Source organism: Patella vulgata, chromosome 2 (assembly GCF_932274485.2).
Source record: "Patella vulgata chromosome 2, xgPatVulg1.2, whole genome shotgun sequence".
Taxonomy (NCBI): domain Eukaryota; kingdom Metazoa; phylum Mollusca; class Gastropoda; family Patellidae; genus Patella; species Patella vulgata.
In genome coordinates, this window is record NC_065880.2 from 77,810,341 (window position 1) to 78,061,925 (window position 251,585).

Sequence of the window (251,585 nt, forward strand, 5' to 3'; positions counted from 1 at the left end):
CTAAAACGAACTAAAGATATCATAAATGAAGATGCCTGAGCAATGGATTCACAAAAAGAAAATTCTCTTTCTCTTTGGGTTTTTTTTTTCATATACATATATTGGCAACTGTCGAAATCTGTTTTTTTAAGATTCAAGTTTGAATAACGATAAACGAGTAGATCGTCTTTCGACTTTCTCCAATATCATTTTAATGAGCTAGTTGTTTTTCGTTATTCGCCAATTTCGAAAAACGAAAATCGAGCTAACTTCACACTACTATGAATTCCCCCGAAAAACTTCGTCAGGAAGCGAATATTCATGACGTCACGGGTTTATAACGTTGCACTTTTCTCCCTACCGGGAAACCACGGCGTGCCCCCCCCCCCCTTGTCACTGAAACAGGACAGATGGCCTTTAACAACCTATAATCGTTCGGATGAAATGTAAAATAATCCTTGACAGTTGAATTTATAAACATGATGACAGTTGTATTTATAAATTTATAAACATGATGATTTTAGTCGATATATTAAATTGTATTAAATGGTATATGAAAATCAATCCACTTCATCAAGAAGTCTTTAATTATTTTTCGTTTAATTAAATAAGTATTTATTATTCGTTTTTAATATTTTTATGTGTGATAAAGTTTGTTTTTAAATTGTATTAAATGGTATATGAAAATCAATCCACTTCATCAAGAAGTTATTGATTTTTATCTTGCTAACGTATCAGTTGTCACATTTCTATTGCTGGGAACTCAATTCCATCATCCATTAGCACTGATTAAAGTTAATCAAAGACTTTTAAATTTAATGTACATGTATATCAACTTCATAGAAGTTTAGAAGTTAGTATTAACAAGAAACTGTATGTTCACAAAATGTGATTAAAAACAAACCGATAATTTGTGTCAAATTTCTTACAGAAAACACTGTAACAAAATCTATAAAACACCATAGTATTTTTCTATCTAAATTTTACATTAAATCTGTAGGAAAAAACTATAGGATTTGCACTACAGAATATCATCAAATACTACCAAATACTACAATAAATGGTGAAAAATGAGCATATTACTTATTTTTTTAAAAAAAAATAGTGAGATGCATCTTAGGAAATGTACTTCGAATGTGATTACCGATGTCTGGCTGTTCAATTTGCCTCCCTATATCACCAAAATCAAGCAAATAATAACCCAATACTACCAAAAACTTCCCAATACAAACCCAATATCATCAATTAGCAGGTGTATATATTTAGTTTATGTGTCAAGTAAAGCTAGCTGTATTATGTTGTACTATTTTATAGTTTATGTGAAAGTGGATGTAATGTGTTATGATATTTTATGTGTTACTAGCTGTAATATAGTGTAATATTTTATGGTTTATATGATACTAGCCGAGATGCTAGCTGTAATATGTTTAAGGTTTATGTGATGTTAGCTGTAATATAGTGTAATATTCTAAGGTTTATGTGATACTAGCTGTAATATGTTACAATTTTCTTAAGGTTTATGTGATGTTAGCTGTAATATAGTGTAATATTCTAAGGTTTATGTGATACTAGCTGTAATATGTTGTAATATGTTAAGGTTTATGTGATACCCGTTGTGATATGTTCTGATCTTTTAAGGCTTACATGTCAGTAATACTAGCTGTAATATGGAATAATATGTTGTAATATTGTACAGTTTATGTGCTACTATTTTCAGGTTTACATGTTGGTGATACTGGATGTATTGATGATAGTTGGTGTAGAGGAAATTCTATTTGCAGCAGTTCCACCCATACATGCTATTGTCCTTATGACAGAATCCAAGTCGGTCTGCTAAAAGCACCGTCAACGTTTTGTGATAATAGTGAGTATTATGACTGACTTAAATTCAGAAGAGTAACAAAATACTGCTGTGAAAATGTCATTTTATAAAAATAAGACCATCTATTTAATAACAAAATTACAATGAAATGAAGTTTTAACTGAAAATCTAAAATTAATGAAAACAGCTTCTAGTGACGTTTCCAAGGGTGTTCTCTCAACGTTATCAAACGTCACCCAAATATATTAATAGCTTTTTTCTATACGCATATGTTATAGTTTATTACTTCATTACTAAATGACTCTAAAACTATAAAATATGCTTATGGAAAACACCTACTAATAGATTCGGACGACGTTTCGAAGAGTATTCTCTCAACTTTATCAAAAGTCGCGAATTTCTATAAGTATGTTTTATAGTTACTCTATCCAGTTAATAAATGCCACTAAAACATTACTGATTGCGTTATTTATATTATTATTTGTGTGTCTACAGGATGGGTCCAGAGTAATGGTTATCAATTAGCCAGGTTTTCTGACTGTGTACCTCATTATGTGGCATCAGCTACGTGTAAAAATTTTGGAGCAACACTTGTGGCACCGATCAACTACAATCTTCAACAAGCTGTTCTACAGATGGGCGCTATTAGCGGATATTGTACGTTTAACTTATTATGCATATTTCATATTTAACGGTTATAACCATTTTAATATTTTAAACTTATAACCATTTTTATATGTAAAAACTTATAACCATTTTTTATATTATTTAAAGCTTATAACAGTTTTGATATTTAAAACTTATAACAATTTTAATATTTAAGACTTTCACCATTTTTTATTTTTAAAGATTATAACATTTTTAAAAAACTTATAACCATTTTAACATTTGAAACTTTATATTTAAAGATTATAACATTTTTAAAAACCTTATAACCATTTTAATATTTGAAACTTAAAAAAAATATTAATATTTAAATTTTATAGCCATTCAAAACATACCCATTTTTGTATTTGCGGAATGTAAGATTGTGATTTTAAAATACTGATCTGACTGAGTTTATATGTGGCTTACCAACATTTATCTACATACCAAACACGCATTTCCATAATATGTATATTCTTATTATTTTCAGCCATGCAATATTGGACTAGTTTACAGAAAAATGGATCGGAATACACTGATGACGGTTTTTCCGAGTTTGAAAATATTTATGAAGTGAATCTACCATGGTCTCCAGCAAGCCTACCATCTCCTACAGATCAAGGATGTATAACCATGCTACTTAATAAGCTGGGTGTTCGACTGACTGTAAATAATTGTCACAGCAGCACCAAGAGATTCATTTGTTCAAGACTGTCAGGTATATGCTTGTAATATTTTGTTATGGTTTAGAGATTTTCATCCTGATTCACTTGAACAAAAACATATGCCGCGTTGCCAGGCAAAGCTAGTTACGAGAGCCTAGCTAAAACGTTGAGATATACTGATTTGTTTGTTTTTAGCTACGATTGGATGCCTTTAGGTTCACCTGACCAACATAATTATTTGTGAATGTAACATCTTAAAAATAAGTTTATTTTATACTATTAGGATTAATTAGACATATCTGGCCCAATGCAATGACTTATCTGGAAATATTTTCAGTAAAGTTAACCAAGAGGTAATTCAACCAAATTGGAACGGCCTTTCACAGTTACAGTGCAATACTCATACGCTATTTTCATCTTTGCCGAAGTCCTGCAAATGGATTGGTAGTTGTACACGATATGTATTAATACGTCAAATATGTTCCGTTTTAAAATGGCGGGAAAAGCCAACTTGTAACCTTCGGTTTGAAATCGATGATTTGTATCCGTGTCAGGAAGGATTATATGGTCAATTACATTAGCTTGTGAAAGAGATGTAAATAGCAATAACCAATCGTTGTTGACAGAATTCCGACGTGATTCGCATCTGCATCTTCCATGTTATATTTCTTATCCAAGAAAAACCGAGGACTAAAACACTGACACTACGAATCGCAGTATATCGCCTTTAATATTCCAAATATTATAGTGGATCATCAACCACTCTGCTACCTATGGAGACCTTGATATTACGAGCTAAATATGCCTGTGCTGCATATTGCTATGGAAACGTGATTTGCGATACCTTTGGTTATAATTCGAATAATTTTATTTGCCATCTATACTCCAGTTCCTCACCTGTAACTGGTTCCACAACAACAGAAAGTATATATTCTATACCAGGTAATGTTATATTATACATATCGAATTTAATGCAAACGGATATTTAATTTATCGGTAATCCAAATGGTAATGGGTAGCATTTTGTGTTTCAACATTTCTCGTTTTTATGCATCAAACATTTCAAATTATGATCAGCAATCAAATTTGATATACTGTACATTATGTATCCGTGAATGCATCTGTGCATGAAGATTACAATGGGCTCGTTTTTTTGACATTGGTCTATCCAGTAACTCTTTTTTAACTCTTCCAATTGTATAATTACATCTAATTGTTTTATTCTTTAACTCTTCAAATTGTATAATTACATCTAATTGTTTATTCTTTAACTGTTTAGATTGTATAATTACATCTAATTGTTTTATTCTTTAACTCTTTCAATTGTATAATTACATCTAATTGTTTATTCTTTAACACTTCCAATTGTATAATTACATCTAATTGTTTATTCTTTAACACTTCCAATTGTATAATTACATCTAATATATTTATTCTTTAACTCCCTGAATTGTATATATAATTACATTTAATTGTTTTATTCTTTAACTCGTTAGATTGTATAATTCCCGCTATTTGTTCTAGTCTTTAACTCTTTAAATATTTTACTTTTACATTTAATTGTATTATTACAGCTAATTGTCCTATTCTTTAAACCTTTAAATATTGTATAATTACAGGTGCTTGTTCTATTCTGGAAGCACCAAAGTTTGGTAGTATAGTATCTGGATATATTAGCAACACTAGTCTGTCAACAGTTGTATATACCTGTCAAACATTATATAGAATACCAGAACCATTAAATGACACTGTTACCTGTGGAACTAATAAACTATGGACACACCCGCTTACCTGTATATCAGGTAGGTTATAAGATATTGTTTTAGGGACTGGGTGGTGGTGGTGTTTAGTATACAGTAGCATTGGAGCGGGTCTGGAACTTCTAAACACACCATGGGAAAACATGATACACATCGGGTATAATAAGATTATAATGTTTGCATACATAATAATATATATCGTTATACAGCTGCCTAGGAGGTCTACTCATTAGCAGACAGTCCCATGTATAGAGAGAGAAGGAGGGGGGGGGTAACGTCCACTCGATACAAACTAGGTCATTTCGGGACTAACACATGATTCAATTTCATTTCAATAATTCGCTTGTGCGTAGATGTCTTTAGCAGTGGGAGGAAACCGGGGTACCCGGTGAGAACCGACGAGGATTGACAGGCGACCATACTCTTTGGCACGTACAACCGGGGAATCGAAACCCCACCAGTTGACTCAGTGACAGACCTTATGATACAGCGCGCACGTGCTAACCATTTTGTCATCCAACCCCACCTTCCCACACCCCTCCCCTTATCATAAAACATAACAGGTTTTAAAAATTTAAACTAAACATAAGTCTATTTATTTATCAAGGGCCCAAAGAACTGAAAATGAAATATGGTTTATCACATTCCCAGCAGTTGTAATCTGTATTTTGAAAAATATGCGTGTATATTCGTTCAAACAAGGCGCGTTACGTGTTGTTTGTATGGATAATTGTCGGGGTATTTTAGGCTTATTTCAATATATTTATTTTTCAGACGCCCCAGCATGTTCTCCTGGGTGGGAACAGGATAAATCTAATTGTTACCTAGTAAATGATAACTTATTGGATTGGGAAGATGCTGCCAGTTTTTGTAAATCTGTTAAGGGGTATCTAGTTGAGATTGATGATGCTGCTGAGAGTGAATATTTATCCCATCTTTTAGATTACGACAGGGGTATTATGCCATGGACTGGAGGCATGGACAAGGGTCTGGTGAGTTTTACATTATATTTCTGTCTTGGTCCATGTAGTCTTTTGTCTTGGTCCAGGAGTTCTTCGTCTTGTTGCAGGCGGTCTTCTGTCTTGGTCCGAGTGGTCTTCTGTTTTGGTCGAAGAGAGGGAAAGGGGGGGGGGGGGGTAACGTTAACGCGCGTAGGTTTCTTTTACTGTGGGAGGAAAACGGAGGAACCGGGGAGAAAATCTACGAGGCTGGACAGTCGATCCCAATCCTTGTTACGCAAAGGCGGGGATCTGAACCACATCAAGTAACTCAATGACACACCTTATGATCTAACGGTCATGGGTTAAACGATTCGACCACCACTGTTCCCTCCCCCTGTTTTTATACGTGGGTTTATCTGTAAATAATGCTTGACTCTCTTTTGCTCAAATATCTTGCAAGGTTAGTATCGCTGGAATCGCTTTTATTACATCGAGATGAATTATACAAACTGGTTTCCTGGTTTTAACGAAACTGGATATCCTGAGACGTTTAAAGAACCGAAGTTAAATACACTAGATGGTGTTGTGAGGGATTGCGTAGAGTTAAAAAGGATGTTTGGTGGGCAAGACGTTGGATCTCATTATTTTAGCGTCAGCGATTGTACTCTACCCCAGCCTTCTGTATGTGAAACAAAGGGTATGGTTCTTTTTGTATATATTATCTAAATGTTGGGTGGAAATGCCACAATCTGATTAAAGTACAGATCTATATTTCATTTCGTTTTCTTATCCTTTCGATGGCCTACACTACATGAAGATCTGACCAGTTGTACGAGCGGCTTTTGACCCTATTACGTCAGGCATTGAATAATCAATAAAAGTTGACGTTTCTAGAGGTTTACCCACAGTTCCGTGCATCAAACGCCAAGAACTCACCGTAACAGACCGTTGCATTCGCTAATCGTCAATTGAACTAGAACGCCGGTAATATAACAACTTTTTCAGTTCCTTGTGTAGTAAAGAAAAGTAAAACGAAATTTTGAACTATAAAAACGAAACGAAATAGGATCTGTGTTTAAATCAGATTGGCAATGCCACTGACTTAGCAAAATTGATCCCCAATTATTGCTCACGTATAACTAGCCTAAAAGATTATTAAAATAGATTTGATGCCTCTCCTATTACTGCACTATACTAAAAACAGACGGTACACATAATATGAATATTAAAACACATTACAGTATCAGTATGTCAAAGTTTTCGACATTGGCTGTTAAAGCTTGCAGTTCTATTCAATGTACCATTTGTTTCTTTGATCACACGAACTGTTTTGCAGTGTTTAACGTTGGAAGTATTGGCTGTGAAACTTTTGGGAGACATTCTTGTAAAGGTTTAGCTGAATGTATTGACAATAAATGCCAGTGTACGCCATCAGATGTTTATATACAATATGGTGAAGATGACGTTGAAGACACAGAATGTCGAAAAAGTTGGTGACTGCTATAATTTATAATTTTATGTTCATTTTGATACGTAATCTCTAGTTAAAGCAACGACGCGTCATTTGCATTTTTCACTAATATCAAATTTCTCTTAATCCACTCAAACTGAATACTCAACATTTTTAAAGATGCATTATGCAAGAGCTAAATCTGCCAATTGGCCTTAAATGTTATATTAAGTATAAACTATCAATTAGACATTTATTAACATGGCAACACCATAACAATCTCTGGGTGCCATTTATTGGTTCTGATTTAAATAGGTTTGGATCCGATCTCCAGTTCAACGACTGTCGAGGATTAACTGTAACGTTGACAATTGAGGCTACAGTGTTAGTGAAATGAGGTTTTCTTGACTCAGAGTGAAGTATTTTGATTGAAATTTTCGGTATATCCCCTTTACATTAACGATTATTAACTACTATATGGAGCCGCTTTTTGTTAATGTTTTGTCATTTATTTATAACATATAGTTGTTATCGGAAATGCGTGTATCAAATAATATTGGTATCCCAGGCTAAGCCAGACTAAGGATCTGTCATGCTATATTTATAGTACAACCTAGTGGTATTTTTACTTGTTTATTATTTTGATATGTAATATTTATAGTACAACCTAGTGGTATTTTTACTGTTTATTATTTTGAAATGTTCTATTTATAGTACAACCTAGTGGTATCTTTACTGTTTATATTTTTGATATGTTCTGTTTATAGTATAACCTAGTGGTATTATTGTTGTTTAAGGCCATGTCATGTTATATTTATAGTACAACCTAGTGGTATTATTGTTGTTAAAGGCCATGTCAGGCTATATATATAGTACAACCTAGTGGTATTATTGTTGTTTAAGGCCATGTCACGCTTTATTTCTAGCACAACCTAGTGGTTGTTTAATACCATGTCATAATATTTTATAGTAGAATCTAGTCATATTCATACTGTTTATTATTTTGATAGTGTTGAAATGATTTGACGGTCGTTTGAAATTTACCACGCTTCACCAAACTCTTTCCTTTGCATAACAGTGGTTAACATTTAGACATTTTCTTAAGCGCCTAAACTAGAAAGGTGCATCTTTTAAGAAATAAACAATTAGAAGTCTATTTATTACGTTTCTTTCAATATTAAACTTGGCTCTGAACATCCATTGATTTCCGCAGGGCAACTGATATGGTAATGTTAGACTATTATTATATACACCTTCAGGAAATTATGTTTATAATTATAATGGTTGATGGATCACGTGGCTAAGTGGGTAATAAGACGCTGGCTCGCTAGCCTGGATGTCGTGTGTTCGATCCCTGCATTGGCCGAGAAAGTTCATCCCGATTTTCCGGCGTGGATTCCCTTGTCAGTGATGCAGGACGGAGGACTCAAAGAGCTGCTTCATGGGGATGGGTGAGGAGAGAAGCAGAGGAGGGGGGCTAACAAGATAAGTTACCTATCAACTCAAATGGCTGCTTCATGGGGACGGGTGGGGAGAGAGGCGGGGGGGGGGGGCTAACAGATAAGATAACTATCAACTAAAATGGGTGGGGTGGGGGCTAAGAACTGATTAAGAAACCCTCTTTAATCCGATGTTGGCCGACAAAGTTCATCGGGATTTTTCCGCGTGGTTCTCTCTTGTCAGTGGTGTAGTACGGAGGGTCTGGCATGGGGAAATGAGTAGTTGTTCAGATGGTACGAAAAACGGGAGTCCCGTGTACGCATTGACAGTTGGAATTCGAAATAAGAGTAGGCCGTAGCGCCGCTGTCCGGGAAAAGTTTTCCTCATAACACACTGCATATATGGCGTATGCCCGTCTTCATTAGCCCAGTCGGTGGCGTGGTTTCGAATCCCCGGTTGTACGTGACAAGGAGTAGGGTCGCCTGTCCAACCTCGTGGGTTTTCTCCGGGTCCTCCGGTTTCCTCCCACTGCTAAAGACCCCTATGCGCATGCGAATTATGTAAATAAAATTAAACCATATGTTAGTCCCGAAATGACCTAGTTTGTGTCGAGTGGACGTTAAACCCCATTTCTCTCTCTCTCTCATTAGCCCAGTTGGACAGAAAATCCTTACTTTAAACCCCATTTCATTTTTATTTTTGTGCCTATTCGAACTTTATGGAAAACACTTACTGAATGTATCAAGAGCGAGGTTTCAACAGTGATTCTCTGTCCCGTACCAAGCATTAAACGCGACAAGAGAATCATTGTTGAAACATTACTTCAATTAAATTCATTATGCTTGATAACGATAAATTAAATGCTGTTATTGTATTCCAAAAAAATTTGTATTTTGTTTAATGTAACTTTTTATTAAAGCGTAACTAAAACAGCTTAGATTAAAATAGCATAGAGTTTCATAATAATGTTTACTGGCCATAGTGACGTCACAATTAACCTGACGTCATTTCTATTGTTCTATCATAACTTTACGAGTTTCAGAATTAGGAAGACGTTATTTTCCTATTACTGTATCAAAGTTGTTATTTTTTTCAACGATTTTATCATCTTTGCTATAACTATGGATTCAAGGTAAGTTGTTTTTATTGCCTTAAATGTGGTGTTTATATTTTTACTCATATAAATACTCATCCACGTGGTCGAACATGAACCACACTAGAATGATACAATGTTTGGAACATATTGCCCATTTTTTCTTGTAATGTGTCCCTTATTATTTGTTTGTTTTTATATGGAGTGAAGCATGCAATGCAGGTGCAGGTGCGGGGCTGTATACCAAAGTGGACGCTCGCTTGATTTGAAAATGTGTCAGTTGTAAATAATTGTTCGCAATGTCTGTTTATATTGTGTGTCTTGTCCGCGGCTTTGTCTTGTGATCGTATCTAGGGCGATCCTCCTGCATTTAATATTACCTTTGTAGTATGATTTATAGTAATAATACATAGCTATGATTTGTATTTGTTGTTTTATATGCTTATTCTTCCGAGTCGGACACGCAATTATGAATACACCCCGAAATCGCATCTAAAGGCATTTGAAGATATAGATAAATAAGTATTTTATAATTTGTGTGTATTTTATAATTTCAGAAGAGACTTGTTACATAGTTTTAAGAAGAGGGTATTAGAAGGACATCAATCTATGACATCTCTAGGAGAAGATGACGAGGATACTCCTTATCCAGCTCCTAGACCAATTACCGGTAAGTTGCTTCATCAGTTCATTTCCTATATCAATTACCCGTAAGTTCCTTCATTATTTAGTCCATTTCCTAGACCAATTACCGGTAAGTTCCTTTATCAGTTAGTCTATTGACTAGACCAATTACCGGTAAGTTCCTTTATCAGTTAGTCTATTTACTAGACCAATTACCAATAAGTTCGTTTATCAGTTAGTCTACTTACTAGACCAATTGCCGATAAGTTCCTTTATCAGTTAGTCTATTTACTAGACCAATTACCTGTAAGTTCCTTAATCAGTTATTACGTCGCCTAGATTATATTACCGGCTTTTTTTTAAAATTATAGTTAAGAATATTTCAATTACGCCCCTCCTAGATAAATTAATCATCCGAGAAGAGGCAATAAAACATCAGTTATGAATTATATTACAACTTATGTCACCATTTTCATTTTAATCAAATCACGTTTTCTTTCTGTTATTACAGGACTTCCGGAACCAATTCCGAGTGAAGTATTACAAGATGTATTTTATTCGGACTCCGAGTCCGAGCCAAGTTCTCAGGCTGAATCCGAAATGGACGGTAAATGCGTCCAAACTACTCTGAAGTCAGGGATTAAAATGGACAATAATTCAGGTAATTTCTATTTGATGTGTTTAACTGTATACATCTTATATTTTGCTCCATTATTTAGAGATATTAGGGTATTTGTTCTATCATTGAGAGGGATGGGGGTATTTGTTCTATCATTGAGAGATATTAGGGTACTACTATCTTTGAGAGAGATTGGGGTATTTTGTTCTATCATTGAGAGAGATATTAGGGTACTTGTTTTATAACTGAGAGCTATCGGGGTATCTAGGGCGGTTCTTTCCGAAGCCGATTAAAGTATATTTAGTATTTTAAAATTATTTTAATGTTACACTTTCAGAACCATCACTGAAGGGAGTCAGACGGGATGTTAGAAATTATATCCATAAACTTCATTCAACTATTGTTAATTTACATTTCAAAGTCCAGCATCTTTACAGGTAAATATATTCTAATTTATACTTGGTTATAATTTATAATAAGTAATACCTACCTCTATATCAAAGTTGAAATAAATATCATTTAATTTTGGAGTGAGAAATTAACATAAAAAGTTAATTTTTAGATTCCCCCCCCCCCTCCTAAAAATACCCAATAATTATTTAAAAATCAAGCTTTGAAAAAGATTTCCCTTTCAGGTATCCTCTAAACTATTTTAAAATCAAATTTTGAAATAGATTCCCCTTAATATGAGAGCGAAAAATTCCATAATCCGTTAATTTCAGAATGTCGCCCAATATATTTTAAACTCCATTAATTTTAGAGAGAATAATTTCTTAATTAGTTAATTTCTTTAAGCTCCTAAAATCACCTAGTTTCCTTTAATTTTAGAGTAAAGGAAACTGAAGAATTCCATAATAAGCAATAAGTGAATTCCCCCCACCAATATTTCACAATAATTATAATATATCCCGTCATTCAATCTTTCAGGGACAACAGCAACCTCCATTCAAAATACGACGATTGCATGAAGAGAAATGGAATTCTGCAAGGTAGTTTAGAGAAATCTGATAAGGAAGCTCAATTCTTCAGAAAAATCTTGGAATGTTCCAAATATAAAGGAGAAAATGGATTCATAACAGTTCAAGACCTGAAGACCGAGAAAAGAGTTAAGTTTTGTTATGGGAAGAAGGTACACAGTTGTAGTCCATTATTAGATCCTGCTGTAAAGGCACAGGTAGATAAACGACTGGAGGCCATAACACGACCCCGACCTGGTGATCAAAATGATAAGCGTGGAACACAGAGAGGAAGACCGTTGATTAAAGCTGATCGCAAATCCAAGGAAATGGAGAAGCGTGAAAGTTGTAAAGATTTGGATAGAAATATAAAACGGAACACTAATGGCGAGGACAAGGAAGATGGCTGCAGCAGCATTAAGAAGATCTCGGATAAGGAGACAATATTCTACACTATGGACGTTCATAAAAGATATCTGAAAGAGTGTGCGGCCGTTATCGAGGACAAAGCAAGTATCAAATTAAATGAAGGAGTGAGCAAAGGTATGGTAGATAACATCAATGGGAAAGATAAGGAACGTAAAACACTGGACATTGTAGATAACGGAAAAGATAACGTGCCGAAATCATCGGACATCAACAGCAAAGATAACGGGCCTAAAACATCGGACACGGTCAAAAAGAATAAAACCAAACCTAAAAGGCGCGCCAGTAACATGGAAACAACCTATGTATATACCATGATAGACAACGACACCCATTCATATAACATCACGGATGGATACTTGACTTGTCATATCTTAAAACCAGGTTATATAAAACAAAAAAAGAATACAGACGTCGGCAACACGGTACCTCTACCTACAGAACTTCGACCTGTTCCATCAGCGGGATCTCCTGCCATGACCAAACACAGGATTAGAAGAGTAACTCAGAGCACCTACGAAGTGATAACGTCTGACAGCGATTTATCGTCTGACAGCGATTTGTCGTCTGGCAGCGATGAAGCCATCTGCCTTGATGTCGATGCACTAGGTATAGAGGATGTTAAACGAATTTTATATGAGATAGAAAAACTAGAGAACCTTATGGAAGATTCGGGAGAAGATGCCCCCGCCTTTGAAGGAAAAAATACGATTAATAATATTCCATCGACAGAGGAAAATACAAAATGTAGTCTAGGAAAATATAAAACACTTCCACCAATAGGCAGAATTTCTACCATTACATCCAATCGCCAGAACCCCGAATATGCCCCCGCTTTGGAAGAAAGAAATGCCATTAATAATAGTCCATCGATAGAGGAAAATACAAAATGTAGTCTAGGAAAATTTAAAACACTTCCACCAATAGGCAGAATTTCTAACATCCCATCCACTCCTCAGAACCCAGACAATAAAAAAACAAAACAAAGATCTTCTTCAAATCATGGTACGTCTAAAATAAACAGTTATGCTTCCACTATGGTAACGATCAAATCCACGGGACCTTACGCTGGCGATACACCAAAACCGTCTTCCAAAGAAAACAAGAATAAATCTAGATTAGTTAAATTACTTCCTCAGCCAAAAGGACAAACTACTACTGGAAACAACTGTTCTAACTGTCCAAACATCAAGTCATCATCTAAAAATAATAACCAGACCCTGCCAAAGATCAAATCCATTAAACCTAAAGATTCTGATAAAGGGAGTGTTAAGTTAACGAAGAAAATAAAACTACCCGTTTTACCAAGTCTTATGAAAGCAACACAAGCCTTACCAAGAACGTATGAACCACGTCCTCCAACAACTAAACAGTTAAAACGACCTTATACTGGTAAATGCAACAAATTACCCTCTATATCACATAGTAAATTACAAAACAAAAATAATTTTAACGGATCATAAACTTTATATACGTCTATGTATGTTTGTTTGAATATATTAAATTAGAAACAAGATAATGTGACTTTTTACAGGTATATTTTGTATAAAAACATATTGGGGATATTGAATTAGGAAAACCAGGCACAATAATCACACAGGGACTTGAAGGGATTCAAATTTCTTATATTATTTTGTCTAGAGAGGGACACTATAGCAGTATGCTAGACAAGCTAATGTAAGAAATTTAACCTCTTCCAGTGCCTGTGAATTAGGTATAAAACATAGTGAAGATATTGAATAAGGAAAACCAGACATAAATTATCATCATTAAAATCTATTGTAAGGTCAAACCAATACTTTGGGAAAACCTGTTAAAATGTTAGTTCTCATTTCTTCTGGAAAAAAACTAATTCAAAAACAAAAAGTATTTGATTGCACATTTCAAAAGCTTTTAGTTCTAAATTTTTAAGTTTTGAAATTTTAAACAAAATTTTAAATTTCATTTGCCTTAGTTATTTATTTAACAAGTCTACGGTGAACTGATTTGACATGATTAAAATCTATAGCAATTGATCAGGGGCCTTATTCAAGAAAACTTAAATAAAACTATTTTAAGAATGCAGCGTTTTCATTTGCCAAGAGGTAAAATTTGAGCTATGATTTTAGTGTTAAGCCAATGAACCATCAGGTTTCTTAAAATATTTTAGTTTAAGTTTCGATGAATAAGGCTCCAGTTATGTTTGATTTAAGAAATGACATAACCATAGCCGTAAATAAACTTACAGACATCACGTATTATTGATAAAATAGAAAAATATACAAATAAACTTATATAATATGTATATCATTGTAAATATTAACTATTATTGTTTATATAGGGTTCATGTCTATTTTAATCAATTATATCCATTGATAGGCAAGTTATTATTTATTCAGGAAATACATCTGGGGTTTTTTTTTTAACTATTCTGTTTACATGTGCACTTTTTGAGACATGATTTTGTATATAACAATATAACAATAAAACCTTTAGATTATTTGTCATTTTATACGCATATTGTTTTAGTGATATTAAATTAAATATATTTCTTAAGACTTCGTCTTCCAACATTATCTTTTTTTTCTAGGATCCTTATCAGTGGCGGGTCCATTAATTATTCTGTCTCTAGGAAACGTGTAAATTTGAACTTTTTGTTGGGTCGGACGAAGTAGCTGATGGAATTGAAAGCTATACCCGGTCCATATATGTACAACAAATCACACACACACAACCAGTCGATAGTTCCGTGCTTTTGGGGAATTAACGGTTTAACTACAATAACAGTATTTTATTAAATCAGGCTGAGTTTCAGATATACATCGTGGTTGAGTACCGTAAGCGTTTGCTCTACTAATATCCTTTTCATTTAAAGTCAATATATTTCTATCTAAGTCGTGTTGCACAGTCGATTCAAAATAACCATTACCAGGTTCTGTAGTCATAATTACCTGGTAAGATATTATTTTCCAGTTCGATACAGAATAAAGGTTCAATAGATCGGCATGTGGACTATATTTTAGGATTTTTAAAACACGTTTTATTCGCAGTAAAGCACATTTTTTACGCATTTCTGAAGTTAATTCATTTAATTTTGAAATCACCGTATATATCACCCGTATTAAAACATGTGACTGTTCCACGGGTTGCCAGTCTAAACATGCACACCAATGTGTGCTTAATCCTGCATGCAGACATGTACGTTCTTTGGGAATTTCTTTGAATAAACTAATTCCCCGCTTTGAAACGTTTCCCATTCCTGTTCCAGTAAAATTAAGGATTTCTTTGAGAGTTTCATATATATCCAAAGGGGTAGTTAATCGATGTGCATTGATTTTGAAATTCCTAATAATTTCGGGATACACACGTTCAAACCATGGCGGAAATCTGAAGGAAAAAAAGGGCATTCTTTCCTCCTGTTTACCCTGAACTGTTGACCGAAAGTTTTCGAACCTGGCTCCATGGTCACTCATAAATATTAACAAAGTTTCATTTAGATGTCCACTGCTTTCTAAATATGTCAATAGCTCAACAATATCTTCATCCATATATTCGATATTATTGTTATTGTCATGACTGATTTCACTGTGGAAACCAAACATAAACTTTCTCTTGGATCCGTACACTTTGAACATATCTTTAAGATATTCCATAAAATAAATATGTTTAGGTTTAGAACCATAACAAAATGGTCGATTGATAGGTGGGTCCTTCATAAACAAACTTAGGAAGGAATGTAAATATGACCTTAACAACGGCATTACTCCATATTCCAATTCAAAATCCGCTGCGACATAGAAAGGTCTTAGGTAATGATCTGTAGGTGGACTCTGAAATCCCGTAAACTTAGACTGAAAACAACCGAGTCCAGGGACATCATCGGCCCAAAGAGTAACATAACCTGCTCGTTTAAAGTCTTTCCATATTAAAGGCTTTTCGTCAAATGTTGTCGCTCCCTTGAAACCCTTTCTAACCTCCCCTAGCTCTCCCAATAAAAGCCCCGTTAACATGGGTGCAAGTGCGGTAAGAGTAGCGTCTCCAACAATATTATAGTTCTCTAATTCTATTCCTTTTAAAATGTTCAAAAAATAATCTCTAAATTTAGGAAGTTTTCTTATGGATGTCATTCGGGAAACGGAATCCAATCCAAAGATAAAAACATTTAAATCTATGCGTTCGTGTTGCTGCTTTGGTTGCTTTAGACTGCTGAGTATCTTCGGATTATATGCAACTCCCATGTGTCTGTTGGTATAAGAACGTCCTTGTCTTGAGTCACATTCTGCTCTTAAGAAATCGGAGAGTAATAAAGTTCCATTTTTGATATTTTTAATGCAATTACCTTCGACAGTATGAAAATCGTCCCGGAAAAGTAAGGGGTAAATGTCACAGGTAATATCGCCATATAATTTCTGAATGTTTTTCGATATATAAAACGTGCCGTTGTCAACGTACACCCAATTCTCTTCTTCCCTACACTGCAATTTGGGAATACTGTAGAAATATTTAGCTAAGGAGGGGTGGTAAGGATCTAAATTTGGATGAACACATGCTGTTCTTGAATCATTTTGTAGTTGTAATTTTCGAGGAAGATTTTCGGTTGAATGACCTTTTCTAGCAAAGTATTCGTTTAAAATCTGGGCGTAAACTTGTTCGTCTTCTGTAGAAATAGCCTTTGGTTCTTTGTCAAGATTCTCTGTTCCTTTATACCTGTACGTACAGTGTGCATGTTATATAATATGATGATCGCCAGAAAACCAACAGAGATAAGAAATAACAATCGGTTCCGTTTCTTCAAAAACCAAATTATACAGTGTTTGGCGAAACCATACACATTCAACATATAAACCATTTTATCTGCAATAGAAAAAGAAATTCTATGATTGTCAGAAATGAAATGAAATGAAATGGGGTTTAACGTCCTACTGTTTTGCTCTTAAACTGGGCTAATGAAGACACGGGCATACGCCATACAGTGTGCTATGAGGGAAATTTTGCCCGGGCAGCGGCGCTACGGCCTACTCTTATATCGAATTCCAACTGCCAAGGGATCTTTTACGTACACGGGACCTCGGTTTTTCGTCCCATCCGAACGACTAGACAGCTGTCCTTGTCAGGCCCTCCGTCCTGCATCACTGACAAGGGGAAACCACGCCGGAAAATCTGGATGAACTTTCTTGGCCAATGCAGGGATCGAACACCCGACCTCCAGGCTAGCGAGCCAGCGTCTTACCCACTTAGCCACGTGATCCCTCTATGATTGTCAGGAACTAGTGTGGTTCCGTTTCGATCCCTGTGTTGGTCGAGACAGTTCTCAAGGAAACTAACCAAGAGACCCAGGTATCGATCCGATGTTCCTAGAAAAAGATGCAACGTTTTACACCTTAAAGCCACAGAGATATGCATTAGATTTCTGCATGCTTTTCAGGATACTTATTGATCAGTGAAAACCATTTTTGATCTTAAGGATACTGATAATCGAATTTTGAACTAAATCTTCCAATTGCAGGTCTATTTTCTGGCTTATCTAACTGGTTATATTTAGACATTTTATTCACGTGACAAGCCAATACTCAACTCTCTGGGACATCGGATGGCGTGGCTATTGGTTGAATTAGGCAAAACCTCTCTTAGAATAAAGTAATTTGACAAAAAAAATTCATCTTCCATTTTTTCATTATCTATTTTTGGCTTAGTATAACAAGAACGACCAGCTCCTATTTAAACTTGCATTATGCCACATTGATCAGCAGTGAATTTTCGCTAGGCCGCTACAATCACTGATAAGGATGACATCGATGCGACTTAATGAGTCCCAAATATTAACTTTTTTCTTTCGTCATAATCGTCAAATTAAATTCTAAAACATTTTTTTTCATTTATTAGAAAAAAAATAAAGACGTTTGAATTATTTGTAGGTAAAAATCATTTCCTATTTAGTGTAAATGGGTATTAAAATAAGTAAAATTCACCATTTAGCCCGAATCAGTAACGTCTTATGTAAACAATGCACGTGCTATTGAGCCAATGATTGACGCCGCGTGATGAGACGTCACGTTTCCAAACAGTCATCTGTTACAGAGATATTAGAAGATCTCTGTGAAACAGATTGACATTATGCAAGAGCTAAATCTGCCTATTGCAGGTCTTTCTTTAGGCCTGAAATGTTATATAAACTATTAATTAGACATTAATTAACGTATCCAGACCATAATCAACTCTCGATGTCAACGCTAGCCTGCGATAATTGTTGGATTATGATCCGATTTGCTGCATAACTTTCCTTCTCGATTTAACGATTAAATGGATAATCGAGACTATAATTTTTGTCGTACCAACTTTAGTAATGATGACCGAGGCTATGTGGAACTTTCGATCGCTTATTTCTCGGTTCATAGTGGATCAATTTGACTGAAATTTTCAGCAAATTGCCTTTACATTATCTAGTTTTTAAATATTATAATGTATCTTTAATTATATTACACGGTTATTACCCAAACCTCGGGTATATCATAAATACATGTAAATTAAAATTACTTTTGTCAGCTTTGTTTGAATACTTGCCACCCTGTTATTCGGCAACATAAAAGTCTAAAACACCGGATATATGAAGTGAATATATATTAAAAAAAAATTTACCCCTACGCATTTTACGATTTAAAATGCAGAAAGGCAATTGTGGACCGATGGACTTACATAAAGTTATTAGTGATATGAGAGTAATCTTTTTTTTTTTAAATTTACACCCAATCTTTCAAAGCGAGAGAGAGAGTGAAATGGGGTTTAACGTCCACTCGACACAAACTCGGTCATTTCGGGACTAACATATGGTTTAATTTAATTTCAATAATTCGCTTGCGCGTAGGGGTCTTTAGCAGTGGGAGGAAACCGGAGGACCCGGAGAAAACCCACGAGGTTGGACAGGCGACCCTACTCCTTGTCACGTACCACTGGGGATTCGAAACCACGCCAGTCGACTTAATGACAGACTTTACTAACAATTCAGCCATCCAACCCCACTCTTTCAAAGCCTTTATCAAAATATTTAGATTGCGAAGCATGACACACAAAGATATGGATAGTGTAACTAAAATATAAATTTATAAACTAGTTTAATTGTCGTCACTTATTTGTCGACGTACTTACACATTTAGAATTCCGGTAATCTTCTGTGATCTATTTTGATACTTTGTAAAAGGCGTCGTCTCTTTCTTCCTTCCTTCATACTAAAAACAGTGATATGAGCTCATATTTTGTCAACCAGAAGATCTTCATTCCTCAAATATCGTCACACCTGGTTAAATACATACAGTGGCCCCATTAATCTGGTCTGCCCTCTGTTTGCCCCCCCCCCCCAATAATTTTAGAAAATAAAAAAAGTATTTGTGATACGTTTCGGTAATCAATACCTTCTACGGTGAATAAATCCCACATCCCCACTCAGTCATAAACTTGCATGTTGTAGAGCATTTCCGACAGTCTATTTTTCTAAATTTTCTTGGCGAGGTCCCCAATGGACTCGCTACTTTGGCGCTCACAAGGGGAATTCCTTGAGGTTCGCAAGTCCGTTCGTTTGACATTCTGTTCTCTAGTCGGATAAACTAGTGATCAGGCGACGGACGGTATCTGGTCAGATCTATTTATCTCGACGATCGGTGCCTGACAGAATACTGTAAGACATTATTTTCGGCAGTCTATTTTTCAAAATTTTCTGGGGGAGGACTCCGTTCGTTTGACACTTTACCTCATCGATCAGTGCCTGAAATACTACCAGACTGCATTTCCGGCAACCTATTTTTCAAAATTTTCTGGGAAAGGCCCCCTACCCCTAGTTGAAGCTCGTGCCTTTGCCCCCTTAACCTTGGACTTTGCCCCAGCTTTGCCCCTCCAATCACCGACGGCTGGCGCCGCCTCTGAATACATATGAAAAATATCTGAAGTCATAGACGGCATACAACCGTAGACATAGACTAGTTATAGACACATAGAATGACTAAACCATTTAAAGAAAAACACAGCTATGAACTTACTTTATTGCAGTGTTTCGAATTTCATCAGTCAAATAGCTGGCTTCTTTAGTGAGTTCTGCATAAAACTGATATTGACCCATTTATATCGCCTTACATGGGTATAATTATAGCTGACATAGTATGTAGTGCATCTAATAAGATCACGTGTTCATATTGCAAATATAGCTCACATACATACATGTAATACGATAACATTGTTAATCTAGGTTCACCATGATAAATTTACTAATAATATAGCGTAGGTTACCTTGTTTGTTCTATCTCGGTTCAGAGCTAATGTATGGTGGCCTATCGCTGTCATTCATTATTTTATAAAAAAAATATTAAATTAAAAAGATTATGTTAAGTCTGAAAATGAAATTAAATCGAAAAAAATAATAATAAAAATAAAAATTAATCATATTTCGAAAATAAACCTAAAATAAAATTACAAGCAGAAGTTAAATCAAATCAAAAAGAAGAATACCCTACGGAAGCGTATAGTGGTCATGAAAAATTTTGTAGAAGACCTCGATATCCTATACGCTTCCGTAATAATCAAATCAAAATTAAAATTAAATCAAAATCAAAATGAATTTCATATCAAAAATTAAATTAGATGAAAGTTAAAATCAAAATCAAATGAAAAGTCGAATAAAAATTCTTCGTGGCCTATCGCTATCATAGTACCCCATAATGCTTTGCAGCTTAGCACAATTGACCTAATTGAACTATAACCCGTTTTTGGCACACGGATAGGTCACTGATTAAACTCAAACCGTATCTATTATTGTGTAATTTGCTAACAAATATAGATATAAGGCAAAAACTAATTATTTATTGAAGTAGAACTATTATTGAAAATCAAAATTACGCAATTACTCTTCACTTTGAAGTTTATCAAAGTTAGTCGTCATCATCATCGCTGTGACTGCATGTATGCATCAAATTTGGTCTCTTTAACAGTCTTTTTGTTTCGTTTTCACATTGACTACACTTACAAATATATACTCTTCAGAAAAAGTAGGGAATATTGAAATGCAATACCTGTGCAGGCTGTGATATGATAAATAGTCATGGACACTTGACATGCTTTGAGAGTATGTTCACAGATGAAGAACTTATCACCCCAACAGAACCATTTTGTCTGTCAGTTTTGGTCCGATTTTTACGAAATTCGAACTCAACCCCCCTTAGAGTGTAACGGTGATATATTCAAATTGCTTTTTAAATCGGATAAAACTTATTACCTCTACAAGTTTCACAAGCTAAGAACGCGATTTTTCGTACAACCAGGGGCCATAATTCGGAAAGTTACGGTCCGATATGCGCGAATGTCGAAAGGAACCAAGATCTTTGGGTTATAAACTTACATTTCAAGTTTCAACAAAATCGGATAAAATTGTGACCTCTAGAGAGTCTACAACCTTGATATATCGTATTCTTACGCTATTTGAGTACGAGGGGCGGCCATTTTGTCTGTCAGTTTTGGTCCGATTTTTACGAAATTCGAACTCAACCCTCCTTAGGGTGCAACGGTGATGTATCAGGGACCATAATTCAGGAAGTTACGGTCCGATATCGAAAGGAACCGAGATCTTTGGGTTATAAACTTACATTTCAAGTATCAACAAAATCGGATAGAAATTGTGACCTCTATAGGGTCCACAAGCTAAAAACACGATTTTTCGTACAATCAGGGCCATAATTCATGAAGTTACGGTCCGATACATGCCATTATCGAAAACAACCGAGATCTTTTGGAGATAAACCTATATTTCAAGTTTCGTCAAAATCGGATAAGAATTGTGACCTGTAGAGTGTCCACAAACAATTTTGGATGGACGGACGGACAGGGGCGACGACAATATACGTCCACATAAAAATGTGGGCGTATAAAAAGCAGTGCATTTCCGCAGTTTTGTATTGTATCCGAATATCCCCTACTTTTTTTGAAGAGTATATATACAAGACAACTCCGGTACGGTTTCCTCTTGTCAGTGGTACAGGATGGGGGGAGGGGTGGAAAGGACAGTGCCCAGTCGCTCGGAAGGGAGAGAAAGCAATAGTTTAAACAATGTACATACCCATATATTATGCTATAGGCGGAATTCGGCACAAACAGCGACGTTACGGTTTACTCTTTATCGAGCTGTCAAGAGTTATCTTACGTGAACGCCAACGTGTACACGGAACCTCAATTTTATATCCCATCCGAATAACAAGACGCTGCCCATGACAGCCCCGCCCCCCCCCACCTCAATTTTATATCACATCCGAATAACAAGACGCTGCCCATGACTGCCCCGACACCGCCCCCACCTTTCTTGCACCTTGCACCAGTGACAAGGAGAAACAACGCTGCTAATTTTGGGGAAGATTTTAAGACAGCATGGGGATCAAACCCCGGACCTCCTGATTAGTGAGTCAGTGCCTTACTCACTGAGCCCTGTCCTGCACCAATGCAATTATGGGAACCACGCCGGACCAGGATCAAACCCTTACTGGGTCACCGCGGCTCCCTTGCACTGATGTCACTTTCATGGAAAGCAGGAATTCTAGCTGTACATGTACAATACAAAATCCCCCCCCCCCCACCCGCACCCTCGAACTATATTACATGGTGTGTATGCTCATCTTTAGAACAGATTGTCAATCCCATTACAGCATTATTTAGTTTTCGTCATATCTATTTTAGTGAGAACACTAAATATCTATAGATGCTTTGTTTCAGTTTAAATATTTGTTAGAACTTTAGCCTCAAATCCTATCTGACAAAAAGGTTTACAGATGTTATAGTAGATATAATTTTGGGAGAGAACTTATATAGTCCATAGTCCATAGTCCATTGTTAAATCATATTCAGTTTATCGAATAAATTTTTTAAACTAACTATTGTTATCAATAATTATTGATATTTATCATACTTTCCATACTTGATTCTTAGCGTCAATTACATGCGCGTGCCTCCGGTTGGGGTGGGGAGGGTGTATACAGAAGAGAGCCTATTCAGAAGAGCGCCTATAGACCGGGAGACCAGGGGGTCAACCTAGCTGAAAAGTGAACCCCCTGGGCTCCTGCTCTACTAGTAGAGAGCCTATACAGAGGAGAGGGTAGTAGAGAGTCTAAGAGGTTAGGAGCAGAACAGTAGGATGTTAAACCACATTTCATTTCATTTCCAGATAAATTTAACTAGTCATTGTGACGTCACAATTAACATGACGTTATTTCTATTGTTCTATCATAACTTTACGAGTTTCAGAATTAGGAAGACATTATTTTGCTAGTTCTGTATCAAAGTTGTTATTTTTCAAAGATTTTATCATCTTTGCTATAACTATGGATTCAAGGTAAGTGAAAATGAAACGTTATTTTTATTCTCTAAAATATGGTGTTTATTACTTTAGTGAATGTCATTAAAAACCTAACATAAATAGACATCAACATAGTCGAATATGAACCACACTAGAATGATACAATGTTTGGGAAATATTGCCCATTTTTTCTTGTAATGTTTTCATTATTATTAATTTGTTTTTATATTGAGTGAAGCATGTACTAATACAGTTCCGGGACTGTATAGTACGGTGGACGCTCGCTTGATTTAATAATGTTTCAGTTAATTCTTGTTTGCAATGTCTGTGTTGTTTGTGTGTCTTGTCCGCGGGTTTGTCTTGTGATCGTATCTAGTGCGGTCCTCCTGCATTTAATATCATCTTTGTAGTATGATTTATAGTAGTAATAAATAGCTATGATTTGTATTTGTTGTTTTATATGCTTATTCTTCCGGGCCAGACACGCAATTATGAATACACCCCGAAATCGCATCTAAAGGCATTTGAAAATATAGATAAATAAGTATTTTATAATTTGTGTGTATTTTATAATTTCAGAAGAGACTTGTTACATGGTTTTAAGAAGAGGGTATTAGAAGGACATCAATCTATGACATCTCTAGGAGAAAAGGACGAGGATACTCCTTATCCAGCTCCTAGACCAATTACCGGTAAGTTCCTTCATCAGTTCATTTCCTATATCAATTACCCGTAAGTTCCTTCATTATTTAGTCCATTTCCTAGACCAATTACCGGTAAGTTCCTTTATCAGTTAGTCTATTTACAAGACCAATTACCGATAAGTTCCTTTATCAGTTAGTCTATTTACTAGACCAATTACCAATAAGTTCCTTTATCAGTTAGTCTATTTACTAGACCAATTACCAATAAGTTCCTTTATCAGTTAGTCTATTTACTAGACCAATTACCAATAAGTTCGTTTATCAGTTAGTCTACTTACTAGACCAATTGCCGATAAGTTCCTTTATCAGTTAGTCTATTTAGTAGACCAATCATCGGTACGTTCCTATCAGTTAGTCTATTTACTAGACCAATCATCGGTAAGTTCCTTAATCAGTTAGTCCATCCCCTAGATTATATTACTGGTAAGTTTTTAAAATCATAGTTAAGAATATTTCTCAATTACGCCCCCTGCTAGATAAATTAATCATCCGAGAAGAGACAATAAAACATCAGTTATGAATTAAATTACAAATTATGTCACCATTTTCATTTTAATCAAATCACGCTTTCTTTCTGTTATTACAGGACTTCCAGAACCAATTCCGGGTGAAGTATTACACAATGTATTTTATTCGAAATCCGGGTCAGAGCCAAGTTCTTATGTTGAGTCCGAAGTGAACGAGAAAGACACTCACACTACACTGAAGTCAGGAACTAAAATGGGCAACACTTCAGGTAAATTCTAATTTGATTTATCATCGAGATATATTAGGGTATTTGTTATATCAATCAGATACATTAGTGTATTTGTTCTATCATTGAGAGATATTAGGGTATTTGTTCTATCATTGAGATATATTAGGGTATTTGTTCTATAATCGAGAGATATATTAGGGTATTTGTCCTATCACTGAGAGCTATGGGAGTATCTAGAGCGGTTCTTTCTAACATCGATTAAATATATTTCATATTTTAAAATTATTTTAATGTAATAATTTCAGAACCATCACTGAAGGGAGTCAGACGGGATGTTAGAAATTATATCCATAAACTTCATTCAACGATTGTTAATTTACATTTCCAAGTCCAGCAACTTTACAGGTAAATATATTCTAATTTATACTTAGTTATAATTTATAATAAGTTATACCTACTTCTAGATCAAGATTGAAATATATATCATTTAATTTTGGAGTGAGAGGTTAACATAAAAAGTTAATTCTTAGATCCTCCACCCCTCCTAAAATGTCCCCAACATTATTTGAAAAAGATTTCCTTTCTATTTTAAAATCAGTTGTTGAAATAGATTCCCCTTAATATGAGAGCGAAAAAATCCATAATCCGTTAATTTCAAGATGTCACCCAATATATTTTAAACTCCATTAATTTTAGAGTGAATAATTTCTTAATTAGTTAATTTCTTTAAGCTCCTAAAATCACCTAGTTTCCTTTAATTTTAGAGTAAAGGAAACTGAAGAATTCCATAATAAGCAATAAGTGAATTCCCCCCACCAATATTTCACAATAATTATAATATATCCCGTCAATCTTTCAGGGACAACAGCAACCTCCATTCAAAATACGACGATTGCATGAAGAGAAATGGAATTCTGCAAGGTAGTTTAGAGAAATCTGATAAGGAAGCTCAATTCTTCAGAAAAATCTTGGAATGTTCCAAATATAAAGGAGAAAATGGATTCATAACAGTTCAAGACCTGAAGACCGAGAAAAGAGTTAAGTTTTGTTATGGGAAGAAGGTACACAGTTGTAGTCCATTATTAGATCCTGCTGTAAAGGCACAGGTAGATAAACGACTGGAGGCCATAACACGACCCCGACCTGGTGATCAAAATGATAAGCGTGGAACACAGAGAGGAAGACCGTTGATTAAAGTTGATCGCAAATCCAAGGAAATGGAGAAGCGTGAAAGTTGTAAAGATTTGGATAGAAATATAAAACGGAACACTAATGGCGAGGACAAGGAAGATGACTGCAGCAGCATTAAGAAGATCTCGGATAAGGAGACGATATTCTACACTATGGACGTTCATAAAAGATATTTGAAAGAGTGTGCGGCCGTTAAAATCGACAAACCAAGTATCAAATTAAATGAAGGAGTGAGCAAAGGTATGGTAGATAACATCAATGGGAAAGATTACGAACGTAAACCACTGGGCATGGTAGATGACGGAAAAAATAACGTGCCGAAATCATCGGACATCAACAGCAAAGATAACGGGTCTACAACATCGGACAAGGTCAAAGAGAATAAAACCCAAACTAAAAGGCGCGCCAGTAACATGGAAACAAACTATGTATATAATATGATAGACAACGACACCCATTCATATAACATCACAGATGGATATTTGACTTGTCATATCTTAAAACCAGGTTATATAAAACAAAAAAAGAATACAGACGTCGGCAACACGGTACCTCTACCTACAGAACTTCGACCTGTTCCATCAGCGGGATCTCCTGCCATGACCAAACACAGGATTAGAAGAGTAACTCAGAGCACCTACGAAGTGATAACGTCTGACAGCGATTTATTGTCTGGCAGCGACGTATCGTCTGAGAGCGATTTGTCGTCTGGCAGCGATGAGGCCATCTGCCTTGATGTCGATGCACTAGGTATAGAGGATGTTAAACGAATTTTATATGAGATAGAAAAACTAGAGAACCTTATGGAAGATTCAGGAGATGCCCCCGCCTTGGAAGGAAAAAATACCATTAATAATATTCCATCGACAGAGGAAAATACAAAATGTAGTCTAGGAAAATATAAAACACTTCCACGAATAGGCAGAATTTCTACCATTCCATCCACTCGCCAGAACCCAGAATATGTCCCCGCTTTGGAAGAAAAAAATACCATTAATAAAAGTCCATCGATAGAGGAAAATACAAAATGTAGTCTAGGAAAATATAAAACACTTCCACCAATAGGCAGAATTTCTAACATCCCATCCACTCCTCAGAACCCAGGCAGTAAAAAAACAAAACAAAGATCTTCTTCAAATCATGACACGTCTAAAATAAACAGTTTTGCTTCCACTATGGTAACGATCAAATCCGCCGGATCTTACGCTGGCGATACACCAAAACCGTCTTCCAAAGAAAACAAGAATAAATCCAGATTAGTTAAATTACTTCCTCAGACAAAAGATCAAACTACTACTGGAAACAACTGTTCTAACTGTCCAAACATCAAGTCATCATCTAAAAATAATAACCTGACCCTGCCAAAGATCAAATCCATTAAACCTAAAGATTCTGATAAAGGGAGTGTTACGTTAACGAAGAAAATAAAACTACCCGTTTTACCAAGTCTTATGAAAGCAACACAAGCCTTACCAAGAATGTATGAACCACGTCCTCCAACAACTAAACAATCAAAACGACCTTATACTGGTAAATGAAACAAATTATCCTCTGTATCACATAGTAAATTACAAAACAAAAATAATTTTAACGGATCATAAACTTTATATACGTCTATGTATGTTTGTTTGAATATATTAAATTAGAAACAAGATAATGTGACTTTTTACAGGTATATTTTGTATAAAAACATATTGGGGATATTGAATTAGAAAAACCAGGCACAATAATCACACAGGGACTTGAAGGGATTCAAATTTCTTACATTATTTTGTCTAGAGAGGAACACTATAGCAGTATGCTAGACAAGCTAATGTAACAAATATTAACTTCTTCCAGTGCCTGTGAATTATGTATAAAACATAGTGAAAATATTGAATAAGGACAACCAGGCATAATTATCATGATTAAAATCTATAGTACGGTCAAACCAATACTTTGGTAAAACCTGTTAAAATTTTAGTTCTCATTTCTTCTGGAAAAAAACTAATTCAAAAACAAAAAGTATTTGATTGCACATTTCAAAAGCTTTTAGTTCTAAATTTTTAAGTTTTGAAATTTTAAACAAAATTTTAAATTTCATTTGCCTTAGTTATTTATTTAACAAGTCTACGGTGAACTGATTTGACATGATTAAAATCTATAGCAATTGATCAGGGGCCTTATTCAAGAAAACTTAAATAAAACTATTTTAAGAATGCAGCGTTTTCATTTGCCAAGAGGTAAAATTTGAGCTATGATTTTAGTGTTAAGCCAATGCACCATCAGGTTTCTTAAAATATTTTAGTTTAAGTTTCGATGAATAAGGCTCCAGTTATGTTTGATTTAAGAAATGACATAACCATAGCCGTAAATAAACTTACAGACATCACGTATTATTGATAAAATAGAAAAATATACAAATAAACTTATATAATATGTATATCATTGTAAATATTAACTATTATTGTATATATAGGGTTCATGTCTATTTTAATCAATTATATCCATTGATAGGCAAGTTATTATTTATTCAGGAAATACATCTGGGGTTTTTTTTTAACTATTCTGTTTACATGTGCACTTTTTGAGACATGATTTTGTATATAACAATATAACAATAAAACCTTTAGATTATTTGTCATTTTATACGCATATTGTTTTAGTGATATTGAATTAAATATATTTCTTAAGACTTCGTCTTCCAACATTATCTTTTTTTTCTTGGATCCTTATCAGTGGCGGGTCCATTAATTATTCTGTCTCTAGGAAACGTGTAAATTTGAACTTTTTGTTGGGTCGGACGAAGTAGCTGATGGAATTGAAAGCTATACCCGTCCATATATGTACAACAAATCACACACACTCACACAACCAGTCGATAGTTCCGTGCTTTTGGGGAATTAACGGTTTAACTACAATAACAGTATTTTATTAAATCAGGCTGAGTTTCAGATATACATCGTGGTTGAGTACCGTAAGCGTTTGCTCTACTAATGTCCTTTTCATTTAAAGTCAATATATTTCTATCTAAGTCGTGTTGCACAGTCGATTCAAAATAACCATTACTAGGTTCTGTAGTCATAATTACCTGGTAAGATATTATTTTCCAGTTCGATACAGAATAAAGGTTCAATAGATCGGCATGTGGACTATATTTTAGGATTTTTAAAACACGTTTTATTCGCAGTAAAGCACATTTTTTACGCATTTCTGAAGTTAATTCATTTAATTTTGAAATCACCGTATATATCACCCGTATTAAAACATGTGACTGTTCCACGGGTTGCCAGTCTAAACATGCACACCAATGTGTGCTTAATCCTGCATGCAGACATGTACGTTCTTTGGGAATTTCTTTGAATAAACTAATTCCCCGCTTTGAAACGTTTCCCATTCCTGTTCCAGTAAAATTAAGGATTTCTTTGAGAGTTTCATATATATCCAAAGGGGTAGTTAATCGATGTGCATTGATTTTGAAATTCCTAATAATTTCGGGATACACACGTTCAAACCATGGCGGAAATCTGAAGGAAAAAAAGGGCATTCTTTCCTCCTGTTTACCCTGAACTGTTGACCGAAAGTTTTCGAACCTGGCTCCATGGTCACTCATAAATATTAACAAAGTTTCATTTAGATGTCCACTGCTTTCTAAATATGTCAATAGCTCAACAATATCTTCATCCATATATTCGATATTATTGTTATTGTCATGACTGATTTCACTGTGGAAACCAAACATAAACTTTCTCTTGGATCCGTACACTTTGAACATATCTTTAAGATATTCCATAAAATAAATATGTTTAGGTTTAGAACCATAACAAAATGGTCGATTGATAGGTGGGTCCTTCATAAACAAACTTAGGAAGGAATGTAAATATGACCTTAACAACGGCATTACTCCATATTCCAATTCAAAATCCGCTGCGACATAGAAAGGTCTTAGGTAATGATCTGTAGGTGGACTCTGAAATCCCGTACACTTAGACTGAAAACAACCGAGTCCAGGGACATCATCGGCCCAAAGAGTAACATAACCTGCTCGTTTAAAGTCTTTCCATATTAAAGGCTTTTCGTCAAATGTTGTCGCTCCCTTGAAACCCTTTCTAACCTCTCCTAGCTCTCCCAATATAAGCCCCGTTAACATGGGTGCAAGAGCGGTAAGAGTAGCGTCTCCAACAATATTATAGTTCTCTAATTCTATTCCTTTTAAAATGTTCAAAAAATAATCTCTAAATTTAGGAAGTTTTCTTATGGATGTCATTCGGGAAACGGAATCCAATCCAAAGATAAAAACATTTAAATCTATGCGTTCGTGTTGCTGCTTTGGTTGCTTTAGACTGCTGAGTATCTTCGGATTATATGCAACTCCCATGTGTCTGTTGGTATAAGAACGTCCTTGTCTTGAGTCACATTCTGCTCTTAAGAAATCGGAGAGTAATAAAGTTCCATTTTTGATATTTTTAATGCAATTACCTTCGACAGTATGAAAATCGTCCCGGAAAAGTAAGGGGTAAATGTCACAGGTAATATCGCCATATAATTTCTGAATGTTTTTCGATATATAAAACGTGCCGTTGTCAACGTACACCCAATTCTCTTCTTCCCTACACTGCAATTTGGGAATACTGTAGAAATATTTAGCTAAGGAGGGGTGGTAAGGATCTAAATTTGGATGAACACATGCTGTTCTTGAATCATTTTGTAGTTGTAATTTTCGAGGAAGATTTTCGGTTGAATGACCTTTTCTAGCAAAGTATTCGTTTAAAACCTGGGCGTAAACTTGTTCGTCTTCTGTAGAAATAGCCTTTGGTTCTTTGTCAAGATTCGGTCTTCTCTGTTCCTTTATACCTGTACGTACAGTGTGCATGTTATATAATATGATGATCGCCAGAAAACCAACAGAGATAAGAAATAACAATCGGTTCCTTTTCTTCAAAAACCAAATTATACAGTGTTTGGCGAAACCATACACATTCAACATATAAACCATTTTATCTGCAATAGAAAAATAAATTCTATGATTGTCAGAAATGAAATGAAATGAAATGGGGTTTAACGTCCTACTGTTTTGCTCTTAAACCGGGCTAATGAAGACGGGCATACGCCATACAGTGTGCTATGAGGGAAATTTTGCCCGGGCAGCGGCGCTACGGCCTACTCTTATATCGAATTCCAACTGCCAAGGGATCTTTTACGTACACGGGACCTCGGTTTTTCGTCCCATCCGAACGACTAGACAGCTGTCCTTGTCAGGCCCTCCGTCCTGCATCACTGACAAGGGGAAACCACGCCGGAAAATCTGGATGAACTTTCTTGGCCAATGCAGGGATCGAACACCCGACCTCCAGGCTAGCGAGCCAGCGTCTTACCCACTTAGCCACGTGATCCCTCTATGATTGTCAGGAACTAGTGTGGTTCCGTTTCGATCCCTGTGTTGGTCGAGACAGTTCTCAAGGAAACTAACCAAGAGACCCAGGTATCGATCCGATGTTCCTAGAAAAAGATGCAACGTTTTACACCTTAAAGCCACAGAGATTAGCTTTCTGCATGCTTTTCAGGATACTTATTGATCAGTGAAAACCATTTTTGATCTTAAGGATACTGATAATCGAATTTTGAACTAAATCTTCCAATTGCAGGTCTATTTTCTGGCTTATCTAACTGGTTATATTTAGACATTTTATTCACGTGACAAGCCAATACTCAACTCTCTGGGACATCGGATGGCGTGGATATTGGTTGAATTAGGCAAAACCTCTCTTAGAATAAAGTAATTTGACAAAAAAAATTCATCTTCCATTTTTTCATTATCTATTTTTGGCTTAGTATAACAAGAACGACCAGCTCCTATTTAAACTTGCATTATGCCACATTGATCAGCAGTGAATTTTCGCTAGGCCGCTACAATCACTGATAAGGATGACATCGATGCGACTTAATGAGTCCCAAATATTAACTTTTTTCTTTCGTCATAATCGTCAAATTAAGTTCTAAAACATTTTTTTTTCATTTATTAGAAAAAAAATAAAGACGTTTGAATTATTTGTAGGTAAAAATCATTTCCTATTTAGTGTAAATGGGTATTAAAATAAGTAAAATTCACCATTTAGCCCGAATCAGTAACGTCTTATGTAAACAATGCACGTGCTATTGAGCCAATGATTGACGCCGCGTGATGAGACGTCACGTTTCCAAACAGTCATCTGTTACAGAGATATTAGAAGATCTCTGTGAAACAGATTGACATTATGCAAGAGCTAAATCTGCCTATTGCAGGTCTTTCTTTAGGCTTGAAATGTTATATAAACTATTAATTAGACATTAATTAACGTATCCAGACCATAATCAACTCTCGATGTCAACGCTAGCCTGCGATAATTGCTGGATTATGATCCGATTTGCTGCATAACTTTCCTTCTCGATTTAACGATTAAATGGATAATCGAGACTATAATTTTTGTCGTACCAACTTTAGTAATGATGACCGACGCTATGTGAAACTTTCGATCGCTTATTTCTCGGTTCATAGTGGATCAATTTGACTGAAATTTTCAGCAAATTGCCTTTACATTATCTAGTTTTTAACTATTATAATGTATCTTTAATTATATTACACGGTTATTACCCAAACCTCGGGTATATCATACCTACATGTAAATTAAAATTACTTTTGTCAGCTTTGTTTGAACACTTGCCACCCTGTTATTCGGCAACATAAAAGTCTAAAACACCGGATATATGAAGTGAATATATATTTTAAAAAAAATTTACCCCTACGCATTTTACGCCTTAAAAATGCAGAAGCGCAATTGTGGACCGATGGACTTACATAAAGTTATTATTGATATGAGAGTAATCTTTTTTTTTTTAAATTTACACCCAATCTTTCAAAGCGAGAGAGATAGAGAAACTAGGTTATTTCGGGACTAACATATGGTTTAATTTTATTTCAATAATTCGCTTGCGCGTAGGGATCTTTAGCAGTGGGAGGAAACCGGAGGACCCGGAGAAAACCCACGAGGTTGGACAGGCGACCCTACTCCTTGTCACGTACAACTGGGGATTCGAAACCACGCCAGTCGACTTAATGACAGACTTTACTAACAATTCAGCCATCCAACCCCACTCTTTCAAAGCCTTTATCAAAATATTTAGATTGCGAAGCATGACACACAAAGATATGGATAGTGTAACTAAAATATAAATTTATAAACTAGTTTAATTGTCGTCACTTATTTGTCGACGTACTTACACATTTAGAATTCCGGTAATCTTCTGTGATCTATTTTGATACTTTGTAAAAGGCGTCGTCTCTTTCTTCCTTCCTTCATACTAAAAACAGTGATATGAGCTCATATTTTGTCAACCAGAAGATCTTCATTCCTCAAATATCGTCACACCTGGTTAAATACATACAGTGGCCCCATTAATCTGGTCTGCCCTCTGTTTGCCCCCCCCCCCCCCAATAATTTTAGAAAATAAAAAAAGTATTTGTGATACGTTTCGGTAATCAATACCTTCTACGGTGAATAAATCCCACATCCCCACTCAGTCATAAACTTGCATGTTGTAGAGCATTTCCGACAGTCTATTTTTCTAAATTTTCTTGGCGAGGTCCCCAATGGACTCGATACTTTGGCGCTCACAAGGGGAATTCCTTGAGGTTCGCAAGTTCGTTCGTTTGACATTCTGTTCTCTAGTCGGATAAACTATAGTGATCAGGCGACGGACGGTATCTGGTCAGATCTATTTATCTCGACGATCGGTGCCTGACAGAATACTGTAAGACATTATTTTCGGCAGTCTATTTTTCAAAATTTTCTGGGGGAGGACTCCGTTCGTTTGACACTTTACCTCATCGATCAGTGCCTGAAATACTACCAGACTGCATTTCCGGCAACCTATTTTTCAAAATTTTCTGGGAAAGGCCCCCTACCCCTAGTTGAAGCTCGTGCCTTTGCCCCCTTAACCTTGGACTTTGCCCCAGCTTTGCCCCTCCAATCACCGACGGCTGGCGCCGCCTCTGAATACATATGAAAAATATCTGAAGTCATAGACGGCATACAACCGTAGACATAGACTAGTTATAGACACATAGAATGACTAAACCATTTAAAGAAAAACACAGCTATGAACTTACTTTATTGCAGTGTTTCGAATTTCATCAGTCAAATAGCTGGCTTCTTTAGTGAGTTCTGCATAAAACTGATATTGACCCATTTATATCGCCTTACATGGGTATAATTATAGCTGACATAGTATGTAGTGCATCTAATAAGATCACGTGTTCATCTTGCAAATATAGCTCACATACATACATGTAATACGATAACTTTGTTCATCTAGGTTCACCATGATAAATTTACTAATAATATAGCGTAGGTTACCTTGTTTGTTCTATCTCGGTTCAGAGCTGATGTATGGTGGCCTATCGCTATCATTCATTATTTTATAAAAAAAATATTAAATTAAAAAGATTATGTTAAGTCTGAAAATGAAATTAAATCGAAAAAAATAATAATAAAAATAAAAATTAATCATATTTCGAAAATAAACCTAAAATAAAATTACAAGCAGAAGTTAAATCAAATCAAAAAGAAGAATACCCTACGGAAGCGTATAGTGGTCATGAAAAATTTTGTAGAAGACCTCGATATCCTATACGCTTCCGTAATAATCAAATCAAAATCAAAATTAAATCAAAATCAAAATGAATTTCATATCAAAAATTAAATTAGATGAAAGTTTAAATCAAAATCAAATGAAAAGTCGAATAAAAATTCTTCGTGGCCTATCGCTATCATAGTACCCCATAATGCTTTGCAGCTTAGCACAATTGACCTAATTGAACTATAACCCGTTTTTGGCACACGGATAGGTCACTGATTAAACTCAAACCTTATCTATTATTGTGTAATTTGCTAACAAATATAGATATAAGGCAAAAACTAATTATTTATTGAAGTAGAACTATTATTGAAAATCAAAATTACGCAATTACTCTTCACTTTGAAGTTTATCAAAGTTAGTCGTCATCATCATCGCTGTGATTGCATGTATGCATCAAATTTGGTCTCTTTAACAGTCTTTTTGTTTCGTTTTCACATTGACTACACTTACAAATATATACTCTTCAGAAAAAGTAGGGAATATTGAAATGCAATACCTGTGCAGGCTGTGATATGATAAATAGTCATGGACACTTGACATGCTTTGAGAGTATGTTCACAGATGAAGAACTTATCACCCCAACAGAACCATTTTGTCTGTCAGTTTTGGTCCGATTTTTACGAAATTCGAACTCAACCCCCCTTAGAGTGTAACGGTGATATATTCAAATGGCTTTTTAAATCGGATAAAAATTATGACCTCTACAAGTTTCACAAGCTAAGAACGCGATTTTTCGTACAACCAGGGGCCATAATTCGGAAAGTTACGGTCCGATATGATCGAATGTCGAAAGGAACCAAGATCTTTGGGTTATAAACTTACATTTCAAGTTTCAACAAAATCGGATAAAATTGTGACCTCTAGAGAGTCCACAACCTTGATATATCGTATTCTTACGCTATTTGAGTACGAGGGGCGGCCATTTTGTCTGTCAGTTTTGGGCCGATTTTCACAAAATACGAACTTAGCCGTCTTTAGGGTGTAACGGTGATATAATAATACTTTTTTTAAAAATCGGATAACCATTATGACCTCTATAGGGTCCACAAGCTAAAAACGTGATTTGTCGTACAATCAGGGGCCATAATTCAGGAAGTTACGGTCCGATATGCGCGAATATCGAAAGTAACCGAGATCTTTGGGTTATAAGCATACATTTCAAGTTTAAACCAAATCGGATAAAAATTGTGACCTCTACAGTGTTCACAAGCTAAAAACGTGATTTTTTGTATAATCAGGGGCCATAATCCATGAAGTTACGGTCCGATACATGCCATTATCGAAAGGAACCGAGATCTTTTGGAGATAAACCTATATTTCAAGTTTCGTCAAAATCGGATAAGAATTGTGACCTGTAGAGTGTCCACAAACAATTGTGGATGGACGGACGGACAGGGGCGACGACAATATACGTCCACATAAAAATGTGGGCGTATAAAAAGCAGTGCATTTCCGCAGTTTTGTATTGTATCCGAATATCCCCTACTTTTTTTGAAGAGTATATATACAAGACAACTCCGGTACGGTTTCCTCTTGTCAGTGGTACAGGATGGGGGGAGGGGTGGAAAGGAGAGTGCCTAGTCGCTCGGAAGGGAGAGAAAGCAATAGTTTAAACAATGTACATACCCATATATTATGCTATAGGCGGAATTCGGCACAAACAGCGACGTTACGGTTTACTCTTTATCGAGCTGTCAAGAGTTATCTTACGTGAACGCAAACGTGTACACGGAACCTCAATTTTATATCCCATCCGAATAACAAGACGCTGCCCATGACAGCCCCGCCCCCCCCCACCTTTCTTGCACCTTGCACCAGTGACAAGGAGAAACAACGCTGCTAATTTTGGGGAAGATTTTAAGACAGCATGGGGATCAAACCCCGGACCTCCTGATTAGTGAGTCAGTGCCTTACTCACTGAGCCCTGTCCTGCACCATTGCAATTATGGGAACCACGCCGGACCAGGAGCCAACCCTGGACTTCCCGGTAAGTGAGCCAGTCCCTTACTGGGTCACCGCGGCTCCCTTGCACTGATGTCACTTTCATGGAAAGCAGGAATTCTAGCTGTACATGTACAATACAAAATCCCCCCCCACCCGCACCCTCGAACTATATTACATGGTGTGTATGCTCATCTTTAGAACAGATTGTCAATCCCATTACAGCATTATTTAGTTTTCGTCATATCTATTTTAGTGAGAACACTAAATATCTATAGATGCTTTGTTTCAGTTTAAATATTTGTTAGAACTTTAGCCTCAAATCCTATCTGACAAAAAGGTTTACAGATGTTATAGTAGATATAATTTTGGAAGAGAACTTATATAGTCCATAGTCCATTGTTAAATCATATTCAGTTTATCGAATAAATTTTTTAAACTAACTATTGTTATCAATAATTATTGATATTTATCATACTTTCCATACTTGATTCTTAGCGTCAATTACATGCGCGTGCCTCCGGTTGGGGTGGGGAGGGTGTATACAGAAGAGAGCCTATTCAGAAGAGCGCCTATAGACCGGGAGACCAGGGGGTCAACCTAGCTGAAAAGTGAACCCCCTGGGCTCCTGCTCTACTAGTAGAGAGCCTATACAGAGGAGAGGGTAGTAGAGAGTCTAAGAGGTTAGGAGCAGAACAGTAGGATGTTAAACCACATTTCATTTCATTTCCAGATAAATTTAACTAGTCATTGTGACGTCACAATTAACATGACGTTATTTCTATTGTTCTATCATAACTTTACGAGTTTCAGAATTAGGAAGACATTATTTTGCTATTTCTGTATCAAAGTTGTTATTTTTCAAACATTTTATCATCTTTGCTATAACTATGGATTCAAGGTAAGTGAAAATGAAACGTTATTTTTATTCTCTAAAATATGGTGTTTATTACTTTAGTGAATGTCATTAAAAACCTAACATAAATAGACATCAACATAGTCGAATATGAACCACACTAGAATGATACAATGTTTGGGAAATATTGCCCATTTTTTCTTGTAATGTTTTCATTATTATTAATTTGTTTTTATATTGAGTGAAGCATGTACTAATACAGTTCCTGGACTGTATAGTACGGTGGACGCTCGCTTGATTTAATAATGTTTCAGTTAATTATTGTTTGCAATGTCTGTGTTGTTTGTGTGTCTTGTCCGCTGGTTTGTCTTGTGATCGTATCTAGTGCGGTCCTCCTGCATTTAATATTATCTTTGTAGTATGATTTATAGTAATAATAAATAGCTATGATTTGTATTTGTTGTTTTATATGCTTATTCTTCCGGGCCAGACACGCAATTATGAATACACCCCGAAATCGCATCTAAAGGCATTTGAAAATATAGATAAATAAGTATTTTATAATTTGTGTGTATTTTATAATTTCAGAAGAGACTTGTTACATAGTTTTAAGAAGAGGGTATTAGAAGGACATCAATCTATGACATCTCTAGGAGAAGATGACGAGGATACTCCTTATCCAGCTCCTAGACCAATTACCGGTAAGTTGCTTCATCAGTCCATTTCCTATATCAATTACCCGTAAGTTCCTTCATTATTTAGTCCATTTCCTAGACCAATTACCGGTAAGTTCCTTTATCAGTTAGTCTATTTACTAGACCAATTACCGATAAGTTCCTTTATCAGTTAGTCTATTTACTAGACCAATTACCAATAAGTTCGTTTATCAGTTAGTCTATTTACTAGACCAATTACCAATAAGTTCGTTCATCAGTTAGTCTACTTACTAGACCAATTGCCGATAAGTTCCTTTATCAGTTAGTCTATTTAGTAGACCAATCATCGGTACGTTCCTATCAGTTAGTCTATTTACTAGACCAATCATCGGTAAGTTCCTTAATCAGTTAGTCCATCCCCTAGATTATATTACTGGTAAGTTTTTAAAATCATAGTTAAGAATATTTCTCAATTACGCCCCCTCCTAGATAAATTAATCATCCGAGAAGAGACAATAAAACATCAGTTATGAATTAAATTACAAATTATGTCACCATTTTCATTTTAATCAAATCACGCTTTCTTTCTGTTATTACAGGACTTCCGGAACCAATTCCGAGTGAAGTATTACAGGATGTATTTTATTCGAACTCCGAGTCAGAGCCAAGTTCTTATGTTGAGTCCGAAGTGAACGAGAAAGACACTCACACTACACTGAAGTCAGAAACTAAAATGGGCAACACTCCAGGTAAATTCTAATTTGATGTATCATCGAGATATATTATGGTATTTGTTATATCAATCAGATACATTAGTGTATTTGTTCTATCATTGAGAGATATTAGGGTATTTGTTCTATCATTGAGATATATTAGGGTATTTGTTCTATAATTGAGAGATATATTAGGGTATTTGTCCTATCACTGAGAGCTATGGGAGTATCTAGAGCGGTTCTTTCTAACATCGATTAAATATATTTCATATTTTAAAATTATTTTAATGTAATAATTTCAGAACCATCACTGAAGGGAGTCAGACGGGATGTTAGAAATTATATCCATAAACTTCATTCAACGATTGTTAATTTACATTTCCAAGTCCAGCAACTTTACAGGTAAATATATTCTAATATATACTTAGTTATAATTTATAACAAGTTATACCTACTTCTAGATCAAAGTTGAAATATATATCATTTAATTTTGGAGTGAGAAGTTAACATAAAAAGTTAATTCTTAGATCCTCCACCCCTCCTAAAATGTCCCCAACATTATTTGAAAAAGATTTCCTTTCTATTTTAAAATCAGTTGTTGAAATAGATTCCCCTTAATATGAGAGCGAAAAAATCCATAATCCGTTAATTTCAAGATGTCACCCACTATATTTTAAAATCCATTAATTTTAGAGTGAATAATTTCTTAATACGTTAATTTCCTGAAGCACCTAAAATTGTTTTAAAATCTAAAGTCGAAATATATTTCCTTTAATATTACGAGTAAAGAAAACTGAAGAATTCCATAATAATTGTAAGCGACCCCCCCCCCCCCCACACACACACACACACCAACAGTTCATAGTAGTTTTAATATACCTCTTCATTCAAACTTTCAGGGACAACAACAACCTTCATTCAAAATACGACGATTGCATGAAGAGAAATGGAATTCTACAGGGTAGTTTAGAGAAATCTGGTAAAGAAGCTCAATTCTTCAGGAAAATCTTAGAATGTTCCAAATATACAGGAGAAAATAGATTCATAACAGTTCAAGACCTAAAGACCGAGAAAAGAGTTAAGTTTTGCTATGGAAAGAAGGTACACGGTGGTAGTCCATTATTAGATCCTGCTGTAAAGGCGCAGGTGGACAAACGACTGGAGGGCATAACACGACCCCGATCTGGTGATCAAAATGATAAGAGTGGAACACAGAGAGGAAGACCGTTGATTAAAGCTGATCGCAAATCCAAGGAAATGGAGAAGCGTGAAAGTTATAAAGATTTGGATAGAAATATAAAACGGAACACCAATGACGAGAACAGGGAAGATGGCTGCAGCAGCATTAAGAAGATCTCGGAAAAGGAGACAATATTCTACACTATGGACGTTCATAAAAGATATTTGAAAGAGTGTGCGGTTGTTAAAATCGACAAACCAAGTATCAAATTAAATGAAGGAGTGAGCAAAGGTATGGTAGATAACATCAGTGGGAAAGATAATGAACGTAAAACACTGGACATGGTAGATAACGGAAAAGATAACGTGCCGAAATCATCGGACATCAACAGCAAAGATAACGGGGCTAAAACATTGGACGCGGTCAAAACTAAAAGGCGCGCCAGTAACATGGAAACAAATTCTGTATATAATATGATAGACAACGACACCCATTCATATAACATCACTGATGGATATTTGACTTGTCACATCTTAAAACCAGGTTATATAAAACAAAAAAAGAATACAGACGTCGGCAACACGGTACCTCTACCTAGAGAACTTCGACCTGTTCCATCAGCGGGATCTCCTGCCATGACCAAACACAGGATTAGAAGAGTAACTCAGAGCACCTATGAAGTGATAACATCTGACAGCGAATTATCGTCTGGCAGCGAGTTGTCGTCTGGCAGCGATGAGGCCATCTGGATTGATGTCGATGCACTAGGTATAGAGGATGTTAAACGAATTTTATATGAGATAGAAAAATTAGAGAACCTTATGGAAGATTCAGGAGAAGATGCCCCCGCCTTGGAAGGAAAAAATACCATTAATAATATTCCATCGATAGAGGAAAATACAAAATGTAGTCTAGGAAAATATAAAACACTTCCACCAATAGGCAAAATTTCTACCATTCCATCTACTCGCCAGAACCCAGAATATGCCCCCGCTTTCGAAGAAAAAAATACCATTAATAATGGTCCAACGATAGAGGAAAATACAAAATGTAGTCTAGGAAAATATAAAACACTTCCACCAATAGGCAGAATTTCTAACATCCCATCCACTCCTCAGAACCCAGACAGTAAAAATCCAAAACAAAGATCTTCTTCAAATCATGACACGTCCAAAATAAACAGTTATGCTTCCACTATGGTAACGATCAAATCCATCGGATCTTACGCTGGCGATACACCAAAACCGTCTTCCAAAGAAAACAAAAATAAATCCAGATTAGTTAAATTGCTTCCTCAGCCAAAAGGACAAACTACTACTGGAAACAACTGTTCTAATTGTCCAAACATCAAGTCATCATCTAAAAATAATAACCAGACACTGCCAAAGATCAAATCCATTAAACCTAAAGATTCTGATAAAGGGGGTGTTAAGTTAACGAAGAAAATAAAACTACCCGTTTTGCCAAGTCTTATGAAAGCAACACAAGCCTTACCAAGAATGTATGAACCACGTCCTCCAACAACTAAACAATCAAAACGACCTTACACTGGTAAATACAACAAGTTACCCTCTATATCACATTTAAATAGTAAATTACAAAACAAAAACAAATATTAACGGATCGTAAACTTTATATACGTCTATGTATGTTTGTTTGAATATATTCAATTAGAAACAAGATAATGTGATTTTTTTTATATACGGCACAATAATCACACAGGGGTTTGAGAGGATTCAAATTTCTTACATTATTTTGTCTAGAGAGGAACACTATTGTAGCATGCTAGAGAGGCTAATGTAAGAAATTTTAAACCCTTCCAGTGCCTGTGAATTATGTATAAAACACAGTGAAGATATTGAATAAGAAAAACCAGGCATAAATTATCATGATTAAAATCTATAGTAAGGTCAAACCAATTCCAACTTCAGTTCTTTGGGAAAGCCTGTTTAAGTTTTGATTCTTATTTCTTCCGAGACTAATTTAAAATTAAAACGTTCTTGGTTGCCTGTTCAAAAGCTTTTAGTTCTAAATTTTTAAGTTTTTAAATTTTAAACAAAATTTTAAATTTCATTTGCCTTACCTATTTATTTATTGAGTCTACGGAGAACTGGGTTGACATGATTAAACTCTATAGTAATTGATCTGGGGCCTTATTTTGTAGAAAACTTAAAACTATTTTAAGAATCCTGCGTTTTCATTTGCCAGGATCTAAAATTTGAGCTATTATTTTAGTACTAGGACAGTGAACTATCAGTATTCTTAAAATATTTCAGTTTAAGTTTCTATGAATAAGGCTCCAGTTATCTTTGATTCAACAAATGAAATAAACAATGTCATAATTTTGAGCTGTAAATATTAACTATTATTGTGTATGTATGGTTCATGTCTAATTTAATCAATTATATCAATGATAGGCAATTTATTATTTATTCAGGAAAATACATCGTTTATGAAACATGATTTTGTAGACCTATATTTTCAATATTATTATTATCTATAGATTATTTGTCACTTTCTATGCGTTTTATTTTGATGATATTAAAATAAATTTATTTTTAACAATTGCCCAACATCATGTTATGTGTTAGCATCCATATACCATAATCCATAAGATAAAAATACTGGAATGAAATAACCCCTCTTACTTTGAACACGTTGAAAATAGATCGAATGCCTCCAGAAATGTCCCTTGCGTTGACAAGTTAAGTCACCGAAGGGGTATAATCTTGTTCTGGGTGGATATGCTTTGTTTCGGGAAAGAACAGAGCATTTTAAAGGGAGACTAGCATTACCGACAATGTCAACCTGGACGACAGATTCAAATAGTAATCCCTGAGCGTACTGGGCGGAAATGGGTTTAACGTCCTACTGTTCTGCTCCGGCTGGGCTAATGAAGACGGGCATACACCGAACAGTATGCTATAAGGAACATTTTGTTTTCCGGGGGTGGGGGGTATGTGTCCTCCCTTCTGAAAATGGTTACCAGGCTGGAAAACTCCAAGGAACTTTCTTGGCCACAGCTGGGATCAATTTAACATTGATGCCAATGTGCAAATAATTGCTAGCCTGAGACCTAATGGGGGCAGACCACCATTAATTTCCCCATTGACCTTAATGTTAATTCTGGCCTCTTTGCCCACCTCAAACTTTTCCCAAAATGTCCGTTGGGCTGAATTCTTTTCATTACCGACAGAGGAACAAATGGTCATGTTTTTGCACTAAAATTTGTAAGAGATTGATCACCCAAATTTTGAGATACACAAACTTGAAGAATCATACTGAAAACACATGTAACTAGTTGACGTAGGTACATGTTGTAGTAGTAATCGAGTGGAGGTACTTACAATAAGGAGTCTGGACGTAAAGTGATGAATGGAGAGGTGTAGGTAGTCATGTGACTGGTTCACGCAGGTGGATTCCTCAACATTCCCCTCCTTCTTGTAGAACGAAAATAAACATATGATACAATTTTGCATTAAAAACAAATTAAACCAAAGTAGTAAAATCCATAGGGAATACGTGTATAAAACATATGTATATTTACAAAAACAAAAAGAGAAGGGGAAGAAAATCAAAAACAACAACAAAAAAAAAACACCCACAAAAACTGTTTGTCGGTTTTGACGTGAAGAGAGTTGCTAAAAGGCGCGAACCCTCTAACACGCGGCAAACTTCACTAGAGCAGCTGACATAGAAGAATATAGGTGGAGCCAAGAAGACCTAGGTGTCATAAAAATAATCAGATGCAAACACATCAGAGTCAGCCATCTAAATATAGAATAAAAAGAGGGCCACCGGGTATGATTACCCAAGTTAAAATACGGTAAGAATAGTTTGACAAAATGTAAAATTGAGTTTTATCACTCATGTTAAAAAAGTGCGTGAATTGTTTTTATATAGCCTACAATTAAGAATGAGTGTTATTACTCGTGTTAAAAGATTAATTAGTGTTTATATACAATTAAGAATGAGCGTTATTCCTCGTGTTAAAAGATCATGTAATTTTATTTACAGAGGTGCGGGCAGCACTGCATATAGAATCACAATCATCGTGCAGAACATGTCCACCATATAATCCGTCAGATGAGCAGGTCTGGTTATAACTCGACCAGAACGGCTGATGGGTTTCTCTCTAAACAGAAAAGATAGATCGCCTTCTCCAGGGACGTCCATATGAGTAACTTCAGATAACAATTCATCGGTGTCAGCTGATGTCTCTGAAGAGCATTCTGAACCGACAGTCGACGGAACATTTATATCTGAAGGGGCCACAATATTGTTGCCAATGGAAGCCTCTTCACACAGACTTCCACCTAATCCTACCTCAATATCGGAAAGAAGAAGGTGTCTCATCCTTTTTAGCCATAAAGGTAGATCCCCGCCTCTACATAATTCCAACCGATCATGATGAACCACCTGTTCTTTACTCATATTACGTATCAAGTATACAGGGGATTGTGAACGTATGGCCAAAAATTGACCTTGCCAATGTGACTGCAATTTCCTGCTTTGTCCAGTTTTAGTCGAAAGGTCAGCTTTATAAACAACATCTCCCGGTTCAAAGGTTTTAAAATAAAGGCTACGATTATACAGCTGTTTTTGCCGAACCTGATTTGTACGTAGATTTGCACGGGCATATTTTTGAACCTCAGCTAAAGCCGAAGCTAAATATGTTACCCATTCATCGGCGCCTTGCTTGGTAGGAGATGTATTGAATGTCCCATACAGAATATCTAGTGGCTGAAATACCTCTCGTCCCAAAATCAGCATATTTGCAGAGAAGCCAGCCATTCGTTGACAGTAGAATGCATAGACATGGCTAATAGTGGAAGATCTCAGTCCCAATATTTGTTATTTTTATCTATATAGCATCTTATCATCTACTTGGCCTTTAGAGGAAGGATGATAGGAAGTAGTACACGTTTTGGTGATTTCAAGAAGATCACAAAAAGTCCGGAAAAGAGAACCATCAAAATTCCTTCCTTGATCTGTATGGACTTCATTTGGGCAACCAAAAGTAGCAATAAAATGAATAAAGAACTTTTGAGCCACCAATATAGCTGATTGCTCAGGAATCGCTGCCATCTTACGAAATCCTTCATCAAGTTCTATTTGATAGTACCCGGAAGCCATATCCAAAGTGCAATAATATTTGTTACCCTGTAAGGTATCCAGACAATCTTCAATAATAGGCAATGGAAAATTATCTTTGATAGTTTTATCATTAAGTGCTCGATAATCAACACAGTATCGACAACTTCCATCTTTCTTTTTCACCAAGACTGGAGCAGACCTCCAATCGGAAGTAGATGGCACAATAACGCCCGCCTTTAACAACTTGCCCAGAGGATCCTCCCCCCCCCCCTTTCGCAAAACCAAGGGACGTTTTTCTAATGCGCTGCTTAACTGGTGCATGTAGATGTTTGTCAATCTTGTGCTGTATGGTCGACAAGCACCCGAGGTCCAAATCATGTTTGGCGAAGACATCTTCGTACTCAATTAGCAAACTACAAAGCTCCTGTGCATGATGTTCAGTAAGTTCAGGAAGAGACCGACTAAAGAGATCCTGTGAGCAGGGACCCTCTTACAAAGCTGCTCCACCGATGATTTTATGAACATGATGTCTCCTGAAGATGAAGACTCGCCAAACACATCTGCAACTTCCTCTGCATTCGCAACATGTCTCACCTACTTGATTTTAACAAAGAAATTACTATCATTAATGACTTCCAACCCATAGTTATTTCCGGTACAGACAGTTGCTGCCAGTCGAAGATGGGGACATTTCGTGACTGGTTCCAGAACAACCGGACCGAGCAAGTCGTGCTCGAAACGAACTGGTATAGTTGAAATTGAATTTGGGGGAATTGTACAGTTTTTGAGAGCTAGGCCCTCGAAACCGTGATATCTGCAACGGGAGTCCCCTTTAAAGTGGCAGTTATGATATCATCACCTATTGACAGAGTAGAATTGTGCAGATTTAAGACACAGCCATTAGATTGAAGAAAATCTATGCCTAAGATCATTGGATCAGATATGGGAGCTAGACACACCTTGCAAGAAAATACTGTTGACCCAATCCGTATGTCAACATCATCAATCAGATATCCAGTAACGTAACTTAAACCAATTCCCTTCAGTCTTACAGCTTTACCAAGATTAATACCTTTAGTATTATTGAAACAAGCATCATTTATTATCGTTATCATTGCGGCTGTGTCTACTACTGCATCCACCATCTGATCTAACACCGTGACTGGTATGACCAAACAAATCCCAGCAGTTTCTCGTACCACAAACACAGGAGGGGAATCGTCATCGTCTGGTCTTGGGGGGCAAGAATCGGCTATGTCTAATACTGGCCCAACTGTGGGTCTGCCCCCATCCTCAGTTGATTGGAGTTTAAAGGACCCTGATCTTTACCTTGTGGAGAGCTCAACAACTGAGAACTTGCATTACCAACAGGAAGTGATTCGCCGAAACCACCGGATCTATTAGAACCGTTGACAGTTTGTGAGTGGTTCGAAAACTGATTGGAAGATATGGAACGTTCAGGGCTAGGTGTTCGAAAATTACCCTGACAAGAATACCGTGGTGGACTGGAAAATCTATTGTCCCTCTGACTATAAAAACGTGACGGAGACGGAGATGATCCTTGTTGCTTCCTTCGCTCTGCAACCACGCAAAAAGGCATTTACAGCAAGTTGATCAGTGACATTCCGTTTGGTGTCAGGATACCCGTCAAAAGCTAGAAATTGAACCCTCTGGGCATACTCCTGAAACGACTCACCAATTCTTGCTGCCTTACAGTTTGTAACTCGCGTCTAGCTGTTACAGGAGCATCTCGGGTACTGAAACGACGCCTTACCTCTTTAACTAACTGGCTGTACTTCCGGATACCCAAGCGATTGACATATTCCAAGGCACCCCATCTCAGACATCCTGACATCCTCTGAAAATGTCTCCGCTTCGACCAACCGCACGAATGACCTACCCTCTCAAATTGAACAAAGAATGATTCCCAGGATGTTTTGTCGTCTCCGGAAAACAGCATCATCTTAGGAGTTACATGACTTGAATTCCGAGAGTGACACCGTCCACGGGAATGCTCCTCAGAGTCTGAATCTGAATACAATCTGGATCTCATAGCAAAATACCCAACAGAATCTGGAGAGCTAGGGGGACTAATACTTCTATGTTTGTCTTTGGGAGAGCTTGAATGCCGCCCCCAGGGATCAGTTGATGGGACGTAATGGCGTTCCTGGCTCCGAGAATTATCTTTCCTGTCCCAGGATTCAGATCTGTAAATTCCATCTGATGGAATGACACTTTTTATTTTGTCAATGGACTGTATAGGGTTGGGGGTAGAACTAGAGAATTTAATGGCACCAGACATAGGGGCCACTGGGTCTAATGATGTTGATAATGGTTTGGTATCCATGGGAGCAAATGATCCAAGGGCTTCCTGCTTAAGGGAGATTTGGGAATTAATGAGTGTGTCAAGTTCGCTGCGTAGTTCCATAATTTGACGCTCAGTGTTTTCAGCCAATTCAGAAATCCTTTTGTCAGTGTATTTGGTAAAATTATTGAACTCCTGGCTTTGTTCCAAAAACATTCCCTTTATTTCAGACATAAAATTAGCCATGTCTGACTTAGTGCAAAAGCCCCTATCAGCTCCAGCAACATCCTCTGATGGGAATCCAATGAAGTTCGACACAATAAAGTCTTTCCATTTTTCTTTGGACAAGCCTGGTGTAGCTAACAATAATTGCAAAGTCAGTTTCCCGTGCTTCTCCCTCAATGCTAATATTTTTTCAGTTTTTTGGCGACCAACATTGGGTAGATGTAATAGTTGGCCCAAATTTGCAGTTCGCATATTTAAAACCATTTTAATTAAGAACTTTAAATTACAAAGAAAAAGTGTAAATACCCCTTTAATTTTAATAATGTGTTAATAAAATTGTATTAGAATGGAGGATTTAATTATATATTGTGAGATATTTAGAACTGTTTATTATTGAATGAGCAAGTAACCAATGAACCAACACCAAAATTAATTAATATCAGCTAAAGGTCACGGAGTGCTCAAATGTAGTAATAGTAAAATAATTGACCAATGAAATCGCAGATTTTATGCACTTACTATGATGAATGTAAACAAAAAAACTGCTTTAGTCGAAAAGTCAACTATTAATGAGATTATATATATTATCTACGTATCGAAAATAAATTAACGTTACTTGTTAACAACCAATTTGAACATTCATAAAACCGACAAATAATACATTCACCGATTTCCTTAAAGTTGTTGGCGGTAAATATAGTAAACAAAGAAGCCAGAAGGGAAAACAAACATGGCGTAGTAATACAATAACAAATATTTATAGATTTACATGAAAAATACATTTTTTTTTTTTAACTCACATGAATGAAATGATAAACTTCACGATCGTCGAAAACAGAAGTTATCTTACAGCAATCGGGAAATTATACCCAATAAATCTCACGAATTATCCTTAAAGGAATCGACCTTACAAATGACTTTACGACTTGTAACAATTCGCAAAATCGGCGACGCCAAATGTAGTAGTAACCGAGTTGAGGTACTTACAGTCAATAAGGAGTCTGGACTTAAAGTTAAAGTGCTGAGTGGAGAGGTAACCTGACAACTCTGTTATCCTTCCGCCTCAAAATCATGAATATTTAACAAAACCTGACTGTAAGATGATGTTAATGTTATACATTTAGTTAGTGTTTTATAATATAATAATTTTTGTTGCATGCTAATATATATATACTACAATAAGTTCTCACACTCCTACAACTGGGTCTAAGAATCAGCCAGATATCCCCTCGTGGAATGTGACCCTGTTGGGAACAGATTGAACTTTACATTATTTAACATTATCATTTTTGTTATTATAATGTTTTATACTTGGTCGGTACACTGATTCATTTTATATTAGGTTTCACAGTATCCTGTGTTGTAATAATTGTTCCTTTGTTCTAATTAATACATGCGCAGTATAATATTTTAAGCCATACTTGTTTTGTCGATTGAGCGATTGAGAAGGTGGACCTTCACACAAATTTTGAGGTATTTAAATCTTATAATTATGTATATTATTGTCATATTTCAATTATAATTGTTCAGTGTTTTATTTACCATGTTTTGATAGTACTGTCAATCTCTCAATTAGTTACTTAGCCAAGGTTTATTTATATATTTTCAGATAATAAGAAATACTTCAATACTTTTATTTGTCACTAAGCCATGCCTGTTTGAAGATTAAATATTATACTCAAATTATTGTGAAAAGCCTTTGCCTTATTTGCCAGACGAAAACTTGCCATCTCAATCGTGCCCGCCTGCCGGCAACCCCCAAACACTGACAGAAAATGTCAATTCAAACCATCTTCGTCCATTCAAGACCAAAAGATCAACAAAAATGGACATGCAAAAGGGGAGAAAAAAAGCAGAGAGAGAATTGCTTTAAATACTAATAAATAGACGGGTACCGAGATGGTGAAATTTAATGGTGGTCTGCTTCCTTATGATCCAAGCATAAGGAAGTGATCATTGCCGTGACGTCAATGGAAGTAATCGTTCGTGGTTTGAATCTCTTGTAAATAAAAACCGAGAAAGGTTCATTGTTTACTTCCGGTGTGTTCAACACGTGTGGAATGAATTTGTATTTACATTTAAATTTTACGTAAAACATTTTAATAGATTTAAACTAAAAATGGCAGAATATGTTCAACAGAATATTGAAGATATGCTCCCTGAGCTGGAGCAGTTAGAAAGAGTTGGTTTATTCACAAAAGATGAAACAAGGTCTCAACTGAATTTCTCTCGACTTTTAACTTGTCTTTTGGCAGTTAACTTTTATTTGAATAATTTCATTTGATTAGATTACTGACTCCGCTAGCTTAAAATCGATTAATGTCAGTGGGTAAGACGCTGGTTCTGGAGGTCGTGTGTTCAATCCCTGCATTGGCCAAGAAAGTTCATCAGGATTTTCCAGCGTGGTTTCCCCTTGTCAGTGGTGAAGGACGAAAGGACTGGCAAGGATGGCTGTCTGCTGTTTGAACCTTGCTATTTTATAAACAGATTTCTTCGATTATGAACAAACTATTTAGCTTTGGTTATTATAAACTTAACTGTGTGTTTGAAATCAACTCCGGTTAAAAAAAATCCATTGCACAATTAAATATCCCAACGAATAAAAAAGTTCTCTCTTGAAAAATTTGACGTGTTTACTTATGTTTTCTACAAAGTTGAAGACAACATGGCTTTCGTCACAGGTGTGGACGAAACCATTACAGTTGTTGTGGGGGTGTTTACTTTTGACAGCGAGTTTGACAACCACGTGTTGCTATTAAAACAAACCGTGATCGTTTGAGTTTGGGCGACGAAAAATTTTAACTAAAGGCAATTACATAGAAGATTTATATTGAAACCATTTATGGCCAGTCTATCAAATTTCATTCACAATGAAAATATCAATGATTGCACGAATACTCGTAAAATTAAAGTGGTATTTAAACTAAACCTTCCCTATCTTCTTTATACATGTATTATAAATAATTTAAGAAACAACATGAAGCTCACAACCGAAGTTTCCGAGTGCATCGTTTACTTGATATCATTCTTTGGAGGAAACGATAACCGTTTCAGCAACATATCCAAACGTGTTGCAGCAGCCCCGAAGGTGCCAATTCTGTGGGTGTATAATGCCAAAAAACCTATAATCAAATAATTAAAACAAAATTATATTATTTCAAAAGAAAATGTATAAACTTTGCAGGGATTTTACTAGAATGTAAAAAGATGGTAATAAAATAAAGAGATATGGGCCGAACCCCCAAACTCAATACCAAGCCAAGGCTAATACCACGAATTGTCGTAAATGTACCGTAAAACATTTCGATGTACGCAATATCTCCTGAAGAGTGACGTAACCGGCTTCCATTTTTGTATTGCCCTATGTCAAAAGTTTGTTTGAGTTCAATTTTTCAAGAGAGAACTTTTTTATTCTTTGGGATATTTAATTGTGCAATGGAATTTATTTAACCAGAGTTAATTTCAAACACACAGGTAAGTTTATAATAACCAAAGTTAAATAGTTTGTTCATAATCAAAGAAATCTGTTTATAAAATAGCAAGGTTCAGACAGTAGTCTTTCGGATGAGACAAAAAAACGAGGTCTCGTGTATACATTAGCTTGCAAGTAAAAGATCCTTTGACAGTTGGAATATGATATAAGAGTAGGCCCCTCGGCAAAATTTCCCTCATACCACACTTGTGTATTGCATGAAATCACTTGCTTGGAAATTGCATTTTGAGGGGCATATTTTTGAAACAAAGATGTTGGCATAAAGAACAGTATATTAATATCAAATATAGATATAAATTATTAATATATGAGTTGTAATAATGGTGGATTTGGAGAAATCATGCTACCGCTCAATTAATGTCACTCAATTGTAATTCTGTCAATTTCACATTTGAGAATTTGGATTTTGGACTATGTAAGGGAGAATACTCTGGATTATTAAGTCATTTTCATAAAATCTAGCATTCCAATAATAGTTTGGGAAATAAATTGGTATGTTATGAAAATAGTCGTATTGTGCTGTAGGTCTGTACCGTAACTAATTAGATTATTATTCAGACTCCTTAACACTATATGAACAGAACACAGTTTTTATGGGAAACAATGACTCATCAGTCATTGTTTTTTAACAGGAGCAATCACTCTCGAGCACCTGCCGCACACCTGAATGTCGATCGAGGGGAGGGTTTACTTCCTCCCCTTAAAATTTAAAATCGCTATCCTTAAAAAAGGCATAGGAGGTTTATGATCATTTATGCAATCAGGAATGACCCCCTAACATGCAGTTATAGAACCTCAGATCTCTCTCCTTAATTTCTAAATCACTCTTCTTATTGAAACTGGGAGAGATTTTTTAGGGGAGCTATTTTCGACTTTCCTCTAAAATACAAACAAAATCGCCGGAATGGCTAGATTTTATTCTAAAAGCACGATGTTACAACAAGTATCCTCTTATCGTTATCAAGCACAATGACATTTGGTAAACTTGAGGTCAATATGTTGGAAATGCATAGTGATACCATTTACACAGAATTAAATAACAGTAACAATAGGAATTTAAGTTATAATCCTTGTTGCACAATGCCACTGTCTCTGCATCTTAGTGTTAAATCATTAACACTAAACAAATCTCATATTTATTCACAGACAAATCTTAAAGAAAAGACAAGGTTATGAATACAGATTACGAAGACAAACTAAATGTAAAGAAGATTTTCTTCAATATATCCAGGTGAGAAAATTTGAAAGTTTATTTTTACTTTTAAAGTTATTCTACTACTCAAAGAATTATTAAGGGAATAAATATTAATCAAGAGAACCTGTGTGTGAAATAGCTTTATTTAACGTCTGCTTCCATCGAAGGGATATCGCAGACCAGAACCTGTGACTGGGTTGTTTAAGAATAGTTTACGGCTGGTGATCAAAAAGATCTTTATGTTTGACCCCAGTGAATATTTATTTGACTTAAAAGTGAGTTTGCAGCCTTGCACTGAAGATAGCAATCAGATTGAAATAATGATTTAAATTTTGTTTCGTTTTTATACGCCCACATTTTCATGTGGAAGTAGATTGTAGCCGCCCCTGTCCATCCGTCCACAATTGTTTGTGAACAGTCTACAGGTCACAATTTTTATCTGATTTCAACAAAACTTGAAATATAGGTTTATCACCCTAAGATCTCGGTTCCTTTCGATATTGGCATGTATCGGACTGTAACTTCATGGATTATGGCCCCTGATTGTACGAAAAATCACGTTTTTAGCTTGTGAACACTGTAGAGGTCACAATTTTTATCCAATTTGGTTTAAACTTGAAATGTATGCTTATAACCCAAAGATCTCATTACTTTCGATATTCGCGCATATCAGAACGTAACTTCCTGAATTATGGCCCCTGATTGTACGAAAAATCGCGTTTTTAGCTTGTGGACCCTATAGAGGTCATAATTTTTATCCGATTTAAAAAAACGTATTATTATATCACCGTTACACCCTAAGGACGGCACAGTTCGAATTTCGTGAAAATCAGACCAAAACTGACAGACAAAATGGCCGCCCTTCGTTCTCAAATAGCGTCACAATTTTAATCTGATTTTGTTGAAACTGGAAATGTAAGTTTATAACCCAAAGATCTCGGTTCCTTTTGATATTTGCGCATATCGAATTGTAATTTCCTGAATTATGGCCCTTGATTGTGGGAAAAATCACTTTCTTTTACTTTTAGCTTGTTCTCTATCCATCTCTCGAAAATGTGGGCGTATCCTGCCTGGCAGCCGCTGGTTTATACTTTTGGTGGTCTCAACTTTATTAGTAAATACAGTAAAACAAAGGTTGAAATATAAAATACAATATGGGAAATGTGTTTTTTTAATCAGACTTAAAGTAGACAGAAAATTTTATTTATCAAAAATTGTATTCATTTTCACTTCCCATCCAACATTATCAAAGTTTTTCAGACCATCTTTATAAAAATAGTGATCAACAACATTGATTTGGTTGAAATGAAATGAAATAAAATGGGAATTAACGTCCTACTGTTCTGCTCCGACTAGACTAATGAAGATGGGAGGGGGCTGGGGAATAAGAAGAATGTCATTCAAAGTCGTTATGACTTTAGAATCTTAAGTTTAGATCATAAGATCTGTATTTATATATTTATATAACAAGGATTAGGATCATCTTCCTAATCGTGTGGTGTTTTTCCACGTCCTGCGGATTCCTCCTTCTACTAAATACCCCAACATGCAAACCAAGTTATGAAATAAAAGTGACATATACTTTGTCTTCAGTGGACCTCTCTCTTTCACACACTCACTCATATTCATTTGAATTCTATTCTTTCAGTATGAAATTAATTGCTTGGCTCTACTCCACAAACGAAGAGAGGTAAGAATTAGTTTTATATTTAAATCATAATTGTATATTTAGATACATTCCCTCGTACAAACTGGGTGATTTGATGATATATTTTTTGGACTAAAAACATAGAAAATCGATCAAAAGAGGTCATGTTTGTGTCGCATGACTTACCCCTCTCGGTACCTAGCAACGGGTGCGAAACCTGAGGAGAATTCATTGCATACACAAGACGATGTTGTCTTTAATCGCTGACTATTTATTACAAATATCAAAGCCCAATAAATTTTCGGATTATTCACTGCCCAAATTTTTTCCCGTGGTTTTTAACTCAGAAACTGTTGCACCATCAGGGTTATCAACATATACATCAAGCGCTCACTAATGCTGGGAGATTAGGCAGTCTTCACGTGCTACCTGTGACGTTACTCGAACAGACATCACTAATCTTTGGGTTGCCGGTTAGGGAAACCCTTACATTTTTGCCCTGTATGCACTCCATGCATGATTTTCATGGAATCCAGTATTTTTCTAGTAAGATTGGATGTTTCTACTTTCCATATATATACCAAAATTGCCATACTTTTTTGGAAATAACCACCCAATAAATACTTTTGTGGGAAAGTATTTTAATCAATATTGTGACATCCACATCACTATTTTTATACTCAAATGGAGAGCGAGAGAGAAATGGGGTTTAACGTCCACTCGACACAAACGAGGTCATTTCGGGACTAACATATGGTTTAATTTTATTTCAATAATTCGCTTGCGTGTAGGGGTCTTTAGCAATGGGAGGAAACCGGAGGACCCGGAGAAAACCCACAAGGTTGGACAGGCGACCCTACTCCTTGTCACGTACAACCGGGGATTCGAAACCACGCCAGTCAACTCAATGACAGACTTTATGATACAGCGCGCGCTAACCATTCAGCCATCCAACCCCTCATACTCAAATGGATGATAACGTCATTGTTTATATTGTTTGTTTTACAGAAGACTGGATATTCTTTTAAACAGTTGAACTTAGAAAACGTCATCAAGGAAAGAATCAACAAATTATTTCGGGTAAGTCTATATTAATTCATTTAGGGGGTTAGGGTGTAGTAACACACAGTTCAATTTTATATCAATTATTCACTTGTGTGTAGGGGGTCTTTAGCAATGTGAGGAAACCGGGGACCCTGACAAAACCCACGAGGTTGGACAGGCAACCATACTCTTTGTCACACTCAAGCGGGAAATCGAAATGACAAACCTTGTGATTTCACGCACACACGTTTAACCACAAGACCACCTATCCTCCCCACAACTAAAGGACCCCTGCATTCAAGTCAGTTATGATATCAATCTGATGAAAATACAGATCTATATTTCGTTTCATTTTTTTATACTTTCGATGGCCTACACTACATGAAGATCTGACAAGTTGTACTAGAAGGTCGTGTCAGGGGTCGTATGAGTGGCTTCTCACCCTATGACATCAGACATTGATTAATCAATCAGCGTTGATGTTTCTAGTGGTTTACCCACAGTACCATGCATGGCACGCCAAAAAGTCACCGTAACAGACCGTTTGATTGGTTTATCCCTCCTTTCAACCAAAACGCCAATCATATAATAACTCTTTCAGATCGTTGTGTAGTAAAGACAAGTAAAACGAAATTTTGAACTATAAAAAGTGAAACGAAATAGGATCTGTGTTTTAATCAGATTGTTATGATATATAGTCTCAAAATGAGATGGTTGAGTGAATGTAGAGTATCATTTATTTCTCTTTTGATCTCTGGGGATCACGTGGCTAAGTGCGTAAGACGCTGGCTCGCTAGCCTGGAGGTCGGGTGTTCGATCCCTGCATTGGCCGATAAAAGTTCATCCAGATTTTCCGGCATGTTTTCCCCTTGGCGTGCACGTAAAAGATCCCATGGCAGTTGGAATTCGATATAAGAGTAGGCCGTAGCGCCACTGCCCAGGCAAAATTTCCCTCATAGCACACTGTATGGCGTATGCCCATCTTCATTAGTCCAGTTTATTAGGAGCAGAACAGTAGGACGTTAAACCACATTTCATTTCATTTCTTTTGATCTCTCTGTTAACTTATTGTTTTAAAAAGAATTGTATATTCAAATTACTTTTTCTGTGATATCGCTTATAAGATAGTTTCACGTGCAATGTTTATAAGATAGTTTCACGTGCAATGTTTATAAGTTAGTTTCACTTATTCTAATTTATGTTTTGCAGATGGCTACATACAGGTTTCAGGTTAGTTTTTATTTGTTTTGGTTTTTTTTATGTGGGGTGGAAACATATCTTGACCAATTCTCTCCTGGTTTGTGAGTAGTGAATTTTTAAAATGGATATTGAATGATTATTTGAACTAAACTGGAGTTTAAAGATGTGATATTAAAAATATACTGGTATAAATTACTTTGATAAAGTTCTTATTTTTAAATTTCAGGAGGACCTAAAACTATGGATGTCACACATTGCATTCTGTGAATCAAAGGTAAATGTCTTGTGATGTTTAAAGGAGCACAATCCCAGATATATTTATCTTGAATAAAATTGGTTAATTTGATGCATGACTCGAAGTAATATCCATCTATCTTTTAAGCTTAGTTTGATATTGCCATGATTACCAAGTCACTCATACAGTTGAATATGAAATTGTCGACACCTGTATACACAGTTGATTAGCATTTTTATTCACATTTTTAGCATTTGATTTGTTTAATTCAAATTCTCTATTATAAATTTGATGGGATGAAACCTGAGATCCTGTGTACACGTTGGCATGCGCATAAAAGAAAACTTGACAGTTGGAACTCAAACTAAAAGTAGGCTGTAGTGCCACTGTTTGGGCAAAACTGCCGTCATAGCACACTATATGGTGTATGATCGTCTTCATTAGCCCATTTGGTGCAGAATAGAATAGTGGGAAGTTGAACCACATTTCATTTCTCTTTCCTAGCCATCTCAGGTTTGTATCTTTAAAATAGAGTTATCTCCCTTGCATTACTATCATACCAATAATCTCGCCAATCCCCCCCCCCCCAATTTGATCAGTATAACTTTGTAATCAGCTGTTATTGTCTTGTTTATTTCTAGGATGATGTTGTTAGAGTGGGTAAAATTTTTACACGGATGTTGCAAGTCCATAATAAAAAAACAGGTAAGATTCAACAATTTGAGCATTTTATGGAAATTTATATAAAAAAATGATAGTTTCAGTTATAAAAGATATTCATCAATCTTGTATAGTTATATAGTTTTTTAATGTTATTTGTAGGGAGGTTGATTTGCCGAACGGTTAAATCGTGCGCGTTTGATCATAAAGTCTGTTATTCAATCAAGTGGCATGGTTTATATTACACACTTGTACGTAACAAGGAGTAGCGTTGCCTTCAGGGAAGTGAATTATTTAAATAAAATTGACCCATGTGTTAAGTCCCGAAATGACCTAGTTTGTGTCGAGTGGACGTTAAGCTCCATTTCTATGTCTCTCTCACACACTAGTTAGTTCTAATTCTCAAGTTATTGCCCAGAACAGTTAATTTCTTGACAGATCCCTAACGCATAACCTTGTATACACTAAACTCAATATGGAAATAAAATCATGAGATGTCTTATTACAATGTGGACAATTAAAGAAACTGTTAGTATTTTTAACCTTGACTGACAAAGTATTTTATGTTTTTAAATATGGTTTCATCTCTATTTGGGTCTCTTCATTTTATTCCTCTACAGAGATATGGATTCTTGCTGCTAAATGGGAGTTTGAAAACAAAAATGCCCAGAATGCAAGAGCAACCCTTCAGCGAGGGCTTAGATTTAATCCAGATTCAAAAAAGCTATGGTTAGAGGTTGGTAAAATATAGATTTTTTGATTAAATTTTAGTTTTTAAATTTGTTAAGACAAGTTTTTGCCTATTTGTTTTTCAATTTTTTAAAAATGTAGCTTATGAATAAGCTGTATAGAATATTAGTCCAATAAAACTAGACTGCTTTTATAATTGATGAATAAGTGAGGTGTTCAATCCTTGCATCTTGAGACTATTGTTTTCTTAAGTTTAATCTGTTATTATATTATTTTAAATCCGTTATTATATTATTTGAATCTGTTATTATATTATTTTGAATCTATTATTATATTATTTTGAGGGGGGTTGGATGGCTGAATCGTTAGCGTGCTCGCGCTGTATCATAAAGTCTGTCATTGAGTCGACTGGCGTGGTTTCGAATCCCCGGTTGTACATGACAAGGAGTGGGGTCGCCTGTCCAACCTCGTGGGTTTTCTCCGGGTCCTCTGGTTTCCTCCCACTGCTAAAAACCCCTATGCGCAAGCGAATTATTGAAATAAAATTAAACCATATGTTAGTCCCGAAATGACCTAGTTTGTGTCGAGTGGACGTTAAACCCCATTTCTCTCTCTCTATATATATTATTTTGAATCTGTTTTTATATTATTTTGAATCTGTTATTATATTATTTTGAGTCTTTTATTATACTATATTGTTATTATATTATATTGAATCTGTTATTATATTATATTATTTAGAATCTGTTATTATATTATTTTGAATCTGTTATTATATTATTTTGAATCTGGTTATTATATTATTTTGAATCTGTTATATTTCTTTGAATGATGATATTTTATATTTTTTTATTTTGTTAACACAATTCTTATATTTCTTTCACTAATTATAATTTATATTTTCAGTATTATAGAATGGAATTATTATATACAGATAAGGTAAACAAACATTTGTTTTTTTGTCCTTGTATTTTAAGAAGTGACATGCACACAAAACGATGTCCTAAAATATTTTGACAAAAGTTTGCAACAATGATTCAGCGATCTTAATTGCAATAAAATGCGAGATACTTCCCTCACAAATATTTTGATTGGTCGATAAAGATAGCACAAACATCAAGGGTGGATAATGTGTCTCCCCTGAGAAAGGACCCAGGGGTTAGTGGAGTAGAACAGAACGATATCACTGGAGATATCGAGGATGACGTAACTATAGAAATGAAAAGTACTATCTGTTAGTCTAAAAATGACCCAAGTACATATGTTAACCAGCCTTTGAACCCCATTCCATTTCATTTTGAATATTAGTCAAAGAATACAAACATCTCAATTTTCCCAAAACAACTTAATTGTGAGCTCCTCAAGCAACTGAAAGTTTACAAATTGAATTAATTTTCCATTTTAGATGCAAAAAAGAAAGAAAATATTAGGTGTAGAAGATCCAGAGGTATATTGTGCTTTATTTTTTTTTTATAATTTAGAGTTTACTTCTTTCTAAATATACAATTAATTACTTGCCATTTACACTGAGCCCAACTAAATTATATTAAATTTATGTTACTGTGTTGCAACAGAAGAATTTTATTTTTATGATCTAATTAATTATCTTTCTTTAAAAATATTTGCTAGATATTACAAAATAATTAATTAAATAATAAATCAATTATCTGAAATATGTAATCTGCTAATTGCTTGTTTTAGACAGTTTTAGTTTATCCATAAAGATATTTGACTTTGAGTAAAAGTAATGTAATGTTAAGTTCCCACTATCACGATTCGCGCTACGATTGAAATCGTGGTTTTAATCATGGAGTAATCGTGGTGATCCTATCAGGTCTTATCATATATAGACGGCAGTCGTAGCAATCGTGTTGATCGTATCGAAATGTATCCAATCTTACCTGCAAATGCCAGACCATGGACTCAGTAGGGACAATCCTATCGTGCTACGATTGAAATCATGGTTTTAATCGTGGAGTAATCGTGGTGATCCTATCAGGTCTTATCACATATTGACATCAGTCGTAGCATTCGTGTTAATGATATCGAAACGTATCCAAACTTATCTGTACATGCCAGATCAGAGACTCAGTAAGGATAATCCTATCGTTACGCACCACAATGGGAACCTAGAATTAATGAAGTTTATCTTATATAGATGGAGGGTAAGAAAGATGCTGTATTAACTGGTCAGGTGGCAGAGGTTGTATATAAGCAAGCTAAAGAAGCATTTCCAGGTAAACTTTTTTTATTTACTTTGAGCAATAGTAAGTGTAGGAGGACTGCACTACACACAAGCTAAACCGACAAGACAAACATGGGGACGAACTACACAGAAATAAACAACAATTGTCAAATCAGCCATAAGTGTCCATTGCGCTTTAAAAACACAGGCTTACTCAAAATGAAAAAAAACAAACAACAATGACTGATTTACAACAAGAAAGATCTAATAGAAATTAAACGACTGGTCTTGATGGTAGTCATCTCCTGATTAGTTAACTAATCTAAGTAACTGATGATCATCCACTGGTCAGGACAGAGGACCTGTCAAGGACAGCTGTCTAGTCATTCGGATAGGACAGAAAATCAAGGCATGCAAGTAGATAATCCCTTGGCAATTGGAATTCGATATAAGAGTAGGCCTTAACTCCACTGTCCGGGCACAGTTTCCCTCATAGGACACTGTATGGTGTATGCCCGTCTTCATTAGCCCAGTGGAAGCAGAGCAGTAGGACATTAAACCCCATTTCATTTCTGACTAACCAATAGGTCTTGGGTTTGATCCTGGTGTTGGCAGAAATAGTTCCTCAGGATATTCTACTTTGGTTTTCCTTTATCAGACTGGGATGTAAAACTAAGGTTAAGAGAAGCCCATAGTGCTTCAGCTGCACAGACAAAACATTCCTTATAGCACACTGCAACGTGAATGTCCGTCTTCATTAGCCAACTTGGTGCAAAAAAAATTAGGATGCTAAACCCAATTTCATTTGATTTATATACTGTTGGTTGTCCAAAAGATTTCAAGACCTTTGAAAATTATGCAGATGCCTTGGTTAAAGGGAGTTTGGATGGGCGAATGGTTAGCGCTGTCATTGAGTCAACTGGAGTGGTTTCGATTCCCCACCCAGTTGTATGTGACGAGGAGTAGGGGCGCCTGTCCAACTTCGTGGGTTTTCTCCAGGTCAGCTGGTTTCCTCACACTGCTAAACCCCCCTATGTGCAAATGAATTATTGAAATAAAATTGAAGGTTAAAGTCTCTCTCTCTCCTTTTCTCTCTCTCTCTCTCTTGCCTTGGTTAAATTATTTAATTGTATAACTGTTTAATGAAAATGGTAATATTTATTTTTGTCTGCTTTATAGGTGATGCAGAGTTGATTTTAGGTTTTATTAAAATCTGTGAATTATTTAGTTTTAACAAATCTCAACTTGATAGTATGTACAAAGAGTAAGTAGCTTGTTTGTTTGTCTGTATGTTTAATGAACAAAATATTTCATAATTGTAACCCGCCTTTCAGAGACAGCAAGTGACTAATAAAATAGGTTGATCTATCTGTTTGGCCATCCGTCTGTCGATCTCACTTTTTTGGAACTACATAGCTCTGCTTCTAATTGATAGTGGTTGGAGCGGGGTGGGCGAATGGTTTGCAGGTGCATGTTGCATCAGAAGGGCTGTCATTGAGTCAACTATTATGGTTTTGATTCTCTGCTTGTATGTGACAAAGAGTATAGTTGCCTGTCCAACCTCATGAGTTTTCTCTAGATTCTCCTGTTTCTTCCCACTGCTAAAGACCCCTTCGTGCAACCGAATTATTGAAATAAAATTGAACCATATATTAGTCCAGAAATGGCCTACTTTGTGTCAAGTGGATGTTAAACCCCATTTCTCTTTCTGTCTATCTCCACTTTAAATTGATAAGGGAGTTTGGTGGCCAAAAGGTTAATGCGTGTGCCTTGCATAATGTCTGTCATTGAGTCAAGTGGTGTGGTTTCAATTCCCCGCTTGTATGTGACAAGGAGTAGGGTTGTCTGTCCATTGTCCAACCCCGTGGATTTTCTGCAGGTCAATGGTGTAGATGTTTATTAAGTGAATCTCTTGCTTGGTGATGGGTATTTCCTGCTTAAACTAAGCAGAGATACAGAAGTTGATTTACCTATGCTTTGGGACACGATAACTTTGATTGTAAATGAATGAGAATTATGAAAGTTGGTGTTTAGTTTAACTACATCAATACTTTGACTAAGTAATTTCTGATATGGTTAGGCAGATTAAAAAGCAGTTTGATTGCTTAATGCTTTATGAAAAGTTAAATGTACAAGTCATTAAAGTCATTTATTTTGGAATTGAGACGGGGTATATCAGCCTCACTGTTGGGTTTTTTTTTTTTGAAAATCAAATTTTGGGGTTAAATAATATATTACCAACCTGATTAAAACACAGATCCTATTTCGTTTTGTTTTTATAGTTCAAAATTTCCTTTTGCGTGTCATTACTACACAAGGATCTGGAGGGTTGTTATATTACCGGCGTTCTGGGTAAAGTGAGGGATTAGCCAATGAAACGGTCTGTTATGACGAGTTCTTTGCGTTTGATGCACGAAACTGTGGGTAAACCACTAGAAATGTCAATGCTGATTGGTTAATCAATGTCTGAAGTCATAGGGTCAAAAGCCACTTTCCAGTACAAATGGTCATATCTTCATCGAAAGTATAAAAAAACAAAACAAAATATAGATCTGTATTTTAATAAGGCCAAAGTAAATAAGTTATTCACGAAAACCAATTAAATATTCTGCTTCCTATTTCTTCAGAAAAGTCTAATTTAAAAACAAAAGGTCCCACCCACCAGTACTTGCTTGTAAGATTTTAAAATTTTAAAAACAAGATTTAAATACATATTTGTTTATCAACATCCTGAAGATCTAAAAATGAATTAGTTTGGCCTTATACATAAAAAGTTATGGTATGAAAGATTTGATTTAGGATGTTCAAAATTTAATAAGCCAAGCATGAGTTTTGAACAATATTTTGTGTATAAATTTTTGGCTTTTTCACAGATTTGATTTAGGTCGTTCCAAATTTAATTAATCAACCATGAGTTTTGAACGATACTTTGTCCATACATGTATAAATTATTTATCTTTTTTTTAATTTTTGACTTTTTCACAGTTTAAAGAAGAATTATCCTGATAAGCCACTAACATGGGATGCTAGAGCTAGAAGATGTATGAGTATACAAACCGGTCAAGGTATTTATTATTTTGATAACGTATCATATTTTACAGGTTTTTAAACCACTAGGGTTGACACCAATCCTGTTACTGTCAAAACACAGGTTGGGTAACTTTATCATCTTCAAATATGAAACATGTAACTGTCATCAATAAAAACACTTAATTCATAGGTGCGCATTTGGGTTAGAAATACACTGTACGGAACAGGGTATGGTTATTCTTTCAAGAACACACAGTAACACTTCTCATTTGATGAGTTCACATAGCTAATGTATCTTAATAGATCTTCTGCCCTGTTGCTTTGGCTGTTGAAATACTAACCCAAAGTATTACTCCATTTAACTGGATGTTTTCTCCTCCAAGAACACTGGATGCAATAGCTGCATTTTCCTGATCTTTAAAGCTGCTGTCATTTCAATATCTGGGGGGAGGTTGGTCGGCTGGATGGTTAGTGCCTGTGCGCTGCATCATAAGGTCTGTCATTGAGTCAACTGGCGTGGTTCTGATTCCCTGGTATCTAGCTAGTTTTGAATGATATATAATTTTCACAGCTTGATTAATCCATGCTAAAGAGTTCTCAAATTGATTATTTAACATCTACTAAAGAAAAACAAATGAAAATATCAACAGTAGATAATCTCTACTTGTTTTTATCGTCTGTAAAGAATGTTGAATTTTGCCAAATTTACAATTCATCCTATCTTTGTAAATTGTGTAGTTTGTCCACAGGTTTGTCTTGTTGGTTGTGTTTTGTGTGTTGTGTGGTTCTCCTGCTCTTACTAATATATTATTTTGATATTTGTAGATTCAAGTAATGAAGATAAAATGCACAGTTTATATGAACAGGCAGTTTCACAGATCAATACAAGTAAGATGTTTATTATATTTTAAATCTAGTCACATATTGATGATAGAAACCTTAAACAAAACATCCAACAAACACAGAACATCTTTTGTATAATGAAAAAATACCCACACAAAGTTCTTCTTAATGAAAACTTCAATGTTTTTCTTACAATATTTTTATATTTAGCAAAACAAAAACTTCATGTGGACACTTGTGATCAAGCCACCAAAAATGTTCAGTCTTCGGGTTGTTAAGGGGAGGTAACTCTTCCAACAACTACTATTGTCTCCCCTTACACCACAAGTTGCAGTCTTTTCAATCCTGTTTTTTATTACATGAACCTAATACATTCTATTTTTACATATTAAAGTGCCCATTGTCCATGTCAGTATAATGATATGATTTGTACAAATAATATTATTAGTTTTGTGTTCCATATAACATTTGGTTATTTTTTTTAAAGAGACACAATTCAACATTTTGCACTTCCAAAACAAAACTTTAATCGTATAAAGCTTATCTTGTCCCATCACTAATCATATAGAGCTTGTCTCATCACAAATCATACAGTACTTGTCTCATTACTGTTCATAGAAAACTTGTCTCATCACTAATCATACAAACTTGTCTCATCACTAATCATACAGAACATGTCTCATTACTAATCATACAGAACATGTCTCATCACTAATCGAAATAACATATCAGATTTTTTATTATTACTTAAATCAACATTTACAAGAAGCCTTTAAACTAAAGTTCTATGTTATAATTTACATTTATGTTATCAGAGATGTGGTGGCTCAGTGAGTATGACACTGGCTAGCTAACCAGGGGGTCTCATGTTCACTCCTGATGTTGAACGAGAAAGTTCCTCAGGATTTTCCGGTGTGGTTTTCCACTTGTTTAGTTGTTCGTGAACGTAAAAGATCCCTTGTCCTCATAGCACACTGTCAACCCGTCTTCATTAGCCCAGTCGGTGCAGAAAAGTAGAACGTTAAACCCCATTTTGATTCATGTTATTGTATTTATCTATTACATTCATAATTGGATAGTGCTTTGTTTCATTTAGACCTTATGGTCTTCTGTGTATTTTATTATATGTTTGGGGTTTTTTCATTAACAATATTTTATCCAGGATATTTGAATGTGATTGGGGAAGTTACATGTATGTAAACCCCACCTCTTTGTTTTTATTTTGTGAGCCACGGTGGCTAAGTGAGTAAGACGCTGGCTCTCTAGCCTGGAGGTCGCATGTTTGATCCCTGCATTGGCCAAGAAAGTTCATCAGGATTTTCCAATGTGGTTTCCCCTTGTCAGTGGTGCAGGACGGAATGCCTGACAGGGGAAGCTGTCTAGTCATTTGGATGGATCGAAAAGCCGAGGACCTGTGTATACATTGGCGTGCACATAGAAGATCCCTTGGCAGTTGGAATTTGATATAAGAGTAGGCCATATTTCCCTCATAGCACACTGTATGGCAAATATCATCTTCATTAGCCCAGTCAGAGCAGAACAGTAGGACGTTAAATCTCATTTCATTTCATTGTTTTTATTTTAATGAATGTATAACAGTTTGATGATTAATGAAAGATCGCGCCATACAAATAATAATAATAATAATAATAATACAATCATCATAGTCAATAGTAATCAGTAAAATAACCAATGTGACTCATGCAAATAATATTGATGAAATGAAACATGATCCGAGCGAGAGTCATCTCGTTACCATCTTCTAATCAAATATAGGTTTACAAAACATAAAGACTCTCTTCGTCACCTGTCAACGAGGAAACAAAACAATCTTGACTGATATGATGAGTGTCGTCATGTCGACAAGTAAGAATAGACAACTCTGAGGAGATTAAACTGACAGTTGTCATGCAGTCGGGGAGGTTGCCTGGCCATAAAGTCAACATAAAGATTTTAACAGCTATTAGCAGTCATAACAATATTATTGAAGGTGTCATGAACTGTTGTTGACTGTAGTCTTACTTATACTTTGACATTTAATAGAGTCAACCTATAAAGTTCTTTGAATAATAGTATTCATATCAAACCTATTATATCCCCTATAATGAATATAAGCCTCGTCTCTTTGGACTTTAATTAGCTCGAATATTGAACAATACATCTAGCTTTTCATTGTTATTTTTTAATTAGCTAAAAAAAACAATCACTTAAATTAGTTGGGATATTCAGAATTGTTCCTGATAATCATAGTTGTTATTCGCACTTAGAATCGATATGTTTCTATAGATGACAATTAAATTTTAATTGATCCATTAGTCAATGGAAAACAAAAGATTTTTGTTTTTAGGTATATGATTCCATAAATAATAATTTATTCGTTAGGAATTTACGTAATTATGGATTGACAAAAATTTGGGTAAAAATTTACTCGAGACATAAAGAAAATGTCAGGTTGCCAGATTTTTTTTTGTGTGTGTGTGTGTGTGGGGGGTATAATTTCATTACAAGTATTAAGTAGACTTTAGTTTTTGTGATTTTCTAATGATTTATTCTAAAGAAATTTCAATAATTATTGACAGACAAAAAAAATACTGTAAGATTTTTCTGGAAAATGTCAGGTTGTTCTGTGTGTACGCAGTGATCTATGGGAGTATCAATAGATTAGTCTTTACATAAATGTGTGAAGTTTTATTTATCTTATACCTACAGGCCCCCCTACATGTCAATTTCTATACAATACACATATATGCAAATACTTTGAATGTTTAGTTAGTTCTCATCCACAACTAAAACCAACAAAATGCCCTCTATTATTAAATTATTAGTCAAGATGGACAAGTACAGACATCTGTGAAATTTAAACTATTATATATTGTATATAGTATGAAATATATGGTAAATAAATATTGTTTAAATCAAATTTAAAGATACATTATCTATGATTCAGATAAAGAACTGGCCATTCTTGCTATAATAGTTCAGAAATATATAATGAAAACTGAATGTATTGAAAACTCTATTCAAATTACTTTATTCTTAGCACACGCGCTGTATCACGAGTCCTGTCATTGAGTCAGCTGGCGTGGTTTCGAATCCCCGGTTGTACGTGACAAGGAGTAGGGTTGCCTGTCCAACCTCGTGGGTTTTCTCCGGGTCCTCCGGTTTCCTCCCACTGCTAAAGGCCCCTACACACAAGCGAATTATTGAAATAAAATTAAACCATATGTTAGTCCCGAAATGACCTAGTCTGTGTCGAGTGGACGTTAAACCCCATTTCTCTCTCTCTCTCTCACTTTATTCTTAGCGAAGTTATGAGTGTTAGAAGATTGTTTATTACTGTAGCAACAGTACTGACCAAACAAGACTAAGTCTCAATTATCAATTTTATCATTAAATTTTTCAATCTTGCTGTCATTCTAATCTATTTAAGTCCCAGCCATCTGTTGGTCTAGAGAGTAGATTATGGGCTTGTTATGTTAATAGAGACCTACAATCATAAGGTCTGTCATGTCGACTGCCGTGGTTCGATTCCCCAGTTGAATGTGACAAGGAGTAGGGTCGCCTGTTCAACCTCGTGGGTTTTCTCCGGGTACTCCAATTCCCTCCCACTGCTAAAAGACCCATATATGCGCAGCAAATTATTGAAATAAAATTGAACCATATGTTAGTCCCAAAATGACCTAATTTGTGTCAGTCGAAGTTAAACCCCATTTATCTCTCTCTCTATCTGTATTATTATGAAATGAATTAATATTGAACAGCCCACATTTACTGCACCGACTGTGCCAGTAAAGACGTAATATTATGTACATGTACCTACTGGCCAGACAATGTAAGGAGAATTCAATCGAGATGTGCCCAATATCTTGATTAAATCTGAGTAACTTCAGACAGAATTTTAAAAAAATATCTTGAGAGAAAACAAGAAGGCTTCAAGTCCAATCATCTACATGCAAATAACCAGTCAAAAATAGACTCCAAAAGAAAGATTAGAAAATGTTACAGCTATTGGCAATGGAACGAACCTTCAGGAACTTTGATTAAATGCATGAAAGTTAATAATCTTGTAGCTTATGTCAATTTGCAATGTCGGAGAATTTAATCAGAAGAACAATTAATGTAGGCACTTGATATAATTACAAGTGAGGTGTGATTAATGTGTTATTGTTGGTTAGTTTGGTGTTAGTTTCTCTTTCAGGGGGTATAATGTATTTTACATGGCAATCAGTTTGTCGTCTTAGGCATTCTGCTTCCAGTTATTCCAAAGGGTATAACATGTTTTCCAGTTATTGCAGAATTGGAGATAATGAGAGGTTAAATACTTGAAGTAATGAGAGGAATAGAGCCTCTGAGCATCTTTTATATCTGTCATGTGCAGCTTCTTGTAACTGTTCTCTACTCCCAACAGATAAGGAGAACAGTTGCAAGAAGCTTGGGACCTAGGGCTGCTGGTTTTAAGGGGGAAGTCGTTCGGATGGTATAAAAAAACTGAGGTCCTGTGTACACATTGGCGTGTTAGTTAAAGATCCCTTGCAAGTTGGAATTCGATATAAAAGGTCCTAGCACTGCTGTCCCGGCAAAATTTCCGTCATGCCAGTCTCCATTAGCCCAGTTGGAGTAGAACAGTAGGATATTAGACCCTATTTCATTTATAAGGGGGAAAAGGAAGCAATTACTCCTGGGTCCCCTGCCAGGTTTGTAAAACAATGTAGGGAAAGCTCAACACTTCGTACCTTAATATCTGATCACCAGTAACCTTTATCACTATTGAGGTGATACTAACAATCTCTGTCCCTCTCTTTCTCTCTTTAGCCATGTACTATACGAAAGTTACAAAGTTAATCCGCTTGTTAACTGCCATTTTAATTCCTACATCAACAATTTTAGTCGTGAACACTAGATTTACTTCTAGAAGTTTGAGAAGTATTTTATCCCACTTCCAGTTAATAAAATTGAAAATGTTTATATATTCTTTGTGTGTAAAGAAAAATATAGAACAGATTAGAACCGCAGTAAAAAATAGAATACTAATTTTTTTAGTATGATGGCCATTCAGAGCAGAGATCCGTTCTTAAAGTAGATAGTTCTCTGTGGTCAGATTGATACAACAAGATTTTGATTGTAATAGATTGGTGAGAGAATATGTTATGACAGTTGATGGAGAAGCATATCGGGTAGATGTATGATTGCATCTGTAGATTATACATTATTTATAAAGATGATAATAACATACATCAGTTTGATCAGTGCATGTCAATCAAAACATGCATGTTTCAGAAGATGTCAAGAGTTATCTGGGGATTTAGGTGGTTGAATGGTTTAATGCTTCGATTTGTATCGTAAGATCTGTTGTTGAGTCAAGTGAGTTGGATTTTCACCAGATCATTCAGTTTCCTGCCACTGCTAAAGATACTCATAAGCAAACTGAAATAAAATTGAACTGTGCATTGGTCCTAAAATGACCTAGTTCGTGTTGAGTGGATGTTAAACCTTCTCAAAGAGCAAATTGTACTAATTTGGAAATATATAGTAAAATGATTGTCCAACAGTGAAATTAACAAAGTTCTCATCTGGAAAGTGGTATTGAAATAAAATTGAATCAAATGTTAGTCCCTAAATGACTTGGTTCTTGTTGAGTTGATGTTAAACTATCTCTCTCTCTCTCTCTCTCTCTCTCTCTCTCTCTCGTTATCTGTTCTTTAAATGATTGATCAATCTGAGAAGAAGACGGGACCAAGGGTCAATCTCATTATCAGGAATTGCAAATTATAGTGGTCATGTAAATAACATGTGCTAAATCACTAATTAAATTGCTGGCTATCATCAGATCCGAGAGTTAAACCATTTTCTGTTCCACGATAGCAGATAAAATCCACTTGTTCATTCACTTAAACTATTTGATTAGGTTGGAAACTCACGACATGTTGATCAACGAAATTCAATTGTTTTGGACGATTGTTGTAGCAGTCTTATTCTGTCTCAATTCTTTTAGTAGATTTATTTCTTCTGAAGCTTATACCCGTAGGATTGACCATATTTACCTCAGAGAATAGATCTTATTTAAATTTCTTGATTTCTTCAATTTATCAGAGGTCATGACTTATTGTAATAATTAAATTAACAGGTTAAAAGTTATGATCACAATTCACTTGATATTCTTGGTTCTAACGAGCAGGGTTGGATGGCCGAATGGTTAGGGCATGTGCATTGTGTCATAAGGTCTGTCATCGAGTCAACTGGCGTGGTTTTGATTCCCCGGTTCTACGTGACAAGGAGTAGGGTCGCCTATCTAATCTCATGGGTTTTCTCCGGGTCCTCTGGTTTCCTCCCACTGCTAAAGACCCCTACGCGCAAGCGGATTACTGGAATAAAATTGAACCTGATGTTAGTTCCGAAGTGACCTAGTTTGTGTCAAGTGGACGTTAAACCCCATTTCTCTCTGTCTCTCTAAATGTTATAATCACAATTCACTTGGGTAGCCAAATGGTTAAAGATTGCAAGTTGAATCATAAGGTCTAAGATTGAGTCAAGTAGTGTGGAAACGATTCCCAGCTTGGATAGGGGGGTTGGATGGCTGAATGGTTAGCGTGCGCGCGCTGTATCATAAAGTCTGTCATTGAGTCGACTGGCGTGGTTTCGAATCCCCGGTTGTACGTGACAAGGAGTAGCGTTGCCTGTCCAACCTCTTGGGTTTTCGCCGGGTCCTTCGATTTCCTCCCACTGCTAAAGACCCCTATGCGCAAGCGAATTATTGAAATAAAATTAAACCATATGTTAGTCCCGAAATGACCTAGTTTGTGTCGAGTGGATGTTAAACCCCATCTCTCTCTCTCTCTCCCAGCTTGGATGTGACAAAAACCTGGTGGATTTTCTTTGTGACCTCTAGTTTCCTCTCACTGCTAAAGACCCCTATGTGCAAGTGAATTATTGAAATAAAATTGAACCATTTGTTAGTCCTTAAATAATTTCACTCTCTCTTTTGTTCATCCTCCCATTCTCCTATCTATTATTATCTATACCAGTATATTATTAAACTACAAACTACAAACCCAGAATAAATTGAACATAATTCGTGCGTTATCAAGCACATCTCTATGTAGCTAGACATCGATAAACTTTTGAAAAATAAAAAATTATATTAATCAATTTAATTTTTAATATTTGTCTGAAACTTATATTGAAGTTTTATCGAGCATGTCTCTAGACATCGAGAAACATTTGAAAAATAAAATTTCTGTGAATCAATTTAATTTTGAATATTTGTCTGAAACTCATATTGAAGTGTCCTAATGTCCTTGACGATATTGTATTAAATGAACAGTGAGCTGTGGTTAGAATTAATTAGATCTTCTGGAAAATGAGCAACAATGTTCATCTATTGACAATATGTTTTTTATTAAAAAAGAAAATTTTGTATATTGGGTGAGAGTTGTGTGGAAAAACTTGTAGAGCATGTGGTTAGTGTTATGACAGTGGCTGTGTTATTTGTTATTCCTGACTAGTGTGAATAGGGTACATAGATCTCGACAAATCTTTTGTTATTCTCTTCTCTTGAACACTCTATTATTAACCAGCGATAATTGAAACTGCTTTGCACATGTCCAACTCCGCCTACCTGAAAATGATCATTCAGGTTTGGTTTATAAATTAAGCCTGGTATCAAACTGTCAACAGGTACAATAAGGTTTTGTTTATAATTTCATTGGCTTTGTATATATTGTATACTAGACAGTTCTCTATCTAATTAAGTAAACTGTCTCACAGTGGAGACACACCCCAAACTGTCTAAAATCTATGATTGAAAGCAGAAGAACTCTGTTATATAATAGAATTAATTAGATTATTGATCAAGCTACAATTTGAACCGTTGAGAGAAAGCTTTTTGTAATATTCAATAATTGTTATATAATGCAGTAATATTCATCTGCTAGGAATTTCCTTGTAGATGAATTTTCCCTAGAATTTCCTTGCAGATGAATTTTCCCTAGAATTCCTGGTAGATGAATTTTCCATACAATTCCTTGCAGATGAATTTCTATAGAATTTTTGATAGACGATTTTTCCATACAATTCGTGATTGAAGAATTTTCCCTACCCAGAATTCCTGATTGAAGAATTTTCCCTAGAATTCCTGGCCGATGAATTTTCTCTAGAATTCCTGGTAGAAGAATTTTCTATAAAATTTCCTTGTAGATGATTTTCTATAGAATTCCCAATAGATGAATTTTCCATAGAATATTCCTGATAGATGAATTTTCCATAGAATGACATCCCCAACCAGCCTAAAAATGGAGGCTTCCATTGAATCTTTTATTTGATCGAAACAACTGTAAATGTATGTCTTTTGTTTTGTGGAATTGGTTGAATGGAACATCATGGGTTTACGTTGGGCCAGTTGAATCTGTAAAAAGATATATCAGCCTAAAAATGATTCAATTCTGTTCAGTATGTACAAAGATATAATGAATTAAATATTTCACAACATTCAGTGTCAATCAAGGCACCATCACCTATATACAGACGATTAATCAAGCCAGTATCACCTATATACAAACGATCAAACAATCCAGCATCACCTATATACAGACGATCAAACAAGCCAGCATCACCTATAAGTGTTGTTAAAATCTCTTTAATCTCATTGAATCCAAGCTGACATTTATCTATCAATAATCTATCAATAATATTTTAGTTTTGTATATATAACATAATGTTAGATGATCAATTTGAGTACATTATAGCATGGATTAAGCCATTATAAAAAAGTTAGATGGACGATTGTTTGTATATCAACTGTTGAAGTCTGGCCCCGAGTTCACAAAACTTTTTCAGATTTAAGTTAAGAATTTACTCAAAATTGTTCGCCTTAATTTAAAGGAGCTAAATCGCTAATATTTGGGACCTAGAAATTGACACAAATGGGTCGCAACGCATATAATAATGTAATATGAATGGATATAAACTGATTTACATTCAATCGTTTCTGTTTTTACTGTAATTTCTAATCAGTTATAGTCGGCGAAATGCCCCAAAGTCTCAATTAAATGACAATTTCTAGCGTCTGGTTATTTCAGTCTACACTGAATGCATTTATTGCGCATGCTCTACAGATAAGAATATGACGTTACAGTTTGACATGGCTTGTGTAATATGTCTGGCCTCGTTCTTAGAGGCCCTTGTTACAAATGGCATTGAAACGCATTATGGTACACGATTCGTGTACCAATAGTAAAATGTTTATTTTGTCTTGAATATTGGATATCAGAAGCCCAAATTTTCCCTGTAAGGTCACAAGACCAATGTTGATTTGAAATGACAAATAATTCAGGTTTTCAATGTCGATGATTTTTGATGATATTGGGTTAGAGACTTAGCTACTTTAACTAAAATACAGCCCTTTATAAAACTTTTGTTGTTTTAATGTATCAAATACATCAATAAGAAACTATGCGTTTCAGGACCAAAGTGATGAACAGTGATTAAAGTTGATTAAATTGTTAACTTAATTCTGAGAATGCTTCGTGAACTCGGGGCCCATATCTTTTTACAGATATAATGTAGGTGTATTAAATTTATGGTGAGATTCACAAACAATCCTGCACCGACTCGACTAATGAGAGAAATTTTCCAGCTGTCAAAGGGTTCTTTTATGTGCACACCCAATATGTACCCGGGACCTTGTTTTTTCTGTCCTATCCGAACAGCTATACACTGTCTATGCCAGGCCCTACGTTCTGCACCACTGATAAGAGGATACCACACTAGAATATCCTTGAACTTTTTCGACCAACATCAGGGATTATCATTAGAGGATTGTACAGGTGAAATCGACTGTTGAGGTATAATTACAGGTAAATGTGTGTGTATTTATGGTGAAATCTACAAACAATTATTGCCTGAAGGTGAATAGATATGAATCCATAATAAAAGTTAACAGACTTGATGCTCTTGTTGTGTACCTTATAACATAGGTTGAAATACTTACATCAAACTACAAATATGTTTAATATAAATCTTATAAACTAAATGAATGAATATGTACTGTTTACCGCCATTGTATTTAGATACTCGAGAATTACGAAGACGACACAAGAGACCATTGATCATCTTTGTTTATTTATTATGAAAAGTTTATTGCCCACTTCTGATAATACCTGATTGTCGGGAGTAATGTAGGTAAAATAGGTACAATGTTATTGTAAAGCCCACAGATTTACTTGTCAATAATAGATTTTTGTTGCACAGCGATTATTGAATCGTGAGAAAAAAAACTAGGTTAACGCATTTAAAATCATTGATGACAAGGCTGATTAGTTCATATTTAATAGCTAATTAACGTGGTCATTGATTAAATCGTTATCACTGTCCTTTACTAGGTTGTCACTAATTCGTCTTTTCCTGCGCTACGTTTTTATTTAAACAATGTGGATATTGAGTGATCGAAGAATAATTAATAGGCCTCACGCACTAAATGACTACAGTAGATAAACACAATCAAGTATATATATTTATTGATAAAATCAAAGAGAATTGTTTCTGTTTAGATTCAGATTATGAAATGGGGGTTAATGCCCTACTTTTTTGTACCAGTTGGATGGACGTTGTGTGTTATTAGGGATACTTTGCCTGTACAGCACCGCTTCTGCCTCACTTTATAAAATTCCAACTGTCAGCTGTAAGTTTTTCTTTTACATGCGAGTACCGGTACATAAGTGGACATTGTTTTTTTTATCCCATCAGAATGACTAGGCCATTTTCCATGTCAGTCCTTTTACTCCTCACCACTTGAGAAGGAGAATCCAGACTGGAAGACCCTGAGGGGCCTTGCACTGATAATTTTGAACAAATTAGGTCAACTTTTACCAAAGCCCGGGTACTGGTTCATTTTCGTCCAGAGAATTTTTTTTTCTAACCAATTTGGTCAGCTTTCAGCTTTCAGCTTTTACTAAAGCTTAAACACTCAAGAAAATTCTTGAACAATTTTGGAAGGCCTATATGGTTCCTGATCCGTAATCTAGCAAGAGAAAATATTCAGACTCTGCTTGGAGCTAGCTTGAAGTTGGCTGTTACCTCAGTAGAATCACTCCTATAGACGTAGAACCCATTATGATAGAATAAATGAAATGAAATAAAATGGGGTGAAACATCCTACTTTGCTGCACCGACTCGGCTGATGAAGATGGGCTTACAACATATGGAGTGCTATGAGGGAAATTTTGCCAGGACAACAAAAGCGAATGTGTACACAGGAGCTCAGTTTTTGTCCAATCCAAACAACTAGATACTGTCCTTACTAGGCCCTCCGTCCTGCACGACTGACAAAGGGAAACCACCCTGGTGAATTCCAGGAACTTTCTGAGCCAACAACGGGAGCTAACCCGAGACCTCCTGGTTAGCGAGCCAGCGTCTTATTCACTGAGCCACTGCTTTATCACCTTAATTTAAAACCACTTGACCAGATTTATTGACCGACACCAACTTATTGTTTCAGTCAAGACAATTGTAATTCTAACAATTTTATCACTTAATAAAATATATTAATTATATTTATTTGAAAAAAATCGTTCAACATCTTATAAATTGTGATTTACTTACATAGAAAAATAGGAAATGTTTACACTATCATGGAAGCGAACATTTTGTAAAGATCACTGACGAATAATAATAATACAACTTGACTTCTTTCATTGAATTCCTCTCCGGAGCCATCATTGAAAAAATCTTGAGCTGTACTAATACAAGATGTTCTCCTATAAAAGAGACAGGCATCAAGTCTCGAGATCATGTCGTGTTTATTTAATGCAACATTCGTGTAAAAGCCCAGCAGATATTTACATACAAGCAATCAATGATGAAAGATGAAGAAATGGATGATGTAGACGTCTGCTATTAGTGTATGGCCGTCCACCATTACTAGCAACAATCTAACGTTAGGCCATACACAATATATATGCTGATTCTCAGACAATCTTTAACCCAGAATCTGATGCAAGAGGGAGGTTTTTATTTTTGAGCTTTTATTTTGTAAAAGGATCACTACTGGGCTAAATTCAAATATATTTTTTTAGACCTACTTCCTGTTACGGGGTAAACCATTTACGTGCAGTATTTAAACCATTTTGCCGGGCAGCGGCACTATGGCCTACGGTTATATCAAATTCCAACTGCCAAGGGATCTTTTACATGCATGCCAGTATATACACAGGACCTCGGTTTTTTGTCCCATCTTAACGACTAGACAGCTGTCCTTGTCAGACCCTCTATCCTGCACCACTGTCAAGAGGAAACCACATTGAAAAGTCCTGATGAACTATCTATGGCAATGCTGGGAGTGAACCTGCGACCTCCAGGCTTGCAAGCCTGCATCTGACCCACATAGCCACCATGGCTCCCAGAGTATATGAGAACCAGAATAGTTTTTATCATGGCCTTATATAGCAGCTTGTGCTTTATTCATCTTTATTTATCTTTTTATTCATTTTTATTTATTTTTTATGCTTGATCACCTAGAACTATTGTTTGTATTAATTGAATATGTTTTGTGAGCTAGAGATTAAAATAGAGTTAATGTAAATAGTATTATAAATGTTATTAATAGTATCTGTTTAATGATGGGATGCTGTGTGTAGTTAATTAAAAATGTTAATTAAAAAAAAAGAATTATAATGATCATAAGTCTCGAAATATCAACATGGAGTGAACATTTAATATAGCTTTATTCACTAACTTAAAGTCTTCACCAACATGAAGTGCTTTAATACAGTTTTAATCATTAACTTAAAGTCTCTACCAACATGAAGTGCACATTTAATACAGTTTTAATCACAAACTTAAAGTCTCTACCAACATGAAGTGCACATTTAATACAGTTTTAATCACAAACTTAAAGTCTCTACCAACATGAAGTGCTTTAATCACAAACTTAAAGTCTCTACCAACATGAAGTGCACATTTAATACAGTTTTAATCACAAACTTAAAGTCTCTACCAACATGAAGTGCTTTAATACAGTTTTAATCATTAACTTAAAGTCTCTACCAACATGAAGTGCACATTTAATACAGTTTTAATCATTAACTTGAAGTCTTCACCAGCATGAAGTGCACATTTAATACAATTTTAATCATTAACTTGAAGTCTCTACATTTCAGCTTGGAGTGCACATTTAATACAGTTTTATTCATTAAACTTGAAGTCTCTGAATGTCATTTGAGGAATATTGACACCCTTGCATCACGTGTGGAGCTATGGTGGCTCAGTGAGTAAGATAGTGGCTCACTAATCTGAAGGTCCAGCGTTGGATCCCAGTATTGGCCAAAAAAGTTCATCAGGAATTTCTGGTGTGGTTCCCCCTTGTCAGTGGTGCAGTATGGGACAAAAAAACACATTGACATGCACTTAAAAGATCCCTTGACATATGCTATACAGTGTGCTATGAGGTGCCTGCCCTACTCTTATATATCGAATTCTAACTGCCAAGGGATCTTTTACATGCACACGAATGTGTACACAGGACCTCGCTTTTTCATCCCATCCGAACGACTGTATGTGGGCAAGAAAGGTGCTAAGGATTTTCCTGCTTGGTTTCCTCTTGTCAGTATTTCCATAAGGAGGTTCTGGAAAGAAAAAGTGTCTAGTGTTTCAGATGGGACAAAAAAAATATGAGTTACTGTGTATGCATTGTTAAATTCTCATGGCAGCAGGAAATCAATATAGTTGAGTAGGTTGTTGTGCCGCTGTCCAGACAAAATTACCCTCTTTGCACACTGCATAGCTTATGCCCGCCTTCATTAGCCAGTTTGATGCAAAAAAGTAAGACGTTAAGCAACATTTCATTTTAGTAAATTAAAACTGTAGTTGCCAAAATGATAATACTCGATAAGACAAGAGAGACAGAACTATTTACAATCTTTACAAAATGTTGGCGGAACTTTTTGTTTTTCAAGATAATTGTTGCTCAGAGAATCTGTGTAAAAATCAATAGTGAATAGTTTGAGATGTGACTACATAGAATTCTTCCGAGGAATAATTCACAGAAACATCTACAAGAATCTGTAACAGCTGAAAAAATCAGTGTGTGTTAATTAGACAATGTTCTTTTTGGCAACAAACTCCTGGTGAAAACAAAGAGTTCTATCTGTAGTAGTGTTGATGTAATGATGTGAAACTTTATTGAATAAATAGTCAGAAGTTTCCTATTTCAAGAACTTATTGTTGATCCTCTTGGTTTCACTTTGATTGATGCTATCTTTTTGTCTGGTTCTTGAAATGATCATGCAAAACTTACTCTGTCTGTCTGCAATTAGCTAAACTTGAGAACAGATACAAAGGTAGTTGACCAACATTTTAATTCCCATTTTCGCGATTTTAGTTGAAAACACTACGTATACTTCGTATATTTTGAGAAGTATTTACTCTACTTCCATTTTCAGGCAATGAAATTGAAAATGTTTATTTAGTCTTTGTGTGTGTGAAATGTATAAGAATTACATAACAAAATAGTCCACTGATTTTTCAATATGGCCGTCATTTAGGACAGAGATCTATTCTCAAAGTCAATAATTATCTGTGTGCAGAGAATTTATCAAATATCACATGTATCAAAAGATAATTGACCCATCTTAAAAGATGTTTTACATTTCATTAGATATATATGTAAATGAAATTAAATGGGGTTTAATGTCCTACTTTTCTGCTCCTAAACTGGGCTAATGAAGACGAGCATACGCCATACAGTGTGTTATGAGGGAAATTTTGTCCGGACAGCGGCACTACGGTCTACTCTTATATCAGATATATATCCCAACTGTCAAGGCTTCTTTTACGTGCATGCTGATGTGTACACAGGACTTCGATTCCCCTAACGATTATATGTTGTCCCTTGCCAGGCCCTCCGTCCTACACGTCTGACAAGGGCAAGTCATCCCGTAAATACCTGATGAACTTTCTCGGTCAACACAGGGATCGAACACAGGACCTACAGGTTAGCAAAAAGTCTTACTCACTGAGCCACAATGGCTGCCATATAGATATATGTACGATAAGCAGCCAATGGATTGTTAATCATTCAAACTGTCATAACCATATGTTTTATTTCTCATAGTCCTCCCCTAAACTTTCTACCATTATATACATGTAATTAATCCTTTATCATATTCATTGATCGAATAAAGACCACAAAATCATACTCTTATATCCTGTTTACATTAATACATTACTTACTTCATATCCCACCCTTAGGCCAGAGTTTCTTTGGCGGTAACTTTAGTTCAAAGGTTTGCCGGACTAGCGAAAGAATTTGCTCAACAAGCAAACTTTATTGGTCCACCTGGTAAAACAACATTGTCAGTCAGCTCAAATTTTACCTTATCAATTAAAACTGTCTCGCTAAATTGTCCCAAGCCGTGGCGAATCAATGACGTTATTTGTTTAAGATTGTATCCCATCAGTTCTGCATATTGATCGATGAAATATTTACTATATAGACTATGAATAGGGCTTAAAGTGTCTGTGGTCACTTCAAAGAGTTTTTTTATTTGTTGGCTTTACGTAGTTCTATGTATAAAACTCAATAAGAAAACACGATCGCCGAAATGGTGGGTGTTATTTAAGCCAAGGACTCGTGGATAAACTTTTCTTTATAGTCAATTTTATGGCTATTTAAATCTTTATTGACATTCAAGTTATCAATGAAGGTTGTCCAGTTACCGCTTTTTGATAGAAAAAAAAAGCAGGGGTTTTAATAGTCAAGGACGAAAATTAATGTTGGGAGAGTTAACCCCAGGAAGTCTAATTTTGTGGGAAAATTTATGACATGAATGAAAAGGTTGTTTTTATTAGAAAAAGAGTAAATTTGACAGAATTAGATATTTAAATGACAATAAATCTCAAATTGATCAGATAAACTTTTAGTTGTATTGAGTTCAGATTAATAAAATGTAAATTTCTGTGCAATAATGAAATAAAAATGAAATAAAACTTGAAAGATAGGAAAACGGATGTATATGGCTTGGACCACCCTTTAATACATATGGATAATGAATAGATTTGTGGTATCATATTAGATGGAGACTCTTCTCATAGATAAAGGACCATGAAAACTTTGTAAAGAGTTATTGTGTAGGTCCTTCTTTAGGTGTTATCATGTTTCAAAATACGATCTTTGATTTTCTTTCTTACTGACTTTAATATCAAGAGCTTTATCTATAAAGGAAGCATACAAGTCACCTGCTTAGAGATAGTTCAAAAATTAATACCTTTCTATTTTACATAGTACTGAATGGTGTTTAGGCCACATCACATCGATTTTTTGTTCTTCGGGGAAGAAAATTAAAAAATTTCCCTTTTATTTCTTCAGGAAATAGACTTATTTAAAAACTTGAAGAACTCAGTTGCACTGTTCAGAAGCTTTTAGTTCCAAATTTTCAAGATTTGGAATTTTAAACTTAACATCTTTTTTACATGATTCAAGTGGCTATTTAATTATCAAGACCTCGAAAAACTGAAAATTAAATTGTTGTGGTGGCCTTACATTCACCAAGGAAAATAACGCCGGTCTTTTATATCACATCCGACTATACACTGACTATTTAAATACGAAAAGAGATCATATAAATATTTCTAATGGCTTTGTCCTATTGATTATCGTAAAAGGTGGGTGCGTTAATAATAATTCAATACTATACAAATTGTTGAAATACTAATAGTACATGGAGAAATGTTAGCACTCGAAAAACTCCTTTCCCATTATGAAGTGACAGTTGTTTTTATGAGTTGCGCTGCATTGTTAAACTCAGTTCTTTAATTCTGGTTGGCTTAGTTCCACCTCTGTTTCTTTTCAGTTTAATTCAAATAGAATCATTGATCATCAATACGTAGAAATTAAAAAGAAAACCCAGGCTTTGGGTTACTTAGTACATCAAAGATAGAGAGGCGCTTTGAAGATATGTGTTTGATTTTGTCCGTAATTAATAATTGAGACATCAGTTTTGTTTGAAACACTCTGTTGTTTTTGTTAGCTAGGATCTTGTTATTTATAACAGTAAAAAATTTTATTCAAATTCGGATGTTCCAATAAATATATTTAATATTTTGTACTACTGGATGATACAGTTATTTTAATAAAAATTTTGATATTTTTATAAGTTTTAATTCACTGTACACTACACAAAGCATTATCCGACTTAAACATACATTATGCAAGAGCTAAATCTGTCTATTGCAGGTCTTTCTTTAGGTCTGAAATGTTATGTAAATTATTAACTAGACATTAATTAACCTATCGAGACCATAATCAACTCTAGATGGCATCAATAGCCTGCAATCTTTAGTGGATTATGAGTAGATTTACTGCATAACTTTCCTTCACGATTTAACGATTAAATGGATAATTGTACTGACTTTAGTAATGATGATCGAGGCTAGGTGGAAATTTCAATCGCTTAGTTCTCGGTTCATAGTGGATTAATTTGAATGAAATTCTCAGCAAATAGCCTTTACATTATCTAGTTTTTAACTATTATAGTGAGAACTGCCAACTCGTTATCAAATCTCCTATAATGTATCTTTAAGTTAAGAATTTATTTAAAATTGTTTGCCTTATTTTAACTAAAATATAACCCTTTATAAAACCTTTGTTGTTTTAATACATAAATAAGAAACTATGTGCAATTTTTTGTTTTTCTGAATCAAAGATATTTCTAATAAACAGTGATTGAAAGTTGAGTAAATTCTTAAAGTAAGTCTGAGAATGCTTTATGAACTCAGGGCCTGAAATCTTTAATCGTATATTTTAAAACCAGTGTTATGTAGCAGGATTCAGTATATCCGTTTGATCAGATGTTAAACTATAGGTCAGTATAACCGTAGACTATATTTTATCAAACAAACAACAACAATAATAATATATAAGTCTTGTTGATAGTAGATATAACCAATATAAAATTCCCTACCTGGGGGCATTTCTATTATCAGTGTAGTGACTATCTTTACCTGTTACAAACTTCACATAGTCTGGAATATTGCATATTTTATAAATATATTTCACTTATTCTTATTAAATTGCTGCATATTTTATTGCACTTTTTTTTTGTATTTGATTTCTTCCCACACACATTAATAAACAATATCTTTATCACAGAATCTATGCTAGACTATAAGGTTATTGAAATTGAAGATTTGAAGTAGTGAAGAGGTTTTTAATATCTGTAGCCTCCGTGTAAACCAGTACCATTATTTTTCATTTGTTTTCCGAACTATTTTTGTCCAACCCGATGACTTGTTCGTTTTACCACACACTTCCAGTCAATCTGTCATAGCCCATATGGCCTGTCGGTGCCTGCCCTTGTGTGTTTTATTTTCATTACCAGTAAAAACCAAACTTTCAAATGATTTCAGTGTTTTCAGACTAACTTTTTTTTTTTTTTTTTTTTTTTTTTTTATAAATCTCAATTTAATTCATTGCCAATTTTGTAGGATTATGTATATAATAATGTCTGATACCTATGCAAGTCATGGGTTCGATCTAGGGTTTGTGTGTGACCAAAAGTAGGATGGGCTGTCATTTTGTGGGTTTTCACCAGGTACCCCAGTTTTTCTCCCACTCCTGAGGATGCCTGTGCACAAGTGAATTATTGAAAGTTGAGTTAAGTGGATTTAACCTCTCTCTCTCTCTCTCTCTCTCAGACAAATAGACGTTATTATAGTTTATTGTTAAAAGTATGATATGTACCTACTAAAATCACCTCAACCCCCACCCCACCCCTCTCTCTCCCTCTTAATTTTGAAATTTATCCAGACAAACAGACCTGTATTATAGTTTATTGTTAAAGTATTGACGTAAATCTATCTAATAAAATCATCTCCTAGAGCTGTTAAAGGTTGAATATCTAGATGTAATCTACATTAAACTGACTTGACACTATTGATGGTACTGATCCTAGATAACATAGTTTAACACTAGTAATAGGTAAATAGGCGTATTATTTAATAGTATTAACACTACTGTAATTTAAAATATTTCTAATAAACTATATTAATCAGATTGTCTCATTTCTATAACGATTTAACCAGGGAGAGAGAGAATGGGGTTTAACGTCCACTCAAGACAATCTAGGGACTAACATAGGGTTGAACACTATGTCAGCCACCCAAACCCCCCATTAGATAACTAGAAACATTAAGATTAAATTTTTTTCTTTCTTCAAATAATAAACATTGTTCAAAATTGGTTGGTGTGGCACTAATTTATGCCGGTTATGGAACTTTAAATTGAATGGATACTGCATGGTGCATGTTGAAATGAAATGGGGTTTGCATGTAGGTAAACCCTACATGCAGTGTGCTTTGAGGGTAGTGGGGCTGCAGTTTAATCTTATTCTTATTTCAAATTCCAACGGTCAAGGGTTCTTTTACATGCACATTGTTCCTTGCTAGGCCCTTCATTTGCATCTCTGACAGGGGAAAATCACACTGAGGTACCTTTTTCGGCCAGCACCAGAATTGAACCCCTGATCTGCGAGCCAATGTCTTACTTACAGACCCACCCCTGCTCCCCTAGAATAATGAACATCTGATAGTTCCAACATTCAAGTGGTGTGTTACTACAGTAAACCTCGATTCGTACAAGGCGGATCTTTGCTCAACTCAGATAAAATATTTGGACCCTTTGATCCTGCACGTTTTTCTTATTAAATTTCTGTGCGTAAGTGGGATCTTTGCTCAACTCGGATTAAAATGTTCGGTCCATTTGATCTAATTCTGGCTTTTTTCCTTCGCCCAAGTCGGATCGGCAGTATGTTCAGAATTTGACTAAGTCAGTTTTGTCGCGATGGTCAAAAACGTGGTTAGGTATTCCATGCACAGAGCCCCAAAATACTTTCCCCTATGAATTTGACTCAAAGCAGCTTATTTGACGCGACAAAATAATAGAATATTGCTGGAAAATTCGAAACCTGCTGTACAAGAAAATTTAGTACATTTTTCAAAGATGGCGAGAAAAAGGAAGTTAACTACTCGCACCAAAGTGGAAGTTGTCTACTCGCATATATGAACAAAAGCTTGAAATGTGCTTTTGAAACAATTATTATCGGGCTCTTGCAGTTTATTTCTAATCGAGCTAAGATTGAATTTCGGTCTTCGGCTAACTCAGATCTTCGCTTAAATCAGATAAAATTGGTCAGTTCACTTAGTAGATCCGACTTATGTGAAGTTTACTGTAATTCAGAATGGATGTGGTACATGATGAAGTGGAAAAAATGTCAAAATCTTTGAACTTCAATAACTAATTATGTGTCTTGAAGATATTCTCATTAATCATCAGTATTATAGGAAAACATCATCAATGCTTGTTCTTTTAAATACAACATCTAGCTCTTTATCATAGCTTGACATGTCCAGGTTACCTGATAATAGCTGATTGTATAATGGACACAGAGCATGAGCTGAAGAACCATCTGTTGTTCTGTACCTGTCCATCTTCTCTATATCAACTGTCACACAAGGTGAACAGACCAACACAGTGTCTATACAACCCCCTATCTTCTAACACCCTTTATCTCCAGATCTTGTCACCTTCAATTAGATCATTGATACACCTGAGTAACTTTAACCATGAGATTGTGTTTCACCTGTATGAACCCTGATTATCAATAATCTAGATGAATGTCCAGTTGTTGACCATTACCTTGACCCTTGGTCAATGTGGGTAAGGCATTCCTAAAACTTTGGATATTAAGGCCCACTATTCATTACATTTATATTTATTTTACAGTACACATTGTAGATTTACAAATATATTTAGGACAATCATAGCAGAATTACAAAAGCATGAATTACAATTTAGCATAAATTATGATTTAGCATAATTTAGCATAAATAGCATAAATTACAATAGCATAAATTACAATAGCATTACAATAGCATAAATTACAGGAGCATAAATTACAGGAGTATAAATTACAGTAGTATGAATTACAGTAGCATAAATTACAGAAGGATAAATTAAAATATAGCATCATTTACAGGATTAAATACAGTAGCATAAATTACAATAGCATAAATTACAGTGGGATAAATTACAATATCATACCAGTTACAATAACATACCCGTAAATTTCAGGAGCATAAATTACAGTAGTATTAATTACAGTAGCATAAATTACAATAGCATAAATTACAGTAGGGTAAATTACAATAGCATAAATTACAGGATTAAATACAGTAGCATAAATTACAATAGCATAAATTACAGGATTAAATACAGTAGCATAAATTACAATAGCATAAATAACAATAGCATAAAATACAGTAGGATAACTTACAATAACATACCCGTAAACTTCAGGAGCATAAATTACAGTAGTATTAATTACAGTAGCATAAATTACAGTAGGGTAAATTACAATAGCATAAATTACAATAGCATTACAATAGCATGAATTACAGTAGCATAAATTACAGTAGTATGAATTACAGTAGCATAAATTACAGAAGGATAAATTAAAATAGCATCATTTACAGGATTAAATACAGTAGCATAAATTACAATAGCATAAATTACAGTAGGATAAATTACAATATCATACCTGTAAATTTCAGGAGCATAAATTACAGTAGTATTAATTACAGTAGCATAAATTACAGTAGGGTAAATTACAATAGCATAAATTACAGGATTAAATACAGTAGCATAAATTACAATAGCATAAATTACAGGATTAAATACAGTAGCATAAATTACAATAGCATAAAATACAGTAGGATAACTTACAATAACATACCCGTAAACTTCAGGAGCATAAATTACAGTAGTATTAATTACAGTAGCATAAATTACAGTAGGGTAAATTACAATAGCATAAATTACAGTAGGGTAAATTACAATAGCATAAATTACAGGATTAAATTCAGTAGCATATATTACAGTAGTATACCCGTAAATTACAGGATTAAATACAGTAGCATAATTACAAATCTTCTGTAATTCTTGTACTCTTTATTTTGTGTATTTTTTCAACCTTTGATCTGAAGCATCTCTGATTTGTTGCCATTGATTGGTTTCATTGGAATTTCTTCCCAGTGTCTGTGTAGGCATACATTATATAAGATTTACAGCAGACACTTTAAGTATACTTGTAAGGACAAAATTTGTGGGTGTCGTCTGTACACCTCCTTGAAACTAGCTAGATACCTGATACTGTCAACTAAAATGAAAGTAGCAACTTCTGTAATGATCAGATTACTGTCAATCAGTGAACTGGATTCAGACTAGTAATTCTCTCCCCATTTGTGGGTGTCATCTGTTACCCTTTTGAAGCCAGCTACCTGATGCTGACAATTAAAATGAAAGTAATGATCAAGTTACTGTCAATCAGTGAACTAGAACATCAGTAATTATCTACCTTGTGCTTCAATGATTGACTTTAATCAAGACTAGGGTTATTAACACCAGTAATCTACTTTAATGATTTATCTGATGATTTTGTTGACATTGTAAATGATCTGTTTTGTTGTTTTAAATGCAAAGCCAGAAGAATGGAATCTGTTTTGTCATGGATCCAATGTATTCTTTGGAAATGATCCATAGTCTAATAGAAGCGTAAATTAAGGTTTTTCATAGAATAGCACAAACAGGCATTGTTCAAGAGTTTCCAACTCTGGTGGCATATTTGTATTATGCAGACCTATTCATCTATATATCCATTTAGAAACATTTTCAGGAATAATAGCGTTTCTTAGTACAGAACTTTTATTAGTGAAACAAAATCCAGGAATAATAGTTTTCTCTGTAAAAAACCTTTATTTTAAACAATTTTCAGGAATATAATAGCTCTTGTAAACTTCTTTATTAATGAAATAATTTTCAGGAATAATAGCTTTTCACCATAAAGAACCTTTTTAGAGATGCATTATATAAGATTAGATATAGTGCTTTTCCTTCTTGCTATAATAGATCAAAAATAGATAATGAAAAATGAATATATTGAAAATTTCATTCAAATTACTTTATTCTGAGGTGAGCAAGGTTATGGGAGGAAGATGTAGCGTCATCTGTGTGCCTGGGTTAGGGTTAGGGTTAGGGTTAATTTCCAGTTTATAGTATAGTCCTTCTCCGGGTTACCTATTTAGTGTGGTTTCCGGTATTTAGTGTTTTTCCGGTGTTTTCCGGTATTCAGTATAACATGTTGTTTTCCGGTAGTTTTCCAGTATATAGTATAGCCCTTCGATGATCTAGAGAGTTGATTAAATAATAGTTTATATAACAAATTAATAAGACCTAGGCAGATTTAGCTCTTACACAGGAAATAATATTCAAGAATAAGTTATATAAATCTGAATACATGCATGACATCCTACAAGTCATTTGACAAACAGAGGTTAGCAGAACATGCTTTCCCTCTGGCTCTCTATATTATGTCCCTATTGATTTTAGTTTAAATGTCATCCATGTCAGCTTTATTGTGATAAAAACACAGTTCTCTTACAACGGACACATCTTATTTTTATTCTGTACACTCGAGCATGTCTATTAATCACGTATTTTTTCATAAAAGAAGATATTTATTCCTTAATCAGTCTGATACCTGGTGCTAAAACTCTTGCGGCTACCTTAGACCATGTCTCTACCCAATAAGCTGGTACTAATCCCGCCTGCTGGCTTAATTCCCCGCCTAAAACCCCAATCAATCACCTTCTTAATTCCCTCCACTAATTTACAAAATGGCTGCTTTCTATGTCGCTGATCCAGAACGAAAACTTTCACGCCAAACAATTATGAAACCCCCCATTGATTATCATGACAGTATTTAATGAATGGAGAATTATGTGCATGATTTAACTTGTAAAAAGATCACTACAATCGTCTAAGTATTGATATTCATCTAGAGATATATTGAACTTATATTGATCTGACTTGTATTTTTGACCACTGAATTATATATAGAGAATCTCCTACTCGTCTTTTTGATATCAAAAAATATCAACACAAGTTGATAAAGTAACAAAAAACGAGGCTCTACTTTATCAACGAGTGTTGATATTTTTTGATAACAAAAAAGACGAGTAGGAGATTTTATTTATCACCCAATCCCTTGACAGCAATTCAACCATTACAAAGTCCTTTTTATTGACCCATTGTTTCCATCAAGGTCAATTGAATAACAATAGTTCATTTTTAATAAAAAAAAAAGTTACTTTTAATAAGAAATGAACTATTCTTTGAAAATAAAAAAAGTAGTTCCTTTTCAACTAACCAATCAAATTCATGTAAAGCGATATCTCCTTAAGATTATGAAATATATCACACAAGCGATATCTACTGTAGAATGTATTATTGGGTGATAATAAACTACATTATTATAAACATGGGGCTTGTTTCACGAAATTTTAACTAAGATAAAATCCAAATTTTAGTAATTTGATTGGATAATTGGATTGGATTGATATTAGTTCTTAACCATTCAAAATTGAAGTATCTACTAAAATTTGGATTTTATCTTTGGTTAAGATTTCGAGAAACAGGGCCCAGGTCTGCATGTAGGATTGGCAGGCAGAAGACTAGGGCCTCAAGATATAGGGGCCTCTGGCAAAGGTGTATTTTTGACACTGCTATTACCTCACTGACATGCACTGTAGTCTTAAACATCCGTCATCATATCCGGCTTTGCTCAGTTGTGTTTAAAGGAGCTAAATCTCTATTCTTTGGTGCCTAGAAATGGACACAAATGAGTCGCAATGCATATAATAATGTAATATGAATGTATATAAACTGATTTACATTCATGAACTTTTCTCGTTTTAATTCGTCATTAAGTCTTGTGTAATGTCTAACTACAATAAATTATATACTACGGATAATAATTCTTCTCCTGCATCATCAGATATTCCATCCTGATCAGTTCTGTTTTTACGTAATTTTTAATCAGTTAACTCAATATCATCCACAGTCTTCGACATCATAAACACGACTTATTAGTCAATTGAAATCAACATTGATGTTGTTACCTTACCTTGAAAAGATGGGCTTCTGATATCTAGTATTTAAGACACAATTGAAAATGTAAAAATTGGCACACGAATTGCATGCCAGAATACTTTTGAGAGCCATTTGTAATGAAGTGACTGGATGGGCAAGGCTAAATATATCCCACAAGGGAATGCTATTGGTGTAGACTGGAATAACCAGACTGCAAAGACTGCCATTCAATTTGGACTTTCGTCGTATTTCACAAAACTAATTAGAAATTACAATAAAAACAGAAATGATTGAATGTAAATCAGTTTATATACATTTATATTATATGCATTGCGACCCATTTGTGTCCATTTCTAGGTGCCAAAGAACAGCGATTTATCTCCTTTAATCTCTCTCACTTTCTCTCTCTGTCACTCTCTCTTTCATGGATCTATCAATATTTATAATACAACCCATTTCTGTATTCAGCCAGTTTAATTGTCAGACATTACCAAAACCTCATTTTATTGAGCTCTCTATATGAGCAATTTGACTTGAGTAATTTAGTACCAAATCTCATATAAAACAAGTAGCTGATAAAACTCTATAAAAACTATTTTCTTTTCTAACAATAAGAAAGATGTGTAGACAGTTTTATGGTGTGGGAAAGGTTGCTCTCATGTTAACACCTGTCTGAAGCTTAATCACAAATGGCTTTTAAAGATTAGTAAACTTTGTTAGTTTTATTACCTTAATCTCTTAAATAATGATATTCCTCAAGTACAGCAGATCCTTTTTATAATATATCAGCTCTGTACAGCCGATTATTCTCTGGCTTCATTCATACTGTAGACTTTATATAACAGATTATTGGTTTATAATTAGTAAGGTTTTCATAATAAAACTGTTGTCTAAACTTTATGCTTGACCGTGAAATATTAATATTATAGTACCTGTCTATCTAGATGTTTTCCTTTTCACTGTGAATATATTTAATTACTTGAAATTATTTCAATTTTTCAATTTGACCAAATTCTTATTTTCAATTTTACCAAATTCTCATTTTCAATTTTACCAAATTCTCATTTTCAATTTTACCAAATTCTCATTTTCAATTTTACCAAATTCTTATTTCAGTTTTTTTTTTACAAAAGTCCTATTTCAATTTTAACAATTTCTTATTTGCTGATGTATTGCATGATATCCAACCATTAGTGAAAGAGTGTTTATAGTTTTAACAGTTTTTTTTTGTTTTTTTATTTGATATATACAATATTCAATATTTTATGCAGATAAGATTCCTGTTAGGTGCAGACATTATCAAAAAATAAGGATTCAAAACCAAACCAAGGGCTTTTATATTAATTTGTAATCATTTTATCATTTATTGATAATCATTTTATAAAATACAAATGGACACTTCATATACAAAAATATATGAAGCAGTATGATAATTATTATTTGCTAATAGTCGTGCAACATCAGTTAATGATTTGATCTTTATTATTGTTGCACCACTGTCTGTGGGAATATGTCCTTTTACTTTTATTTACACAATTTACAGTTTTACTATACAGCATTGTTCTAAATCTACCATTGCTAAACTGATAATATGCCTATTATTGGTATTGATAATATTCACAGTTTTACCCCTACCCTGTTGGACTAAACAATAATATATAATAGTATTTACATCTTCCCTTGTCCCCTCGCCCCCCCCCCCCCCATTGCTAAACTGATAATTATACCTATTAATAATATTCACAGTTTTACCTCCACCCTGTTGGTTAACTAAACAATAATATATAATAGTATTAGTATTTACATCTTCTCTACCCCCCCCCCCCCCACTTGTCCCTGCCCCCTCACTCCCCCATTGCTAAACTGATAATTATATCTATTAATAATATTCACAGTTTTACCTCCACCCTGTTGGTTAACTAAACAATAATATATAATAGTATTAGTATTTACATCTTCTCCCCCCCCCCCCTGCCCCCTCACTCTCCCATTGCTAAACTGATAATTATATCTATTAATAATATTCACAGTTTTACCTCCACCCTGTTGGTTAACTAAACAATAATATATAATAGTATTAGTATTTACATCTTCTCCCCCCTCCCCTTGTCCCTGCCCCCTCACTCCCCCATTGCTAAACTGATAATTATATCTATTAATAATATTCACAGTTTTACCTCCACCCTGTTGGTTAACTAAACAATAATATATAATAGTATTTACATCATTCACAGTTGATATTAACTACCTTAACAATATAATTCATTTGTGACAGCAATACAATATAATACAGGTAGGTTCTAAATGAAAGAAAACAAAGTTTGTGACCAGTTTGTTCACCTGCTGTGGCCATAGGGCTCGCAATCCTAAACACTCTGTGACACTTTTCAAAACCAATTTCTGACATCTCACACTTTATTCTCACCTGCAGGCTAAACTAATCAAAAACATTATTTCTTACCTAATTATCTTTACTCATTACTTAACGAATTGAATTTGATTAAATGGCTTTTGTCAGGTAATCAAGCCATTGTAGTTAGATGATTTATACGACAGGTATATTGGGGGGTTTGTTTATTAAATATTGACCTGCCATGCTACCAAGATCAACCTGTGTGAAACTCGGCCAGAATTAAAAACAGACTGCAGGATACCTATTACTTTCTATTGTTTTAAACTGGCATGTTACCTTAGGTGTAATAATCTGACAATTTGATCCTAATATTATATCTACAGTTATTGTATGGGGTGATTAAGTGGATTAATACTTGTCAGATTATGATTTATTTGAATATTATTACCTTAGGAAGAGATTAATTCAGTCTATTTTACTTATATTTGATTCACATTATGAAAATTATTTATGTTTTATTCTTTGTTGTAAAATAAAAAAGGATGTGAGCTAATTTTTGGGGGGTATTTGTTTCAAATATCAGATTTAATATTCAGAAGGTTATAGATTAGTTTGGCAGCTTAGGAGCAGAATTCAGATTGTTCACATTATGAAAATTATCTGTTAATGTTTTATTCTTTGTTATAAAAAAAAAACGTAACCTATAATTTTTTGTATTTGTTTGAAATATCAGATTTAATATTCCAGAATAACATAAAGTTCATAGAATGATATTTTATTTTTTAAAGTTCACAGAATAATATTTTAAAGTTCATAGACTATACACTGTGTATAAGAACTAGTGGTCCTTATTAATAGAGAGAGAGAGATTGAGAAATGGAGTTTAACATCCACTTGACACATCCACATTTTGGGACTAACATATGGTTCAGTTTTATTTCATTTATTCGCTTGCATGTAGGGGTCTTTAGCAGTGGGAGAAAACCGGATGAACCGAAGAAAACCCAAGAGGTTGGACAGGCAATCCTACTCCTTGTCACATACAAGCAGGGAATTGAAACCATGCCACTGTGTTAATCATTCCCTCTCCTTCCCCCCCTTATTAATAAGTAGAAGATTTTCTCACAAGCCCTACCAGTTAAATAATATGATCACATAAATATTGATTTAAATAATATTTTGTTTAGTTAAGTTTCATCTATCATAAAAAATGCAACGATTTAAAAACAAGCCACAGGCTTATATATTAATTCGTCTCTTTAATAGTTGATATTAAGAAGTAAATATTGTATAAACCTTTATTATCCCTAAAATTAAAAAAATATCCAAATTTAAAATATAATTTAGTTTGAGGTGAAGATATAAGTGTCATGTTTTTAAATAGAAATGATATGCTTATTTCATCATTTATTATTAGTCTTTTCAGAGGGGCATTCCAATAATAATTTTGCTAGTATAGTGACAATTGCCAAGGTTAATTAAGTTGAAATAAATTTAGTTTTGGAACCATCTTCCTGCATAGATTGTAATCAAGTAGAATACATGCAACTTATATACCTTAGTTTCCTCCTACCTTTAGTGTTTCAAAATAAATGTATTTTGTATGTGAAGTGTACATATTACAATTGTATTTGTAGTATATTTATTGAATAAGGAGACGAATTAAAGATCTATTATGGGAGATTAGATAAAGAGCTGACAGTTCTCGCTATAATAGTTAAAAACTAGATAATGTAAAGGTAATTTTTTGAAAATTTCAGTCCAATTGGTCCACTATGAACCGAGATATCATCATTACTAAAGTTAGTACGTTAAAAAGCATAGTCTTGATTATCCATTGTTTTGATTTAATTATCAATGAGCGTTTGCAGCATATAGGATTCTAATCCAGTTGATATCGAAGGCTAGCTATGACATCGAGAGTTGATTATGGTCTGGATAAGTTAATTAATGTCTAATTAATAATTTAGGTAAGATTTCAGGCCTAAAGAAAGACCTGCGATAGGCAGATTTAGCTCTTGCATAATGCATGTTTAATATAAGCCTTTTGCTTGTTTTTGAATCTTCACCTTTTGACCAGTGTATACATGTATACAATATCTATCTTATCTGAATAAAATATTGTTTAAATCAGTGTTTCAAACTATTGTTGTAAAATTACATTTTTTGTGAAATTTAGAGGAAATGATCTAATCCATGCACTTTAGATCACCTGGTTTGTCATTGAGTCAAGTGGCATGGTTTTGATTCACCAATTGTACGTGACAAGGAGTAGTGTCGCCTGCCCGACCTCGTGGGTTTTCTCCGGGTCTTCTGGTTTTGCTTCCAATGCTAAAGACCCTTACACTCAAGAGAATTATTGAAATGTGATTGTACAATATGTTAGTCCCAAAATGACCTAGTTTGTGTCGAGTTAAACTTAAAACGCATTTCTCTGTTTCTCTCTGTTCATCTCACCCATTTATATGTAGCAGGAATGACAATCATCGGTCTTAGGTTGTATAAAAACAGAAGTGGAACAGTGATATGTACATTTATCTAAACCCACTTGTCAGTGGCATAGGACGGAGGGTGTGGCAAGGTCACTGTCTAGTCATATGGATAGGATGAAAAACTAAGGTTCTTTGTACACATTGGCAGTTTTAATTCTAAATAAGAGTTGGCCGGTGCACCAATGTGTGGGCAAAATTTCCCTTACAGCACATCATATGGCACATATATATATATCAATAGATGTATGAAGTTGAAACCGTAGTAGTGTTAATATAGAAAAAATAAAGGTTAAAAATGCCTAAAGAAAGTACCATTGTTTCTTTAGGCATTTTTAACCTTTATTTTTTTTATATATATAAATGCCCCCAGAATGTCCCTTATAGCAGTAGCACACTGTATGGCGTATGTCTGTCTTCATTTTCCCAGTCAGTGCATAAAAATAGATGTTAAAACCCATTTCATTTCATGTCATTTCATATTTATCTAAATTGCAGTTAATCTAACTGATCTTTGGTCAATTCAATTTCTTTTTATATGAATGATATTTTTATTTATGTAGTATATAAACCTGCCATATAAGGAAGTCAATAACATTTGATGAAAGCGAGTCAATATTTTGTACGTTAAGAACACATTTAACTGTATAAAAAAACGTCCCAAGTTGACACCAGGTCTTGTTCAATATTATATTATAGTCAATAATGTTGTACAATCATTGAAAAGACTCAATAATACTGGTATTCAAGTGTTACGATGAATGTGTTTCAATTGATAGAGGTTCCTGAGTTTGAATATAATGATATAGTTATTTAATATAATGTGAATAACTTTTCTTTACGTTTTGATCTTTTAACATTTTATTTCAACAGACGTCTGAGCTCTTTGTTAATGTGTGTAGTTTAATAGTGTCAATTCAAAGCCACTGCTTTTGTTTGGACAATAATTTAATTTTCCACGTGTCAAAATGTGCTCGGATTGATTTTGTAACATTTAGTAAAGAACTAAAACTCAAAATATCAATGGCAGATAATCGTGTGGATTGGATTCAATCAGATATTAAAATGAATGTTCTGCGGTTGTACGTGACAAGGAGTAGAGTCGCCTGTCCAACCTCGTGGGTTTTCTCTGGGTCCTCCGATTTCCTCCCACGCGCAAGCGAATATTGAAATAAAAAATTGAACTGTGTGTTAGTCCCGAAATGACCTAGTTTGTGTCGAGTGGCCATTAAACCCCATTTCTCTCTCTCTCTTTAAAAAGAATGCCCTGAGGCTGAAATTTGGTGTGTTGGGTTAGCTTGGACCGGCGAGTAACATAGGCTTATAGTGGCAATAAGACTACCACTTCCACTTCCAGAGTTATGCTACTTGCGGGTCATGGCTGGTGTAGCCGTCAACCCTGAAGAGACAGACAAACAAACAAACGACAATCACCAATATTATAGATGTTTGTAAATTTCATGATATTCCCATATATAAATAGATATATAAAGAATTTTTTCTTTCCATAATAAATGTATCTTTCTGCATGAATTACTATCTAGATAACAAAGTTTTTACTTATTTGGTGATTCATTCATTTCTTATTACAAGAATAAACTTGATATTAGATTTGAAGATAAGTAATATAAGACAGTTTACGATTACAGATGGAGATGACGATTAGACATGGCAGGAATGAATCATTTTGACCAACCGAGTTGATTCCATCAAGTTTTCTCTCTCCCAGTAGACATGTACTTCTATTTAATGTTAAAGTCTGGATGCGTCATTTTAGCGCAATAGGAATTGCTTGCAAACTACATTATTGTGAAAGTAAATGAAATGAAATGAAATGGGGTTTAATGTCCTACGGCCTACTCTTATATCGAATTCCAACTGTCAAGGTATCTTTTATGTGCACGCTAATGTGTAAACAGGACCTTGTTTTTTGTCCCATCCAAACGATTTGACAGCTGTCCTTGTCAGGCCCTCCGTCCTGCATCACTGACAAGGGGGGAACACGTCGGATTATTGTGAAAGATAAATCACTAATAGGAATATCAGTCCAAAATTGGTTCAATTCTGTTCATTGTTTACAAAAATATTTTGAATTGAAATTTCATTGATCTATGCTGCTTGCTATGTAATAAGCCTGTTGTCATTTTGTTGTGGGCGAACAGTAACGATAGGCCTTTTTTAAATCTGATTGAATCCAATACAAAAGGTTATCTAATGTTGGTATTTTGTATCACGTTATCTTAATTAAATGTTAAATAATCAATCTGAGTACATTTTAGCATGGATTAAGCCGTTAGAAATATGATATTGTAGTGAAAATGATAGACCTTTTTTTAAAGGGCCAATAACACTCTTGCTGACTTGACAGCTCCAGAAAATAAAAAATAGCCTTATTCTAAGTACTAGATGTGTTAGTGTCCTACCTGTTGTGTAAATTATCCATTAAGTCCTATTTTACTTGTCCAGAGGGTTCAAAAATATTTTTAAATCCAAGTCACATTTGAAAAGCTTTACGTCAGGCTTTTCAAATCATTTAGTTGAATTTTTCCAATTTTTTAAATTAGGTGTGTTAAGATGAAATTTGTATCATCAATTAATTGGAATATTGTAAAATATTCAGTTACAACAAGAGTGGTATTGAGCCTTTAAGTCAGATTGAATCCAAGGCAGGAGGTTATCTAGCATTGGTATTTTGATTATGTTTTCTTATTTCAATGTATTAAAAAATCATTCTGAGTAAGCCGTGACAAATTTAAAATTTTAAGGAAAAATACAAATGACATATTGTTACTTTAAAGTGTATAATTTTGTAATGAGGTATTCTATATTTATCAGATTAAATGTAGTTTTATAGAAGTAGGTATATTGATTGGAGAAATTGATGGTTACTGTAAGTTTATGTTCAAAGATAATTTGGGTCTCGATCCTCTCGTTGACATAAGTCTGGAGGGCTGTTTAGTATATCAGATGTAGACAATTAGTAACACAGAAAATAAATGTATAGGCGTCCTTCTTGGTGTTGGAATTAATCTAGGGTTGAATGAAGAAGATGGTATTGTGGATCTATGTTGCGAGCCGAGGAATCAAGTAGTTCCTATCGTCCATTATCTTTCGAGAGATACACAGATATCTGCTAGACTGATTGCTTGTCAATATTAGAATCGCTTCCCAGATTTCAATAGATAAAGTTTATTGATGTTATACCTCATCGGGGAACTATTTAACTAATTCCATGGATTTTGACCGCCTTGAGTAGGCTACTGTGTGTAGCTGGAACACGTTTATAGATTAACACACTCTCGATATTGAAGTGTCTAGAAGACTAGTGGTCAACAAGGCCAATAATATTGAATGTTGTTAACGTGATATTTGACGTAAATTCTATATCTAATAATGTAGAGGGATAAGTTCAGATTATTAAAGTCTCCACCACATGGATTTCGAAACACAGATTTGCATGTCTTGTCGGAATTACAAATTGATTTTTATTCATTAAAAGTTGAATTGATATTCACTTCCCTTTCTATCCAACGAAAATAAAACTTTTTTCAAATCTACTACTTTTGTACACCATGTTTTCTGTTAATTTTCGAAAGTAGCTCTCAGACTCATATGAAAATTTAGAAATCACTTATTATATTAGTGCAATTTTTCTGATTCCTAGCACTTAGTTAACTATTTGTTTGTGAATTGAAATTGAATGTATGCTTCTTGGCTATAAATTGTATGGGCTTTGTTCATTTGATATTATAATTATTTTTTTTTAAAAAAGGAGCTCCCTTAAACATACATTATGCAAGAGCTAAATCTTCCTATTGCAGGTCTTTTTTTTAGGCCTGAAATGTTATATAAACTATTAATTAGACATTTATTAACAAAACAGGACCATGATCAACTCTGATGGCATGGGATACTCGAGATTTTAACTAGATTAGAATGGTTCGCTATTTAAAAATTTAATTTGAAAATGGGAAAGTGAGGCTAAGTCTCGAATATACCAGTCCCCTGGTTACGACTATGCACACATACAAACAGTGATAATTTGGCTCAGAATGAAGTAATTTGAATGAAATTTTCAATATTTTCTTGTTTTTTATCATCTATTTTTGAATTATTATAGCAAGAATGACCAACTCTTTATTAAATTCTTAACTAATGTATCTTTAAGAGACCAGATGTGAAATATAGGCATACACATTTTCAAATTTTACAAGACATCAGAAGAATCATGTGTATAGTAAAAAATATTGCTTAGAATATTATTCCTTATAGATTGAAATGGTTAGTGTCTTTATTAAGTATGTAACAGCTATCGTGAGTTGTACCCTACAGTGTATCTTAGTAAATGCAGGAAGACAGCACTAAACACAAAAAAAAAACTGAACCATTGTAAAAAATAAAGAACAAATATCAAATCAAGTGAATGGATCCAAGAGCATTGGGTTTAACCGTTTTAGTTTAAGGTCATACTTTTCTGTCCCAACTGGGTGAATAAAACGGACAGTGTATATTCCTACAAGCAGTGTCTATACAGTGTCATGATATAAAATTAAAGCGTATTATAAAAAATACAAGATATAACTTTCTTTATCTTCACATCTAGTTAATGTTAATAAGGGACATTATGAGCTTTCTCTATTCATCTGGCTGTAAAGACCAAGAGAGAACATTTCGTGGGAGTGTAAACTAGTATAATATTAGAGTAGGCCAACATGTGACAGGTTATGAGATAGCACCTGTTTATTAGGCTTGCTTACACAGGTTGAAGGGCTCTCGTCAAGTCTGCTCCACACTAATGTAGTCGTGTTGACAAAATATTTCTCATATTTGAATTTTAAAATTGCTGTAACTTGTGAGAAACTTTCGGTGTTTGACAACTCGTTTAAATAGTAGGACACTGCCTGTCCAGTACGCCAGTAATGTCCATGTTTTTTACTCATTTCTCACATATATATTGGACTCAATAAACAAGCGTTAGTCTGATAAAACAATGACATTTACCGCTGACCAACATAAAAAGGGCCGCTGGTCACAGTTTACCCCACGCACAGTTCATCTTTTTGTTGACATGCACATACAACAAGTCAACAAGCCGTTTGGTTTGTAAATGGACTAATTATTGAAGACTATAGTAGATGAAGACTTGTTTGTCAAGTACTTGCACCAACAGTTTAGATCTACTCCAAGTCAGTTTTGATGTTGGTCCGAAAATCTCCCCTTTTATTATATGGTGGTGAGAGAGATTTTCAAATAATGGGTGGCATATTATTAACTATTTGAAGAATGTGAGAAATATTTGAATCGTTGCCAATTCTATTTAAAATTATCATGTAACTTTTTTAGCCATAACAAATTTGAAGATTTTTTTGAAAAGCTATCCAATATGAAACAAATAGATGACGAGAGTGGTAATTTTATAAGTAAAGCCAAACCAGTTTAATTTTCGGTTCTTTGTGGTGTTGATAAATAAGAAGCCACACTTATATCACATGAAAGATGTTTTGTTTACAATTTCAAATTTTTGAACTAAAAGCTTTTGAACATTGCAACTGAGTATATTTGGTTTTTGAATTAGTCTTTTTCCCGACAAAAAAAAAAGGAAAATTTTAAAGGGTGTTCCCAAAGATCAAAAATCAAATTGGTGTGGCCTTAGAGAAGAGAACTTGAAATTAGAAATACATTTTAAACATATTAGTGAATAAAGAAATCTTTTGAGATTTACGTAAATTACATGTATGTCAAAAAGGTGAAACTTTATCCCATATTTGGTCTAACAATTGGTAAAATGTAATTGCTGTTGTGAGGTTAATGGCGGTTGATGATATATAATGTAATTAGGTATAATTGGCATTTGGTCAACAAATCCTATATAAAAATAATGTATTTCTTTAAAGCCTTTTAAATCCCCCTTAATACCTCCTCCCATATATCTTGATATCCCTTTTATTCCCCCTCCTGTTGTTCGAGATCAAGATGGTTATTTGAAGCCAGTCAGACGTTTACATGTCCACTTAAAAAATTCTAAACCATCCATTATTTCTTGTCATGTTTTTTGGGCCAGTTTGTTAGAGGTTCACTGATGTACCTGCCTCATAAACATGTTATGGACACGTAAAAGATGATTTATATGGGATCAGGGTTAGAAAAATTGTTGTTAAACCCAGTTCTCATGGATTGGGACAAATTTTCGAAAACAATTTTTGAGGACAAATTATTCCCGAAAACAATTTTTGAGGACAAATTTTCGTGAAACCACAATAAATATGCATGAATGTCCCATCCGATAGCAATGCTTTTTTTAAAACTCAGTTCTGATGGATTTGAACAATTTACTAAAACAATATGATTTTTGAAGGGTATTTCAATCACTCCAAGTCTTTTTGAGAACAAATTTTAAAAAACTAATTGATCTTTGAAGGATGTTTCATTCACACAGTCTTTATGAGGACATATTTTCACACAATTTGATATTTTTGAAGGGAATTCAATCACCGAAAAGTCTTTTCGAGGTCTTATATTTTTTTTTTTTTTCATGAAACCACTTAATAAAGATGCATCAACAAACAATCTGGGCATCTTGGATAGCAAATTTGTTTTTCTAACTACATGTAATTTCTCATCGATGCAGAATCTTTAAGGGGACTCTGCATATTACTTTCATGGAACCACAATAAAGATACATGTACATGACATTGTACATGAATGCCTCATAATTCTAATAATAGTGATCAGCATTCTTACATGTTTAGACTTGATGATAATCTAAGACCAGACTTCTGTACTGTAAAACACTCAAATTATTGTGTGTATGAATATGATGTCAAATTTGACAATAACATTGCAGGAAATGAATTTCCAGTAATGTTTCCAGAAAAATTAAATTATCGGGGCCGGATTTACATCTACCATACTTGTGGGTCCTAGGTCAAACTAAACTCGTCAGTGTTCACGGTGTACACTTGAAACAAGGTAGAACGCTGGCTCGTTGTACGACAAATTAGTTTCAGTAGGCCCCCAGATACCATGGGTCCTAGACCAATGGCCTACTATGCCTATTGGTAAATCTGGCCCAGGAAATTATTTTTATTTGCACTATTTCATATACCATTTCGTTGCATCATAAACAGCACAATAACTTAATATTCTACCGTATATTCCCTTCCCCATAACACACTATCGCGGTGTTATACATGCATTTATAAATAAAAATGAAGCAGAAATTCTTTTTTTATATATTTTTATATTTTATATCATTTAATATTACAAAATAACAAAAAAACAAAAGATTCTGTGATAGAGAGATAGACGAAGAGAATTGACATAAGGTTCAAATATACGAGATTCATTGCCGTATATTTACAACTACTGAAATAAAACCAAACTATCCACTGATTTGAATATGGAAATTGCATTTTCGTGTTCGATCTTAAATTGTCCTAAAACTGATGGGAAAACTGCTGGATTACTACAGCAAGATTTCATCTTATAATAGAAATTGGCATATCAGTCATTGTCAAAAACTTCAGATATTTTTTTAACTTGGCGAGTCTTTTCCTTCTTTATCCGCGAACTGGACATTAAATTTGTTCGATGTGTAATTCATTCATCAATCAAATGTTTTTTTTCTCCATTGATTGAAGAACTTGTATCATTAAGTTGTCTCCGTAATTTGTAGCGTAAAAGTTTACAGTTAATCAATCTGTATATATATACCCGAGGGTTGGGTAATGAATGTGTGAAAGATAAGTATTTTTTTAATACATATTCATCTTCATTATATACTTGTAGCAATTTTCAAATAAACATTTATTATTTTTTAATCTGATGGTTGACATTTAGGTGAAAGTAGAAATGCAGTCAAGGGCATTATTTAGAAACGTTTAAAATAATCTACCTCCGAATATTATCAGGAAAATTTTTCATGTGTTAAAGGCTTGATGCATCATACACATTTTCGCTAAAATATAAAATTTCTCATGGCTTAATCCACGCTTGCTGACATTCAGATACAATTAGATATCTCATTTTTCATTTTAACAAATCCAGTTATTGGGCATTAATTATCTTGAACAGTTTTCAATAATCAACGTGCTTATACTGTATTATCAGAAAGAGTCACTTTTCTTGTAAAGTTTAATGAATGAAATTGCATTAATGTGCACTCCTAATTTTGTCTTGTATGTTTATTTTTACTTTTAAGCGTATGAGTAAAGGTCTTGATCAAAAACATTCTTGATATTTGTATTTGGTATTTTTGTAACACAAGGCTGTTTTTATTTCAGTAGATTATTACAATTAGTTAATTTTCGTATCTGGTTATACAGTAAAGCATGTATCTGTACACACCGTATGTAAACGTCTTGACCAAAAACACTGATATTTATTTTTGGGATTCTTGTAACGTGCATGGCTGTTTTTATTTCAGTAGTTGAAAGATTATCACAATCAGAAAGTTTTTTTTTTATCGTACCCTGTTATACAGTAAAGTGTTTATCTGTACACCCCATGTAAATTTCTCTTAGAAAATATATAATATTATTTTACTGGGTCTTTTAAATAACAGGACATTTATACATATACTGTGTGGTTTTAATTCTTATACAAAAACTATAACAACAAATATATACACTTACACATTAATTCAAATACTTATTACTGGATAACATCGTCTATAGAAATTACTCTTTGAGAGTTAGTTCTTAGCCAATAATAATATACATACATTATATGTTAAAAGAGTACTGTTTGATGACTTTGGTCCGTAATAATATACAACATACTCTTCCTCACAATAGATAACAGTTCACAGTAACTCCTGTAGGAATTCATCACACACTTTAAGACTAGTACATTTAATCCAAGGAATGTCTTCAATGGGAATTAGTTTCAACATTCCGTTTTGGATCAGACCACAGAATATCCAAAGTCACTTTCAGGTTGTTCCTGTATTTTTGGCGTTTGTTGATGGATTTGTGCCATCGTAAAAGTTTGTTGTTGAGGGGGATGGTTTTGATGTTGACAGGGTTGATTTCTCATAGATAAATTTTGTAAATATTGCCAACTAAGATGGCTGCTTACTTGTATGTCATTTAAGTTAATTTGATTTTTGTTGTTGGATATTGTACAAGTTGGTGTTATCGCGAGATCATCATGGGCTAAGTGCTTCGTTGGTGTCCGTTCACATTTTGAAAATCTCACAGATTGGCTTAACACAGAGTCACGATTTGATTTGATCGGTTTGAGTAATGGAACATCTTGCGATTGATTGGCACCAGGAAGATATTGTCCAGATCGCGAACTACGAAATCCTGAATCTTCCGAATCGGTAGAACTATGTGATGCTTGAGATCGAGGTCTGTCTTTACACGTGGTCACTTCACTAAGTCCCGACATGCCGCTATCGGGACATGCATTATACATTGGACGAGCACCTTTAGGGTTGTTTGCAGCACTTTCATTTTCTGTGGAGGGACTTCGACTAACTTGATAACCAGTATTATCGGCACCATCCCTATCCACTTGAATACGCGGCGGTAAATTCTCAAATTTAGGTGGAGGTGGTGGCACAAAGGGTATTCCAAGTTCTCTCATACGACCATGGGGATCGTGTTTTTTGTATAGCACATCGCGTCGTGCTTTAATCCGTTTTAAGCACACCATGAAGACAACGAATAATATGACGGTAATTATGGTAGGTACTAAAACTCCGACATAAAACAGGTAGTTCATGGTTTGTTTACTAGTCATTCTGACTGCTATAACACACACCCATTATTACATCCAAATAAACATAAAACTGGTTTCAAACCTGAAAAACATAGAAAAAAAAAGAATTAAATTAGTTACATCATTAATTCATTCTTTAGATCTTTAGATAAGTTAACTAATTGACTTCATGTGACGTGAGATTTTCACTTTGAAATCCAGACACTAGTCAGCTTGCATACCAAAATCTTACATTCTATCTGATAAGATAAAGGGCAATTATCACCCCAGGTCGCTTGAATTTACATACCACACCTTTGTCTATTAAATCTGTTAGAATATTCATTATTGTAACATGATCTCGTATTGGTTAGCTTTACACATGGTTTTTATGTCCGAGTTTATCTATGGTCAATATTATATAATTGGTGTAAAATTACTGAAATGAAATCCATAGTCTATCTGATTTACCTACAATAACAGCTAGTTATCATCTTCCATCATAGATTGTTTATCTGGATATGTTTGTAACATGATGTTTGTAAGACGGAAGACTAGTGTTTCACTTTGAACACAGAGATTTTTGTATTGTCCCAGAATATAGATTACCTTATAGATAGACTAAGTGATGTTTTAATTGACTTTCTCTTTGATCTACTTGACTACATCTTTAAAAGATAAAGATTCCTCATGTATTGTATTTGATAAAAGTTTTATTTTAACAGATTTATGGTTTTGATAGGATAGACTAAGATAGACTGCTATATTTTAACAGATTTATGATTTATGATTTTGATAGGACTTACACGTAGACTGCTATTTATTGGTTAAATTGTATTATTTTGATAGGAATAGGACTTACACGTTACAAGAGACTCAGAGGAAAATTATCTTTCCCTATAAATGGTGCCCATATGTGGAATAAGCTACCAAGAACAATTAGAGAAAGTTCAACTTTTGTTAAAAACACACTTGCTTAAATATTACTACAAACTGTGACATTTGTTAAGCGCTTAGAAATATCACTGGATAATAATGTACATGTAGTTATATTTTTGTAAAAGTTGTACGGTTTTGAATTTTTTTTTTATTTACAGATTGCATAACAGATTTTTTCAAAAACAATAGATTTATATTTTTTTCAGTTGTATAGTTTTTAAAATAGTTTCGCATGGAACCTGTCTTTTATTTAGTTTTATCTTTAGTGAATATTATAGGTATTGAGTGACAGCTAGTGGTGATTATGGTAATGAGATAGTATTTGGATCAATGTAATAGATGATAAGTTATAGTACCAGATGCTACCCCCTGTTGTCTCATCTACCTCCTGTACCAGATCAATTATACATCTATAAATATTTTAATATCTTAGTCCTAAAAAGATGTTTCACTAATCAATTAAAGTCAAATTGATTATTTAACATTTCATTTAATAAAAAATATTAAACAGTAGATTAATATCCTAGCTTCAGATTAAAATGAAGCCCATCATAAGCTTTTTTATATTGTCTGCAGAGAATACTGAATGTTGCAAAATCTTCAATGCATCAAATCTCTGGAAATACTGAACATAATTGAACCATTTTTGGACTGAAATCAACATTAGTTTTTATCATAGTTCTATTAAATTAAACCAATGTCTACATACATGGTAATAAATTAATTTTTTTGTGCAACCTGCCTTATATTATAAATTGAGATGACATTTATATCAAAATATGTAATAGGTTATGTAATTTTTATGTAGGAAATTTAAATACAGAAGGAAATGAATTTACCTTTACCTGTAATTAGATCATACCCTCATCCTTTAGATATAGTTACTGTTACCTTTTTAGTATTACCTTTAGTAATGGATTGTACAACTGTATTGACCTACTGGTGTTGCAGTGTCACGAACTTGCATGTATAATCCGTATTAAATTATTGTTTTTCCCTATTCTAGTTTTCCTTGTCATTAGTACAGGTAGGGCTGGCATACTCAGAACGTGTCAAAATTGAATATAATTTGCTTCATGTATCTCAAGTGTTAAGAATGTGATCAGAGTATTTGCCTTAATGTTTTGAGTACTAAATGTCTTAATGACATTTGCTTTGTTTACATACTAATTAAAGATGAGCAGTGATGTCAAAAACATGAATATTAATGACCTGATCCAAATACCATGCTAAATTTAAATTGACTCTTTAAAACTTTTTTCAACTAAAGGTGAGGAATGACAATAATTTGAACCTTGAATAAATCGTCATGTAACTCGTTTATCAAAACCTTTAGTCTGACAGGTTGAATTAAACTACCATGTCTATTTTCAGATAATGTCGACCTTTATTTTTATAGTATTTAAAAAAAAAAAAAAGAAAATCTAAAAATTGATATAATACAGTAGTCACCTTTCTTTTATGTATGAATTATTTAGGTTAGATTATTTGCAGTAAAAGGATGAAATATTTCTGAAATGTGTTAACATACTGAATGATGTTGAACCTTTGATTTTATGTCATTTCGGGGGTTGGGTGGCCGAATGGTTAATGCATGTGCGTTACATCATAAGGTCTGTCATTGAGTCAAGTGGCATGGTTTCAATTCCCTGGTTGTATGTGACAAGGAGTAGGGTTGCCTGTCCAACCTCGTGAGTTTTCTCCGTGTAATCCAGTTTCATCCTGCTGCTAAAGACCCCTACGCGCAAGTGAATTGTTGAAATAAAAGTGAACCATATTATTTTTTATGTTAGTCCCAAAATGGCCTAGTTCTTGTTGAGTGGATGTTAAACCCCATTTCTCTCTATCTCTCTATGTTACTTTGTGTCTTTTTTTTCAGTGTTTTAATTAGTGTTATTAATACAGTTATGTCTGGCCCAATGTGTCAAATACTAGATGAATACTACCAGACATTTTGTCAGTTACAACTAAGACTGTTATTTTCAGCTCAGGCCTGATAAAGACTGTGTTTCTTGTCCATATTATGTAGACCTAGAAATTCTTAACTCAACCAACTTAACCTAGGACCTAGAATATCAATCATTATCACACTAATTAACTTCATGTTTTATATTATTAATTGAGTTACCTAATTAAAAAGCACTGATGTCATCCTCTTGATGTGACTTTACCTGGCTTGTTAATTATTATTGGCTGATAAACTGTACCTCACTCTACATGAAACAGGTGCATAGAGACCATAATTTTTGGTGTGACACTTATATCACGGGGATATTTTTTTATATCCTTTCACTATTAATCTATTTATAGATTAAGTATTTCACAAAATGATAGAAATAAATCTTGGTATGTCGTTATGTCGTCAAATATTTTGAAGACATCATGGCTAATTAAAGATCAATCAAAACTACACCACACCTCAACAGTTGAATAACTTGAGCAATTTGCGATAATATCTCAAGTTTTTCTTTAATACATTATCATAAAGGATTTAAAGTCTTATATAATTTAAGAGTACATGAACCATGAAAGTTCAATGATGTTGGAAAGCTATTATTTGGTTTTTCACTTGTTAGGGTTTGAACCATGCATGACAGAAAGTGTTCTTTTATATCTGGCACCGGTTTGTCTTTTAGCAGTGTTTTTAATAGTATTTATGAATTCTGATACATTTTTTTTATTGATATTGATAACAATTATGATAAATAAATTTATTGATAACAATTATTATAAATAAATTTATTGATAACAATTATTATAAATAAATTTTTTGAAAATACTCAAAGAAATACTATGATAAATATTTAAATGTCCTGTGAATTTCTTAACTCTGTAAAACTTTAAAATACTAGATTTACAGGGATAACATATAACATACAAGATGAAATAATTGATGAAATAAAAATGAGTTATGTATATTTTTCTAATACTATTAATCAACCTGTTAATAAAAAGATAAAAGAGCTACCAGGTGTAGAAAATAGTGTGTTAAACTTATTCTAGTGTATTGTCATTGATTTCTAGAGTTTTTATTAAACAATTTTTACCACCGGTGTTTACAGATGTAGAAAATACCACCCAAGTTTGGGTCGACACATGGTGTCTTTAATCAATACTAACACAGTTCACCGGTTTTAAAGTTAAATATCTTTACCTTGTCTGAAGTATATCTCATAGTATAGTATTTAAATATATCCAATATACACGGTGAATTACTTATGTCCAGTTAAACTGCTACAATCCTATATGATAAATATACAATATCGAGAGTTGAACTAAGCTGTGTTACACTGATGTATATTGGTGGAAGTCAAGCTTATCAATGGCTTTATATGACAGAGGCTAGTTCTTAACCTCCTGTATTACACCAGGTACTTCACACAATACCCTACCTGAACTAGCCAACCATTAAATCAGCTAGCTAACAGTTTGACCCTGACAACCCATGACCCCTATTCTCATTGGCTGAGAACACTCAAGTTTGGATAAGGATGTAATAACTGTTATGTTAGTTAGTTTGGCTACCTGGAGTTGACATTAGGACTATTATATAATCTCCCAAATCTTACACTTACTAATTACTAATGCAATCAAACTTTTGGTAGAAGAAACCAGCTATTTTCTTTGTTGACTGACTTGTGTAAGTTTGTCATTGAGCAATTTGTTCTTATGATTAGCCCACACAGATAAATTCATTAGTACATCTTATTTAATTGAAACTCAAACATAATTACATATATTCCTTAATTAAATTTGTATAACCCTAAGAGTTGTTTGGCATATAATTACTCACACTTCAAAATGGCAGAGTATTTATTTATAACTTTGAAGTAATTTGTACTTCTTGAGAGATAAGTGTTTAGAAATAGTTATTTTGAAGTAAAAACATCATTTTGATATTTTTATTTTTTAGAAATTTTAAACATTATTGATTATAAGGATAAGAACAAAAACTGTTTCAGACAAAATCTTTAAGTGAGTGGCATTTAGCGCTTGTGCTTTTAGAATAAACCAATGATTGTTTTCCTTAAAAAAAATCATCTTTGCCTGCGTTATCAATCACTGAAGCAGACGTAAAACCCTACAAACGAACCCATGAAAATTGTGTTCTGTTAATGTTTCAAGTAAATTTTTATTTCATTTTCATTAGACAGAAGAAAACTGACTGTCCAGAAATCCAGTTTTATTTTTAGAAGCATGATTTGGGTTGTTCTTTTAGTTATCTGTATTCCAGAGAACTGTCATGCATCAAGGCTACTTGATATAAATGTCAATGAAAGCTAAGGATTTTACGATTAAAATCTTCTCCCAGAATCAAACAAATATGACAAAATTCTATAATGGGGGATGTTATTTTTAATCTTTCCCCCCCCAAAAAAAACTAGTGTCTTTGAGCAGTTATAGGAAGATTAATAGCGTTTCTTTCAAGTTGAATTGACCGAGAAATCAATTTTCAGATATTTTCTAGCAGTGTCCGTCTGGGCCCAGAGAAATCTACCAGATATAAAAACACTTGAGTTTCTTTTTATGAAAACCCTGAAACACAGCAGGTGCAGGGTTTACTGTAGAAATATGAATACATCGGGAAAAAAAGAAGTTGTTAATGAAAAACTCACTTTTCATATTGTAGAAATATGGTGGGTGTTTTTAGGAATTTTTCGCCCATTGTGTCCATATTTATACAGTTAAAATAAAATACAATTGTTACAACTTGACATCATTTAACAGATGACTAATATTGCAGAAAGCAATAAAAAGGGCTGGAAAAATGTTCTTTTGAGAGTAATTCCGGAGAGAGAGAGAGAGTAAATCATTTTGGGACTAACATATGGTTCAATTTTATTTCAGTACCACTTTGTACAATTTGCTCCTTGATTCTTTAAATGCCCTCTATTATTTTATTTATCTTATCAAAAATTAGAAAGATATCGCCTGTTTTTAGTTTGACAAGATGGAATACCAAGACACCAACGGTTTTAGAATATAAATTTTGACATCATATATATATCTATACACCAAGTGTATCTGTCCATTTCTGTCCGTGTCCATGTATATTCAGGAGGTTGGATCGCCAATTGGTTAGCACGTGCGTGCTATATCATAATGTCTGTCATTGAGTCAACTGGCGTGGTTTCAGTTCCCTGGTTGTACGTGATAAGGAGTAGGGTCGCCTGTCCAACCTCGTGGGTTTTCTCCAGGTCCTCTGGTTTCCTCTCACTGCTAAAGATCCCTACGCGTAAGCGAATTATTGAAATAAAATTGAACCATGTGTTAGTCCCGAAATGACCTAGTAGTGTTGAGTGGATGTTAAGCCCCATTTCTCTCTCCATGTATATTCATGTTTTTGAAGGAAAAAGGTATCAGACTAGCAACTATTCATTTCTTTATTTTATCAAAAATTAGAAAGAAAGATCTCACCCATTTTTAGTTTGACGAGATGGAATACCACGTCAACAGATTTGGAATATAAATTTTGAAACCATACCTTAACGCCAAGTGTATCTGTTTCTGTCCATGGTTATATTTTTTTTTTTTTTTTAAGAGAACGGTAGCAGACGTGAATACATAATGGGCCTACCACAGTTATTATGTGAAGTGAAGCAAAAGTAACACATATCATTTGTCAGGTTCTAAGGTGTTAAAATGGTGAAAACATCTAATAAACGAAACATACAACTAAATGTTATCAACAAAAAATACATCATGCAGGGATAATAGAACAAAAATCAAGATTGTTATCACCAAATAATTTACTCTCTTCTTTGTTCAGTTTGGGGTGAAACGCGTTGCATTCATAGTTTCGCCTTTCAATATAATCGAGATGCAATTTTCGACGAAATCTGATCTTCGTAACATTTTTAAAGCTGAACAGTTTTTTATTTCAAAAGCATAGCAACAACAATGATCTATTGTTCGAAATCAGTTCCAAAACCCTGCGTGTAATAGCCACAAGTCATTCCTAACAGTTTTCCGTCATATAACTTAAATTGTCATACCCATTTTACACAGGTAAAAATCACAAAGAAAACTAAAAGCCATGGATTTTTGCTTTATGAATTTTGTAATGAGGAATCACGATATATTTACTGAGAGATAGCTCTCCAAAATGATCTGGTCGTAAACAAAATGTTTTCCGCATCGCAACTTACAAAACAAACAGGGTTCGGAAAAAGCTGGTTAGAAATAGAAGGAGATCCGAGAATCCCACATAATCTTCAAATAAACACAAATAAACGGAGACGTCAACATAATCAATACTATCTAAACAAAATGGTCGTTTATTTCGTCACGTATTACCAGATCCAACTAAAATACGCTAAAGCGATCAAATCTTCTAGGTTTTCATACAAGGGTTAAGATAATTTACAATAATCGGTCAGATTTAATGAAATTTTGAAGTGCATTTACAAAATTAAAAAAAAAGCCTAGAATTGACAACTTTAGAAAGTGTACAAAGGGATATATATTTGTGATATTTTTCAGTTGCTTCTAGATATTGACTGCTTAATCCATGCTTAATGTACGTTAATTGATCAACAGTAGGTAATTATCCCACTTGGGTTAAATCAGATTATAAACAGGTCCGCCCAATGATTTTACCCAACACATATAGGTGTCATTAGCTTGTTTATTTCGTCTGCAAAAATTTAAACATACATTATGCAAGAGTGAAATCTGCCTATTGCATGTCTTTCGTTAGGTCTTCGATGTTATATAAGCTATTAATTATACATTTATTAACATGACAAGACCATAATCAACTCTCGATGGGTCTGATAATTAACCATAAAAATGGATAATCAAGACTTTATTTATTATAGTAAAAATGGGAACAATGACAATCGAGGCTAATGTTATTGAGATGAGTATTTCTTGGCTCAGAGTGAAGTAATTTGACCGAAATTTTCACCATATTCTCTTTACATTTTCTATTTTTTAATGTTTATATCGAGGACCCGGAGAAAACCCACGAGGTTCGACAGACGACCCAACTCCTTGTCATTGGAATCAAGACCACGCCAGTTGACTCAATGACAGACCTTATGATAGGGCACGTGCTAACCATTTGGCCATCCAACTCCCCCCTGGTTTGTATTGAATATATTTTTAATATGAATGAATAGTTTAAGAAAGTATATGAGTTTATTATTATGAATAGATTAAGAAAGTAAATATGAGAAATATCTCTAGATCATCCCTGTATATTGATTGACAGGTTTTATTCAGTAAGTTTCTATATACAGATCAATTAATCAATAACCAATCAAACCGATTGACATATTATTGATTTAATTTCAATAGATAATTAGATGATTTAGTACAATTGAATGTACGCTCAGAATGCCAAATGTTATTAGTATTGTTGTAACACCTTCAAAAGTGACTATTAGATGGCATGTATTGAATAAAGTTACTACTCGTCATCAAGTTCACTTAGTTCAAGTCTGTTATAAACTTTCTATTAGGCCAAATCAATTTAATGTTTAGTTTTTCAAGGTCTTGATCAATAAAATTACCCACTCAATCATTTACATTTGAATACTTAAAGATGCATTATGTAAGATTTAGATAAAGAGCTGGCCATATTTACTATAATAGTTCGAAAATAGATAATGAAAAATAAATATATTGAAAATTTCATTCAAATTACTTAATTTTGAGCAAAGTTATCAATGGTTGTAGTTTTGACAAGATGTGTGCATTTATTGTAACTACTGTACTGGTCATTCGAATCTTAGCCTCGCTTCTCCATTTTTAAATTAAATCATTAAATGGCCAAGCCGTACTAACTTACTTAAAATCAGAGGTATCTGATGACATCTAGATTTGAATAAATGTCCAATTAATAGTTTATGTAACATTTGACTAAAGAAAACCTGCAATAAGTAGATTTAGCTCTTGCATAATGCCTGTTTAAATATTTGAAACTAAAAGCTTCTGAAAATATTTTTTGTTCCTAAATAAGTATTTTTCCTGAAGAATTTAATAGGCTTGTCCACCACAATTCATTTTGTTGACCTAAGGCAATAAACTTTATATTAACAGATTTAATGTGGTTTGGTAATTAAGAATATTTTATTTTGTCACTCCTGCATAGCAACCATTAAATTAATAAATTTTTTGCTAGTGCCTGTAACTAAGCAATATCATATTATAAGACAACTGAAGTTAGATTGTTGGAAGAGAGGAAATTAAGACTTAAAGGCATATGTAATAAAAACTAAACATTCTTCAATAATGTCTGAAAGAGAGAGAGAAAGAAATGGGGTTTAACGTCCACTCAACACAAACTAGGTCATTTCGGGACTACTATATGGTTTAATTTTATTTCAATAATTCGCTTGCGCATCGGGGTCTTTAGCAGTGGGAGGAAACCGGAGGACCTGGAGAAAACCCACGAGGTTGGACAGGCGACCCTACTCCTTGTCACGTACAACCGGGGATTCGAAACCATGCCAGTCGACTCAATGACAGACTTTATGATACAGCGCGCGCACGCTAACCATTCAGCCAAACAACGCCCCTGTATATAAATGAAATGAAATGGGGTTTAACGTCCTACTGTTCTGCTCCGAACTGGGCTAATGAAGACGGGCCCCTGTATATAAAGAGAAAGCTTGTTTGTCTATTTGATCGTTATAGGAAACAAAGCAATTTAACCTATAAGTTTTAGAATAACTTCTTAATCAATAGTTTTTTGACAAGCAATCTGATTAAAGTAAAGATCTATATTTTGTTTCGTTTTTTATACTACATGAAGATCTGACAAGTTATAGTGGGAGTTCACGTCAGGGGTCAAACGAGCGGCTTTTGTCCCAATGACGTCAGATATTGATTGATTGCTGTCGTTTCTAGTGGTTTACCCACAGTTCCGTGCATAAAAAGGCCAAGAAATTGCCGTAACAGACCGTTTCATTGGCTAATTCCTCACATCAAGTAGAACGCCTGTTATATAACAACTCTTCCAGATCCTAGTGTAGTAAAGACTAGTAAAACGATATTTTGAACTATAAAAACGAAACGAAATAAGATCTGTGTTTTAATCAGATTGTTTGACAAGAAATTTAACGGCATAATTTGGTATTTGGTGCATTATTTAATGATGAGAATCACAATTTATGATTATTGTGTTATTATGGATGGTATAAAAATGGAGATTTTTCACTCATGCCATGCTGGGTAACTAAGCTTGTTATACGTAATGGCCAGAAATAATAAATAGAAAAAATCTTACATCCATTCAAATTGTAAAAAAATGATCTTCTATCGTGAGAAACGTTCGACAACTGTGCAAAATTTTGTTAAAATTTGATAGAAAATTTATGGTGAACATCAAAGCTTTGTATAAAGAAAGAAGGAACACCATAGATGCACTATAGGCATGCCATGTACCTGAAAGGTAAACAGGTTAAAAAAACGTACTTTGTTTAACTTGTAAAATAAAACATGCACCCGTCCAGGTTGGCAGACAGAGTCAAGAGCGGGGTAAAAAAAACCTGTTATGATCTAACACTAACAACAATGTCCTCCACAGCATTTGTACAACTATTGTAATAAATGGGTGATAAGACAAAGTAGGAAATAGCAAGAATGGAAACATTGAATTAAAAAAAAAAGAAGTGAGCTTAGATTTGTACAACCATTGTAATAAATGGGTGGTAAAGCAAAGTCGGAAATAGCAAGGATCAAAACATTGAATTAAAAAAAAAAAAAAAGCTAACCTTATTGAACTCTCCGATGTTATTGTTGTTGAAATTTTTTGTTTACAAGTTCGCATGTACGTGAACTAAAGAACAAATTCCTAACACTTCTGAATTTAAGTCTATTGTTTTAATTTTTTTTTTTTAAATTTAAATCAGTTAAATAACCATCTTAATTTTTTGATTAAAAAAAAAAGAACCATTTAAAGGACATGTTCTGCAGTTAAGTCTTCTGAGGCAAGTGATGTGGTTTCAATTCCATGCTTCTACGTGTCGAGGAATAGAGTCACCTCATTAACCTCATGGGCTATCTCCAGACCCTCTGGCTTCCTCCCACTGATAAAGACCCATACGCGCAAGTGAATTATTGAAATAAAATTGAACCATATTTTAGTCCCGAAATGACTTAGTTTGTATCAAGTGGATGTTAAACCTCATTTTCTCCGTCTCTTTTATACAGACAGCTCAATAGATTTTGTAGCCTAAATGCATAGGATTTTTTTGTAAACTGGAATGTGTCTATGTGTGATTCTTATTGAATAAAACATTATTAAATGATATATTAATACTATATAGAGCCTATAGAATGACTTACACACATCAAATTGATGAATGAGAGAGGTATTAAAACTTGTCTCTAGCCAGTAATATGACCTATTTCTATTACTGTAATAATTGGTTCTCAGGATTTGGATGAGGGTAGAAAAAGAAAGCCTTGTTTATTCAATAGTCCATAAATTGTATAGCTAAAATATTTTAATTCATACAATTTTATATTTGCTGGGAGTTTTTTCACCACAAGTATTATTAGAGCTTATTTGATTGCACTAAATAGATTGCCAAGTGACTATGTGAAATAATAGGGCCGGTTGTATTAATACGTAACAAGGGCCACCCTATTGAAATATTAAAAAAAAAGCTTTTAAAATCTTGACATTTGTCTAGACCAGTATTTGTCTATTTGAACTTTTTTTCCTTTCCCATAACTTGAGAGTCGTCACTGAGAATACAAAACTTTTTCATGTATTTGAAAAAAGCGCATGATTGTTTTCTGTCATCGACTTAAGATAGAGATCTGTGTTTTTATAACCTTTCTCCAAGATAATCCAATAATCCTCGACAAACATCAGACTAATTCCTCCTTATATTTATAATACATGTACGATATGCTTGAACCTTTTTCTTTTCTTTTAAAGTAAACAGCTCTAGTTTATTTTACGGACTAACTATGAATTTGTTTAAGAATGACACAATTACTTCATTTCAGAATCAAAATTCAAACATTTACAATAAGCAGTAAATTTTGTTTTATGATACAATTAGACTGCTTTATTAACTGGATTTTTAATGATATTCAAGTAAATGAGCAAATTTTCTTTTTGATGGTCTTTCACGTCAAAGAAAAGCATTAAAAAAACTGTTGACCAACTTAAGTATTAACATTAGCCGATTATGTATATACATGTAATTTATTTTAATTCATGAATTCGAAATTTGAAAATTCAGAGTAACATTAGGGCCTATGTACTGTATACAATGTATGTTTAACTAATTTGATTATTTATGGTTTTAGAATGGGATTTAGTTATATAACTTTCTTTGAGACTCTAAAGAACTAATTCCTCTATTGTAACTAATTCCTATATTAAAACCATAAATAACTAGAAACTTCAACAGGATTATTTCTGTTCTAACACAAAGTTTTATGGTTTCATCTAATATTCCTTTTCTAAAACCATATACATAAATTATAAATTTCAACAGGATTATGCCGAGTGATATATACACAGTAAATATAAACTTCAACAGTATTATGTCTGTTCTAACACCAAGTTTTATAGTTTCAGCTATTAATTAATGCAATAAACACACCGTTTTGATCATAAAAATTGAAAAGTGTTACAGAGTTACAAAAAGAAAATCAAATCTAGACGTTACAATTATAGTTTAGGTTTGCTGAACCAGATTTTTATTAGGTACAAGTTTAAAAGTATATGGTTTATTGTATTAATTGATTCTATATAGCCTGATTAATCTTTTAACACATAATCCTAATCTCTTTACCACTACCAATAAATGACTTAAGTTAATCTCATTAATCTGTTTTAGAAGCAAGGCGGTAAAACCTAACAGCTTCTTATCCACAAGCTAGCCTTTCCTAATCTTTTAAACTAATACTGAAATATAACGCCTACCTTAATCTGCTTTGAAGACAGATATCATTAAAGTGAAGAAAAGAGCTGATGGATGATAAATCAAAAGATTAAGCAAATACCATCAGCAACCTCGTATACCATGTTTGTTATACCATACTTTACTGCGAACCTCTAGTCAGACATAATAATAACACATGTCTGGTCTTCTATTACCTGTCCTTACAATAAACATGTTTCAAGGTATGCAAACAATTTATTCATCTATTCACTTAACAATAGTATCACTTTAAGTTGCAACATGATTTAAGTAGCCTGTCGGTGAAGAATAGTAGGATGTTAAACCCCATTTCATTTTTTTTCTGTTATTTAAATGATTTAAAGAAGATGGTCGCCCTATTCTATGTTCATCTATTCACTTAACAATAGCATAACTTTAATTTGCAACATGATTTAAGTAGCTTGCTATTAGTCCAGTCGGTGAAGAATAATAGGATGTTAAACCCCATTTCATTTTATTTTGGTTATTTAAATGATTTAAAGAAGTTGTCGCCCTATTCTATATTCATCTATTCACTTAACAATAGCATAACTTTAATTTGCAACATGATTTAAGTAGCTTGCTATTAGTCCAGTCGGTGAAGAATAATAGGATGTTAAACCCCATTTCATTTTATTTTGGTTATTTAAATGATTTAAAGAAGATGGTCGCCCTATTCTATATTCATCTATTCACTTAACAATAGCATAACTTTAATTTGCAACATGATTTAATTAGCCTGTTATTAGTCCAGTCGGCGAAGAATAATAGAATGTTAAACCTCATTTCATTTTATTTTGGTTATTTAAATGATTTAAAGAAGATGGTCACTTATAATGGAAGGATATTCTGTTTAGCTTCAAACTGTTCATTGCATATTTTTTATGAAATGTTTAAATTTTATTGGGTTTTTATCGTTCAATTCAGAAAGTCTTTGGATTTCATCTCGATACAGATAAAATTCATCAGACTAAAATTTCGTGAATAAGAAATGAAATTACCAAAATTTAGTGAATATAATGAGTTTGAAGTATTTGTAGAGCTGACTTTACTTTCTCAAGAACAACTGTACAGTTAAAAAACACTAGACAATTGATATGGAAAACAATCACTGGTTGTTTTGTATACATATATAACACAGCATTCCAACAAATGTTCTTTTTGATAAGAGAAAACTTGTTAAAACCTGGTGCTATAAACCAGTGATTGTTTTTTCATATCATATGTCCGTCTTAATTTGCCAAGTCGTTGCAAAAACGTAAGACGTTACACCCCATTTCATTTCATTTCAATATAAACTAGGTGTTGTGTTTTATGTGGTGCTTAATTGCTAAATTATGTTGCAGTTGACAAAAGTAAAACTTGAATATTAAATTATCTAGATCCATAAATTCAATCTATCACTATTGGCAAAGTGATATTAATATTTCTTACATTAACAAGCAAATAAACATTGATATTTGATATTTACAGACTAGATGATATTTTTAGCAGTGCATCTGTTTATAGTGCATGAAATACTTGTAACATACACAACTGGTTTTATTTCAGATTGCATGGACTGATTCCATTATATATAATCTAGTGTTGATATTAATGTCAGACAAATTATATTACTGTGAACTAAAAGAGTGAGGAAGAATGTCTTCAAGTCATAAAAATGTCATATCAGTTTAGTTACTTATTATCTACTAAAACTATCACCTCAGACTAAAAATACCACCTTTGTTTATTAACAGGTAGACATACCTACCAGACTGACATTGCCAAAAACATAATTAAAAACATAATTAATAACAACTGAAAGTGCTTATGAGGTCACATTAGTTCAGTGATGGTCATATCACTTCACAAGCGGAACTTAAATAAATTACACAGACACATCAGTTCATATTGTTCATTTAACAATTTTGAAAATACACTATTTTTTGGGTCAAACATCAAAATTAATAAAATACAAAATATTTTATGGTACATTAGTTCATTGTCAAGATATCATCAGGGTGGAAGAGAGAGATATTAAATAAAGCTATTTTAAACATACATTATGCAAGAGCTAAATCTGCCAATTGCAGGTCTTTCTTTAGGCCGGAAATCTTATCTAAATTATTAATTAGACATTAATGAACTTATTCACACCATAATCAACTCTTGATGTCATTGCTAGCCTGTGATATTTACTGGATTAGAACCCGGTCTGCTGCTGCTGATTAAATAAAAAAATGGATAATCGAGACCATGTTTTTTATTGTACCGACTTTAGTAATGATAATCGAGGCGAGGCCCAAAATTCAATTGTTAAATTCTCAGTTCAGGGTGTATCAATTTGACTGAAATTTTCAGCAAATTCCCTTTACATTATCTAGTTTTTAACTATTATAGTGAGAACTGACAGCTCGTTATCGAATCTCCCATAATGTATCTTTAACACACATATTATAATTTGACAATTTGTTTAAAAATATAACTTTTTTGTGGTTCTCTCAAATAAATCTAGTAGCTCCGTATTTAAGTGTTCCAAACTGACATACCTGTAATCTTAAACATTATTTTGAAAAACATTGCTCCATGATCTTTGATCTCTTAAAATATCTATATGGATTTTAAATGAACCTGTGATATATTATCTATATTCCTGTCTTCATTAGCCCACTCGGTGCAGAAAAATAAGACAATAAACTTATTTCATTTCTCGTGAACTATGTGTAAATTACTTCCAATATTTATCAGATGGTCTTGTAACAAAAATTTTAACTTGGAACTCACCAACTAGTGGACACTGGAGAAGGTTCTAGCATATTTTCAGAATGTCTGATGTTTTACAGTAGTGCTGAGTCTCGATCAATAACAGATAGCCAATAAGTATACTCACTTTTTCTACAACTTTCAGTATTTCAAATTTATTTCAAAAACTGAATGCACTGAAGGTTGTTCGGTCATATATTAGAGAAATATCGTAACAATTGCCAACGAGACTCACTTTTTCTACAACTTTCAATATTTCAACGTTATTTTAAAAATCGAAATTTCGTATCAAGATTCAGATTACCAACTGAATACACTGAAGGTTGTTCGACCATATATTAGAGAAATGTCGTAAAAATTGACAAGTTTGTGTCTGTACTACGAAAGGTTAATTACCAAGATATATAATATGAAACACCTTGATGAGACATTCCTACTTTTATCACATCGAGTAATATGACTCATAAATCTTAATCACTCTATTTAAATATTCTAAAGATCTGTCAAATCACACAACTCTTTATTACATACACTGATCATCAACATTGTAACTCACTATTTTACGATTTGTATATTTCAATAAATTAAATGGTTAGGTGAAATAAGATACGTCCATCGCTTAGTTACACTTGAATGAAGCAATAGATCTTAAAAATTTTATTTTAAATCCACGGAGATAAATAGAAAGAGGAAATTAATGCAAATTTAGCTCTTGAAAGTGAAATTCAGGTGATTTAGAGTTGTAAATTTCAAATGAAATGAAATGGGTTTTGTAATGTCTTACTTTCGGCACCAACTAGGCAGCTTTGAAATGAATTTGTGGTTTGATTATTGTTTGGAGTTTGTATACTTGTCTCAAGGAAAGTTACTCTATTGTACGTGTTTAATTAACTAACCCATTTATATGCAAAATGCCCTCTTCCCTCCAGTACCCTCATGTGAATAAAACTTGATAATTCTGAACTGAAAGGTTATCGAATCATCAGATCAGTTTTGAGGTTTGGCTGAAGAATGAGGTTTGGGCAATGACAGATCCCCCCACCCCCTTTAATTTGATTTAATTTTAAATTCAATAACCCTGACCCTAACAGTATTTATTTAAGACATATAATACATTTGTCATTAGTACAAAGAGTATTTTGTAAGTTAAAATAGCGTATCATTTGCCTAGTAGTTTGTTATTGTCATCAAGATCTATTTTAGGTATGGCCTAGACAGGTTAATATCACAACAAAACTGTAAAAATAACAATCAGGTTCTGTTCTTACACATGATACTCTTTCTCGACAGACTTTTTCACTATTAATTATTTTTCGTTCCTTGACAAAAACAGATAGTTATTAAAAAAGATTTTCTGGTAATTACTTTTGAATTTGAATGGTAAATGTTTAAAAAAAAATATTTATCAGAAAATTTTTTAATACTGGGTATCTTACTTTTCCTGTGTGTCTGGAGATCCTGTGTACTCGAAGAACTCTTGATGGTTGGAATTCAATATAAAAAGTGGGCCGTAGCGCTGCTGCCTGGGCAAAATTTCTCTCATAGCACACTGCATGGCATACGTCTGTCTTCATTAGCCGTGCTGGTGCAGAACAGTATGACGTTAAACCCCATTTCCTGTCAGCGTTCTGAGTTTGACTACTGGTGTGCCGCCCCAGAAAAACCTTCAGGATGTTCAAACCCAGTTTTCAAAGCTGCCACGGGCTGGGCTAATATGAAAACTGTGTTTAGTCAATTATATTGGACCCCCAAAGAAATCGTGGTTTCTTGTTTAAAGGAATTTGAAGAAGATTAGACAGAACCATTGCTGTCCAGGCAAAATTCACCCTTACACTGCACATGCAACAAAAGTCTCCGCCTGTTAACCATCATTCCATTTTCCGCTCAGTTTCATACAAAACATATCTTGTTAGTTTCATTATTAGCCAAATAAAGAATTTAGATGAAGTTAGGCATCTCATATTTCATTTCTGTGTAGATGTTGAGGATGAACATTTCATATTTATTTCATTTCTGCTTAGATTTAATTTAGGTTAAATATTTTAACATGTGAAAGAAACATTACCCTATTTCTATTTTACTTTCATTTTAAAAATATATTCAATTTATAATTTTAAGATATTGTCTGATTATTAAAACTTTCATTTTAAAACATAATTCAATGACATTTAGAATCATAATTTCAAGATATGTTTCTATTTTCATTTTCAATAAATAATTCAGTGACAAGATTTATAATTTCAAGATAGGGCCTACGTTATAATTTTCATTATTAATAAATAATTGAATGACAAGATTTATAATTTCAATTGACGATTAAAACACTTCCCTATAGACATACTGTATAGTACTACATCATTATGTCAACCGTCCTTACCTCATAGTTTAATTCCGAGCTGTACTTATATTAGTGTAATATGTCCAACTAGTATATCACCAAAATAAACTTTACACTATACACAGTTCATATGATTTACACAGCTCCACATGTGGCCGTCATAATTCCATTGTTTAACGACAAACTGTGTGGAGAAGAAGTTTCCGTGCTATTGTTTAGTTTGAGTTGTAAGAAACAAGTAATATTCCTTCAGGCCAGGTACATATACATAACTTGGACTGTGCCAGAAGTGAAACAGTCTGATGTTACTGGTTGTTAACGACCAGAATGCTATTGGTATAAATACTTCTCTCACTGAATGATTAGCCGTTCATCGTAGTCAAAAACAGTACAAGTTTTGACTACTAGATGAATACTTCTCTCAATTACCGATCAGCCGTTCATCGTGGTCGAAAACTGTCACAAGTCTTAACTACTAGATGAATATTTCTTTCACTTACCGATCAGCCCTTCATCGAAGGTCTAAAACAGTCACAAGTCTTGACTATCAATTGTAAAAGTCCAAACAAACCATGTAGCTTTTTTTTGCAGGAATTGTCTCTATCAATAGTTATAAACCAAACGAATCGTGAGCTGTTGTTTTTTTGTGACACCTGAGAATTGGTCTTGTTTGATCTTTATACCGGCTGTTTCTCTTAACCTGCTCTTTTCTCTCTCTATAACCCCAATAAACTCTCCGCTTCAATGAACAGCCATCTCTGTGTCTTCACTCGACTCTATATAATGTATTATGATAGATCCAACTCGATCATGCTTCCATGACCACTGTTTGCTAAACTTTACCCAAGACGACAAAATATTGCTCTAAGATACTTCGTACATCGTTTACAATAAAGCTGCCTTCCTTTGTTAGCATCATAAGGCAAGGCAAATATAAACTAACATTGTTTCCCTAAAAGAAAGCATGGGCATTCTTCGTACTATTTTTACAGGCGTTGACATATGCTATTATTATCTAGAATTTATAAAAGAACGTATGAAAGGAAAACAATTGCAAATAAAGATTATTATTTCACGGCAAGATGAAAAAGAAGAAATGGGCCGGGTAAAGGATTAGTGGTGATTAAAGAGAATATATTAAAGACTTTAGTTTGGTCGAATTATAAATAGATTAGTCTAAAAATAAAACTAGAAATGACCCAAAGCACATAAAATGATCTTTGATCAGTTTTCATCTCCATGTTAAATGGATGTTTGGAATATTAACAGTTTTAAAATGATTTAAAGTTTATCTTTGAAAGAAATTTATGGCTCAGTAGATCAAAAGTCTTGTTGTTTCGTCTGGATGTTGGGGATATGATATAAGTTGATTACTTCCTTCCTCCATATATCACAGAAGTTTCAAAATATCTAATGCTAAGAATTACTTTTTATGTAGACATCTGATGCTAAGAATTACTTTTTATGCAGACATCTGATGCTAAGAATTACTTTTTATGTAGACGGGTGGGGTAGGATGGTGAAATGGTTGGCACGTATATGTGCTGTATTATAAGGTCTGTCATTGAGTCAATTGGCGTGGTTTTGATTCCCCGGTTGTACGTTGCAAGGAGTAAGATCTCCTGTCCAACCTCTTAGGTTTTCTCCAGGTCCTCCAGCTTCCCTCCACTGCTAAAAACCCATACGCGCAAGCAAATTATTGTCGTGCATAGGAGTTTCAAGAAGGTTTAACAAAAACTAGGTCATTTCAATTTTATTTCAATAATTCGCTAGCGCGTTATAGGGGTCTTTAGCAGAGAGATTAACCACTAGACACAAACAAACTAGGTCATTTCGGGACTAACATGGTTCAATTTTATTTCAATACTTCGCTTCCGCATAGGGGTCTTTAGCTGTGGGAGGAAACCAGGGGACCCAGAGAAAACCCACTAGGTTGGACAGACGATCCTACTCCTTGTCACTTACAGCCAGGCAATCGAAACCAGTCAGTTGACTTAATGACAGACCCTATGATCCAATGTGCACGTGCTTACCATTCTGCCATCCAACCCCCCTAAAACACATCAAAATATTAATAATATACATAATGACTGTATACAGTTAGGCACATTTTTCTGTAATGGGATCCACCCCAACCCCGTCCCACCCTCTGATGAATTAAAACAAAATCATTGATTATTAAACATACATTATGCAAGAACTAAATCTGCCTATTGCAGGTCTTTCTTTAGGCCTGAATTTTATCTAAATTATTAATTAGACATTTATTAACATGAAAAGATATTAATCAACTCTCGATGCCATGTTATGTGTGGTAATTCACTAGATTTGAATCCGATCTGCTGCTCAACGCTCATTGATGATTAAATCCAAAAATGGATAATCGAGACTATGGTTTTCATCATGCTGACTTTAGTAATGATGATCGAGGCTAGGCCTAAAATTCAATCGCAAATATCTCGGTTCAGAGTGGAGCAATTTGACTGAAATTTTCAGCATATTCCCTTTACATTATCTAGTTTTGAACTGACAGCTCCTTATCTAATCTTCCATAATGCCCCTTTAATCATTGATTTTTTAGATTGATTAGAAATGGTATTATCCATGTTTTAACTTGTATCACGTCAAAGTTAGCCTTTAAAAGATAAAATCGCAAAAACTTAAAGGTCAAAAGTTGAAACCTCATAATTTAATATATTTTCATATCATGGAAAATAGGTAGGCCAATTTCTATTATATATTGCAGTAGCAATTATATATATACGCCAGTATTGACCAATCATTGATATGTATGTCGTGTGTAGAATTAATGTCTATTTTATTAAAATTTCTCAATTATTAGTTGCTATCCAATATGTATTTGTCAATGTTGTAAAATACATTAGCAATAATTCACGGGGAATGCATGTCAGTTTGTTTTGTGATATATGTATAAAGTTTAGCAACAAATCAATCGACATGACGAGCCTATTCACCACCCTATCTACATACGAATAACAACATTAACATAAATCAATCATAAACTATCAATGAATGTATTACTACACAGCTGGACCGTGCAATTTATCTTTTTATTTGTTATACATTTAATTTCAGATCTTTTAGCAACTGGTTAAATCAACCAATATCACTTTCATTGTTATGCACATGTTGAATTGTGGAGGATTTTTTAATAATAAAATTTGAACTATTGACAATAGAACTTGACTTGATAAAAAAAAATTGAAATAAATGAAAGACTTTTATTGGTTTTGGATGGAAAATAAATCAATAGATATACAATAGAGATTTGTTTTAGAGACAGTCATTTGTTAAGACTTCTTCCTTGACTACAATTTTTTCTTAGGATGAATCAGTAGTTCTCAGTGCATATTTCCTAATAAACCTGCATTTCTAATACATTATCTTGCATATTTCAGTGCAGCAAATAAACACACATGCACGTAATAAACACCCATGTCTAATAAATTCATAGTGCATAATTCACTCCATTTCTAATAAATCTCTACACATATTTCAGTGCACCTAATAAACACCCATGTCTAATAAAATTCATAGTACATATTTCACCCCATTTCTAATAAATTCTCAATGCATATTTTACTCCATTTCTAATAAATCTCTGTGCATATTTGAGTGCACCTAATAAACACCCATTTCTAATAAATTCATAGTGCATATTTCATCCCATTTCTAATAAATTCCCAGTGCATTTTCAGTGGACCTAATAAACACCCAATTTCTAATAAATTCATAGTGTATATTTCATCCCATTTCTAATAAATTCATAGTGCATATTTCACTCCATTTCTAATAAATTGTCAGTGCATATTTCAGAGCACCTAATAAGCCAATACTCAAAGATCAAAAGCATGTATATTGGAATACTGAGTAACCTTGATATAGGATTAGCTGTTTATGTACCATAGTTCACCTTTTACTTGACCATTATACACATTTAATCAGCACCTTTAATTGAATACACAGTTACAATATACAATAGCAATATACATTATGATATCCTTATACCTTATACCCTATAGTCCTAGAAACATGGACTTATTATATTATAACTCAATTTCTAAGGTCTATGAACATGGACTTATTATATTACCACTCTAATATCTAACGTCCAAGAACATTAATTACCTTTTAAAGGATTAACGTGGATTATATCTGTATGCTGTGATTGACCATCTGCGTACATGTACGGGTCCCGACTGAACACTAACATCGGACGGCTAACAGCATTTTTATGTACTCAATTATATGAAAGATGGTCAATATTATAAAAGAATGGAAAGTCATAGGACAATGCAAACAAAAAATCTTTATAAAACATACTGTTTAAACCATAATCATTGGCTTATTATTGCAGAGAGATAAAATACAAATGCTCGTTCTAATGGTCACATGGAGTATTGAAAAACACTTTCAAAACACATGTGTTAATGGGTATGATATTGGAAATGGAAGGGTGAGCTTCCAGTTCAAAGTAGAAATATTGGTATTAATTTATAAAAAGCTACCACTTCCAGTTGTTGTATGGAATTAAAACATGCTATAAATAATTTGAAAAACACTTTCAAAACACATGTGTTAATGGATATGATATTGGAAATGGGAGGGTTGGCGTCGGTGGAAATATTGGTGTTAATTTATAAAAAGCTACCACGTCCAGTTGTTGCAAGGAATTAAAACATGCTATAAATAATTTGAAAAACACTTTCAAAACATACGTGTTAATGGATATGATATTGGAAATGGGAGGGTGGAAATATTGGTATTAAAAAAGATACCATGTCGAGTTGTTGCATGGAATTAAAATATGATATAAATAATTTGAAAATGGGAGGGTGAACGTCAGTGGAAATATTGGTATTAATTTATAAAAAGATACCACGTCCAGTTGTTGTATGGAATTAAAACATATTATATTATAGTCATCTAGAAACTACATTCTATATTTTAGCCATCTACACATACTTATTGAATCTTACAAACCGCCTTATATTTCAAATACAACGTTTGAAAACTCTTAATTCTTAAATTGGTTGGCTACAAATATAGCATTCTTAACTGACATTTAGAAGTAAAGGTATAATTTTCATAATAACACAACTTTATAAGATGAGAAATAAAATGGGGGGTTAACGTCCTACTGTTCTGCTCCGACTGGGCTAATGAAGGCGGGCATACGCCATATAGTGTGCAATGAGGCAAATTTTGCCCGGACAGCAGTGCTAAGGCCTACTCTTATATATCGAGTTCCAACTGCCAAGGGATCTTTTACGTGCATCTCAGTTGGAGCAGAACAGTAGGATGTTAAACCCCTTTTCATTTCATTTCATATTCATCAATTAATATGCATAAAATCTGATTATTCTGACTTCCTTATAAACATGTTAAAATATATTATTTGTGTAGAAAAGAGTCAGACAGGAGATTTATTTTTGTAAAATCTGATTATTCTGACTTTCTTATAAACATGTTAAAATATATTATTTGTGTAGAAAAGAGTCAGACAGGAGATTTATTTTTGTAAATATCTCTTTTAGGCCACAGCATTTTGATTTTTGATCATTAGGAACACCTATTAAAATTTTCATTTATTTTTTTGGGGAAAAGACTAATTTAAAAACCAAAAGTACTTGGTTGCAATGTTCAAAAACTTTTAGGTCAAAATTGTTAAAGTTTTGAAATTTTAAATGGAACATTTTTCATGTGATTCAGCTAGCTACTTATTTATCAAGGCTACAAAAAAACAGAAAAGTAAATAGGTGTGGCCTTATATATATACACACATATATTTAGATATATATATCTAGAAATTAAAGTCTTTGTGACACAGTATGAGTCTAAAGAAATTGTCTGTTTCTTTCAGCCTATTCAGATTTATTTTCTTTCGATTATATGACTAACAATAATGAAAAATCCTCCACATTATTTTTTTTCACTGATTAATCTGGAATTAATTGTAAGGATGTGAAATATGGAAGTTGAGCATGCCAGTAGAACATTACATGGCATCGGCCACATGTTGATTCTTAACAAGATGGAGCCGAAAGTTAGCAGGCGTACGGACAAATAGTCCACGGAAAAACAGACGATGAATCTACTCACTGATTATTTCTTATTGCATGACTAATATTGTCAGGACAATTTGGATATTGTCGTTGAAATGATGCTAGCAACCAAATTCCTACTTGACATGAAATATATTAGCCATAAATTCCAATTATATTTATTAGAAGGGCGAGTAACCCTAATATCCATTATGATGGGTCAAAGCTTGGCTAAACTAACATTCAGATTAATCCCAATATGCTTCAATGATTTTATTAGACTAAGCTGATTTGATGAACTGGATATCATCTCTCAGATGACGGATCATCTTTAACTTAAAATAAACTAAAACAGACACTTTAGGTACAGTCCATGAATTGGGCTTATCGGTATAGAAAATTCTTTGTCTTGCCGATTTATTAATGGATTTAGAAATTTAATTATTCATTTAAATGCTTATGGTGCTTTTCGATCTGATTAAAACACAGATCCTATTTCGTTTCGTTTTTTATAGTTCAAAATGTTGTTTTACTTGTCTTTACTACAATAGGATCTGGAAGAGTTGTTATTATAACCCGCGTTTTGGTTGAGTTGAGGGATTAGCAAATGAAATGGTGTGTTACGGCAGGGTTTTGGCGCGAGGTGCACGTAACTGTGGGTAATCCACTAGAAACATCAATACTGATTGGTTAATCAAATGTCTGACATCATAGGGTCAAAAGCCGCTCGTATGACCTCTGATGCGACCTCCCAAAACGAATGGTCAGATCTTCATATAGTGTAGGCCATCGAAAGTATAATAAAACAAAATTGAAATATAGATCTGTATTTTAATCAGATTGTGTGCTTTTATTTTATATAGTGTACATAAAATTACTGTTTATTACTGACTGACATTTCGGCTTGTCTTTATCAACCATTGATAAAATATAAATAATAAAGGAGAGAGAAATGGGGTTTAACATCTATATATACTCGATACAAACTAGCTCATTTCGGGACTAACACATGGTTCAATTTTTTATTTCAATAATTAGCTTGCGTGTAAGGGGTCTTTAGCCATGGGAGGAAACCAGAGGACATGGAGAAAACCCACGAGGTTGGACAGGCGACCCTTCTCCTTGTCACATACAACCGGGGAATCGAATCCCCGCCAGTTGACTCAATGACAGACCGTATGATACAGCGCGCACGTGCTAACCATTCGGCCACCCAATGTTAAAGAAGATTATATAGATAACAGTACCAGCAACTTTGTTAATGATGGCCCATCACATTAAGAAAGTAAGATTGTTACATACATGTATATATGGACCTTCAATTTTTCGTTTTTGACTAATGGGTTTAACTGGCACATTTCTGATAAAACAGAGTCGGAACATTGCCCAGTAAAAAACAGTAATTGTAGTCCATAGAATTGTTTCAAGGTGTATTTTCAATTCAATTACTAAATGCCATTAAAACAATCCCTTGTACTGGTATATACATGTAACAGTGACATCAGATCGCACCATCTAGAAAACATACAATCTCACCTTTTAGGTGCAAATACATTTCATTTGATAAAATTACCCATCAGTAAAATGAATTAATAAATTAATGAATGTCACTGAGCTACTTTAGTTGATTTACTGTGAACATGTATGAATGAATTTGCGTATTTTATCATGATTTATGGTAGATATATGCTAATCGTCAAGACCGATCGTATTATTTCTATTCATCTTTCTAGTAAATCATTTATTTTGTTAATTTGATTGAAGCCTGTATTGTTACAGGCCCGAGTGGATGCTTAAGACTGGCCCGCAGATCCATTGACTTGGAATTGATATTTGTTGTTTAATACTTGCAATGTCTATGTTGTTTATATTGTCCGAATGGTTTGTTTTGTCCGTTTTGTTTTGCACGGGGGGATCACATGGCTAAGTGGGTAAGACACTGGCTCGCTAGCCTGGAGGTCGGGTGTTCGATCCCTGCATTGGCCGAGAAAGTTCATCCCAATTTTCCTGCATGGTTTCCCCTTGTCAGTGAGGGCCTGACAAGGACAGCTGTCTAGTCTTTCGGATGAGACGAAAACCAAGGTCCTGTGTATACATTGGAATGCACGTAAAAGATCCCTTGGCAGTTGGAATTTGATATAAGAGTAGGCGATAGTGCCGCTACCTGGGCAAAATTTCCCTCATAGCACACTGTATGGCGTATGCACGTCTTCATTAGCCCAGTATAGGAGCAGAACAGTAGGACTTAAACCCTATTTCATTTCATTGTTTTGTGCGTAGGTGGTTCTCCTATACATACTATTAGTAGTATCAGAGACTGTAAATTATCATGTCGTGGATGCAGACTAGAAACTTGTCTGAGCTCTAAACCATGGTACCATGTAGCTTCTGATCAATTGATAAACTGTCAGCAATCACTGTAATTGTATATAATTTCTGTGATTCAATCCAACCCCTGTCAGTATTCGGTACTGTTAATTGTAGGTTGGCAACGCTTAACTCTTACAACCCAATAAAATTATTCAGATATAGTACCAATATATTTTATATCCAATGTATAAAACGCACAGTAGATTTTAAAGTGAAATTAAAGTGTCTAGTCATGAGCCCCGTACCCTAACCACGACTACTGCAGTCCCCATTTATTCACATGTCCATTTAATAAGATTAAAATAAAGACAGAACCAAAAAAAATACCTTTAAAGATGCATTATGTAGGATTTAGATGAAGATCTGGCCGTTCTTGCTATAATAGTTCAAAAATAGATAATGAAAAATGAATACCGGTATATTAAAAATTAAATTTAAATTACTTTATTCCGTGCGAAGTTATGACTGTTTGAAGATGTAGTATAGATTGTTTATTAATGTAGCAACAGTACTGGACAGATGATACTAAGTCTCAATTATTCATTCTATCATTAAATTTTTAAATTTCATGAACTTTCTAACACATGTAAATCTCTGACATCAGATGGTCTGGAGAGTTGATTATGGGCTTGTCATGTTAATAAATGTCTAAATAATAGTTTATATATAACATTTTAAGCCCAAAGAAAAATCTGCATAATGCATCTTTAATATAGCAAAAAATTCTAAAGTATATTTTGTCTTGTGTTGAAAAACTCCACTACTGATATGAAGGAGTTCATCAGAAACACTCTGATTTGGTTATCACAGATTTGTCCATGTTTCAAACAGTTTATGTGTGTGAAAGTTTTGTGATGTTAATCACTTTAGCTTAAACATTTGACTCCCTGGACAACTGGTCGCTATTGATTTTCTATAGTATTTGATTGTTGTTCATGACTTGGTGAATATTTTTACCCATCATTGGTGTCGAGGATGCATACATTGGGACACGAGTCTACTACCAATCCATTACACAAGCCGATCGACTATGTTGAACCCTTAATAAAAGTTTCTGGATGGAGTCCACACTTTTTCTTATACATGTTTAATGAAGGATAAACGCCAGTGTTAAGTGCTGCTCTTTATGTCATTAATTTATGTCTTCTTGTCACAGGTCCTGAGCTTTCAATTCAAATCTCCATACTAAGTTACACTGTTTAAATAATGGCACATCAATATTGGCAGTTGCCTTTAAACAAAAAAATATAAAATGATTTGTTTGGTACCCAAAGGATTAGAAGTGATTTCTCATGATTTGATAGAAAAATGAAGCTGGCACTTTCCAGAATGAAATCTGGTTATGTCAAGGCAAATGAATCAGATTTTGTTTTTTCTTCTGCTACTTGTAAGTGCAATGAATAGGAGAAGTAAAGATGGCTCTTTTTAAGCTGTAAAATCATTTATAGGTTTATTATAGAATCCAAAAAGGATGATGTATCTATGTAATGGGGTTTAGGATCCAACTTTTCTACATCAATCAGTACAGGGAAGATTACATGTCTGTCATCATACTAAACTTATGCTGCCTGTTTACAGTTAGCTCTGCTTGAGAATAGACACTAAGCTATATAGTTGACGATTTTAGTCGAAAACACTAAGTATACTTATATTATAAGTATAAGTATATTTATTCTGCTTCCATTTAATGGAATTGAATAAAAAAATTTAGTCTTTGGGTATGCCAGATTTGAAACGGAATAGAACCCCATTACAAAACAATATACTAATTTTTGGATATGGTGGCCATTCAAGACAGAGATTTATTCTCAAAGTATGAAGTGGATGAATCTCTGTGTGCAAAATAGACTGTCGTGTAATAGAGTGGTCAAATTTTCTTTTATTCAAGAAAGGATTCACCTTTAAACAAGGGTCTAGAAATGAAATGAACTGTAGATAATACGAAAGTTTACATAGATGAAATGAAATGGAGTTTGACCCGTTAAGCGTGACGTTTTTAAAACGTTAACTACCCCCTTGTGTAATTAATTTGACGAAGTGACGAAGAACTATGTACTATGTTCTAAGAATAGGTTGGGGAAAATACCTCCAAGGCGTTATATTACGCCCTACACACAGTGAGTAGCAGTTGTCCAGGATGTTATATAATGACCTACGCACTTAATGGGTTAACATCCTTCTGACTGGGCTAATGAAGATGGCAAGAATTGAAATGAAATAGGGTTTAACATCCTACTTTTCTGCACTGACTGGGCTAATGAAGATGGCAAATATTGTTGGAAACGTAGAAATGAGATGTGGTTTAACATCCTACTTTTCGGCAGAGACTGGGCTAACGAAGGTCGCAAGGGTGATTGGAAACATAGATACAAATTGATGACTGGTATATGTGGTTTAGTTCTATAATAATTAATAAACATACATTATGTAAGAGCTAAATCTGCCTATTGCAGGTCTTTCTATATGCCTGAAATGTTATATAAACTATTAATTAGACATTAATTAACTTATCCAAACCATAATCAACTTTCAATGTCATCTTATGTGTCCTATTTTCACAGGATTTGAATCTGATATTCTGCTCAATGTTCATTGATGATTAAATCCAAAAATTGATAATAGAGACTATGTTTCTTATCATACCAACTTTATTTATGATGATCGAGGCTAGGCTTAAAATTCAAAAGCTAATATCTCGGTTCATAGTGGAGCAATTTAACTGAAATTTTCGACGTTACTCTATTCATGTTATCTATCTTTTATCTATTATAGCAAGAACAGTCAACGTTTTATCTAATCTCCCAAAATGTCTCTTTAAACACTTTCTGATTTTGAGAAAGTAAAATGCTTCTAAAATATGATAAAACAATACATCAATTTGTGCACTTTTTCAATGGTTTATATTCTTCATTATTTTCTTTGATAAGGTTGAGTTGTTTAATATACTAACAGGATATTTTGTTATTTTCTGAAATTAGATGGAGTATTTTTATAGGAAGATAAGTTTTAAAAACTGATGACGCCACAATTTTATTCCTTAATAGAAACAGTTATAAAGTAAAACATTATCACATATTATTTGGGAGTGGATATATCAATTAATTGTTTTTAAGCCCTTCAGGAAAAGAAAAAAAGGAAGTAACCAAATGAGTTAAAAGATATTTAACATTAAGAGTATTGATTTATAAAATATATTATAAAGACGAAAAAACCTTTCTTTAAGTTTAATCTTGAAATGAGATATATTTTTTGTTGGGGGCATTCGGTAAATAATTTATGGTGTGCAATTTAAATCTCATTTTTTCCTGCGAGAACAAAAGAAGATAATATACTTGAAAAGTATATAGGATGTAATATGTATTAAGTTTCCATTAAAAACTTCACAAGGTTTTCTTTTATCTTGTAGAAAGAAGTATAATCTTTTCAGTAAAAGGATTGAATCACTGATAATCAATATGGCCGAATAATAGAATTGGCAGAAATAATCGTAGATAAGTAGTTAGTTTTTATTGAAAATCAATTAACAGGATCGCAGAAAACACTGATGATAATACCGCAGAAACTCATTCTCTCATCAATATATATTCACATAAATAATACTCATTCAGTGGAGATCTAAAACAATCATTTATTCATTAGTTTCTTCTGTCTATCTTGATAAATGGAAGAATAATGGTGCTAGACAGTTAGAGAGATGTCTGTTCCGGCAGTGCCAGGAACTAAGAACTAAGCCTGTTTTGAGCTTTATTAGCTTGTTAAAGCTGATTATTTCTATAAGAAGATTAAGTAAAAAGCTCTAGGGTAGGGTATCACTGAACAGGTGATATTTTAAACTTGTAGTTATTTATAAAAAAAGATATTCAGATTCATCTCTGAGATCCAGTAAAACAAAAGAAAAATGTAAAAAGCTTGGGTGTCATTGAACAGGTGATATTTTAAATTTAGTTATTTATATTAAAAAAGTGGGGTTGGATGGCCGAATGGTTAACGCGTGCGTGCTGCATCATAAGGTCTGTCATTGAGTCAACTGGCGTGGTTTCGATTCCCTGGTTGTACATGACAAGGAGTAGGGTCGCCTGTCCAGCCTCATGGGTTTTCTCCGGCTCCTCCAGTTTCCTCCCAGTGCTAAAAGTCGCCTACGCACAAGCGAATTATTGAAATAAAATTGACCAAATGTTAGTCCCGAAATTACCTAGTTTGTGTCAAGTGGACATTTAACCTCATCTCTCTCTCTCTCTCTCTCTCTCTCTCTCTCTATTTACAAAAAAAGGTATTCAGAGTCAACTAGAGATCCTGTAAAACAAAAGGAAAATGTGAATAGAATTTTTAATTTGAAAAAAAAGAAGAACAGTTAATGGTACATTATACAGAACAAAAGCGTAGTGGATAAAAATATCAATCAGAATGTCTACCAATATCCACCCTGTGCATTCTAATTAAATCTCTCTTTGTATTTCTAAAAAAGGTTTAGATTGTTTTTTTGAATAAGTTGGAAAACAATGAATAGTACTGTATCAGACTTGATAATTGTTGGGTGTGCTCCTTACATAACAATATATTATACAGTTACAATTAACCCATTGGTATTCAACATAATCAAAATTCCTATTAACCATTATGGGCATTAAAAGTATTGTTTTCATTAAAACAATAATTGTGAGATCGTACCATAAAATCGATATCTTAATTTGAATACATTTGGAAATGATGCATTCTTGTTTTCTGTTTCATGACTAATATATTCTGAAATGAATCAGCGAAAAGAATATTACATGAATGCATTGCTACGAATTATTTTTGTCTAATGAAGCAGACATTTTATATCATTGTCTTGTACAGGCTTTAAAACACCAGTGAATATATTAAATGTTAAAACATTTACGGCTAGATACAGGAACCATATGACTGTGAAGAGATTCGGATCATAATCAAGTTATTGGGGTCAATTGGGGACAATTTGATATTGTATGGTATTCATTAAGCATGTAATCAAACGGGGTTTAACGTCCTATTTTTCTGCCTCAATGGCGCACATGAAGACAGATATGCCTTGAAGTGTATGAGGGAAATTTTGTCAAGATAGTGGCATTACTGCCTACTCTCCGTCGACTCCAACTGCCAAGGGTTCTTATATGTGCAAGGGGAAACCATGCTCGAAAATCCCGAGGAACTTTCTCGGCCAATACCAGGATTGAATTGGCAAGAAGTAGGTGGAAACAGTTAGGGCAAAAACTATAAGGTCCCGTGTACATATTGGCATGCACGTAAAAGATCCCCTGAAAGTTGGAATTTGATATGAGTAGGACATAGCGCCACTGTCTGAACAAAGTTTACCCTCATAGCACACATCATGACGTATGTCCAATTTTAATAGTCCTGTCAGTACAAAACAGTAGGACGTTAAATCCCATATCATTTTATTTCAGTATTGTATGTCTGCCATAACATAAGTTTCAATTTGAGAGAATCTGCTTAGATTTGATGTAAAATTAGCAGGTTTTCATCATCAAGTAGACAATAATAAGGCCACAATAATTTTATTTTCTGTTTTTTGGGGGATTTTGATAAATAAATAGCCACTTGATTCACATGAAAGATGTTTTGTTTAAAATTTCAAAACACAACAGTTTGAAACTAAAAGCTTTTGAACAGCACAACCAATTATCTTTGGTCTTTAAAGGAATTAAAAAGGAAAATGTTTGCAGGTTTTCCTATAACAGAAAATCAAATTGGTGTGGCCTGATCAAATGACATGGTATTACAGATCAGGTGGTGTTTGTTAACAGTACAAACTATAAAATGAAAGTAGAGTAGAGACTATAATTAGACTGGGGTAATTATAGGGACAGTATAAGAGGTTTTAGAGTAGATTCTATACACTCAATATAAATACCTGTAATTACTGAACAACTATTTATTACCTGTATTTCAATGGTCATAAGGTGGTCAACACGCAAACTTGACAAATGTGACACTAATAGATGATGTCTTTCTCTGGAAAGTAAATGGCCATTTTATAATATTCATCTCTTGAAAAAAACGTTCAATACTGTACTAAGAATCAGAGTTTTTAATCCATTTTCAAATGAACTGGCTACTGGTAACATATATTGATCATTTCAACAACCGACACTTTGTTTATTCCATACTCTAGTCTATTCAAGACAATAATTGCATAATGCATTCCAAACCATCATACCTAAAACTTTGAATAAACTATAGGCTACCTTTGCAATTACATACTTATTCATACGCCAACATAGTCACAATTTCAACAACATGTATATCCTACTTTTATTCTCATCCTACCAAGTGGAAGTTATAATTTAGTTAAATAAAAACTATAAACAAATATACATGTATTATGTTGTTTTTTTTAAGAATGTTCTTCTTTTAGGATTTTAATCAATGTATCTATGTTATTTGATTCCAATTAAGATTTTAAACAAAATCAAATATATAACATTTTCTTACTTTTGGCCCTGTTACAAAATTTCTTTGATTTTCAAATTAATATGTTACGTGAAATTACATGAAATGATGTTTCTGCTAAATCAAGCAAACTGTTCAAATGATATACATCCCTCGATACATACACGAGATAGATATATATATATATTGTGAATTCATGTGTTGTGATTTCGAATTCACCGATTATAAACTAAGAGTAACTGACAAACGGCTGGTTAAACTTTTAAAAGATAAAATACAAGATCAATATTATGTAACGATGGTTTAGCTGGCACCTTAAGCAGGACCCAGACTACCATGTCATCATTTATCATTATTTTACACAGATCAGCCTTACGCAAATTGATACACGAAATCTTAATGCTTGCAATCATATTTTGATAAATTATCGTTTTATAACATTCGCTATTGGCAAATATTTGAATGTCTTTGATGTAATAAGTCAGTTCAGACAGATTACTTCACGCGAATGATTTATACAAAATTGACTTGAACTTAAATATTTTTGTCAATATTTTTGTAATGGCAGAAATCTAGGTTTTGGAAGCTGTAATTTCTACCAGGATGAATCCACAATTGAAATGCAGGGAAACAAATTAGTTTGATTGACAATTCAATTTGATATTTGCTGACAACATCTTAAGGAACATTGTTTTTGCAATAATGATAATAAAAAAAAGTTGTGGAATTTGATAGTTTTGATTAATTTTTTTTATCATTCCAATTTTTTTTTTTAGGACAACACAATTAGTTTCAATGACATCTGGAGGGCATAATTTTTTACTCTAATAGAGCCACAGTGTCTCAGATTGTGGTATTGTATTTGTCAAGAAAATTTCTCAGATTTTCCTTTACGTTTCCCTTTTTTCAGTTGTTCAGGACAGGGGTCCTACTCCTAGCAAGGCCCTGTCTTCGTTTGCCCAGTCGAGGCAGAACAGTAAGATGTTATACCCCATTTCATTTCATTTCCTAGAAAGGAACTGTGTGTAGACCACAATCCAAAATTCTTGTACAAAATTACCCTCATACCACACAGCATGGCATTTGTCCATCTTTATTAGCCAGTTTGGTGTAAAAAAAAAAACAACCTTTAGCTTCATTTTGACCTTAATGTGAGTAGAAATTCCACATAACTTTTAGTTTAGGTTACACAACATTATCAATTAGATGAAATGACTGGAGGAATATGTGTCCTTATGCTACAGAATAAAAAAAACCCAGCAGACCGACATTTTACAATTGAAATGTCATAGTATTGAAGTGTATTTAATGATTGTTGTTTGATTGTTATAGATGGATGTCTGACAAGCGACAAACTGTTAATGTTACATGATGAGTCCTGATGATCACTTAACAATTACTTCAAGTATTCAAGCCTGGCTCTTCTCTTCACTCCCCTCTTTCACAGGTCATCATGGATGAGTTAATTGGCAACTTGCCCCTCCTCTCTATCTTTCATCAATCTCAACCCTACTCCCTGTTTGAAAACTCATTAATTTTTGTCAAAAAGGAAGGTGTTAAGGCTCAGGATATTCTTCGTCAATCATTTCACCATTTACAATAAAATGGCTTCTGGTGTCTGAAGGAACACTTGTTGTGGAAATGAGATTTCGATTGCGGTCTGCAACTAATCTGTTTGTTAGACAAGATTCTGAAATATTAATAGATATATTTTAACTTCTCGTTAGTTACAGTTAGTCTGACTCTCTGCGTGATCCCTGTATTCAATCAGTTGTTCTTGATGTAATATTAATGACTTTAGATTGAAACTTCAGGGAAAAAAAACGTTTGCTGACTGTTGAATGGGTTTTTCTCTTTGTTGGGTATTGAAGATATATATATTTATGTATGTTACACCTCATAAAACATTAGGATGTTAAACCGTTCATTAGGGGGTGCAATGTAGGTAGTGTAATGTGATCCTACATAAAACATTAGGATGTTAAACAGTTCATGAGGGGGTGCAATGTAGGTAGTGTAATGTGATCCTACATAAAACATTAGGATGTTAAACAGTTCATGAGGGGGTGCAATGTAGGTAGTGTAATGTGATCCTACATAAAACATTAGGATGTTAAACAGTTCATGAGGGGGTGCAATGTACATAGGGTGATGTGATCCTACATAACGGTTGCTGACTGTTCAATGGGTTGACATGTTTTGGGGGTATTGAAGACATTAAGATGTTAAACAGTTTGTGTGTGTGTTGGGGAGGTGAGGGGGTGCAATGTACATAGGGTGATGTGATCCTACATAACGGTTGCTGAACGTTCAATGGGTTGTCATGTTTTGGGGGTATTGAAAACATTAATATTATGTTAAACAGTTTGTGTGTGTGTGGGGGTGGGGGAATTGAGGGGGTGGGGTGCAATGTACATGGGGTAATGTGATCTTACATAACGGTTGCAGGTACATGGGGTAATGTGATCCTATACATAATGATGGTGTCACCTCCCCTCTGATAAAATCTCATGTGATGTGCCGGTCATTGTCGATTTTGAGCATTACTGTAGTAGTGCTTTTATTTTCTGTTTTTCCCCAAAAAGATTATACAGTCTGGAACTAAACGCAGAAACATTCTTGTTGAAATTCATCCCTGATCTGCTTGTACATCATCTTCTATTTGATCGTAAAATCTTTCCGTCCTTTAACATGTACATGGCATGTTACCAGCTAGTGATATTAAATGATTTTTATTGATTAGTTTTTCCCCAAATTTTAGGGATAACAGTTATACAATCTGGAACAAAACACAGAGTCTTGTTGGAATTCATCTGTGATCTGTTTCTAATCAAAGATAAAATTTTCCCATACTTGAACCTGTACATGGCATGTTAAACACCAGTGATAATAAATGATTTTGATTTATTAGTGATAAAGTTTCGAGTATGAAAACCTACTAAGATATTAATATGTAAATTAACAACCAATTTGTGTTGGACATCTTTGATTCAGTTGCCGGTATTGTTGAAAAAAAAAAGAAATCATGGGGAAAATAAAGAAATTTCTTGTCTTTCTGACCAACAACCTGAACTGATAAATTGACATGATAACTATAGATATTTGATCTTTATATGTACACCAATTTTACACTTTTCACTAAAAACCATCTATCTCCTTTTACAACAGTTGTCATTAACCCCTGCTTTAGTTCCTTATGTTCTCTGTACTTGCAGGTGAAATGTGGGGTCTCTACATCAAAAGGTGCATTGAGCTGGTGAAAGAAAAGACTACGGACAGCAGTAAAACAGAAAAGGTAAAGGTCATTTAAAGGACCACTACATTTATTAATGGGCATTCTTGTTACCCCTCTTGTGAGCAATGACCCATGTGATAGATGAGAAGACTCAACTAAAAATGATTGAACAGACTGTACTTAGCTTCATCAATCCATGATGGCATGCAGCTTAATAGTCTTTTTGATCAGCAACAAGTTTGGTTTCACTTCATTTAGCTAAGAAGGGTTTTAATCTGTTCAGATGAATTGATGAATTTTTTTCAATGGTAATTTTCCTACAAACTCGACAAGATATTAAACTCATAAATTTTACAGACATTTTATATTAACGGCCTTCTCTGGGTTTTTTTTATTGTTTTTCGGGGATATATGTTTCTTGTCCGGCTTATAAGTAAATCAATGGTCTATCATTAACTTCATATTTAATATATCTACCTGTGGTTAAGATCTTCTGTTGATTCTTTTATTAAAGAGACAATATTGTGTTTCTGAAAACATTTCAAAGTCACAGTGGATTAAGTTTTCTTCCGTCACAACCAGACTAAGGAAGTTAAATTACTAAATAATCTACAGTTTGGGGGGGGGGGGTATTGTAAGGTATTGGGGTGGCGGTGTGATTGGGTGGTCAAATGGTCTAACCATATTATGTTAGTCCTGAAATGACCTAGTTGTGATGATTGGATGTTAAACCCCATTTCTCTGTCTTTTTATTCTAAAGATAGACATGTTACTTTGAAATAATTAATATAAAAAAATACAATTTTCACCATTGACAAGGCAATGTGCAAATAAGATTGCCATTTCTTGGAAAAAAATACACAAAACCTGTAATTCACACATTTCTTGTCAGACAGGTTAATTTTTTTTCAATAAAATTAAAATTCGCTTTGAGTATGTTCCATGTCAGGTTAGGTTTTTTTTGTCTGCCATAAATTTGATGATATTAATGACATTTGAAGTGTAGTCTCCCATGGTATATATTTATTATGAATTAGCTGACAAGTTGTCAGCTTCTAGAACGACTTTTATTACACTGAAAACAGTTATCTTTTATTATATATTATTAAAATCTGTATTTTATGGCCTATTTATGCCTTGTTTTGTATCTATGGCATGTCTATTGACTTTATCAAAAAAAAAAATGGCTAAATATTTTTTTGACCATATATTTATAAATTTTTTTAAGTACACAATTTCGTTTGTTCTTAAATAAAAATAATGAATAAGATAAAAATATTATAAATTGCCTTTGTTTATAGCTAACCTATCTCAGAGCAGATATAGGATGGAGAATCAGCAACTAACCCCACCCTTAACAACAGTATTACCCTTTAAACTTCACATTTATTAGTTCTTGAGACATGTGTCCGATTTCCTCCTACTCAAATAAAAAACTAGTTATATTGTGAATGAAATCTGAATGAGTGCTATAAAGTTGTTAAGTGGAAACTTCATAAGAATTTATGCAGGATGGAGGGCATGACAGGGACAGCTGTCTCGTCTTTTGGATGGGACGAAAAACTGAGGTCCCGTGTACACATCCCTTGACAGTTGGAATTCGATATAAGAGTAGGCCGTAGTGCCGCTTTCCGGGCAAAATTTCCCTCATAGCACACTGTATGGCGTATGCCCGTCTTCATTAGCCCAGTTCGAAGCAGAACAGTAAGATGTTAAACACCATTTCATTTCATTTCATTTCATAAGAATTTTGTACATGCAGTGGCTTAGCAAGGCAAGTAGGCCTACCGTACTTCCCCAAATGTTGCATTGCAACATTATGTTGAAAAACTGTGTAGAATGTTTGAACTTTAAGAGTTTTTGGGGGGAAGGGTGCAGTTTTTTTTTATTACTACTTTATTTTTCTTTCTTTTAAAATGTTATGCGTCCTACAAATTTTGCGCCTCGGCTGCTGTGCCCATCCTACGCCACTAAGTTTACTTGTGATATATTTTCATAAACATGTACACACATGGTTTATAGAGTATTTTTGACATCATCATCAGTAACGACAGGTAGGTTACTAGTTTTAATACCATCAACAATATGGATGTATATCATATCTTTAATCCTAGTTTAACGCTTGTCTGATTACATTAACTCATTATAATAGAAGTTTACTTGATATTCCTGCCACAGAACACTGAATGTCACAGTAGTTTAATCTAGATGTCGTGTCTGAATGGATCAGTTTACATTGCCCCATATCATTGATTCACCGGTGAATATAATTTTTTATGTCACTCCAGTAATTCATCTGATATTTTAAGTGAAAAAATAAATGTGTTTTTCTATCATCATTTTGAACAAATGTGTCCTGTCTTTAATTTCCTGTTAAAAAATTATTTGACATTTTTAAGCAAGCACCTGTTGAGTTAATTGAAAAAATTTCAAGTGCTCAATTTTTGACAGGATTCTGAGAACATTGCCAGATAATGCTAAGGCCAAACAAATTTGATTTTCTGTTTTTCGGGGTGTTGATGAATAAATAGCTACATGGATTTTTCGATTAAAATTTAAAAACTTAGAAACTTGGAACTAAAGGTTTTTGAACAGTGCAAACAAGTACTTTGTGGTTTTAAATTAGTCTTTTTCCAGATCAAATAAGAAGAAAATCTTCCGAAGAACAGGAAATCTTAAATTGGTGTGGCCTAAGATGCTTTGGAATCGAATTTATAATAAACGAAAAAAGTCTTTACTTCTTTGGTTGACATGATTGATTGACAGTTAACATGTATATTGCTGTCAATGAAGCTGGGATAGATGATAGGTTTCACTCATAAAACAGATCATGTCATCAGAGGAACATATGCAGGAAATTTGCTCAGTTTGTTGATATGACAAGTTGATAATGGGAGGGAGGGTCGGAAATGTAGTTCTATTGGCTACTGAAGACTATGATAGCCTGCCAAATCCACTGTTGTTCCACAAGCATCTTATTTCAAGAGTTGACAACCTTGGTGTTGGAGTGAACAGTAGACTGTAGTACTATTGGCTACTGTTGACTATGATAGCTTGCCAAGTCCACTATTGTTCCACAGGCATCTTATTTCAAGAATTGACAACCTTTTGAAGTGAACAGTAGTACTACCGTAGTACTATGGGCTTGCTTTTGACTTTTGATAGCCTGCCAAGTCCACTGTTGTTCCACAAGCTTCTTATTTCAAGAGTTGACAACCTTGGTGTTGGAGTGAACAGTAGTGCTATTGGCCACTGTTGACCATGATAGCCTGTCAATCCTCTGTTGTTGTACAGCATCTGATTTCAAGAGTTGACAACCTTGGTGTTAGAGTGAACAGTAGGGTTAATGTTGTTACATGTATCAGGTCAATGTTTGTCCAGCCCATATGTCCAGTATTAAATAACAGTCTTACACATGATTTCTATTGTCTTGTAGTGGACAGTGGTCAGTCCAGTTAGTCTGTTGATTGTATCAGAAAGGATTTGTCTATTATTGACTGTCATGCTCCGGCTTTATCGCTTCACCTCAACTAATCTTGTGTCTGAATAAGCCAGCCATTTTGATACCTTTCAACCAAAAGACCAACACTGGTTAAGAATTGTTTAAAAGTTGACCTTTATTTGAGACCATTGATCAGACTCAGGTTTTTATTTACCTTCGATGGGGTAAAGTGTATTGTGTTGTTATAGTCAGGTAGCAGCCGGCTGGTTTATGATAATACAGATGGCGTTAACTTTTCTCGCTGTCCGTATAACAAGGGGAATTAACTTGATCTTTTACAACCTATCACACGTCTTGACTAATACACACACTGACCATGAATACTAATTCCATTAATTCCATTATTCTATTCATGGACATTATAAGATCCATGTTCGATTCATTTCAATTTTATTATCTGTTTTCGACCATTTTGTTGTAATGGAAACAAAATGTAAACAATTAGTATGGAAATATTACAAGTAATTGAACATCATGAAAATTGTATAAATTGAACAAAAATTTAATCCTTGGTAAATATGATGTGATTAATTTAAAATATATATAAAATGAATGATCAAAATTTTAATCTGATCTATTATTAGTAGCCCCTCCCCTGTTCTCCTAAGTGTCTTCAATGTCTGTCAAACAATTATGGTACATTTGAAATTAAATGAGCTGTAACACCTTTAATGAAAATCATATCTTGGAAGTTCTGTATGATCATTTATTGATAGCCTAATTGGTAAGTGTCTTCAATTTCAGTCAAACTATTATGGTACATTTGAAACTAAATGAGCTGTAATGCTTTTAGTGAAAATGATGACTTGAAATTTCCATATGATCTTTTATTGGTAACCCCCTCCCCCCTTTCTCCTTATATGTTAAGTGTCTTCAAATGATGACTTGAAATTTCTATATGATCATTTATTGTTGGCCCCCTCCCCCCTTTCTCCTTATATGGTAAGTGTCTTCAATGTCTGTCAAACAATTATGGTACATTTGAAACTCAATGAGCTGTAATGATTTCAGTGAAAATCATGTCTTGAAATTTGTAGGCAATATTTCTAACACTTATTGTCTATAATTGAATCTAATGATACATATTTCTGTATGATTGTTTCTTACCCCCCCCCCCACCCCCACCCCCTTTCTCCAAATATTGAAAATGTCCTCCACATTTGTTAAATAATTATGGTACATTTGAAAAAAAATGAACTATGTGTAGGTAATATTTATTCTAACACTGTCTATAATTAATAGCATGATATTGATTGTAGTTTATTTATTGAGATGAGAACTAGTATGGAATTTGTTTGTTTTTCATTAAATATAGAACTATTATTGTATTTAGGTGTGTAGTAAAGACCGGCGATTTTTAGTACCATATTTGAACAAATGATCTTTTTTCCAATATAACAGATCTTATTATTAAATATAGAACTATTGTTGTAATAAAGACGGATGATAAACTATTTAAACAATTTATAGCATTTGAACAAATGATCTTCTTTTCCAATATAGTAGATCCGATTATGAATATATTGTTTTAATTGCTTAGAGACAAAGAAAATTGATAATAGGTCAATTGTAAATAAGATGTAAAAAATCTTATGTATTCGTGGAATTATTTCAGGGATTTTATCCTACATTTGTGCCTAACCTTTTGAAGGGGGGGGGGAAGGTCATTGACACCACACTTTTTCATACTACTGCAACAATTATTTACCATCTGTTACTCCCAAAATAAACTTTCTCTCCTCTTATATAGCCTATTGTCTATTACAACATGCATATATTTAATTTAAACCACAACCATTTCCCTTTTCCTAGGGAATTTGGATTTTAAAATATAAAAGCATATATCTAATATTTTTATAAATTCCCATGTAACACAAACTTAGTTACTGAATAAACATTTGCATGATTGTTCCCCTTTATTTCTGAATATTATGCATATTCTACAGATTGTTTCAATGGCATTAAGTAATGGAATTTGAATTACACATTTCATATAAATTTTATGGAATACATTTGTGTACTATAGATGTCTTCAACAGTTCTTATAGCTGTGTTATTGTAGCATTCTTCAGCGATTATCTGCTTAATAAAATAGAGTACCAGAGATTTTCAAGGTGTGTAAAATTTTAGAATGTGTTTTAGAATATCACATGCTGTTTTCTTCCATAAAAACAACCAAAACAGATACCAAGTACTGTGAGATGTGTGAATTACTTGTTTTACTCACAAAAAAAATATGTTTTATGTACAAAAACACTATTTTTGCATTGATATTTGATGCATTTAGTAGATTTTATGACATTTTACATGCCCATGGGGAAGCTTTCACTTGTGATTTATTTAGAGTATTTTTTTTGTTTAGTTGACTAATGTTGATTATAACATATGTTTATAGTGTAATGAATGTGTTAATTGGCTGTTAATGTAGGCATTATAGTGTAAAACAACAAGGTAGAACTGTTAGGATTTGACAGGAGAATTTCTATTTTCTCTCCTTTCCTATTACTGATTGAATTAGGGACTCGGTAAATGTGTTAGATCTAGATCTAATGTTGATTTAAGTTGATAGTTTTAATGGCTGCCAGGAAGGAAAGTGTGAGGTGCTTAATGCTGCAGCTATAACATTTCCTAAAGAATGTTTTCCTTCAGCCTAAGGTATTGTTGTGGTGAAAGATGACCATGTTGACCAATGGTCATTGAAGCAAGGTGTTCAGTGTTGCTGTTAAACTTCTGACACATTCTATTAGTTATTGTCCAGATGACATCTTTACTTGTAAACTAATCAATAAATTGAAAAGTTACAGTAAGCAGACGCGACCAATAAGGAGACAAGTATTTGACAAGGATCGAAAAGAATTAAAACCTAATCTTTAGAAAACTTTGACATGGAAAACAAAAATGTTAGTATTTAGATTGGTGGTAAAATTGAGCAACTTGTCTAATGACACGAAATGAGATTGTGTAATGACCGTCTTTCATGGTGTTAGGGTCATTATTGGTGAAGTGTTTTATTGTGTGTCACCACACAGATACAATAATAAAGATGTTCTTGAGATTTAAATAAGGATTCTGAAATTAAATGGACATCTGAGCATGAAATGATTTGACTCACTTAAGGCACTAGATCTGTGGTCTATAAATTATTGGTATTGCATTCTTTGTGAATGGGAACCATTCACCAGACATCATTCTTTGCATACAGGTCACAATTTTATGGAATACAATTACTGCTTATTACTGAGCGACGTTTCAAGGCTTCTCTAGTCATTCCATAAAATTGTGACCTGTATACTCCAGTTTATCATTATGTGCATATTTTAATTTATTTCCAGCATATTTTAATTTATCTGCAGGCCGAAGGGTTAGTTCAGAAAGTAATAGAGATTATCTTCCAATAGGATTTAGGCTTGGATAATCGTCGTATCATAAGGTTCACATTGGGGCAAATCACTAAACACCATGAATATGGACTAGTTTCATAAATCACAGTTTTTTTTCCAATACTATTTAGGGTTTGCTGTAAATAAGTTAGATATATCAATCCTCTGTAGAAAGATAAAAAAGGTTATATGCAATGATTTATCGCAGCTTTATCTGTAGGCTAATTCATATGTGTAGTACAGTAATCATGTCAGAGTATGTATGCAGATAGATATATAAGTTAGAGGATAAAAGCATGGTTGTACAGATCGGTATATGTATTGAGTTTAGGAAACAGCAGAATATTGGGAAATGTTTTTAGAATAAGGAGGCATGTCGGGACTATAGATATGACATATCCTGAATTTGTGTAAAATAGCATAAAATACAACATGTTTATTTACAAGAGGTGTTTATATTTGATTGTTGTAGTAAAATAAGATGGTGAATGTTATTATAACCTATAACAGATTAACAGCAGGCAGGTGCTTCATGTCCTTTAAATTGGCTGCAGGGGGGAGATTGAGAGAGAGAGATAGAGAGAGAGGGTTTAAGGTCCACTCTACACAAACTAGGTCATTTCGGGACTAACATATGGTTCAATTTTATTTCCATAATTCGCTTGCACGTAGGGGTCTTTAGCAGTGGAAGGAAACAGGAGGACCCAGAGAAAACCTACACGGTTGGACAGGCGACCCTACTCCTTATTACGTACAACCGGGGAATTGAAACCACTCCATTTGACTCACTCAATGACAGCCTTTATGCTCCAGCGCAGTGCGCGCGGAGGGGGGGGGGGGGGTAACCATTCAGTCATCCAGGTGACAGGGGAGAGAGAGAGGGTTTAACCTCCACTGGTCACAAACTAGGTCATTTCAGGACTAACATGGTTCAATTTTATTTAATAAATCGCTTGCATGTAGGGTTCTTTAGTAGTGGGAGGAAACCGGAGGACCCAGAGAAAACGTAAAAATGTATTAGTTATTTAAATTCAATAAAAAGGATTATACTGAAATTCAACTGTATCTAATAATTTATATGTTGTGAAACATTACTGTCTGGTCATAGGGCCTATACATCATTTATTCATCTTCATATTGTTCCTAAATAAACTATTATATTCAGAGGATCATGTATTATACACATGGCCATTTTCTAGATGCTGATTTGTTTGATTTCTAGAGGCTATCTAGATTATCTCGTCTAGCCATAATAAATAAAACAATATAATCCTTAATAGATATATACTTGTCTAATAAATAATGGATAAATACACACTTCCCCCTCTGGTCTTGTTGGGTGGCCGACTGACTTAACGAGTGCACTTGATATCATAAGGTCTGTCATTGAATCAAGTGGCGCAGTTTCGATCCCAGCTATGTGCGTGACAAGGAGTGAGGTCACCTGCCCAACCTTGTGGGTTTTCTCTGGGTCCCTCCCACTGCTAAAGACCCCTACTCGCAAACAGATTATTGAAATAATATTGTACCATATATTAGTCACAAAACGAGTGCACTTAATATCATAAGGTCTGTCATTGAATTAACTATGTTTGTGACAAGGAATGGGGTCACTTGTCCAACCTTGTGGGTTTTCTCCGGGTCCCTCCAGTTTTCACCCACTGCTAAAGACCCCTACTGGCAAACACATTATTGAAATAATATTGTACCATATGTTAGTTCCGAAAAGACCGTATGATCGTCTTAATCGTAGCATCTCAAAGTTTATCGACTATCATCAGATGCTGCATCAATCGATTGAATACAGTTGCGTATTAAACAATAATCCTTTAGAGCCATTTAGTAACTGGATAGAGCAATAAACAATAACACTGCACTACTAATTTATTTGGGCGATGTTTTCAAGAGTATTCTCTCAACATTTTCAAGCAAGTACAGTTGTGTATTAAGCGTAATCTATTCACAGTAATTACGTCTGTAAATTGTATTAAATGCAACGGATTCAAGACAACCCCCTGCTGTCTACCTGTTGTATACCTGTTGTACCTTTTATCAAAAGCCAAGTAAATTATGCTAATTATCTGATTGACTTGTTTCAGAGAACACAGAAACTTGTTAATGTGTTTAATGGTGCAAATGATCAACAGTGTTTAACAGAAGAATTATTTATTCTATGGGTGAGTTAGAGTTATAGATTATATATATATATCTAACAAACTGTGAAACTAATGATATTATTATCACTCAATTAACTCCTGTTTTAGAATCCGTACCAGTGTAAATAATCATGGCAATCTGGTCTAAAATCATAAACAATTCATGTGATGAAAATATACAATTATATAAATTAGTTTTAAATTTAATATTTTTTTCCAAAAGTGTATTTTTGAACTTTTACGATAAATTTGGAGATATCACTTTTCTTTTGGAGAAGAAATTTAAGATTTTGCTATCACTCAATTAACTCCTGTTTTACAATCTGTGCTTGGTGTAATTGACAAAAATATATACACATTTTATAAATTAATTAGTTTCAAATTTTAATTTTTTAGCAAAAGTTTATTTTTGAACTTTTCAAATTTCTTTTTTTTTGTTAAATTTAATCATGGGGTTTTGGCCTAAAATCATAAACAATTAATTTTATCAAAAAATATAATTTATATAAATAAGTTTCAAATTTCAAATTTTTTTGCGAAAATGTATTTTGGAAATGTTGGAGAATAAATGTATATTTGTTTCAGATTGAAGTATTGTTAAATGTTGGTCTAATTTCTGAAGCTGAATCGGCAGCCAAGTGTGGTACACATCAATACTCTACTAGTATAACATTATGGAAACATAGGTTATTAATAGCTATACAGACTGGCCAGTCACAAGATGATATCTTAAAGTTGTTTAAATCGGCTAAAAAGAAAGTAGCAGAAAAGGTTGGTGTTCCTTTTATATTCAAAATCATTTCTGTCCCCCAATCCAAATTCTTGGCCCTTATTTATGAAAACTTAAACTAAAATATTCTAGGGGATGCAACACCTTTAAATTGACTAAAAGCTATATCTCACTACAAATTTGAACCCCTGGCCGATGAAAAAGTTGCATCCTCATTTTAAAATACTAGCAGGATACCCGGATTCACCCGGGGCCTAAATTCGTCCTGGGTCCAATTCACCCGGGGCCCAAATTCAATGGCCTAAGACATTCACAGGGTCATTCTTATTAATTTGATACCACACGTGTGGGGGTGGAGCGCGACGAAGAGGCCTGATCCACCGGGGCCCAGGCCCAGTTTGCCTGGGGGTCCAAATTCAATGGCCTAAGACATTCACAGGGTCATACTGGTTAATTTGATACCACATGTGGGGGTGGATTGCGACAACAAAGCATGATGGACGAACACACACACAGACATCTTTGATTTTATTGTCCCCCGCCTTTCGAAGAAAGCAGGGGACTATTAAAATGGGTTCGTCCGTCTGTCCGTCCGTCCGTCCGTCCGTCCGTCACACTTTTTGGGACACAATAACTCTCTTCCTAATTGAGCTAAAATGTTCAAACTTGGTGTATGTGTTTATTAGGTCAATGCCTTGATGGCGTTCGAAGATGAGCATTTTCCGCTTAGGGTAAGCAGAGATAAGCAATTTGATTGGTTGATGCTTTGGGACACGATAACTCTCTTCCTAATTGGGCTAGAATGTTCAAACTTGGTGTATGTGTTGATTAGGTCAATGCCTTGATGGAGTTCGAAGATGAGCATTTTCCGCTTAGGGTAAGCAGAGATAAGCAATTTGATTGGTTGATGCTTTGGGACACGATAACTTTTAATTGAGCTAGAATGTTCAAACTTGGTGTATGTGTTTATTAGGTCAATGCCTTGATGGAGTTCGAAGATGAGCATTTTCCGCTTAGGGTAAGCAGAGATAAGCAATTTGATTGGTTGATACTTTGGGGCACGATAACTCTCTTCCTAATTGAGCTAGAATGTTCAAACTTGGTGTATGTGTTGATTAGGTCAATGCCTTGATGGAGTTTGAAGATGAGCATTTTCCGCTTAGGGTAAGCAGAGATAAGCAATTTGATTAGATGAGCATTTTCCACTTAGGGTAAGCAGAGATAAGCAATTTGATTGGTTGATACTTTGGGGCACGATAACTCTCTTCATTATTGAGCTAGAATGTTCAAACTTGGTGTATGTGTTGATTAGGTCAATGCCTTGTTGGTTGATGCTTTAGGACAAGATAACTTTGATAGAGAGTGATGAAACTTAAGTGTATAGTTGATAATCAGTTTGATTGCTTGATACTTTAAAAAAAATAAATGTGCGATAAATTAATGTGTCATCTATTTATTTTGGTATTTTGGCGGGGGACATCAGCCTCACTGTTGGCTTGTTTATATTGATTTTAGTTTCAGATTTCTTGAATATGCTCCCCAGAATAAAATATTGTTTACAAGAAAAAATTCAATTCTTTTGTATGATTACCATTCCATGCAATTGCAATGTGACAAGTTTGAAAATATTTCCATGGTTCATAAGCAGTATCTTTTAAGATAAAAGTTAAAAAAAATTTATACGCCCACATTTTTATTTTCTCTGTCCATCTCTTGCAAAATGTGGTCATATCTTGCATGGCAACCACTTGTTAAGAATTTTCCTCAGATGTTGGTTTAATTTGAATACAACAATCAATTGGATTTAAAGAGACTTTATCACTCCTACCAAGAAAATAAATGTAATTGATTTTGAATAACATCATAATTAAAATGATCATAAACTCTTCTAATTTGTGCAAGTTATTTTTTCACGAGCTTTCAATCAAATCTGTGAAAACTACACAAATTTTGTGTGATGACATTTCATGCAAACTGATTTACCAATAGGCTTAGTAGACTGAAGCCTAGTGTCTCAAGATCTAGGGGACTTACGGCCAAGGTGTATAATATTTTGGACGCTTTCATATTAAGCCTTTCTTACATGCACGTTTTAGTCGTAAACATGTCATGATCGTCGACTTTGCTTAATTGTGTTTAAAATACACTTTCATCTTCCTCTAGTCGTGTTTTTATTCAATCACTATCACATTATCTCCATTACCAGATTATCTGCTTAATATGATATCTTTTTCTGAGAGAATACAAGACTGGATATATCAGTTGTTTATTGAGTTTTGGGGGGTGGATAGACGAATGGTTTGTCATTGAGTCAAGTGGCATGGTTTTGATTCCCCGGTTGTATGTGACAAGGAGTAGAGTTGCCTGTCCAACCTTCGTGGGTTTTCTCCGGGTCCTCCGATTCCCTCCCACTGCTAAAGAACCCTCCTCGCAAGCAAATTATTAAAACGATATGTTAGTCACGAAATGACCTAGTTTGTGTCCAGTGGATGTTAAACTCCATTTCTCTCTTATTGAGGTTTTATTGAATTCAGGAGATTTTAGTTTTAAGAAATCAAATGAAATGAAATGGGGTTTAAATCTTACTGTTGGGTTGGGCACCAACTGGACTAATGAAGATTCGCATACGCTTTACATTGTGCTATGAGGTAAATTTTGCCTGGACAGTGGTGCTACGGCCAACTCGATTATTAAATTCCATCCCAATGAACTTCCTGGACCAACACCGGGATTAAACCCTGGACCTCCTGGTTACTAAGGTAGCGTGTTACTCTCTGTGAGGGGTGTCGTCTACAAGGCTAACCAGAAAAGTGAGCCTTTATATTAAATCATGAAATTATATTTATTTTTTATTGATATTAAATCACAAAATCAATCGGTGAAATGTATTTTTATTGATAGTAAATCATGTGATCAAGTGAATATGAAGTATTTAATGAAGCTGACTGTTTAATATCAAATAAATATTCAATCTTTATTTTAAAAATATTAACTGATCTCTCATGAGATTAGAATCTTCAGTGGCTTATATCCAATTAGACAATCATAAATAATGGATGAAACCTAATAGACAGAATACTTTCTTTGTATTGACCAGTTTTGTATATATAAAAATGTCACAGAGGTCAATATTTTTGCAAGAAGGAATATTAAATTATATTTCTTTCAACATCAAAAATTATGTGTTAAAGCATCTAAATTGTCTTTAGAAATATGTTATAATGCCAGTGGAAGAAGGAAAATTTAGTTTGTTTTTTTTTGGTGTGGTTTTTCAAGATGCATTGATCGTTCCAAAATTATGTGTTAGAGCATTTAAATTGTATTAAAGAATACATTTTAATGTCAGAGTTAGATAATGAACAGCTTGATAGGATTCATTTAAATGTCAAGTAGATCTTTGGCAAACAACAATTTCATTTTCAATTCTTCAAGGTGTTGATAAAACAATGTACAGTTGAATTACATAAAAGATATTTAGTTTAAAGGAGCCACCATAGCTAAGTGGGTAAGATGCTGGCTTGCTAGTTTGGAGATCGCTTGTTTGATTCCTGCATTGGCTGAGAAAGTTCATTGAGATTTTCCGACGTGGTTTCCGCAGGATGGAGGGCCTGACAAGGACAGCTGCCGTTCGAATGAGATGAAAAACCGAGATCCTGTGTATACATTGGGGTGCATGTAAAAGATCCCTTAGCTGTTGGAATTCAATATAAGAGTAGGACATAGTGCACACTGCATGACATATGCCCATCTTCATTAGCCCAGTCGGAGCAGAACAGTAGGACGTTTAACCCCATTTCATTTCATTTAATTTTGTTTAGTTTAAAATTTCAAAACTTAAAAATTTGAACAGCGCAAGCAAGTACTTTTGGTTTTTAAACTTGTCCTTTTGCTGAAGAAATACAAAGAAAAATTTTAACAGCTTATCCTGAAGAACATAAATCCAAATTGGTGTGTGGCCTTGGGTGATATTTTAACTCAGTTATATTAATTTCCAAAAACTGGTGGTGAAAATAAATAATTTGATCTTTACTCCAACAAATTGCATCTTTTTGTGCCAAAATATAACATACCAGTACAAAAAGATTTTGGGAAGCCGGGGAGGCTCAGTGAGTAAGACCCAGGCTCGCTAACCAGGAGGTCTTTCAGGTTTCGTTCCCGGTGTTGGTAGAGAAAATTCCTCAAGATTTTCCCCTTGTCAGTGGTGCAGGACAGAGGGCCTGCCAAGTACTGTGTCTAGTCATACGGATGGGGCAAAAAAAAAAAAAATTCTGTGTGCACATTGGCCTGCATGTAAAGGACCATTGACAGTTGGAATTCAAAATAAGAGCAGGCTGTAGCGTCACTGTGCTGGCAAAATTACCTGCATAGCACACAGTACTAGCCCAGTCAGTGCAGAAAAGTAGGACGCTAAACCCCATCTCATTTGATGTCATTTACAAACATTTTGTGAGTTTGATATGTTTGATATGGCGTATGACTGTTTTCTGCAAAAAAGAACAACTCTAGGGGTTCGTTGTAAGCGTGTTAAATTTATACAAATATTGACATGGTGTAATAGATGCACTTAGTCTATAACCTCTGTAATTATATACTTATATTCTGATCTAAATAGACGTACACAGACTACAGGCAGCTGCTGAAACTTTCATATATTAACAAAGAACATACATACAAAAGCACAACCATCAACTTACAATTAACAAGATGAATAATTCTGATATCATGTAATTAAACAACTTCATTTGTCAATCAAAAATTCCTTTCGGTATTCATTTCTGTTATTTAATTTTGTTTTATCTACTTTTTCTTAGACCACTGTATTCACTTTATTTGTCAATCAAAAATTCCTTTCAGTATTCATTTCTTTTGTTTAGTTTGAAATCTGTGTTGTGAAGTATAAATGTATACATTATGATAAGATCTTGTAGAATATAATATTATATACTTGTAGAATTTACTGTCCGATTCCTATTGACGTGAATCAATACTGGAGTCTAATAATGCGTGTTAGATAAATATCATTTTTATAAACTGTCTTCTTGAGATGGGTATATATTTGCTAGAGGTGTCTGAGGGTATTTACATACTGTGAATTAGTACTTTCAATGAGCGATAGATCACAATTAGAAAATACACACTCCTATCTCCGTACAGCCATATCTTGTAATTGCTCCATGTGATATTAGAAATTGTATGAGATAGACCCGGTATTTATCGCTTTCCGCTTGTTTCATACGACAGATTTATTGTCCCATTGAAGCCAAGTAATTTACTGCTCTATTTGGTATGTCAACAGTAGAGCAGAGTATGAAATGATTTTATTTAATTGGTTATAATTGTTACACGTCGTTATCATGAAATAATTACTGCGATATAATCAACCTTTTTCATAGGATAATAACCGGTTGATATCATCGTACATATACCGGTAGACTAGATTATCCACTGATTAACAATTCCCGTCAAACCTTATGACTAAATAGAAATGAATGAAATGAAATAATGTTCAACTTTCTACTTATCTGCACCAGAGGAACTAATGAAGACCTCAACTAGACCATTTTACTTGGTCAATCCCTCCACGTCGCCCTTGTCCGTCCATGCGTCCGCCGTGTGTTTGTTCACATTTTGTTTGTGGACACTCTAGAGGTCACAATTTTAATGTGTTCCTGAAGAACAGAAAATCAAATTGCTTTGCCTTAGTGTATATTTTCATTTTAAAACACCCTAGTTTTTTTTTTAATGCCTTATGTTGACTTTGGCAATTTTTTTTCAACCAGTATGAATGAACCCGTGTAAGGTGCTTGTTTTAGTGTAACTTTTCTTTATACAACCCTATTTTGTAATGTTTTATATTGAATTTGGCACTTTGTCATATTTACACCTAAACTTATTTATTTTTCATGTACATAGCTGCAACACCATTGTTTTTCTTGGGTGATTTATTTCATGTCAATGTGATGCCTATATGAATATAAAAGCCTTGTTAGATGTATGCCAAAGATCTATGCCAAGGTCCATATACTACTTTTTCCTATTTTCTGCCACATGATTGGTTTTTTTCTGATGTGATTTATTTTATGTCAACTTGATGTCTATATGAATATATAAGCCCCGGACGAGATCTGCGCCAAGGTCCCCTTCTTCCTATTTCCTGTTTTTGTAAAAAAAAAATAGAAATATTTTGTTTTTATTTGTATATTTATCCGAAATCAAGCGCTGTATGTTAATACCCTCGGCACCTCTAGCAAATATATACCCAGACTGACCTTAAAAATACGGTACCAGTTTTGCAAAACACGACCGACCAACTAAAAATTATTTTATCGCAATTTTTCACAATGTTATTTTTTAGATTTTATTTTGTGCGAACTTCATATATGTTGAAACAAAACTTAAATTTTATTTTTATTATTATTCCAGGACTAAGTGCTCACATGCGCTTTACAAAATATGGTACAGAAATTAAATAAACTAAAATACAAATAAGACATACATGTAAACATTGAAATCAACTTAAAAATGGGTTTTATCTATAACAAAATTACTGAATTTGTAGAAATTTGTAGACTCCATATCATGTCAATAGGAATCGGACAGTAAATTCTACAAGTATATAATATTATATTCTACAAGATCTTATCATAATGTATACATTTATACTTCACAACAGGGGGATTGGATGGTCAAGTGGTTAGCACGTGCGCGCTGTATCATCAGACCTGTCATTGAGTCGATTGGCGTGGTTTCAAATCCCCAGTTGTACGTGACAAGGAGTAGGGTCGCCTGTCCAACCTCGTGGGTTTTCTCCGAGTTCTCCGGTTTCCTCCCACTGCAAAAGACCCCTAAGCGCAAGCGAATTATTGAAATAAAATTAAAACCATATGTTAGTCCCGAAATGACCCAGTTTGTGTCGAGTGGACGTTAAACCCCATTTCTCTCTCTCGCTATATACTTCACAACACAGATTTCAAACTAAATAAAAGAAATGAATACTGAAAGGAATTTTTGATTGACAAATAAAGTGAATACAGTGGCCTAAGAAAAAGTAGATAAAACAAAATTAAATAACAGAAATGAATACTGAAAGGAATTTTTGATTGACAAATGAAGTTGTTTAATTAAATGATATCAAAATTAGTCATGGATGTTCTTTATTAACATGAATATATTATTGGAAAGAACTTTTGATTCACAATGAAAGTGACTTTAGTGCCAAACATAAAGTAGATACACCAAAATTATTGAATTATTTTCAAAGTTTATGGTAAATTACACAAAAATGACACGATTTTGATTTTTTACATCGATAATAATGTGCAACCGTGTTCTTTGAACTGCCAATCGAACCTCCCAGCATTTATAGAACTAGTTGTTCCTGACTTAATTCTGCAGAGATCATGTCTAAAACGGAATTGTATTGTTGAAAGAATGGTCATAATAAAACATTGATTTGATCGTCAATGTTAGCCGTACGAAAATACGTTATTCTCCGTCACATTTATTTTTATTATACAAACGTGACTTCTGCCATTCTATTCAGACGTACGCATCAGTGATTTTGATCTTCAATCGTTTATCGATTAGTAGAGTTTATTTATCTTTTCATTGGTTGTACCCATTTACACCTACGAATGAAATTTTATAGGCAAGTTAAAAAGGGTTAGGGAATATAATAAGGAGCAAATATTAATCTTGATAATAAAAGTTTTTACATCCGCAGATTAAACTTAACCCTTTCACTACGCAGAGTTTTTGATTTCTGATATTAAAGATATCTACGTTATTATAGATAATAATAAACATCTATTTATTAACTTGTCCTTAGGTACGGTAAAAGATCACAGGCTTTACAGCTGTTATAGGTGGCTAATTTATCAAATACAAAACTTTCTAAGCGGGTAGAAATACTAAAAGACCCACCGAGACCACCTTTTAAGTACCAGCCTTTCACTGAATAAAGGGGCAACCCATAGTCACGCCAATAAAACGTTACTTGTGCAAATACATGTCTGAATATGGATCTACATGAAATCTTTGTCATTGCGTTTCGTGTCTTATTGAAAGAGTTCATTCTTCACTTCCTTAGACTCCTCTTTGACCCCACATTTGATTTACTGCTTACATTTATCGGGGAAAGAGACATGGATAATAATAGAAAACTAGCAATAAGCATGATCAGTAATACTGCTAGGATAGAATAGGACGATTTAGTAGATGTGGGGTCATAAGGTCAGGCATTATTATCATGCATTTATTATACACCCTGATACCTATATTATATGATAATGTGTATTGACTGGTTATAAATATATGGTAATTGTCACATAACCGATAGCCAAACCTGATGTCTAGAGCTGTCTCTTGCTAATAGTGTCCATATTTTTTCCATTTAATACTGTCTAATTGACTGGTGTTACATAACTGATAGTTAAACTTGTCTCGTCTCATGCTAATAGTAAGTGCTGGGGGGATGCACAACACAAACAAAACTGAAAAGACAAACCTTCAGATAAGACACAAACTACACATACATTGGAAGCATTAAACAACAAATATCAAGTGAATTGATCCGGGGGATCCCTATCTGGCATGATTTATAAGCGTCCCGATCTCGCATGATTTAATACATAATACATAGCTGGTATCACTTCTTGGAAATTTCTGATTTATAGTCTTCTCCCCCCCCCCCCAATATAGTTATTCAATCAAATTAGAAATAGACCCATGAATAGGCTTATGTTGACTGCATTGGATGTCAAATAGTGATGAATTTTTAATGCATCATATTGTTCTAAATACTGAACAAAATTCAATGATGTTTGGACTGATTAAGAGATTCAACGTTGACTATAATATTGTAGTTTGCAAGGGATAAGCAATCCCACTAATGGCGTTCAGAGACATTAGAATTGCACTTTATTTGTTAATTGTTTTTTAAAAAATTCTGCAATTGTCTGATAAAAGATTTATTCAACATCATTTGGAAATAAATCAAATCATTTCTTTTTTTGTTACATTTGGTGGAGATGAGTGTAAAGGGGTTCTTATGTCAAATCAGGTCATTTGGACCTGACTGTTCCTTCTTGTGTTAAACATTTTAGTAACAATTTCTTTGAAGCTTAACAAGATCTAACACAACTGATGACAGTTTTTGTCCTGTTAAAGGGAGTAGGAATTTCTCCCCTCTGTTGTAACAATCAGAAGAAAACATTCCAATGGTAATATGATGGTGAAGATTCCATTGGCTGGTCACATCGGCTATTGTTGAGAGCTGAAGACGACAAACAGAATGTGATGTACTACACAGGGTTTCTTTTACCGTCACCAGTATCGTGTGTACACGATGATGTTTGCTGAATAAATTTAACCGTCTGTTAATCAAATATAAATTTGATTCCTTCCTGATTTTTTGGAGCTTCTAGTCACCTATAGCGGAGAAGTGATTATAATAAATTGGTCACAAGACACGAGTCTATCAACGTGATGTTTTAAATTAGTACGTGTTTTTCTTCACTAGAATTATTTTGATTGCAGTTTCCTTTACTGGAGAGACTTGCTCTTTGTTCTGTAAAATATAATACAGAGATAGAAATTGAAGAAATAACCTTTCGTAGTCAGATTTTTTTTTCTGAGAAAATTAAATTTGGCACAAAATACCAATAGTTGCTTGTTCAATTATTCAGAATGGATGAGGTAAATGTCAGTTTTGTTCTTTAAGTTATTTGAGAAGAGAATTTGCTTGAGATTTTCTCAGTCTATATTTTAGAATCTTTCAAATTTAGCTGCTCCTCTGCCAGTGGCGTACAGAGGTTTGGTGATGGCTGGGCCCAACTCCTTGATGGTATGCCCCCGATAGTCTCAACTATAGGTAGCTCAGTAAGTATGATGTTTGCTAACCTGGTGGTCCCATGTTTGATGATCCCTGCGTTGGCCAAGAAAGTTCATCAGGATTTTTCGGTGTGGTTCCTCCTTATTAGTGGTGCAGGACAAAGGGCTTGGCAAGGGACAACATATAGTCATTCTGATGGGACGAAAAACTGAGGTCCCGTGTACACATTGGCATGCACGAAAAAGGTCCCTTGGCAGTTGGAATTCGATATATGAGTAGGATGTAGCGCCGCTGTTTGAGCAAAATTTACCTCATAGCACACTTTATGGCATATGCCCATCTTCATTAGCCCAGTTGGAGCAGAAAAGTAGGACATTAAACCTCATTTCATTTCAACTATAGGACCCCTTACAGAGAAAGGAAGCCGTTTTAGATGTAAAAACAGATGAAAACACCTTTTTATTTAAAGTTTTTTTTAGAGAAAATTGGACAACAAAGTTAACAGCAATAATTTTAAATTTCCATAAAACTTATTTTTAATTTCACTCTGGATGGTCCCCTTAAATGGATGCCCAGGAAAACGGCAGCATCTGCCGCACTCCATGCATGCTACTGCACCCGTTCCATTTGCTTTTTTGAAATCATGTATACACAGTGCTCAGACACATGTACATTGTGGGTTGATTACGAAAAAGATAAAGTACAAAAAGGTTACCTTGGGAATCTTATGTACCACTGACACAATAAACATTTGGAAGGCAGACTGTTCATTTCAGGAAGGTCGGGAGGGGAATTATGCCAAGGATGTCAATTTTTTTAGTAACAAGTGATGCAAGTCACTTCCTGACAAACCCAACAAGTGACTGGCAGAATTTTGACAAATGGTGAGAAAATTTGAAGGTAATCTACCCAACAAATACAAAGCAAGCAGAGTTATTTAGTTTATACTTGGTCACTCAGTTACTGTTTCAAACCATTAATTGTTCATATCCTCACGTTTGGTTATTTTGTAGCTTGATTTAATGAGTGGGAAGAAACCACCCTAAACATTAGTTTTACAGATTAGTCTTGTTTTCAACTAGCAAATACAAAATGAAAGTCAAGCAGAGGTCATTTTTCTATGTTGCTTTTAGTTGTTTATATTGACTGTGTTGGTGGAATTCCTTTCTGAAAGAAGACAGACAGACAACAAAGGATTTTATTCAAGAGTACCATGGGCTTGGTGTTAGTTTGATTCCCAATCTTACATGAAGGAATGTATCATTAAATTCAGATCATGGTTATCCCAGGTGCTCTCAATATCTCTACCAATAAAAATATTGTATGTGGCTCACTTCTGGTGTTGACCAAAATAAAACCATATTTAACTGGACTTCTGTACATTAAATACATATTTAACATGACCGTGGTTGTTTATTTTAGTTTTTATTATAGAAAGTCTTAATCCAATCCCACCGAAGAAATACATGTGTACCGACATTCATTCACAGTTGGTAAACCTAAATACTATTTCGTGGGCCTGATGAAAATAATGTGGATTGGGATTTTAATATTTATTTTATCTAATCCTTTATAAATAAAATAAATAAATGGGTGGAATTATTGTATAGAATATTGACTCAGGTTATAGGTAAAATACCTGTATTATAAATTACCTTGTGTAATTTACAGGTATAGTATATTTATTTTAATTGGGAGCCATGGTGTCTCAGTGAGTTAGGCACTCGCTGACTTACCAGGAGGTTAGAGAAAGTGTTCTATTTCATACTAGTATATCCCTCAACAGTCTGAAACATTCCGAAACAACTGTTCTTTGGGGGCAGCACAGCTGTTCACATGACTCAGGTGGTCTAGGCATGTAGGGAGACCTAGTTGGTGTGGTTTCCAGTATATTAAGGCAACACCAATTTGATTTTCTGTTCTTCAGGGTCTTGATAAATAAATAGCAACTTCAATCATGTGATAAATGTGTTGTTTAAAATTTCAAAACTTAAAAATTTTGAATTAAAACTTTGGAACAGCACACCTAAATACTTTTAGTTTTTAAATAAGTCTTTTTCCCGTAGAACAAAAAATCAATTTGGTGTGGCCTAATTGTATTATGTTGCTCCTTGAATCACTACACCATCTATAAAAAGGGTGTTTTTTTGTCCCCCGCCTCTTGAAGAAAGCAGGGGACTTTAAATGGGTGTGTCTGTCTGTCACACTTTTTGGGACACAATAACTCTGCTTCTAATTGAGCTAGAATGTTAAAACTTGGTGTATTGTTTTTTAATCGGGGGAAACTTTGATGGAGTTCAAAGATGAGCATTCTCTGCATAGGGTAAGCAGAGTTAAGCAATTTGATTGGTTAATGCTTTGGGACACGATAACTTTAGTTCTAACTAAGTGAGAGTGCTGAAATTTGCTGTTTAATTTCCTTACATCAATACCTTGAAGTTCAAGTTCAAAAAGAATTTCCCCCATAGCACACACTGTATGGCTAATGCCCGTCTTCATTAGCTCAGTCAGGGCAGAACAGTAGGATGTTAAATCCCATTTCATTTCATTTCATTTCCTTTAATCTGTAACTCTTTTATAAACTGTTTTGTATGTGTTTGGAATACAAATTTGTTTAATATCAAACAAAAGACACCGCATGTAATCAGAGGTATCGTATCTAATATCAGAACTTCTGATTGCTCTTTTTATCTTAGGATGCAAAATCTTCATTGAACATCAACTTTGACAAAGGGTGATTAGAGTTCTTATAAAATCTCTCATCATCATCAATATACCGACAAAAATCAATAAAATGTATTCTGTTTGTGAATAAAATGAGTCATTAAGATGTAATAATTTTGTCGGACACACAATCAGAATACTTGAATATAACGTTAAGAAGACATCAGGTGTTGACTGGTTATTTGATTTGTTTATATCTAGTGATTAGATATTTTAATGATTTCATGTTATATCATTTCTGTCTAGTATATTAGATATTTTTATTATTTCGTGTTATATCATTTTGTGTTGTGATGTATTGATTCATCAGGATTTTCTGTCGTGGTTTCCCATTGACAGGGATGCAGTACAGAGGGTTTGACAAGGACAGCTGTCTAGTCATTTGGATGGGACAAAAAGACAAGGTCTCTTGTACACATTGGCGTGTATGTAAGATATCCCTTGGCAGTTGGATTTCGATAGGTTGTAGCACCGTTGCCTGGGCAAAATATTTCTCATAGCACACTGTGTAGTGTATGCCTGTCTTTATTAGCCCAGTTGGAGCAAAACAGTAGGATGTTAAACCCCATTTCATTTGTTGAGTTATTGAAATAAAATTGAACCATATATGTTAAACCCGAAATGAACTACTTTGTGTCGAGTAGACGTTAAACCCCATCCCTCTCACGCCAATCTGATTAAAACACAGATCCTATTTCGTTTCGTTTTTATAGTTCAAAATTTTGTTTTACTTGTCTTTACTACACTTGGATCTGGAAGAGTTGTTATTTAACTCGTGTTCTGAATGGTGTCGGGGATAAGCCAATGAAACGGTCTGTTATGGCGAGCTTTAGGCGTGTTTTGCACGGAACTGTGGGTAATCCACTAGTAACATCAATGCTGATTGGTTAATCAAATGTCTGACGTCATGGGGTCATAAGTCGGTCGTTTGACCCCTGACGTGACCTATCGCTGTAACTTGTCAGATCTTCATGTAGTGTAGGCCATCGAAAGTATAAAAAAACGAAACGAAAAATAGATCTGTATTTAAATCAGATTGCTCTCACTCTCTCTTTTGGGTCTTGGATGAATAAGTAACCAATTAAATCAGATGATAGGTTGTTTAAGCTATCAAAACTCAAAAATTCGGAAATAACAAATTTTCCCAAAGAAATAATAATAAGATCAATTTTTACAGGTGTTCCTTATGAACAGAAAATCCAATTAATTATTACCTGTTGTCTAGTTATCAGTATTGAATATTATATTATTACACCCTAATACAGGTGTTACATAACATTCAATCACCAATTTATCACCAATCATGGCTGACAGATGGTCCCAAATATAACCACGTCTTAAGCAAGATTATTACCATTTTCAGTAAACATCTTATGATGTCCTGCTGTTACAAGCAACATGGACAACCCACAGCGTATCATGGAAATCCAGTCTATGATTTTTCAAGCCCATTTCTCACAAAGGAGAGTATTGCCTAGTTGTTAGGATGGGACAAATAACCGTACACACTATAATGAGTATCTCATTGGTTCAATTTTATTTCAATAATTTGCTTGCGTGTAGGGGTCTTTAGCAGTAAGACCGTAACCCTGTTTAATTTCTTTACTGTGAAATGAAATAGAGTTTAACGTCCTACTGCTCTGCTCCGACTGGGCTTATGAAGTCAGGCAATATATGCCATGCAGTGTGCTGAGGGAAATTTTGGCTGGATCTACTTTTATATCAAATTCCAACTACCAAGGGATCTTTTACATGCACACCAATGTGTACACAGGACCTCGGTTTTTCATCCCATCCGTCATTTCCTGGGATGTAAGATAATAAAAATCTGACTGATCATAAGAATGGACTATGTTGCTACATATACCTCAAGATAATCACCGTGCTAACGGATAAACATTAAATTTATTATTGTTTTTATATTATAAAATGTTTATAACGAGATACATGATCACAATAAAGATGGTGGTCGTAAGCCATGTTGTCAGGTTGGCAGACGGTCGAGGATATTATTAGTCTAGTTTATTACATGGTTTCAATGTTGTTTATTTGTCATCGGGGAAGAGAATGTCTTCATCAACATTCTGGTCAGACTACCAGATCTATATTCAACTTCACCTTTAGGCCACACCAGTTTTATTTTCTGTTCTTCAGGGTGTTGATAAATAAATACCCACTTCAATCATTTAAAAGATGTTTTGTTTAATATTTCAACATTTAAACATACATTATGCAAGAGCTAAATCTGAGCTAAATCTGTCTATTGCAGGTTTTTCTTTAGACCTGAAATGATATCTAAATTATTAATTAGACATTAATTAACCTATCTAGACCATAATCAACTCTAGATGGCATCGCTAGCCTACGATCTTTAGTGGATTATGAGCCAATTTACTGCATAACTTTCTTTCACGATTTGACGATTAAATAGATAATCGAGACTATGCTGTTTATCGTACTGACTTTAGTAATGATGATCGAGGCTAGGCGGAAATTTCAATCGCTTAGTTCTCGGTTCATAGTGATCAATTTGAATGAAATTTTCAGCAAATTGCCTTTACATTATCTAGTTTTTAACTATTATAGTGAGAACTGCCAACTCGTTATGGAATCTCCAATAATGTATCTTTAATAATTTGGAACTAAAAGCTTTTGAACAGCAGAACCAAGTACTTTGGTTTTGAAATTAGTGTTTTTTTCCGAAGAAAAAAGAAGGACAATTTTGACATGTGTTTCTGAAGAACAGAAAATCAAATTGGTGTGGCCTTTATGTCTAGTGTCAGAACAATAAAACCGCCATACCACACTACTCCCCAATTTATGCTTCATTTATTATATTACGGTACTAATTACCTGGCCTGTGTCTTCTAGCTTATTAATTATTGATACCAATAGTCGTGCCTCCAGCAATCTGCCTCACTTACAACTGATCTACACTTGTAAGTGCTTTGGTAAATCAGTAGCCATTGCCACAATACTTTATTTATTGTAATAGTCTCCCAGGGTCCGGAAATTTCCATTTCTGATCCTGGCGTGTTTGAAGGTATGGAGCATACTAAACTTCGACTGTCTGTCTACAATTGTTTGTCGAATTATGAAGTAGATAGCTCTCTGGGTGCAAAATGGGTAAAGACTATAGTGTTAGCTGCATTGTGACAGCTAATTTTTCCGCAACATGAGGGAGAGAGAAATGGGGTTTAACTTCCACCATGGGTCATTTTGGGACTAAAATATAGTTCAGTTTTGATTCAACATTTTTAAACTTTGCCCGAGACATGTATTGAAAATATTAACAAAAACACAAAAAAGGAAAAATTGGTGCCGGACAAAATGAAAGGTACCAGCATGTGCCTTACAAAGTCTGAATTTGTGCCTGACAATGTCTGTGCCTTATTGCCTTATGAAAGGTAGGGGGGTTGGATGGCTGAATGGTTAGCGTGCGCGCGCTGTATCATAAAGTCTGTAATTGAGTCGACTGGCGTGGTTTCGAATCCCCGGTTGTACGTGACAAGGAGTAGGGTCGCCTGTCCAACCTCGTGGGTTTTCTCCGGGTCCTCCGGTTTCCTCCCACTGCTAAAGACCCCTACGCGCAAGCGAATTATTGAAATAAAATTAAACCATATGTTAGTCCCGAAATGACCTAGTTTGTGTTGAGTGGACGTTAAACCCCATTTCTCTCTCTCTCTCTTATGAAAGGTACCAGCATGTGCCTTACAAAGTCTGAATTTGTGCCTGACAATGTCTGTGCCTTATTTGCAGACTAGTAGAAAAATCAACAGGTAGGATCTGGCCCCAAGTTCACAAATCATTCTCAGACATACGTTAAGAATTTACTCAAAATTGTTCACCTTACTTTAACTAAAATATAGCTCTTTGTAAAACGTTTGTTGTTTAAATGTATCAAATACATCAATAAAAAACTTGATCACCCAATAGTATATTCTACAGTAGATATCGCTTGTGTAATATATTTCATAATCTACTTACATTACATGAATATCGCTTTTCATGAATTTGATTGGTCAGTTGAAAAGGAACTACTTTTTTTTATTTTCAAAGAACAGTTCATTTCTTATTAAAAGTAACTTTTTTTTTATTAAAAATGAATTATTGTTATTTAATTGACCTTGATGGAAACACTGGGTCAATATAAAGGACTTTGCAATGGTTGAATTGCTGTCAAAAAATAATGTATCACTACGCCGTAATGTAATCCGGTTCAGTAAAAGTGAAATCTACAGCAAAGAATTATATTTATTTATTTGTGCATGTAAGAAAGGATTGGGTGATAAATAAAATCTCCTACTCGTCTTTTTTGATATTAAAAAAGACTCGTAAGAGATTCTCTGTATGTGCAAAGTTTTGTCTTTCTTGATCAAAGATATTTCTCATAAACAGTGATTGAAAGTTGCGTAAATTCTTAACTTTAGTCTGAGAATGCTTTGTGAACTAGGGCCAGCTGTCATTGAGTCAACTGGCGTGGTTTCGATTCCCTGGTTGTCCGTGACAAAGAGTAAGGTCACCTGTTCAACCTCGTGGGTTTTCTCTGGGTCTTCTAGTTTCCTCCCACTGCTAAAGACCCCTACACACAAGCAAATTATTGAAATAAAATTGAAGCATATGTTAGTCCCAAAATGACCTAGCTTGTGTCGTGGATGCTAAACCCCATTTCTCCCATTCCCTCTGTAGTAATGTTGTATACAGTAATTGTCATGGTGTAGTTTCTGTTTTCTTCTCGGGAGGTCATTATATATTTATATGTGTATTCATGTGATAAATAAAAAATAATGTTTGAATGGTTCCACACAATCCTTTGGTCCCTCGTGTAAACAAAAAGAAATTCTCTTCGCTGATCAAAAGAAAGTTTATAAATAATGAAAACTTTGTTTTCTTTGTAGATAATACAGGTGAAAAATTGTTAAATGAACATATTCACCAACATACACACAACCAAACAAATGCTAGGAACTAAACAATATTGTAAATGGGATGAAAAATATTGTTAAAAAATACTTTTAATGAACAGATTTCTTTTTATTATTTATTAGAAGTTTTTATAACAGATTTCATTTTATTATTTATGATAGACTCGCCTGTTCAACCTTGTGGGTTTACTCCGGGTCCTCCCTTTTCCTCCCATTGCTAAATGCTAAATCTCCCTACGCACAAGCGAATTATTGAATAAAATTGAACCATTTGTTAGTCCAGAAATGACCTAGTTTGTATTGAGTAGTGTTATGATAGACATTTAGTAACTGTGCATTTTCATGAATATATAATCACTGAATCGATTACTATGCAACAAGGTTGCTATCCTTGTCAAAACTTTGCATAGTAATAAATTTAATTATATGTATCCATAAAATTGTAGGCTTCCCTGTGTACTGTGCATGCTCAAAGCAAGCTGGAGCCGGGGTTTTTAAGCCAACCCGTTCAGACGGCCAAGATGAACCAGTTTAAGATAAAAGACTTCTCAAGACAGGTCGCGAGCTGGGTTTTTTAAACTGGTTTATTTGCCCCACATGTGCATTCAGACGACAAAGTTAAACTGGTTTAAAGATCCCTGGGGTTTTTAAACCAATTTAACTTAAGCGTCTGAACAGGCTATTAGTTTTCATATCAGTATGTTGTAGATAAATAAATATTCCTTTCACCTTGTGTCCAGAAAAAATTAAGCACTTTCAATCCAAATAATAGGGGTATTGTGCCGACATTTCTCAAGAGATTCCTTTTATTTGTTGAAGTTCTGCAACAAAGAAATAACATGAAAAATGTTTTTAATTATGTAAAAAATGTTGACTACAGAAGATAAATGTTTATTGATGATGATGTGTTTTTAATTACTCATATGTGAAAACTGACAGTAAGTGTTCATTGAAAAATGGATGATTATTATTTTTATTTGTTATCTAAATTACAGGAACATGTGGAAATTTTAATAGTATTAATGTCATATTATTGTTTGGATATAAAATTGACCTATTGTTAAAGCAATGATCATGTTTCCACGTTTAGTGACATCTGAAAATGATCTTGTTTATGTCGGATCCAAATTGGATTGAAATCAATATAATTTCAAAATTCCATCATTCGAAATAATTAATCTAATTTAATAAACATTTCTAGCAATTAACGTCTAATTAGTGAAAAGTAATTATATTTGAACAAGGTGAAAAATTGTTAACAGGTAGAAATAGACAGAAATAGACTGATGACAGGTAGTTCTTGATGATTGATTGATGGGTAAACGTCACTATCATTTGACCTGGGGTCATGATATAATGAGTATTTAACTTCCTCTATTCTTTGTTCTTGTATTTGCCTAGTTACAGGTAATCAGTACTAATAAAGTTCTGATTAATATTTTACTTGCAGACAAATTACTATTAATTCATTCTTTACAAGGTGTGACTCAGGAACCTTGAAAATATTTACTTATTACCCAACCTGGACATAGGCACCCATCATAGACTTTATCTACCACAAATTATTGCACAAAGTATATATATAGACATGCCTGGACATAAGGCACCTATCAGGCACAAATTATTACACAACGTATATTATAATAAAAATGTTGTGCGATGATTTGTGTTTTACGAAGTCTATTTCAGGTGAGTTATGTTCAGGCTTTCTTAATACAAGAGAAATTTTAAGTCAGAAAGAGAGATGTTTAACAAATAAAAGTTTAATGACCGATTATCCTTCACAATATCTACTTTTTCATGGCTAGTTAATTGATTAAGAAAACAAAATCAAAGTATCAGCTTTGATTCATTAAACATGAAGAGCTAAATCTGCCTGTTGCAGTTCTTTCTTTGGGCCTTTAATGGTAAAAAATTATTGATTAGACAATTATTAACATGAAAAGACAATAATTAACTCTCAATGCCATCAGATGGCTCCGATTTTAACTAGATTAGAATGTTTCAGCCTTGTAATGATTTAATTTAAAAATGGAGAAAGAGAGGCAAAGACTCGAATGGCCTGTATGGTGGTTAAGATCAATGCACACATCTTGTCAAAACTACAACCATTTGATAACTTCGCTCAAAATAAAGTAATTTGAATGAAATTTTCAATATATTCATTTTGCATTATCTATTTTTGAAATATTATAGCGAGAATGACCAGCTCTTTATCTAAATCTTAAATAATGCCCCTTTAAGATTAAAAAAGAGCCCCATCACTTATAAGTGGCACTGGCTTGTTTGTATATATCATCTGCCAAGAATGCCAAATTATACTAAATCTTCAATTATTCTTCGTATCTTTGGAAATAATGAACGGAATTGAACCATTATTGGACCAATATTGCAGTTTGAAAGGAATTTCAAAACCCTTTAAATGATGATCATCAGCTTTAAATGAAAGTATGTGAAAAGTTATGTGGTATACGTGCAGGTGGTAACAGATGTCATATCAAAGGATATTTACCAATAAAATGGCTACCAGACATAAGCTGCAGGCCTTGTATTAGTGACACTGACATTCATAAAACATTATTCATATAGCTTCAAGATACAAAAGATGGCAGGAAATATGATCATTAGACTGATATGTCATAAATCTGATTAGTTTTGTTAAATTCCCCTGTGGATTGTGTCAGGTATTTAACTATTGAGGTTGATTTAACCTGTCAATCAATATTAAATCATACCTGTAATCAATAAACTCTTATTACCTGCCCTCAAACCATATGACTCAAATTCTTCTCCAAGCGAAAATTATATTCTACCAAAATAAACATGTGACTTAATTTGTTTAAAAATGGCATACATAATGTGGTTAATCAACTGTATACTTTCTTAGAAATTTTAATTAAACCTCTGAATTCTCATTCTGAACCATGTCTAGTTAATTAATTTACGAAGAAATAATATTGTATCATTTTGCCATTATATGTACTTATAATCCAGACAATAGCTAATAAATTCTTTGATTTTAAGAAGAACTCTAGTCGTTAATTTATAAGAACCGTTATGCGCAAAAGTTGAATAAAAACTAATTATTGTCACCAATCCTGATTGTGCAAGTTTTAAGCCGGTAAAAAAATGTACTAAAGTAGATTGTTTAAACGTGCAATTATTTTGAGACTGACAATCCCCCAGCCCCCTCGTGTGTGAGTACGGACAACTAGAAAGAAATTATTTTGAGACTGAAAAGGTTTTATGTTTCAAAGACTCCTTCCAGTTGACTCATGTACGTTAAGTTTTAACAACTAAATGTCACCTTTGTTAAGTATATAACATATATACAAAAAGTTGGTGTACATATTACAGGCTATTGGTGGAAACTTGACAAAAATTACACAAGCAAATTTTGTTAACAAAAACTTATTTAATCTGTGACATTTTGTATATAGAATTTTGTGATGGGGTTGTAAATATTGTTATTGGATGTTAAAACAGTAATTTACACTATTTGTCAGAAATATGAGGTGAACAGTTACTGGAGAGGGGTCAAAATAGGTCAAGCCTTTTCCTGAATCCAATTTCAAATGAAATAAGATATGGTGTATATATTAAAAAAGTTGTACATGTAAGGAGTAGGGTCGCCTGTCTAACCCTGTGGGTTTTTTCGGGATCCTCTAGTTTCCTCTCAATGCTAAAGACCCCTATGTGCAAGCGAATTATTGAAATAAAATTGAACCATATGTTAGTCACGAAATGACCTAGTTTGTGCCACTGGATGTTAAAACCCATCTCTCTCTCCCTCTATAAAAAAATTACTGGCACACTTTGTTTCAAGTATCAATTTGCTTCTTGTTGGTCATGTATATAATCATAGGCGTACGAGGAAATTTTTGACTGGGGGGGCGGTGATGGTTGGTGCCCAAAAAATGTAGTTAGGTTCTTAGTATGTTACATAATAATAATAAATTTGCTGTTAAATTGGACACATTCAAGAACACAATATTTTTTTATACAACTTTTACAAAGTACAATTGTGTGCCCAAATTTTCCCAGCATTTGGTGCCCAAAATGGGGGGGGGGCAGGAGCCCCCCCAGCTCGTACGCCTATGTATATAATACTGAATTCTTGAAAAATTGTGATCATTGTTTTAATTTTAAATATTTGTTTTTATTCATGCATAAGAACATATTTTTTGTCCTTATATTTAATTTTTCTCGTACAATTCATCATATGTTTGGTGCAATATAACCTGCTCAGAGCTGACATGCCATAAAACTCTATTTCATTCACGGTGGCTCAAAAAGATAGTAAAATGTTGGATCGCTAACCAAGAGGTCTTGGGTTCAAAGTTCAATCCCAGTGTTGACCGAGAAACGCTAACCTGGAGTTCTTGGGTTCAATCCCAGTGTTGGCCGAGAAATGCTAACCTGGAGTTCTTGGGTTCAATCCCAGTGTCTGCCGAGAAAAACAAACAAGGGGGTCTTGGGTTCAATCCCAGTGTTGACCGAGAAAAACTAACCGGGAGGTCTTGGGTTCAATCCCAGTGTTGACCGAGAAAAACTAACCGGGAGGTCTTGGGTTCAATCCCAGAGTTGGCCGAGAAAAACAAACAAGGGGGTCTTGGGTTCAATCCCAGTGTTGACTGAGAAAAACTAACCGGGAGGTCTTGGGTTCAATCCAAGAGTTGGCCGAGAAAAACAAACAAGGGGGTCTTGGGTTCAATCCCAGTGTTTGCTGAGAAACGCTAACCAGGAGGTCTTGGGTTCAATCCCAGTGTTGGCCGAGAAACGCTAACCAGGTGGTCTGGGGTTCAATCCGAGTGTTGACTGAGAAAGTTCATCAAATTGGTGTGGGCTTATAGTGAAGTTAGTAATCCAAAAGATGTGACACTTTAAAATGGATGTCATTTATTTACATGTCTGTAACTATAGGAAAAATCAAACAGATAGTTTTTCAGTAATTTCAGAGGTTGTATGAAATATTATATCCAATGGAAGTTATAATTGGAACCTATTGAATAATAATTTTCTTGTCTGATTTATTTTCTTCAGGATTGTTGGCCAGTATGGCAAATAATTCTTGACTTTTTATCCAGTTGTAAGTCAGAAAAATTAGAGGAAGTGTTAGAGGTAATATATATTTGAATTTCGTTTAATTGACTATTAAATCCCCTTTGGTCACTATTGTCTTTCGTTCAATGGTAGAACTGGTGTAGGTTTAGTATTAAGCAATATCTTAAAGTTAATTTCAAGTTTTAAAGAACATATATATGCCATTAAAATATTTTAATTTGTTGGCTCCTGGTCTGTTCATTTTGTATGCATTAACTGTAATCCGGGTGAAAGATATTAGTGCTAGATACACAAGATTAAATGATACCCATGTTACAGTGAACTTATCCCTTTATTGTCTGGTTTCCTTGGAACCAGTCCTTAAAAATGTGAAAGTAACGGCCAGATAAGCAACTTGCTGTCCAATATATGGAATTTTGATTACCATTGTCTGGACACAAAGTGAAGATATCGGTCGTAAAACCATTCTTTTGTATTATGGGCAGTAGAACATCACAACCTGAAATTCGGTCATTCATTTCTACAGAGTTATAGTTAACATGTATATTTTGAGTTAGTATGTGTATATATTTTAATATATTTTATTACAGACAGGAAGTACTAGATATAGAAATATAAGTATACCAGTTAAAGAATTCTATATAAACTGGGTTGGTTTAACATCAAGTATAAACAATGTTCGCAATCTATATCACAGGTAAGAAATGAAATGAAATGGTGTTTAATGTCCTATTCTGCTCCGACTAGCCTTCAGTGTGCTATGAGGGAAATTTTGCCCAGACAGCGGCGCTACGGCCTACTCTTATAGTGAACTCCAACTCCCAAGGTATCTTTCACGTGCATGCCAAGGTGTACACGGGACTTCGTTGTTTTGTTTTTTTTGTCCCATATGAACCACTATATGTTTTCCCTTGCCAGGCCTTCAGTCCTGCTCCACTAATAAGTAGGAACCACATTGGAAATCCTGATGAACTTTCTTGGCCAACGCTGGGATCGAACACTCGACCTTCAGGTAAGAAAAAAATCACAGTCATACAAAGTAATCCTTTTATGACTGGTCGAATGAGCTTTAGATCCTGAAGTCTTACATTGAGTCAGGTGGCGTGGTTTCATCGATCCCAAACAAGGATAAGCGTCGTCTGCCCAATGTCTTGGGTTTTCTTCAAGTCTTCAGGTTTCCTCCTACTACTAAAGATTAAGAACCCTACATACAAGCAAATTGTTGAAATAAAATAGAACCATACTTTAGTCCCAAAAGAACCTATTTGTGTTGAGTGGACGTTATTCTATCCCTCATTTGGGGCTCATTGGAAATTGTATTTTTGTGCTACTTAAAGGAAAATATTTAACTAACTAAATTATTCTGGTTTTTTTGTTTTGATTTTGATTTGGGGCTCATTGGAAATTGTATTTTTGTGCTACTTAAAGGAAAATATTTAACTAACTAAATTATTCTGTTTTTTGTTTTGATTTTGAATTTCAGACTTCAACAGTTAAAACCTCTTTCACTAGAATTTTACAAAACTTATATAGATCTAGAATTAGCACAGGTAAGTGTTTTTAATCTTTTTGAGGTGTTTTTTCTGTAGGTTTGTCTTATGTAATTATTTATGTGTGGTGTGGTCCCCCTGTAGAAGCCTAGTCCTAGGTTGGGTTAATTAGGCGCTGCTTGTTGTTGTTGGTGTTTAATGTACATCCGCTTCAACCAATGGTGATATCGCAGACAAGTTGTCATATTTTCTTGTTTTTTGTTATCTTAGCGCATGCAGAACCAACAAAATATGTTTTGCACTCACAATCCACAACGGCTAAAGTTTATTGGATTTTTGATGAAGAAAGATGGTAACTTTTCACTTCCTGAAAAGACAGAATTGACTTTTCCTAAATTAGATTCTTAAGTCAACAAAATCAACTTTATCTAATTCATCTGTAAAACCTTTCTGATGAACTAGACATTACTGGTGACTTTTTCCAATATGAAAATAAACATAGGGTAGTTTGATTTTAGACGTCTGGTTCTTGTAATGTTAAAAGTGAATCCGAGTCATCAGTGGTTTGTTGTGAATTACTAAAGTAGAGGAGTTATTATTAAGTGGTTAATTGCGAAGTACTAAGGAAGATGATTGTGAATTATTAAGGTAGATCAGTTATCATCCAGGTTAAACATGAAGTAAATATATAATAACATGAAAATAAAGGATAGATTTATGACTTATGGATGGCGTGAGTTGATATCTGGAGGCGATATTTTAGGACACATGCTCCAATGTTGGAAGGTGCTTTATTGACCGTAAAATGTTATTGAACATCGGTGAAGTGAAAGAAGAAAGAATTGGAAAAGATCAATAGAGCAATACTAACGTTAATCACCCGTCAAGAAATCAATCAGTAGCGTATCAGGAAATATAATTTCTGCTCCTTGATCATCAAATCACCCGAATCGCATCGTCTGACTTGGACTACCAGACGTAATGACCATTATTGTTTTATTCAATCAGCCATTATACTCATTATACGGACATAATTCTCAACCATAATCCACTTCACATTTCCTCTAGAGTAATTTTGATGTGATTTAGATAGCGGCTTGATCTTGATAGAGTTGTGTCTCTCTGATGATGACCATTCTTGCGTTTATAACTATCAGGAGTTTATCAGCTGACTGGCTATTCAATGTCAAATTTTAAATTAAATATGAAAAAAAAATCAATATAAAGTATGAATACTAGACATGTAGGGGCGAAGAAATTTTAAATTTTATAAATTTTATAAAGTTAAGTCAAGATGGAATTACCGATACTATATTACATTTGATTAAAACAGAGATAAGTTTATGTAAACCAGAATAACTTGTAGTCATTAATCCTACTGATTGTTGATTTTACAAGGGGAGTTGGATGGCCGAATGGTTAGCACGTGCACGCTGTATCATAAGGCCTGTCATTGAGTCAACTGGTGTGGTTTCGAATCCCCGGTTGTATGTGACAAGGAGTAGGGTCGCCTGTCCAACATCATGGGTTTTCTCCGGGTCCTCCAGTTTCCTCCCACTTCTAAATTATTGAAATAAGAAATTAAACCATATGTTAGTCCCGAAATGACCTAGTTTGTGTCGAGTGGATGTTAAACTCCATTTCTCTCTCTCTCTCTCTCTCTCTCTCTCTCTCTCTCTCTCGATTTACAAATTAAATTCTCCTACTTCCAATATTCGTGAATTATGCCAATTATTTATCTTTCTGTATTTGAGAAATGTGAAAGTTTGTATGTAACCATAAGGCCACACAAAAAAATATTATGGTTCTCAGAAAAACCTTTGTGCAAAAGAAGCACACAAAATTATAAATTTATTATTTGTTTTACTCTTAATAAGAAAAACAAAAAATAAGTAAAATTTTGAAATAAAAGCTGAATAATTCCTTGACTTCATCTAGATTAACTCTTGGGAAAATGTTTTCAAATCCGCCGGTTTTTGTTTAGGCGACCATTATGTGGTATCGATACCATATAGTCATTGTTAAAGCATGGATTTTGCTGACGATTTAAATCGAAGTCTGCGCCTCCAATCTCCCATGGAGAATACTTTCTGTCATCACTCTTACAGTTATTAGTTATAGTTCTCGGCAAAGATACTTAGGCATTTTGATTGTAAAAAATGACAGATTGACAGCAAAATGTTGCCAATAACAAAATACAATCGATTATCCAGTGCCGTTCATGATTCTCAATAGTGTTTCCCATCGTTACGTACTTGATAGCCAAGTCTAGTGTTCAGTTCCTCTTTTCATAAAATGCCTTAGAGTTACTTCCCTTGAGTGTGGGAAATTTGAAGATGGATAACTTTGTTTTTATTTTCCTTTTTTTTGTAAAATAAAAACGTATAAGAACCAGAACATTTTTTTTTTGTGTGGCCTAATATAGAAGCCTATTTTTATTTTTTTTTAAATTGATAATATTATTACTGCCAGGCTGGTATTTTAAGAGACACTTTTACTTTTTTAAAGACTTTTCTCTAATAAAGTCAGGTCTGATTAAAACCTGTTGAAAGACTGGATAAACATGCTGTTCAGGTTTTTATAATGATGTCTGGGGGGCATATGTTTTATTTGTCTAACTTTTCCTCTTAGACACACATGTACATGACTGGTAAAATGTGAAGTATCTTTTTATAACTTTGAAATGACAATGGATTGGTGTGCAACTAACGTCTTCTTTATTTAATAAAACAGGAATGGTTCCAAGGCAAATTTCAATAAATATAATGTAATGACTTCCTGATTGGAATTTAATTATTTAAAAACTAAATCTAGATAGAGTGGACTCGATCACTTCCGGCTTCTGAATACTATGGCATTCTGTGAAATCTGTCATGGTTGTGGTTCATTGAATAAGGCACTCGGGGTTCTATTCCGGTGGTGGTCAAGAAACTTTCTCAGTTTTTTCCAGCATAGTTTCCCCATGTCAGAGGTGGAGAGCGGAGGGCCTGGCAATGAGGGCGTTAAGTCATCTGGATGGTGCATAAAAACATGGTCCTGTGTACTCGTTGACGTGCACGTAAAAGAACCCTTGGCAGTAGGAATTCAATGAGGATTAGGCAGAAACACCCTTGTCCTAGCAAAATTTCCCTTATAGCACACTGCATGGCATTTGCCAGTCTTCATTAGCCCAGTTGGTGCAGAAAAGAAGGACGTTAAACTACATTTATTTCAGTTATAAAGTAATAGGTGAAACTCTTGTGGTGGAGAGAGAGAGAAAAATGGGATTTAACACCCACTCGATACAGCTAGGTCATTTTGTTACTAACAAATGGTTCAATTTTGTTTTAATAATTCAACAGTGGGAGGAATCGGAGAAAACCCACGAGGTTCGACAGAATACCCTACTCCTTGTCCCGTACAACTGGGGAATTGAATCCATGCCAGTTGACTCAATGACAGACCTTATGATACGATGCACAACACGCTAACCATTCATTCATCCAACCCCAGCTCTCTTGTGGTAGACCTCAAAACTAATTCTTAATCAAAATATAGAAAATATGATACTACTAAATAATACAGGATCTGTTATTTGGGTTAGAGCAGAATTTGTGGAGAAAAATTGATTGATTTTAATAATTGATCATTTAGCCAAGAGAAGAAGAATATTAATCACTGGTGTACCTTTTTTTAATGTCAAAATCCAATCATGGTGTACCTTTTTTTAATGTCAAAAACCAATCATGGTGTACCTTTAAATTATATTAACAAACAATTTACTCTTTTAAGTTTTCACATGTTCACGAAGTTAATTAACACCGAAAATTACAAAAAATCATTCTTCAACATTTGTTAAACTCAGTAGCCTATTTGGAACTCATCATCACTCATCAACTCTCATAGGCTGTTAGCAGGAGGTTGGATGGCTGAATGGTTACCACATGGGCGCTATATCATAAGGTCTGTCATTGAGTCAACTGGTGTGATTTTGATTCCTCGGTTGTATGTGACAAGGAGTAGGGTCGCCTGTCCAACCTCGTGAGTTTTCTCCGGGTCCTTCGGTTTCCTCGCACTGCTAAAGACCCCTCCGTGAATTATTGAAATAAAAAAATCAACCATTTGTTAGTCCCAAAATGACCTAGTTTGTGTTGTGGATGTTAAACCCCATTTCTCTCTCTCTCTCTCTCAGAGGCTGTTAGCTTGCTATTCATTTAGTATGTTAAACTCTTTAGCACGAGGTGGTTGTACATATTACCTGGAAAAAATAGAGAAAAGTGATCGTTTTTATATTTTGCTGCTCATTTTCCCAACATTCCAAAACTACTTATCATTTGTTAAATTCAGTAATCGGTACCAATCATCATACACCAACTGTCAGAGGTTGTTAGCTTGCTATTCATTTAGCAGACCACAGCATGTTAACCATTTAGCATTTGGTGCATGTACATAATGCTTGAAAAAATTAAAGAAAAATGATGTTCTGAAACTACTGCTTCCTTGGGGGGGGGGGGCCGAATGGTTAGCACGTGCGCGCTGTATCATAAGGCCTGTCATTGAGTCAACTGACGTGGTTTCGAATCCCCGGTTGTACGTGACAAGGATTAGGGTCGCCTGTCCAACCTCGTAGGTTTTCTCCGGGCCCTCTGGTTTCCTCACACTTCTCCCTTAGACCGATTCAAACTGCCTGAGTCACAGAAACAGTTCACAGCTAGTCATGTGACCCCGCATTCAAACACATTTCGTGGATCTATTTTTAAATTCACATTTTTACTTTTAAGGTTAATAGCAGATTTTTGAAAACATCACCCAAATGCAGATAAAATGAGTGTTTTTGCTATGAGATTCCCAGGGTGATTGTAGAATATTTGTCATAGCCTAAAAAGAAGTCTGTTATGTGCTTTATGTTATATAATACAATCTGTAATTGTGTGGTGTGAAAATTGATGAATAAAAGATTTTAAATTATAAAATGTCAAGTCGGAAAAGTAATTCTAAGGTTTGATAATTGGCCTCAGATTTTCAATTTGTTGATGTAGTTATTATTGATTATTTTATAATTACTGGGACGTAGACAAGATATCAGTGGACTTCTCCCAGTGGAAACTGTTTGAAATGCTATCGGTCAACAGTTAGTTGAACAAAACTAGCTGGAATATAATTAACCGGTTTATTTTATGGGTTGATATATCTTTGAATAAAGTTTAATATATAATGGAATTGGGTTTAATGTCCTACTGTTCTACACCGACTAGGCTAATGAACAGTGGTGAATAAAGCTTAAAGCATCATTACATGATAAAATAATTTTGGTCTATGTTAAGGCCCCAGTACTTTAGGGACTATTCGTAAACAAGTAACCTTTATACAGCTATGGTTCTCTATTTTTTTTAATGATCTCTGTATTTTTGGGACAGTAAGGCACTGACTAAAAAGATGTCTTTTTGACCCACGATATATGCTAGAATGCGCCAATTCACACAAGATTTTTATAAAAATTCTCACCATACCTGTTTCCCCCACCGCTAAAGTCCACTTTTCACTCAGGGCCCACAACTTTAGATTCCTTAAAAAATGCCCTGATAGAGTGGCAAGACTGTTGATAAGTAATCACATATGGAATTTGTGCAAAGTAATCACATGAAGAATTTGTGCAAAGTAATCACATATCTAGTTTATCTTATGTATTATAATTATTAAAGGTGAGAGAGAGAGAGAAATGGGGTTTAACGTCCACTCGACACAAACTAGGTCATTTCGGGACTAACATGGTTTAATTTTATTTCAATAATTCGCTTGCACATAGGGGTCTTTAGCAGTGAGAGGAAACCGGAAATTATTAAAGGTAGTAGTGAACTGAGTGGATATGGAGTATTTATAAGATTGATGTAGGTGTTTTACCATCCTATTATATTCATATTTTCTAGAAGTGGGTGGACATAAGGGAATAAAAATAAGTCAATTGACCAGTATTGATAGAAATTGTGTAGATGCTTTACCATCGTATTAATATTATTTGTTTTTCATGTATTATTATATTTGGGTAGCGGACATGTTATAAGTAATTTGACCAGTCATGATAAAATTTGTGTCGAGGACTCAAGGTCTATTAGTGGGTTATTTGTTTGGGGAGCTGCTGTGGCTAAGATGCTGGTTCACTCTTGGTGTTGACCAAGAAAGATCTTCAAGATTTTCTGGCGTGGTTTTGATTGTCAGTGGTGCAGGATGCAGGGCCTGACAAGGACAGCTGTCTAGTCGTTTGGATTGGACATAAAATCTGAGGCCCCTTGTACACATTGGTGTGCATGTAAAAGGTCCCTTGGCAGTTGGAAATAGATATAAGAGTAAGACGTAGTGCCGCTGTCCAGGTAAAATTTCCGTCATAGCACACCATATGTCATATGCCCATCTTCAATTAGCCCAGTCGGAGCAGAACTGTAGGACGTTAAACCCCATTTCATTTCCTTTACATTTGCTATTGGTTTGGACACAAGTGTTGAAATTTCGTAACAGTATCCAAGCCTGAAATTAAAAAAGACCTAAAAGTGAATCACCCAAATTATATTTTTAATAGTTATTTTTGATTACAATTGTGAGAATGTAATAACATCAAACGAAGCAATCAACGTAGAGTATAATAAAGTAGCCTAGAGAATTGTTCTCCTGTCATGTATATGATGATTATATAAATCAACAATGACAAATTAGTCTATCACCTTCTGTATTGAACTCCGATCAGGGTTCGGGAATTGTGTCCATTGTACGAACAATACAAATAATTAGCAAGAAAAACAGAACAAGCACTAAGTTAAACACTGGCCATAGTTTATCGGAGAATCAATAGAAAAAATAATGAGAAGAATTATATAAAGGTTGATGTGATGAGAGAGGAGGAAATTAGATTGGTGTGAATCATCAACTACTGGTCACTAGTCATTATAAAATATACTCACAAATCTTCTCATCACTGGTCAATTGACTTATTTTATACATTTTATACTGTTATTCAGTAGCGGTGCCTGGGGGGGGGGGGGGGGGGTGATGGCAAGGAGGTACATTTGCCCCCCCTCCCTATAAATCTGGTCTGCCCTTTAGAAAATAAAAAAAAAATGTTTGTGATGTTTTGGTAATCAATATTTTGTACGGTGATTAAATCCCACATTTCAACTCAGTCATAAACTTGCATGTTGTAGAGTCGGAGTGATTTCCTACTGAACCCATCCTGCTGTAAACCTACTATAATTGGTACCTGAATACTGTAAGACTGCATTTCCGGCTGTTTATTTTTCAAAATTTTCTGGGGAAGGTCCCGATTACCTCCGTAAGGACTTGCTACGTTGAGGTTGTCAAGTCCCTTCGTTTGACAAGTTTCATTCCGATCGAATAAACTAGTGGTCAGATGACAGGTGCCTGATCGGTGCCTGAAATACTGTCAGACTGCATTTCCGGCAGTCTGTTTTTCAAAGATTTCTGGGGTAGACCCCCCCCCCACACCTTAGCCCTAGTTGAAGCTCGCGCCTTTGCCCCCTTAACCTTGGACTTTGCACAGCTTTGCCGCCACTGATCTTATTACATTCTCCTACCCAGATATACAATACAAAGAGAGAGAGAGAGAGGGGGGGGGGTGAACGTCCACTTAACACAAACAAGGTCATTTCGGGACTGACACGTGGTTCAATTTTATTTCAATAATTTGTCCATTCTGATGGAGTAAGAAAATGTTGACATACATATTAAATAACCATCTAAGGAGTCATTCAACCCACCAACCCAATTCTCTGTGTTATTTGTTTAGACGCAAGTGTTGAAATTTTTCCACGATCCCTAATTTTGTTAACTATGATAATTTCTAAAGATAAGGACGTTGGTTTTGGAAGGAATATGTATACCAATGATGGTATTTCGCCTGTATATTCCGAACATGTCCGACGCTATTTTCCAAACGTCCTAAATTGTCCGACCAGGAATATGCCCAATTGGTGAATAATATTCAAAATTCCAAAATTAATATAGTGTACTGAGTGTATAATTACTATATCGTTGATAATAGGCTGGATTAATAAGGGAATTAAGTGATCAACTTATAAATCGTGTTATATCAGCTATACACCTACCTTGATTAACTACTTAATCTGCTTTGATTGACTGACTTAATCCTTTGTCGGACAACACTGATGTATACCCTGCCGTATGCACCAAACCTTTAACTGCTGTCAGCTAAATGAAGTAACTAAAATGTAATGGCGTTTAACATCCTACTTTTCTGCACCGACTGGGCTAATGAAGATGGGCATACTCCATACAGTGTGCCATGAGGGAAATTTTGCCCGGGACAGTGGTCTATACAGCCTTCTCTTATTTTGAAATGAAACTGTCAAGGTTTCTTTTACGTACATGAATAGATCTGTCATACATGTTCATCGTTCGTTCGTTCGTTCGTTCCCGGAGTTTTACATGCACTTCCACCAAGGATGATATCGTAGAGAAGTTTTTCCTAAGAAACTTGCCAGAGGAAATCCACAAAATACATGTTCATAGAGTATCTCTTTAAATACTAGAGTCCTAAAGAAAATGACAGGTCTTCTTAGAAGATTGAACTCTATCCTTCAATTCTTTTATAATAAAAACTTTCTTCAGTTAATGTCTAGTTTTCATGAAGATCTGAGTAGTGTAATGATAGTTTTCATGAGACCATGACTACCCTGATAATAGTATTTATGACAATGATAATAATAACATATACTTAACCAGAACCACATGATGGATGAGATATCTTAGATTGGTTTTGTTGAGTCAGTGAAAACGTTGATCAGGAATGTTTAAAGAAATAAGTAATCTATAATGATTGATATTGTCTCATTAGAGGCTGTGTGGTCAGGACACCAGATTACAACTAAAATACGACATGCGGAGGAATAGTGTCTAGTCATTCGGATAGTCTAAAAAAACGATGTCCTGTGTACAGGTTGGAGGGTGTATGTATGAAGACAGGCATTAGGGAACTTTTGCCCGGACACCAGCACTCCAGGCTACTATTATTTTGAATTCTGTTAAGGATTCTTTTACGTGTACGCCAATGTGTACACGAGACCCCAGTTTTCCGTCCCATCCAAACAACTAGACACTGTCCTTGCCTGGCCCTCCGTCTTGCATCACTATCAAGGGAGGACGGCGCAAGAAAATCCTGAGGAATTTTCTCGGGTAAGACCAGTTGTGAACCCAAGACCACCTGGTTAGCCAGCCAACTTCTTACCGAGCCACCATCTTCATTAGCCCAGTCGGAGCAGAACAGTATCATGTTAAACACCATTCCATTACATTTCTTATTTCAGTTTTATTTCAATAATTCGCTTGCGTGTAGGTATCTTTAGCAATGGGAGGAAACCACGCCAGTTGACTCAATGACAGACCTTATGATACAGCGTGCACATGCTAACCATTCGGCCATCCAATCCCTGCTATGTATAAGGAATTATATTTTATCATTACAGTCTGTTGTAAAAGTGAAGTTAATTAGACAAGGTTATGAAGATGCTGTATCAGAATATGGAGACTCCAGTTCAGGTCAGTGGAATTTTATCAACAATTTTACTTAATGAGGGATTTGTCCTGATGCGTTGAAAAGGATTAAGTTAAATAAATATTTCAAATTAAAATTAATTAAAAAGCCTTGAAATATGAATGAATTCTAATGCAAGAAGCAAGTAGTGTAAGTGAACTTCAAATGAATCAAAATGATTTAAATTTTGAACAAAATCTATTTCAAGATTCCAGGGGGGAAGAGAACTTCAAATTTAATTAATTTGAACAAATTCTTTTGCAAGAAATTAGTGGTGTAAAAGAGATAACTTAGGTGTTTGGAGTTATTTTGGTAGAGGCTCTTAAATTGAAGAGCTAAAGAACTTTACCTCTCAGGAGTTTTATCTTAAAAACGTAATAAAAACAATTAAATTTATAGTTTTTTTTATTGATATAAACACTTAAAAATATAAAGAAAAGTTGAGACAGTCATAAAAATTATCATTTTCTTTGAAAAAAATATAGCAATCTGAATAAATCAAAATATGTCCAATAATTACCCAGCTAGAAAAATTTTGTTCATCCTCAGTTTCCCCAGTGGTGTCATTCCATTCTACTTCACTATACCCTGGGTTCATCCATGGGGTATTCAGTTTCACATATTCAAATTATCTGCCCTTGATTGTAGCTTGATTCTACGAACCAGTCAAAAAACAGTTTACACACAAGTCTTAGCTGCATTGTTTATGTTCACAAAAATACTGTGGCTTGTTTGCTCAATTATGAGAAAGCTTGCAAGACATTTAATATAAAAGAAGTGACATGCACACAAAAAGATGTCCAAAGATATGAGAGATGTTTTTATGCCAGTGATTATGTATTTATCGATTTTTTTGATTGGTCAATAAAAATAGCACAATCATCATGGGCAGATAATTTGAATACATGGGGTTAGTGGAACGGAATGAGACCACTGGGGATACTGTGGATGAATTTTTATGTGAAATCTCTGGTAGTCTTCTCTTTTGTTCCGGATTAAGCCTATATAGGGCAAGCAAACCATGAATTTCTGCAGATCTAACATTTAGCATGGCTATATTATTTCTTGCATTTACATGGAAATCATGGGTTTTCTCCGGTTTCCTCCTACCGTTAAAAGACCCCTACGTGGAAACGAATTATTGACATAAACTTGAACTTTATGTTAGCCCCGAAATAACCTAGTTGTGTCAAGTGAGTGAGTGTTAAACATCATTTATCTCTCTTTTCTTTGCATATAATGTAGTTATCTCCCTTATGTCACCCCCATTCTGTGCAAGCTCATAATTTTTAACTGAAATGAAATCTGGTTTAATGTTCTGCCTTTCTGCAATTTTCTAGGCTAAATCTATTTTGTAAGGCCAGCTAAATTTTCTTCAAGGTCACTGAAAGGTAAATAAGGTTAGGGAATGTGATTGTTGGCGAAATTGTAGGTTAGGGTAGGCTAAGCATTAGGTCTAGGTCCAGGGTTAGGGTTGGGATTAGTGTTAGCCCTGTTTACCTTTGACCAAACTTGAAGATGACCTTATCAAATAGATCCAACCAATTTTCTATCGTTAAACCTGATGTTCTTGAAACAAATCAATGTCTGCAGATCAAACCATAATTTGTAACTAAGGTAAATTAATTTGTAATTAAATTGTTATTTTTCAGATTTATGGTTAGATTACATCAAATTTGAGAGTATGAAAGGAAAACCGGAAAATGCTGGTGTTTTATATTACAGAGCTATAAAAAATTTAACGGGTGACTTAAATAATAACTTCATTACAAAACACACTTTAATACAAACTGGACATGCAACACAAGATTCTTAAATATTATAAAACTTTGACTAGAATAAAATACAGGAACACTGTTTAACATCAATTTAAGGAATAAATATATCAAAATCCTGGTCAATTCAATAGAATTGAGTCCATGGATAATAAGAACAAGAAATATCACATATGTAACATTATGTCAATTAACATCAAATATTATGTAAATAAAATTTATTTCGGGCATATGACATGAACATATTTTTACTTCAGGCAAAAAAACCCAATACCTGTTTTTAAGGTTATTGTTTTTAGTCAAAACCGCTGAGCTTAAACTTTTTTTCTCTCTCATTTCTCAGACGTGATGTGGTTTTCTGTTGACAAATTCCAACACTGAAGTTTTGGTATCAATGATTAAGCTAGAAATGCTATTAAATAGATAATACAAACCCCATGAAATTTAAAATAAACACATGTATTTTCTTTTCTTGGCCTAATGTGTAATGTACATGATATTGACCATAGAATTATTAATAGCTAATGAATGTAATTTTAAACAGATGAAATATAAAACTATTCAGATCTTTTGTTTGTTGTAGTTTTTTCCGTTTTTAATATTTGATGATAAATAAAGGGATAAAAGTGTGCTTATTGCTAGAACTTGTATTCAAGTCCTAGCTCATTTTACAAGGGTGCACATTAAATGGATTTATCTCCCTTGTGTCATTTGATGGTTCTAATTTTGCTTCAGAGATCAAATTGACCACAACCCATTTAGAGGGTTAAGCCAATTCAATGCTGGATTGAATATATTGACACTTGTACCTAGAATATCTTTCAACAAAAAGTCATTCTCCATATCTACTGTTGACCAGACATACAATTATCTACTATACGATTTCTATACTAATATCTTAATATCAATGGGTGACTTGAAAAAAACCAAGTTCGACTCATCTTGGAAAACCTTTTGGTTTCCCGTGAGCTTCGTCAAGTAAGTTGTTGTCAAAGCGTGCCAAGGGGCCCCCACAAGCATAAGGGGACCCATGTTAATCATGTATGTTGTGACTTACTGTCAATAAATACATAATATACTAAACTATAATACCAATACAATAAATATATGTTTAATTTTATCAACCATTTACAGTTTTATTCCTGTGAGTGATTGTGTAGGTAGGGGGCCCAGTGCACTGCTTTGATCCAGGGGCCTATAATGATGTTAATATGGCTCTGGTTAGGGTTATGGATGGTTGATTGCGGTCACACACAAACTGAAGAGAAGAGATGCGTGCTGTGAATAAATCTTGTATGGTGGTAACACCATGGGATAAATGAACAACTAATGCAGGAATGGCAATTAAACAGGCATTATGCAAGAGCTAAATCTGCCTATTGCAGGTCTTTCTTTAGGCCTTAAATATATAAATTATTAATTAGGCATATCTTCACATGACAAGACCATTCACCATAATCAACTCTTGATGCCATCGGATGGCTCCGATTTTAAGTAGATTAGAATGGTTCTGCCATTTAATGATTTAATTTAAAAATGAATAATCCAGACTTTGTTTATCACCTTAACAATGGTAGCAAAGACAATTGAGGTTATACTGTTCTTCTAACAGCGATAACTCAGCTCAGACTGAAGTACATGTAATTTGAATGAAATGTTCAACATATTCCATTTTCATTATCTATTTTTTAACTTTTATTAAACTGTCAGCTTTTTATCTAATCTTACATAATGCCCCTTTAATAATTAAACCAGTAATTGTGGTAGGATAATTTTATAAAACGACAGGAAGCCAACAATAAGCAAAAATTTGTGTGCTAAAAGTCAACTCGCCACTTCTCAAATTTCCATTTGCATGTTTGCAAAGTTATAAAAGTTATCAATATTTTGAGTGGCCGCAGCTTGATTCTGACTGACAAATACCACACCTGGACTGTCCTTTAATAAATCTGCTATGACATCTTGACAAAACTTTATACACCCTGTTCCATTTATTTCTAAACCTATAACTGCACCTTTTCCAACGGCATTAGAATATACCTCAGATCCAAAAACTCTTTGAGCATCTCCTGCTTGCATTGGAACCTCTTTGGTTTGGGCAAGAATAAAAGAACCATTTCTAATCAGAGATTCTGTAAATATTTCGGCCCGCTTATTTGATGCGTCATCTTTGAAAAAGACGACAAGGCAGGACTCGTCAGACGTTTTCCTGCGACTACCAGATGTATATGGAACCAGACTTGTATGTTTATCCGATGTAACTTCCACAGTCGAAAATTGTTCTGTCGTGGGTATGAGCGAACAATCAACAATTAAATCTTCTGTCAATAACCCAAAATTATTTTCACCTGGTACTGGTGTGAAATCATGAATATTGCTCCAATTATTATTGTAAATACTTAGGCCTGCTGCTTTAAATTGGTCCTTAAATTCTGGATAATTGTATTGAAGACACCCAAATTTCATACCAGTCGATGACTCAATAATGGGTTGTGTACCACAAAATAAATAAATACTGACTTGACTACAGTCTCTCGTTCTGAATTGTTGACAAGCCACTGCAAAATTGCAGTTTTTACAATCTCTTATAAACACACTCGTTTTCACTGGTCCCAAAAATATATTACACTCCGTACAATCATCAATCGTCAAAGTATTTGTATGGTCAAAAATATAAATATTACAATTTTCACAATTCTGTATCACCATTTGTTGTCCATTGACAACCCCAGGTAGTCGGCCAACTGTCTCGTTTTTAACGCCATCGATAATAAAATCTTGAACATTCATTTTTTCACGTTTATCCCACGAGTATGTTTTTGGTGGTATTTCAAAGTTTTCATTCTGATGAGCAGTGACGCCTAGGTGGGAAAAAATACACCCCATGTTTTGCGGCAGTTTATGTATTTTCCCCGTATACATATAGCTAAAAGCGATTCCGCTAGCAGACAAAACATGTCCATGCTTGTTTGTTTATATATTACGGTCACACGATAATGCACAGAGTTGATTGGTAGAAAATATTATTATACGTTGACAGCTAATTGAAAGTAGAGCCGTATGGCGGTATACAATAACAGCTGTGAGAAACTTTTATTGGGCGAACATTCAGCACATCTAGTCTATTATGCACTAAAGCCTAGAAATACTTTAATTTACTCATAATTTACTCATAAATTTCTTTAAATATGAATTTCTTGCCCATGTCGCGGTTTCACTTGTTTCTGGCTTTCCCGTCATTTGATGCCTATTTTATAACAGCCGAGAAGCGTTTCTATACTGTTTATTATTCGTATAAACCATCCGTCCGGCGTAAACAATCAGTCATTTTCAACTTCTGCTGCTAAAGCAGGGGACTATGTGTTTGTCCGTCACACTTTTTGGGACAATAACTCACCTTCTAATTGAGCAAAAATGTTCAAACTTGGTGTAGGTGTGTGCTTTGAAGGAGTTCGAAGATGAGTATTCTGCTAAGGCTAAGCAGATGGCATTTTCTGCTCAGGGTAAGCAGAGCGATAAGCAATTTCATTGGTCGAGACTCTGGAACACAATATCTTTCCTTCTAATTGAGCTAGAATGTTCAAACTTGGTGTAGGTGTCTATTATAGGTGAATGCCTCGCGACGGAGCTCGAAGATGAGCATTTTCTGCTTAGGGTAAGCAGAGATAAGCAATTTGATTGGCCGATGCTTTGGGACACGGTAATTTTGGTTCTAATTAAGTAATGGGGGGGGGGGGGGTGGATGGCCGAATGGTTAGCACGTGCGCGCTGTGTCATAAAGCCTGTAATTGAGTCAACTGGCGTGGTTTCGAATCCCCGGTTGTACCTGACAAGGAGTAGGGTCGCCTGTCCAACCTCGTGGGTTTTCTCCGGGTCCTCCGGTTTCCTCCCACTGCTAAAGACCCCTACACGCAAGCGAATTATTGAAATAAAATTAAACCATTATATTAGTCCCGAAATGACCTAGTTTGTGTCGAGTGGACGTTAAACCCCATTTTTCTCTCTCTCTCTAATTAAAGGGACAATATCACTCTTGCTGGCTTGAAAGCTCCAGAAAATAGATAATATCTCTATTTAAGTACTAGATGTTTGTGTCCTACCTATTGTGTAAATTATCCATTACATCCTATTTTACTTGTCCAGAGGGTTCGAAAATATTTTTAAATCGAAATTTCATTTGAAAAGGTTTACGTTAGTCGTTTCAAACCATTATGTTGAATTTTTCAAAATTTTTAAATAAAGTGTGTAAAGATGAAATTTGTATCATCAATTAATTGAAATATTCTAAAATAGTACAATTTGTTGACCAGAATAAAGTTTGGGACATATATTTCAGTTACAACAAGAGTGGTATTGAGCCTTTAAGTAAGACTGATGAAACTTGGTACTTGGTGTATAGTTTCATTACATCAATACCCCGACAAAGTTCGATAATAAGCATTTTCTGTTCAGGGTAAGCAGAGCTAAGCAATTTGATTGGTCGAGACTTTGGGCTTGTCAACTTTGATTTTAATTGAGTGATAGTGGTGAAACTTCATGTATAGTTTTATCACATCAATACCTTAACAAAGCTTGATGGTGAGCATTAGGCGAATGCCTTGGCAGAGTTCAATCATGCGCATTCTCCACTAAGCAGAGATAAGCAATTAGACTGGTTTGGACTTTCGAACACGATAACTTATGGTCTAATTGGAAAAGAGCGATTCATCATACCAGTACCTTGACTAAGCTCGATGATGAGAATTTTCTGCTTAGGCTAAGTAGCAATAAGCAATTTGATTGGTCAAGACGTTGGAACGTAACAACCCTGCTTTTAATTGAGGTATAGATGTTCATTAGGTGAATGTCTTGACTGAGTTCAATGATTAATATTTCCCGCTAAAGCTAAGCCGAGCTAAGCAATATCATTGGTTGGTGCTTTGGGACAAGATAACTTTGATTTTAACTGGTGGAGAGGGAGAGTATATTGTTTCACTACCAGGTACTTCAAAAATCTGACTGAGTTTGTGAACATTTTATGCTAAGGTAGTATAGATATTCAGTTTGATTGCTGGATACTTTTGAAAAAGATAAATGTGCAATTAATTAATATATTTGTCATCTATTTATTTTGGGATTTCAGCGGGGGACATTGGCCTCACTTTACTCGGATTTGTTTTTTCCATGTTATATTTGTTGAAATTATTACAAAGGCGGTACTATTTTAATATATGGCCTATCTGCACTAGATAAATGTTACAAACAAAATTCGTAGAATCTAACCTATTAATGTATGGATGATTGACAACTCCCTCTTTTAGTTTTTCCTTTCATTAAACGATAATTTAGAGATAAAAGACATGTTTGGGTCTGCAGTAGATGACCTAATAAACATACCTATCTTCAGAACACACATAAAAACATTTCACGTACCGGCAATATCTGTCAGAGGGCGGGGAGCCGGACAAGAACAGTGTGTAGTCGGTCGGGTGGGGCTGAAAAACAATGTCCTGTATACATATTGGCTTGCACGTAAAAGAATCTTTGGCTGTAGAAATTCGGTATAAGAGTAGGCCGTCATAGCGCCGCTGTCCGGGCAAAATTCGCTTCATATATAGCACACTGTATGGCCTAGCCCAGTCGGTTGCAGAAAAGTAGGACGTTAAACCTTATTTCATTTTAATTTATATATTAAGATGCTTTCTACGATGTTAGGTTGGGTAATAGAATTTACTGAATAACCCCATCTTAAAGTGAGTTAATATTTTATAAAAATGATCATTAAATTTTATCGTATGCATGCCACGAGCGTTTTATCAAATTAATTCTTCACTATGAAAACGTAGTGTATTCCACTCGGCACGTACTATAAGATGATTCATGAATGAAATAGAATATAAATTTGAAGAAAGTATAAATACATCATTCATAAATTGTAAAACATCAATTTTTATGACGTAATATACACAAACTAGTAGTAGTGTTAACGTATGGGTTTATCTTGAAGTCGATGAGCTGTATAAACTATACTTAATACATAAAATATAAAATTTTAAAAATGTCAATTAATCATACGCCGGCCTTCTTAATAGAGGACTGTAATTAGCATCTCCAAGATGGAGGGGGTGGGGGAGTTAGTACTTCACTCCGGGGAACATGAAGCCCCAGGTGTGTGTGTGGGGGGGGGGGGGAGGGGGGTCAATTAACTTCTATTTAATTTCTTTTACGTCGGTGAGATGGTCGGAATTCGTGCCGCAGAGCCCCCGATACGCTACACCATGCATTGGGCGGGCCGGGGTCTTGCTCCGGTTCATAAAGATTCTCTCAGCGGCCCTTATAATTATTGATGTATTGATGGCCATCTCAGAAAACGTAAATATTCGAACATTTCTTGCCTGTCCGGGCACACTGCATGGTGTATGCATGTCTTCATTAACCCTGTTGGCGTAGAAAAATAGGACGTTACAGCCCATTTCATTTCCAAATTTGAGGTACACCACACTCAGCAACCCCTATTGCAACCCCATTCATTAAATTTTTCCGTCTAAACTGCATAAAGACGAACTCTGTATGATCTGTGTTGTTAATATCTTTTCATTAAATTTTTCTCCGTCTAAACTAGCTACACGTGGAGTTAATATGTACCGACTGATGGTCTCTATATAATTTGTGTTATTAATATCTTTATAATTATTGATATCACGTGGTGCCAACAGTCTATTTTATTGTATAAACTATTTTATCGTTCATTCATCGCGCCATTACAAGTAAAACTGTAATGCGATGATGGTATTATTTCGGTGGAGTGGTTATTCATCGCGCCAATGCAAGTAAAACTGTAATGCTATGATATTATTATTTAGGTGGGGTGTTTATTCATCGCACCAATACAAGTAAAACTGTAATGCTAGTAAGATTTTCCGGCTTGGTTTCCCCTTGTCAGTGACGCAGGGCGGAGGGCCTGACAAGGACAGCTGTCTAGTCATTCGGATGAGACGAAAAACCGAGGTCCCGTGTACACATTGGCGTGCACGTAATAGATCTTTTGACAGTTGGAATTCGATATAAGAGTAGTGCCGCTGTCCGGGCAAAATTTCCCTCATAGCACACTGTATGGCGTATGCCCGTCTTCATTAGCCCAGGTTAGGAGCAGAACAGTAGGACGTTAAACCCCATTTCATTTCATTTTGTAATGCGGTGAAGGTATTATTTCAGTAGGGTGGTTATTCATCGCATCAATACAAGTAAAACTGTAATGCCATGATGGGGGGTTGGATGGCTGAATGGAGAGCGTGCGCGCGCTGTATCATAAAGTCTGTCATTGAGTCTACTGGCGTGGTTTCAAATCTTCGGTTGTACGTGACAAGGAGTAGGGTCGCCTGTCCAACCTCGTGGGTTTTCTCCGGGTCCCCCGGTTTCCTCCCACTGCTAAAGACCCCTACGCGCAAGCGAAATATTGAAATAAAATTAAACCATATGTTAGTCCCGAAATGACCTAGTTTGTGTCGAGTGGACGTTAAACCCCATTTCTCTCTCTCTCTAATGCGATGATGGTATTATTTCGGTGGAGTGGTTATTCATCGCGCCAATGCAAGTAAAACTGTAATGCGATGATGGTATTATTTTCGGGGGAGTGGTTATTCATCGTGCCAATGCAAGTAAAACAGTAATGCGGTGTTGGCGTTATTTCGATGGGGTGGCTATTCATCGCGCCAATACAAGTAAAACTGTTGTGCGATGATGGTGTTATTTCGTATTTCGGTGGGTGGTTATTCATCGCGGCAATGCAAGTAAAACTGTTGTACGATGATGGTGTTATTTCGTATTTCGGTGGGTGTTTATTCATCGCTGCAATACCAGTGAAACTGTTATACGCTGATGTGTTATTCAGGTTGAGTGTGTTTATTCATAGCGTCAATACGATTAAGAATGTTATACGATGATGGTGTTATTTTTGTAGGGTGTCCATTCAGGTATAAATAAGTAAACGAGAATGAACTTATTTAATTAAATGCATGATTAGCTGTATGTGTACACCGGTATACATGACGTCACATTGTCATGAAGGATGAGGTTTTTAAAGGAATCGTGTCTGATATATTTTAGTGAATAAAACTAGTCAATTTTGTGTCATAGTGTCTTATTTTTGGGAGAGGGGGAAACCGGATGACTCAGAGAAAACCCATATCGTTGGGCAGGCTTGTCACGAATCGAAAGCATGCCACTTGACTCAATGGCGGACCTTTAAATCATTCGCCCCCCACCCATCTATACTACAGAATAAGTTGTGGTTTTAAAAAGCATAAACATTTGGAAGATATTTTGAAAGTTACGTTCCACTGGGTAGATATCCGATTAGATAACGCGTGCGCATTAGATGTGTAGATCCGTGATTGAGTCAAGGGTTTAGATTCCCAGCTTTTACGTGACAAGAAGTAGGGTCGCGTGTCCAACCTCGTGTTGTTTCTCCGAGTTCTCTGCCCCCCCACCCCCACAGCTAAAACGTAGTTTGTCTCAAGTAGTCAATAACACCCCCGCCCCCTCTCTCCCTCTCGTTCTCCCACACGCATTTTCCCGTCCCCTAACCCACCTGTTTTAATGAGTTTCTGAATGTAAGAAGACAGTTGATGATAAATGGAATATGGGCGTGGTTGTGAAATATTCCACCTGATAGTCTGTAGCCTTTAATACATAATACATGTTATGCCTGATTATAAGATCATGGTTGTATAGGAACCACCTTGTATGGTGCCAGTAGTAACGAACGACCGTGTAGATGCCGGGGGTATGGTGCCAGTATTATCAGGATGTCTAACGTTTCTCATCTGTCTTGTCAACCTGTTGGTTGGAATCATTAGACCTACCTTTCATTGGCACAATAAATCTTAATTAAAATAACCCTCGTACCTCTAACTATGTATTAACATCATATTAATCATTCACACCCTTGTGGCCACCCACCGAAAGGTGCGCCAAAGTACTGATTTAGTGTTGGGGCGACCCAAACAATTTTTTTACGGTGCCGCACCACCATTAATACAAAATATCACTAACTTCCACGGATGATGTCCTCTGAACGTTTCTGCCCGTCCCTATTAAGCTGCAATATCAAAATACTACCCTAGCCTCACCTCTGTTCTAAGGGTATATTGGAGTTCTTACCTTCTATTTTTAACCATAATTCGTTTTTGTTCGTCACATCTGACACATATTTATAACAACCCAACACTATTTTCAAGTAAATTTTTGGGATGAGAGACCGTTCTGAAAGGATAAACGTCTGACGAATGATGAACCATAATTTGTTGGCGAATGTCAATATGCAGGAATAGTTGTAATATGTAGGCCACACATCTTCTCCATGTAGTCCTTGTGGTACAGTGAATCGTGATGAAAGCCTAGATGTACGAAAAGTAACTAACTGTGTCTCATCATCTAATAATTGCTGAAGAAGAATTCAGAATTTGATTAACATGCTAAAAATCTGACTCTAACAATATTTGTCAACAGCTGATATGAATGTTTCTTTCAACGCTTTCATGTTGAAGTAATTACTGTTTTATAAAAATGCCTTTAACCATACATATATATATATATTATTTTAGAAAGTATGAAATGCCAAGTAAGAAACGCCAAATAATTTTCTGATTCCTGTACTTTAGTTAAAGATGCATTATGCAAGAGCTACATCTGCCTATTGCAGGTGTTTTTTCTGACTTCAAATCATATATAAATTATTATTTAGACATTGATTCACACGGCAAGCCTATAATCATCTCTCTAGACCATTGGATGACCGAGATTTAAATCGATTTGAACACCGGTGAGATTTGAAAAAAATACGATAAAGTGGATAATTGAAACTTAGTCGCGGTTTTCAAGTATGGTTGCTACGATAATAAGCGATCTACACTACATCTTCAAACAGTCATAATTTCGCCAAGAATAAAGTAATTTGAATGAAATTTTCAATATATTCATATTTCATTATGTACTATTATAGCAAGAACGACCAGCTCTTTATCTAGATCCTACATAATGCATCTTTAAAGAGGTAGTATCACTTTCAAAACACATGTAATTAATTTGACTCGCCTATATTGTCAAAAATCCGGGAACTGGCCTTCCTAAAAAAATGTTTAGCATAGGCTCTCGCCGATCCTTAAAACATATATCTCAGCCATTGGTTCTTTGCCAGATGTTGGAGCACACTCCCATCGCGGGAGCGACAGATCGGATTCATATCTGATGAAAATCGAATCCATCATATAGCATCGAGAGTTGATTATGGTCTTGTCATGTTAGTAAAGTCTAATTAAACATACATTATGCAAGAGCTAAATCTGCCTATTGCAGGTCTTTCTTTAGGCCTTTAAACTTATCCAGACCATAATCAACTATCGATGTCATCGCTAGCCTGCGATATGTACTGGATTAGGATCCGATTTGCTGCTCAACTTTCATTCATGATTTAATCATGAAATGAATAATCGAGACTATGTTTTTTATCGTACCGACTTTAGTACTGATGATCGAGGCTAGGCTGAAAATTCAATCGATAAATTCTCGGTTCAGAGTGGATCAATTTGATTGAGTTTTCAGCACATTTCCTTTACATTATCTAGTTTTTAACTATTATAGTGAGAACTGTAAGCTTGTTATCTAATCTCCCATAATGTATCTTTAAATAAGCAGGCAGGGATCATAAAGTAGTAACTGTAGAAGACTCGGTCTTTCCCGTTGTAGAAGGTGAATAATTGTTTCATGTAGGAGAGAGCAGTATCAGAAAACAAAGCTTAATACACATTTGATAGCCAACGAAGACTTTTCTAGAAAATTTGAAACTAAGCAAGCACAGTTATTTTGCACGACTTGAAGACGGTTGAGTGAGGTATTTGGATGTGACTAATGCTAATACAACTCGAGCGTATGAATCTTTGGTAAGACACCTCCTGATTCTTGGTGTTGTTTATAATCTCATGTACAATTTGCACATAGTATTTTGACCTGTGGGATGAGACACGTTGTCTTGTCCATGATGAACCCCAGATTTCGTGCTTTAAATAATGGTGAAATTTCAGTATCGCCGATGTTTAGCTTTCGTGAAAAGTTGAAAGTGTTCAGTTTTGACCTTGGTAAAATCCTCACGAAGTCCGTCTACTCATCCTTCAGCTTTAATTTGTTTTGATTCATCCATGTCCGGATATCACTGATACAGGATTATAGCTTCTTTGGAGAACCGTGTATTGAAATCTGGTCTGAAGGAATGAATGTGTTATACAATTGCTTATCATCGGCAAAACCATGATAGCTTATACCATGTTTATGAATAATTTTAACAAGTGGAAGTACATACAGCAAGAAGAGTAGTGTACCTAGTACCGATCCCTGTGGCATTTCAATTGGCAGCGGTTTAGATACAGAGCTTCTGCTATGAATATGGACACATTGACTTCTGTCATTTAGATAAGACTTCAACCAATCCAGCACTGATCCTTTGATTCCCACAGATTGATTGAATAAATGCTGCACTTAGATCTAGAAGTATAAGGTTGATGCGATGGTTGCTGTCAAATGCTGCATCAATATCAGTTTTTACCTCAAGAATTGCTGTCTCTTTGGCGTTCTTTATAAGCAGACTGTTGCGGTTCATGAAGACTGTTAGCTCGCAGATAATTAGCGATTTGTCTTGCTATCATCCTTTCAAGCACCATTCCGATAATCTCAAGATTTGAGACGGGGCGATAGTTCTTAAAGATCTCTCAATCAAGCGATGGTTTCCGGGCTTTCCTCAGACGTGGAATCACAAGGGCGGTCTTTAATGAAGTCGACACACAGCTGTTGGCAATTGAAGAGTTTATGATAGCAGAAACTAAAACTGGTTTGGACTTCAGAAGCCATGTTGGAAGGGGATCTAGGCTATTTGACTTGCTCTTACCAATGATAAACAGGACATTTTCTTCTATAACTGCATGGGGCAAACTCAAACAAACGGCTTGGTATATGATGTTCTTCAAACTCCCTTCACCAACTGCTAGTATTGTCAAGAGTGCGCTACGTCTGATATCACTGACTTGTCAACTAGCACAACATCTGAATTAGACTTTAATCCCCAGTGTAGGCCCTACGGTGATTGATGTTATTTATTAAATTTAAATCAACCAGTTCTACAAATTATGATAATCTGTGCGACCCTAAGACGAAAGTAGAGAAAATATCGGCCCTGGGACTGTAAAGTCACCCCTACCCCATCCAATCTGTTAACTTTAAAGAAACTCGGACCACTGGAACAGAAAATATTTTGGACCATGTTGAAAATTTGCCCAAGAACCAGTTTTGAGTTCTTGTGGTGTGACTCTATGAGAACATAACCAAAATGTTTTGTTCTACCAGGTAGAGGGAGAGAGATGGGGTTTAACGTTCACTCGACACTAACTAGGTCATTTTGGGACTAACATATGTATGGTTCAATTTTATTTCAATAATTCGTTTGCACGTAGGGGTGTTTAGCACGTAGGGGTGTTTAGCTGTGGGAGGAAACCGAAGGACCCGTAGAAAACCCACGAGGTTGGACAGGCGACCTACTCCTTGTCACGTACAACCGGGGAATCGAAACCACGCCAGTTGACTCAATGACAGACCTTATGGCGCAGCGCGCACACGCTAACCATTCGGCCATCCAATCGCCAGCCTAATAGTTACTATGTTAACTTAAATACATTGCCGGACGAATCTGGTAAAGACGAATTAAAGCAGACAAATCTCCAAGAAACCTTTTGTTTAGGAACTCAAAAAGCTCCGGGCCACAGCCTATATGCCAACCCGCTTCTTTCTATATATGCAGTAGACTGAAGTCCAATATAAATTGGCACGTGGTATTAGAATAAACCGTTATTTACCACAAGCTAGGTGTTGAAATACAACTAACTAACAGCTTAGATAAACATCTTAATAGATAGATCAAAGACAACTAGTTTACATAAATAAACAAAAGACGAAATGTAACAATGTTATCATAGGTATGTTTATGAGTATTAGAGATGGGATTCTCTAATTCTCACAAAACCACGCTTTCATTACTTGCTCAATTTTTTTTTTTTTGTTACATAGAGTTCAAGTATTTTATTTGCGTGAATCGTGCGTTGTGTAATATTTATTTTTGTAAGAGAGGATTTCTTTGAGAGAAGCTGTTGCTCCCATGAACACATCCGCAATAGACATTCCTCGAAAAAACAGGGTAATTTAAATGATGATAGAAAATAGTAAAAGTTTCACATATTTAGAAATTTTGATGCTTTTTGTTTGAATTATCAGATATGAAATGAAATGGGGTTTAACTTCCTACTTGCCTGAACAAACTGGGATAAAGAGGAGGGGGGGGGGAGAGAGAGAGAGAGAGAGAGAGAGAGGGGTCATTTCGGAACTAACATATTGTTCAATTTTATTTCATTAATTTGCTTGCGCGCAGGGGTCTTTAGCCGTGGGAGGAAACTGGAGAATCCGTAGAAAACCCACGAGGAGGGACAGGCGCCTCTACTCCTTGTCACCTACAAGCGAGTAATCGAAACCACACCATTTGACTCCATGACAGACCTAATGAAGCAACGCGCACGCGTTAACCATTCTGCCACCCCACCTCCCGTCTAATGAGGAAAATATATCAAGTTCAGTCTGCCAGGTGAATGTTTAAACGGCAATTCAATGTTTTCGTCCCGTCCGCACGACTAGATGGTTCACCGTGGCCCCCTCAAATTATGTTGTTTCGTATTTAGTGTATAACGATTTGAACCAAGACTTGCCGCTGCTCTTATCTTAAAACCATAAAATCGACGGTTTCTCTTCCCCTATCTAACACTCGCGCCTCCCTGTCTCGGTTCCATGATGGCGTACATTCACCTGATGTCTAGAGACACACACAAACCTAATGACGAACACCGTCCGCCATTCATGTCATCAGATTCTAGCCGTTGAAATCAAAGTGTCTATATTTTCACATTCTACAGCTGTACGTGCCGGACAGCAAGTTTATAGCACTGTAGAATAATATCCATTCATTTCTTTGGGAAGACTAGGAGAAATCCAGGCGCCGTCTCTTAGAGATATAATCCTATCTTGGTGAAGCATTAAATATATACACACCCTATCACTAACCCAGGCGATATACCTATAGTCCTTTCAGTAGTTGCAGATATTTTGAAAACATCCAGATAAAAAGCGAAGGTTTATTTTTCTGAAGTTATTGAAATATGTCACCTAAACACATACACTACATATAAAAAGACATCTAGCAATAATTCAACTTATTTGCTCTATACTTACAGAATAGCCCCGCGAAAAGTTCGATACGGGCTAGGGGGTGTGGCGATCGGTGGTTTTGTATGAGGTACAAGATACCGGGGGTGGGGGTGGATGACTGGGGGGCACAAGCTTCAATATTTATATCGTTAGGTGGATTATGATTATGAAGCATTTGAATTAATTTGTAAAACGTCAAGAGCGTTTTTTTTATTGTGAGTAACACCCAACGTACATACTAAACTTACGCTGGCTTGAGAACAGACGCTAAGCTAGTTGACTGACATTTTAAGTCCTAAATCGACGATTTAAGTCGAAACCACACAGTATACTTTGTGAATTTTGAGAAGTTTTTATTTCGTTTCCAATGAATGAAAGAGAAAAGGTTTATTTAGTCTTTGTATCTATGACAGATGTGAAATGGAGTAGAACCGCATTACAAAATAATACATTATTTTTCTAGATATGGTGGCCACTCAGGGCAGAGATCTATTGTGGGAGTAGATAGTTACCGACAAGGAGATATATTTTACAGATATGCATATTCTACAATCTGATTAAAACACAAATCCTATTTCGTTTCGTTTTTTATATTTTAAAATTTCGTTTTACTGCACTAGGATCTGGAAGAGTTGTTATATAACACGCGTTCTGGATGATGCGAGGGATTAGTAAATGAAACGATCTGTTACAGCGAGTTTTTGGCATGAGTTGCACGGAACAGTGGGTAACCCACTAGAAACTTTAACGCTGATTGGTTAATCAAATGTCTGACGTCATATGGTCAAAAGCCGCTCGTATGGCCTCTGACGCGATTTTCCACTACAACCGATCAGCTCTTCATGTAGTAGAGGCCATCGAAAGTATAAAAAAACGAAACGAAATATAGATCTGTATTTTAATCAGATTGTGTATTCTACACATCATATCCAGAATTTAGATGATTTCAAAAAAATTTTAAAAAATGAAATGAAATAGGTTTAACGTCCTACTGTTCTGTTCCGAACTGGGCTAATGAAGACGGGCATACGCCATACAGTGTACTATGAGGGAAATTTTGCACTACGACCTACTCTTATATCGAATTCCAACAGTCAAGGGATTTTTTGCGTGCATGCCAATGTGTACACGGGACCTCGGTTTTTCGTGCCATCCGAACGACTAGACAGCTGTCCTTGTCAGGCCCTTCGTCCTGCATCACTGACAAGTGGGAACCACGCCGGAAAATCTGGATGAACATTATCGGCCAATGCAGTGATCGAACACCCGACCTCCAGGCTAGCGAGCCAGCGTCTTATCCACTTAGCCATCTTGACCCCCCCCCCCCCCCCCAAAAAAAAAAATTAAAAGATTATGGACAATTGAAATGTGGATAAAAAATGGTCATGCTACTCATCGACAACAGCTTTTTTGTCAGTGGCGCCCAATATTGGAAATAGTGATCGACAAGGAAAATATACTATAGATATGCATATTCTATACACATTGTCCGTGATTAGTAAGACCGTTTTTGTCCCAAATTTCAATTATCCATAATTTTGTAAATTTTTATGAAATCATTTAAATTTTGGCTATGTTGAAGATTACCGGTGGTAAAAGTTTTAACAGCGAAAGCGCAATATTCGCTTTCTAGTGAAAACCTACGAAGTATCTGAAAGTAAAGAAATTAAACATGCATTATGCCAGAGCTAAGTCTGCCTATTGCAGGTCTTCCTTAGGCCCTAAAAGATAAATGTTATCTTAATTATTAATTAGACATTAATCAACTTACCTAGACTATAATCAACTCTCGATGCCATCGCTTGCCTGCGATATTTTGTGGATTCAAATACGTTTTCGGGTGTATGCTTTGTTTATTATCGTAACTATAATTTTATCGCTAATATCTAGGACCAGAGTAAAGTAATTTGACTGTAATTTTCAGCATATTCTCTTTTCATTATCTAGTTTTGAACTATTACCTAATGCCGCTTTAATTAATAGGTAGACTATTACAGTGATAAATTCAAATACAATCTGATTAAAATACAGATCTATATTTTGTTCCAGTTGTACTGGAAGGTCGCGTCAGGGGTCGTACGAGCGGCTTTTGACCTATGACGTCAGACATTGATTAATCAACCAGCGTTGACGTTTCTAGTGGTTATCCACAGTTCCGTGCATAGCACGCCGAGAACTCACCATAACGGACTGTTTCATTGGCCAATCCCCCACTTCAACCAGAAAGCTGGTAATATAACAACTCTTCCATATCCTAGTGCAGTATAGACAAGTAAAACGAAATTTTGAACTATAAAAAACGAAACGTAATAGGATCTGTGTTTTAATCAGATTGATTCAAACAATAAAATACAAAAATATTCCACACCTCCATTCAGTTTTTATTTGTGGTATAATGCGCCCAGACAGGTAACCATCCGTTAAAAAAAATAATTCTTATCTTCAAATTTAAACCTGAAATATGGTATATCTGCTTGCATACCTTTTAAAAGTTATTCATCAAATGGGTCTAGATGTGGGACGAAAACTGACCCTATTTTATGATTCATAAAATCTATTTATCATATTTTATATTTGATGATAAACTGATAACATGCATATACATATTTATAAATATAATATACATAATAAAGTGACAGTCTCTCCTTACATGAAAAATGGGGTTTAACGTCCTACTGTTCTGCTCCGACTGCACTAATGAAGACGGGCATATTATGACATTCAGTGTGCTATGAGGGAACTTTTGCCCAGACAGCGGGGCTACGGCCTACTCTTAAACGAATTCCAACTGTGAATAGTTCTTTTACGTGCCCGCCAATGTGCACACGGGACCTCGGTATTTCGTTCCATTAGAACGACTAGACGCTGTTCTTGTCAGGCCCTCCGTCCAGCACCGCCGACAAGGCGAACCCGAGACCGCCTGGTTAGCGAGTCAGGGTCGTACTTACTGAGTCACCGCGTCTCACTCATTAGTGTGTAATTTCTCTTTAAAAAGCGAGTATACTACCACCACTACTAATATAAGGATTTACGTCCTATTCTACCTTGGGTGATATCGAAAAAAAGCTCTTCAGCCATCGGCGTCTTCAATAGGAAAGTAACAAATGTTGGAAGTCCTAGCATAGCGGGATATATCCTGTATTGGGATTAGATGAAAGAGTGTTGTTGACACGTAATATTGTCTGCGATACTATGCTGTGTTTAGGCGGGAGTAAAGTTCTAATGGTGTATCTACACGTACCAGAATATTCAATCTGATCGTGTATCTACTGGCATTACTAAATGGGAAGAAGTGGTAGCCTAACATGTGGACAAATGGCTACCATACATTATAAGCGAATGTAATACAGATCTATATTTCGTTTCGTTTAAATAAAAAGGAATTTTAAACTATAACAAAAACGAAACGAAATAGGATCTATGTTATATTCAGATTTAAGCTGACGAGGAAACTGGCAGAAAACAGCTCTCTGCGTCGTACATATTCTAGCAGAACTGTTATCCAGTACCGTTCTATTCCAGTTAATGCTTTGGAAAATAATGGCTTTTATCATTCTTTTTTGGGGGTTTAAAAATATTGGTAGGGGAGATGTGTTACAGAGAGAGAGAGAGAGAGAGAGCGAGAGAGAGAGAGAGGGGGGTGGGGTTTAACGTCCACTCGACACAAACTAGGTCATTTCTGACGTGCAACTAACATAACCCTTGAGTGTTGGAAATTTCCCTCATAGCCAATTGCGCCGCATTTGCCCGTCTTCGTCAACCTAGTCGGTGCAATAAAAAAAAAGCACGTTAAATAAACCCTATTTCATTTTAACACATTTTTTTTTAAAAAAGATGTCACCACTTTAATTACTACTGTAAGTTATTGTTCACACCTTGTAGATATAAATATATATCATATTAAATTGCATATGGCATTACAATTAAATAATTACCACATGTAAATATGTCTCGTCTTTATACCCCCTTCCATTCAATTTTTATGTTTTCTTTGACGCCATTTTGCAATAAAATGTGGAATTAATCCACCTGTTAAAGATTGGCAATGTTGTGCATGTGTTTTTCACGGAGACTAGGATATTGTTTTCTTTGCGATTTTTATTCTCATATTACCTGGGCTGTTTAAACAACCGACTCCCTTCTATAGAAATCTAATCTACTCTAGGCATCTAAAATAAAGTTTGAATTGTGAAAAATGTCTCATAAATATGTCAAGTAATTATATTTCCTTTATGGTTTTTCTATTATACCCGATCTGTGTATTGTAATATGGTATATATAAAACCCTTATACGTGGTATATATAATGTGCATACACTGTCCATTAAATTAATTTTATGCATTTTTCGCTCCTTGAAGATGCTTCATCATTTTACATATTGACTAAAATTGCACACCTGTTAATCATTTACAATTAGATAAAATCTATAAAAAGTTATGTGTTTTAAGATTGATCGTCAGATTAAATAAATAATTAAGTTAGTAATATATACTCATCAAAAAAAGAAACGCATAGTGATATTTCGCCGTCGGTATGTATACCCTCCATCTACCATCGCCTCGTTGCAACAGGAACCGCGACTTGTCGCTGAATCAAACTGTTCTCCAGCGCAAATTGTTCTCCGGCGTTGCTGTGGCCATACCCTATGTGTCTGAGCACACTGGTGTCGGATTTGACATATTTCAAAATAGCAGCTCTAAAGGAATGTCCTTTTTTTTTTGAAGAGTATGGTTTACAGACATTCCGTCTTGTAATAGCTTAATCGGTATAGGTTTGGCTAAATAAATAAGAGGTCCGGGTTTCGATTGTGGTGTTGGTCGTAAAAGATTCCCAGTTTTTGCCAGCGTGGTTCACCTTGTCAGTGGTGCAGGACAGGCCTGGCTAGGACAGTGTCTAGTCGATCGGAGGGTACGAAAAAGAAAGGCCCCGTGTACTCGTTGGTGTACACGCAGAAGAACCCTTGACAGTTAGAATTCGAATTAGGAGTAGGCACTGTACGGGCACAGTTTCCCTCATCGCGTACTGTATTTGGCGTATGTCCGTCTTCATTAACCAAGTCGATGCAGTACAGTGGGTTGTTTGATTCCCTTCTTATAGTGTCTTAATCAGTAAATCACGTTTAAACTTTATGACATGCAAAGAAGGATAATAGTATGGCGGCCTTTGAAGGGCTGTTAAACGAGACAATTCGGTCGTCTAATCAACATTTTAAAGCCTCTGAGCATAATTTCTATTTTTCGGATATCAACTTTTTTCACGGCTTAATCTACGCTAATATCTGATAAGATCGATAATTTAACATTTAACTAAGAAACCAAAATCAATATACCAACGCTAGATAACCTCCCTGCTTGTATTCAATCGGTTTTAAAATAGGTCTATCAATTCTGTTCACCCACAACAAAATGGCGACGGAATTTGTATATAGCAAGCAGCATAGATCGATGAAATTTCAATTTAACATATCTTTGTAAAAACTGAACGGAATTGAACCATTTTTGACTGATATTCATAAAATGCACTAAAATGAGGCAACGAGACTTTAATGTTGTGCCATGCAAACAAGGGAACTAAGTACGGAGTTGTGGAAGGGCAGTTTAAACAGGATAATTCAGTCGTTTAATCAACATATTAAAACCTCTAATCAGCATTTGTTTACAAAATGTCTACCTTCACAATAAATGCTGCATAATTATTTTAGTTGATCTTGGTTCAAATTTAATTCATGACAAAACGTTCGTTCGTTCCTGGATTTCGTCCACTTCCACCAAGGGTGGTATTGTAGACAAATATGACAAAACACCGAGGAGATGAATTTATATTGTCAGTACCTGAATTGGGTGGGAGTTTCCTGTGAAGATGTTCAAATCCCTAGAATAGGAGTCAATATTTATTATTTAATTGTCTATGTAAATATGTAAGCTATACTTTTGAAATTTGTACATATTGCTAATTGTATTGAAATGTAAAATGAATTTATATAAGCTTCGGCTTGCTTTCAAATCCATTACATGTATATCAGTATTATATGTATTCAGTATTTAATTATATAATCTCACGATATTTTCGCCTCATAAATGTAATGCACATTCCTTATTAGTAATATTTAATTAAATATTTTAACATTTTTACAATATTTAATTATATATTCTAACTATATTTACTAATATATTTTTACCATATTTACTAATATATTTTTACCATATTTACTAATATATTTTTACAATATTTAATTGTATATTTTTACAATATTTAATTGTATATTTTTACAATATTTAAATATATATTCTTACAATCATATACATCTACAATATTTGATTATATATTTTTACAATATTTTCACAATATTTAATTATATATTTTAACAATTATATACATCTACAATATTTAATTATATATTCTAACAATTATATACATCTACAATATTTAATTATATATTTTTTACAATATTTAATTATATATTCTTACAATTATATAGATCTACAATATTTAATTATATAATCTCGCACTATTTAATTATATATTATTACAATATTCAGTTATATATTCTTACAATATTTAATTATATATTCTTACAGTATATAATTATATATTCTTACAGTATATAATTATAAATTCTTATAATATTTAATTATAAATTCTTATAATATTTAATTATATATTCTTACAGTACATAATTATTATTTTTTCCAATATTTAATTAAATAATATTCAGTAATGATATACAATAATTTTGCCCATAAATTTAAAGCACATTGTTTATTAGTAAAGTTGATATCGGGGACAAAACATCCTTTTTTCTCCTTGAAATTTAATTACTTTTATAGAGTTTCAAAATCAACAAGGGATCGTGGAATATTTTTTTTACAAAGAACTCCTCAGTCAATGGTTTAAATACATTTCAGCTTTATTTATAACTTCTTATATAAATATCAGTCTCAAGTCTATAGAGCTCGAGGGTATATGGTTGTCAAAATTTGATCTGGAATGCCTCGCGTTTCTACAGACAGATTGTCAATTTGCTGCCAGAAACACTCCAGAAAGAATTTTAAGGAGTCTTTAAGAATGATATATAAATAGTAAGATCGTTTATACTTTTATAATATATATGTTTTGACTATGACGAATAATTTACTTTATCACCCAATAATACATTCTACAGTAGATATCGCTTGTGTGATAAATTTCATAATCTACTAAGGAGATATCGCTTTACATGAATTTGATTGGTCAGTTGAAAAGGAACTACTTTTTTTGATTTTCAAAGAACAGTTCATTTCTTATTAAAAGTATTTTTTTTTATTAAAAATGAACTATTGTTATTCAGTTGACCTTAATGGAAACACTGGGTCAATATAAAGGACTTTGCAATGATTGAATTGCTGTCAAAAATTGATGTATCACTACGCCATAATGTTCAGTAAAAGTGAAATCTACAGCAAAGAATTATATTTATCTATTTGTGCATGTAAGAAGGGATTGGGTGATAAATAAAATCTCCTACTCGTCTTTTTTGATATCAAAAAATATCAACACTCGTTGATAAAGTAAAAAAAAAATCGGCAGAGTCTCGTTTTTTGTTACTTTATCAACTTGTGTTGATATTTTTTGATATCAAAAAAGACTGGTAGGAGATTCTCTATATAACCATACTATTTCGACTAGGGACGTTTCGGCCACAAGTAAAAAACAAAACTCACCCTAACCATACCAACTAGAGACATTTCGATCACAGTTTCCTTTTAGCCTTAATCCTAACTATATCGACTAGGGACGTTTCAACCACAGTTTCCTTTTGAACCCCTAACGCTAACCAGACAGCCCTTGTTGCAGATAGCAACTGTTTAACCACTATGGCCGAAAGGTCCATAGCCGAAACGCCTCTCCACCACTATTTATCACGAAATACATCTGGAATCTATCGTGGGAATACTAATATACTGCGATCTATTCATTTGTCACAACCCATACACTTGTGATACGACTGGCGGTTTACTATTAGGCAGACATACCGTTTTTAGAAAGAAGTTCTCAAAATGGTGTCGTTCGAAGACAAACCTCGGCCCTCTCCGGCACCCTTCCTAGCTTTAAAATTTAGTCAGGCAATGCAAGCGTTTACTATCATAAATTACATAACAAACACCATACAGTTTATTTTAGATAAACACTCCTCACAGGCGTCTTCATTGGCGCCTCTTTTTTTAATCCAATGGGCGCAGCTTTTAATTTAGAGAATTAGAAATCCGCTGAGCCTTAAGGCTGTTTAAGAAATAGGTTTATATGATTAAATTCCGTTTAGTGCGACGTATTAGCAATATTATGACAAACTGAAAGTTCGTAATATTCTAGATCCTCTGCAGACGTTACAAACAAACATGTGCCTATTACTTCATGCTAATTGTAAACAACCTAAGTTTAGTAGGCCTTCGTCACCAATAAGTGTCGGGTGACGAATCACTTTTCATTCAGATTGAATTCAAGCTGGAAGTTTATCAACAGTAGATTGATATTCTGGTTTTGTTTTCTTAACGGGGCATTAGGTAAGATTAAATAAAGAGTTGACAGTTCTCATTATCATAGTTAAAAAATAGATCATGAAAAGAGAATATACTGAAAATATCAGTCAAATTGTTTTACTCTGAGCCTAGATATCGGCGATACAATTATAGTCTAGGTTCGATTAGCATTTGACCGTTGTTACGATAAAAAAAAGTCTCGATTATCCATTTTTACGGTAACCGCATCGACCACAAAACGTGTTTAAATCTACTTATATCGCAGCCATCCGATGGCATCGAGAGTTGGTTAAAGTCTGGATAAGTTAATTAATGTCTAATTAATACTTTAAATAACAGTTCAGGCCTAAAGAAACCTGCAATAGGCAGATTTAGCTCTTGCATAATGTATGTTTAATAAAATGTTAACTTATCAATTTTGGTACATTTTATAATGGATTAAACCGTGTACAAATTATTAGACATTGTACAAAAAATGAATATGGCGATCTGCGGCTTTAAGTGAAGTGATTAAACAACCCTACTATGAGCCATACCCCCCCCCCCCCACACACACACACATACACCCGCCCCTCTATTTCTTAAAGACTCGAATAAACATTTGTAATAATTCTAACTAGGCTAGGCGCAACAGCGTAAGAAGCAAACAACGACCCTGTTGTAGAATTCAAGTAGGAATGCGTCGTAGAACTTTTCAAACTTAGTAAAGATATTTCAACTACAGAGAGAGAGAGAGAGAGAGAGAGAGAGAGAGAGAGAGAGGGTAAATTGTTCACGAATGTAATCTATGCAAGTAATATATCATTCAACAAATACATGTAAAGAACATTGTACAAACAAAAAAAGCGACCTGGCTTGTAACATTCAATACTTTCTGTAGATAAAACGTCATTTTACAGCTACTGTTTACAGCATTTACGCCGTTTCATTGATAAAAATGGCATTAGTTTACTGTCTATCGTAATCTCTCGACAAAAACTCCATATTCTTTTCATAAAACAACAAGAGTTTTTATAATTTCTGGTACAAGTGTGAAAGACATTTTCATCAAAGCTTATTATAATATATCATTCTAAGATCTGTGAATAGGCATTACAAGGTGTTGATTACCATGTTAGCGGCTTGGTTTTTTTAAAAAGAATTGGTTATTATACTACAGTCTCCTTCATAACATTCTATAGTTAACACTTTGAAAGTATTCCAGTAAAAAAGAACGTTAAAGAAACATCTTAATACTGAATATGATGTATATGAAATAAATGATATTATTATCAGTGTTAAATTCACCGTGTAAATTGCTTATTGATTAGAAACGGTAATATAACTGATATACGTCCGATTATGTACAAAATATACATTATATCATTTATAAACCACACAGGATGTCTTAAGCCTTGTACACACTACCCGACACAACGCGTCGGATTGCGTGAACAGAACTCTACGCTAGTTACCAACCGATTATGAACAAAATATACATTATATCATTAATATAAACTACACAGGATGCGTAAGGACTTGTACACGCTAGTGACGCTACCCAACATAACGCGTCGGATTCCGTGAACAGAACTCTACGCTAGCTACCGTGCTTCTTTGTCAGTTAATATGATCAATGGTAATATATTTATTGTGAGTCGTCCATTATGATTAATATATCATCTATCAACCACACAAGATGTCCTAAGCCTTGTACACACTACATGACACAACGCGTCAGATCCAATGAAAGGAACTTAACGCTATAGCTATACCGTGATTCTTTGACAGTTAATATGGTCGATGGTAATTTGTTTATTGTGGGTCGGCCTTTAATATGATAAATATACAATCCCACAGACGTCGTAGAATGCAGTTTTAGCGCCATTCTATCTCTAGTATTCAACATAGACGGTATATGATTCTATAAAAACTACCAACTTTTGTCAATGAAGAAATTACATTTATAAATATTTGTATGTGATAAGATTTACTCGTGGTATGTTTTTGTAGTTCAGCGCTGTATGTGTTAAGGTGGAGATAGATCATATCTGAAATTATTGTCGAGACTTTACGATTCTAGCAACATAGAAACAGACTTCATTGATATACCAGTATGTGCAGTGGTATATAAATCTCTCCTCAAATACATACCAGATATGAAAATTAATAAAGTTGCCAAAAAATAAAATGACAAAACATCTGACTCAAGCAGCGCCTCTTAGATACTATACAATTGTAAACAACGCGATTTTAGCGTCGAAGACAATCTACACAAATAACGACCTTTCTTCCAATTACAGTTGCCAAAAAAATAAGATTACAGAAAATCAATTCCAAGAAACCACTGGTAAAGCAGGTTGCTATTAAGGCAAAATCGGTTCTTTCACGTGTACGCCAACGTCTACATGGGACCTCGGATTTGTGTCCTATTCGAAAGACTAGCCATTGTTCCTTGCCAGGCTTTCTGTCCTGTCCCACTGACAAGGTGAAGCTGTGCTGAAAAATTCCAAGGAACATTCTGTGCCTACACCGTGGTCGAACCTTGGACACAGTGTTTACCGAATCAGTTCAGTAAGGGGGACAGTTTGTAAACATAAATTATATGCCCACATTTAAAATGTTTTGACCATTATCCACGAAGATGTTTATTGATTTTCACCGATATTCAATAATTACTGCCAGTTCTTCCCGCTTTATTGCGCTTGATCACTCTGAAATATCTTGTGGTCTCTTTAGTGGCTAAAGTTATCATCATCTAATTAAGCATTCAGAAGGCGAAGAAGACTCAATTTTCATCAATTTCTAATAATTTCAATCGGTTCGTGGACATCTTAGTGACAAAGGTTATAACTCAATTAAATTGTCTATTTAAACACTGTCTTATGCTGAGATGAAGAAAAGTATTGATTTTCAACGATTTTTCTAATTATTTAATAAAGTTATTTCCCTTGGTCATTTTAAAAAATTCTTGTAGATATGGAATGGAGAACCATATTGATTTTCAACGATTTTTGTTAATTACTTTCAAAGTTATTCCCCTTGATCACTTTGCAAATTCCTGTAGAATCATTAGAGTTATTGCCCTTTGTCACTTTGATCTTTATGCCGTTCTCCAGACTTGAATGGTATAGCTCAATTGACGAAGAAGTTTACTGATTTTCGATACTTATAATCAGCGTTATTGCCCTTGTTTAATTTTTAAAAAAAACTGATTTCAAATTACTGGAGGCGGCCCTGACTTTGAATGATATTTCAAAACTATTTATAATTGACAACAGGAAAATATACAGAATTCAAAATTTACAAAAAAATATACCTGGTGAAATGAAATAAAATGGGGTTTAACTTCTTACTGTTCTGATCCGACTGAGCAAATGAAGACGGGCGAAAGCCATACATTGTGCTATGTGGGAAAGTTCGCCCACTCTTATATCAAATTCCAACTGTCAAGGGATATTTTACGTGTACACGGGACCTCGTTTTTTCGAATCCATCCAAACGGCTAGATGCTGTCCCTGCTAGGACCTCCGTCCTGCACCACCGCGTGGGAAAATTCCGAGGAACTTTCTCGTTCAACACCGGGAGCGAACCCGAGACCCCCGGGTTAGCGAGCTAGCGTCTTACTCACTTAGCCGCCGTGGCTCCCATCTAGCAAAGCGCGTTTGGATTGGGCGAAGAACTGATGTGCTGTTAATTTGCACGTAAAAGAAGCGGACAAGTTGGAACTCGATGAAATATAGACGAAAGCGCCTCTGAGTAAACTTTCCCTCATAGAAAACCGTATGACGTATCCCCGTCTTCATTAGTCCGCTTGATTCAGAAAAATAGTGCGTTAAACCTCATTTCATTTCTGACATACACCAGGTCAATATGACGCCATGGTTCTAGCAGACACACAAATGTCAGTGTCACCGTATGTAATTCATGGGTGATATGGTTTTATAAAACAAAGGGGATGTTATATTCTCGAAACCTACTTGTATAGGTAGCACAGTTGATTAAATTCACTTTTATCTGGCAATCTCGTATTCTAGACACCGTGGCACTCAAAACACGGAGACGACACATTTCTTCTTCCAGACACAGCTACCGAGTTTGTTAGGCTACCACGTGTTGTTAATCCCAATTAATGTCTGTAGACAGATTGGTCCGTGGTCTGATTCCAGAATAAGATTAAAGTTAAGTAAATTGAACTGGGTTTTAGATTAATGGAACCACCTTGTTTTTCAGTGATGGATCGAAGTCTCCGGTTCCCTGTTTATTTAGTGATAATTTTGAGTTTATAGTCTGGAGATGGTTGAACTTCTGACTCCAGCAGGAATCTACAAAAACTACGATTTATTTGATTGAAATTTTCATGAAAAATAAATTATAGGAAGTTTTTGCATGTATTTGTTAGCGCTTGGTCTTTTAGATTCCGTTTTCACAATCTCCTATTAAACTAGCAGGCTGCATATAGTCCAGATTTGAGATGTATTTGTTAGCAAGTGGTCTTTTAGATTCAGTTTTCACAATTTTCCATCGAACTAGTATGGCTGCATATAATTAATATTCCATAGTCCAAATGTGAGATATTTTCTATAACTACAGAGAGCCCCTGGGTTCTTAATCCCCGAATTCAACCGTCGACCCCTCACATTTAAAGATATATTCCCTTAATACTTAGACCATTTTTACTTGTAATACAGAGGCAGGCCCGTAACTACAGCACCCCCAGAGAACACTTCCCGCCCCCTCGTTGCTCTGAGCAAGTTACGGACTTGTACATAGGGATTATTTCTGGATATATATTCAAAATTTATAGAAATAATTTGTCTTCCCCTTAAATATTTGTTAGTATTTAGTGATCAAGGGAGGTAATTGGAACAGTGAGACATTGACAATCACATTTGTCGTATATTTCTTTGCATGTTTCCATGAATTGACTCTTTTTTTTATATATTATTGAAGACTATGTTAGTTTTTCACAATAATTAGGTAGTATGTGGTAGTATTTGGTGGTATTGGGTGAGTATTGGGTGGTATAGGTAGTATTGGATAATATTTAGCAAATTGTCCTACCCGTATCATTAAGTGGCCAGCAATTTATATCGAATACATTCATACACTATATATGCTACGACGTTTCGACAAATTTTGTCTTATCGTTGTGAGTAAGACGTTGGCTCTCTGACCTAGAGGTCTAGTGTTCGATTCCGGTGTTGGCCGAGAAAGTTCATCGGGATTTTCCGGTGTGGTACCCCCTTGTCAGAGGTACAAGTAAGAAGACCTGGAAAGGGACATCGTATTGGCGTGCATAAAAGGAACAGTTGGATTTCGAAATAAGAGTATGCCGTAGCACCGCTATCGGGGCAAAATTTCCCGCAATGCACACTGCATGGGGTACACCCGTCTTCAAAAGTCCAGTCGGTACAGTACAGTAGGAAATAAAACTCCATTTCATTTCTATCTTTTTTTTCACAGGAGTTATACAATACGACCAATGACCATCACACCTATATTATATAATATGGTCTATATACACACCTTACTTATATATGTTAACACAGAGCACGTGTAGGTATTTTACCTAATGTATACTTACATATGTTATAAATGATTTCAAGATATTGCAACAAAACTTGCTTATTCTTTCAGATATTCGGCATTTTAGCTAGAATAAATACTGTTGTATGGTTATTGCTGATACATTGGATCCACAATATCATTCGTTATTCCGTTAATAAGAACCGGGTAGATAAGTTGATATATGTATTATAGAACTTTGAATAAAGTGGGGGTTGGGTGACCGCGTGGTCTAAGGTGTGCGCTTTAGATCATAAGGTCTGTCCAGGGGCGCCGGAACGGCGCGAGGACCAGGGTACCAAAAGATAGGGGGAGGGAAAGGGTCTCTCCCCCTCGGCCTCTAGAAAATTTTGAAATTTGTCAATTCCGAGAACCCTGTTTAGAGCGCCTCTAGCATTTCAAATTTGAACATAAAACCCTTTAAAATACATGATAATGAAGGAGACAAAAGCCTGATTAATCACAAATGAATAGACTAGTAAAAAGGTTGAAAACTTTTATCATTAGGGCATGGGTATACATGTATACCCCAGAAAAGGGCAGGGTACCATTTTTATAACCCTGATACCCGGGTTCCGGCGCCCCTAGGTCTGTTATTAAGTCAAGCCGCTTGATTTCGATTCCCAGCTTCTACTACGTCATCAAGGATAAGAATCGCCTGTCCAACCTTGTGGATTTCCTCCGGTTCCTGCGATTTCCTCCCACTACTAAAGACCCTCACGCGCAAGCCTATTATTGAAATAAAATTTAACTATATGTTAGTCCCAAAACGACCTAGCTTGTGTCAAGATGACGCCCCCCCCCCTTCCCTCTCTCCCTCTCAATCTCTCTTGAATAAAGTAACCAACATTTGTATAATATTAAGCTAAACGTATTATATATGTATAACTGGCTTTAGTGGAATGCCGTTCTATACAAACTTTACCAGATGTTTGGTTTGTTTATAATTATATTGTATGGCCAAATAACCAGGTACAAATCCCTGTAAGCAACCGTAGGTCTCAACCCAATCCTGTGCTATTCATCACGTCGACTGCCTTTTTAATATTTTTAGGGTGTTTCCAATCTCGACACACATTTTTCACTTGATCTTAAAGCAAATTTTCCGCTGTTTGAATGGCGGCGCCTTCCATGGCTTATACAAACAACAAGGCGTTATCCACTATCTCTCTCGATATTTAAAATTACCCAAAAAACACACGGGTTGTATTTTTCTTTAAAAGTTTACAAAGAAATAAGCTTGACGTCGAGTAAACTAATATGAAGATTCTTTATATTCGACAGACGCCAATTAAGTGGCCTTCGCGCTTTTTTGACACGTGCGCACGTGGAGTTGAGTTTGATTGACCGCGTACGTAAAGGTATATATATATATATATGTGTATATATGTGTAGATTACATACATATATAAGTGTTAAGCTGAAGGATACGATAGTGATGTTAGGTTTGTCGAGCAAGTTAGTGTCCATGCATGATGTGATGTGAATTAACTAGAAGGTTTTGACAATTTCTCGTGATTAACAATGCTACACAAGTTATCTAACATAGGAATTTTAATGAGGAATTATTAAAAGTAAGTATTTCAAAATATGATTTTTAATTCTTCTTTTATGTGAATATAAGGTAGCCATATATTCTGAGTCGTTATACGTATAACATATATAAACTTTGTAATATGTTCTGATTTACAAAGAATACTTTAATATTTACAAAGATTTATTAAAACAAGTGTTTCAAACATTGATTTTCAATTGTTCTTAATGTGAATCTAAGTCAACCATATACAAGTATATTCGGAGTCGTTACGAGTTACTATCTTGACAAAATATATAAAGTTTAATTTGTAACATTTTGATATTTTCGAATTCACAAATAATTCTTTACAAAGATTTATTAAAGCAAGTATTTGAAAAATTGATTTTTATTTTTTCTTAATGTGAAACCAAGTTAGGATTATATAAGTTTATTCAGAGTTGTTGAACGAGTTACCGTCTTGACATATATAAACTTTAGAATATCTTAAACTTATAACCTTTTGATGTTTCCTAATTTACAGATAATACTTTGATATTTACAAAGATTCATTAAGTGATATAAAGCCCCAGAAAGCGTATATTATATGCTATGAAATAATATTTAATGTGTTAATAATATATCATATGTTTATTGCATACTATCAATATTTAATGTGTTAATAATATATCATATGTTTATTGCATACTATCAATATTTAATGAAGTTTTATATACTAGAAGGTTAAATATCTAAATATTTATGAATAACTTTCAAATAACATATTGTTAAAGAAAATGAAATGGGTTTAATTTCTTACTTTTCTACATTGACCGGACTTATGACGTACAGTGTGCTATGCTGGAAATTTTGCCCGGACAGTGCAGCTCTTATATCGAATTACAACTGTCAAGGGTTCTTTTTCATGCACGCCAGCATGTACCACCTCGGTAATATGTACACGGTACCTTGGTTTTTCATCCCATCCGTCCTTCACCACCGAAACCCCTCCGGATAATCGAAAGGCATTTTCTCGCCCAACTCCGGAATTCAACCCGAGACCTCCAGGTTAGCAAGACAGAGACTTATTCAATGAACCACCGCGGCTCCCTTACAGTTCAATGAAAATAATCTTGTACATTGTAATGTGAACGACGTCCTAGGAGCAGGATTTCTTTTATTGCTATCCCAGGGTAGAAGACTGTTTATAACTTGTCCATAAACCGTTTCGCTTCAGCGTATAGATCAGATATTTTACATTTTCTGCTCTAAAGCTAAAGAAAACTGATGATTTTAGCTAAACGTGTCACATTTCATTAATTGTGCTACGTCATTGTTAGATGTTTATCAATAAAAGGGATTATTAGTGGGGAAGTATTAAACTTTAAAGGGACATAAACATAATTGGAATATTAAATCACCTGACCTCGTGACCAAAACAGATTTCGATAGCAAGCATGTACTATAAAGCAGCAGATTTTCCGGCGTGATTCCCCCTTGTCAGTGATGCAGAAGTGAGGGCCTGACAAGGACAGTCGTCTAGTCGTTCGGATGGGACGAAAAACCGAGGTCCCGTGTACACATTGGCGTGCACGTAAAAGATCCCTTGACATTTGGAATTCGATACAAGAGTAGGCCGTAGTGCCGCTGTCCGGGCAAAATTTCCCTCATAGCAGACTGTATGGTGTATGCCCGTCTTCATTAGCCCAGTTCGGAGCAGAACAGTAGGACGTTAAACCCCATTTCATTTCATTTCATTTCACTATAAAGCAGAGAGTTCCACAGGGTTTAGTCACCATTGGGGAAGTATTAAACTTTCAAGGGATATAAACATGATTTGCATATTGAATTGCATTACGTCGTCAACAAAACAGATTGTGATATCAAGCATGCACTATAAAGTCGGGTGGGGGGGACGCAGGGTTTTGTCATCGGGCCTTTGCTGTTCTGTTCAGTCATTAATGACTAACTGACATTGCCTAAAACATGCGTTATTTGGGAGAAGACTTGCCAGTATATATTATTTGTGTTTTCTCGATATCACCTTCAAAGGCAGTGGACGCGAAACTTAGATTAACTTAAACTATAATTAGCATCGATATTTACGTACATTAAGGTGACTAATGTTATGCAAATCTAAAAATTACTAGCACACTATATTTAAGTTCTCGTTTTACTTACATTTGTATTGACCTAGCCAGCCCTTGATATCTGACATGACTTGTTGTTTTCTAACTATAAGTAATGTTATCGATTTTACCATCTGATTTTAATCTATGGTATGCAGACTTTAAAAAAAATAGACAAACTTCGTCCTAACTCTGTATAACTATGACAAAGAAAGGATTAACTAAATTGATCTAAGTGCCTATCGTTTACTGTCGCATCATTCCATGTTGGTTAAAGGGTGTATGGCTCTATATTTTGGAACCTTGAAATAAACAAAAATGGTTCTCAAAACACATATTAATGTAATATGAATGTATGTAAAATGATTTATATTCAATTTTTAAAAACAATATTGTAATTTCTAATCAATTATGTTCGGTGAAATACGTGAAACAGTTCAAATTGAACGGCAGTCGTTTACGCCTGCTTAGTGCCTTCTACATGTTGTAGGTTATGTTTTTATTTATTCATTACAAAATGGTACCCGAAACCATAGTGTACACGACGCGTGTACTGATTATAAAATGTTAATTGTGTCTTAAATATTGGATAGTAGGATCCTATAGATAACAACATCAATATTGGTTGAAATTGATCAATACTGAATTCTAATTTCGAATATTATGGAAAATATTGAGTTAGAGACTTAGCTCCTTTAATATTGCTAATGCTAGAGAGATATATCATATTCCTTTTATATGTTATATGTTTTATTCTACTCTTACTGTAAACTAATCCTTTAATATTATCATGTCATTATTGTAGTTTACTTCATGTATAAGGTACCCTTAGACAAATTTGAAAAAAAAACCCAACACCAACTTACAAAGAATAATCTTTAAAGCGGCATTATGTAAGATTTAGATAAAGGACAGGTCGTTCTCGCCATAATATTTGCAACCATAGATAATGTTAAATGAATATATATCAAAAGTTGTGGTTTTGACAAGATGTGTGCATTGATCGTAACCACCGTACTGTTCATTCGAGTCTTAGCCTCACTTCTCCATTTTTAAATTCAATCATTAAATGGCCGAACCGTTCTAATCTACTAAAAATCGGAGAGTTGATTATGATCTTGTCATGTTAATAAATGTCTAATTAATAATTTATATAACATTTAAAGCCCAAGACCTGCAATAGGCAGATTTATGCCTGTTTATGTGTTTTTTAGGGATTGTTAATAAACACAATAACAGAACACCGATTTTACCCTCCCCCTCTCCCCCCCCCCCCTCTTTCTCTGGCTCGACGTGTGTTTAACAAATACCCATAATTGACTTTGGGCTACAACGATACCAAAGGTCATCACAGATTCACTTCATTGAAGGATTGAAGGTCTGGATATGTATAAGATAAACAATGGTGGGAATAACATAAAATTCCTCATGGGCATGTATAAAACAACCCACTCACGCACGAACGCTAGTTAAATAAAACCTCGTATTTGTATGTAGGCCTATAGCCGTGTTTTAAATCTGTCAATCTAAATATAATCTACCTGGCCGTATTTAGACGACTTAATGATAGGTAAGTGGTTGATATTATTATTTAATTCGATCACATTCACTTCCTTGTATCTAATCGACGGCTTGACTATAGTTAAATAAAACCTCGTATTTGTATGTAGGCCTATAGCCGTTTTTTTTATCTGTCAATCTAAATATAATTCACCTGCCCGTATTTAGACAACTTGATGACAGGTAAGTGGTTGATATTATTTAATTCGATCATATTCACTTCCTTGTATTCAATCTACGACTTGACTACCTCATTGATAGCTGTCTCGTTAATAGTTACTTTAGTAACGTAAATTGTAGAAGGCGTAAATTGTATCGGCTCTAGAAGGCAGAGCCGATACAATTTACGCCTTCTATAATTTACGTTACTAAAGTAACTATCTCGCTAACTATGCAGTCTCGGTTCTCTCCCGGGGTTGGCCGAGAAAGTTCTTCGGGATTCTCCAGCGCGGTTTCCTCCTAATTGTCAGTAGTATAGTTATAGGGCGGGGGGCATGGTAAGGACAGTTTGTAGTCGTTCGCATAGGACAAAAAAAACCCGAGTCCCCGTGTACACATTGCCATGCACGAAAAAGAACCCTTGACAGTTTGTATTGGAAATAAAAGTAAGCCATAGCGCCACTGACCGAGCAAAAAGCCCATTATAGCACAGTGCATGGCGTGAGCCCGTTTCCATTAGCCCAGTCGGTGCAGAAAAGTAGGACGTTAATCCCCATTTCATTTACTTTAACCATAGGACGTTAAACCTCATTTCATTTCATTAAAGACTTAATTACAACATCACCCTTTTGGTTGGAATTTAGAACCAGCAATGTTGAGATAATTATGTTGAAACATTTATAAATACAGATAGGAGTATAAAATGTTGATGAGTTGCATATCTTTGATAATTATACACTTCCACAAACATGTAGATACTAATTATACAGCGCTATATTATTATTATTTCACACGTTCTTCTCGATGTATATCATGTCAAAAATGAAAAAAAATATAAATAAAAAATAGTTTTTTTACTGACTTCATCATCTTGTTAATTATATATGGAAATAGTTATCTGTCCTATTTTGAATACGCGATTACATGAAATGAAATGAGAATGAAATGAAATTGGTTTTAACGTCTTACTGTTTTGCTCCTAAACTGGGCTAATGAAGACGGCCATATGCCATACAGTGTGCTATGAGGGAAATTTTGCCCGGGCAGCGGCGCTACGGCCTACTCTTATATCGAATTCCAGCGTCTTACCCACTTAGCCACGTGATCCCCGAATACGCGATTACAGTTATTAATCAACATTAAGGGCGGTTCTAGTCGAGCATTAAGATACCACGATTCCAATACCACGATTCCAATATCACGATTCCAATAATTATGAAATGAAATGAAATGAAACGGGGTTTAACGCCCGAACTGGGCTAATGGAGATGGGCATACGCCATACAGTATGCTATGAGGGAAATTTTGCCCATCCGAATGACTAGACAAGGGGGGGGGGGGGGAATATGGTTCTAATATAGATTAAACATAAATTGGCTATAATATACAGTAAACTTGAATGGGTTATATTACTTGAAAGTTAAATTGGTTATAATTTAGATTAAGTTTAAATTGGTTATAAGTAGATCATAAAGCTTAAACTTCAACCCGCCAGTCTTCATCTGGAAATGGAGACCGATGTCCCAAGCTGTATTATGCGGTGTCTGGATAAAACCAGACTTTAATTTTATAAAAAAAAATGTGTAGGTGAAATTTACCTTTCGTTATCAAGTACAGCACATTTGTCATTTATTGTATAAACCTCTAAAGGAACGAAAATCGATTATCAGGTCACCCAACGAAAAAATTGACCCGAAATCTTAAAAGGGTTACGTGACCGGATAAACAGTTTCGACGATCACGTCCAAACGACTGAATATTTTGATCTGAAATTTTGAGACAAGGTAAATACATCATTCCTCTATATTTTGGCGCTTAAATTTCATACGTACTCAGACTTTTATATTTGAGACTCTGTTCAAATCGGGATAGCCCCTTTAAAATGAGAATAATATAGATAAATGGTCGGCCTGTAGTTGTTTTTATTAAATAGGCACTTAAAAAAATACATTATGCAAGAGCTAAATTTTCCTATTGTCGGTCTTTCTTTAGGCCTTAAATGTTATATAAACTATTAATTAAACATTTATTAACATGACAAGACCATAATCAACTCTCGGTGCCATCGGATAGGTCCAATTGTAAGTAGATTAGAACGGTTCAGCCATTTAATGATTTAATCTAAAAATGGTAAAGCGAGGCTAATATCTTCGCTCACAATAAAGTAATTTGAATGGATTTTCAATATATTCATTTTGCATTATCTATTTTTGGACTAAATCTTATGTAATGCATCTTTAATAAGTTTCATTGTCTGACGTACCATATATATGATGTTAAAGTAGCTAAGTCCGTAACTCAATATCATCCAAAATCTTCGACATTGGAAACACGAATTTTTTTGCAATTTAAATCAGCATTGGTGTTGTGATCTTACCTGGAAAAGATGGGCTTCTGATATCCAATATTTAAGATAAAATAAACATTTTACCACGAATCGTGTACCATAATGCGTGTCAGCGCCATTTATAACAAGGTGCTCAAAGAATGAGGCTAGACATATTCCACAAGTCATGTCAAACGGTGATATCATGTTCTTTTTTGGAGAGCATGCGCAATAAATAATACCGGTGTTGACTGGAATAACCAGACGCTAGAAACTGACTTGCTGTTCAGACTTCTGGCGAATTCCGCCGAACATAACTGATGACAATTCACAGTAAAACGGACACGATTGAATATAAATTCATATTACATTATTATATGTGTTGCGTCCCATTTGTGCCAATTTCTAGGTCCAAAATATTAGTGATTTAGCTCCTTTAAACTGCGACATAGCCAGTTCCTTTCTTGTGCAGTTGATTTATTTGACAAATCAAGGTAGACTGACAATTATTCTTAATAAAACAAGGTAAACTGACAATTATTCTTAATAGATCGGGGGGGGGGGGGTGATGGCCGAATGGTTAGCACGTGCGCGCTGTATCATAAGGCCTGTCATTGAGTCAAATGGCGTTGTTTCGAATCCCCGGTTACCCCCCCCCCCCTCTCTCTCTCTCTCTCTTAATAGATCAAGGTAAACTGACAATTATTCTTAATAGAAATTATCATCTATCACTTTTTACATACTATTATTCCTTTTCCGTTTAATTTATTTTTGCTGTATAGGTTTAATTTAGGAACAATTTATTTTTTATCAGGATTCCTTTTGTTAAAATATATACAAGTGTGCAAGATAGCTTTATAAATAGTGAAGATATTGGCGAGGGCATAGGAAATATTTATTTAATTATGTCGATTTATTTACTTTACAAATTCTCCACATTTTCTATTGAACACAATCTAAACTCTTAAACCTGCAGTGATTCTGTTCCAGCCTAGGGCGGCCACCTGGACTCTGTCCCTGACGTCACAGATGGGACGCTACTGGGCGATAGTCTGTCGGGGTTAGATTGGTTGACCGCATAGATACACTGTTGGGCGACCGGGGTCCACTGGGTAACAGTACCAGGTCCTAATAAATGGATAATTTTAGATTTCCTGGATCTCGCTGTGTATAATCGCGCAGACAATTCAACATTAAAGCCACCGTGACTGGAAAGGTTAAGCGTCTAGTCCTTCAGATCGGACAAAAAGGGGGCCATAAGTGTACTGGTTGGTATGCACGTAAGAGAACCGTTGATAGTTGTAATTCGATGAAGAGTAGGCGTAAAAGGTGCCGTCTTGGCAAAATGTCCCAGGTAGCACCATACATGTCATATGTCCGTCTTCATTATCCCAGGGGGGTTGGATGGCTGAATGGTTAGCGTGCGCGCGCTGTATCATAATGTCTGTCATTGAGTCGACTGGCGTGGTTTCGAATCCCCGGTTGTACGTGGCAAGGATTAGGGTAGCATGTCCAACCTCGTGGGTTTTCTCCGGGTCCTCCGGTTTCTTCCCACTGCTAAAGAGCCCTACGCGCAAGCGAATTATGTAAATAAAATTTTAAAAAACCCATATGTTAGTCCCGAAATGACCTGGTTTGTGTTGAGTGGACGTTAAACCCCATTGCTCTCTCTCTCTCATTATCCCGGTTGGTACAGGAAAGTAGGGCCTTAAACTCCATTTCATTTTATTAACTTGCTGTGCAAACTATTACACGATGACGGCAGTGGCACAACCAATATTTTCAAAGTCGAATCGTTAAAACAACAAATATTTTTTTGTTGTTGAGATTGCGTCATTCATATATTTAATTACATCAAGAGAACAGATGTAAATTATAAAATTACCCTTTGGGCCTGTGAAATTTAGCAGGTGATATTTTAAACTGTTTCTTTGTAAATGATTAACAAAATAAACAGTGGGAGGTATGGCGTCGGTGGTGTACTGGGAACATTAATTGTACCGTGGGTGTCTAATGTTGACATAAACTTCTTGAGCATCGCCGTTCATTTCAAACTCCCTCTCTCGCTCGTATCATACACTCAACTGTTACATTTTAGCATATATTTATTTACCTTATATCTATGTTAACCTGTTTAAGTAGAATGTTTATGAGTTCATTCATCTTGTACCGCCGTAAACGTGATCACAACACGCAGGGTACAACGTACACGAGTTTAAAATTCTTGTCCACTTTACAGCTATGTCTATGCATATATATCCATGAAGAATGACTTCCTACGTACAAACTGTGATTTGGTGATATATTTGGACTGACAACATATTCAAGCTAATTTATCTATCAAACGTTTGCTTCAAATCCCTCTGAAAACATTTTACCAGCAAGAAAACTAACCCAATTCTCACAAGGTACGATTTTATGGATACACAATTACTGAGTTTAATACTAAGCGACGTTTCGACGAGGATACTCTCGTCATTATCAATTACCAAATGATACATGTGAATAGTAGACAAATATATACAGAATATGCAACAAAAATAACAATCAAATACAATTAAAACGTGACACCTATGATTAGGGGGCCATTTACAAATAAATCTATCAAAGAAGATAACCCAATTCTATTTCGTTTGCCACAAGACTTGATTGCAGACAGGGTCCATTTTCAGCTTGAAGAATTTACCATTACTCTCTTGCCATTTATCAACATCAAGTAAACTCTTGGATTATCTTCTGGCAATCCACTAGTGTTCTCACAACTGCTAGCCATTCAATCAACAAAACCAAACGGCCAGGCTGCCAGTTTGTGATTCCCTTACATTTTTGCCAAGTGCTTGCCCTATGGATGTTTTCCTGGGAATCCAGTATTTTTCTATTAAGATTGAGTGTCTCTACTTTCAGACCAATTTGACATATTTTTATTGGAAATTATTACCCTATGCATAATTTCGTGAGAAGGCATCTTTAGTGAGTTATATCGTATTATTATTTAGAAGCCATGGAAATATAGATATCATTTTTGAACATTTTTTTCACATTGTTGTGACAGTGAAAACTTAAATTGTGGTACCAGTGAACCGATCTTACATGGTTTCTAAAAACAGATTTTTTATATCTTGGGGTATTCCTCGCGCGAATGAAAACGCTTTAGAAGCCGTGTTTGTCATGTAACTTGATTGGGGGGGGGGGGGTGTTACTTACTGTTCATTTGCCAGACATTGAAGCCTAAGTAAATTCTTGGATTATCTTCTGCTCAAGGGATTTGAAGCAAATTTTTGATAGATTAATTAGTTTGAATATGTTTTTAGCCCAAATATATCATCAAATCACCCTGCAGTTTGTACGCGGGAAGGCATCTTTAATAAAGTTGCGTTAACTCGATAGATGAGATAAACACCAGGTGTTAAAAATCTGTCGTTCTTTAATCTGTTGACCGTATTGAAAGCACCAAACGACTGTTTATTACAATAATAAAACCTTTTAAACTTAAAAATATGCTGCTTATAATTTATATTAAAGACACCACCCTTCACATTTATTTGAATGAAATTCCACAGAAGACAGGAATGTAAGCAACGGGTGCCTTTATATTGATATGGTTGTAATACGATGAAGTCATGGTGATCTGGAGTGTTGACTTCTGTTCAATATATAGGCCAACCAGTTGCTGGTTAATTCTAAAAACCAGACCTGGGTTGTTGTGACTACCTATTCTGATAGATTAGTTTTCCCAGTTACACAGAGAGAGAGAGAGAGAGAGAGAGAGAGAGCGAGAGAGAGAGAGAGAGAGAGAGAGAGGGTTTAACGTCCACTCGACACAAACTAGGTCATTTCGGGGCTAACACATGATTCAATTTTATTTCAATAATTCGCTTGCGTGTAGGGGTCTTTAGTATTCGGAGGAAACTGGAGGACCCGTAGAAAACCCACGAGGTTGGAAAGGCGACCCTACTCCTTGTCACGTACAATAGGGGAATCGAAACCACGCCAATTGACTCAATGACAGACCTTATGATACAGCGCGCACGTGCTAACCATTCGGCCACCCAACCCCCCTTTTCCATGTAGTCCTATCGGTTTACTGATTAGTTTCGGAGCGGTTTCTGGACGAACGAAGTCCTCTGACTGTTCGTTTCCGTCCTGCAGTATGAAAATACCGCTCTACCCCCCTCTGTTCTAAGGCTACATTCTATTTTTCACCGTAATTGGTCTTTGTTCGCCAAAAGGAGTCATTTCTCGCCACATCGGATATAAATTTATAATAACCCAACACTATTTTCAAATCGAATTTTGCGATTTAAAAACATAAACAAGATATGTTTGAGTTGATCATTCGCGAGTCTCGTAATAGCGGACTTAAACTGGGATTGACCGAGGAAGTTCCCCCTGTCGGTGGTACACAGGGCTTGGCACGGAACAGCTTCTGTTCATTCGGATTGGTTCAATGTACACTTTCTTGTGCATTTAAAATAGCCGCTGACAGTCGGAATTTGTTGTGTACAGTCTAACCTTATTATGTGCCTGCATTATTTAAAAAACCGTTGTTATCAAACTATCTGTTAATTTTAATTCTCTAATGTTTAGGAAAAAACTAATTCATTTTATAAATGTTATATCAGATAGTATAAACATTCTTTTAATACTTCAATCATCTTTTAATCTAAACAATTAAGACAGTAATTGGTATCCCATCTCATGTTTTCATCGGTTGTGTTAATTAACAATTTCATAATGTAAACTAATTGATATGAACAATAGGTTTTGGTATTTTCGTTTTTACATGTGGCTGTTACCTTTAGCGTGATAAAGTTTTGTGTAAATCTAAATTGAAATATTTCATCGGTTGTGTTAATTAACAATTTCATAATGTAAACTAATTGATATGAACAATAGGTTTTGGTATTTTCGTTTTTACATGTGGCTGTTACCTTTAGCGTGATAAAGTTTTGTGTAAATCTAAATTGAAATAAAAATAAATTAAAACGAAGCGAAACGAAACGAATCCAAATTTTAGTAATTTGATTGGATAATATTAGATTGATTTTAGTGCTTAGCCAATGAAAATTGAAGTATCTACTAAAATTGGATTTTATCTTTAGTTAAAATTTTGAGAAACAGGGCCCTGAATTACATTGACGGTAATACTGTACAAGTGGATTTCCTGTATATTTATTAGTTAAAGAATGCTCGTGGTTGAATAAATGAAAACAGGAATCTTGTGGCTATAATTGTATAGTTATATTTCGAGGCTTAAACATCCATACTATCGACAGGTGCTAATGATACACCTACACTTTTACGGCCTACTGACCCCAATCTGTTATCAGGATGGAATGAAAGATATGAACTTGAATGTGTCAACCCAATATTTTGGAGCCGTGGTGACTCAGGGAGTAAGACGTTGGCTAGCTAACCTGGAGGCCTCGTGTTCGATGCCACTTGTTGGCCGAGAAAGTTCATCGGAATTTTTCGGCGTGGCCCCACCCCCTTGTCAGGGATGCAGAACAGAGGACTTGGCAAGGGACAACGTAATGTCGTTCTGATGGGACGTAAAAAGAGGTCATGTGCCCACATTGGCGTGCACGTAAAAGATCCTTTAGCAGTTGGAATTCGGTATTTTTAGTAGGCCGTAGCCGCTGTCCGGGCAAATTGCCTTCTTGAACACTGTACGACGTATGCCTGTCTTCATTAGCCCAGTCGGAGCAGAACAGTAGGATGTTAAACCCCATTTCATATACTTTTGTCGGGAATTTTGAGACCGACACCCTGTTATTCTGTATTTGATTAGGATTAAGAATAGTACTGAAAATTTAAAAACCATCTTTCTTTGGGCCTTAAATATTATATGAATTATTAATTAGACACAAGGTACAATTTTTATGGATACACAATTACTGAGTTTAATACTAAGCGACATTTCGACGAGGATTCTCTCGTCTTCATCATTTGCTTGATAAAGAAACGTCGCTTAGTATTAAACTCAGTAATTGTGTATCCATAAAATTGTACCTTGTGTTCATATATTCAATTACTAAATGCCATTCAAAGAAGATATTAATTAGACATTTATTAACATACCAAGACCATAATCAACTCTCGATGTCATCTGATGGCTCCGATATATAGTAGATTTTGAATACGTTCGGCGGTTGATAAAATAACATTAAAAATGGATAATCGAGACTTTGTTTATTATCGTAACAACGGTAGCAATGACATTCGAGGCTCCACTGTTTTTATGTGGATAAATTCCGTAGTGTAACACTTTTTTCCTGTTAATCGATGGCTTTTTTCAGAGAAATTGTGTTAAAAAAAGTGTGAACTATTTCTTCAAATTTCGTGTTTTACGTATTTCTATGGAATATTCAGTATTAAACAGGAAATTTCCGTGAAATTTAGGGATAAAATGTTTTATTCCCTTCTATAATGGACTTAATTCTGTTATTTTACGGAATAAACGGTGGAATGACTAGGAATTTCCGTGAAATTTAGGGATAAATGTTTTATTCTATTCTATAATGGACTGAATTCTGTGATTTTATGGGATAAACGGTGGAATGACCAGGAATTTACGGATTATTTCTGTTTGCAAATGCAACGATAAGTAATCGTATACATATATAATCATTCCTAACAATTATTATGTTATAGTATTCATTTCAGTTTATAAACCATAATATGAGGAATCATATTTTGTAAATTTTGGTATATTACATGTCATGTATATCTAATTTCCATTATTTATAAGATCTATAAAGTGTATTGTTATTCATCATACGTTAATCATATTGTAAGTATTTTCATAAATGTATAAAATTATGTTTTAACGCTAAGCGTGTATAGGTTGTATCTGGTAATCAAGCACCTGTTAACTCATGAAAGCCGCGCTATAAATATAACAAAGTCAATGGTTAATTAATAAAACTTTTATCACTTTCATGCTCAGGAAATAAAAATTACCAGGATTTTTTTCTGTATTTGAAAATGGAATTCATGTTAATGGAAGGAATTTCTGTAAATTACAGGAAAAACAAATACGGATAATTCTTGTTTCCGGAATTTTTTACGTTTTTTCACGGATTTTTTTTGTTACAGTGTACAGTGTTCTTGTATCGCCGATATCTAGGCTCAAAGTGAAGTAATTTGACTGAAATTTTCATTATCTATTTTTTAACTATTTTATCGAGAACTGTCAGCTCTTGATCTATTCTTACATAATGCCCCTTTAATTAGTAAATCAATAATTTTCTTCCATGACATCTAGAAGTAGAGCTACGGATTCGATAACGAGTTGGCAGTTCTCACTATAATAGTTAAAAACTAGATAATGTAAAGGCAATTTGCTGAAAATTTCATTCAAATTGATCCACTATGAACCGAGAACTAAGTAATTGAAATTTCCGCCTAGCCTCGATCATCATTACTAAAGTCAGGACGATAAACAGCATAGTCTCGATTATCCATTTAATCGTTAAATCGTGAAGGAAAATTATGCAGTAAATCGGCTCATAATCCACCAAAGATCGCAGGCTAGCGATGCCATCTAGAGTTGATTATGGTCTAGATAGGTTAATTAATTTCTAATTAATAATTTAGATAACATTTCAGGCCTAAAGAAAGACCTGCGATAAACAGATTTAGCTCTTGCATAATGTATGTTTAATTAAGTCTTTAACAACAACGATTTCCTTTGAATATGACATTTAATTCACAAAGACAGACCTGCAATAGGGAGATTTATCTCTTACATGATGCCCGTTTAATATAATGATTAAAGGCTAAATAATGACGAAAATATATCCCCACTTGCATAGACCCGTTGCTACTTTATTTTCAGCGATCTACGACACATTGACAATCATTCGCCCGACTAATAATCGCTGGTGCGTGATGGCCTCATCAGATACAAGGGATTGAAGGCTGAGTTTATATACAAATATTCGTATTCAATGTCTTCTACTTCAACACACGTGTTACACTTATGTTTATTATTATAGGGTTGGAAAAAACATGGCCATTTCTATATAATGTGTGTTGAATAAACAAAGTATTAAAATATTGAATAGATAACTTATAGTGAAAAAACTACTACTTCAATTTGTACAACAGTCTCTTCTTGACATTCATTTCCTTATTATGACAACCAGTTTTATTTACACTGCAAACTACCCCCCCCCCCCCCCTAAAAAAAAAAAACCCCAGATATCGATGGTCCAATTCTTTTTATGACAACCAGTTTTATTTACACTGCAAACAAAATAATAATAATAAAAAAAAAAAAATTAAAAAAAAAATCAAAAAAAAAAAATCCAAATCCGTAGATATCGGTGGTCCAATTCTTTTTATGTTAGAATTTTTTTTTTAAAAAAAAAGAAGCATTATGTAAGATTTAGTTAAAGAACTGGTTGTTCTTGTTAGAATATATAGTTCGAAAATAGATAATGCAAGAATTTCCAGCTCTTTATCAAATTCTTACATAATGCATATTTAACCAATTTAAAATTGCTTTTTTATTGGCTCATAGAAAAATAGACAATCCTTTGTTTTTAAAGCTGTTAATTTTATCTATTTCTATCTATTTCTTCTTCCTGCGTAATTTGTCGTTAATAATTTATACTTAATACAAGTTTTATTCCTTGTCTTTTCAGAAGAAGCCAGGATGAAACCACACGACGCAAATAGTACCCTTGTTTCTTTGTTAATGGGTGTGCAGTTTATACAGACAGCGTTGGGACGATTTCCACCATTTTTTCAGACGGCTCCAAGAATAGTGCCAGTACAGTCTCCACTTCCAGACAGACTATTTGAACTTCCAACGTCACCGCGATACACGAAATTTCTTCCGAAGAAGAAAAACCTTAAAACAAGGAAATTGATAAAACGTCTTGGACATGCCTTTAATCCCGAATGGATGTCCATAGACCAACCTGTACATATTCACGAAGTAGTTTCCGATGAAGTTGATATTAAATTAGTATCCGAAGCACGCCATGTTAATTTCTCCATGTCCGGATCGGACGGGAAGCGCCAGAATATCAGTGGATCTATGCTCGCGGCTTTTCAAGAATGGTTAGTACAGCGTGGTTCCTGTCCAGTTCACTTTGTTTGGGAGGATCTTGGTATTAACTTTTGGCCGCGATGGGTAAAACGGGGCTTCTGTGTGGATGAACAGTCCTGCTCATGGCCGCCAGGAATGCATTGTTTGCCCGCGGAAAATAGGCGAATACGTCTGCTAAGATGGCAATGTCAACCACGCGGTGCGAAATTTAAAGGAGGACGTTACGTGGGTAAAAAGGGGGATGATGACGTCGATTCTAACGCCACCGAGAACTGGCCCAAAATAACCCACAAACAGAGACGAAAAAGATATGGCATGAAGTGTAAATGGATAAAAATTCCCTACCCTATAACTGACGAGTGTTTCTGTTCGTGTTGAGGGTATGACGACTGGTATAATCGTGAACAACTCGATGATATAGGGTATGAAGACTCGTATAATCGTGAACAAACTAGATGATAATTGACGCTTGAAAGAGACTCGAGCTTAAATCAGTAATATTATGTATTATGAAATTGGAATGTTTGTGTACGCTGGCTCCACTTCGTTGTTTCAAACAACGGATATATTGATATTTCTAATATTATGATATTTTGGCATTTAGTGAGTTCTAATTGAGCCCGAAGCCATTAGACAGCGGTTTCAAAATACTGATATAGCTTTAACAGTGCTTATGTTGATATGAATAGAACATTCTGTGGAATGTGAGATCTTTAGAACTAAGTTACTATATTCACAACATTGTGTTCAATAATAAGTGATCGTACAAACATTTATTTAATACATACTTATAGCGAAACAAATGTTTTTTTTTCAGAATTTTCAAAACATCCATTAAACCTCTTTGATTTAGATAAAAATGTTGTACTGAACTAAATTGGTCCGATCTCTTATTTCAATTAGTGATGGGTGCAGCACAATTCATATGGGTGTGATTTTTGCCTTACTGTGTCGACAGTGGAACATAAAAGCCATTATATCTCAACACGGGGCTTTATCCACAGATGGTTATATCTATATCACAACACAGGGTTTTATCTAGAGACTTTAAATTTTCAATGAAGACGGGTTGTCATCCTACAATATACACAGAAAATCTAATTAAATCGAAAATTTCATTTTCTATCCAAATCAAAGAGGTTTACATATTGTTTTCATATTATGATATACTATAGAGACGTTAATATATAATATAGAAACGTTTTCATGTTATAGTTTTATAACATAATATAGAGACGTGTTCATATTATGGTTTATAAGATATAAGGCCGTTTTCATGTTATAGTTTATAACAGATAAAACAGAGACGTTTGTATGCTATAACATATGATATAGAGACGTTTTCGTGTTATAGTTTATAACCTATAATATAGAGTCGTTTCCATGTTATAGTTTATAACATATAATACAGAGACGTTTTCATGTTATAGTTCATAACATATGATATAGAGACGTTTTCGTGTTATAGTTTATAACCTATAGTTATAGTTTATAACATATAATATAGAGATGTTTTCATGTTATAGTTCATAAGATATAATATAGAGACGTTTTCATGTTATAGCTTATAACATATAATAGAGACGTTTTCATGTTATAGCTTATAACATATAATATAGAAACATTTTCATCTTATAGTTTATAACATATAATATAGAGTCGTTTCCATGTTATAGTTTGTAACATATAATATAGAGACGTTTGCATATTATGGTTTATAACATATATGTACAGTGGCGGCGCCAGCCGTCGGTGATTGGAGGGGCAAAGCTGGGGCAAAGTACAAGGTTAAGGGTCCAGAGGCACGAGCTACAACTAGGGGTAAGGGGGCTTCCCCAGAAAATTTTGAAAAATAGGTTGCCGGAAATGCAGCCTGGCAGTATTTCAGGCACTGATCGATGAGGTAAAGTGTCAAACGAACGGACTTGCGAATCACGACGAAGCCTACTCACGAGCGTCAAAGTAGGGAGTCCTGCCCCAGAAAATTTTGAAAAATAGACTGTCGGAAATGCTCTACAACATGCAAGTTTATGACTGAGTGGGGATGTGGGATTTATTCACCGTAGAAGGTATGGATTACCGAAACGTATCACAAATATTTTTTTTTATTTTCTAAAATTATTGGGGGGGGGGGGCAAACAGAGGGCAGACCAGATTAATGGGGGCAAATGCCCCCCTTGCCCCCCCCCCTGGCGCCGCCACTGTATATGTATAATATAGGTATGGTAGCTCTGGGCACTCGGACCAACAGGTTTACTCCAGGCCTCATAGCGGCCTCATAGCTTGATTCACCTTTCAGACACCCGACTCATAGACCATTATTCTCTTCGGAATTTGGCCATTATATATTTCAGTGAATTCAAAGATGAATTTTATTTATTTTGATCTGGTCCCTCAGATCCTCTGACTGCCCGAGACCGAGTCCGCCACTGAATATAATAAAGTTTTCATAAAACATACTGGATGTATGATTAACATGTTATTATAAAATATATAAACTATTTTGATGGTGATGTAAATAATATTAATACTATACTTAATACAAAGACAAGGTGATAATTACACGCTTATGGCATATAACAGGCCCACTTATGATAATATTATCTCGATAGTAATACTCAAATATACGCACACAAAATCTTAATAACGACTTTAAATTTAATATTATATTTTGTAATTGCATGGTGTTTACGTCTTCTTTTTAAATGTGGCGCCGTGGCCAAGAGACAAGATAATTTCACACACTGAATTTTACATGATCATCTTTTACCACGCGGTTACTTAAGAAACACAGATCTACATTTCGCTCCATGAACGGTAATTCCCTGCTTCGATTTATATGATGTCTGCGCAAACTCAGACTGCGCAAGTTAGTTTTAATCTGGACATCGTCTACAAGCAAAAAATATTAGAAATGAATGAATGAATGAATGAATGCACACTCAGATTGCGCAAGTTAGTTAATCTGGACGTCGTCTACAAGCAAACAAATATTAGAAATGAATGAATGAATAAATGCGCAGACTCAGATTGCGTAAGTTGGTTAATCTGGACGTTTTCTACAAACAAGAAATATTAGAAATGAATAAATGAATGAATGAATGACAATTAACGTCTTACTTTTCTGCCCCTAATGAGGACGTGTCTACATTTTTCGGTACTTTCCCCTTTTTCACTCGCTCTTGGTTCCAGCACTCTTCGCCATAGTTCTATATGACGTCATTTCTGTTTCCTTAGAGATTATTTTTAAATGTCTTATTTATTACCTTGAAGAAGAAGAGGGTCCATCTTCGAAACGTTAGTCTAATAGTATCTGACGATGAAAACAGTGTTAGTGTCGCTCTTGTTTATTCACTTCCATATATATTAGAAATGTGAAAAGCTTTCAATAAAAAACAAAGTTTTTCAAAAATCATCTACAAGAATCAACCTGTAGTTAGTTTTCAGTTAAACCAGTTTTTATATAATATAAAAACACTAAACTGTTGTAGAAATTGTAAAATAATTATTTCGTTCCGTTTGTGTTATAATTTCTCGTCGTAAATTTGTTTAAATAAACGTTATAGTAATGTTGCTGTATATGACAACAGTCAATGACTTGTATTAAGCCATGAATGTAGATATTGTTTTTGTTTTATCAGATTATTAAATCAGATAAAATAATACCAGTTCTTGTTGTTTTTCTGACCTAGTCAACGTGATTTATAGACATATTTTCTTGAAATGCGTCCAGCTAGATCGATTTTACAAATGCCTTTTCATAAAATTTTACTACAAATCGACGTAAATGAAATGAAAATATGTGTTTTTTATGTCCTAGTTTTCTGCACCAAACGAGCCAATGAAGAAGGGCATACGCCATACAGTGTGCTATGAGGAAATTTTGCGAGGACAGCGGCGCTACGGCCTACTCTTATACCGAATTCCAAATGCCAAGGGTTCCCTACTCGTGAAGGGTTCTTTTACGTGCACACCAACGTGTACACGTGGTTTCGGTTTTTCATACCATTCGAACGACTAGACGATGTTCTTTGTCAGGCCCATTGTCCTGCACCACTGACATGGAAATTTCTCGGCCAAAACCATGAGCTAACCCAGACCTCCCGATTAGCGAGCCATCACCGTGAGCTAACCGAGACCAACGGCTTACCTACCAATCCACCGCGGCACCCACACGGAGACGTAAATATGGGTTGGCATCAAAAACAATGCCATCAACAATATTTGCAACGGTATATGTCCCAGGAGAACTTTGACCATTTGCATGTGCCTTTTACTGGATCATGTATTGCCAATACGTTCATTGTTTTACCATCAAAGGTTAGAGGAAAAAAATATTGATTTATTCTGAAGCTTTCAAGGCGTACACTACCACCATCATAAATATGAACTCTACCGAAAAGCATAAAATATCTTACATTAACATAGTTCTGCTAATATATTCTTTGAGAAAAGTTATTTGAGTTATTTCGACAACATTATTGTATAAATGTCGACTTCAAAAGAATACACAGTAATGAAAGTCAGTGATTATTTAAGAGTTGTTTCCCCCTTGTCATGGAAACCTTCATTTTGAGACCAATATACGTGTAATTTGTTCAATGGTCAATGGGAGAGGCGGTGGGAGGGGTGGTCGAATGTTTAATGCGTGCGCGTTGGGTCAGAAGCTCTGTCATTGAGTCAAGTGGCGTGGTTTCGATTCCCCGCTTGTACGTAACAAGGTGTAGGGTCGCCTGTTTAAACTTGTGGTCCTCCGATTTACTCCCACTGTGCTACCCGGTTGTCGTCCCATCAGCCTTACAAGCGCTACCCAACTTTAAACAAATCTAAATGTTATTTGATAAATTAATTCTCATCTTTTAATTACAAATATGAAATGAAAATGAAATGGGGTTTAATGTCCTATATTTCTGTACCGTGGCGGCTAATGAAGACCGGCATACCCCATACAGACAGTGTGTGCTACGAAGAATTTTTTACCCGAACTCTTCATTCAAAGATTTCCAATGGTCAACGGCCCTGTTACATGCACGTCTATGTATACACGAAGGTTCGGTTTTTCATCCAACCTGTACGACTAGTCTCATTGCCGTGCCAGTCCCTAGTCCTTCACCTCTGACAAGAAGAACACTTGAGAGTTTCCTCGGCCAACAATGGGATCGAACCCGGGCCATGAGGGTTAGATATCCAACGCCTTGCTCACGGAGTCACTAATATTTACGGGAGACACTAATTGTAGGCCGGTTGGAGAGGTTCGGGAATTTCCGATGTCTATATACAATGGTCGCTTTATATAAATAACTATTTTTGGGGATACGCCCCATACGTTCCTGCTAAGCTTTTGTCACGCTTCCCCACACCTGCACGACGCCCATCCACGTTGCCACCACGCTCAACCACGTTGCCACCACACTGACAAGACGCTCCTACCACATCCTTGCTACGCTGGTAGAATGACCTTGGATACTGATCCCCGTCCATCAGTTCCAGTCTTGGAGAGCTAACAAAACAAAAAAAACCCAACATACACCACGACATTGCTACGACCTAAAGAAATCCGCCAGATAGTGTCTGGGAGCGGAATCGACGTGACGATGTCTTTGTGAACGCAGTAAGAGCATGGTTGGGTCATGGTAGGAACGTAGGAAGCGAGTTAGGCCACGATCTCATTCTGCGGATTTAGAATGTGAGAGCTGAGGAGCTTATCGTCAACGTAAGGCCTGTGACAATAAGCGCCACGACCTCAGCACGCGCTCACTACGCCCAGTGCGCTCCAATCAAGTTCTTGGCCATGTTCTATATAGTTTTTGAGCGCGAAAAAGTTAGGAGCGTGGTCAGAGCGTAGCGAAATCTGATTGGTCGCAGAGAGGGTGTGGCGAGATTTTTGTTCCCGTATTAAGAGCGTGACCATGGGCGTTCACCCCGCTCTCGGTACGCTGCCCCAGCTCTCACTCCGCTGTCGCCACACTTTCTTACACCACGACTTCGCTACACTAATATCCCAGTCAGACGGGGTGGCGTCCTTACTGCGACGCTACTGCGACGGAAAATGGTCGCGGAGCACGTCAAGATCGCCATAAGCGCGGTAAAAGCGTGGTGGAAACGCCAGATATCGTGCTGTGGTCTCCATGGTCGTGAATGATCGCCTAATCACCGCGTTTGCTTTAAGCATGTTCATAACAAACGCCAAGGCTCTGCGATCTAACCTGGAAAGTTGTAATGCCCGCGTCAGACCGGGGTGGCGTCCTTACTGCGCTGCAGCGACCGTACGGCGACCAGAAAATGCACAAGGTCACCGGCAAACGTGAACACAACGTACGAAAATGTCCCAATGTTACAACCTTGGCGTTTGTTTTGAATACGCTTTTACCACGCCTATGGCGATCTTCACGCGCTCTGGGGCCATTTTCCGTCGCCGTAGCAGCGCAGTAATTAAGGCACCACCCCGGTCTGACGGGGTCAAGTTTGTAAATTTTTGTAAGTTTTATACAAATGTTTATATTCTTAGGAATAACTAATGATTCCAGATGGAAGAATTTCAAAAATGAAAAGTCTCAGTTGTATAGAAGAGTTGTCACATGTAACTATATAGTTTCTCAAATAAAAGATACCATCCTTAACAAAGATGAACAACTGCGACAGGGAGTCACAGTTGCTCAGTGAGTAATACGCTGTATCAACCAGAACGTCTCGAGTTGGACGAGAAAGTTCCTCGGTATTAGCCGGCATCGTTCTCCCTAAATTCCGAAAGAGATCATCTTTAAACCTCAGATGACCAACTTCGGCAATAACGAATGCAATTTGGTGGTAACGTCTTACTCAAAACATGTATGGGGTTCATGACAGAACTCTTATACACAGGCTGGAATAAGCAGATTTGGATGTCCAGGGCCATAACTTCGCAATTAATCGTTATACGACGCCGACTTTCTTGAGGTTCACTGAACAACACACAACGAGCCTAATACGGCTATATCGCGTGCATCTGTCGTTCCCAAGTGTAGACCCTCTGTAAATGCTTGCGTGCTGTTCATTTATTTCCCACACCTTGGGATAAAGAAAGTGCTTGGATTTGTTTTATTAGGGTTGAAAACAAATATTTCCAGCAATAAGTCCGGGGCGAGTCCCCCTTTCTTCAAAATGCCAATAATTTACGATGTAGGTAGTACAATCTGATTAAAACACAGATCCTATTTCGTTTCGTGTTTATAGTTCAAAATTTCGTTTTACTTGTCTTTACTACACTAGGATCTGGAAGAGTTGTTATCATTGGCGTGATCTGAATGGTTTGAGAGATTAGCCAATGAAACTGTCTGTTACGGTGAGCTTTAGGCGTGTTCTGCACGGAACTGTGGGTAATCCACTAGTAACATCACTGCTGATTGGTTAATCAAAGGTCTGACCTCATAGGGTCAAAAGCCGCTCGTATGACCTCTGACGCGACCTATCACTGCAACCGGTCAGATCTTCATGTAGTGTAGGCCATCGAAAGTATAAAAAACGAAACGAAATATAGATCTGTATTTGAATCAGATTGTAGGTAGTATGATGACTCATTTGAAACGTAACTGGGGTATCATAATCTGAATGTAAATTGTTATGACTTCTTAACAGTTTGGACAAGTTAAACAAATGGAGAGTGAATGGATAATAAAAGTTAAATCTTGTAATTTTAATTTTTTTAACACAAATGTATAACTCTTAGCAAATCTAAACAAAACATACAAAAACTCGTTTGTAGATTATTTATCTTTATAAAAAACCACTGCATATCTCTCTTAACTAGAAAACATTTTATAGGCAGGACGAGTGGTTTATGACTTAAGGGAATATCTTGGGTCTTCATTAATTCTGTGAGAGATAAACCCAGAGGTCATCAACATGTTATCAAGAAGACTGAACGTATTTCTACCATAGTAATGAAGCGGAAAGATACAACTTGTATGCACCCAAACATTCGTTTCTCTATACATATTATTTTTGTAGATGTAAAACCAGATATACATCAGGGTAACAAGTATATTTCTTTTTACTTACATAAACAACGAAATAACACATTTTATGAAAATTCAAACTTACATAGTATGCGACAGTTACGCTGTCTATAACTTGCTCCGCTTGAGCAGAGACACGGAGTTAATTGACCGATATTTTAATTCCTAAATCGACGATTGTAGTCGAAAGTCATAAGTATACTTCGAGAATTGTGTGTGTGAGAGAGAGAGAGAGAGAGAGAGAGAGAGGGGGGTTTAACGTCCACTCGACACAAACTAGGTCATTTCGGAACTAACACATGGATCAATTTATTTCATTAATCCGCATGCGCGTAGTGGTCTTTAGCAGTGGGAGGAAATCGGAGGACCCGGAGAAAACCCACGAGGTTGGACAGGCGACCTTACTCCTTGTCACGTACAACCGGAGAATAGAAACCCCGCTAGTTGAATCAATGACAGACCTTATGATACAGCACGCACGTGCTAACCATTCGGTCAAGTACACCCCCCCCCCCGGAATTTTGAGAAATATTTATTCTGAATCCATCTAATAAAATCAAAAATGTTTATTTAGTTTTGTGTGTATGAAAGATGTAAAACGGATCATAACCACATTACCAATAGTAAAACAATATTTGAATATGGCGGCCATTCAGGACAGAGATCTATTCTCAGTTTGTGGGGTTTGGATGGCCGAATGGTTAGCACATGCGCGATGTATCACGAGGCCCGTCATTGAGTCAACTGGCGTGGTTTCGAATCCGCCGTTGTACGTTACAAGGAGTAGGGTCGTGTGTTTTCTCCGGTTCCTCCGGTTTCCTCCCACTCCTAATGACCCTTACGCGCAAGCGAATTATTGAAATATAAGTAAACCATATGTTAGTCCCGAAATGACCTAGTTTGTGTCGAGTGGACGCTAGCCTGGGGGTCAGGTGTTCGATCCCTACATTGGCCGAGAAAGTTCATCCCGATTTTTCGGCGTGGTTTCCCCTTGTCAGTGATGCAGGACGGAGGGCCTGACAAGGACAGATGTCTAGTCGTTCGGATGGGACAAAAAACCGAGGCCCCGTGTACACATTGACTTGCACGTAAAATATCTCTTGGCAGTTGGAATTCGATATAAGAGTAGGCCGTAGCGCCGCTGCCCGGGCAAAATTTCCCTCATAGCACACTGTATGGCGTATGCCCTTCTTCATTAGCCCATGTTAGGAGCAGAACAGTAGGACGTTAAACCCCATTTCATTTCATTTCACGTTTACCCCCCTCTCTCTCTCTCTTTCTCTCTCTCTTCTCAGTGTAGACAGTTTTCTGGGCGTAGGATGCTGACTGAGAGTACGCACTATAAAATATATTATAATAATGAACACAAATGTCATCTCTAGGGAACTGGTATTTCTAATCACATATAAAACGTGCAAACAATCCCTGACATTTAATTAAACAATATAACAATGAGGTATATATGCAATAACACAAGATAATCTTAATAATATATAGGAAGTCTTCTTCTTATTATTAAGGAAAGGCGAAAAGGTTGAATGGAGATAAAGATGGTCGCAGTTTTTTAGTCTGAATAAAAAAAAAAAACAAAAAAAAAAAAACCGGTATAAAAATTTAAAATTACTATTTCAAATAGTATACACTGTAACTCTCTGGGAATCTTGACTTTCTATTCGGATCATCATCGTCGTCGTCGTCATCGTCGTCGTCGTCGTCGTCGTCGTCGTCCGGAACATAATGACCTGCCTCATAGACAGCGCTATGACGAGAATGAGCTGGTGAAACTGATCCTTCACACACGGGAGTGAGGTGTAGAGGGGTGGAGTTTGTTTAAAGCAAAGGATTTCTGATTTGTGTGTTGAAACCACGGAGACAGAGATCATAAAAACCAGCAGTGTTGGACGAGGGTACCCGATTCCATTAGTAGATAATTCTTCAAAATAAATAATCTTGGATCTGGATACCGTACATTTCTGGTGTTGCTACCCCTGTTCGGTGATAATGTGGATCTGATTTGTAACTGATAGTCGTTTGGATGTGGTGATTCAGTTAAATGCTGAAAGAGTTGTATGTGGTTATTAATGTAGTTAAGTTCTCGCAGTAAGCCTGTAGACAGTACTCAAATGGTGCTGATCGTTGCTGTTAGCGCTGGTGATGATGCTGAATCTAGTTGCTGGTGATGCTGACTCTAATTACCCATGTTGATGAATCTAGTTGCTAGTAGTGCTGGAGGTGCTGAATCGGGTTGTGCTGATCTATATGATGGTGGTCTGGGTATAGTTGCTGGTGATGCTGGACGTAGTTGCTGGTGGTGCTGGATCTCATATTTTTAGAAAGTACTAACAGTAGGAAAACGAGCGTCCTCACAACCAGGCAGCCAGAATTGACGGGATCGAGCACAATTTGATGTACATACAATAGCGAGGCCCTATACTATTAAAAGACAGCACGGTTTGGAACTGTTTATGTACACGAAAACCGGTGAAATGCCAGTAATTTACATTATAAAAAATACATTTTTGTCATTCATCAACTATGGTCTTCAAAGGCCTTTTATCAACATTTGTATCTTATTCTTTTTTAAAACATTGAGTAAATAATATCAATATTATAACCTATCTCTGTCCATTATCATCAACATACAGACCTTCTATTAAACTGGTATCATCTTATCATACAATTAATATTTAATATTTACACAACAAAAAGCTTTTTTATTCTTTGTTTAGGGTGTACTAAAAGTTGTATCTGAGTTCTTCTATAAAAACGGCTTAACCCGAAAGAGTTATAAGTTATATGCGGTGTTCTTTTGGTAGTGGGGGGTGAGTAAGACTTTGGCTCGCTAACCTGAAGGTCCCGTGTTCGAGAAAGTTCATCAGGAGAGAGAGGGGGTTTAACGTCCACTCGACACGAACTATGTCATTTCGGGACTAACATATGGCTGAATTTTATTTCATTGGTTTGGTTGCGCGTAGAAATCCTTAGCAGTGTGGTGAACCGGACGACAAGGAGAAAAACCCACGGGGTTGGTCAGTGATCCTACTCCTCGTCACGTACAAGCGGGGAATCGACACCACTCCACGTGACTCGTACGTAAATAGAGGTGTTCACACGGCGTAGTCTAATGTAAACAAATACGATATATTAAACCCTGGTTCAGTGATTGGAGCATTGGCTCACAATTCAAGAGGTCTCGGGTTCGAGCCCGGTGTTGGCCGAAGAAGTTTTTCGGGATTTTTCATCTTGGTTTCCGTTTGTCAGAGGTGCAGTACGTAGGGCGTTCGGCCCGAGTGTTGTGTTAGTCGAAGCAGTTCCTTTTGTCACGTAGAACGTAGTACCTGGCAATAGTGGGGCGAAATACCGAGGTCCCTTGTACACATTGGTGTGCACGTTAAAGAACCCTTGGCATTAGGAATTCGAGAAAAAAAAGTCTAGGCAAAATTTCACCCATACCACATTGTGTAATGCCCGTCCTCATTAGCCCAGCTGGTACTGAAAAAAAAGACGTCAAACCCCATTTCATTGCACATATTTATTCTAAATTTTCTAGAAATAAATAAATATGCTTGCTCAAAGTACACCGATATATTTCCACCAGACTAATAAGTTATAGAAATAATAAACAAAGTTACACAAAACATCGTCAGCTAAATATCACTACAATTTCTCCACCCTTGTTGTGACGTAAATAATTCAATTATTTCTAAATCCGACATATCTATCGCCATAATGGCTGCCGTATTTGAAACAATAAATATTGTTCATTTAAAGATGCGTTGTTCAGGTTTTTTTTTTATTTTGACTTCAAATGTTATAAAAATTATTATTTAGATATTTATTTACGTGACAAGCCTATAATCAACCTTCTAGACCATCGGATGGCGGAGATTTAAACCGATTGAAATACATTAGCCATTTAATGATTTAATTTAAAAATGGAGAAGCGAGACTGAGTCTCGATTAACAAGTAACGTTGCTACGGTAATGAACAATATTTGCCACATCTTGTCAAAAACTTCAAATAGTGATAACTTGGCACAGAGTAAAGTAATTTGAAGAAAATTTTCAATGTATTCATTTTGCATTATCTATTTTTGAACTATTATAGCAAGAACGATCCACTCTTTATCAATATATCGCCTGTCCAACCTCTTGGGTTTCCTCTGAGTCCTTCGGTTTCCTCCCACTGCTAAAGACCCATGCGCGCAAGTGAGTTATTGAAATAAAATTGAGCCATATGTTGGTCCCGAAATGACCTAGCTAGTTTGTGTCAAGTGAACGTTACCCCCCCCCCCCCCGCCCCGCCACACACACACACACGCTACAAAAGACTCCTCCGCGCAAGCGATTTATTGAAATAAAATTGAACCATTATTTTAGTCTCGAAATGACCTAGTTTGTGTCATGTGGACTTTAAACCCCCATTCCTTTGAACATACATTATGCAAGAGCTAAATCTGCCTATTTCAGGTCTTTCTTTAGGCTTGAAATGTTATCTAAAATATTAAATAGACATTAATTAACCTATCCAGGCCATAATCAACTCTAGATGGCAGCGCTAGCCTGCGACCTTTAGTGGATTGTAAGCCATTTTACTGCATAACTTTCCTTCTCGATTAAACGATTAAATGGATAATCGTGACTATGCTGTTTATCGTACTGACTTTAGTAATGATGACCGAGGCTTATGGGAATTTCAGTCGCTTAGTTCTCGGTTCATAGTGGATCAATTTGAATTAAATTTTCACCAAATTGCCTTTACATTATCTAGTTTTTAACTATTATAGTGAGAAATGCCAACTCGTTACCGAATCTCCCATAATGTATCTTTAATATATAATTAATTTGCTAACTTTAATTAAATGTCGCTTAATTAAGATAAACTCAGGGAAGGCATTTTGCCATTTCTATAAAACACACTAATCTATAAGAAAGAATAACAAAGGTTGTTTCACCAGTCTGTGAAATCGACCCAAAATACAACGGAGCCACAAAACAGTTTTTTGATAGGAAAAAAACATGAAATCATTGTCTAACTTACAAAGAATCTTTGTTTGTATTGTCTAGCCAAGTTCAAGAATGAAATATATTGCTATCATATGGTCTAGGCGTTTAACAAGAATTCTACAAGAAAATATAAAATTACAGCTAAATTTCTCGACTTAACTGTGAATGGTTTTTCTAGAATCTAACGGTCTGATGTAAATAACGACATTTGTAAGTTTTAAAGAGAGGGTCGTGGTCATCATTTAAATAAGTGTTCAATTGTATTGGGGAGTGGGGATCACGTGGCTAAGTGGGTAAGACGCTGGCTCGCTAGCCTGGTTGTCGGGTGTTCGATCCCTGCATTGGCCGAGAAAGTTCATCCAGATTTTCCGGCGTGGTTTCCCCTTGTCGATGATCCAGGACGGATGGGACAAAAAACCGAGGTTCTGTGTACATATTGGCGTGCACGTAAAAGATCCCCTGGCAGTTCATTTCATTTGTATTGGGGAGCGGAGGTGGCATAGTCATTAAAGCACTCGTTCGCTAACGTGAAAAACCTGGGTTCGACCCGGCAAGACTTCATTTTGTCCGTGGTGCAGAACGGAAATGAAATGGGGTTTAACGTCCTTTTCTTCTGTTCCGACTGGGTTAATGACAGGCATAAGCCATACAGTGGACAATGACGGAAATTTTGTCCAGACAGCGGCGCTAAGTCCTCTTATGTCGAATCCCAACTACCAAGGGATCTTTTACGTGCACGTCAATGTGTATTTCGGTATTTCGTCCTAATACGCCAAGTCCTATCCAAACGACTAGACAGTTATCCTTGTCAGGTCCTTCATTCTGCACCAATGACAAGGGAAAACCACGCCGGAAAATCCCGATGAACTTTCTCGGCCGGGATCGAACCAGCGTCTTACTCATTAGCTCACGGTCAGGGCTCACGGTGCAGGGCATGGGGCCTGGCAAGGAACAGTTTATAGGCAGACGGATGGAATGGAAAACCGAGGTCACGTACTCCGGTGTACACATTGTAAACCCCGGAGGGGTGGAATTGGCATATGCCCACCTTCATTGCGCCCCCCCCATCCCCAGTTATAAATAGGAACATAGAAAGGGACGTATGCCCTATTATACACGCCCTCAATGGTATCACTGATACTTACAAAATAACGAAAATATTACCATATAAGTTTAACTTTAACGGAGCAAGATTGCTTCAAAGTATTAAAATAATTCAGTTGAACATACATTATGCAAGAGCTAAATCTGCCTCTTGCAGATCTTTCCTTAGGCCTGAAATGTTATATAAACTATTAATTAGACATTTATTAACAAAACAAGACCATAATCGACTCTCTATGGCATCGGATACTCGAGATTTTAACTAGATTAGAACAGTTCGGCATTTAAAAAAATAATTTAAAAGTGGGAAAGCGAGGCTAAGTCTCGAATATGCCAGTGCCCTGGTTACCACAATGTACACATCTGGTCAAAATAACAAACAGTGTTAGCTTGGCTCAGGATGAAGTAATTTGAACGAAATTTTGAATATTTTCATTTTACATTATCTATTTTTTAGCTATTATAGCAAGAATGAACAGTTCTTTATCTAAATCTTACATAATGTATCTTTTAAGATTTGTATGTTTTGTTAGCACACGTAACATTTATTTCGGCTATCGTCACATATAGAATTGCCATTGTCTTGAATTGTCCAGTTTTCTAGTCACTGGCCCATTAACAATCGCCCCAAGACGGTATCCGCCGCCATGGCTGTTGGACGATATTAACACCGATTGAAACGATAAATCAAAAAAGATTTTTATTTACTTTAATGATAAATTGGACTTCATCTGATAAATGTAAATATTTTAAACAATCTTTAAGCTATTTATCAACCTAATTCGGATAAACGCCTCTTATAAATTACTTGTTGAACCAAACTGTTAGCATTCTCTTGCTTTAATAAAGAGAGGGAGATAAAGAGAAATTGTCATTTTAGGACTAAAATATGGTAGAATTTCTTATTTCATTACTTTACTTTGGCGTATGGGTCTTAAGCAGCGGGATGAGCCTACTCGTTGTCGCGTACAAGTATGGTAACAAAACCCCGCCGCTTGACTCAATAACAGACCAAAATTTCCCTCACAGCACACTGCATGGCGCATGCCCGTCTTCACTACCCCAGTCGGAGCAGAACAGGACGTTAAACTCCATTTCATTTCGTTTTTGTAGAATGCATGACTTTTAATATGAGAGATGTATAATAATGCTTTAATGTATATTATATATACATAATGTTCTGATGTATACATTGTATAGTTAGTAATAATTAACTGAGTAATGATGACGTAGGCGTTTAATATTTACTAGTGGTTGTGTAATGGTGTTGTTAAAATGAGTTTATTTTAATTAAAAACAAACCATAAGTGTTAAGTACAAGGAAAACGTGTTAATCAAATATGGGATTGTGGCACCGTTAATTAATCGCGGAGGGTCAACCGGTCTACATATTTGCTGTATCCTGGTAAAAACCTCTTTAAATTAAAATAATTGGGTAAAAACATCTTTTTTCCGGGCCATGGATGTAGGTATAGTCGATTATTAGATTGGTAGTTCAGAGTATTTTTCCAACAAATTGATCGTGGGTCTTATTAAGCACCCAACTTACTGAAATCCAGTGATTGTTATTGTTACTTCTATTTTGACGCTCGCTAGCCCGGAAAAGCGTGTTCGATCCTTGCATTGGCCGGGAAAGTTCATTGGGATTTTCCGTCGTGGTTTACCCTTGTCAGTGGTGCAGGACGAAGGACGAGGACCTGACAAGGACAGCTATCTAGTCGTTCGGATGGGACGAAAAACCGAGGTCCCGTGTATACATTGGCGTGCACGTAAAAGATCCCCTGGCAGTTGGAATTCGATATAAGACTATAGGCCATAGTGCCGCTGCCCGGGCAAAATTTACCTCATAGCACCCTGTATGGCGTATGCTTGTCTTCATTAGCCCAGTCGGAGCAGAACAGTAGACGTTAAACCCCATTTCATTTCATTTCTATTTTGACATACTCGCTACACATGAATGTTGATCTAGCGATAAAGGGGAGGTAACTGTATTTCAGAATAGCGATATATCTCACCCATTGACTTCAATGTTAAATCCATGACATTTCTTATTTTTATTTAACATTTCAATGATCTTAATCCTTATTACTACATACACAATCATGTGATAAAAATGTCGAAAGGGGTTGACCATTTCGATTTGTTGCTATACCTTTTTTTTCTTCTCTTGTAAAAGGAATCACAGACGTCGTTTTAGTAGGCGTTCACCTTAATTCATGGCGCAGGAAGCCACGGTGGCTAAGTGGGCAATACGCTGGCTCACTAGCCTAGAGGTCGCGGGTTCGGGATTTTCTGGCGTGGTTTCCCGTTGTCAGGCGTGCAGGACGGAGGGCCTGACAAGGAGAGCTGTCGAGTCGTTGAGATTGGACGAAAAACCGAGGTCCTGAGTACACATTGGAATTCGATATAAGAGTAGGCCGTAGCGCCGCTGTCCTCGCAAAATTCCCTCATAGCACACTCTTTGGCGCATTCCCGTCATTAGCCCAGTCGGAGCAGAACGGTATAGGACTTTAAACCCCATTTCATTTCATTTTATTCATGGCTGTATGCCCCCAAACCACGTATACTCACAGAAAATGGAATGTCAAACATTCTTCCACGATTTTAGACTCAAAAGTTTATGTCATGCAAAAAAATCGTGTGTGAAGGGGGTTGGGGGATTAGTATAAATCGAGGCATCAGGGGGCGTAATTACTAGTCTTAATTCATAAATTACTCGTAATTGATGGCGAGTACACAATGGTCTCCCGGTCCCCCCACCCCCACCCCAACTACTAAACACCCTTACGCTGGAGCGAATTATTGATATGGAATTGAACTATTTGTTAGTCCCGAATTGACTTAGTTTGTGTTGAGTGGATTCTCCTCATAAATACGGAAGGGTTTTTATACCCCAACATGATACGAGTACTATTTCCAAATTTTTCCATAAGCAGTTGAAGGGAGCCAGAGGACCCACTGCCAAAGCATCAAACGTCTACTCCCACCAAGGTAATCTAATTCATTTGATAACAATTTGTAAAAGACATGACGAAAAAAAGAAAAGAACTGTTCAGATTAATTCTAGTTCGTGAACCAAATTTTTATAAACTGAATGATTTACAACAATTTATAATACTGAAGATGAATAAAAATATAGAAATTTTAAAATGTTTAGGAGCTTTTGTATACAATTCGTTTATGTCTTTGTAAAGTTGTGTATCTTTGTATAATTATGTCCATGTATGTATCCTTTGTTTGTTTTATGTATATTTCTATTATTTTTATTTGTATATGTACATAACCTTGTAAGGTTTTTTATGCAATAAAGTTTCTTCTTCTATCTATACTAATATTTGTGACAGTCGTTTGTTTGTCTGTCTGTCTGTCTGTTCTGGGCTAACCGCTACACTACTTACTAGGGCAGTCCCGAGGCTGAAATTTGGTGTATAAGGGTAGCTCGGACCGGGAGGATGGCACGGCGTGGTCTGAATATTAAGGCCACCTCCAGATTACCTTAACAAAAATTGAGCTGGCCTTAACAAATAGATTTAGCTCACAGGCCTGGTGGCGATGGACTACCACTTCCGATTCCGGAGCTATGATCTCCGGGTATCCTTCTAGCGTTTTCCGAGATTCTATCCGGATTATCGCCCTTATTGTTAAAATTGTTTGGGGTTCTAACTCATGGCGTCAACTGGCAGACTATCGCCATTGAGCCTGAGGAGACGGCCACTGTCAAGACTGGTTGCATTATTTCTGTTACGTCTTTTTTGTATTCTTGATTGTTTTCAAATTTGAGTGAAGTCTGTGTCACCACAGGCCCGGGACTGTACAGCGCAGTGTACGCTTACGGCTGGCCCCCGGGTCCATTCACTTGGTTTGATATTTGTTTATTTGGTGCAATGTCTATTTTCTGTCTTGTCCGCAGGTTTATCTTGTAGATTTTTGTTTTGCGTGTAGTGCGGTCCTCCTGCACTTACTATTAGATATCTTTAAAGTCACTGTCTGTCACACGTCGATCATCCATAACTCAGATAGTTTATGGATTTGATTGTATTGTTCAGACAGACATGTCATTAAAATACTATGATTAAATTACTATAGCCCTTATATATAATTAAGTTGTTGGCCATTATAACTCTTATCTTCATATGAAGGGTGTCATTATTGTCAAAAAGATATTTAAGATGAGTGGATTGATAGGTGGTACTTAAAAAGGCAGACGTGGGACATTAGGCCGCACCAAGTTGATTTTGTGTTCTTCTTGAGAAAGAGAGAGAAGTGGGGTTCAAAGTTCACTCGATAAAAACTAGAAATGAAATGGGGTTTAACGTCCTACTGTTCTGCTCCGAACTGGGCTAATGAAGACGGGCATACGTCACACAGTGTGCTATGAGGGAAATTTTGCCCGGACAGTGACACTGCGGCCTACTCATGTATCGAATTCCAACTGTCAAGGGATCTTTTACGTGCACGTCAATATGTACACGGGACCTCGGTTTTTCGTCCCACCCGAACGACTAGATAGCTGTCCTTGTCAGACCCTCCGTACTGAATAACTGACAAGGCGGGACTACGCTGAAAAATCTAGCGAGCCAGCGTCTTACCCACTTAGCCACCGCGACCCCCGCCACCTAGAGCATCTTGAGACTAGCATATTATGATTTAATTTTAGTAGTGGGAGGAACCCGCGGGGGTCCCGGAGAAAACCCACGAGACTGGATAGGCGACCCTACTCCTTGTCACGTTCAAGCGGGGAATCGAAACCACGCCACTTGACTTGCAATGACAGACCTTGTGATTTCACACGCACGTGTTAAACCACTAGATCCCACCCCATCCTGTTCTTCGGGAACAATTTTCTTTCGTATTTCTTCGTGAAGAAGACTTATTTCAAAACTAAAAGTATTTGGTTGTGCTGTTCCAAATTTCTAAGTTTTCACATTTTAAACAAAACAACTTTCATGTGATTCAAGTGGCGATTTATTTACTAAAACCTCGAACAACATAAAACCAAATTGGCGTAGCCTTACTGGGTCCCTGGCTGTCTGACCACAAACATTATCAGGCTGGACGATCACAATGTTTAGTGTTTGATGTCCAGTCATTATTGACTTAATGTGGACAAAACTACTGACCACCTACAATAGACAATTGTTAGTGCCTCTAATAGATGTTTTGCTTTCTTTAATCTGGTTTCCATGTCGTCTATTGGAATAGAAATCCAATGTGTTAAAGACACGCTTTAATAAGTAGATGTTAAACCACATGTATATATCACACCTTCATATATCACACCTGTATAATGATATCTTATATACACCCGTATATCTTACACACCTATCTTGTGTGTGTGAGAGAGAGAGAGAGAGAGAGAGGGAGAGAGAGAGAGATTATTCTTAAGTTACAAAGGTTTGGATAACATAACAGATCCTATATTGGACAAACAATATTAAATATTATTTGACATTGTTCAGTTAGTTCTCATTGTATGCACTGAAAGCATCTGAGAGAGAGAGAGAGAGAGAGAGAGAGAGAGAGATCTTCTGATGTTATTTATTACAAATTTAACGTCCAATACATAATATATGATATTATGGACAGGTTGATTTAATTAAGTTATTTACATATGAAGAAGTAATATATAGAAAATCGGTAAAATCACTAAAAAATAAAACGTTCTTGTATATCAAAAAGTCACTTTAAAACACAGTTTAAAATCGCTGTCGTGAGAAAAGAAGGCGGGTCATCTTCTCACTTTGTCATAATAAAAAAACAAGTTAAAACAGGAGGTCCAGCTGTTTGATGCCATCGCTGCGGACTGAAAAATCCCTGTGGGAACAACAATCCAGTGGAAAAGCGAAGTTCTCGCATTAAAAACCACATTGCTGGACACGTGGAGTATTTACATATAAAAATGTTCGTGCAGTTAGTGAGGGATTTTCTACACCGATTTGGCCTAATGAAGTCAGGCATCCGCCATACAGTGTGCTCTGAGGGAAATTTTGCTCGTACAGCGGCGCTACGGCCTACTCTCATTCAGGACAGCTCAATCTGATTAAAATACAGATCTATATTTCGTTTCGTTTTTTTATACTTTCGAAGATCTGACCGGTTGTAGCGATAGGTCGCGTCAAAGGTCATACCAGCGGCTTTTGACCTATGACATCAGACATCAGCATTGATGTTACTAGTGGATTAACCACAGTTTCGTGCAAAACTGCACGTAAAAGACCGTTTCATTGGCTAATTCCTCACACCATTCAGAACACGTCAATGATAACAACTCTTCCAGATCCTAGTGTAGTGAAGATAGGTAAAACGAAATTTTGAACTATAGAAAACGAATCGAAATAGGATACTAATCCTAACCCTTTTTAGAAGACTGATCTTAGATCCAATTTACCTTTTATCCCTCTTGAAAGGATTGGGTTAGGTTTGGTGTTGCGCAAAATACTCATTTATATAAAGCGGCCATTGTGGACTCCGGATATTCCCGAACCTCTCTAACCGGTCTACCATTAGCATTTCCCGGCTATTTTAGACTAAGGTTTAAGCAACGTACAACAACAAATACAGGGATCACTTTAATTTAGCGATTTGAGTGGGCTAAGACAGACTATTTTAAACGAAGAGACAGAATGACACTTGTCACGTCTATGAGATGGTTATTTTTACTGTTTTATTCCAAACACGTTGTATCAAGTAAATACATTATACGAAATCGACGCCTTCATTGAAAGACATTTGAATTATTCACTTAGATACATACATACTATAAAAGTTTGTGTATACACTTCAGTCTATTTATAGTAATTAAACTGGAAAAGGGCGCTGCCTTCACAGAATTTCCTTGTTTAAAGATGAAATATGTTGAGAATAGACACGAGAGAGAGGATGGAGATTTATTGTGGGTGGCAGATACGTCAATTACCAACCCACGTCATTTTTTAATCGCTAAATCCAGGTCAAAATACTGGTAGCACAGATTGTAATTTGAGTGGTCAGCCATTTTTTCGAAAGGTTTCTATTTCCGGCGAGAAGAACAATTTCATTGCCATTTTTTTTCTAAACGTTTCTATTTCCGGCCAGAAGAACAATTTCATCGCCATTTCCCACCCCCATGCATAAACACGCCACCAAAACAAAAGAAGAAACGCATGCCGTCATCGCCGCCATCGTGGAATTGTGACATTATATGAACAATCGAAGTTTGATGTCCATCGTATTTAGTTCGGATCACGAAAACTGGAGTTTTTCATCCACTCGACACAAACCAGGTCATTTCGGGACTAACATGTGGTTCAATTTTATATCAATAATTCGCTTGAGCATAGGGGTCTTTAGTAGTGTGTGTGTGTTGGGGGGGGGGGGGGGCGGAGGACCCGGAAAAAACCCAAGACGTTGTTTACTTAATGACTGACCTTATGGGCAAAAGCTCACACGTTAAACCATTTGGCCACCCAACTTCGCTTGGGCTTTATTCTAAGAGCGTCTCCCCCAAAGAACAAGATGAGTAGCGTTCGAGGTCCTGTTCCTGGCTCAAACAATCTAATTTCTATTATAGCTATCCTGCTTTTCACGGTGGCCATTGCGA

The 251,585-nt window shown here is 35.1% G+C and overlaps 5 protein-coding genes across 10 annotated transcripts; 2 read left to right on the forward strand and 3 right to left on the reverse strand.

Moving 5' to 3' along the window:
• Positions 1-14,746: 14,746 nt before the first annotated feature.
• Positions 14,747-16,964, reverse strand: LOC126812528 (uncharacterized; the record flags this gene model as incomplete). The annotated part of the gene is made up of 1 exon (XM_050538981.1): positions 14,747-16,964. A coding segment is annotated over one exon (1,794 nt), but the record flags the coding sequence as incomplete, so codon positions are not given.
• Positions 16,965-49,967: 33,003 nt separating this feature from the next.
• LOC126809827 (U3 small nucleolar RNA-associated protein 6 homolog) lies at positions 49,968-185,387 on the forward strand. The gene is made up of 22 exons (XM_050534619.1): positions 49,968-50,150; positions 52,579-52,663; positions 54,276-54,317; positions 55,284-55,355; positions 56,529-56,549; positions 56,746-56,793; positions 57,396-57,459; positions 58,035-58,150; positions 59,011-59,043; positions 59,510-59,551; positions 60,263-60,341; positions 61,469-61,553; positions 63,275-63,354; positions 64,145-64,207; positions 139,681-139,760; positions 148,682-148,759; positions 149,324-149,509; positions 171,993-172,070; positions 172,604-172,710; positions 173,497-173,563; positions 182,974-183,046; positions 184,694-185,387. The coding sequence occupies exons 1-22, from the start codon at positions 50,059-50,061 to the stop codon at positions 184,855-184,857; spliced, it is 1,755 nt and encodes a 584-aa protein (XP_050390576.1). The 5' UTR covers positions 49,968-50,058; the 3' UTR covers positions 184,858-185,387.
• Positions 101,238-122,394, reverse strand: LOC126809829 (uncharacterized). Of its 6 annotated transcripts, none has more exons than XM_050534624.2 (2): positions 122,099-122,394; positions 101,238-103,785 (listed from the first exon to the last, which is right to left on the reverse strand). In XM_050534624.2, exon 2 carries the CDS (start codon positions 103,722-103,724, stop codon positions 102,882-102,884), a length of 843 nt encoding a protein of 280 aa, XP_050390581.1. In that variant the 5' UTR covers positions 103,725-103,785; positions 122,099-122,394; the 3' UTR covers positions 101,238-102,881. The 6 variants fall into 6 exon arrangements, with proteins under 6 accessions (XP_050390581.1, XP_050390580.1, XP_050390582.1 ...); XM_050534623.2 differs by lacking the exon at positions 122,099-122,394 and adding an exon at positions 121,638-122,045; XM_050534625.2 differs by lacking the exon at positions 122,099-122,394 and adding an exon at positions 119,282-119,346.
• On the reverse strand, positions 185,260-187,778 carry LOC126809828 (protein XRP2). Its single transcript, XM_050534621.1, has one exon. It carries the CDS (start codon positions 187,736-187,738, stop codon positions 186,656-186,658), a length of 1,083 nt encoding a protein of 360 aa, XP_050390578.1. The 5' UTR covers positions 187,739-187,778; the 3' UTR covers positions 185,260-186,655.
• Positions 187,779-214,527: 26,749 nt separating this feature from the next.
• On the forward strand, positions 214,528-233,566 carry LOC126811008 (noggin-2). The gene is made up of 2 exons (XM_050536472.2): positions 214,528-214,727; positions 229,492-233,566. Exon 2 carries the CDS (start codon positions 229,503-229,505, stop codon positions 230,277-230,279), a length of 777 nt encoding a protein of 258 aa, XP_050392429.1. The 5' UTR covers positions 214,528-214,727; positions 229,492-229,502; the 3' UTR covers positions 230,280-233,566.
• The last annotated feature ends 18,019 nt before the right edge of the window (positions 233,567-251,585 follow it).

Bases quoted from the DNA above. Each gene is read 5' to 3' on its own strand.
- LOC126809827 (XM_050534619.1), top strand. From the start codon at position 50,059: ATGGCAGAATATGTTCAACAGAATATTGAAGATATGCTCCCTGAGCTG. The intron at 56,794-57,395 runs GTAAATGTCTTG...GTTTATTTCTAG, and splicing joins TTGCATTCTGTGAATCAAAG to GATGATGTTGTTAGAGTGGG. The intron at 148,760-149,323 runs GTGAGTTAGAGT...TATTTGTTTCAG, and splicing joins AAGAATTATTTATTCTATGG to ATTGAAGTATTGTTAAATGT.
- LOC126809829 (XM_050534624.2), bottom strand. From the start codon at position 103,724: ATGACTAGTAAACAAACCATGAACTACCTGTTTTATGTCGGAGTTTTA.
- LOC126809828 (XM_050534621.1), bottom strand. From the start codon at position 187,738: ATGTATACGGGGAAAATACATAAACTGCCGCAAAACATGGGGTGTATT.
- LOC126811008 (XM_050536472.2), top strand. From the start codon at position 229,503: ATGAAACCACACGACGCAAATAGTACCCTTGTTTCTTTGTTAATGGGT.